Source organism: Manacus candei, unplaced genomic scaffold, assembly GCF_025592945.1.
Source record: "Manacus candei isolate 608988 ecotype Guabito, Panama unplaced genomic scaffold, ASM2559294v1 h1tg000005l, whole genome shotgun sequence".
In the NCBI taxonomy this organism is placed as follows: domain Eukaryota; kingdom Metazoa; phylum Chordata; class Aves; order Passeriformes; family Pipridae; genus Manacus; species Manacus candei.
The window spans coordinates 8,768,182-9,055,764 of NW_026138053.1; the positions used below are offsets into that span (position 1 = coordinate 8,768,182).

General features: G+C 42.2%; 5 protein-coding genes and 1 long non-coding RNA gene across 35 annotated transcripts in view; 3 read left to right on the plus strand and 3 right to left on the minus strand.

Moving 5' to 3' along the window:
• Positions 1–269: 269 nt before the first annotated feature.
• On the plus strand, positions 270–140,153 carry PATJ (PATJ crumbs cell polarity complex component). 9 transcript variants are annotated; one of them, XM_051796330.1, is made up of 44 exons: positions 270–477; positions 560–726; positions 2,386–2,568; positions 3,906–4,045; positions 5,839–6,037; positions 7,699–7,827; positions 9,463–9,676; positions 12,767–12,865; positions 14,018–14,109; positions 15,363–15,501; positions 15,776–15,910; positions 21,359–21,435; positions 23,895–23,951; positions 24,404–24,538; positions 28,136–28,300; positions 29,069–29,197; positions 44,461–44,670; positions 45,547–45,666; positions 48,478–48,849; positions 49,817–49,937; positions 51,456–51,612; positions 52,666–52,737; positions 53,564–53,741; positions 54,590–54,700; positions 55,536–55,613; positions 58,642–58,759; positions 81,461–81,657; positions 88,602–88,693; positions 97,294–97,366; positions 99,467–99,559; positions 103,760–103,831; positions 104,139–104,256; positions 104,845–104,978; positions 119,185–119,268; positions 121,210–121,403; positions 123,240–123,387; positions 124,482–124,568; positions 127,260–127,377; positions 129,049–129,089; positions 129,371–129,493; positions 130,589–130,693; positions 133,952–134,055; positions 135,756–135,879; positions 137,386–140,153. In XM_051796330.1, the coding sequence occupies exons 1-44, from the start codon at positions 456–458 to the stop codon at positions 137,530–137,532; spliced, it is 5,673 nt and encodes a 1,890-aa protein (XP_051652290.1). In that variant the 5' UTR covers positions 270–455; the 3' UTR covers positions 137,533–140,153. The 9 variants fall into 9 exon arrangements, with proteins under 9 accessions (XP_051652290.1, XP_051652296.1, XP_051652282.1 ...); XM_051796336.1 differs by having other exon boundaries at positions 14,021–14,109; XM_051796322.1 differs by having other exon boundaries at positions 9,463–9,675; positions 12,763–12,865; positions 129,052–129,089.
• A 5,255-nt stretch (positions 140,154–145,408) lies between these two features.
• KANK4 (KN motif and ankyrin repeat domains 4) lies at positions 145,409–169,439 on the minus strand. Of its 7 annotated transcripts, none has more exons than XM_051796521.1 (10): positions 169,362–169,439; positions 157,409–157,490; positions 154,177–156,063; positions 153,136–153,247; positions 151,573–151,803; positions 150,951–151,038; positions 150,373–150,592; positions 148,864–149,006; positions 147,644–147,844; positions 145,409–146,949 (listed from the first exon to the last, which is right to left on the minus strand). In XM_051796521.1, exons 2-10 carry the CDS (start codon positions 157,422–157,424, stop codon positions 146,848–146,850), a joined length of 3,000 nt encoding a protein of 999 aa, XP_051652481.1. In that variant the 5' UTR covers positions 157,425–157,490; positions 169,362–169,439; the 3' UTR covers positions 145,409–146,847. The 7 variants fall into 7 exon arrangements, 6 of the variants coding, with proteins under 6 accessions (XP_051652481.1, XP_051652447.1, XP_051652464.1 ...); XM_051796487.1 differs by having other exon boundaries at positions 154,177–156,066; XM_051796504.1 differs by lacking the exon at positions 169,362–169,439 and adding an exon at positions 160,887–161,137 and having other exon boundaries at positions 154,177–156,066.
• Positions 169,440–174,057: 4,618 nt separating this feature from the next.
• On the minus strand, positions 174,058–177,790 carry LOC127475255 (uncharacterized). Its single transcript, XR_007906154.1, has 3 exons — positions 177,674–177,790; positions 175,638–175,748; positions 174,058–174,254 (listed from the first exon to the last, which is right to left on the minus strand). It is a non-coding gene; the product is annotated as an uncharacterized LOC127475255 (long non-coding RNA).
• Positions 177,791–180,272: 2,482 nt separating this feature from the next.
• On the plus strand, positions 180,273–192,569 carry USP1 (ubiquitin specific peptidase 1). Its single transcript, XM_051796537.1, has 9 exons — positions 180,273–180,409; positions 180,613–180,806; positions 182,058–182,181; positions 182,534–182,641; positions 183,177–183,337; positions 183,948–184,660; positions 185,742–185,912; positions 186,965–187,166; positions 191,222–192,569. The coding sequence occupies exons 2-9, from the start codon at positions 180,646–180,648 to the stop codon at positions 191,946–191,948; spliced, it is 2,367 nt and encodes a 788-aa protein (XP_051652497.1). The 5' UTR covers positions 180,273–180,409; positions 180,613–180,645; the 3' UTR covers positions 191,949–192,569.
• A 2,572-nt stretch (positions 192,570–195,141) lies between these two features.
• Positions 195,142–287,583, minus strand: part of DOCK7 (dedicator of cytokinesis 7) — a 96,604-nt gene continuing 4,162 nt past the window's right edge. Inside the window, exons 2-51 of one of the 15 annotated variants that reach the window (XM_051796245.1) lie at positions 282,433–282,538; positions 267,754–267,929; positions 267,516–267,584; positions 264,830–264,959; positions 264,511–264,723; positions 264,043–264,128; positions 262,078–262,144; positions 260,735–260,884; positions 258,588–258,668; positions 256,948–257,113; positions 256,191–256,333; positions 253,765–253,858; positions 252,597–252,759; positions 237,577–237,694; positions 236,742–236,812; positions 235,823–235,961; positions 235,537–235,638; positions 235,184–235,270; positions 234,195–234,426; positions 232,711–232,875; positions 231,336–231,505; positions 227,523–227,615; positions 226,253–226,342; positions 225,136–225,231; positions 224,899–225,039; positions 224,641–224,754; positions 223,440–223,610; positions 222,557–222,696; positions 218,886–219,055; positions 217,931–218,085; positions 217,075–217,257; positions 216,474–216,609; positions 215,685–215,781; positions 215,231–215,248; positions 213,357–213,453; positions 212,407–212,541; positions 211,581–211,733; positions 210,916–211,074; positions 210,539–210,639; positions 209,375–209,567; positions 208,932–209,075; positions 207,860–207,991; positions 207,301–207,315; positions 202,121–202,246; positions 200,812–200,901; positions 199,669–199,905; positions 198,692–198,835; positions 197,747–197,853; positions 197,000–197,167; positions 195,142–195,722 (exon numbers count right to left, since the gene is read on the minus strand). In XM_051796245.1, the coding sequence (XP_051652205.1) occupies positions 195,680–195,722; positions 197,000–197,167; positions 197,747–197,853; positions 198,692–198,835; positions 199,669–199,905; positions 200,812–200,901; positions 202,121–202,246; positions 207,301–207,315; positions 207,860–207,991; positions 208,932–209,075; positions 209,375–209,567; positions 210,539–210,639; positions 210,916–211,074; positions 211,581–211,733; positions 212,407–212,541; positions 213,357–213,453; positions 215,231–215,248; positions 215,685–215,781; positions 216,474–216,609; positions 217,075–217,257; positions 217,931–218,085; positions 218,886–219,055; positions 222,557–222,696; positions 223,440–223,610; positions 224,641–224,754; positions 224,899–225,039; positions 225,136–225,231; positions 226,253–226,342; positions 227,523–227,615; positions 231,336–231,505; positions 232,711–232,875; positions 234,195–234,426; positions 235,184–235,270; positions 235,537–235,638; positions 235,823–235,961; positions 236,742–236,812; positions 237,577–237,694; positions 252,597–252,759; positions 253,765–253,858; positions 256,191–256,333; positions 256,948–257,113; positions 258,588–258,668; positions 260,735–260,884; positions 262,078–262,144; positions 264,043–264,128; positions 264,511–264,723; positions 264,830–264,959; positions 267,516–267,584; positions 267,754–267,929; positions 282,433–282,538 (6,376 nt within the window). In that variant the 3' untranslated portion in view covers positions 195,142–195,679. Of the gene's footprint in view, positions 195,723–196,999; positions 197,168–197,746; positions 197,854–198,691; positions 198,836–199,668; positions 199,906–200,811; positions 200,902–202,120; positions 202,256–203,235; positions 205,802–207,300; positions 207,316–207,859; positions 207,992–208,931; positions 209,076–209,374; positions 209,568–210,538; positions 210,640–210,915; positions 211,075–211,580; positions 211,734–212,406; positions 212,542–213,356; positions 213,454–215,230; positions 215,249–215,684; positions 215,782–216,473; positions 216,610–217,074; positions 217,258–217,930; positions 218,086–218,885; positions 219,056–219,972; positions 220,020–222,556; positions 222,697–223,439; positions 223,611–224,640; positions 224,755–224,898; positions 225,040–225,135; positions 225,232–226,252; positions 226,343–227,522; positions 227,616–231,335; positions 231,506–232,710; positions 232,876–234,194; positions 234,427–235,183; positions 235,271–235,536; positions 235,639–235,822; positions 235,962–236,741; positions 236,813–237,576; positions 237,695–252,596; positions 252,760–253,764; positions 253,859–256,190; positions 256,334–256,947; positions 257,114–258,587; positions 258,669–260,734; positions 260,885–262,077; positions 262,145–264,042; positions 264,129–264,510; positions 264,724–264,829; positions 264,960–267,515; positions 267,585–267,753; positions 267,930–282,432; positions 282,539–287,583 lie in introns of those variants that run through there. The other 14 variants (XM_051796275.1, XM_051796269.1, XM_051796260.1 and 11 more) reach the window with 14 other exon arrangements.
• Positions 242,528–255,147, plus strand: ANGPTL3 (angiopoietin like 3). 2 transcript variants are annotated; one of them, XR_007906123.1, is made up of 8 exons: positions 242,528–243,177; positions 244,249–244,359; positions 245,126–245,243; positions 245,951–246,064; positions 246,910–247,005; positions 248,663–248,935; positions 250,376–250,725; positions 254,780–255,147. XR_007906123.1 is itself a non-coding variant. In XM_051796663.1 (7 exons), the coding sequence occupies exons 1-7, from the start codon at positions 242,551–242,553 to the stop codon at positions 250,555–250,557; spliced, it is 1,521 nt and encodes a 506-aa protein (XP_051652623.1). In that variant the 5' UTR covers positions 242,528–242,550; the 3' UTR covers positions 250,558–252,886. The 2 variants fall into 2 exon arrangements, 1 of the variants encoding a protein (XP_051652623.1); XM_051796663.1 differs by lacking the exon at positions 254,780–255,147 and having other exon boundaries at positions 250,376–252,886.

Consider the following 287,583-nt stretch of genomic DNA (forward strand, 5'->3'; position numbering starts at 1 on the left):
CCATCTACAAATAATTAATTAGTGTAAAAGTATCTTCCAAATAATAGCTAGATTTTAGCTCTGTGTCAATATTCAAAATAATTTGGTTAAACATAACTATGTCTCAGTTTTCTTGCCTTTTCAGTCTGTTTTTATAACTGCATTTTTACTCATATTTGAAAGTTGTTTGTATTCCTTTCTGTGTGTGAAAGGAAAAGTACACAGAGCAAGGAAAAATTTTTAGGTGTGCTTAGGCTACAGTGCAGTTAGGTATATTGAGAGCTTTGTTGAATAGTTGGGGTAAACAACTGGGGGTGGTGGTTTTTTTCTATTAAATTCGTTGTAGTTAGCTTAGTATTTTACTATTGCATTTATCGTGTGTTACTATTCTGTTTGGATATATCATTTATTAACTTGATTTTTTTTTTAAATCTCATCTAGGTTATTCTGAGGTTATTCCAAAAATACCCCTCAACATGCCTGAAAACCCTGCGGCAGGTATGTGCTCTGAAAGTGATTGCTTTTGTGGGGCAGTGAGTAAGGAAGCTCCATTTCTAACCTGGACTCCTTTGTGGTGCAGATAAGCAGCAGGTGCTGCAGATTCTGGATCGTCTGCAAGCAAAACTGCATGAGAAAAGGGATTCCCAACACCAGGAAAACCTGGCTATTTTACGGAACACCCTCAGGAGCCCCTTGTTTAACCAGATCCTGACTCTCCAGCAATCCATCAAGCAACTGAAGGAACAAGTGAGTGTAAAATTACAGTTGTTGGTGCGATGATCACTATGGGCAGCATGGGACTTAAATCATGATGTGTAGGCGTGTGTTAACGAGGGCGCTCTTGTTAATAAGCTGTAACATGGTGTGAGTGAACGTTGGGCTTTTTTTTCTTTTGTGAAGCTGATATCAACAGTCGCTGCTGAAATGAGAAGTGGTTTTGCAACAAACAGGCCAAAGGGCAATGTGCTTTGAAAGGAATGCAGGAGAGGCAGGTGTTGGGAACCACATCGATCAGAAAAAAGCATCTGTGAAAGACATCAGCTCCAGTACTTTGAGTTCTGGACAGTGTTGGACTGGGATCCTTTGTTTTCCAGAGAAGCTAAATACGTTTATCAGCTCACTGGCAGCATCTTTCCTCTTTAAAAGACATCATTGCTTCAGTTCCTGTTAATTTGTACGAGAATGGTTAACCTGCTTTGGGAAAGAAAGTCTAGAAAACCCCTCCTAAAGATTTGCCAAGCTCCGATGCAGACCTACCCAAGCTAGTTTTAAAATTACTTGGCTTCAGCAGCAGTCAGAACTTATGTAGTTTGGTTCATAATGCCAGCTGACATTTAGGTTTTGTGGACATGGGCATCCATGACACATCTGCATGAACAGATCTCGCCCTGCAGTTAACTTAAAATCAGCAGCAAAAGCTCAAAGTCAGGGCCTGAGCAGCAGCAATCCCTGTCTTGGCTGCACCTGCCCAGCTGCAGATGTAGCGGGGTGGTGTTAGGGGGACAAGGCCACCTTGCTGTCATTGCCAAATGTGTTTCACATATTCCTCCCTGGATGGCTTGGTGATGGCTGTGACATTCATTATCCGTCCTTGCCATATTCCAATACGTTCTGCATCTCTTCCTTCCAGAGCTTGAATGCGTGTCTGCATACTATTAAAAAATGTATAAAAATACAAGTATATTTAAGATGTGACTGTGACAGAGTGGATGTTACATCCAGATTGTTAGGAATTCGCATATCTAGAAAATTTAGGTTTTCTTGAAATTCTATTTAAGGATGGGCAGTTTCATTCAGGATGAGATTTTCCAGTTTATTATATCACACTTGGAATATTTCTGCATTTCTTCATTATCAGTCAGGACTAGAACTGCAAGTTCTAGCAGTGATAGCATGTTCAGTGTTAGCTAGTTTGTACCAAGGCTCTCTCTGGGGAAGGGATAATACAGACCAGGCCTTGGGCTCCTGAGTGACTCTTGGAGTATTTGGATTTTTGTGCCAAAATTTTATACTGATTTGCCTGACAATTGCAACAGGGCTTGAGTGCCTCTTTAACGTTTGCTGCTTTTGCATGTGTTGTTTCTGAAATATCAGAGTGAAAAGAGGATAACAGGCATAGGCAGGGAAGACGCATGAAAGAAACGAAGAAAAAAGTGGAGTAGAAACACAGCTGGAACACTCAGAGAACTTTCCTTCTGAAAAACAGTTTAAATTTAATATAATAGCTTGGTTGTAGCTTAAATTTTAACGCTGCCTAATTTATACAGGTGCGTGTATTTGTGTGAATAGGCATATATGAACATGTGTACACTTGTTTCTTTGGCAGTCTGCACACAGCATGGTATATGTGGAAATCCCTTCTTTTGTTTTTTATAGTTTTCCCACATCTTTGTTCATTTTTAACAGCTCAATTACATGCCTCCTGACCGCTCAGTAGATTTTGATTTTACTAAGAGAGGGCTGCTCGTGTTTGCTGACAAATCAGTCGCTGCTGGGACACCTTGCCTTTCACCTGGACCCAAAACACCTCCCTTCACTCCAAACCTGGGAGTTAATGAATTTAACATGATCATCCAACAAATGGCAAAGGTAAGGCTCTCCAAACTTATTTTGCTTTAGGAGTACATTTTCACAATGCTTTTTTGTTGTGTTTCTGGGAGAGTGGTGCCTCCTAACCAGTACAGAGTAGAAGTGTGCTGAGGAAAACTTTACCCTGTGGAAGATAAAGTCAGCAGTAGAAAGAAGTGGTTTGGTGGCTTGTTTTGTTTTTTTCTTTCTTTGCCAATTTTTTTTTGTCTTGCTTCCTGCCGCATGCCCCGACACAGTAAAGAAGTTTCAGTTGCCAGAAAAATGCTTTTGGTATTTGATGACACTTAGTTGAAAATGGACATTTTCAGCAGAAACTCGTTTTGATGGAGACACTTGTTTTATCAAGTATATTTTGAATTGGAAATGTGCCAGCTTTGTTAATACACGAGCAGTGTGAAGGATTAAAAGAAGTAGCACGTAATATTTTATTTAACTCTTCATTTAGTTTGGCTTAACTTTGCCATGTGGATTGTGAAAACTTGTGATTTAAAACTGTACAAATTCTATAACAATTCTATAAGAATTTGTACAGGTGCAGACATCCACACACGTGGGATTGGCATTTATACCACAAATGTATTGTTCTGTGTTACTCTGAACCATTTATTTAATTGGTTAGTCATGCCTTTCTGTATTAAGTAACTGTTGCTAATTGACTACCTTAATGTAGCTGTAATATTTTGAGCATAACTCCTCTCATTAGTATGTCATTAACTCATCAGATAAAAGATTTAGCAGTAAAGACTGCATGTTATTTTGGATAAAGCAGCTGTGATAGTAGTGCATTCTCTGAATAATATTTCCCAGTAAACAACCCCAGAAATCTTGTATTAAAACTGAAAAACAGGCAGTTGCAAAAGCAAACTTTTTTAACATTAAGTGTGAAGTTGCAGGGAGGGGAAGGAAATTAATTTCTCTATTTAAAAAATACAGTCTTTTGAATGCACACCTAAAATCAGCATTAAAAGCAAGGGGAACCAAAAGACAAGTAATTTAGTTCAGCTATGCAGCATTTCCAGAAATCCCAAATATATTGCTCTAGACAGCACTTCTTTCATAGTTCTCATCCAGTTTGGAATTCATCTCATAATGTGAATGAAGTGTGAAAGCAGCTCTTAAATTCCCTGAGGTTTCAGAACCTCAGAGTGCTTGCATATCCAATACGTTGCTATATTAAAAATAATAAATGGAGGAGCTTTTGTAGAAATAACATATTCAGTATTTTGCCTTTCTTTAGTCTTAGGAGGAGAATAATTCTTCCAGTGTTCATAAGTTTTAAACTGGCTCGTTCTATTGCATTAAAAATTAGTAAATAATTTTATTTTCTGTTTTATTAGGGAAGACAAATAGAATCAATAAAGATTGATAAACCTTCTGTTGGAGGTCTTGGATTTAGTGTGGTTGCTCTTAAAAATCCCAGCGTGGGAGAAGTTGGTATCTTTGTCAAGGAAGTCCAGCCAGGAAGCATAGCTGACAGGTGAGATCTTTATAATTGTGTTGGAAAATTGTACTTTCCATGGAGGGAAAAGTTACAACATTCACATTGAAAACTCCATCAGAATAACATGTTTATCTGGGTTATCTGGTGGGGTATTTTGGTGGTGGTATCTTGAATTCTGGCTTTTCAACTGAAGTGACTCATGTTTCGAGGATCAGATTTTCAGATGAGTTTTAAATATCTGAGCAATTCATAAATGGAATTTCCAGAAGTCATGACTCACTTTAGAGAATCTTGAGAACTGATTAAAATAAACAAAAGAAAACTCAGAAAAGAATACAAGGAAAATAAAAATTAGATTCCTTTTTAATTTTTATGCATTGTGTCCCTGAAAGATTTTACCCCCCCTTGTTCCTTTATTAATGTACCGCTGACAATGCCCTATTTATAGTTGGTTTTACTGTTTGTTTCCTGTGTAAATTTAGATCCACTTCTCCCGACAGATCCCTGCACAGATGTCATCATAGAATCAAGGCTTCAGGCAGTTTCTTCCTGTATTGTCTGTGGGTTTTCACCCAACAACAAAAGGCAGAGCAATCCTTTAAAAATAAAATGTGATTGTAAAACCACGAGAGTTGGCATGAGACAAATGCAGTGCTCGGAATTATGTTTCAAGAAAATGTGTCTAGATTTCAAGTCATTGGTGTCACTTTTTAAATAACACATGTCAGGAAGTGCCAACACAGGATGACAAAAAGAGTGGGGAGAGGTTGGAATGATAATGGCGATGGGCCCACAGAGAACACACCAGAGAACACTTAAAGAAAAGCATATTAAGGCTCTTTCAAAGTGGAGACAGATGGACTGATCCGGATGTCAAAAGGAGGGTGAATATCTCACTTTAGGATTTGATGACCTGCTGCTCACTTTCTTTGATGAGAGAATCTAAAATATGGTTAGTGCTCGAAGAAAGTGATTTCTGGGAAACATTTTAAACATGGCATGATAAAAAGGAAGTTTAAAATACCTTAGTTAAGATGTGCAGTTACATTGTTTGAGAGTTTATAAATTTCCCCAGCATGCTTCCCATTTTGCTTCTGAGACAAGATCTCCTGGAGATTTTTTTTGGATTCCTACAGAGCTTTGAAGGCAGTGTCTGTCTATGTAACAGTTTGGTCTCGTGCTCAGAATGAATATTTAATAAAGGAGATGAGTGATGGTTTCTCTCTTGTCACAAATCTAAATTCATCACTGGGATGAATTAACTGTGAAATTTACATTATGTCAAGGTAGCAACTGAACTGTGTATTGCTCAAAGAAAGTTTCATGTGTGAAGCTTGATACTATAAATTTTAAGTAAAATATAAGTATGCAGCTCATTTATCTTCAGATTAAATAATGATACAAAACAATATCAAAGCCTGAGTTGTGGATACTTAGAGATAGTAGCATGTAGTGCTAAACACAATGAAGAATAGTTCCTAGTTTATTGTTTAACTACAAAAATAATTTTTTTCTGCTTTGTAGTTCAATATTAACAAGAAAGGATGAGGGAATTTCAATTAATTTTGAGTAGAAGCAAAATAAAAAATTGAAGAGATTTTTGTACCATGATAAAGCTGGAACACAATGTGTCTGGGCGTTGCAGTTTACAGTGTGAATTGCATGTAGTTTGGAATTTGGTGAAGACATCCTAATAACCAGATTTTTAAAATATATAAACGTTTAACCTTGCACAACTATGTATTTTGCATGTTCGTATTTAAATTACATGAGCCCGATGTGAAAGTCACTCTGGTGCATTAAAAAATTGCTTTCAATGTTTTGTTAAGGGATCAAAGACTGAAGGAAAATGACCACATACTGGCCATTAATTGCACCCCATTGGATCAGAACATTTCCCATCAGCACGCCATTGCCCTCCTCCAGCAATCCACGGGATCCCTGCATCTGGTCGTGGCCAGGGAGCCAGTTCAAGGGAACAGCAGAACTTCAGCTGTCTTATTAAGTGATGTAAATCCACCTGAGACTGTGAGTTGTTGTAATACTGTCAAAATCAGATTTTGAACTGTGCTGGATATTTTGTTCATGTCTCTTAAGTGTTTGTGTTAGCAAGTTTTACATGCAGGGATTTTTTGCTTTAATCAGATTTTATATGTGATGACATTTCATTTAGACTCACCGTGCAGTAAGTGTGAGGCTTCCATTGCAAAGCTGCATGGAGCTGTTATAAAATAGATCCTGGGTTTTTATGGGATAGCAGAAGCTTTAATAGATCAACATATTCTTAGCAGCAGGGTCTGTTCAGCATAGGCTGGGTAAAACATTTTATGAGTATACTCAGCTGAAACCTACTTGAGCTCAGCAATTAAAGGTGCTCTGATTACATCTTAAAAGAGAGTAAAAGTAACCTGTCGTGAACACTGTTTGAAATATCCCTACCAATTTAAACTTACACTGCTCAAACAAAAAAGCCTTGTTTTTGTTTTAAAAAACAAACAGAAATTACCTGTAAAGAACCTCTCAGTCACTGTTTATTTATCAGGGGTTTATTTTATCTGCAAATTTCATTAATTGTGAACTCATTTTGTTTTCCTGACAAAGGAGAGCTTGTCACTGGGACAGGTAATAAATTAGGGCTGAACTTCCATCTGTGTTCTGCTGATATGTTCCATGTGGACCAAATTCCACTGAATTTGGTCAAACTGCACATCTAAATTCAGGGATTGCAATATTGGAATCTTAATTTATTATGCTAGTAGATTTTGATGGAAATCTGGGTAAAAGCAGTGCTTTTCCGTATTCTTAGTAATTATTTCCCTCATGATTATTACAGAGGTAGTGAAATCTGAAGGCTTTAGTGGATAATCAATATTGTTTATTGCACTGAAAATTTTAAAGAATTAAACTTTAACTGCTTTTTCATTGAAAGATCTGCACTGAACAGACTAACAAAATAAAATACAAATATATATCTCTACAGGGGGTCCTTAAATTTCTTTTATGATATTTAACTGGCTTTGGCAAAGATTTTCAGTATGCTAATAAATCCTTTATTCACAGAAGACTTAAATCTGCCTACTCTGCTCCATTTTGGTTTCTATGAGATATTAATCTGACAGAAACATTGGCTGGGTTTGAGTTGCTTAACAGCTTTGTTATTTTCAGATTGTCTTGTAGAACATAAGGTCATGGTACAGTGTAGCTTGGAAAATTTGCTTCCAATTCAGTATGGCAGAATATTGTGTTGTGCTATTAATTCAGTACTGGTGGTGTTTAGAGTAAGTGGAATAACAGAAATAAGAATTTGGGCAAGGCTAAGTGAAAACTAGGCCAGTGCAAGCTCCTTGCCCCTGTTTTTCCCTCTTGTTTATAGTGTTCTTGATTTATGAAAAACTGAAAGGATAGTTTTCATTTTGGCAGGAAAATCTCAAAATTGCTTTTTCCTAGTCAAGCTTTTTCCTAGTATCCTGTTATCCTGAAAGTGAAGGACAAACTTTGTGTTTAAAAACAGATGATAAATCCCACTGCGTATTTATAAGGAAATGGAGCTGAGTGAACAAAATCCCACAGATCTCCAATATGTGGGGTAGAGAGAGAAAATTGCTCTGATTAATTCTCGTCATTCACGTGAAAGTGAGAAACATTAATGATCGACTCAAATTAAAATCTCCTGTTTTTATTAATTGCAGATTCACTGGGGCCACATTGAAGACGTTGAGCTGATTAACGATGGTTCGGGATTAGGCTTTGGAATTGTAGGAGGAAAGTCAAGTGGAGTAGTTGTAAGAACGATTGTTCCTGGGGGATTAGCAGATCGGGTAATTTGTTATATTATGTCACTTCTTGTTTGATTGTAAAGTATAATTAACTGGTTTTGACAGTCTTAAAATAAACTAATACATTTAAACAAAAGGAAGCTGATAGCATCAAAGTCTGAATGCCAACATATACTTCATAAATAAATATGTTGAAGGTATGATTGAGGAGAAAGTCAGCACCTGATATAAATTAAGTTGTTTCTCAGACATGCTTTGGCTTTTGTAACATTGTTGAACATGCAGAAATTCTGAGAAGTTGTCTCATATTTTCAAAACTTTTTATATTTTCAGTTTTTGGTCAGTGTGGGGGAGGACAAATACACTGTAGAATTTGACAGCATCTACAGGGACAAACTCTCCAAATGAATTGTTAGGCAAGAGGATCTGTTCTATTGAAGTCATTGCATTACAAGATTTAGTTTAGGGATTGAAAATGTCCTGGTTGTAGTGGATTTCATTTCCAGGGGTTTTGATCCCTGCCTTGCAATCTGACCGGTTCAGGGAGACGCTTAGGTTTGATGCAAAGGCTTTTGGAGCTCCTGATACTTTTTGAAGTTGCACGGATACAGTTTTCAACCTTTGATTGCTCATGTTTAAAGACTCGATGCTAAGTGTTGCTGCATTTAAGAGCAGAACACTTGCAATAACAAAACAGATTTGGATTTTTTAAGTGAATTTGATCATAGTGAGTTACAATAGCTGAAGACTGGAACCCATACAGACAAAGAGAGAGGCTAGGGTACTTCCTCTAGTATAGGATGGAAATAAAAACTAGAAATTTGAAGAACTTTGCTGGACAATGTTGGCTTTTGCTTGACTGTATCCCCCTGAACCTGTTCTGTATAAACGAGTATTTCTTAATTGTTGTCTAACACCTGTTTTGCTGTAAGGAATGAAGTGTTTTGGCTACCAATGAAGCATGTAAGTTAAGAACTCACCACATCATTCTCAGTTGAATGAGGACATCGTTAAGAACATGTGAAATAATGATGCATATACACGTTAAAATTGGATGACTTTGTAAATGAGTTTAAGTTGGTTCTGGGAATAACTCTGTGATTACTGTATAAATCAATGCACTGAAGCTGGTGGAGCTGTGCTGATCAATACTAGCTGAGGATTTGGTCCTAGGAATGCTTGCTTATAATAGAAATTATGATATAGGTCATGAATCATAATTATCAGGTAAAAATGGTTTATATGTAGTCTTGTTAGCTTCACTGGATTTACTCACTCAAGTTGGAGTTATTCATATGAGAAAAGAATTGCCAGGCTAATATAGAAATACTAGGAAAAAGTCTAAAAAGTCCTAAATCAAAATGCTGTACTTTCATTCTAGCCCCTGTCCTGTGAGGATTGTTCTATGAAATAGCAATACATGACAATTTGTGAGATTATAAAACATTGTTGCTCTCTGTTTTCTCCTAAATGAGCAAAACAGTGGAAAAAACAGATCATGATTGTGCAAACAAGTCCTTGAATTATTTAGTATGTTGCCATGGTGGTCAGTTTGCTGGTGTTTTCTCACATGGGTTCTCATGGCCATGAAGATGCCATAAAGTTTCAGTTTTGTAAGGGAACAGATATTTTATATATAGCCTGGAAACATTTTTTCAATTTAATTTGTATTTGAAGGATGGGAGGCTCCGAACAGGAGATCACATCTTACAGATTGGAGGGACCAATGTGCGAGGAATGACAAGTGAGCAAGTTGCCCAAGTGCTGAGAAACTGTGGGAATTCTGTTAGGATGATTGTTGCAAGGGACCCCAAGTGTGAAGTCATGGAGGCTCCACCAGCTCCTGTGAGCTGGCCAGTCAGCACATTACCTTCCCTTCAAAATGGAAATGTAAGTACCTGCTGCTTCCTTATGACATTTTTAAGTATGTTTGTGGCTTGTGATCAGAAAGGAAAGAGAGAACAGAGTGTTCTTGAGACCTAAAGTACTACTTCTCTCTTGAGTTTCCAGATATCATGTGCTTGTATTTAAGTGGTCATTATTATAACCCTGCCTTCTATAATTTTTCCCTTTTTCCTGTATGTTATTAATACCTGTAATCTTGGGATTGGAATGACCAGCTTTACAGAATTTATTTCAGAGTCGATAATTTAATTACCAAGACCATAAACATTATCGATAAGTGGTACTTTTAGTTCTCCTTCTTAGCTCATTAAATTTTTGCTAATCAATCATTTGTAAGTGGATTTAAAACTGGACTCTGAATTTGCCTGCTCTGAAATCCAGAGCGCCACGGCCACACCAGAATTATTCAGCACAATCATCTTTTTATGAAACATAAGTGTAATGTTTTCATAGTCTACACTACTGTCTGTGATAGGAAATATATCTAAAAATTTTGAAACTTGTTTTAGCAAATCTTATCATGGTCATATCAAAGTCTCTTGTTTTTGAAGTCATTCTTTTCAGTTTTGAGTAATTAAAATCAACAAATGCTACACTAAGTGTACAGTAGGTCTCGAAACATAAACAAAGCTGTGCTTGTGTACCATCTGCTGCTACTGTGCTGCTTAGATTTAGGTGTAGAATCTGAGTAGCCTTTTCTTTCTTGTTTAGTTTCTTGAATGTGAGTGAAGAGAGGTATTTTTTTTTAAGCACTATTTTTAAAGGTCAGCGTAGAAGTCATATTATTATAAATGCACCTTCTTGCTTGCTGGGCTGCCAGTAGCTTTGTGTCTTGCATTTCTGGAAAACTGAAGCTGCCAGCTGAGTATTTTGGGTCCTTCTCGAGCTCCTCTTCTCCCAAGAGGGGTTGGTGTAGTACAAAATGTGAGTGGGAGAGAGATGGGAGGAGGGGATTTATGTAAGTAAGGTTGGAGTCTTAAAGGTGAGTTTGTCCAATACTCTGACAAAAAGCTTTCCAAGAGAATCAGCATTGTTACAAGACACTTCTTTTCTGCCTGGATCATATTTTCCAAGACCCATATTAGGGAAAAAATAACATGATCCTAGTTTTGTTTCCTCTGCGAAGTCCTATTTTTCTCTCTTCATGTTGTCGCTAATCAACCCCAAGCACTGTAGATGCTGCAGCCTTTCTACAATATTATTTCTTCTGGATGTATTTTCAGTGTCCTCCTTATGCCTCCTATGTAGTCTGGAGGGGAAAAAATAGTTTTGCAATTTTATCTACTTCTTTCTGGATGTCATCTCTTTTTTTCTGAACTAAATAGTGCCTTCATATGTAGATTTGAAGAAACTCCTTTTCCTGGTTCTAGGAGAGATTTGCTGAAGACAAGATTAGTGGCTAAACTGAATGTATTTATTAATTTAATGTTGATTTCAATGCTTCACCTTTCCACTTTGTCTGAAATTTTCTCTATAATCTAATTTATCTCTGATTTCAGAGTACTTTCACTAGCTGTGAGCTTTGGAATAGAAAATTTTTTCCTTTTTTTTGCAAACTAGCAGAAAGGCATTTTTAATAGATCATTGGTTATTTTCAGTTTTATATTAATATTTTATTTTCTTTAAACTTCTTATTTCTCTATTGTAGTAGAGAATAACTGAAGCTACCTACATCTGTGCATGGGCACAAGAAAACAGACTTCTCATCTGTAGTCTCCAAGATACTGGCAGCAATGTTAGCAGCCTACTTGTGCTGACTCTACTTAGGACTTTGCACTTTGATTTTTCCAAGCTCCCTTCTAATGTTTTGCATTAAAGCATTGACTCTGAGGAGCTTTTGATTGTCAAAACAGCAGGACTCTCAAGGCCATAGCTCCATTTCAGGTGTTTCTATAGGCTTGTTTACTCTATAGATAAGTGACAACGTCAAAACTTATCTTCATCTCCATCAGCCTCTTACGGAGCAAGGGAGTTGGGAGGCATTAAATGAGTTTAATGACTGTGCTAGTGGAGGGAGGTGTGTGTGATGACGAGATAGCTGTCCATTGATTTCTCTTTCATTGAAAAGTGCAATATGGCTATAACTCCGCCCTGCTTTTAATATGGGTCTGTCCAAAGCTGATACTTGGTAAGCATTTGATTAAACTTATCTTTTTCACTCCCTTAAGAAATGTTTTCTAGTTTCCCAGTCCTTTTTTTGCTGTTGGCAGTGACAGTATCCCCTCTTGATTTCATCACTTTAACAGGCCTTACTCTCATCATCTTCTTTTTGATCTCATTGGGCTGTACAATCTGATTACTGAAAACAAACAACTCTATGTATTTTAACTTATCCGTTGCAATCCCAGATTTATGTGCTTGATTGTTTTTCTCTTTGGTCTCACGAATGTCTTTACTGTTCCCTGTTTGAACTCTTGTCTTGCAGTTTAGATTTTTACTGGTCAGAGGAGAATTGCACAGACATCCTGAGGCAGCTTTGTAGGGACTTTACAAATGAATTTACATTGCATTTACAAAGGAATTATCTCCCTTTTCTGATAGGTCTTAAAAATGATTTTATCTGAATGCAAACTAATGAGGCTTTTGCGTCCCATTGCCATGGACAACCTGGAGGCTTCTGGTTCTCCTTGCGGCTTGATGGTGGTCAAACCTGAACAGAACCACAGCAAACATCAGGACTCACATTTTAAAGGGAGAGAAGAAATTCTGAGGGCATTCAGGATTTTTGTTGTCTTGAGGGATTGACTGGGAAGTTTGTTGTTACCAAGTGGAATCCAAAGGGAAATGTCCCCTGAGTAGTCTAATAAAAACCTTTCATTAAAATGTTTATATTATACCTCTGACAGCTATATGGATCAGGTATTGGGAAAAAATTTAAAAAGCAAACAAAGACTTTGGTGACACTTTATTTTCAGCAAATCTTGGTTATGTCTGTCTTACAAATAAAATCCCTCTTAAAACAGGAAAATCAAAATCACTGCTCACTTCCGAAGATCTTAATTAACCTGCAATATTGTAACGGTACTGCGAAATTACAAGATTTTTTTTTACTGTCTTATGCTTTATTTATAGGATAATATCAACCTTTTTGATACCTATGACGTTGAACTTGTAAAAAAGAATGGGCAAAGCCTGGGAATAACAATTGTTGGATATGCTGGCACATGTGATGTAGGTGAGTTCTACAGGATGTAGTACGTCTAGGACAGGGGCTTCTCAAATACCCTTTATTAACTATGGGGAAAATTAATAGCTCCTACCTGTGGTAGGATACGGGGACATGCAATCAGCTGGTTTTTTTCCCCTAAATCCTCTTTAAATTAGAGCTGTTAACTTGTCTTTCAGATATTGGTTGCACAAATGATAATATCTTTAAAATTGACCCAACTGAATATCTGGTTTTACACAAAGGGGTAGTGCTTTTTATCCCTCTCCTTCCTTGTGGGAGTCGAGGTAATTTGGGAACATGGTGCAGCTGGAGTTGCTCTCAAACGCTCTTTGTTCCCAGGAGATCCTCTTGTGTTGCCAGGCAGGAATCCCAGGCCAGTGCAGGGGGCTGGGGAGGGGCACATGTCAGGCAGTGGGAAAAGGTGAGTTTGAAGCACTGGTGGAGGGGTTTTGTAGAGCATAGACAAACCATGTTGGGCAGGTGTTTGATGAAGGTCAGTGTCCAGAAAAGGATGGATGGAGTGTGAAGATTTACCAGAATTAAAGATCAGTGTTTCTTATTTAGCATGAGTTGGTGGAAGTGTTAGTTTCGGGGTTTTTTACTGTTTTGTTTTGTTTTTATTTCCTTGTTCTAATTAGAATTAATAATCAAACGTCAGACATGACAAAGGACGGCTTTTCTGATTTCCATGTTTCTCTTTTTTTAAAAAAAGAAAAATCCTTCTTCATTAAGATTTAAAGTACTAAATTCTTTAGCTGTAAGATGATTGAAGTCCTGATCAAAGTCCTTAAGCACGTACTTTACTTTTAGCTTAGTTAGTCCTATTGAAATCAAATGCAGCATGGATTTAAGTGATTGTGGTTTAAAGCCTGGGTAAGCACAAGGATGAATCCATGGAGGAGGCAGTCTTTTGTGATCCATTTTAAGGGAAGAATTTTGAGGTCAGTGTACAGGTGGTTGTGTCAGTGCTGGTTTTTCCACCAGAGATCCTCAGTCATTTCATGTCAAGTTGTGTGAGTGGTAACATGCAAATATTGGTGGTTTACACAATCATCACTTTACGGAAAGAAGAATGTGTGAAAAAGGCTGGAATTAAAAATCTTAGTCAGAAAAGAAACAGATTAGGTTAATGCAGTGACTTCTTTCTGTCCTCTCCAGCAGAACCTTCAGGGATTTTTGTGAAAAATATAATACCTGGTAGTGCTGCTGACCACAATGGCCAAATTCATGTCCATGACAAAATTGTTGCTGTAAGTAAAATACTCTTCTTACATATTGCTGTAGAAGTAGTACTTCATTACACATCTCAGTGCTAAAAGAACAACGTAGTAGAGACTTTCAAAAATTAATTAAACCTCCTCTGCTTTGCAGAAGAAATAATTTGGTGGTTTGTATTTGTTTAGGTAGATTTATGACAGAAATGAGCTTTGGCTTGCTGTGGTTAAAGTATTATTTTATATTCAAAGAAGTAGTAAATAGTAGTTAACTATGAAAGAGGCAAGCATTTGGATTAAAGTGTTTCAGAGTGGAGAATCTTGGCTTTTGGCCTGCAGTATAGATGAGCAGCATTAACTTCCAATTGAATTGCATGTGATTTGCGTGAGGATGGTTAAGATTTTGCAAGATGTGGTACATTGTTTATGGTCCTTAACGGCTGTGGAGTGTGGATGCAATCAAGATGTTAATGGTCACAAATTAGGTTTAAAATCCCAAGCTTTATGTGTAGAAAAATGGGGAAAAAAAGTTGAATAACAGTGAATTGAATAATAGCCAATTTTGCATTCACAGTACAAGCAGGAATGAATTACACAGTCCTTTTGTTTTAAGAGATAATATTTATGGAGATATGAGTTTAAATTACTTTTAAAATGTGTGCTATGCCAGACCTTCCGAAGTCAGCTTCTCCTTTGTGAGAGCAAAATTTGATACAACATTTTATCTGCAGGAAAAGCTCCTATTGATGCATGATCTGACAGTGAGGTGAACAGAGTATTTTGGGTGTAAATTAAAATATCTGAAAATGTAAGAATTGGACTGTTCAGAATGGATTGAACAAACAGATGTGTATATAGACTTGTTTGGGGCATGTTAGAAATCTGTGAGAAAACAGTGATAATGAACTGAACAGAATTCCAGGTTGACTGCTCTGCTGGGGAGCTTCAATCCAGAGTCCTTGTCAAGACTGGTTTTTGTAAACAAAAAAAAAATCAAGGAAAATCTGTGCATATGTGTATCAGATTAGTAAATTCTGCTTTGTGGTTGCCCCATGAAGACAAGAAATTACTGTTTTGTTTCCTTTTAAAATGCATTTTGAAAATATTATCTCATTAGTGAATGTAACTGATTTAATGAGATTGTTTTGCAAATACTACTGTCTTGGGAGAATAACCCTATAATTCCTGCATAAAATAGTGTGGCTGATGCTTACAGTGTATGATACTACACTACATAGCCTAAGAATGGAAAACAATTACTACTCTTTGATACAATTTTCTTGTTTTAGGTTGATGGGGTTAATATACAGGATTATAGCAACCAAGAAGTGGTAGAGGTATTGAGGAACACAGGACAGACTGTACGTCTCACTTTACTTAGAAGGAAACCTTCCTCTACTATTTCTTCAGAAAGACCTTCAGATAGAGGTAATCCTTTTTTTCTCTTTTTTCTAGCAACTGATTTTATTTTTCACTCAATTTACAGTTACCTCATTTAACAATTCAGGACTAGATACAACGTGATCCTCGATTTTGTAAAAGCACACTGTAGAAAATGAGGTACTTCAGAAGGAATGGAAAGACAAAAAACCAAGAAATTCAGGAAAATTGAGTGCCTTCCCCCCCAGAATTAACGAGGTGTTGTTACTACTTCCTATATTTTGCAGCATATGATTTGGTTTTTTTTCATTTGTTCTCACAGTGCAGCCAACTGTTCCAGTCTTTGTGTCCCCTGCAGCTGTAGAGACTGAAATTAGTGTGGACACTAAGAATGAGGGAAAACAAGAACAGAAGGATAATCTTCAAAGTGAAAAGCAGCAGAGTCTACTTAAAGCAGGTAGATAGGATATCTTGCAGTGTCTTTTCTGAGCCTTGGGACTGTCTTTAATTCATTTTCAATACTGACGGGCTGTCATGGCTTATTCCATCTTCAACTTTTACCTTGTAATGCTTTTTATTCAGTTCCCTCAGAAGTAAAACTCTACTTGTTGGATCTATCGACTCTCCCACCTCACCCTGTCCCCACAATGTGCATTCTGTGTCATCATGGGGATCACTGATGAAGACACAGGATCACATAGGCCCTGTAGATATTCAGCTCCGCTCATAACTGGGTGCCAAGCCATTCATTAATGCTGTCTTTGGTCCCTGTGCTCCATCTGGTTTTCAGCCTATTTAGCCTATGTTTCCTCAGTTTCCAAATGGGAATGCTGATGTAAGTGGTGTCAAAAGCTTCAGTAAAGTTGAAGTGTGTTACACCTTCATCCACATTGCTGTCTTGCAGTCAGATTGGTCACTTACTTGGCAAACCTATATTGTCTGTTCCTGATTTGTTTTCTTTTCATTTGTGTCTTTGGAAGTGGATTCCAAGAAGTCTCTCATGATTGTGGGGCCTGTGATTCTCTGGATCTTCCTCCTTGTGTAAAATTTGCCCTTTTCCAGTCAATAGTAATCCCCTTTGTTTTGGGAGGGTTTTTTTAAGGTTATAGGCAGTGGAGGTGCAGCCCTTTCAGTACTCTGTAACAGATCTCATAGACTCTATAGAGCTGAAAGTTCAGTGAGTCCTCTTTCTAGTTCTGGTCCTGCTCTCATGACCTGAGGTGTCCTGCCAGCAGTCATCTGAGAGACAAGATTTGTTTATCCTCCTGTGCTGCCAGGGCCCTGAACCACAATGCTGGGTGAGCAGCATCAGGAGATGGAACTCCCAGGAGTTCATATTTGTTTCCTGATCCAGTGTTACCTCACTCATATCCATCTTAATAGTTGGACTCGATGATCTTAGGAGTCTTTTCCAACCTGAACGATTCTGAAATCTTCTTGTCCTCACAGGCCTTGGACTCTTGTGGACTATTTTCATAATATTCTTCTGGTTTCCTGTACAACATCCCTGATGCCCATTTGTTGCAGTTTCCTCTTCTGACACTGCAGTAACTTCATCAGAACTTGTGTCTTAGACATAAAGACCTGATAGCTGGAGTTCAAATTAGGCATATTTTTAACAACAAAGGCAAATGGACAATAGGGGCAGGTCACAAAGACTTGCTTTGGGTTTTAGCTGACTTGGGAATCAAGGTTGGAGGTCTTTCCAGAAGGCACGCTTCAGTTTCCCTACAGATTTCTGGGCTTTTCTACAGGAACTTCTGGGTGAATTTATACAGCTTGTGTTAAAGTGTGCATAAATTATCCTTATGCCTTGTAGTTTCTAAGATATGTAGATGTAATAGAGGATTCTAAATTACGGCTGTCAATGAATAACAATTTTGCTCTGATTGTTGAAGATCTGTCAGTATTAAAGACAACCTGGAAACAAGAGAAATGTAGCAGTTCCTGTATTCCATTCTGTTTTACTTTTCTGTCCAAGCCTTGTAACCAGACATCCTTTGTTGTGACTTTTGTGTGTTCCCAGAAGTAGGAAGCCAGAACAGAGGCGGTTGAGTAGCTGAGAGTTGAGGTTATCAAAGCATTGTTTTAGCTGTATGAGTAGGAAAGCACATATTGATTTGTAGTTACAATGGACTGATGACTTAAGGGCTGAGTAGGAGGACGTATTTAGGGGCAGAAGAGCCAGAAGGATTTAGACTTGCTGTGGCAGAGGCTGGAAAAGAGCAACACATGCTGTCCTGTATCACTTACATAGTCTTTTTTGACTGTGGAACTTCCTATGAATAAAGTATTTTCTTTTTCTACTGAAGTGAACAATATCTCTGTAATCAGCTCCTGACCACCGGTGGTTGGGTTATCACAGGCTACAGGTGTCTGTTCTGATGCAAAGAGAACTCTCTGAGGGATTTGTTACCCAATACCTGGTGCTGTGCAAATACGGTCTGTCAGTGCTGGGATCAGCTTATGCTGGGAACTAAAATTTCTTTTACCTGGCTTGAAGGTAACAAACTGTGTTAGTCTCAAGGTGTATTGGATTCATGGTGGTTCCTTGCAAGGGCAGTGTGATAGAGCTGCATTTCATTCCCCAGAACGTGATGTAGCACCTGTACTAGGAGATTTTCCTATTCTCCCATGTATCCAAGCTCCCCTTACCTTGGAGAGTACAGGATGATGGGTTTGCATGCAGTATGTCTTGGAATACCAGAATTTAAACACTGAAGATGTTGTTTGTAGTTGGATACAGCCCTTGATGCCATCGACTGTACTGGTCCTCCTTGGCCAGCAGGAAAATGCCACAGGCAAGGCTTTGGAACTGAGTAACGAATCAGGAGCATTTAGTGCTGTGGGAAGCAAGTCCCATTGCTAATTAAACTGTGGTTTTCTCTCTGAAAAACTTTCAGGTACAATGTTCTGCAAAAGCTTTATGCAACTATAAAGTGCGTGTGCCTCTGTTAAAAAGTTGAAATACTTAAGCTGCAAATTTTACTCCTGCAGAAATACGATGTATAAGATTTCACCTCAGAATAGAATTTAATGGCCAGGTTTCAATTCCAAAGATAGGTGCTTATTTTGGACGTGGTGATGGGCACTTCATTATAATGGTGCTAAAGTAAATACGGCTAATTTAAGGCTCTGACTAAACTCTGGAAATGCTTTTAAAAGTTTAATGTAAAAGGTATGTTTTATAAAATGTGTATTACTTCCCTTTAAGCCCAGTTGTGTGAAATTCTTATTAAATTGTGTTTCCTGGGGAGGTATTAAATAGTAATTCTGGCCAGGTAATACCATGCTTAAGTAGTTCTGTTACAAAGGCAACATGGATACAATGTACACGAGGCCTGAAACTCTGTGTTAGCAGCATAGAAGCAATTAACTTAATTAACAAGGCTTCAGACTGAGCAGAACTGCTTTCTCTTGCCTTGCAGGAGTACTCAGAACCTAGATATACAGTGGTGTGAGTCAGGAGCTTGAAGGTGTCCGGGGAAAAAGATTTAGCAGTAGGGCAGGTAAAGATAGAGCATTAGTAAGTTTGCTAAACCACGAGGAAATTGCAAGAAGAAAAGATCCCAATTTTGACCAGAAAATATGATTTTCCCATGCATTTTTGGTTTATTCTTGATGCTTGGTAATTAGAAATGAAAAACTTTATGGAAGCACAGGCAGAAGGACAGACTAAATACACTGAAAGTTGCTAATGAAAGCTGTCCCTGAGAAGTGGTGGTGTGGTTTTGTTTTCTGAGTCCTTGTACATTATAAAAAGACATGGCACATATGTCAGGTCATGAGAAATTCAGCTGGATGAGATACTAGAAAGAAACTTCCTATTAGCTGCCATGTGGAAAAAGCTGTTTGGGGAAAAAGGAACATTGCAAGTGAATTGAGTGATAGCTTTGGAATTGAATATATTCAATCCAAATCCCTTCAGCCAACATTTCCACAGTTCTGAGGAAGTTACGAGCAAAGACTTCAAAGAGTGTTTGAAAGAAAGAAAGGGGAAAACTTCAAATGGAGACGTGCATCAGCACCTGCTCTGAACAACTCATAGATTTTGGTTATGTGTTTTGGAAGTGACAAAAAAATCTGTATTCAGCCAGCTGAACACAGCTTACACTGTGAACTTTGAGCTTGACCCTGAGATTCATTACTCCTGGTGAACCTTCAAATCTATATTTGGCTGCACAGGGGATTGCAGGTGCTTAAGTCCTGTGTGTTCACGCTGTTGTAACTTTCTAATAGCAGAAAGACAAACTAAGGAATTTTTGTCCCTATGTATTTCTGCAAATTGAAAGAGTAGAAGAATGCACTGGTGTTCTGGTTTTGCTACAGTTGGGAAGTAAAGATAGTGATCAGCCTGTGCTTGATAACAAGGTTCACATTAGAAACTTTAATTAAATTTCAATGAGGGAAAGAATTTCAGGACAATTTGTCTGCCCTTTTTTTTAAGGAGATAATTTATTTCAGAGAGAACTGTGACCTGTATTTACAAACTCAAGTTTTTAATCTTGGTGGGGTGTCTTTTTGGTAGCAGAAAATAGCTATCAGGTTTACTGGAATTCTGGAATATCTGTATCTCTCTGAGCCTACAGGTTAAAGAAGCTCTGGATATTTCCAAGTGAAATCTTGGTTGTTAGGCTCTCAGGAAGGTGGTTTCTCAGTGCAGATCACACAGAATTTACCTATCTGGCATGACTGAAAGTGAGCAGAAGAGATACAGTGATGGGTTCTGTTGTTGTAGAAGTTAACTTCTATCTTTTATTTTAACAAGTGGAAAGCATCCAGTTTTTAAAACGAAGTAATGAGGATTGTATAGCAAGGCTTTATCTCTGCAATGTTCAAAGGTGTTGAAAGCAGAGGCAGCTTGACATGTCATTTGTGTAGGCTGTTGCTGGTAGGTGGACTTCAAACTTCCCCCCTTGAGGTATTTTACTCACTGGTTTGTGTGCAAAATGTGAGCTTGTGATTTACATTCCAAATTTCGGTGTGACGCATCAGCAATACTGAGTGGTCTGTGCCTTGTCTAGACATCTGACAAACTACTGCAGTCATTCAGGGGGGAAAAAAAACAGGTTTTGGTAATTCAGCCCCCAGTTGCTGCTGCTGTAGCTGCTGGATGGAATTTGCTGTGGAGTTTGATTCTTACCAGTTACACATTGCTCTGGCCTGGAACTTTATATGTGAGCTGAGCTTCTGGATGAGGTCAAACGCAGGGCAGCCAGTCATTTTCTGCTGTCTAGCTCTGTCAAATTGTCTTACATGACTGTAATACTGCCTTGGTTGCATAAGTAAGAAAGCTGAAAAGATATAAATGTCAAGATAGCCAAGTTCCCACGGAAGACTGGTTTAGAACTGGAGCTTATATTAAAGCTCATGTTACTTACTGGCCTAATTAAAGTAGACAAGCCTTTATACCTGCCAAATGTATAAATAAAGTCTGTGCCTGCATTGTGCTGACACAGCCCCTCGATAACAGCAATATCTTGTCAGGTGTTTTACTTCTTAAGGGGGTTCATTTGGGTGGGAGATGATGTTTCCCTGGAGTGGCAAAGGGTTTTTATAGCAGCAAATTATGAAGTCGTGTGAAATTTGTTTTTGCAGCCTGAAAGAATGATTTATTTACAGTACTGTATGGTACAGAACTCGCATCTCATCATCAAGCATCACCTCTTCTGCTTCTCAGCTGAATAAATCACACGTTAGCAGGAGCTGACATTTTGCATTGTTTTCCTAAGAAAGACATTTTTGATTTGTACTGTTTGATAGACTCAGCTTAATGCACTTTCCTTTTGGGGATTATTCCCTCTAATCTTCTATTTACACTGAATTTTTATTGAAGTATTTAGAAGTAAATGTGCTTCTGAATGTACAATATGCTTGTAAATTTAATATTCACTTTCATATTTAGGAAGAGTCCCACTTCCTCCAGCACACGAACTAAAATCCAAGTGGGAAAACCTGTTGGGACCAGAATACGAAGTTATGGTATGTTATATTTCAATAAATTACATCATGAATGTTGTTTCTTTAAATTACAGATCTGTGAGCTTAGTATTACAGGCCATTTATAGAACAGTTTAGTGTTTGGAACAGATCAGTTACATCAAATTTTCTGTCCTGTAACATCAAAGCTAAAATATATGTTATAATGAGTTGGGGGTTTTGTTGTTCTTTTATTTTGTTTATATAGACACTGTTCTTATACTACATAGGAACAGTGATTTAAGAAAATCGACTGTCCTTTTAATTCTGCATCATAGCAGCCACTTAAAATATGTGGCATTTTTATTATTTCATTCACGATCTATTTGTTCTGTTGTACACTGGGAAAAGAAAGGCTCAGGATAGGGCTCCTGTTTTCACAAGAATCTTACAATTTTATCTGAAGAATGAAAGAATGATTTTCAAACATGCTGGGAAAATAGGAAGCAATTCTCAGTAGTGTAACTTTGTGGTGCCAGTGTCTATTAGGTATTTCTTCACTTTGTATTAAACAATTGCCAAGCAAAAGATTGTTTTGATGAATTATCATGAGGAGTTGATGGAAATTGTAATTCACTTCTGCTTTTCAGTGCTGGGTGAGCCAGTAATTAGAGATAAAAGACTTCAGCCAGTGTTCTTCCCAAAGCCTTAAAAAATTCTCACCACCACCAAGAAAATGCCCTGTTTGTCTTTGCAATGCTTGTCCAGTTGATTTAGAGACACTTATTTTTACTACTTGGAGTAGCCATCGTTCCAGTCACTCGCTGGAAGATTTAAAGTAGCTTTAAGAATTGCCTTGAGAAACTCACTTCTTCTTTTCCATTAGCACTCCTTTAAGATCTGAGGTTCGTGTAAGATTATGTACATGATGCAATAAATCTGTTTGGCTGCCCACTTCAGTTGCTTGGTATTCCCATCCTTACATTTCAAGAGGCTGGTATTACTTCCCTTAGCACCATCACACTTCCCACAGAGGACGAAAACCTGCTTAGCTGGTGAAACAGGCCATTTCTAATTCTCCTTCGGCTGCCGCCAGTGAAATGTCAGAAGTGAAAATGGTAACGATTGGGCCTTTTAAATAACAGAAGGAAACTCTTGTGGCACCCCATTTTGAAAGTCATCTTGTGATTCTTGTTGCCTGTACCTGCCTCTGCTCTGGCTTAGTTGTGTTCAATAACAATGTTCAGTTTGATTTCAACCTGTGACATACCAGTCCCTGTGTCACACCATTCTCACTCCTACACGCAGCTCCCAGGAAGTCACCCTAAAGGTGCCTGCAGTATTGTCTCAGAGGACTTATTTTCAGAGGAAATAGATGTTTGAAGAGAGAGCTTGGTGTCCCTCATGGCTTATGTATTGCTGATCCTTTGTGGTAGCAATGGAAGGAGCTGAAATCCTGGGCAAGGATGTGTGACTGGGTAGTGTTTGTGGCCATGTACTGCATGAGCAGTCAAGCTGAGGAGGTATCAGTCATAGATTCATTTAATTACAACTAGATAGACATGAATTGGATTCTGTCTGTTGGGAAAAACAACCTAGGTACTGGAAAACAAGATGCTGGAAGCCCTATTTAAAATTAATCCAAAAGAAAAACCTGAGGCTTAGTATTGTTTCATAGATACTTTGTCAAACTAGTAATTTCCAAAGGAAAATAGCCCGATTTTTTGTAAGGTTATGTATTTTCCAGGTTTAACAAGTGTAGCTTTCCTGCCAAACATACTCCACTTCAGTGTCCCAAACTCCAACCCTGGGCCATAGGTTGAAACTAGATAATCTTTAGTGTCCCTTCCAACCCAAACCATTCTATGATTCTGTGTCATCTTAGTGCATTCAAAATTGGACTAAATAACCTTGTAAGATTACTGATAACTCAGTTGTGTTAAGGAAGAACATTACAAGAAAACTGGTGATGAACATAGTTACTTTATTAATATTAAAAAGAATGAAAATATACTGAAGGGATTTCCTGGCACTGTTTTAAATACTCCACTTTACAGTCAGATTTGGTAATTAAACTCATGTATTTCAAGCCATGTTAGAAATATGCTGCAGAAGATGGTGGGTTAATCTAGATGTTAGATGGCTGCAATATAGCCTGAGGTAATAACTTAAACTATAGTACTTTCAAATTCTGGTTGGCAAGTCCGTTTGGGTATTTGTGTCAAACATAATGGCATTTTGTGCTTACACAGGATTACTGAACTTGACTAAAATTGGCATTTGAGCTTCGGGAATAGGATAATATTGGAGTCTGCTAATGGTGCATAATCACCGCATTCCTACTTGTAAATGTTCTGCGCCTGAAAGATTTTTCTAACATTTGTTTAAAATTATTTTGCATCCATGTGACTTTGTTTAAGTGTAGTTTATTTTGCTCACAATTTTTTTTTGCCAGAATTCATGGTTCCGGTAAAGTCTTTATTATCCTGCTATTGAAAAATGTTCTGATGTCCAATTTTTAGGTTGTGAATGTGGATATGCCCATTACAGATGATTCAGAGCTCCAGAAGTACTCAAAGGTATGACTTACACGGTGGTTTCCTTCATGATATATGTTGGCAGAGTAATTCTAGAAGGACATGACACAGTTCCAGATCGTTTCAGGAATTTGGTGGGTTTATGGCTCTATCTTTCCCAAAAAAAGGCTACCAATATTCTGCTTATCTTCTGGACTGATCCAATACCTTTTCTTAACATGGGCAAATGAACCTTTTAATACAACTCCACTACCCCCCAATACAGTTCTAATTGCCTTTGCCCCCCAAAGAGCAGACTGGTTTTTTTCATTTGTGCAAACAGTTTGTAAAAGTGAAATTATAGATGCTTGAGCAGTAGTGCCAGCAGTGTCACCATGAAGACTTAATCATCTTACTCTGTGTTTAGTTCAGTTTGGTGAGTTCCTGAATCCTAAATGTGTTTAAATTGTGGTAGACAAGATTTGTACTTTATATATATACTTCTCTTTTGGCAGCTATTACCCATCCACACTTGGAGATTAGGTGTTGAGCTTGACACGTTTGATGGACATCATTATATATCATCCATTACTTCAGATGGTTCACCTGCAGCACTTGGTCTTCTGCAACTGGAGGATGAACTTCTGGAGGTAAAAAACAAAACAGAACCCGCCCCAAAATAGAACCTGATGTATTTCCTATTTGCTTGACCTTCTTCAAAATGCTTGTATTAAATTCTGATTTGGCTCTGTGTGTGCAATAGGAGTATTCCAGAGTTAGTTGTGGAAGCAGGGTAGTGCTTTGGAATTCACATTCATTTTCTTTCCTGTTTCCTTCCTCCTTTCTGGACATAATATCAGATTTTTGTGACCTCTTAGTGACTTCATGTGGGGTTTTTTTCTGAAATGTTTTAACACAAGTATGAAGAGTTATAAGGGCACAGATAATATTTGTGTTGAATTATTTGTAGTCCTGTAGCTCAGTCTTTTGCACAATCTGGTGTTAGCTTTTGTGGTGGATAATATTTCTGAATATTTTTCACTCCTAAAAAATTTACAACAGTCTTAGGAGTAGTGGTTCCAGTTACACATATAACATATAACTTGCTTGCTGAGTGTTGAAACACATTTGTGTGTATGAGCAAGTACATCAGTTTGTTTAAATATGTATAGAGAGGTATTTGGGCAGTTTTGAACTTATGAGAATCACACTAGACCTATTTGCTCAGGTAAAATAATTATTTGAAAATATTAAAATAATACCTATTTTGTGTGTGTATGTGTGTGTGTGTACGTGTATCTATCAGTATCTCAGCCTGCAAGTGAAAAGATGCCCTATTGAATACCTGCTCTTTGTGGAATATTTGAACCTTTTTTAGTGGATGCAAAGAACATTTAATGGGAACAGAATTAGGCCTTCATAAAGATTGATTTGTTAGGTGTACAGCTATTTTGCTTTTACTTATTCACCTTTTAACATCAAAAATTCATACTGATATCACTAAGACCTAAAACATTTTCTTATGGTGTAATGGAGGAAATCTTGATTCCTGAAGGAAAGGATTAATGGAATGCTGGAAGTGTCATTTAAATTCCTTGGCCATTAAACAAAAAACTATATACAAAAAGCAATAATGCAGTGCTGTAGAGTAACTTAGGAAACTTTTATTGCATATATTTAACAGTTTTATGTATTACTGTTTATTTATGTATTACTTACATTTAAGTTCACAGGTATGTCCAGACCTAGTGAACATAAATTATTTTCTACACTGTAACTGGAAAAAAAACCCCAACAAAATAAAAATGTGCTCTGAGGCCAAAGCTTTATGTGCCAGGTTTAGCCCAGAGTATGTTTTTGCAGCCAAGTTAGAAATCCCCTTAAGCAGGAGTTTGCAGTGGAAAAAGTGACAGCCCCATTCCCCAAACAATTAACCCTACCTGGGCCTGATAGGGTTGGGATTAAAATGTGATCAGCAAGGAATTTTTTTTAATATATAGTAGAGTTGAATGTTGATTATTTTTAATGATGTGTTTGAATTATGATAGGATGCATGATATTCCTCCCCTGACCTTAATTTTAGGTAATTTCACCGTGTTCTGTTTTAGGAGTAAAGGGCTTTGTGTCCTTCTGGTTTTGTTGTAAAATTTCACTCCTATTTGATGGCACAAATCACTGGAGCGGGGTGGTGAGTGAATGGGTGTAGGGCACCTTGCCTGCTTAGAAGCTGATTTCTGGCAGCTGCCAAAGAAGAAATGGGAGTCCCCATGTCTGCTGGGGAGTGCAGGGTAGCTCTTCCCCATCAATCACAGGATGCTGAGAAGTGCTGGTAACTTTCCACCACACACTGCCACTCTCAATGCATTAAAAAATCCTTATGCGTAGATCCTTCTTCTTAAATAATTAACTAATGGATTAGTCTGATAGCTCAGCACTTGCTGTAATTCTTACTGAAAAAACCTAGAGCAGTTCATCTTACCATGGCGGAGGCCAGTTACACCACTCTCAATTTTTCTCCTTGCCTGGGCTATAGTGTGAGAAGAACTTTGTGTTTCCCAGCAGTATAAACTAAATTTACACTGCAAAAAGCATAAAGTGGGGGAGGAAAAAAATAGAAATGATCAGGAGGAAAATGTTGGCTGAAGTGAGCTTTCTGTGTAGCCTTGCATAAGATTGAATTCTAAACAGCAAGATCTGAGAAGTACGTGGAAAGACTCTGCCTCATTGTACAGAGGTGTGCACATGTACATTGCATGTTTTCATGCTCTGTTTTCTAGGATCAAATGTGAGTTCATCTGCAGTTTGGGTGTGGAGGGAAGTATTGAAGAGTATCTTCAATTATCCCCACTTACTGTGCTTTGGTTCCTGTTGTGGAGCGATTTGGATGATGTGTGCTGGATTTCCACCTAAACTAGTGGTTGCACCCAGCAACTTTGGACATTTGGTCATGAGAGCAGACTTGAGGCAGCCTGAAAGAAATCCCTGAAACACAAGAGATATTGGGATTGAGTCCATAGCACTAATTAGATGAAATTCCTGCTCCTTTGGGGCTGCAGTGCTAGTCAAGATAGTTGATGTTTACATCACTGACACCTCCTGACATTCTGCTTTTCTTGTGTTTAGGGATACCCCTGTGGTCCAAATAGATTTACCCTCAGGATATTGCATGTTATTTTCCTGAGGAAGTAGAATCACAGAATGGTTTGGGTTGAAGGGGACCTTAAAAATCACCTAGTTAGACCCCCTGCCATGGGCAAGGACACCTTTCACTAGACCAGGTTGCTCCAAGCCCTGTCCAACTTGGCCTTGAACACTTCCAGGGATGGGGCAGCCACAGCTTTTCTGGGCAAAAAAGTACAATTGCAGTATCCCGTTTTTAAAGCAGCATTATCTCTCTATCTATCTATCTGTCTGATCTGTCTATCTCTTTTTTTTCTGTTTCAAAGTCTGTGGTTTAAAACATCCATTAACAATGGCCTTATGGTTTTCTGTTGTCACTCAGGATCTCAAGCTTATCAGATGGTAAGCTTTGAACCTTGTCACAATTTTCTGATTAATTACTTACTGCAGTTGGTTTCTTTTTTTCTATATAAACATCCCTGGATGTTTTCTGTAGGATCTGTTTTAGTTTCAACCACTTTGTTACATTTTAAACTGGCAAAGTTAGAATCATAGAGTCATTGGGGTTGGAACGCCTCTGAGGTCATCGAGTCCAACTGTTAAACTAGTTGTGCTAGTTCTGACTTGAGTTTTTTGATCAGAGCTCAGAACCTGTGTTTTCTTAAAATATTGTGGAAAAGTTAAATTCTTTTCTTTTTAAATTCAAACACAATAAGCCTAATGCTAAAAAAAATTCCCCAACAAAGAAACAGGTGAGAAAGAAAGAAGAATTCCAGGAAAGATTTAGGCTAGGAAAAATAGAATCAGAGAGTATGCTGAGTTGGAAAGGACCCATCGTGATCATCAAGTCCAACTCCTGGCCCTGCACAGAAAAAAGGTTTGAGGAAGCTGAAGAGACATGATGCAGCAGTCAGAAGTTACAAGATCTTGCAGATGAAGTTTAAGTCTTATAATAATCTAGATATTCTTCAGAAGTTAATAAAACTTTGCAAACTGTGCCAGAATCCCCAGGTAAAATTAGACTTTCACACTCAGGTGGGGAAACAAATATGTGGGGGTGGGGAAACCCTAAATAAAAGAATCTGGTTGATATCCTTTAATTCTTTTGGTGTTTCTCTTCTGTATAGGTAAATGGAGTCCAGTTGTATGGAAAATCCCGGCGGGAGGCAGTCACTTTCCTCAAGGAAGTGCCACCCCCATTTACACTGGTTTGCTGTCGGCGACTCTTTGATGATGGCAGTGAGTCACTTGTAGATGAGCCCACCGTGGGAGTTTCCCTTCCAGAACAAAAGGTAGACTTCTTCTGTCATTCTGTTGTGAAAAAGGACAGTAACTTTTTTAAAAAGTGCATATATTCCTGACTTTATAAAGGTTGGTCATGAGAAACTTCATTGTTCTATAAAGACAAGGTAGGTAAATCATGGAGCTGCATTGCTGACTCTGTACATCCCATTCATCATTCCTACACTTAATAGGTGAGTGAGAGCTCTGAATTATACTAAATCACATCCTTGCCACCATTAGCTGATTGCTTTCGTGTTCTGAGTAGGTTTTTATAGAACTGGAAAAAAATGAAACCTAATGTTTCTTTCCATTGCGGAAGCTTTAAAGTCTCAAACTAAAACTTGACACTTGTGGTTGTTCCTATTTGCAAAAGTATTTACAGCTTGGCTTCTCATCTTTTCTGGTAGTCTGGTCTTTCTATTAGCTGTCTGTGGTTAAATCTTTTATGCTATTTATTTTTCCTTTATGCATCTAATGGGACAGCTGAAGTTCATCAACATGTAACAGGTTAGTAATATTATAACAATTAATTAATTAGACTAATAAATGCATGTTTGTGTGCCAGGTTGGGCCCTGATGCTCAAAATGTGGTTCCAGGGGAGTACTTAAGGCAGCAAGCTGGAGCAAACTATATTCATAATGTTTAATGACGTTTTAATTCCATAAAAGGTCATGTTTTAGGGCATGTATGCTCCATTAATAATCAAAATATAGAAGGAATAATGTTTTTAAAGAACTGAAAGAGTAGTATTTTAAGTAGAGCTTTTAATTTTCAGGTGAAACCTGAGGAAGACTCTAACCCTGAGGAGGAAGAAGGAGAATTAGCATTATGGTCTCCTGATGTGAAGGTTATTGAACTGGAGAAAGACAAAAATGGTTTAGGATTCAGCATTTTAGACTATCAGGTATACTTTTCTGTATAACTAAATACTAAAAATTGCTTTGATCCTTTGTCTTGTGTGGTGCCTTAAAATGTTTTGTAATGTTGATTCCCAGGTAATCGACTTGGCACTTGGGCCTAGAAACTATAGGGAAAAGTAGTTTATTTTGAGGCCAACTCTATAAAGTATAGAGTGTTCTAAATCAGTCTGATTATTGGATGTGATTGAGTGCAAAATCTTTAATCAAACTCCACCTTATAACTCTGAGTTTAATTTCTAAATGTTGGAGGAGGTTGGTTCTTGTTGCATTTTGTTTTACTTGGAATGACTTTTCAACTCTGAGAGTGACAAGTGCACGTTCTGGGATTTTGGAGCATCATTTCATATGTACCAAATGTAAAGGGTCTTTTGCTCTTTCTCCCCTCAATACTCCAAATCTCCTTTCATGTATAAATGGAATATAGACCTTTGCTGGTCTGGGAACTTCGGTACCACTCAAGTCAGAAATATTCACTCAGGTTTTGAGTCAAGCCCTGAAAAAGTAGAGTTTGCAGAAGGAGCTTTACCAGGACTGTCCTTCACAGTCCAAAGGGAATATCAGGGCTGACACATGAATCAGTGTTGCAAACTCAAGTTTCTGCAGACACAAAATTGCTTTAATACATTTATTTTATTTATTAGTTGGGGTTGATTTTATCCTTAATTGTTAAACTCCTTAGAAATCAACAGACAGGTCTTTAATTGGGGTAAAATTCTACTAAAATTAATGAATCCTTCTTTCAAAAATGTTGACTTCAATTAAATATATAGAAACTCTCAAAATCTGTAGTCAGAATGAAATGTTCTTAGTGTTTCTAGTCAATGTGATATATTTTTTTAAACTTCTAGTCATCATATTTATAAGGAAATAAAATAGCTGGATCAGTCTTTATAATAATATACACATCACATCTGAGTGCTGCCTAAACATTGTAGTTTAATGAAATGTGTTCAACTGTTGTGCATAAATGTCAAGTGATATAAAATTCACTTTTTGATACAATAAGGCATGAATTGGGAATGAATTAGAAGAAAAAATATTTGAAGTATTATGCAAAACCATTAATTCTATATTTTACCAGTGTGATTTAAGATTACTGAAAATAGATCCTGTTAGTCATTTTCGCTGACACATGTTGTGTTGCAGTGCCAGCTTTACTGTAGAGTTGCTGGGAGTCTTTACAGAGCAGTAATACACAGATTTGCTTTTAAGTTCTCATATAATCAGAATTAATGAAGGCTTTAATAGCAGGCTTTTTATTTACTTATTTGCAGATGCAAATACATGGGCAATGTTGTGGTACTTTCAGCTAAATTTAAATACATTCTAATCAATTCTAAATGAGTGGTAAACCACTTAATCTCAGATCTTTATAATTTCAAGATATTTATGTATAAAGTATGCTCTTTTGTTTGGGATTTGCCTTTTAGATCTTTTACACTTTTCATCATCTGCAGATTAATTTTTATAGAGAGATATCTGTGACTGTGCGTGTGTTTTGATGTAAATAACATCCATCACATCCTTGAGTGCAAGGCAAAGAAAATAAATAATTGTCCGTGCTAGATTGGAGGCAAGGAATAAAAATTGTACATGGTTCCTGGGAGAGTGTTTGGAATTCTTAAAGCAGATTTGCTGAGAAGCACAGAATTACTGCAGTATTTAACACTGGCTTGAATGACCCAGAGATCCTTCTTTAAAAAAAGAAAGGTGTTGTTTTAGGCACATACTCTTTGTTTTACTGGAGAAAATTCAAACCTTACAATGGGAAATGATACTTGCATATACTTACACTATATATCCACTGTTGATTTTGCTCCTTATGAGTAATATGATTTATAATTTTTTTTAGATTTTTTTAAAGAGAAGATAGGTCTTCTCATGGCCTGGCTTCATCATCAGTGAGACCAGCCTTTCTAGGCTCCCATTAGTGTTCACTGAGGGGAGGAAAATACTTTTTAAGAGGAGATTTTGAGCAGAAGGCCTGTTCCTGTTCCTGGTAGTTACACACACAAGGACTGACTCCCCATCCATTACAGAAATTTAAGGAAAATTTGATGTTACATACCCAACTGGGAGGTGAAGTGACTGTATCCTGCGTTTTTAACATCAAATTATTTCTGTAGCTGTTAGTTGAAATGGCACTTCAGATGTATTGGAAGGACTTCAGAAAGAGCAGTAGAAATAGTGGAGTGACATGAGAGTTAAGAAATGGTGATGCACTATTATTGCCCCCTTTGAAATGCCACTGTGGCAATTAGAGACCAGGCTGGTTCCAGTGCTCTGGAAGTTTCTTCATGTTTGGTACTTGTTTTGAAGCACAAGGCTTTTCACCTTTCCATCTTAGTTTTGATTATAGAATTAGATGTGGTGCTGAGAGCTCTTGTGGCATAGAATTTATACTATTAGTCATTTTGTTTCTCAAAACTGGCTGCATGCTCAGCATAAAGGATGTTGTGCCTCAGTTGTCCTAAATGCTGTGCTTCCCAAGTCACGCTCTGGGAAACAGAATTAATAAAAACTCTTTGTGAAGTAGAACAGGAATCTGAGTGCGTAGAAAACTGAATGCTGAGATCGAGAAAATTATTACTCTGGCATATTAATTTTTAATGGGCTGTCTTTCTAATAATGTTTCATCTATCAAGTAAATGATAAGCATATCCCAAGTGACTTGCAGGATATTCCCAGAAATGTACAAGCATAATTCCAATGCCTATATATTTTAATGAACTAATTACAAATTAATTATACCAATTATGCATAATCAATAGTATTTCTACTTTGTCCTCTGTTTTCTTTTGTCTGTCTTTAGGGATTTAAAGGCTTCAAACAGCCACCTTCTTTTTTTTTTTAATAAGGTTTGTGCACACATTTCTAAAACTTTGGGGTACCAGTGGAAAATAGAGTTATCCCCTTTGCTATATCAGGACTGCATTTATATAGGATATTCTTCATCTTCCTGTGTTCACTGTATAAAAACGAAACCTTTTTTCCCCCCTCTGAATGTCCTAATTTGGAATTATGTGGTTGGAAATCTAAGATCTTTGAAAGCTGCTTTCCTGGCAGCAAGGTCAATACTTGGTGAGAGGGAGGTGGATGAGGAGGCTGTTCCTCTGTATTCTTGAAACGATGTGTTTCACTGGGTTTCTTTTTCTTCCGATGTGAGGGATTATTTAAATAAGAAACACGGAAGAGGTCTTAAAATGAAATCTTCTGTGTATTTTTCTATTGTCATCACTGTCTTGGGATCTTGTCAAACCTCTTAGGTCAGGCATTGCTTTTTCTCAGTGATGCTTAGATGAGATGCCTGCAGAGGGCTTTTGGCCATAAAAAGGTGTGCTGTTCAGTCTTCTGGCCAACTTCTCCATGAAGTAATATACTCTACCTCCCTTAATTTCCTTGCAATTTCACTTGGAGAAGTTGCTCTCCCTTTCACCTCTTAACTAACTTTTATGTAGTGTTGCTGGCACAGTTAGCGGCAAGTTTTGATGGTGAATGAGGGACCCAGTGTTTGGGATCATCTGGGATGCAACAGGCTGTGGTCAGTGTATTTATTGTTCGTTGTCAATAGACCTGAAAGTATCCAGCTCAACAGTAGTTCTGTCTAGCCTAGAATTAGTCACAGAACCATGGAATCAGAGAATGGTGTGGGTTGGAAGGGACTTCAATGCTTATCCAGTTCCAACCCCCTACCATGGGCAGGGTCACCTTCCATTAGGTTGCTTCAAGCCCAGTCCAACATCCTAACCAGCAAGTCAAGAGCTTATTGTTATTGAGACCAATCCATTTTTCTTAGAAAGAAATTAAAAGATATGTCATCAGGTTAAAATAGGGGAGAAATGCTGTCAATGTAATGGTGATCCCAGGGCATTAGAGCAAGAGGAAAGAAAAATCCCACCAGATGAAGATTTCTTGAGAAAAAGAAATCACAGTGGTATAGAATGTACTTTGAGCCCTGAAACAGTATTTACCAAAGAACATGTATTGCAGGCCAATAGGTTCTGTCAGTAATGGTTTACAAGAATATTGGAAAAACCACAGGTAGCTGAATTGCAGATTTCTTGAGGCAGTATTGACCAGAAGGTAACTTAAATGGTCTGATGAGCTTTTATCAAATTAAACAAAAAGCTGAATGGACTCTATGTGGAGCTTAATTTACTGTGCTTTGAAGTCAGAGTCTTATTAAAGCAGCTGTTTCACTGTGAAACTGGAGAGGGCGAGGGTTGTGGAACAAGGGGGTTTGACATTTTACACAGCTCTTAGGAATGACTGTGAGATGCTGTTTCTCCCTGTCTGTGCTGAAGGGTAAGTCCCCAGTGCCCAGGTGCTTTTGCACTGTACCCAGCTGCCCTATAGACCTGTTGGGCTGTAGGAGCTCATGGACTCATCTGTTCCAAGTGGTCCATGGAAGCAGGAAGAGGCATTTCAGCACTCAATGAGCTTCATGTTACCCAGACCGGAAGAAGCAGTATGAAGTGTGCTTGCTTTGGTCTGCCTGGGTCAGTGCTCCAGGGGTGTTACTCTAATCTAGCAACAGAAACTCCACAGCTGCCTTATCCCTGGGCTTCACTTTATTATCAGTAGCAGTTTTTTCTTACTGTTGAACGAAAGTCTTTTTTGCTGCACATTCAGCAGGTTATGTTTTGTCCTTCTCCCAGGGAGCATGGGAAAGAATTGTTTTCTCTTTTCTAACAAAATCACTGTGTAGTCATTCACGGCAGGAAGTGAAGCAATTTAAGTGTCTCCAAATATCTTTCCTCTTTTCTTTATGCCCCAAACAAACAGGCTCCAGATGTAGAGTTACAAAAAAGCAAACTGACTTATTTGTAGAAGGTGGTATTCAACTAGATTATATTTTTTTTTCCTTTCTTGGTCTGTTCAGCAGTGAGATGCAGGCTGGAATGCTTTGACACATTGCTGGCTAAACGTTTGCCCTCTTGTGATAATTTGAGCTTTGTCTGTCTTGTGATAAGTTTGTTATGAACAAAGGAGCATATTCACGTCTTTGTTAAGCACATTTTCACCTGATCATGTGATGGAAACCTGTGGCTTACTGGCAAAAGCTGCACAGCTGTATTAAAAAGCAGTTTTACAATGGCTATCAGCTTGGTACTGGGACAACTGATAAAGGCAGCTTTTCTCCCATCTCTACAACCCATCCACATTCATTAACATCAAAGTTCTGTAAGCCTCAGTACCAACTGTGTTGGTACTCATCTCACGGAGGATTTGCTTCTCTCCCCCTATGGGAAAGTTCTACATCCTTTAAATCATATTAAGCTGCTTCATGTGTAAAATAATTCTTAATAGTGTGTCATGAATTGAATTCAATGTAGCTTTTTGAAAAATTCTCTTGGAGTTCAGCTTAAATACTACTTTTCAGGATTGAAGAGCCTGTGAATGCAATTGAGCACATTCCTGGTAAAGTTTCTAGGGTGTTCATGATTAGTGGTTTCCAAAACCTCAGTGCAGCAGTACAAACACATTGGGAGACCAGAGACCACTTTAATAAGAAATCAAAGAGACTGTGTATCTCTGATGTGAGATACAGACAGATACGCAGAAATAGCTTGCTAAGGTACAGAGGAACTGGAGAACTTGGAGGCAGGAAGTCATTAGGGCTTGGGTATTCCCTACACTCGACTTGTGAAAGTCATCAGTCTGACTCTGAGAAGTTAGGAAGGAATCTCATAGAATCACAGAATCATTTAGGTTGGAAAAGCCCTCCAAGACCATTGAGTCCAACCGTTCTCCCAGTCAGGGGAGTTGTAGAGAGTGAGAAGGTCCCCCCGAGCCTCCTTTTCTCCAGGCTGATCTCCCCAGCTCCCTCAGCCTCTCCTTGTGCTCCAGACCCTTTCCCAACTCTGTTGTCTTCTCTGGACACACTCCAGCCCCTTTGTCTTTCTTGTGAGAGGCCCAGAACTGCCCCAGGGTTTGAGGTGTGACCTCAGCAGTGCCCAGCACAGGGGGATGATCACTACCCTGGTCCTGCTGGTCACACTACTGCTGACACAAGCCAGGTGCCGTTGGCCTTCTTGGCCATCCAAGCTGTGCACAGCCAGTTTCTCCAGGAGAATGCTGTGGGAATCAGTGTCAAAGGCTTTACTAAAGGCTCTGTAGACAACAGCCACAAACTCACCCACTAAGCACATGTCCTGGTTTTGGCTGGGATAAGGTTAATTTTCCTTCTAGTAGCTGATGCAGGGCTATGTTTTGGATTCAGCATGAGAATAATGTTGATAACACAGCAGTGTTTGAGTTGTTGCTAAGTAGCGACTAGTCTAACTCAAGGACTTCTCAGTTTCCCATGCTCTGCCAGTGAGGAGGTGCACAAGAAGCCAAGACAGTTGATCCAAACTAGCCAAAGGGATATTCCATACCAGAAAATGTCGTACTCAGTATATAAATGGCCAGGAGGGGCAAGTTGCTGCTCAGGGACTGGCTGGGCATGGGCCAGTGGGTGGTGAGCAGTTTGACTGTGCATTATTTGTTTTTCTCAGGTTTTATTCCTCTCTCTCTTTTTGTTAGGTCCCTTTATATTTATTAGTATTAGTATTGTTATTATCTTTATTCAACTGTGAAACTGTTCTTGTCTCAACCATGGGTAATCCCAGGCAAAACCCCAGGGTAGCACAAGATGAGGTTGGTCAAGAAGGACCTGCCTTTCCCAAACCTATGCTGGCTTGGCCTGATCCCCAGGTTGTCCTGTACATGCTGTGTGATGGCATTCAGGGTGATCTGCTCCATGACCTTCCTGGCACCAAGGTCAAGCTGACAAGCCTGTAATTCCCTGGATCCTCCTTCCAGCTCTTTTTGTAGGTGGGCATCACATCTGCCAACTTTGTTAATTGGGACCTCCCCAGTTAGCCAGGCTGGTAAGTGATGGAAAGTGGCTCAGTGAGCTCTTCCATCAACTCCCTCAGTACCCTTGCGTGGATCCCATCCAACCCCAGGGAGTTGTGTCTAAGGGATGTAGCAGGTCACTGACCATTTTTCCCTTGGATTATGGCACCTCCTTCTGCTACCCATCCCTTCCTTCTAAGGGGGTTGGGTACATGGAGAATAATGTGCCTTACTATTAAAGCCTGAGGTAAAGAAGGCATTAAGTACCTCAGGATTATCTTCATCCTATGTCACTGCATTTTCCTTAGCTCTCCTTTTGCTGTCTTAGATTCTTAGATTCTTAGATTCTCCTTAGCTCTCCTTTTGCTGTCTTGTAGAGCAAATTCTAGGAGCGTCCCTCCTGTCCTTTGTGAGCTGCAGCAGCCGGTGCTCTGGACAGTACCTGAGTTTGCAGAGAAACTGGAGCATTACTGAGAACATCTGTTTTTCTTTGCTTTGTCGCATATCCTTGATATAAATGCTGAGCAGTATTATTATTATTAACCTTTAGAAATGTTTTCCCTAGTCTCCCAGATTCTCCAGTCTGGTTGTTCTTTTTCATTTCCTGCTAGAAAGAATAGCTTTTAATAAAAACAAAAAACCCCAAACCAAAGAAATTCATTATTATTCCACAGATGTCTTCTGCCTGCGAGAGGAGGCGAGAATTTAAAGGGACAAAACTGTAGCTAGATTTTCTGTGAACCACTTGGTAAGTCTCAGCAAGAGTAAGATAATGTAGATGAGACTAGAGGAAACTGTGCTAAGCTAAGCTTAGCTGTGCTAAGGTCTGTCCTTGGGCATGTGGAGATGATGGAGCAATGGGCATGTAAAAGCTGAGCCCAGGCAGCTCCAAATCTGTTCTGAAACAATGAGATTTGAGGTGCATATTAGTGCTGATGGATAAGGAGGAAGTATCCTGAAAACTCATGGAAGTTATAAGGTATTTTGTTTTCTTAATACTTCACCCTTCTGGAGGATGCTGCTCCCCAAATCCTAGTAGTTCTGTTGCACTTGGAGTTTTTCTGTCTGTTTTCACTCTGTCTCACAGTAGCCTTAAAATTCTCTGCAACCTTTTTGCCTATCCTTCAATCTGCCCCACCATCCATACTGTTCCCTATCTCTGGAAGTGTTCCAGGCCAAGTTGGATGGAGTTCTGAGCAACCTGGAGAGGAAAATGTCCCTGCCCATGGCAGGGATGTTGGAACTGGATGAGCTTTAAGGTCCCTTCCGACCCAAAGCATTCTACGATTCTTTGGGCCAAGTCACTGTTTGCAGATCCTTGTTGGAAAAATAGTCTGTCCTATGTTCCCACTTTTCTTTTGCAGCTTTTTCTGTAGCCAGTCTTCCATAATTCCTGTGTTTGCTGTTTGTGAAGCAAGGCCTCCATGTAGAGGAGAGCTGTGGTTTGTGTGAAAACACATCCTATGCTTCCACAGGCTGTTCAAATTATCGAGGCCAGCACACTTCACTGGTGGAAGTGCTGCTGGGCTCTCTGGGTGGATTTTTAATTCAGGAATTCTTTGAATCCAAAAGCTGTCAAACCCACAACCTGCGTTAAGATCCACTGACTGCAGGCTGTGTAGGTGATACCATTTACACTTTTTCCCTTGGCTCATTGGCATTTTTTTCTTCATTCCCACACATCTCTATCCCTTCTTTATCTCATCACACAGTGGCTTTCCTCCACTTCCTTATGAGTTCAGGGATTTTTTTCTTATCTCTTTGGCTTTTCCCTGTAGTCAGCACTCAGTATGTTTTTACTGGAGCTGGAAAGTCTGAAAGTCTGAGATATTAAGAGAGTCTAATGAATGTAATCCCTGTGACTTTAGCTCTGTTGAGAGCAAACATGAAAGATGGATAAAACCTTAGATTGATTGAGAAGTTTGATAAATTAAAAGATATGCACCTCAGACATGCACCTGAGTCCACTGCACAGTGACACTTTCAGAACTCTCATAGTCAGTGCCTATCTTTGATCTTTTTGTTTGGAATAGCTGTACTGTGTAAGACCTTTTCCTTTTGATCATTCCCTGGGGGCACTTTGGTCCCAGCTCTCTGCTGCGTGTCCCTGTTGTGCAGGAGAAGAGCAGGCACTGTGCTGTGCTTCCCAGCTCTGCCAGACCCACGCAGGTTTGAGTCATCGCTGGCCACCGTGTTCCTTCTTGCTGGAGAAGGCTGATATGATTTCAGATCCTGGATGATGAAAGCCTAGTGTGGGAAACCCATCGTGCCACCTCCTCCTCTTATTTTGCTGTTCTCTCTCCTCCTTTGGGTGGGGCTCGTGTGTGTTTTGTTTCTGTGTTTTTTTTTATCTTTCCCTGTGAATTCCTGTTTCTTTGCTGACATTTCCCACAACAGAAGTTTTGATTAATGCCGGCTGCACGCTAGAGCTTCTGAAATTCATTGCTTTATTCCCTCACTGCAGATCAATAAATAGTTATGTTTTATTTCCAGTGCTTTGCCTTACATCACAACAAAGTTCAGCATTCCTCCTTGAATACTGCTCTGTATTTAAGTTTGTGTTGCTTCAGCACATCAGCCTGTAGTTTATTTCTTTGGTACAGCCAGAGGCTGTGCGTTGTGTAATCTTCTTCCTAAGTAGTCCTGCTAACTGTAACTGCAGTCTAATACGGATGGAAGAGGCAGAAAGAGTTCTAAAACGCTTCGAATTTCACTCTGATGCAGTGAAAAAACCCGAAAAACTAGTTGAGCACTTTCTCAGGGATGTTTTTCCAGGCTTTAGAGTACCTTTGGCAGTTCCTATGGCCAACTGCTGTAAACGTGCTGGAGTGAATGAACAGAAGATTTGGACCTTGAGTCTCAATCCTAAATTGAGGCCACCTTAAGGCGGGAATCAGACCTCACTCACAGCTGGCTCTCCCCCTCTTCCTTGTCTGTTGGGAGGTACTTAGTGCTTTGAAGAGGCTGCAGGGTGCTTATCAGTCTTGACTCTTGCATTCCATTGGCATTATTGGTGTTGCTGTGGAGGGTGACTCTGCAAAGGGAACAACTGGCACTTCATAAAATGAGAGCGTGGATGAGTATTTTGAGTAATTTCACAACACTGAGCATACAGGTACATTACTCATGTGCAGTTCTACCTTTGTCCTACATAATAGTAACATAAACATAAAATACTTTTGGTTCTTTTCATTGTTAACAAGTGTATTTTCCTTGTACAGCATCAACAGTGTTGTGTCTCAGAGTCTTCCAGTCTGGTATCTTATTCACTGAAGAGTTTTAAATATGGATATGTATGTTAGACCTGGAAGTGATCCCATGCAAAATGCAATGAAGCCGGGTTGCTCTGACCTCTGAGCTTGAACACGCTTGTTTTGGCTCTCTCACAAAAACCTGCAGTATACAAATTTGCACTTGTAAAAATGTTCAGATAAATCAGAAAATGGTACAGGAAAAAAAAAGTTTCAAACTGTTTCTTTTGGGATCCTTCACCATGCTGTTTTGCATGTGTGTTTTTGTGGCAGCAGGCAGTTTGTTGCTTGAAGAAAGCTGAAATATTCTAGGAAGTCAGGCGAGCTCGATTTAGATCTTAAGCGATGCCAAAACTAATATAGCCTGTAACTAAGTGAGAGTGACTTTGCACAGGGAATGTCAGTCACCCACAGCTTTGTCTTACATTTTCATATGAACCTTTCAAAGAGGAAAACACAAACAAAACCCCAGAAAACCTGGTAGCTGCTTCCATCCAATGGAGTTGTTGCCTGGGCCGGGTTGCTCCTCATCCTCAGCCTAGTGAGGGTCTGCTGGGGCTGGGGGCTGGACAGATGGGGATGGACTTGTTGGAGCATGGAGTGCCTGTGGTGGTGGGAGCTGGGCTGGCCTGGAGTGCCCTCTCTTGGCTGCTGCACACCTCACAGTTCGGAAAGGACAAGAAAGAGTCAGCCTGGTTTATCATTTCAGTTTTCCGGTGTGATGGACAGAGGTAAGCTGTGTTGGTTCTGTCTCCAGATTTGCTTCCTAAGGCCCTCTGACAGCTGAGCCTGGTGCCCATGGCAGTCGAATCACTTGAAGCCACAATAAAGTTACGGTTCCAGCATTGCACGTAGGACTCTCTTAACTTGCTGCTCCTGGGACTCTTAACATTTTAGCAGAGCTCAGGTTTTTAAGAGACCTCATACTGCTCCAAATCCAGGGATCCCAGAGGCAGCAACTGCAGTGGCCCCTGATTGACTCTACGCTGCTAAATGAATCCAGAACAAATGAGGCTCTGAAAATAATAAGAAAAATTTGACACCTGGACTCCAGGAAACATTTGTGGATTTTGATGAGGAGCATGGGGGGGGAAGGGAAAACCTGTGGTTCAACATAGTTAAATATATGGTGTGCTAAGTATGAATAAATTGTGACTATTTTAAACAAGTTCATATTACTCTGTGGCTGGCTCGGGCACAAAGGGATAGACACCAACCACAAAGTACAAGTTCTTTAAAGGGTTACCTGAAGGCCAATGTCCTGGGCTGCTGAAGCTGCATGGCAGGGGGGCAGCTTTCAGCGTTTATACAAGTGGCAAACTTTTCTACATGTAACTCTTTCTTTTAAAAAAAGGTTGGTGTCAGTGCTTGAGAGTTAAGGGGGGTTGTCTCCTCATAGCTTTACTTTGCAGTCCAGTTCCTTTCTTCATTGTTCATAAATGATTCGTTTGTGTAAAGAAATCCTGCAGTAAAGGTAAAAGTTCCTCTTTAATGGTACCAAGCCTGGTTTATGATGATCTTGGAGGTCTTTTTGACTCTTAATGATTCTACTATTCATATTCATTTCAAGACGACCAAGTTGCATGGGGTTGTCTAGTGCACTCTCCCTCTGCTCTGATGCAAAGTCACGTAATAATTTCTTGAATTACTGAACTTGAGTCCCTTCTGTATCCTGAGTACCATTGCAGCAACATCTCAACGCTGGGTTTGGAGCGAGAGAGTTTCTCCCCAGCCTGTAAACTCCATCCAAATAAATGAGCCTTTCACTTTGAAGCACAGACTGAATTCTGGTCCTGACTGCTAGTAGCTAAAAATCACTTACTGTCTGGCTTAATGTTAGGCAAGTAAAATGAATCTAGAGCCTCAGGGTGGGTGTACAGTCACAACTAGTGCTGTTTAGTAACTTGGAATGGTTTTAGCTGGTCTATTAACATGGAGACAGCCCAGAAAGCCCAGTGTGGGAGTGAACTTGCCTTTTAACTATCCTAACTATATACAAGCTGTACCTTTTGCAGTTAGTACAGAATCTGTTTTTTATCCTGCTGCTAGCCCTGCTTTCTTTCAAAAACAAGACAGCAACCCACACAGTCCAGTTGCACTCCCCATTTAGAAAATGTGAATGTGAATTTGATGTTTGCTGTCTTGTTTTAGCAGGTGGTGTTCTTTAGGGTGGTCTTGGACTCGAGTGTAAATCATAAGGCAAGATATAAAAAAACCCCCCAGTGTTCCTTTGGTTTTGATAAGGAAAGGACCGTGCAATCCACAGTTGCAATAGAATATTAATATATTTACATGATTATACTTGAAATTCGGTAGGTCTGTGTCTTCTTGTGCAGCTTTTGTTGCATTCCTTATGGCAATGGCATCATGATTCAGTTACTGGGATCAACTCAGGTTTTACAGCACTGCTGGTGTTCCTGCCTTAGCTCTCACTGTGCAGTTTATCCTGCTCTTCTCTCCCTGTGCAACAGCTCCCTCTGCTTGAAATCAACAGTGGAATTGTAACCCCTGTTTTCTGTTTGCCTGAACAACAGTTTTTAATATGGGCCCCTTTTCTGAGATTTCTGCTGCTGCTCTTCGTGAAGCAATTCCAATGCGTGTTGTGAAGCAGCAAAAATAACCACATTGTCCTCAAAACTTCGCTTCATAAGAGCTGTTTCTTTCCAGGAGTTCTCTTCATTTTTATCCTGAGGAAAGCTAGTTGGAACACTTTTTTCAGTTAAATTATCTCTTAACAAAACATGATGATTTACTGAGCAAAAATGTTTTTATTTCAGTGATAAGTTGAAACAGGACTGCTTCTCATTAGAAATGCAGTAGTTAGGCCACTGACCTTGAATATCTGTACATAAAAAGCTAATGGTGAGATTCCCATGTCCTACCTAAATGGTTTGGATTCAGAATCTGAAAAAAGAGCAGCTTTGGATCAAACAGAGCAGGGTTTGAACCTGGTCCCCAAGTCTCAACCGTACCATAATTACTGGACCAGTCATTCACTCACAGAATTTTTGTTGGCTTATCTGCATGGGTAAGGGTGAGTGCTGGGTTTGTTTTGTTCATTTTTTATCAATATAGCTAAGCCAGCAGAAGTCATATTATAAAAGCTGTTGTGTCAGCAAAGGTGTAGTTTTGCTGAGAGAGCTTTCACCCATTTAGGGAACCAGCATAAACCTTCCTTGCCACGGCAAGATGAGCCCATGATAGGAAAACTTGCTGGTTTAGTTCTACAGTAGAGCTTTCCTAATGTGAACAGTGCCTTGCTTGCTGTAAAATGGCTGTGTTGACACAATCCTGGGTTTGCAAGAACATCCAAAAGGTTATTTTTAATTTGCATTGAAGCAAACCCGAAGAGTAAAAATACCACAAAAGTCTATGTTTGTTCTATGGCCGTTGAGCTGTTTGGGCACAGAGGCAAAGCCCACTCTGAGCAAAGGGCTTTAATTTAAAGCGGTAATTTTAATTGTCAAAATTCAACACTTAAAGCAAACCCTCTTTTTTTATAAATATTTTGGAATTTGTATGGATTCTCCTTCTGAACTTCCTGCGTTTTGTTTTGCTTCTAAAAATTTCCAAGCTGGATGCAGTGTGTGGCTGTCTTGCTGTTGGAAACACATGGAATCCTTCCCCTGGGCACTGTGTGTGGCAGGTTTGGGCACAGACAGTCAGACAAACGGAGCTCCTTGGCACAGATTCAGGAGGCAGAACACAGAGAAGCTTCTGGGCTTGATTATCAAGACATGATACTCATGAAGAAGCTTCTTCTGTGCAGTGCGGATACCCAGGGTTTGGGAAGATTATAAAATAGCAGGATTAAGCAGTAGAACAGGAGAGAATTATTGCTGATATGGGTTTACTTGAATCCAGCTTCATCATGGCTTTTCCTGCTAAACTCTAATTTCAGGTCTCTAATTTCAGCCTTTTACAGATATTACAGTCATTGCCTCATATGTTTGCACATACCTTAAAAAACATGTGCCCTTGGAAAGCAGTGTATAGTCATATAAAAATAAAGGGTTTAAAAAGCATTCCTGTTTTCAAATTAACACTGAGGTGCTGAATTCATGGTGGTCTTTGTGATTTGAATTTTGCCCTTTTTTTTATCCCTCCCATGCCCTGAGTAAGATGCAAGTCCTAAGGGAAAAACAATCCATGATTATGCACTTGGAGACCCAGTGCATGCAAGGAGCATTTCTGAACTCTGTGAGCCCTTACCAAGGGGGAGAAAAGCTAATTGTAATTTTAACAAAACAAACGAAAAAAATTTTAAAAACCCATAAATTTGTTTTGTGTCTCTTTCTGCCACTGTATAATAATTTATAGTAATTTAATTGGATTGAGGATCGTTTGTTAAATGGTTGCATGCATGATAGAAGTGGTACAGGACACAAAGCAGAGGCTAATTCTGGGGAAAAAATAAGTGAAGTTAATATCTTTGCATCAGTTTACAAGCCTTATCAATGTGTATAATATTTTCTGCTTCACATTCTCTATATCCACCAATACAGTATTCCTTGTCTTCAGTAATAATCTTAGTTACTCTTCTGTTTCTGTCTCCTGTACCTTAAGGAAGCTTCAAGGGTGGAGAAAATGTCTTTTATAAGTTGTCATGTGCAGTTGACAAAGCAGAAACACTGCAGTAACAGAGCAAATGTAAAACGCTATTTCTTGAATGTTTTGGGGGTTAATTTTAGCTTAATATTTTTAATTAAATTTCTAATCTTGCAATGGTTCCTTTTACCGTCAGTTTTGCTGCTCTGGAGCTCTCAGGTGACATGCAGAATGGTTATTTTCTGTGACATTAGCTCGTCCCAGGCTGGATGGAGGCTTGTGGAAGGGTGCCAGTGTTGTTGTTCTATTTGCAGGTTGGCCTGGCTGTGCCTGTGTGTGTAAGGAGAAGGCAGGTAGGGTATCGGTCACCTTTCAGATCTGAAAATTTCTTAATGGATTAGGCAAGTGATGGAATATCTTTCTTTTTGTGAACTGTAAGCCTTGGCAGTATTAGCAGACAGTCCTTTTTGAATGTCTCAGCAGGCTTCCGTTCTGTAGCATTAAATGATGAACGTGCTTGAGTGCTCTTTACATACTCCAAATAAACATCATCCTTCAAGGCTTTCACTTGGGTTTTTTTCAATTTTTTTTTTTCCTCCCCACAGGATCCCTTGGATCCAACAAGAACAGCCATTGTGATCAGCTCCTTGGTGGCAGGTGGAGTAGCTGAGCGTGGTGGGGAGCTGTTACCGGGGGACCGCTTGGTCTTCGTCAATAAGAAACATTTGGACAGCGCCACTTTGGCAGAGGCAGTGGAAGTGTTGAAATCTGTGCCCCCAGGTACTGTTTCTCTTGGAATCTGCAAGCCTTTGGTGGTAAGGACTGATTTTAACTTTTTTTTCCTTTGGTCCTATGACTGGGCTGTTGTATTTGGGGGGAGAATTTAGAATGGAAATATGCGTGCGTCTGGAAAGCAACTAAGTTGCTGTGCATATGCCTCAACATGTCCAGAAATCCTGGCAAATGGGCATCTCAGTGTCCAAAAGGTCTGACTGGAAAACCAGCATCCTCAAGTTCCTCCTTAAAGAACATCCACGTGGAATCAGGAGACGTGTCTGGGCAAACCCATGTGCACTGTGCGTAGGTGTAACGTGGCTCAGGCAATTCAGCAAATCAGTTAAATATGTGCTGAAGTCCATTTCACTCTAAGACACTGCTAAGTGCTTGCTTGAGCTCCACTGACATCAAAGAAACTTAATCTGTTTGAAGTCAAGACTGTAAATTCAAGCAGAATTTCCTTTTTCTGGAATCAGGGCTTTGGAACAGACAGTAGTTTACTGGAGAACGCTGCACTATTGTTCATCAAGGGCACCCAGGCAAAATTAATTAAAGCCCCAGCTAATAGAAAGTGCTTGTAATTCAAAGTGGTAGAGGAGTGGTGAAATAGGAATGTAGGAAGGCTGTTAAATACATTCTTTTCTTTTCTAAAATGTGATATTTCATTGTTCGTATCCTCGTATTTGTCTTTCTTTCCGAAACATCTCTATTTTTTAGTGTATCTGAATTATTTTTTTGTGTATCTGAGCCAGTATCTTCAAAAAACAGAAACTGTTGTCTTCATCTTCTCCATTTATGACTTTCCACATTTATAATTCTGTAGGGTTGATTCTCCCTGTACTTTTTAATTTATTGAAAAATGTGGGAATTTTTTTGTTGTTTTCCTGACTCATCATTTGGATTACCTTCTTTAGGGAGAAAGCAGAGAGGAGGAGAACATGCACAATGTGGATACCAGCAGCATTAAAACCAGCCCTGGGTCTCCAGAACCAATAGATAACATTAATTTCTCAATAATACTTGAAGCACCACAGGTATTTGGTTATTTTTTTCGTTCAACTAAAGTTTACACAGACAGGAAATAATATTTTAAAGTAAAAAAATTTTTTGGAGATAAGACCGGCGTATTGGGTAGACTTCAGGCTGGATTCCCTCTGAAAAAGCCTCTTAACAGCAAACTGTGTGCAAAATGTGTTGTGAACAGAGAACACTTACCAATGCAGTTCCCAGACTGCTTTATCAAATTTATTATGTCATTAAAATACCTTGGGTTACCTTGGATATGAAATAGGAATGCTGTGTTAATATTACTCAAAAGTAGTGAGTTCAGCTTTGCAAAAAAGGTCAGGTATGGAAGCAGAATGCTTTTGATTATAATGAAGCAAAACAAAAAAGTAGTTTAGTGTATAAGTCACGCTTGAAATATGTTCTTCTTTATAGCCTTCTGATGTTCTTTGGAGTGATTTCTTTGCTCTCTTCCTCAATTCTCCTCTTTCTTATTTTCTGAGAAATAATTCTGTTTATTGTGAGGAGGGATGTGGCGCTAAAGATAGTGAGAAACTCAAATACTGAGGTAATAGGCAATAATATTGCAGTACTCACCAGTGCAGAGTTAGAGAGATGTGGATATCTTTTAATTTTCATCTGTTCTCGAGTGCTTTGCAGAATTCACACTGGTAAATGCATTCTTTTTAGACCAGAAAAGACAATGCCAGAATCCTCCAGAACTGAAACACAGGAAGAAAAATAAATTCTAGATTTTCTTGTAGCTAAGCATATTTACATATCTCTAGATGCAAACAGATTAGAACCACCAAAAGGAGCAGTATTATGGGGCAGATGTAGGTATATATGAAGAAATTAATCTGGATAATGATAAATGATATTTACTGATTTTCATGGTGTAAAGTGGAGTTTGTTGTTTTACGGGTGCATAGGAAGGGTTCCTGACACAGAATTAGTCTTCTGCTAACTCAGATTGTTTCTCTGCTTCCTAAATAAAACTAATGTTATTACTTTTAAAGAAAGTATTTTATCTTAAAGTCCTACTGAATATAGAAACTGGACCTCAGAGGTGTTTGGTTGCATTTTGTTTCACCTCATGTATAAGAGCATTGGTAATAGCTAAAATTTCCATCCATTTATTATCTTATCTGCTCATATAAGAGCCAAGAGTGGTGTGTCATGATGGCTCCCACTCTGATGTGCTGACAAAGCTGAATTTCAACAACAAAAAAAAAAAAGAACTTGGATATTTTATTTGCTACCACAGTAGACTTTATGTCATATTTGCAGCATTCCCTGTGCCATTGGGAGCGTCTGCTGCTGCAGTGCAGCAGTCGAGGATGATACAGAGCAAACTGCTGGATCAGTAACACAAATTGTGTGTGGTTCTGAGCTCAGGCAACTGTTTTATGTAACGATGGAGTTGGTGGAAGTGTTGGGAGAATGATGCTGCAGGAGTGAAGTGAAACTAAATGGAATAAAGATGTAGAGAATTTGGATCTCTTCAGACTGGGTGTTTTGTGAGATCGAGGTACACAGGTCAAATAGATTAAAGGAACATTTAATGCTTATGAAAAATGTGCTAATTTCTAGATGGCTGGTGTTCTGCTTTTGTGCCAGCTGGTATTGACTGCATTGTTTCCTCATGCTTTTGCCTCTCTCTTGTTTTCTCTCCTGCCTCTCACTTGAATTATACAAACATCTTGGCAGCGTCTGAGGGTTTTTCTTCTGTATTTGTACAAATGTAACAACACAGGGTTCTGATATTAAAGGTCAGAAATGGTGCAGTAGCTTGGGGAGTCTGGAAAGGGGCAGGAAGCAGAAAGAAAAACATTTTGAGTGAGGAACCCTGAATCTGTAGATTGTTTTCGGAGTTTGAGGGTTCGGGGCCTTGAAGATAGGTTTTGAGGTTCTTCAGGCCACACAGACTTGGTGGCCTGACAAAGGAAGGTAAAACCTTTCTGTGTGTAGCAAAATTCTGGTTCCAGTGCAAGGTATAAGGTCTCTGATGCCTGTGCAGACTCACTGTGAGCCAATGAACAGCACTCCATTCCATTTGGGAGAAACAGGGATTACTGGAAATTGGGGAGGCACATGACAAATCCCAGAAAAGGAACAGTTGAGTGAGATCTTTCAGAGTGGATTTTTGTACTTTTTTTCTCTTGGTTTTGTTGTTTGTTTTTTGGTTTTTTTCCTCTGTGATTTGAATTGAGTAGAAAAGTGAGTGCTGTTCTCTTTAAAACAGGAAGGGCATTAGATACTGATCATTTTATATCCATGGGTCATCTATTTCCCCTCTGACCTAGGTTAAATATTGTGTGGAATACCCAAGGTAGGACAAAGGACTATGGCTTTTGGTTTGTGGGTTTGTTGTTTTGGTTTTTTTTTTTAATTGCTGGTATTGTTGCATGAGCAAACTCTTCAGTTGTTTTTTATTTAGCTGATGATATTGTAAGAAATGTACATAAAACAGGTAGGTCTGAAGCATGGAGATACTTTAACCAGATTTATATATACTTTTTCCTGTAGGTTTTGTAGTGTTAATTAATAATTTTTGCCTAACTTCAGTCCAGATTGGTTTTTTTAAATGGCTGCAACCATATCTAAGCTGTGCAACTTTAATTTTGTTATATTTAAAAAAATCATTGCACTGTCTACTTTTGGCATTAAAATCATAAGTCAGAGAGTCTGTTTTCTTTTAGAATTTGCGAAAGGTAGAAGATTTTCACTTTAAAAATCAGGATGTACTTTTAATATGCATAAAAAACCATAGTTTTGAAAGAGTTAAGAGGAAACATAATGGTAAAAATCTGTCTATATTCCTGTAATGTTCTGTGCAGGGTTTCAGAGATGAAACACCTTTTAAAGAAGAACTTGTTGATGAACCACATTTGGACTTGGGAAGGTCATTTCAGCTTTCTCAAAATGATGATGAGGATGAGAGGGAGTCCTGGGAGATGTGTGAATTCCTGAAACCGAGAACAGAAGACATGGATGAAGAACGGGAAATGCTGGTAGATGAAGAGTATGAAGAAGACTCAGACTTCCTGAAATATAAAGCATCCTGTGGACAAAAGGCAACTTCAGACAGGAACCTTGATACAGAACGGTGGGCAAAGCAACTGGAGAGTACTGAAATAAAAGACTTGAGATCCAGTATTAATTTAAGTCCAGAACAGTCCCTGGAATATCCATTCAGTAAAGATCAAACGGTAAGGAATGCTGTGCTGGTGTCAGTGCTGTACCCTCACCATGGAACCCAGACCTAAGGGCAAACTCCAGACCTAAACTCTATTTAATTTAATTACTTGGGTACCTCTAACAGAAACCTTTTGTATGTTTTGGAAGGTTCTTTTGGTTACTTATTGGGTGCATGTCAGTAACAGCAGAATGTCACTTCAGGATTTTAATAGTCCAGAGGCTTCATTGAAAGGAAGTGAAATTTTTAATCCAAATCAGTTTCTTGAGCCAGATGATAGTGCAGTTGAGCGAAAAATGATATGGTGGAAGCAATTGTAACAAGGATATTGGTGGATAAAGGAGTAGGAGAAGACAGAACTTCAGGTAAATTGCAGAATTCCCATTTATATGTCCTTCTCAAGAATTCTGAGAGTTATTTTTTCCTTCTGATTCTTTGTTCATTCCCTTACCAAAGAAAAAAGTGATAATATCAGCCTCCCATGCACCAGCTTCTGAGGTGTGTGCTTCTATATGAAAAAACTGAAGTGGAAAAGGATTTAACATTACAACCACAGAGAATTTCAGGTTTTGTTTGGCATGTCCCATTATGCACTATGTACATAAACAGGCTAAAATGCAACTTCTACTGAAAGTTTTATACCAGAGTGCACAATATTAAATTTATATATTTTTTACTTATAAACAACAAATGAGCAAGAGTAAAGAACTTTTTGTCTGAATTACATTGAGTAGAAAGATACGGTTGCTTTATATTGCAATTGCATGTAACATTTTTCATACCTCTTCTTAATATAGTGCGTAAATGAGCAGTTAGTATTTAAATTAGCAGTTAGCATTTCATAGTTATCTGAATAAATATGAATGTAGCTGAGAAAATGTGTATGTTTGCTGTAAAAATTAATGTTCCTGTCAAATACCTCTGTGTAAGTTAATACCGTTGCTTTCTAACTTTAATTACTTTTTTTCTCCTCTGTGAAGTGTGAAGAAAATGCTACTATAAGGTCACTCTTTCCTGGAACCACAGCACACAGTGGCTACCAAAAGGACATATTTGATATTGAAACTACTCAGTCAGAAGAAAAAAGCAAGATGGATTTAGGTTTGTTAGAAGCTTTTCCTTTATCTTATAATTTCATATTTACAAATTTAAATTTTATACCAAAATACAAATTCTTTCAAATAATACAGTATTTAAATGAAGACTTTTACAGGCTCAACACAGTCTGGCTTTAAATAGGTTTCAGCTTTATAATCTTTCTTCCTCCTCCAAATCTGGGCAGGTTTAGATTAGAAGTTAGGAAGAAAATTCTTTAATCAGAGATTGGTGAGGCCCTGGCACAGGTTGCCCAGAGAAGCTGTGGGTGCCCCATCCCTGGAAGTGTCCAAGGCCAGGTTAGATGGGGCTTGGAGCAGCCTGGTCTAGTGGAAGGGGTCCCTGCCCATGGCAGGGAGTCGAATGAGATGAACTCTAAGGTTCTTTCCAACCCAAACCATTCCATAATCTTTACCCACAGTTGTCAGAAATGATACTGAAATGGGCTGCAACTTTGTTCTGCCTGTGGAAATCACTTTATTCTGATGATGTCCCCAGGAGGGGGATATTCTGATAACTGATGTCCCCAGGAGGACTCTGTGCATAAGGAAAATAGCTTATTGCTGTAACCTCTGTCAGGAATTTTTCTCAGTCACTTTTGACTGCTAACTGTATAGATTTTTGCACTTAAAAAAAATTTTAAAAATTAAGTAACAGGCTCTGGAGGTGACTTTACCACAACCAAAAATTTGTGAGGGAACTCTGTAGTAGATATTGCCCCATATCTTGGTTTTGTAATCTGTGTTCAAGAGCAGAGTTTCTCCTTGTCAGATGGCCAGACATGGGTGGTTAGAATTTGGTAGATCATCAGGGAAATAAATTTATCAACCTGCCTGAAGTAACACTCCCTGGTTGGGAGGAAGGAGATTGGGCTGTTTCCTGTCTTTGCCACCTGCACCTTGTGCAGCAACTGCTGTGTGTGAGCTGCAGTGACAGACTGGAACTCTGGTGGTTCCGTTAATGTTGATGCTTCTGTCACCAAAATGACATCAGTCATCCCAGCACGATGGGATTCTGTACTGGAGCAGGGATCTGCTGTCCCTGTGCAAAGGATAGATTCACTATTCCTAACCATGTGTTTTTGTGAGGAGCATCTGACGTGTAAGTTGTACCAAAGAATGCCTTGAGTTCCACAGAGGTCTGATGTTTCCTGTTATTACTTGACTGTTTGTACATCAGAAGCAAGGTGCTATAAAAAACTGGTTAGTGTGGTTTAAATTTCCTTCAAAAATAAATGTTCTATATTTCTAAGCCTCCTGATAATAATGCAACATCCACGTTTCATAGAACTATAGAATCCTAGAATGGTTTGGGTTGAAAGGGACCTTCACGTCTATCTCGTTCTATCCCTCTGCCATGGGCAGGGACACCTTCCACTGGACCAGGTTGCTCCAAGGCACGTCCAACCTGGCCTTGAACACATTTAGAACCTGGTGAGCTAAGTGACTTATTTTCAAGGATGATAACTGGTCAGTGCAGGGACAGAGGAAGTAAAAATTCTCATCTACCCCTTTTCATCTCCAGGAACAAAGCTTCGGATTGACTCTAAAGGGCCTGGGCTTGCTGTTGATTTGGAAGCTATTGAAAAGGAAGAGCTAAAAGGAGAGAATGATGTTTTCTCTAAGAACCTGGAATCTGGGAGAGTAGCCACCTTAGCTCAGCCTAGAACAGCGTCATGCAGGTATGGAGAAATATTTCAGGTTCTGAAAGACTTTCAGTTAAAGATCTTAACTGTCTTCTTGCTTTACTTATTTACTTTACTGACTCATCATTAAAGGCTATGTGAAATGCTAAGATACATTGATGACTCTTGCCCAAGGAGCTGAAATTTGCCTTAAAACTTCCCATGTTTCCTCCCCTGAGTACTGGGCAGAAAGGTATGAATGACTCTGCCACCTCCTTCTCTTACTCCACGGTGAGGGGAGTATGGATGTGTCCTGGAGGAGAGGGATGTAGCCTTTACAGCAGCATTGCTCTCCCCTTAGCTCCTTCCTATAGCTCTGTCCTCTTGGTTTTCCCTTTCCTTTGTTCTTTTTGGGAAGAGCAGTTCAACCATGGCTCTCAGGCCTATGTAGGAAACCGTAGTTTTGCCAGTGGTGCTGAGAAACCTTGAGCTGGCACTGGTTGTAAATATTTACCATATCTGTCAAGTGTCCCAGTCTTTCCCCGGTAGTTTTGGGTGAGTGGGTAGTGGAGTTTTTGTAGCCTGTTGATTCCAATTCTTAGTACTTCCCTAATTCATCTGTAATCTCCCCTTAGAGGGAAAGCAGCTCAGCAGTAAGGTGAGGGGATTATTCTGTAGGTTTGGAACACACAGGATCTGTTCTGTTCTCCTAGTTGCATCATTATATGCTTTCTTGTCAGCTAGGCTGGTTTTGGCATGTTTATGTCCCTCTCTAAGCATCACAGCATATTTATCAGAAAGTAAATGTTAAAATTGCCTAAATAGTCATTTCAAATGAGTAAATGCAGTGCAGATTTGTATATCATGGAGCAGCTTATAAATTTGGTCTGCCCATCATGTTTATTTCTGGAGCATTCCTGAAGTACATTTAAACCTAAATACAAAAATTCCTGTCTAGTCTGTTGACTTTGTACATTTGGTTTAAACTGGACAGTGTGAGAAGGTGTTGCTGTCTCGCTGCCAGATAAAAAATATGTAAGGAATTGTGACCTGGCATGGGTGATGCCTCTTTTATTTTTTTATTCTTCCCCTCCCTCTGCCCCAAATCAGTGAATTACCCGAGAGAGAAGAAGGAGAAGGAGAAGAAACTCCAAACTTCAGCCACTGGGGACCACCACGAACGTATGTTCATATAATTACATTATTCCTTCCCATTTACCTTATGTCTTTTTTTCTGTGAGCCCGATTAGTTCTCTTTGTTTTTTTTATTCTCCTCCTCTGCCGGTAACTTTAGGGTACTTGTGAACCTTGGGCTTTCCTAGATACAGTGAATTTTTAACAGATGTTCAACAGAATTATGCCTTCTATTTATACAGCTGACTTGGGAAAGCTTGGCTGGTTTACGTTGTGGATGACCTACAAGTTCTTGCTCATTTAATAACTATTAGGTGTGAACAATGCACACAGTGCTGCTGTCTCCCTTTCCACAAGTTCCCTGCTAAAATCCATGGCACAATTCCAAATTGCCAGGCTAACTTTTAGCCATGTCCTTCTTGTATTGTTAACATTTTTAGGTGAATTGTTTTTATGGTCCTAAGTAAAACATGATCAGAAAGTTCCTGTTTAAGCTGATTAGTACAGTCAGTGTTCAGAAAGTTATATGAAACACTTTATTAGTTGTCTAGTGTGCCACTTGCAGGACTTCCCATTTCCAGACAATTTCCTCAAGCTGAAAGAGGATGAGTGTTTACTCGAAGATCTGACTTTCTCTGAAATAAAAGCCTCTGCCCAGTGGACCTGGATTGGCAGCAGAATTTTGTACTTTTTGTGGGGTGAAATCTGCTCAGGGTAAAAACTCTGTAGAGAGCATTCTTAGGCTTCTGACTTTATCTCTTTACTCTATTAAATCTCCTTGAAAGACCAAGAGCTTACATTTATTTAAAGATTCACATTTATAGTTTAAATAAACTGTTTGAAGATGTTAAACTACCACACGTATTTTTTTCAGTGTTGAGATCTTCAGAGACCCTCACGTGTCTCTTGGAATCAGTATTGTTGGTGGACAAACTGTCATAAAGCGCCTGAAGAATGGAGAAGAACTTAAAGGGATCTTTATCAAACAAGTTTTGGAAGACAGCCCAGCAGGAAGAACCAGGGCTTTAAAAACTGGAGATAAAATACTTGAGGTAAATGGAGATAAACCTACCTTTTTAGTCTGAGAAATAAAGATTGACTCAAACAGCTTTGGGAGGAGAGAGAGACAAAATACTGCCACCACTTCGTGAAGTATTGACAAAACTGTGTTTTGAAAACCAAAAGAAACCTCTGATGGTGTCTTTTTTTTTTTTCCTGAGGTCTGACTGTGGAGCCCTTTTAACATTCTCCTTTATATTTAAGAAAAAACATGGCCTGGTGTCTGAAGGGGAAATGAAAAAATGCGAGTGCCCTCTTCCCATATAAATGAGTAATAAATTATAGCATAACTATAAACATAATTTTAACACAGAGAAGAACATGGGCTCTTCATACTGAAATATGGGCTGTTATTTTGTGTGTGTAGATTTAGAGTAGTTAACTGATTAACTGCTATTTGGGGCAAATCTCTGATTCTGAGGTGCTGTGGGGGAAAGTGTCATTCCTGCCTCTCACTTCTGGCTCTGTGTTGATTTTTTACTCATTTTTCTCCAAATTAATGCTTCTGAATCTATGTTCCCAAGCCAATAGTGCTGCTCAGGTTTAGTTTACAAACAAGTAAAATCTAAAAGAGTTATATTATACCTAACATTATGTAACACTCTGACAATCTTATTCTTTATGTTTCTATCTGGAAGAATTGTTTTGGGAGACGTATGGCCATCTCTTAAGTATGAATTCTAAGTAATACAATTTTCCTTAAACCGTTATGGAAACATACTTTACAAATAATTTCTCTCAACTGTTTTTGATGCCTTCTTCAGATACACTAATCTTCTACAAGTGTGTGTAATCTCTTGCAGTGACTCTGTACCTAATAAAAATAAACATTGTTTGTTAGGTTTCTGGGATAGATCTCCAAAATGCCACCCACGAGGAAGCAGTAGAAGCCATCAAGAACGCGGGAAATCCTGTTGTGTTTGTAGTTCAGGGTCTGGCTAACGTACCAAAAGTAAGTTTATTTCTATTTTTATTTCAAAACTTAATAAATGTTTAATATGCATCTTATTTTAGGCTTGGCTCAACTCCTTTCAGCAAGTTCCATCAATTTTTGTGTCCAAGGATGGATCCTTTCAGTTATAGACCAGTTGATTGATTGATTACTTCTCTGGCCTGATTTGAAACCTCATTTCTCTGATTTACCTTGAGTAGATATAAATCGACTGACTAGGTGTTAATTCAGCTCTCCCACCTGTGTCATAAGAGTCTGGCCCTGTGTATTTAATTTGTCCATATTTCATAATCTAAAAATATACTCTGTTATGCAGAGGAACAAAGGTGTAATTAAAATTAGGCAGATTTACACCAGCCGCTTCATGTAAAATGTGTCACCAAAGGGACCTGAAGTAGTTATTTGGGAGCAAGTTAATTTCCAAGAGATTTTAGGTATCTCCTCATCTTTGAGGTCAAGGCAAGAAATTTTGAAAAACCTGAGTAAGAAAAGGCATACAATTCTACCAGCATTGAAGTACACACAGAAACCCCAAATCTGTGTGTGCTTTTGATGTAATTTGAGAGGTTAATTGGGAATTCTGGTAGATTTTGGGGCTAGATATCAACCAGTGAGCAGTAGAAAAAAGTATAGAATGTTTGTAAATTCAGGAAAATAATGTAATTCATTAAATTCAGTAAAAGAATATAATTTAAAGACTGCACTGCAATGCCCTTCTACATGGGGCAAAATGAAGAGAGTACTGGGTAACTGTCATTGTCATGAACTGATTTTGGGTGGGTTTTTTGCAGTTGTAATGCTCTTTCTACTGTGTGTAATATACACTGCTTTTCAGGTGGTTGCTCCCGCCCAGCCTAAGGGAATCAAAGTCAGCAAAGATCAGGATGCAGACAAAGAAAATAAGAGCGATAAGGTATTTATTCCATTCAAAGCTATACTCAAGTTTTACTGTATCAAATGGTATAATAGCATGTATTCTAACTCTATAATAAGCTTCCTCTGAAGTCTGAAATTAAATTTGAAGTGATTTGTTGAAATATCTTTCATTCTATGAATTTTTGCCATATTTCTGCCAAATACAAGTCAAGTTTCTGACAAATATTCTGTGGGTGTCTGCTGGATGCTGAAACCCTGTACTTAGCACAGCTCCTCACTGTCATCCCTCTGAAGTACCTGTTTTGCTCCATATGGAAGCAAATTGATTCTCTTTTGTTCAGCAGAAACAGAGAAATAGCAATGTGTACACAAATAGTATCCTTAATCTGAGGCTGGCTGAAATTCAGTAAAATCATGTTATAGGATAATTAAATCCACTGAGTCTCCTGCATTTCCCATAGCTGTGTAAAACAAGGAAATGACCGAGGGATCTGTAGCTGCTCAGCTAATTGTGAAGCGGTTACTACACAGCGACTTCCAAACAACTTCACAGCAGTTTTAAAAGAGAAAAAGTCTGGTATAAAACAGTGAATTTGTTTTCACGGCTTCAGTGAGGGAAAAAAATTAATTTCTCATTCCCAGCCATGTCACTGTCATGGCCTGGTGATTTCCTGTGGGAATTGCCCTGACTGAGGAGTGTAGGTCAGGTACTTTCAGAGTTTGTCAGAACTGGAGGAGCAGAGACAGAATTAACGCAGACACTAAGTTTTGCCTGGTGCAGTTTAACATGCCAGCTACAAATAGGATGAACTTTTCATTTGATCCTGCTCAGTACTCTGGGTACCTGAAAAGACTCTCTTGCCTCCAAAATTTTTCCTTTCAGGTACAGAAACTACAAGGCTCAGTTATTCAAAAAAATCAAGAAAGGTGTTGAAGATATGCTTTCATGCCAGTGGATAATACTTCCAATGAAGCAGTTACAATCCCGTTTTCTTGGCTTTTTTTATCTATATTTCTAATCTCAAAAGCTCTCATCCTCTTGCATTGTGCTGCCTTTAATCTCCAGCACTCCAGTGTGTCACGTTCTACAGCGTTCCGAGGTTAAAGAGGGAGCCTCATCTTTTTCAAACCTTTTTCATCTGTTGGTGCTATAAACTGGTGGGTGGAATAAAGAGCTTCAGTGCATAAATATGTAGCTCCTTTTTAGCTTTGAACATTAGTTCACAAAGCAGTCGTACTGCGCTTCCGAAGTGCCATCTCAGAGTTGGAAAGAGTTGCTATTAGTGGATTATTAGTCCACATCCCTATGGGGAATCAGTGATATTTCTAGTCCAGTCTTCAAAGTGTCACAAAAGAGTTTGGTTTGAAAGCAGCCACATGCAGCTGGAAAACCTGCCTCTTTCTGTATGGTGAATTTTTTCAATACTGAAGGTTTTGCCTGATTTGTTGGTGTTTATCCTCCTCCGTTGATGTATTTGTTTAAAAATTATCACTTTATTTTATATAAAACCACTTAAAACAATTGTGGACAAACCAGATATCAACATGATTTTGCTTGCTGGCTGTGTAAACTGTGCTTTTGCCTCTGTGTTACTACAAAAAAGTGGTGTAATAGGGTAGTCAGATACAAGTTATTCATCTGGCTTTTCAGTGGGCCAGGAGAGATGAGAGAAACTTGTCCCTCTGAGCCTTACAGAGAAACCATGGATAAGCTTAGGTGTCTCAAGTAATTTCAAACAGACTTTTTAATAAATGTTTAAGGTCTTAAAAAGCCAAAGGGTCAACATTTAGACTGTAAGTTATTACTAAATTATGGTGATAATAAAGTGACTCATTTGTCATAAGCAGCTGAAAGGAAGGCTGCAGGTTTTCCATCTTTATCTGCTCAGTAAAGTAGAACGTGAGCCCTATCATGCTTCCTGGGTTTTCTGGATTTTGCACAGTTCTACCTGTGCTGGCTTCAAGACAAAAGTGTGAGGCACGGCTAGTGTATTGTACACTTTTGGAAAACAGCTGTTGTGTTTCCAAGTGGATTGAATTAATTTCAGTTATTATTGCTTTTCTATTTCAGCAGAAAAAAGTGTTGCAACACTTTCCCGTTATGTTTTTTAAATGGATGAGATGGTAGTTATCTTACCTCACCATATTTTCCATGTAGCTTGCAGTGCAGCTTCCTGGTTATGCTATTCTGTACAAATTTAAGCTCAAGATTTTAAAACTCCGTACGCAGGTTCAGTTCTGGTTGCACACAGTGAAAAAACATTATCCTGGGTTTGCTGTTTGGGTGTTGTGTCATATTTCCCAGCTGTAGAAGAAATTAATTACGGACATTGTGGGTGCTCTAATGGCATTTTGTCCACGGTGTTCCCTTTCTAAAGTGCATCCTGCTATTAGTAGGGTTGCAAGGGATGCAGCTCAGCGTCATTTAGTGAAATCACATTGCAAACTAAGGCAGGATCCAGTTCCTGGGAGCTATAAAACCAGTTGCTCAGCCGAAAAGTGCCTTCATTAGAATCAGAGCCTGCTCTGTATTCCTGCCATGCACCGCTACATGCATCATTATAGGAGCTGCCTGTATTTATGTGAGGTAATAGAATTTTATTGTGACATATAATTCAAAATCTTTATTAAATTTAAGCCAAAATAAGGATGAACTGTGATGTTTAAATATTCATATATGGACTAAGAGGTTTGAGTTCATATTTTATATGTAAAAGTTTGGCATTTATCAGCACCAGACAGTTACTGAGTCTGTAATAAGAAACAGGGTGTAATTTGATGTTTATTTTTAACCCTTGAATAATGTCCACACTTTCATGTTTATGACAATACAGAAGTATTTTGTCAACAAGTAAATGTGCATGCACAATTGTGTTTTATTTTCTTTTTTTTAATGTTCAATGTCACTTCTTGTTCTGCTTTCTTGCACAAAAAACCTTTGCTGCAGAATTTAGCATTGTAATTAAGTGCTGTGTCTGTGCATGTACAGTGACAATAGACAGTAGGATTTTTTTGTGTGTAGGGAGGTTACAAAACATGTAACTGTTTGTCTTTGAATCCATCAGAGAAAATATGGGGCTCCACCTCCCATGAAACTGCCACCTCCTTATAGAGCCCTTGAAAGGCTGCATGCAGAGGAAGCTGTCGTGGATGAAGAGGAGGATGAGGATGCTTGTGCAGAGAGTGAGTAGTGCACAATCATTACATCAGATTACATTTCTGGAACTCAATCAGACTGTGATAAAACCTGTCTGCCATTTATTGTTGTATTATGGGCAGTAGTGCTCAGTGTGGCTGTAGCATCCAATCCTCCACCTGATTTGTGACTTAGATCATCTTTTCTTCCCAACCAGGCTCCTGTAACTCAGCTCTTGCGAAAAGATAGAGGAAGGGCTCTGTTTATTTTCAGTCTAAAAATGGCTAAGCCGTGTCTAGAGGACTTGCTTGGGCAAGGCAGATGTTGTAATTGCAGTGTTAGTTGAGCAGTCATAGGTTGAGAACCACTGGTGCATAGTTCTGTGCCCAGAAATCTTGCAGGTGATTCCAGACAATGCTGTTCAAGCAAGATAATTTCCTTTAAAAAAAAATCTGCTGATTTATTGTTTCGTACTTTACTGAAAAAGGACCCCTTTTTTTTTTTTTTTTGTAGCACCTTTTATGGGAAAGGTTCTACAATTGTCCCATTTCAGGTTTTGCAGTGAATTACAACAACATGCACTCTGTGAAAGAGTAGGGACCTAAAGAGTAGGATGCAGTGGAACTTGAGAGCTTCTGGCAGCATGACTTAGATTCCAGCATACTGCTTTGAGAATTACAACTTTGGTTAAATGGAATGTTATTATCCATAACCTATTTTCCACTAGAATATTTAGAAGTACTAGAATTGCAGTTAGGAGTCCTAAATTACTTTCTAAAATAAGTTACCTTCTATTTTTTATCTTTATGCTCTTTTGTATCAAATCAGCATAAAGGTGGGATAAGGCCTTGAACAGCTTGGGACTGTATGATCTTTAAGGTCCCTTCCAACCCCGTAACACTCTATGATTCTCTGTGGGCTTTTGTTGGGGTTTGGTTTGTATTTTTTTGCTACAGTGGTTTTTTCTCATCATCTTTTGTCTTGGAGAGGTTTTTGTTTACCCTGGTTATGGATTGGCCAAAGCAGAGAGATGCCTTTGTAGCTTTTGATCTTGAACCAACCGTGGCTCCCATTCAGAGTGGAAGCCCCGAACTTGGAGCCTGCTGGTGGGAAAGCTCTTCCTGCTGCTCTTGCTGATTTCTTTGGCAGTGGTGTGCCATTGAAGCTGAGATAATTAATGAGTTTGGTTGGTTTGTCACTTTTAGGGTTGCTTTGGTGGAGACAAGAAGGATTCTGGAAGGTTGTTCTCATGGAAACAGTAATGGGGGCAGAGGAGAAGTGTGTTCAGGTCTGCCTCTGTTGCTTTGAAGGAAAGTTGTGAGCTCTTGAACTGAGATACTTCCAGAATTCCCCCTTACTGAGTTTGTCATCCCACTGGTTTGAAGTATTCCACATAGTTACCTCAGGAAGGTTTTCCAGTGTTTCTGTGGGGAATGGTAGTGAGGGAGGAATATTTGACTGCGGACTCTGGGGATGTTGGATTGAATTCAAACAGACTCAGTAAAACTCCAATAGTAACAAACTCATTTCAGCTCATTATTAAAGTTATAATTCCCAGTTAAAGGATATGTGTGATAAGTAGGCTGACACCTGAGTTGTCTAATTAGGATATGCCTCAATCCAAGAGCTTGCTAGACCTCAGTTAAGACTTTGCTCAGAAATAATTCCTTATTCATGGGCTTGGTCATTTTTTAGCTGTTCTGCCATCCCTAACGATATTGCCGGCTGAGTCTGAAAGCGCAAAAGGTAAAGCTACTTCTGATATTAAATTCATCAATCCTACCAGACTTGGCAGCAGCACACATTTGTTCAGAGGAATCTCCTTTTCTCTCCCCTTTTTACTGACTGAAAATGTTTTGCAATAACCATCTTTTCCATGAATCTTGGAAAACCAAGATGTGCATTTTCCATTTTCTTCTTCCCCCACCTCATTCTTTTTCTTTCAAATAAAAAAACAGGCTAAGGAAGCTTAAACTAAGTTTGTGCCTCAACCCTTGAAGTAAAAAGCAAGTTAGAAATGATCCGACTGTACTTAATGACATTAAGCATCTCAGCAGCTGTGGAATGGGCTTTTACAGAGTCCCTATTCTGTGATCACTTGAAAAACAAAGTTTTCTCTGTGAATTCCAGTACAGTATTGTTTATGTGAACTGCTTGATGTTCATAACTTCTGTCCTGATTCTTGAGCACCTTCTCCAGAAATCTCAACCCAGGCCAGCACTTGTCTTTTTAACACTGTCCATTTGCATGTTCATATGGATCTGATCCTTACCCACTTATCCTACTAATTCTATTGGGTTTGTAACTTTAATAATAAGTGAACAAGTGAGGTAGATTTATTGTCTTCCTTATTTAGAAGATAAGGTATCTTAAAAAGGAAGGTGTGGTGTCAGCCTAGGTAAATTCACATCATAACCTCTCCTTCTTTCATTTGCTCCCTTTAGTTCTCCATTTCTTTTCATAGCATGGAAAGCCTTGGAGGACATTTTGAGGTGGGACAGCTGTTAAATCCATCCTCTGGTTGTGCTCCTGATGGATTTTATTTTCTTTTTTAACATTCTTATTAATACAGCTGCAGTGTCGTGAACCTACTCATCAATTTCTTTCATACTCCAGAAATACTTTACTTGCTCCACTTGACATTTTTTCTCCTTGTTTGTCACTTCTTTGAACCCGTCCTCTCATCTTGTGTCTCCACGTCCTTCGTCATTCCCCAGACTGAAAATGAAAGCAGAGCATTGTTAGTCTTCCTGCCATGCTTAGAAATTTTTTCTTTCCTTTGTGTCCCATCCATACTGCCTCACAGTCTCTGTGTTTTGTCTGTTTTCTCCTTAAAGTGGCTGAAAAACCTTTTGGTATTGATTTAATCTCCCCTGTGGGAGCTAAATCCACTTGCCTTTTGGCAATGCTCCCTTTTATTCCTGCTTTTCCACTACTGAAACTGTAGCTTTCATTGCTGACTTGTTGGAACAAACAGTAATTTCTTGTAGATGTTTTCCCTTTTCAAGGGTTGTTTTTGATCCAAAAAGGGTGAATCCTTGTTGGGAATAGATCTGTGAGGTACCTCTTGGTCTAGAGAAACTCCATACATATCCTCCACGTTTCTGTGGTTTGAGAAGTTTACAGTTCCAGCTGTTTTGTTGTGGTTTTTTTCAAATGTGACTTCTTGCACCTAAGACCCTTAAGTTTCAGATCTGCTTCTCCTTTATATTTCTGTTTCATACCACAAGTACTTCCAGTATTATATCCTAAGTTCTTAGCTGTTTTTTCCTAGACTTTGAAGGCACGTTGAAAATAATATTTCCTCTTGTTTTATTTCTTCTAGTGATGCTGTTAAATCTTTATCATTATCCAGCTCTAACATTGTGTGACGTGGGTTTGTTTTCTCTTTGCTTTGACTTTGCTGTTTTAGGGCTTTCAGCTTATGCTTCAAAACAGTTTTTGTACAACTTGCACCGTGTGCATCCTGCTGCAAAAGGAGCCTTCAAAATCCGTCATCTTCCAAACCTGAAAAGATTACAGTTACAACATAGGTTTGGAGTTATTCCTTCCCACACTTGTCCAAGGCAGAGGTTATTTTGGAGAAAGAGGTTTTTTATAGACTTCCCAAACCTTAAAACCATAAGGTTTTGAATAGGATTTTTTTTTAGTCAAAACAAGTAAAAGAAGGGGAGAACATACAAAGGAGCTATTTGTACTTGGAGCAGCTGTGCTGTAACTGCATCAATAGGCATTGATGTGTTTTCCTGGAGTGGGGGATGGCTGGAGGTGTGCACTAAGAATCTGCTAATGGACTAATGTGCACCCCGTTGTGGCCTATTGCTATAATGAGGGGTTGGTAGTAAAAAGAAGCAGAGGAAATGGATGGGCAGAGTAGTTTGTAATGGAATGTTTCATAAGGTTTTCCTTGGGGGAATTCATAACCGTACAGTTTAGATATAATTTTGTAACTGAGTTGAAGCAATCATAAATTAGATAGGAAAGGCCTTAAAAGCCATTCTAAGAAAACTAAAAAGGCAACTGTTGAAAGAACTTGAAATCCTTAGTTTCAATTGCTGTTACATTTTTAGTAAAATCTTTTGTCAGTTAGTTGACTGAGATTGATCTGGTTGGTTTCAAATAAGTTTAAAATCATAAAAATAGATGATAATAAAAAATTTGTGGAAGGTAGCTTAGATAATGGACTAAGCTACTGCTGTGCTCAGACTTCCTGGCTGCAAGGGTATTAAACTGTATCTAATAAGGGGATAATAATGCCCCCTTCCTTTTATTTTGTCTCTAGATAATGTAGAAATCAATGAAGCTCTAAGAAAGCATAATGATTTATCCTCCTAAAATGCTTTTTGAGGTTGGTCGTTTCTTTACCAAAGCAAGAGATTTTAAAACTTCTCTAGTATTTGACTCTTCATTTGTTACTGTGAGGGTGGTGAGGCCCTGGCACAGGTTACCCAGAGAAGCTGTGGCTGCCCCATCCCTGGAAGTGTTCAAGGCCAGGTTGGATGGGGCTTGGAGCAACCTGGTCTAGTGGAAGGTGCTCCTTGAGGGAGGTATGGTCAAGTACATGGTGTGTGCAGAAACAGGATCTCAGGAAGTATCTGTGCACTGCTGTGAGTGAGGATGTGAACATAATCATCAGCACTTTGGGAAAGCAACAGAATTATTAAGAAATTACTGAATAAAAGCAAACCCACTCATAATATAATTCTTGGGTATCTGGCTGTTTGGAGTCTGTTTTATGCACAGCTGTTCTAAAACAAAGGAAGAGCAACCCTGAATTTTGCTTTGATTTGAGTGGGGGGGATCACCAGAAAACATTGATCTTCAGTTGAGGCAGCTCATGTAGCCAAACACTGCCTCTCCAATAGATGTCACTGCAATCAACAGCAAATAGAGATGATGTTCAAAGAGGAAGATGTAGCTTGGAAGAAAAGGCTTCAAGCTTTATGAAAATAAAATATTGAAAAAGTAGTAATTGTAGTATTTAATTTCCTTAAATATAGTAAGAAGTGTATCTAATAGGGTGGATTTCCGAAGACCATGCAAGAGCCAGGATTAGACAAATAGAGCAGACACTTTCATTTTTCAGCTCTGTGTTAATCTCTATTTAATGTGACTCTGTACTGCTAATCTTCTTTTCCTATTCTTGTTCTGACCCATAATTAGCTCAAATACATAGGTTTTGTAACCAGCCCTAAAATCATATCCAGAACATGCTGGGCAGACCCACAAGCTGCTGTGCCACATGAGGATGGATGAGGGAGTTGGTGTCATTGTAGTTTGAGGTTGTGGGTTAGTTTGGGGTTTTGTTATTGTGCTGCTTTCTTTACTCTATTTGTGAATCACATGCACAGTTATCATCTGATGAAGTATTGCAAGAGGAAATTACATTTTTGATGAAGTAATACTAAAATTGCAGCTGGGACTTCTTGTGGTTTTTTACTGTGTGCTTGACATAATGCATTGAACAGATGGCTGTGTATGTGCTGTGAGACATATTCTAAAGAAAGGACAATGAACTTTAAAAATGAACAAATTAATGGTATTAGCGAAATAACTGAGTATTTTGAGTTGTTTTAAATGTAACATTTGGAAGAGAGAATTAGTAAGGACTTCCCAAAATAACTAAGTATGTTTATAAATTTAGAGAGAGATTTTATCTTTGCTTTTTTTAATTACTAAATGAAGGATTTTGAGTCTTTTCAGTGTTTCAGTTCAACATTCATTGCAGTGAAACTAATACTGCTTGTTTAGGTTTTCAGCAAAATACAAGTTATGATGAAGTTTGAGCCTTTTTATGCTTATAATGACAGATTGGTTTTGTTTTCTGACATTAAATAAAAACAAAACAAGCAAACCCTATGCCACGAACACATACCAGTGTGGGGAAACTGCACAATTTGCAGCACTGGGAAGTAACGGATTTAATGAAGCCATTTGACTAAGAGAAATTAATTTTTAACCCCTGCAGCTTGCATGAAATGGATGCTTAGATAAATAACATTATTAACTGCTCCTTTGCTATGCAGTGGGTCGTTAAGCAGGAAGGTACCTGCAGTTCCCAGGGATATAAACACACGTTGGAGGTGACTCGTGTTTGGGGATGGAGATGTCATTCGGATGCTGGCAGAGTGAGCCAGAGCACAAACAGCAGCTGAGAGCATCCGTGGGTCAGATGTGGGAAACCAGGGATCTGCTGCTCCCTGCATACTTCCATAGGCAGCTCCCATCCGCTGGCAGATGTAACTGTGAGCTCGTGGGCAGCCTGAAATTAATATAATTGATGGCATCTCATAATAGAAACAGACAGACGGTTTGCCCTTAAGGAGAGAAAAATCTCAGGAAAATAGGCCCAAGGTCGTCAGAAGAAAGACAAGCCCTGAGTCTGTGTGTGATGAGGATTTGAGCTGCTTACAGCATTGAATGTTTGTCAGGAATGCAGATATCCTGAAGCACATGCTGGTACAGCAATGGTACAAGGGGGTTTCCCAGGTAAGGATTCGCATCTATCTCTATATTGTGTTTGTTCCCAACAAGTAATTTTTAAGTATTTTTAGTGATAATTTAGAACTAGTGAAGTGCTGGAGAAAGAAAATAACAGTAGAGATCTTTTTTTTTTTCCCCTCAGTTTGAAGTGTGGACATATAGCATGATTGGAATATTGAATGCATTTAATGTCTTTAAAATATTTTACCTTGTGTTTGCTTTTAAATCATTGTTTCTGTGTATGTTAGTGCTGAACATTCTTATATACAAAACTGATGTGAGCACGCAGTGCTTAAAGTATAAGAATTCCCAGCATTAAATTTCCTGCTATATAGAATAATCTACCCTTCCATAACTGTTATTGTAATGCAGAGACAGATGGCTGAATTTTCTTCACTTTGCTTGTTAAGAATGTGTTAGGTAAATGTTTTTAGACTAAAATAAAAAGCTGCTGGGAATCTAAACTGAATATTCAGCATTTTCATGGTAGAAGGAGGCAAAACAAGAATAAAGCAATGTGATAGCAAACAAATGAGCTATTTGCAATGAAAGATAATCTAATCTTTAAATATTGCCTTAGATTGCATTTGTTCTTAGGTATGATCTTTTCTTCCAGCACAAGCCAGGTATCCAGAGAATAGCACAGAAATCCTCGGCATGAGATACACTGATTTGATGTTATAAGGTTATTACATTATTATTGTCTGAGGCACAGTGCAGGTGACTGATGTTGTTTGGGATCTTTGATCTTACTCAGGTGTTGCAGATAAGTAATTTCATGTAACTTGCAGAGAGAAGATAATGCCTGTGGTATAAATCTGTATACACAGGTACAGACTTGCTAAGAGAGGATAATACAAGTAGATCTTTATATTGAAGTACACTTAATATCACTGCAATGACTTGCAACTAAAATATGTTAAAAGGATGTAAATATTGAAATAAATGAAACACCATCTCGTAAAAGGTGATTATGTGTTTATATTCCTGACTAATAATCTGATTTTCAGATAGGAAGATATCTTTCGTCATTACCATCATAAATGATGTTGCTCCACTGCACAGAGAAAAAGAATTGAAAACTCTACAGTGCCTCATGTCTTGCCCAGACTAGCACAGCATTGCTTCTAGTTAGCATACAGAGCAGATTATTTGCATAATAGCTCTGTTCCAAAGTGGTCTGCTTGGTTTAAGCAGAAGCTGATCCCAGTATGTAGTGGAAGTAAGGCTCTACAGAAGGGAAATATAAAAATGTTAAATGACAATAATTTTATTCTTTACAGATATTACCTAGTTTTCCACAGTATTGCAGCAGTTGAGGCAGCTGTCCAGAATCACTTCTTGAACTGTTTGAGGAAGTTGAAGTTATCTTTTGCTGCTCAGTCTGAAGACTTGATCCTCCCTTATTCACTGTAGTGGCTTAGGGGCCAGTCATCAATTTTAGCAGGTGTGTAATTGCTCTTTATCATGATAGGTGGCTTTTAAAGAGCAATTCAGAGTATTTATCTGTAGGTGCTGCCTGCAGTACACTGTGACAGGCTAGTAAAAATTCACTTGATGCCTTGTAGTGGCCACGTGTGTATTGAAAACTACTTGAAAGCTAATGACAATAGGAAGGAAATTTATATACAGCTATGTGTATGTATTTATGTGTAAAAATAGCTGTCTGCATCAGATGAACATCTCTATTTTATCAGCAAATTCAAAGTACTTTTGCCACATTGACATAAGTAGAGATGTGACAAGTGGCTGAAGGGCAGGTGGTTCTTTCTGCTACCCCAGAAGTAATAATGAGCCTTTTATAATCAGTATAATGACATGCATGTCTGTTTACTTCATCAGTGCTTGGAGACTGTGGCTTGTGCTTCCCTGTCTCTGCTTCTCCAAAAAGTTATTAGAGGAAATGTTACAGTACTGAGGTTGCCCAGAGAGGTCATGGACTCCTCATCCCTAGAAGTGTTCAAGGCCAGGTTGGACAGAGCTTGGAGTGACCTGGTTAGTGGAAGGGGTTTGGAATGAGATGAGCTTTAAAGTCCTGTTCAATCCAAATCATTCTGGAATTCCAGATCCAGGAGCAGAGCTGATGTTGGCATCATATTCTGAAGTTGTTTTGAGAACATAAGGGAGAAGGGGAACAAAATGGAGTAATTGGGTTTGTGAATTAGAACATACAACAGGGGAACAGGACAGTTTAGGGGACTGTTTGGGGTCATGGTCTGCGGGAAGAACAAGGCCCCACTCTTCCTTATGTCTTAGTGCAGACAGGCTAGCACTGAGCCAGGAGCCACTGCCATCCAACAGCAGCAGCTGAGCAAGCCAAATTTGGGAGTTCTGCTCAGGTGATGAGCGTACTACTACCAGGGGACAGAGCTACAGGTGAATTATGTAAATTACTCTAAGTCAGAAGTGGTAAACCTTGTTGTCATACCATTTTGTGATTGTTCTGTAGATACCAAGTGCTTTTAGCAGTTGAGATTTTTGGTTTGGGTTTTTTTTTTTCAATACTTCAGGTAGTTTCAGAGGGGTTTTCGTATCTCTTAACTGAAAACCAAGTGCATTAACTATTACAGGTTTATAAAATATTGATGTTTTTTCTACCGTTTCAGAATTGTAGGTTTAAGTAGCATTTTTTAACCTGTAAATGTTAAACTTTTCTAGTATCTTGTAGTATCAGTACCTCTACAGAGGTACAGACTTCCCACTCTGGTCCTGGGAATATTATGAGATATTTTACATAAGTTCCCATACTTGTAATGTGCTGTTATTTAAGAGGTGAACCACATCCCTAAATTGGGAGGAATTTGGATGGAAATGCCAGAGGGTATGAAGGCAAAAGGAATTTGCTTGTATGTGCACATACAGTTATGGCTTTTAATGCAATGCTTGTGAGAGCAGAGAGGTATTGCACCTTCCAAATGGTTTTTAAAGATATTATGCTACTGAGTTTCCATCCCTCCAGGTGCTCTGAGAATAAACAGCAAACAGCATTTGCTGTACCTTGAAACAACACCAAAGTGTATCCTGTACTACTGCAGTGTGAAATGGTCCTTAAATTTGTCTGGCTGAGTTGTGACTGTTCTGTAGCATAGTCACTGGGGCCACTCAGCCAGAGCAGAACAGGTGGATGCCCATGGAAGGAGGAGGGATGAGATTCCCCCAGTGCTGATCCCTCCTGCCCCCTGTGCGAGGCTTACCTGCAACTTGGACCTTCAGATCTAGACATTTTTCTGCATTGAATTGTAAACCTTGATACCAACTGTGTTCTGAACCAGAAACTACTTTTTTTTTCAAGTGTTTGGCAAAAAAATCTGTTTTAAACCCATAAGGTTTGGCTGTAATTTCCTCCATTTTGTCACCTGTTATCGTTCTAAGGGATATAACAGGTTATTTAAGGATTAATACAGTATCACTTTGTTGTGCATCATTAATGGATTTAAATAGACAATGCTGTAATTTAACAGCAAGAGTTTGGTTCAGGATTGGCTTGTTAGAACTATAGATGATGTGATTTCTAAAATATGGTTTGTATAGATGTGATTCTTTAAATACTGTTTTTCAAGGGCAGAAAGCCATCAAATGACCAGCCTGCCGGTGTGGTATGTAGTGAGGTATCGCTGAAGGGCTGGGAGAAGAGTGGAAGGGGGAAAAATGAGATGAGACAGGGATGTGATGGATGAGTGAGCAAGCAGAGCTGTATGCGAGGATGAGCGCGGGCAGCTAATGAGCAAGGGCCAAGAAAGAGGTGGAAAGGGATTTTGTGAGGAATAGGGAGTTCAGTGAAGCCTTTCGGGGGCAGAATGCTGTGGTCATTCTTTCGTGTGTGCAGGAGGCATATTGTGGTGATGTAAAGGGCAGGACTGGCACAGTGACATGTGTCAGGGACAGTGCTCGGAAGGGCAGAGTGAGCAGCACCAGCAGCAGCTGCTGGCGGATGACTCCTGGCATCGGAGCGATCCAATGGGATAACCCTTCCGGCATCCCTGGATGGGGCTGTATAACAGCCAGTTGGTACATCTGCTCCAGCCCCTCCTGCCTGTCCCTTGACAGCCATGTGTTGGCAGAACTCCTCCTCTGCCTTTTTGGCTGATTTCTGGACTCGGAAAAGCCGTTTTGAGGGAGGACAGAGGTACCGGTTGGGTACCTCCACTCACGGCTTGAGTGCAGAGTTGTGAAGATTTTAATGAGTAGTTCTGTGAGTGCTGCAGCTAATGAAGTTGGATTCCTACAGATTTGTGTCTCCCATTTGCCTGACTTGGGTGTTGAAGAAGGTGTGAGCTCCGATTTAAGCTTTTCCTGTGGCTGGAGCGGTTCTGGGGCCTTTCTCTCATGTGAATTCTTTGACGCTTTAATAAAGTGTGATCTCACACTGAAGCCTTTCCCCCAGTCAGGGCATTTATCAGGTTTCTCTCCTGCCTATTTTCATGAACCTTTTATAGTTCCTTTGAGACCGCTGGTCCACCATCAGATTTGCAATTGGCCAGCATGCTCAAAGGTTTGAGGGCAGCAGCTTGGGTTGCACAGGGGATGGTTGCATATGCTTTGTTCCTATAGAAAAACAGAATAAAATTATTTACCATATTAGAACTAAACTTAATATAAATTAAGAGATTAAAATGTAATTAATAAACACCGGAGCATAACCCCAGGACTGCAGTAGGGAAGACCTGGCATCTCTTCTGGTTGGTTGCCATCTGTTGAGTGTCTTGCTTGACCATCTGTTGTAAGAGACACAGAGCATCTTGAGCCTTCTGGAGCACCACACCACAGTTTCCAGAGGTTAGATGGCCATGTAAATTTAAAAATAAAATAGAATTAAAAGGAGGATCCATGGAGTTCCAACTTACCCAAAAGACAATGTTTATTCCTGAAGAGTAAGTAATGGATGCATCTGAATCATCCCGTTTGAAGGCTGAATTCCATAAGAGAAAAAAAAAAGTCTATTGAATATCTACTCAGAAGAATTACAGTAAAAATTGCCATACCCCACTCTTATTTTTCCCTCAAGCCTTTATTTTTTAACTTTCTCTTAGTTGATTTGCTCCTCCAGTCAGAGTGGAAAAAGTGAGTCTATTTAATATAGTGAAGTTTATCCATTTAGCTCTTCCTCTTGGTAAATCCTTGGAGATGGATTTCTTTTGCCAGAAGGAAAAAGAGAGTGCTTGACATATTGCAAGTCTGTGTTCACATACATCATCAATTTCCTGATTATAATTGAGTTCATTTAAAAAAATGCTCAAAGCTTAATGCATTAATATCTTTATTTCATTAAGTACATTAAAGAGAAGCTATTTGTTGCCTAATAACATATTTTGGTACCAAAAAAAAAGTCTGTTCAAATACTCTGTTCGCTTGTTTATGATATAATTTTTCTTCTGCAGAGAAATTAATGCCTTGCTTAGCACCTCTTATTTGAAGCAAAGGTGTCTGACCCTGGTACTTTATTTTCTGAATCTTCTTAGTGGAAGTAAAAACAGGTCTACCAGGCTCTGTCCTTTGCAGAGATTAAAAATAATCGAAATAGAACTTCTAATACAAAATATTGTTTTATTTAATCAAATCTGTCAAGTGTTATGATGTCATAAGTGCAGCACAAACCTGATTAACTCCTTCAATAGACTCTCAAGGCAGTTGATTAAATAAGATGTGTGGCTTATTTAGGCTGGTTTATGATTTCAGTGATAAAAACCAGGAGATTTTGTGTGGGAAGGAATTGTTATCCAATCATCTGTCCAGGTCCCCCCACCTCACCTGATGGAAAAGGAAAACGGCAGCTGGCTGTGTAAATGCAAGAGTTGCTGTCTGATATTTTCTGTGCTAGGAAAAAAGTCTGTGTTTTTATTAGCACTGCATAGGAGAATTTAAAATTCTTCCTAAAACTCTTGCTTTCTCATTTTAAGAAGAGACATTTAATTCTTTATTTGGTTGCCCTTCTCTTTTGCAATAACAGCATTAATCAAACAGTGTGTTTTCAGCCCGGAAATTTGTATTTTAGTTGTTTAGCTACATGTGAAGTGTTCACTTTGCCATCCTCTCAAATATTCTGCTGGAAACAGCTCCACCATGGAGGAGAAATGGTTTTCTGGGGTTTTGGTGACCTGCAGGAGTCTGGCACCAGACCTTGTCCTTCAGCTCCACTTCTCATGGGACTTCTCATGGGCTAAACCTTAATCATGGGAGAGCCAAGTTAGGTATCAGAAACCTCGTTTTGAGATATAGGAGTAGGTTTCTGTCTTATTAGCTGTAGATCTCTCTTGGACTTGAAGCCAGCAGTTGCCCATGGTGGCTATATCATTAACTGGTGCCTGCTCTACATTTAATAGTGTGATTAACACATTAGACACCATAAATGGAATATATGCATCATAGCTGAAGATATAGAAAAATATAGCAGAATAGTTATTATTAGGGTTTTATTAACAGGAGTCTTTAAAGGGTAATTATAGGTGTGTATTTGTTTTGTTCTGAGGCACAGAAATCTACAGTAGTGCCAGGTGCTCTCATCTTTCATTCTTATTTTACCAGGTGTCAGTGGTTTTTCACTCTCATTTTTCATTTCACCTCAGCCATCAAAGGCAAACCATGACTTCGGGGAACTCAGGTTTATTCTTAAACAAACAAAGCCTGATGACTCAAGTACAATTTGATAGCTCCAAATTCAAAAGTCATCAGATAGTGTGTGTTTGAGGAGCTGTAATCAGTTTAATGGAAGACAAACCAGGTATAAACCTAACAAAATGTTGATAGCTGTCTAAATTTATAAAAAATGAGGAGATAAACAGTATTAAAGACCTTATGAGGCTGGTCAGGTCTCTTCTATAAGTAAACCCACTGTCACCTTATGCCCTTTAAAATCTGGATATGCATCTTTTTTAGTATTAAGCTGCTTTTAAATTTAAATTAGATATGCAGTTCATTGAAATCAAATACTTTCTGCTTTTAACATGCATTTTAAGTTTTAGAAGGCAATCTACATAAAGTTCTGAGCATACTCTAACCTATTAGCATAATTTTCCTGAATAGTTTTTTCATTTAAAGCATGTGTGTACCCAGAGAATTGAGAGAAATCTGGACCTAGCACTGACTGTAGTAAAAACCCAGCTTTTGACTTTTTCCTTGGCAGCCTGAAACAAAGCCCTATTCTCTCTACAACTCATTCAGTGGGAATGAAAATAGCTTATCAAACTTGAACAACTTGTTAGGAGCTGAAAAAGGATATTTTTCTTTGCTGGTCTATGAATAAAACTCAGAGTGTGAAGTTGAGAGTTGTCAGTTGGAAAATTCTGGAAGTGTTTGTGGCCATGGTGTGATAGCAGAACCTCCTCTGAGGTCACTGCACAGCGTTCATCGTTAATGAGGTGTGCGTGAAGGCCCAAAGACAGACAAAAGGAAACCCTTGACAAAGTGGAAATTAGACCCTTTAAAAATAGGTTTGATCACCACAGAACCTCCATTACCTACCCTGAGAAAAACAATGCTTCTGTTAAATATTCCAGTTTTAAAGGAAAACATTTCAATAAAAACATTTTTCTTGTATTAATCATAATTGGCATGTTTGTATGCAATATTTTTATTACAAAGCTGTTGCTTGTGTTTTAATTACATTCTCATTTCTATCCAAATACAAACAGTGTATGTTGTTAGGGAAAATATATAGTATAGAAGGAAAATTGTTCACAATATCTGACAGGTGACAGATGTATTGTAAATGTTATATTTTCTTAAATACTTCTATATCTTATATATCTACTTATAATACTTATATCCCCATGGTTGGCCTAAAGAAGGAACATGCAAAGTAAGTACAATATTTAGTGGCAAATAAATGTATTTTTGTAGTAACCAACTAGTTGCAATCAATCCTTAGCAAAATAACTAAAACCTAAAAATATTAAAGAGGATTAAAATTTCTAATTAAGATCACCACTGGGTTATATCACCTGAAGTAGCTGATCGTGATCCATGTTTCATGGGACTTCTCGCTGTTAAGACTTGCACTGTATTTGCCAGCATAACTCTGGGCATTTTCCTGGGCTCTACAGTCCCAGATGACACATCAACTGGTGGCAGTTCTCCTGGAGACCTTCCGTTAAGAATTTTCTGTTGACCTTTGCCTTCATCTATACAGGTTGTGTTTGCTGGTCAGAAAGTCTTTATTATTAAATCCAGAAGTCTTTCCATTTTCTCTAGTCCACCTCTACACGGAGGAGGTTCAGGCTCATTGCAGGTCCTTAAATTAATTGAGTTGAATGAATCACTAAGCAAGAAATGTCTCATCACCTTCTGAGAGGTGTTGTCTTTGCTGCCTCTTACAGTTTCTTATCACTGGGCCCCTAAAAGTCTTCATTAGGTTACAAACTCTCAGTTTCTGACAGTAGTCTGACACAGTTCTCTTTAATTAGACTCTGTGCAGAAAGATTCCAAGATAGTGGCTGTGCCAATTTCTTTGTGGGAACATCATTATTTAAAGATGAAACACTCAGATCAAGTTGCGCCGTATTACTGTCAGGGGAGGAAGAATCTAAATGTTCACACTATTCATTTTTTTGTGTTGAGACCAAGCAGAAAAGCAATGGATTTGAATTCCCCATATTCATATACTCTTGCTCTTCCATAGAATGAACAAACGGCTTTCAAATCCAAATGTAGGGAATGGATTATGGATCCCAGCAGAGCAATGTGCTCAGAAGCAAACCAGAAAACCTGGTCCTACCAGGAGTTGGACTTTGATGATCCTTGTGAGTCCATTTCAGCTCTGGGTATTCTATGTTTCTCTGACTCTACCAGAAAGAGTAGGTTAGAAAAGAAATTTCTGTCCCAATTGTTAGATATTTTCCAAAACTGCCTTGTAAAAGGAGTTGTTAAAACATCATCTGTCACAGCATCTGGGAATGCGACGTGCGTGTCTGTCGTGCATCCTTACGGATCCCTGATGCTTGGTGGGCGTGTTGATGCCAGGTGATAGCTGAAATTTCCTTGGGACTTTGCAGATGGAAAGCAGTATTTTCTAACGTTCTTACACTGTTCACACATCCAAGCTTCCCGGAGAGCTGTGTTAGGCAAACCTCAGCAGAATAGGAGCAAGACTGTTCTCTGGGGAGGTGCAGCTGTGATAGCTGAGCCTTATCTCCAGGCTGCTCCATGCCATCACCACCGCACAGGCTGGGAAGCTCTGGAGACTGCAGTGTGTTGGCCTTAGATGACTTAAACTGCGTGGTACCACAAATATACTGCAATAATTTACAGTAGAGTATTTTTATGGGATTTTTCTCTTAAAAATGGGGTCTGCGGCAGCTTTTGAGCCTACTCCACGTTTTAAGGTTGTAATTGCTTCAAAATCCCTTCAGTTGAGCCTTTTGTGGGCCCAGGCATAATCATGATGTGATACATTTTTACACATAACTATTTGTATACTCATAGAGGATTTTATCAAAAGAAAAAATGTCTGTTGCTATTTGATTGTATTTAATCAACTAGTGGCAGTCTGATGCTCCAGCAGTTTGTCTCCTATCTAGAGGAAACAACCAATTTGCCAGTCCTTTCCTCTAAAGCCTGTAAGACTGTGGGATCATCAGCTGGAGCTGAGCTCAGCTACACTGAGTGACTGATTGCGAGATCACAGTACCCAGAGGAGGTCACTTCTGAGGAAACCCAAGTGCTTCCATGGGGGTTAATGCATCATTTGAAAGGCAAATGAGTGGAAGTATTGTGTGAGGGGAAGGCAGATTCCCTTATAATCAGAAATTATTTTAGCATCAGGATGCTCTACTTACCCCACCTTCACTAAATGTCCTTTTAAAAGATCTGAGATAAACATTGGTATGAATAGACTTGTTGTAGCCTTCTCATCTAATTAAAAAATATATATACAATATCTGTTCCTCGGAGGAGTCAAATGTGTAATAAAATTGCAGCTTTAGAATGAAGCCTGCATAAGGAAATATGGGCCAGAATATGGAAAAAAATGGTTGACAAGAAGTCCATTAGTTCAAAATGTTGGTGGGAGGTGTTGCAAGCTTTGGAGATACTCCCTGATTTTATGGACTGCATTTACCTTGGTTTTCAGCCATTTTTCTCTCTGCTGTTGTCTTTCGGTGTGTGATAGTTCCTTGATTATAGGAAGAAATAATTAATGATAACTGTTTCTAAATGCCACCTGCTCACGGGAACAAACTGAAATGGCACTTGAAGTGGATTGTGGAAATTCTCATTATACCCTTCTTCCTGGATTAGTTCACAAGCACCACCAGAAATTTTTACCTTCCACTGTAGAAAGTGATGTGAGGAACAAGTGGGATTTAAGGAGAGCGTTGGAGGAGAAGGGAAGTTTTCTTGTGTGAGCTGAGAAGCTGCTGCAAGTGTTTGCGTGGCATGAGAGGAGCAAAATGGAATGGGAGCCTGAGCTGGAGGGAGCAGTGAGGAGAGAGAACACTCAGAGATACCAAATAATACCCAAAAGAAGAAGAAAAGAGGGAGTCTTCAAGTTAGGGTAAGGATATTGTCTCAGGAGAGTTTAATGTACACTTGTTTTTCCACTTCAGATTAGGTGAGTTGTGTTTGTGGGGGTGTGTAAGCCCACACCTCAGCTGTTCATCTGGAGAATGTTTTTCTGTGTGGCACTTGGTGCCTGCTCTTTCTCTCATGGAATTAAAAGTAATGTTAGAGTATTTTGGGGAGGAAGGGTCCATGGAACTCTGTTTTTAAAAGGGAACATTAATTGAAGTATGCCAAATGATATGCTGGGGTTTATTTTCCTCTGCAAATCTTCTCTTCAGTTTTGGTAAATGAATGGTGTACTCAAAGCAAAGTATTGCCAAAGAAATGGTGTGGCTGTCAAAGGGAGGTTGTAGGGGGTCCTGTGTTTCTAGATCAGGTGGGGAATCCATAGCTGCCCCATCCCACTGCAGGGATGCTCCCTGCCCCCAGGTTTGGAGATAATAGCACTTACAAAGATATGGCAGACTGTCCTCTCCTCTCAACAACTGAGGGAGGGGGACTGGGTAGAACATGATCTCTGGCTCTTCCATTTAGATTTGCCAGTTTTTAATACAGCTGCCTTATTTTTCTCATGCTTGCTGGACACCAAGAGAAGAATTGGAGTGATTTAGTGGAATTTAAAAAAGCATTACAGAAATTGTCTCTATTTTTCAATTTAAAGCTTTGAAAAGAGACAAGTGCATCGTTTTTGAGATAAGGTTTGAAGAACTGTCTGCCTCCTTGGAGCTGAACATAGGACTAGTGGGAAGATTAAAACAATAAGCTTATTATATTATTAGTAGTGGGAGAATTCTAAACCCCATTTGTTCAATTATGGTCCCTTCAATATGCTTATTTAGGTTCTTGTAAATTGTAATCAGTAAATTAGACGTGCTGCCCTCACAGCTCCAGGGTTAGCTTTCAAGGGACTTCCTACATTATTTTTTTTTAATGTTTATAGTGAAATCAGGAAGGGAATTAGTTGTTTGATATGCAAGGTTGGCTCTGTGTAGTGGATGCTGCCTGCATTCTGATGTCTATCATTACTAAGTGAAGAACAGTGGTTGTGATGCTGCAGCACTGCTGTCTGAGCAGGGAAATCTCGGAAAAGGCCAGGACTGTAACCACGTTATGTGCTATGTAATAAAAAATGGGAGCTAAATGCATTAGAATGAACACAGGCTGATAAATGAGATCATTGTAAAGTCTCCAAAAGCCAGCATATGTTGCTAATAGTTATCTGACGTGACACAAGAGGGATGTAAAATCCTCAGTATCACCTTCTATGTACAAATACCAGTTCTATCTCTCTCTGTGGTGTTTTTTCCCCTTTCTTTTCTCTGTATTTTGCCTTGACGGTTTTAATATTGAGCACTTGATACTAAACCAAATCACTTAGCTGAGTCATCCAGAGATTTTTCAATCCTCCTTTTACCTTTCTAGATGGACTCTCATTTGCATCACACAGAGACACCATTTTCCAGAGCAACACCTCTTCCCTTTCAGCTCATTTAACTGGATATTTCAGCAGGTTTGGGAAACAGGCTTCTCAGCCCTTTGCAAGTGCTTTATATCTCTCTGTAATTTAAAGAGCCTTTTGCCTTCCTGAGAAGTGGTGTCTGGTTTTGCTGTGCAGATAAATTGTGTGTTTGTTGCAATACTAGATCATGCAAACTCCAATATCCTGACCATATTGTCCCCATTTATTTCTTTTATCTCTCTGTTTAATATAATAGGAATAGTGGCTGAGGCAGGGAAACATATGCAGCAGCATAATAGTATATTGTTTGAGAGCAGTTGTCTTCCATTTCCAGGGTTTCTCTTTGAAATGTAATTGTCTGCTAATATAACTGGGAGATATTATTGCAGGAGAGATCACTAAAGTGTTTACTTGTGCTTTTAGTTCATGTTACAGCTGTGTAATATTTTTAAAAGAACCTGGATGCAATATTAGCAGTTAAATATCCTTGGTGAGATATGTTTGTAGAAGTTGTGATAGGCATATTGTCACCGAATGTGGTGCCAAAACAGGAATCGCTGTGTCCCATGTGTAATGCAGCAACAACAGAATTACAATTGCCTTGTGTAAAGTATCTGGTAATGAAGGCAGATAATGGAATTCTTTGCAAAAGCAGATGCTAACTGGCTCCCCAACGCTAGGCAGGCAACTGAAAAGTGATACCAGCTGGAGGGGAGAAAAAACAGCTGAAAAAGGCATTAGAAAGAAGATGCCTTAGAAGCACGTTTGCTTAAGCAGTAAATACTTGTTTAAAATAATCTTATGAGATTCTTATTAAGAGGCAGACTGAGACTACCATGACAGTGTTGTAGAAAGTCAGCTGGATGCCCAAAGGGTATTTGTATGCAGATTGGATGACTGAAGCAACACCGCTGGGAATAGTGGAGTTATCATTTATGGAGTGAGGCTGGTGAGGACAGCCTTTCCAAGGGCTTAATTGCAGGAGGTGGGATTGGGAAGAGCCAGAACCTTCTGTTGGTCAGGGAGGAGGCAGCATGTGCTGAGGGAGGCTTGATTTAAAAAGCCGGGGTGTCTCTGCTAGTCCCTACGTGCGGAAGCATGTCCACACAAACGTGTCTCTTCTCCAGCAGCACTGGAAAGCAGTGCCCTCCTGCCAGGCTGGAAATGGTGCTCAGCATGAAGCATCTTCTTGGTTTCTCCGTGATCTCCCACTATTTTATCATTTAGTCACCTCAGCTGTTTCTAATAGTTGCTTTGGAAATGAATGTGATAATTTAGAATGAAGGGCTTAGTCTACACAGTCTTAAGCTCTGCCAGGGGAGGTTTAGGTTAGATATTCTTTACAGGGAGGGTAATCAGGCATGGGAATGGGCTGCCCAGGGAAGTGATGGATTCTCCATCTCTGGAGGTTTTTAAGATGAGACTGGATGTGGCACTTAGTGCCATGGTCTAGTAACCACGGTGGTGTTGGATCAAGGGTTGGACTTGATCTCAGAGGTCTTTTCCAACCCAGCCGATTCTGTGATTCTATGATTCCTTCCATGTGAGAAAGATTTTTTTTCAAACAAATAAGGCAACAGGGAAGACCCTAAAAAAAAACCAAGCCATAACAATCCAATCTCTTAATAAATAGAAGCAATTTGATGACCCCTGGAGTTGATCTCTCTTTTTTGCCCAGATAAATTTTTCTTTACCCAATGATTTGTTCCCACAGTGGGGGATTATGGCACAGCTGGAGCGCTGAGCTGGGAATCAGCTCAACAGCTTTCCAGTCCTGGCACAATGCAGGCAGGCCAGAAACTTTGGTGGGACTCTCTCTCATCCCAGACAATTGCCCTAACTACTAATTTTTGGAGGACTTAAACTTACTTTTAGTTTCAGCCCAGCTCAGAACAGGAATTGATGTGTGCTTCTGAACTGCTAACATTTTTCCCATGTGAGAAAACTCATTTTGAGGAGGAAACACTGCAGAATTACAGACTTACTGGCAGCCTCAGAGGCACTGTGTCTGCAGACAGAGGCTGGAGCAACGTGTGTTTGCAATGTCACAGGGCTGCTCCTGCTGGGGAATTTCAAGCAGTTTTACTGACAAGCAAGAAATGAGTTTTGAAGCAGGCTCTGAAGGTGTGCAGCTTCATCTGTACTGCATTTAAGTGTGCATTCCTTGCTTCTTCAACTCTTTTCTGTGCATCTGACTGTAAGTTGTTAAAAATATGCTTTAGACGTGTTCCTTGCTCCTGGCAAGTGAAAGTGAGATGTGTTCCCTGTGTACAACAAGCAGTGAAAGGAATTGTGGCAGCGCAATGATCAGTCAATAGCATCCCTCCAGCACTGAGTCTTTCCTTTGTCCACAAAAATGCAATCAATAAGAAAACCCTTTTCTACCCATTACCTGTTCTGGAATATACTGCAACTGTAATGAGTTATTTGTCTAATTGTGGTGGGCAGCAAATGTCTTGATGCTCTTCGGGTCTGGACTTGCTTCATGGGCAAAGTAAATTAAACCTTGGTGATGTGAATAAACCATGAATAAACATGCCTTTATCTCCTGTTGTTCAGAAGCACGATTTTCAAGACCTTTCCTCTTGCTGGTTTTTTTCAGGACATATCCTGCATACGAAAAACAGCTTCCAAATTCATGTAGCAAATCACACCTCTAATTATATTTTGACCCCATTACTTAAGAAATATATTAAAGAATTCTGCAGCTACATGGATTACCATTTAATGCAGTTATATTATTTTTTTGGCATATAATTGATAGTAAAAAATGAATTATCCATTTTTTTAAGATATTCTGATTTTGTAAGAGACCTCTGGAGAGCTTTAACAGCTTTGTAGGGATAGCATCTCATCCTTAATGTACACACCCCAGCTTTTAGTCTCAGGCACCAGGGATTTTGAATGTGGCAGAAAATGCTAGCCTATAAATACAACTATGGGAGAGCTGGTTCTTTTGTGTGTTGCTCTGAGAGCAGGTAATGCTCTTGGATGCACCTGGGGTTGGAGATGGGAGGCTGCTGCCTTTGTCCCAATGGTCTCTGCCAAGGCACAAGGGGCTGCTGCAGCTGGAACAATTACTCAGGAAGGACCATTGGAGAGAAGAGCTGCTGGGAATGACCCAAGTTTGGCTAAATCACCCTGACAGCACAGGGGATGTGGAAGGAACGTTTCTACTTTATCATCTTTCTTCTCAGCAGTTTTTATTCACTTTTAGTTGCCTCCCTCTCACCTTCCCCAGCTCTTTTCCCTCTTTCTTGTTGTCATGGGAACACTCACTACAGTAGTTAAATCGTACTATTAAAATATGCTTCCCCAGGAGGATGGTAGTAGCTAATATTGATCTAGCTCCTGCTGCTGACTCAGGGATATGGTTGAACATAGAATATCCCTTATTTCTCCTTTTAATGCATAATGCAGAGGTTTCTTTCACCTTGGGCTCTGTACTAAAGGTGACATCCAGTCACAGCGATATCCTTTGACTTGCTTTTTTAGATGTGTGGCCTATCTGAAGCATTGGATATTTTAAACTGGCTTTAAAATCTGTAAAGGAAAAGCAGGCAGAAAAAAAAATCACCCTCACCAGCAACAGTGATAGATGTTGGTGAAAAGACATTCAGATTAAACTGTCAGCATCCACAGCCACGCAGCATGCTCCAAACAACTTTGTAAATACATTGAGCTCTTGTCACAGGGATGGTTGAAATGTAGATGAAAGACAAATAACCACCTTAATATCAAGTGAAGCTGCATTTAAAAGCATAATCACTCATCTACATTGTCACTGACATCTGCTCTGCGTAATCGCCCGTGCAGCAGCACCTCGTGTTAAGCAGAGCATGGTGAGCAGAGTCCTGAGTCACTAGAAAGAAGCAGAAGGTTTTACCTTGAGATATGAGTCTGCAGTAATGTTGGAACCATTAAGTGCTTCAGTTTCCCGCAGTGGTTAATTAACCAGCTCGAACTTTATGAGAGTTTCCTGAATTTGATGGGGTTTGTGCAGTAAAGGTACCTCTGGAATTTCCTTGTTTATGCTCCTTACAGAAAATTTTTGGTTTAGAAGCAGGCTGTTGTACAAATAATTAAAATAGTGTGGGTTTAATGTGAATAATATTTGCAGCTGATGCTGCATTTTGCTGTATGAATGATACAAACACAGCAAACAGTATTTTAGAGTCTGTGCTGAAAAGACCTTTGTTAAAAACACTGTTTGCTGAGAAGTCATAAATTTCTAGCATATTTGTATGTGTTCTTGAACATCTGTGTATAAGTTATTTCGTGTTCTAACTCATTTTATGTTTGACCTTCCTAGAAAAAATCAGGCAAAGATATGCAGATCTCCCAGGAGAGTTGCACATTATTGAGCTTGAGAAAGACAAAAATGGGCTGGGACTCAGCCTCGCTGGCAACAAGGACCGCTCCCGGATGAGCATCTTTGTAGTTGGGATCAATCCAGATGGACCCGCGGGACGAGATGGAAGGATGCACATTGGTGATGAGCTCCTAGAAGTAAGTGTTTCCTTTAGCTCTTAAGCAAGGCTCATGAGGAGAGAGGGAGAGGCATATGTGGAGCCATCATTTGAACCTTAAATAAAGCCTGCAAGTGGAATTAGGTGGCTGAGGGAAGGAGCTGTGCTGATTTATGCCAACTGAGAACTTGGCCTTTGGCAGGTAAATGTGTTTTCAGTGAAACAAAAATCATTGGCCTGTGAAAACTAATGTCTTGTCAGCGAAGTCTGTGCTCTCAGCATGTTCACAAGCTCTGCGTTGGGAGGGACTGTTGAAAGGCAGGAAGGGGACAGTAAATCCATCCTTGAAGTGCATATGTGGTTTTACAGGGAAATTCACACCTTACATTAAAAAAAAAAACAAAACCCCTCAAAGTTACCATATGTGTTTTTACAGATGACAGGGATATTCCCTATCCTGAAAATAAATTTCATGCTATAATCTATTTAAAATACTTATTTTCTTTAGTTGTGTCTGGCACAAGTTCACCCACAAGGCAAGAGAGCTCATTAGCAACTGGAGTATTTTGTCTTCACTTTTCCTCCAATCTCCTTCCTTCACCTTCAGACTGAAAGCACAGCTTTCCTTCACTTCATCTGATTTTTTGGCTGTTGCAAAATGACACTTTGCTGCAGTACCTGCAGTGATTCCCCGCGTCATGATTGCTTCAGTGGTTTAAAAAAATCATCCATCCCTGGGGATCTTACCCTGAGAGAGAAGCTCTCACTGAAGAGCAGGGATATGCTGACCTGCTGTACTCTGTGGGTGGTGATGCTTTGATCTTTCAGCAGCTCTCTGTGCAATCAGAAAACCACCTATTTTTTCACTTTTCTTGACTTGAGAAAGAGCAGTTTGACTGCCTGGGGATACCTTGGGAGTACTCAGAATTGGCTAAGCATTTGTTGTTGTCTGACAGTTCTGCAATTAGGGTTTTTCAATACACATAGTACAAGAAAGATGTTTTGCTATAAAAACACCCCCATCTGAAATTTGTTGTTTTCATTTTAAGTGTGAGAAATGGTGTGAAGGTCTATACCATAATGGAGTAGGGTAGGAAAATTACTTGCTCCTTCAAATTTATATTTTTCTATCCCTGACACTGAATTTTAATGGTATAAAAAAAAAAGGCAAATTGTTGAGTTTTGGGTGCATACCAGATGAAAGAACCCACAGTTCTGATTTCCTCTGTGCATTTCATTGGTAGTTCCTGGTAGAAGATCTAATGTTAAGTAGTGCCAGCAGTACTTGAAAGATGCACCATCTGTGATTAATCACATATCCCTCAAGGCTTGGGATTTGCATGGATGAGCCATGTTATAAGGAGCATTTTCCAAATTGGTGGTGCTGTTCTAATTCCTCTCCCCGTTAAGCTGGAGATAAAAAGATTGATTTTTTTTTTCCACTGGAAGAAAAGTGAGGTTCTCCATCTCAAAAATGCCAAACTTCAAATAAAAAGTTCAAGGAGACTTTAGTAACTGCCTGTCTTGTTTACCTTTGCAATCAAATTAAAGGTGTGTCGCTGGTGGGCAGGAGAACAATTCCTGAGGTCATCTGGTCCAACTCCCTTGTTCAAGCAGGGCCACATCAAACCAGTTGCCCAAGACTGTATCCAGATGGCTTTTGAATATTCATGCTGCTTCCATGCCAGGGATGCAGAGGTCAATGTGGTCAACTGACTTTACTTGCAGTGTCTTACAATGAAGTATGTTAGAAGAGCATGAATTGCAAACTCGGGTGCTCAGAAGTGAGGAAATGACAGAACTCATGTTTGATTCTCATCTATCTGCATGTTTTAGGTATATTTGCATCTGCATCTGTGATTAAACATCAGTTTTCAATACTGGAACGTATCAACAAGAGAAGGGATTCACATCTTGGGAAGCCTCTGGCTTCTCTGCACTGTCCTTGGGTGCCCCAGTGAATCCTGTTGGTTAGTCTTGCTCCATTACTACTATGTGCAGACTACTCCCTGTGGGTTTTGATGGAGTTAAGGTTAATGGGATGGAGTTAGAGATGGATAGATATTACCTGTTCATTTTTCTTTTGAACTGGAGTTTGATTGGATTCAATTGAAGGATGTGCCTCAGCACCTTATTCATAAAATCTTTTGTCAGTGAATTAATGGAATATCATCTCACTTTTAGCTTCTGCAAACAACAGTAGTCTTCTGGGGGCATGATCGTGGCTTGTTTTCACAGCCTGTACATTGAGGGAAATGCAGATCACATAAAAAAGTTGTATGTAATCATTATTTTTTAATCATTTTCATATTCAGTGATGTATTTTGGATGGGTATGTGGCTGAAGAAAATAGATTTTTGAGAGAGAGAAGGTCCTTTCATCCTGCTGTCATACGTGGAGGAAAACTACTTGGGTCGGGATTTGGTCCCTGTGCAGAAGAATGTGTTTTTTACAGGGCACAAGTTCTGCTTTTCATTTCTTTTTCCAAGCAGAGGAACCATCTGTGGTGTCCCTGCCTCGCACTCTTGCTGTTTTAGTGCAGGTGTCTGCACTGCTTCGGGTCTTATTAGTCTGGGCTCAGTCCTATTTGTGATTGTGCCCAGCATGGCCTGCAGTGTGTTCACCTGGAGCTGTCCCTGTGCTTTGAGCCCTGCTGCTCCTGAGCTCTGCATGGCTCTGTCCTGTTGGGAGGTTTTATTCACACTGCAGAATCCACCCTGCTATTATCATTATTATTATTATTATCATCTCTCCATAAGAGACTCAACTGTGCTCTATTAATAAACCAAGCTGTTGAGAGCCCAGTTATGCTAAATTACTGATGTTGGGATATGCTGCCATCTCCCCATCCTTGCTTATCTTGATGAAGATGAGGCAGGAGGTGGAAGGAAACTGCTTGTTTGCATGTGGAAGTTTCCCTGCTTGTGGCAGGTTGTCTCTTCCAACACAACCCATTCTGTGATTCTTTGTTTTGTTGTCTGAGGCCACAGCACTTCTTGAAAGAGTAAAAGCCAGTCTTCAGAGTCAAGAGTGACCACAGAGTTTGTCTGTTGTCCGTTCTGGACTGTTGCCTGAGAGGCAATTATTACTTTTTATTTTTTTGTGTCATTTTTGTCATAGCTCAAAGCCAGAGAGCTTTTGTGCTAAGTGCATTTTTATTGCTATTTTAAGATGCTTAGATAAATTGAAGTTGTGCTGTAATAATATAATAGATACAGCAATATATTGCCCAAGTAAATTAGTTCCCCAGCCAAATTCACAATGCCACTTATGTTTCATAAAATGTGTTTTATTCTCAGTTTATTTGTTGTGGGATCACTATAGAATCACAGAATAGAATCGTAGAATGATTTGGGTTGGAAGGAACCTTAAAGCTCATCCAGTTCTACCCCCTGCCCTGGGCAGGGACACTTTCCACTAGACCAGGTTGCTCCAGGCCCCATCCAACCTGGCCTTGGACACTTCCAGGGATGGGGCATCCACAGTTTCTCTGGGCAACCTGTGCCAATGTCCTTTTAGTTTTTTTCAAAGGAGGGTAAAAATACTTCGTATACAGTTAAGGTTAGTTTTAAGTGGTGATTTTAAAGCTGCAAATAGGTAAGGCTGTGATGGAAAAACTGTTGTGGAGGAGGGCACAGGTTTTCCAACGTCCTGTCTCTCTCTCCACACTCTGTAGGTGGGAAGCCACGGGGATGAGCTGCCAGCTCAGAGCAGGATGTTTTCTCTCCTTATGGAGTTTACGGTCTGTTGATCACTTTAGATGATGCACATGTTTGAATGTGTGCCCAGCAAGAAATTTGGTGAGGAAAGGGAAATTCACATTCTAATTACTTTTTTCTCTCCAATATTTTCCTCATGCTTTATTATTTGGGAGCTTGGTCTATTTAATGGGGTTTCAATATATAAAATTTGACTGATAAAAAAGTTCTGGAAACTTTTTCCATTGTTTCAGAGAGTCTGGTTGTATCTCAAAATGCTACAATTCCTGTGGTTAGAAGGAACCTCCTGCACGGGTACAAAGAAATAATTTTTACAGAAAACTATGCCAGTATTTTACTAGCTTTGGGGTATCATTTAACTTCATTTTCATAAAAATCAGATGATACTAATTTTATGGATTTCCATTACTGCCACGTAGTGAAAACACTGTGGGGTTTTGGTGTTTTTTTTTAATATCCATATCTAATGTTTCTCTTCTGCAAATTAAAGTTTGAGAAGCAAACAATCCTTTAAATTTTTTCCTCTGAATTTAAGAGCTCAGATTTCCGTGAGTTTGTACTTTCTGCTACCTCAGTGCATGAAACTGTAAACCAAAACTTTTGTAGGTGAAGGCAACAATACAGTTAGGATATGTGATTAAATCTGCCATAAAGCAATGTGTGATTATATTAAAGATTGAACTTGTGTGCTGACCTGACCTCATACCTGTAGCATGTTTTTATCTTTCTCTGTGCTCTGCTGACTTTCCAAGGGGTTATAGAAAGAGACATTTAAAGAAGAGTTGAGGTTGATTTAGATCAGTTTATTTCTTTTGCTTAGTTGAGGCTTTGTTTTTCTTTTCTAATCTCTAATGAAAAAAGTAAAGCACAGATTTATACATTTTGACTCCCAAAGTACTATTTGCTTATTCTGATGTGTTACTTTATTTAAATTGAAAGATTTAAAATGGTGTTTCTTCTGAAATCCTAGACGTTCTCTTTTTTGTTTTATTTAAGTAGGCTTTTGCGCTTTGCTCATCATTGTGGTATCCACAGCATGAATTTATTTTGCAAATGAAAGTGACACTTTTAAAAAAAAAATTAATACTGGCTGTAATAACTATGTGGGACAGCCCATAGCCTTGTGGAGATATATTACTTTGATTATGCTTTCATTTTGGTGTAATTAAATAATTATAACTTACAGACCCAGCTCACAGCTAATTAAATTTTGGACTATTTGATACATGTAGTGAATAGGATTAATTTAGCCAGAGTAAAGACTATAAATTTTAATCTAAGAAGTCTGCTGTTTAGAAGAATTGATGGTAATTTAACTAAATCCAAACAATTTGTAAAGCATACACTATTCCTAGTGAATAAATTATTCTTGAGCTTAGAGAAATTAAGTCAACAAACTCACTGAAAGTTTCAAGTTGAACTTGAAGCCAGAATGCAACTGAGCATTTATTTTTGCCCCTGGATTTTTAAGCTTATCTTTGATTAGCAAAGTCTGGCCTAGGATGTTGCTTTTCGCCCTATCTTTGCCACCATGGCAGTTGCAGACAAAACCATATTTAACCATTAGGAATGTTGACATGATGTTATTTCCTCAGTGCTGATCATTTCATGCCAGCTCAGGCCTTTGTGGACCCTTCTTGGGTCTCTCTTTACCCAGTAAATGATTCGGTAGGTAGATGCTTTGCACTTCAATCCCAATGACCAATCGAGTGTTAGGGGTTTTATTCTTGTCCTGGCATTGTCCTTATTTAACTGATGAACTTACATCTTGTTTTGACCCACTGAAAATAAGATGGAAGTATTGTGAAGTTCCCAACATGACCGACGAGCCCGTATCACACAAGGCTGGAAGATTTGGCCAGTTACTTCTTGTCTGAATGAAAAAATCTTCTAAGACCACAAACCCTGAATCCAATACAAACATTTGCAGTAACAAAAATTCCTTCTATAATCACTAGTAAATTGTTCCTGGGCTCCGTTATCATTATTGTTTTAAACAGCATTGGTATATCAAATGTGAATGTAAATATTATGTTGTAAATTAAGAGTGGGAGGAAAAAACTGCAGTATTGAATCATAGAATTGTTTAGGTTGGAAAAGTCCTTTAAGATCATCGAGTCCAACCATTCCCCCAGCACTGCCAAGGCCACCACTAACCCGTGTCCCCAAGTGCCACATCCATGTGGCTTTTAAATCCCTCCAGGGATGGAGGCTCCACTACTGCCTTGGGCAGCTGTGCCAGTGCTGGACAATCCTTTCCATGAAGAAATTTTCCCTAATAACCAACCTACACCTCCTCTGGCACAGCCTGAGGCTGTTTCCTCTCATCCTGTCCCTTGTTCCCTGGGAACAGAGCCCAACCCCACCTGGCTCCACCCTCCTGTCAGAGAGTTGCAGAGAGTGAGAAGGTCCCCTCGAGCCTTCTTTTCTCCAGGCTGAGCCCTCCTACCTCCCTCAGCCACTCCTGGTGCTCCAGACCCATCTCCAGCTCTGTTCCCTTCCCTCGGCACACCCCAGCCCCTCAATGTCCCTCTTGGACTGGGGACCCCAGAAGTGTCCCCAGGTTTCGAGGTGTGGCCTCACAGTGCCCAGCACAGGGGGATGGGCACTGCCCTGGTCCTACGGCCACACAATTGCTGACACAATCCAGGTGTCATCGGCCCTCTTGCCCACCTGGGCACACCTGGCTCATGTCCATAGCCAGGCTGTTTCCCTCTGAAAACAGCAGTGGCTTGCACACAGCAAGAGTGTCCAAAGTAGTGTCTGTTGCTGTGCTTTAAGTGTTAGATCCATCATAGCAAAAGTGATGTGGCGTGTCCTTAAACTGTCCTTCGTCTCCATGACTGTCAGTTCTGTTTCCTTCAGCAGAGCTGAGGAGTCAGCACAATCTTAATAGCCAGTTTTCCTAAATGTCCAGTAACCTGCAGGTAAAGTATAGGAGTGTCTGTCTAAGCATCTGTGCTGTTGTCATCTATCTGATTCTTCTCAGATCAAGTTGTTTTCAAAAAATCTAGGAGCAGTCCTTAAAATCCATTCTAGGGATTTGTGAAAAAAAAAAAAAAAAAAGATGTCTCTCATTTGTGGCTTACTAATAACAGTAAATTAGCTCTACATTGCTTCCTGTTTTGTATAGGTCTAGACTTTACAGACCACACTTTCTTTGAGCCTTATCTCCTTTTCCCACAGTACACTTGGAAGTCTTGGTTGTATAAATTAAAACAAGGTGTACTTCTCCACTTATGTGAAAACCGTTTTCTTTTAACAGATAAACAATCAGATATTGTATGGAAGAAGTCACCAGAATGCTTCTGCAATCATTAAAACTGCCCCATCAAAGGTCAAGCTGGTTTTCATACGGTAAGAACAGTTCTCATCAAAACATTTGTTGCACTTTAGTCTATTACATGACATATTTACATATTTAGCCTGTTTTGAAATTGCTGAACTTGCTCAGTTCTCTTTGAAGTGGAATAAACCTTTTTCTTGACTGTTCTTCTTGGAAAAATTGAAGAATTCTCCTTAGTAATGTAAAAAATATGAATCTAATGTCACTGAATGCTGATTTTAGGGGTGTCTGCTGAAGACTTGAGCTGTTCCTCTTGGGCTTTGGAGCACCCTGATGAGAGCTACTTCTTCCAACCTAAAGTGCTTTAGGTTGGTTCAGGATAAAGTTGAGGTGGGCAGTTTGCTCACTCAGACTTGCAGGGGGGAGTGAAAATGGTTCAGAGGCTTGGGGCTCCTGGGAAAGGAACAGGAAAGTGTGGATGGAGCACTTGGAGCATGGACTGGGTGGAAGTGTGAAGGATACCTTTGTGTGGGCATCAAAAGAGGATTTTAAAATTGAGCTTTGACTTGTTTGTACAGAGGCAAAGCCTGACTTTGCCAAGGAGCACTGGGATGGATTGTGTGGGAGGGAATATGCTAAAACAGCCTTTCATCTGCATAAGAATTACATGCGGGCATTTTTATTTTGCTCCAAGCATGAAAATTTTTCCTCTTTGTATGTGAATTAAAGACACCTGCACACATTCACTCAGAAGTTCAGGAAGTGTTGCTCTTATGACCCTGGGCAGGAGGTCTGGGAAGAAGCTGCCTCTTTCCCAGGACTCACATATGCTTTAATACACTGGAATTTCATAAATGTGTATTTAAGAATAAATTCCAGCTGTGACTTTTGTTGGGCACTTACACCCATGCCATTTTATAATGTGATCTTCTCACTAACATATACAACATACTTGATATTGTTTTATATTCTCTGCTCATCCGCATATTCCCTGTGAACAATGTAATAATCTGTGGGTGAATGCATGTAAATGTGTACATTTACTGGCATGGCTCTGCCTGGTACAGCATACACAAAAATGATGGAAGAGCAACATTAGCACAGTGAGGAATGAGTTGCTATCCTTGGCAGCTCGAGGACGTGGAGGAGATTAATGATCTTGCCTGCAGCTCCTGTGTTACTTTCCCCAGCCATTGAAAATTAAACGTCACGTACCACAACTCACTCACCATTATTTAATTGCATGTGGAACATGTGTCTGGTTGGAAGTTCCAGAGGCAAAACCACAACTTATGAAACCAAAACGCAAGAGTGTGGGCTTCTTGCAGCCTGCCCTGCCGCTCCAAGCACTGCAGAACTCCAGGGAAGGGTCCATGTTAGCTCCACTTGCCATGGATTGAAAATCCTCAGTGCATGTTTTACATAAAGCCATGTAAATTCTTAGCTATAATTCTCCTTTTCAGATTGTCTGTGTAGCAGTGAATTTCAAGGCAAAATTTTATCTTGATGATGTTCAAGAGATATTAGAAATAGATATTGGAAATACCATTGGGTGATTCTCGTTTCCATCGGTAGAGTTTAAAAAAAACCCACCTGATTTCAACTTTTAAGTGCTGCTGCTGATGTTGTAAACTTCTATCTTCACACTTCCCAAGAGCACACACATCTTGTCACTGCTCTTGGCCTTACACTGACAACTGATGTGTCAGTTTGCTCAACCCAGAGAACAGCAATGAAAAGGAATTCTCCCACTGAGAGGATGTCATTTGTAACTGGAGCACTGCCTCTAACATGGGGAGAAAACTGATGTTGCCTTGTTTTTTGATGTATGGTCAAATGTTAACAAAGCCGGGATAGACTGTCTCTCTTAAAAGTGAATTTTAAGGAGAAACAAAAATAATTTTCTTTTCTCATGCAAACTATATTCCATGAGCTGAGTCTATCTTGGTGCTTCCCATTCCTACACCTTAGACCACAAAAACAGTGGATGTTATTGAGTGAAAACATGGGCTGTGGCAGTCCCAGGAGTCTTATCCGTGGCACAGTTCAGTGGAAAAAGTGGGGGTTTTGGCTTTATCAACTATAATATAAAATGGGGATATCGAAATGCCATTACTTAACACAATGTGGTGCCAGCTGGAGTAAATAAGAGCAGCAAGAGGCATCTTGAATCTGCACATGCCTTCAATGGCTTTCCCAGCTGCAAACAAAGTGCTGAGTGTAGCAGGCTGAGCTCTCCTGGTAGGTTTTGCTGCTTGACTGGTTTCAGATATGTTCCTCTGGGCTCTAATGATGTGGAAAGAGCGGGATACCATTACATCTATCATGCTTTGAAAATGATGGAGCCAGTTGCAACAGAAATACTACTGCTTTCCTCCTCCTGAGCGCTGTCATCCCTGAAGCTTCTCCTAAAGGTAGAAGGTGTGTAGAGTAACACAGCCGAAACACATCCTGGAGCATGAAGAGGCCACAGCTCACCATAGCAAAATAACATGTACTGCAGAAGTTGTGAGAGAAATCAATTTGCTCTTCATGTGCATGAAGATATTAATATTTCAGTTTCACCAGTGAAAGACCTGAATAGATTACAGTTTTTCAGAAATACGTCAGTCTGCAACCTGAAAGGTTCCTGCGTGCCTGACTGAGCTGACCTAGGACATAAAAGCCAAACTGGTGAAACTCTTGGTCTGTTCCAAGTGCCCTCTTTGACACCCTGAGGCCTTATTTTCCTGAGATGAAGGATGCTCAGCGATAAGTGTGGTGCTTTTCACTTCGAAGCAGGAAACAGCATCAAGGTTTTTTTATTCCTGCTGTTTCGGTTCATGTGCAGGGCAGGGAGATGTTTCCATAAACTCTTTAATCAGTTGTGAAAGAAGCCCAGAAATTCCTGGGCACAGAAAAGCCTTTCTGTGAGAACTGTAATAACTATCATTAAATAACTTAAGAGAATCACAGAATGGTTTGGGTTGGAAGGGACCTTAAAGATCGCCTCGTTCCAACCCCAAATTTATTTTTTTTCTAGAAAAAGATAAAGAATATAAGGTGACCTCAGCCTTTTTGACTTCTTACTAAGTTACTGAGTTGCCATTTGTGCTATAAAAATCTGTTCACACTTTTTTATATTCAGGTAGTGTTACAATTGCATTCCCACCCTTTCCTTAAATTTTTGCTGATGAGACATAGTGCGGTAACTGTTGTGAGAATCACAGATGTCCCCCTATATTTGAAGGCTTCTCACTCTGGTTTATGAGCATCTTTTCCTCAATTAAGTTGATAATGATTATTTAAAACAGTTGATTTTGGCCAGATTCCAATATATAGGTCTTAGCACAGCCCTGTTTCCCAGTGGTCTCATTAATTACACGAGCTTCTGAAAGCATCTAAAAGATTTGCAGTTACAGTGTCAATATATAGTGTCACTATAGTGGCAATAAGTGTTGTAATGTCTTAGTTACCTTTTGAAATTGTTGGTCTAAATCTCCAACAGGAATTAGCCAGGTAATAGTATCAGAAATGGACATGCTTCTTGTAGGAGTGTCTGTGCCCTAGTTCCCAAAATAGAAAGTGTTTCTATCCGTTGTGGTTTTTGTTCATGCATTGTAAGTCCATCCTTGTAAGATGCATAATAAAACAATATAATTAGATTTTACATCTGTAGTAGGAAATCCAGTTTATATCAGAATGCTCTTTTACAGGGAGAATTTTATGATTCAGCAAATTCAGTGGTTTTTTCCATGCTCAATTAACTGTCTTTAATCTGGTTTAGTACTTCACTGTTGGTATAATAAGCAGATCAAATATAGTTGAATGCTTGAATCAAAGTGAATGCCACTGATTTCAAACCATCCTCCCATTGTGTTCAGTTTTGTGAGTCATTCTTTGGTCTACCTTTATTCTTTAAAAGAAAATTGTCTTGTGCTGTGATGAAACATGAGAAGTGCTTTCAGAGTAAGGGATTTCGCTGATTTAAATACCATCTGTTTGCTGTCCAGAGCCCTCCCACACTGCAGTCATCGTTCTGTTATCTTTGCTTCCTGCTGATGGGATTGTAGCTCCTTGATGAAGCCCACAAATCTCTGTCACCCAACCCCTCCTTCCATTTCCAGGTGTAATTCTAAAGACTATTCTGTTATTTATGGTGGCATGCAAAGGAGAGAGATCCTTCTACTCCAAGGACTGGGAAAGCCAAGACAGTGTCTGGGTTGGCTGTTTAACAATCCCCATTGCTGTGACTTTGTCACTGGTCTTTGCTCTTCTTTTAAAACTTCCATAAGTAACATTTTATGTTATGTACCAATCTCAAATGCTGTCATACTTCAGATAATAATTTCTTGTTTGTTCTAACCTACATAACCCCGTGTGGGCCATGCACTTAAGAGTTAGACTCAGTGAGCCTTGTGGGTCCCTTCCAAGTCAGAATATTTTGTGATAATTGACCATATTTTAATAGTATAAACTCTGTTTTTACTTGCTTTGATTGCTTAGGTTCTTTCATGTGGGAAAGCTTAAAAAGTAAGCCCTTGCCAGGCACTGTGTGTGCAAGTTTGAACATTTCCTGTTTTCTTCAGAACTGTTTCCTCCTTGCTGTCATACACATGTGGGAACAAGCACACAGTTGAGGAAGTTAAGTAATTTGGGCTCTTTCAAACCTTTGAAGACCTAAGATATAGTTTATATGTACATTAGTTGTTCATTTAAAATACCTGGATGCATTTGGCTCTCATGTAGTTAGGAGTGGATGGAGAGGAAATGGAGAACAAGACTGTTCTTGCTGCTAATAGGAGAATTTTTTTGAGAAGATGCATAACACAAAGGTCTTTTTGACCCAGCTGAAGGAATAATCCAGTGTGGCTTCTCAGTGTGCAGCTTTCCTGCAGCTCCTCTTTTCCAAAGGAACTTCTAGAGGGAAAACAAAGATGAGAAAATGCAAGATCCTGCCCGGATTTTTTTTTTTAATTAACAAGCAGGATGTGGACAGTATATGTTTTTAGTAATTTGCAGGACTTTATGTCCTGGTGTCACAAGTAGTGGGAGTTCTAAGGCTTACAGAGCAAATGTTTATTCCCATCGTCCACAGATCTGTTCCAGTAAGATGTCATATCACTTCATACAAGAGTTTTTATTCTGATTCTTCATGTACCTTTTATTCCCAAGAAACATCCACAACCACTTACAAAGCTGTTGTCAAATGATCTCTTAGTGTTCATGAACTGTGTAGTTGCAGATAGTTTGGCAGGAGAATTGTGTCCTTTAGTTTAGACAACTAGAGGACATCTGGACTTCTGTGATTAGTCAGCAGTTGTCAGGAGCCCCCAAAGAGCAATTCTATTCATCCTGTCCTAAATTAAGTCATTTAGGTGCTGGGATTGCCCTTTTGAGTGGCTCTGGTTTAGGATTTGGCTTGGGTTTTGTACTGATCATAGAAGTTTAGACTTGTAGGTGAGGTGCTCTGCTTTAGACAGGCAAGGAATCTCATCCACATTAAACAAGGATTTTCTTGGCATTGCATGACAATGAGCTTGTACCACCACAAACCTGAGGGATGTAAGAGTAAGTAAAATGGAAACCAGAAAATTTTTACAAGGGCAGCAGTGACAGGACAAGGAGGAATGGCCTTTAGCTGAAGGAGGGAAGATTCAGATTAGATATTAGGAAGGAATTCTTTGCTAGAAGGGTCATGAGGCACTGGAACAGGTTGCCCAGAGAGATTTTGGGCTCCCCATCTCTGGTTGGATGGGGCTTTGAGCAACCTGGTCTAGTGGAAGGTGTCCCTGCCCTGGAATTTCTGGGAGGAGTGATGAATTCCTTTCCTACTCAGTTTATGTGGTCCCAAAGAAATTTAAACAGCTCTCTGGTACCCACCCAGGAGGTGGGCTCCTATCCCAGTATCAGATACCAACCAGTCTAGGAGCTGGAATAAGAGCCATGAATGTTTGTAATTTTTGCAGATAATGAAGGGGGAACACCCTAAGCCTTCGTGCTGTATAAATTTCATTTATGTTGCTTTGACTTGAGACTATGAAGCTGTGTCTTGACTGTGAAGGGTTTAGACACCTTAACCCCAAGCAATAGTGAGCACTGGTAACTGAGAACAGCTTTTTTGGAGATGGTTATGGAGCAACTATTGGCAAATACATTGAATTCTCATTTGCAGTCACTGTAATTTGAATATGATGTTCAGACTTCTAAGCTGTCTGCTCCTGCCTCAAAAGAAGATGATTACTCCTTTTAGTTGTAAATAAATTCACATTTTAGTTGAGGACACTTATGGAAGTGGAGAGCAGAAACAGCAATTTATTATTAGATCTGTCACTTTAAAATATGTTCTCACTTTGATTCTGCTTTGAAGCATTCTCCTTTGAAGCAGCATTAAAGTATTTAAATATGTACGAGTCCTAGCAGGGGGAGATTACAAGTTGTGACACTGTGTAACCTTGGGGGGTTTTATATTTTTTCCTTTTTTTCCCAGGGAATTACTGTAAGTGGGTTTTTATTGCTTGAAATAAAAATGGCCATCCATTTAAAGCTGCATAAAGATATTTTCCCACTGATAGAAAAAAAAAAAAGTGTGTCTATATGAAGTCAAAACTAGTTTAGATAATTAATTACATCCCAGTTTGTCAGGAGCTTCTGTGTAGCAATTTTTAGAGTATTTCCTACAAAGATTTATACATACTTTGTTATTTTCTTGTTTAAGTCTAATTGTGAGCTACAGAGTGGGGTTAGTTTTCATGCTGATTGTGCTTTATATAAACTATTATCAGAAAAAACTCTACAGTCAAAGAAAAATTGGGAGGGCTCCGACACCTCACATGGGATGGTTTATTCTTGTAGGTTAGAAAAGCAACATAATGAGATCGATGTCTCACGAAGATAAGAGGAGGGAGAATGTCCTTGCCCAATATGCCTGGCGGGGGAAAATGCACTTGGAAATTGTGAAATGCTGATGAAATTCCTGGGCTTGGTTCCGTGCCTGCCTCAGATGTGTGTCTTGGCCCCATGTCTCTGCATCACGAACCGCGCCGTGATCTGAGCGTGGTTTCCCACTCTTGCAAGGCTTTGAGCAGGGCCAAGAGGAGAGGCTGGGAGCGAGTACAGAAATGAGCAGCACCCAACCAGTCCCTTTGAATCGTATGGCTGTTTGGTTGAAGATAAGTAAATGAATTCACCAGCCTTTGCCTGCAGGATTTATCATTTCAAATGCCTGTGACTCCCATTTGCTGCTGTGCTGAGAGCTATTGATTCACAGTGTTATTTCTCAGTGATCAGAACATGCTTCTGTTTATTAACTTCATGTGTTTTAGCTTCATGTGTTTAACTCTCAAGGGATAAAATAAGACTTTTTTCTTTCAGGCACTTCTGTAAAACGTTTTTAAGCACATTTTAGTCTAATAACTTATTCTAGAAATTAAAGAGGAAAAATCTTGCTTGTGTCACAGTGCCATGGAATGTAGTAAACAGGACCAGAAATCAAACCCAGAAGACTCACTGCATGAAAAGTCATTTCCTTTCATCTGAGAAGCTGTGAAGCAGCAATATTGCTGATTCCTCCTAAAAAGGAGACCTGCAAAAAGGTTGGAGAGGGACTGTTCACAAAGGCATGAAGTGATGGGATGAGAGGAAATGGCTTGAAACTGAATAAGGGCAGATGTCAATCGGATATGGAAGAAATTCTTCCTTGTGAGGGTGGTGAGGCCCTGGCACAGGTTGCCCAGAGAAACTGTGGCTGCCCCATCCCTGGAAGTGTCTAAAAGGCCAGGTTGGATGGGGCTTGGAACCACCTGGGATAGTGGAAGGTGTCTCTGCCCATGGCAGGGGATTGTGATGAGATGAGCCTTAAAGTCCCTTCCTACCCAAATCATTCTATGGTTCTATGATGATTTGCCTTAGATGTTATCACTGAAATCATGTATTACTTGGTTTCATTTTACAGAGGCCAAAAAAATGCAGAGCTAATTCCACAAACCCCATCATTTTAAATGGCAGTTGAGGAAAAACATTAGCAAGGCAGAATACTGTTTAATGAAAAAAAAAATAGGCTTTTGGAAGTCACAAAGTAATCAGATGTCAACTTCAGAAGCATTTTAAAGAGGAGAGAGGAAAAGATGCCATACATCATAAGCATCTTGGTGAAAATAATGCAGGGAGAATCAGTGTTCATCTCCTCTTATCCCTGCATTTCATAACATTTATTCCAAGTTTTTACATTAAATCTTTTAGAAAATACCACAAAAGGAACAAAAAAAAAAAAAGAAAACGCAATCTAATACGTTACAACAGATATTGTATTTCAGTAATGTGGATGTGAGACTATAAACAAGCAGCTTACTGACATGGACACTATTAGAAGAGGCTAACGAAGTGTTAGCACATCCGCTGATGTGTAGGGACCATAAACTCCAACTGCATCCTCTGCTAATCCACACAAAATCAGATTTCCAAAGGATGTGATGTCAGCACGCCCCAGATGAAACTACTGTGGTCCCAAGAAGGGATGTGATCTGTTTGCAAGCAAAGAAGAGCCAAAATGAAGTGCTTTTCTAAGCTTTAACTCTGGTAGGCAACAGTGAATTTTTGTGCTACTGAGAGTAATTTCTTGATGGGCAGAACCAACTCAAAAGGAAAGTTTGTCCATGATGGTTTGGTGTGTAACATGTTCTTTGTTGTACAGGAGTGAAGATGCAGTCAATCAGATGGCTGTTACTCCCTTCCCATTACCTTCAGGCTCCCATTCTTCCATTGAGGTAAGGTTTGTGGGTTGTTATTTTTAATTAGAGATTGCTAAATTAGATAGATTAATCATAATTAGCAGCTCATGATAAGTTCGAGCACCTTGTCTAATTAAACCCTGAATCATAAAATGCGTTGGGTAGAGACTTGACCTAATAGGCTTATTTTCCCCGTCTCTTTTTTATTGATCTCAGTGTTACTGAAAGGCATTAGCAGCAGGTATTAAAGATGTTATTGCTGTACAGGAGGAAGTGTAGGCTTCAAACTAAAACCTTGCATCTCCTAACCTGCTCCTTTTTCAGCTGGTTAGAGTAGTCGTGGTGAGGAACTTTTGCCTAGAACAACCTTCCAGTGCAAAAACTATCTTAGTTTAGTAATGTTACCAGTGTTTTCCATCAGTAGAGTTGCTGCCTCAGGCCCAGTGCAGACTGATTTCTTTCCTGAGCACCGTGAATCCCTGCAGGGTCACCACACTGTTATTATTTTGACATCTCAATGTGACGTAACTAAATTTTCTAGATAAACTACATGCTTAGCCTTGCTGTTGCTTTTTAATTCTATTTCTGTTTGAGCTAATAAAGCAAAAGATGCTTTATAATTAAATTGAGGTTTGGTCTTGCCTTGATGAAATTCATGTGCATTGAACTCCTGGTATTTCCATGAGCATCATTGTGATCCCTCAGCACAGGTCCATGTGAGGTAATGCTGGATGCATCTCCTGTTTGCATCTCCTTGCTTGCTGTTGCATTCCAGGTTATTTTACCACTGATGGCTGTTCCATGCAGGCCTAGTGCTGTACAGTGCAAGAACTGCTTAGATTTTATTTGTATCTGAGTAATATTTGGACATGCTTTGGCTTCTCGTTCTCACCTTCATCCCAGCAGCATGTCCCATGTGCAACTGGTACATTGCAAATTACAGTTTACAGAGTTTGTTTTATTTTTATTGACTCTTTAATACCTGCATTTGTTCCCAGCTTTTTTTAATATTTGTGTCTTCAGGATGAAACAGGAAACTTTGTTTAGGCACATTCTGTGCTGTGGTCAAATAACTGTAATTAGACTCTACCAAAGCCTGTGTTGTGTTTGTCTTTAGAGGGAGATGCTTGTGGGTTGAGTTTCATGCATTAATGGCAAGCTCTTACTATTTACATTATGTTTGTTTTATAAGTAAATGCAGGTTTTTACTTATAGCTAGTATTTTTTTTATTATCTAAAATAAATGTAACCAAAAATAGTGATGTTGTACAGAAGTATGCATTGCTTTCCTTTGGCAGCTCTTCCTGTCTTTAAATAAAGAAAAAAAGCCTTATATCCTGAAATTATATCTTCAAATGTCTTTGAAATAACCGAATAAATATTTAACATTGTGTCTTATGTGCACCCTGCGTGTAGCTTGTCAGATCACATTAAATAGCCTGGCTGGTGTAATGGAATATCAGGGTGCCATAGTTACCATCTATTATTGTGTTAGTTTCCTTCGTCTTATCTCTTTATCTTCATCTGATCTCTTAATATTCATCTTATGCACTTCAATGTAAAATGTCTAATGAAAATTCAGAAATAATTTTGTTTCTATGACTGAAGGTATTGAAAATTTATTTTTTGCAGATAGTTCATTTTTCTTTGCAAGAGAGAACAGCTCCAAATTTGGATCAATTATTTTAAAATTAAGTAAATCAAACTAATAGATAAAAATCTTTCCAAATTCGGGACCTGGTTGGTTTAAAAAAGGGAATGAGAATCAGCATGTTAAATTTTACATGTAACTCAATTAGTGATACTTTAGACTAGGCAGGTTTAGATGGGATATTGGGAAGAAATGGAGGGTGGTGAGGCTCTGGCACAGGTTGCCCAGAGAAACTGTGGCTGGCCCATCCCTGAAGGTGTCCAAGACCGAGTTGAACGGGGCTTGGAGCAACCTAGTGGGATAGTGGAAGGTGTCCCTGCCCATGGCAGGGGGTGGAATGGGATGATCTTCCAACCCAAACCATTCCATGATTCTACCAACCTGTTCAAACTAGGCTTCCTGTAATGTGCTGAGTATGAAACAGAGATATCGAGGAGGCCTCTTCATACATCTGTTTAAAAACTCTTGTCAATCCTTTCCCCCAGGATCATGGTGGCACTGGACCTGCAAGTGGTGATGAAGACCCAAGTTTGGAAGTTGTCATGAAAAGTTTGACTGATGAGGAATCCAACAAAGCTGTAAGAGACTTAAAACAACATTTAATCATTGATTAGAGCTTAGGAAATGGAGGCTCACTGGCTTGATTGCTTTTCTCTGCTTTTTTATTGGAGCGTTGCAGCACTTATGTCAAAAAATACCCAGTACAGGTAAAAGCAAGTTCTCAACTTTACATACACAGACTGTTTTAATGAACTAAGCAGTCAGTATAATTTGTTAAAATATCGAGATAAGAGTTTTCATGTAGCCTTTTGGCCCTCTCTTGGATTCTTGGTGAGTGAAGGCATTGAGTTTCCACTCCTGCCATCCATGTGTGACAAGCTTCAGAAAAAAGCCTGGTTTGTAAATTGTATTCTTATTTATATTCATAGCTTCATAAATTCTAAGGCCAAAATGTCTATTATCATAATCTAGTCTTGCCTCCTGAATAACACAGCTATAGAGTTACTCTCAGCAATTTCTACATTAAGCTCATAACTTGTGGTTTAATGTGGGTCTGTCAGTGTGCACTGTAATAAATACTCAACTTCTCATTGATACAGATGGAGCTTTTTGTTGTTTAATAGGTCGGGATTGTGCATTATCAGAAATCTGAAAGTCCTTCAGGGTGCAGCTCTAATCTCTTTTTTTTGGACTCTATGTTAAATAAAGTTTAAAATGGAAAACTACTAAACATAACTAACCTAGAGGTGCCTAAAATTTGCTGAGGCAGATTTTTTACCCTTCTCCTGTTTCAAGGAGTGCATTGGCTGAGACTTGCTGTGCCTGCGCAGTCTGTATGTGTCCTCAGCTAAGAAAACCTGACATTTTTGGATGGTTTCTCTTTTACGTATTTTCTTCCTGCCCCATCATGTCTTTTGCAGAGTGTCCTGGGTTTTGCAAATATAAATTGAATATACATAATGTTCTGTAGCTAGTAAGTAATTAATGAGTCTGTGAACTCCAAGAGTTAGAAAGTGTTATGTGCTATTCAGTCATTAGAATTAATCACCATGGATTGATTTATGTTCCTAATGGATTACAAAGAAGTTGAATTATTGCTATTTGGTAGCTTTGTGCACAGTCCTTTGATAGGCTGGAATATAAATGAATCAGAGTTTTATTGTATGTATTTACAGGTGTTATTCACCTGATTTTATTAGAGTTCTTGCTCAACTTGGCAAGAAACTTTAGAGAATTTACAAGGTAATATGAGAAATTGCTTAAAGACTGAAGTGGATAAAAATATATAAAATCTCTTATACAAAAATGAACTCTTGTTATAAGCTATTGTGCTGTGCAGCTTTTTGAATAATATTAGAGGAGGAAAAAAATTGCAGCAATCCAAGAGAGGTGTGGAGGGAAGATACCTCTGGAACAACAGGAAACCCAGTATATATTGGCAGCTTCTTTTCAGACTTGAAGCAAGAAAGAAGGGAACTGTGAAGCCAAAAGGTAGGAGTTGAAAAGTTAAAAAAAAAAAAAAAAAAGATGAGTTGTCCAAAATAGAGCAGTGGCAGGAAGGTAAGAGAAGACAAAGGTCTTCATTCAGTGGATATTTGCTTAGAGGTGGCTCGCTAATTTCTCCATTAAATAAACACTATTGAAAAGTTTAGGGCTAGGAGGTGGATTTAGAAAAGTATTGGAATGTCTATAGATCCAACTGCTTGTTCCATAACACCTTCAGTTGGGCCAGACCTTGGTTTAGGAGTATAAATGGATGAAAAATAGTGGCAAAAGGCAGTTTCGTAATTTCAGTTGTCTTTCCATCAGGATTTTAAAACTACATGGCAAATATTTCTGAGTGTATCTTAAGTTCAGTAATACTGATGGTTGTGATTGTTCCCTTCTGACTAAAAGGAAGTGGGTTTGTAGTCACACTGGCACTAAGACTCTGACACAGCAGAGCAGCACAAGAAAGCTCAGTATTTTGGGGAAAAGAGATTTCTCTTGCAGTCTTTAGTGACTGTAGAGGCAAAAGAAAACCCAGTGCCTTGTTTTTCAGAGCATGATGGTTGTTACTAGAGCCTCAGTGCTACTTCACTGTTGTTGTTGAATTTCTCAGTCATGTGTCAGGAGAAATCAGGAATGTAAAAGTCAACAAGTAAGATCAAGTTCACTGAGTAAATAAAAAGTATGTGCTTATCAGCAGAGATCTTCCACAAGTATGTACAGCTCAAAGCATGGGCAGGATGTCTCACCAAGTGACAACTGTAATAAAAGGAAAACTAAAAAAATTCGCATCGTTCTTCATTCATCTGTTGCTGATAAATTTGTCAGTCTCTCCCAACATACTCTTTGTTGTCACTTCATCACTTTAAAAGCTATAAAGTTCTATAATGGACATCATTGTAGACTTGGATGATAAGAAGGGGGAAGGAAAACAACTTTACTTCTGAACTGGAGCCAGTGGAAGTGTTAGGCAAAGTCTGAGTGTTTATTAGCTGAGGTTTGAGGTGGCCTGAGAGAAGGTTGTGGATTTCTGAGGACTGGAGCAATCTCACTTTCCACGAAGTGTTGTTGGAAGAGAATTGATATAAGAGGGCTTTGAGATGTTCTGGAAAGTTTTAATTCAACAAAGGTAAATATGGTATGTGAAAATGGATTCATTTTCCTTTAAAGATTTGAACCTGGAAAAATAATGTGTCTTTACCACAAACAGAAAACACAATCTTGAAACATTGGCAAAGAGGAGGAGCTTTGTGAAAATGCTTTTGGATGGATTTGAGGGGTTTAAATTAGATTAAATCAGTCGGTTGCAGGCTTATGACAAATCCTGAGTGTCCAATTTGGTGCTTATTTTATTCAGGTACCTCCACCACAGTCTTAGTTAAAAGATTAGAGAGATGTAAAGATGATGCTTGGTGTTTACTCGTTGTTCAAGATGAAGTTTCAGATTTCAGTCACATATCACAATGAAAAAGGGAAGTCTGAAATAATTTTTCATTGCTCACTAAAACAATCTCTCAGAAAATGACAAAGCAGTCTTCCCATTTCTCCCCTGACACCTCTGATAATACAATGAGATCACCACTTTATCTTTTTTCCCGTTATCCATTTGGATAATTGTTAGAGTTGTAGAACTACAACTTGGAGAAAAATGCAGGGGAAAAAAGAAGATCCTGTGGGACTTGGCATCATTTAACATAAAACTTTAGCAAACAAGGCCAGTATTTTCAAGCTTGGTTACCTAAAATTTGATTTGCCTTTTTTTTTTTTTAATGTATGAATTGTCATCTTAATTAGAAATTCTTTTGAGATGCAGAATATCTCTGTTGTCTTTTGAAGCTGGTACTCAGCTTTTCTGCAAACAGGGCTGTTTATCAGGGTTTTTAACATCGGGGAAGATAACTGATACTGGAATCAAAGTGACCCCAGTTTGGCTATGAGCTAACGAGGGAGAACACTGTAACTATCTGGAAGCAGTTGTAGAAGTAAGAGATAAAAAATATATTTTAGTGGTTTGCAAGGATTCAAAAAGAAATAAGGCTACAAGTGGAGCCTGTGATTGAAATACCATTGTTGGAGATCTTAATAATGAGGCCGGAGGATGCATTTTAAGCAGTTATTTTATCTAAGAGTACCAAAAAGGGAGGGGGAGAGAGCAGATGACTTTGAGCCCTGTTCTGCTGTGGGCACTGAGGGGAATTGCTGTCCTGGTCATTCCAGAGGACACACTTCCTTCTTCTATAGAGCTTCATGTTGCTCTGGAGCAACATAGAGCACATGTGATAATCTCCTCCCTGAAGGTCCCTCCCTTACGTTGTATGGCTTCAAAACTGTGGGGTGTGTTTTTAATAATTCCTCTGTTCACACTGGATTTTTCTCTTCTCATTTTGGATTTCAGCTTTGTTTGGTGCTGCAAATGGACTTACACAAAGAAATTATAGAATCTTAGAACCCAACTCAAATTCTAGGTTTGCCATGGGCAGGGACACCTTGTACTAGACCAGGTTGCTCCAAACCCCATCCAACCTGGCCTTGGACACTTCCAGGGATGGGGCAGGCACAGCTTCTCTGGGCAACCTGTGCCAGGGCCTCACTACCCTCACAGGGAGGAATTCCTTTCCAATATCCCATCTAGCCCTGCCCTCTGACAGTGGGAAACCATTCCCTCTTGTCCTGTCACTCCAAAATATCACTGCATTAGCAGAGAATCATCATTTTGAGTTCTGGAGGATATTTTATTTAAGCTAAAGAGACATTTTCAATGCACCTAACTTTCTTTTTTTCTTTTTTAGGATGTGAAACATAAAGCTGAGAAACCAGTGGTGGCAGATGAGCAGGAAACAGAGGAGCAGCTCCCAGAAAATGTACGGTTGTTTAGGAAAATATCTTTGTGTTTATGTTAACCAGAAAGGGAAGGTTCTGAGGGCTTCATCTAGTTGAAGAGTGAGTGATTTATGAGGGGAAGGGGCTAACTGGGGAGACATTAAAATAATTTTATTGGTGGAAACTTGAAAAATTACTTCTTTTTAAGTATGTGGAAATTGCTTATTTTCCTTCTATTAAGTTTGAGGATTTAGTAAGGTATGATAATGAACAGCTAATGATAATATCAACTTAGTGTGCTATTCTATGACTGATAACTGATCTCTCTTGCTTCTGCTTTGCTTTTAGGACCTCAACCAGATCAAACAATCTAAATCTTCAACTAAAGTGCCAGTCAGCTTACAGGAGATACCCCTGGAGCCAGCACCTACTTACCTTTCTCCAGAGGCAGAAGTCACCAGCCGTAGTATGAACCAGTTCTTTTTTTCACAATATAGTGTATTTTTAATACCTTAACCCAGGATGGATGTTTCCATTTTTCTTTCCAGATAACTTTTACTGAGATTTTTTTTTCTTTGAACATCCAATGACCTATTTTTTTATAGTGTTTGTATTTTTCTCTCATTTTACAGTTTTTGAGAGCTTGAAGGTGTCTTTGCTTGTTTTTCTTGACTTCTACGTACGAAGGTCTTGTTCCTGTTTTTGAGTAAAGTGCAAGTCAAGACAGTTTGGGAAATTTGTCTGTTCCATGGTACTGGAATATGTACTTATCTGTCCTGAATTGATCGGGACCCCTTGCCATCGTGATCTGAATTGTCTAGGTTTTAACTGAATTAGATGTGCTCCCAGACGTTTACTCTGAACATTTACTTCCAGAACTGAAGTTGTTCTGATTTAAAGAATTCAGAGGTGACTCAGAATAGCCCTCTAGTTCAGTTGTTTAAAATTAATAGGAAAATATGAGCTTATTAGTTGTTGTTGTACAATTCCTTTGGTGGTTTTAATTTTCTTATTGTATAGTGTAACTTATTTTTTTACCTTTTTATGGTCTTAGGTGTCTTTCCACCTCCACTGCCTGTGGATCCAGCAACATGTCCCATAGTTCCAGGGCAAGAGATGACTATAGAGATATCTAAGGGTCGGTCAGGCCTGGGACTCAGCATCGTTGGGGGGAAAGACACTCCACTGGTGAGTTTCTATTAATCTAGTATTTGCTGTCCTTTTTAAAGAATAGCAGGCAAAGACAAAGAAAACATGGAAAATAATAATGCCCTTAATGTCTAATTGCTGTAATGAGTTGTTCAGGACAGGGAGGACAAACCAACAACTCCAGTCTCCAATAATAATTGATAGTTTTGCCTTTTATCAGATCAGTTGCTGTTCCTGTTTAAATTGAAAGGTTTATGTTTCAGTAATGCTTTCTGCTATGGTCAGAGGTTACAAGTGTATATTCTTTTATTTAACCATTATGAATTAAGAGTTGCAAGCAGGTAAGTTACCAGAATGGTTGGACTAGAAATTAATGGTGCAGAGGCAGAGCTGCTTCAGCAAGGTTAACACCTCTGTCTGGAGAGCAGAAATGCTTAGTAGTTGTTTAAATAAACTGTGATTTATTTGCTTGACAGCAAAGCCCTTGCTGAACAGAGGTAAACCAAAGGTAATCTTTTATTGTTTTCTGTGTCTTTTGGCTTAATCTGCCTCTTGGATGTTCTGTTTATTAAACAAATATCTTCAGATGAATTAAAGCATATCAATTCAAGTGTAAGCTCAACAAGTTGGTTGCTAAACCCTTCTCTGCCTCTGCTCTTGCTGTTTCCTCTCCCTTTTCCATTTAAGAGAAATTATGCTACAGTGTAAAAGATGCCAGATTGGGTTTTTTGAATGTCAGATTCAGTTCTTTCAGTAAACAATTCTACTGCCGAGATATCTTTACTGGATTCTCCTGAATCCCCTGCCACAGAGACACTTCAGGCAGTGGAGCCACTCTGGTACATGCAGATGGTCCCCAAAATATCATAGTGGGGTGTCATTAAGCCATGAAGTGCAGTGAATGTCAGCAGGTACAGATAATTTCAATGTAGCAGTCCTCTTCCAAGAGACCAAGAAAAAAAGAAGAAAAACAGTTCAAAGGAAAAAAGAAAGGAAATTGAAAGGAAAAAGACAGTTTTGTTTTGCAAAGTGTAGGCTGTACCTTTTACAGCATTGAAACTGAAATTGGAAAAAGTTCAGCTTTTGGTCCCGTTTATCCCGGTCTCCAATTATGCAGAGTTAGGTTGAATTGCTCTGTTTCACATAGAGATGGAAATGAGTTATGTTGAAGGCTTAAATCAGCCTGTATGGTTTTCACTCTCTCCATCCATGCACAGTTTTGTCCCAGTCCCTTTTTTGTCAGGCTCCTTAGTGTTGAGTAAATTCAAATAAGTTGCTCAGTGTTAGTCATCTCCCTGCTTTTTCATTTAACTGGAATTTGGAAATAATACATAGCAGTCTGTCAGACACAATATGGTGCTTGTCTTTCATGAGATTTTAATACAAATAAATGAAAATTGTAAATAGCTGCTTTACAGAGCAGATGAGAAAAATGCAAAGGATTTTATTCTTTAAATTGAGTAAATGGTTTTCGTTAAGTGTTGTACTTCCATTAGTTCATTCATTAAAGTGTCCTCGTAGGAATTGATTTTAAAAATCTATGCACTTGAGTGCCGTAACTAAACCTATGAAGGGAGGGAGGTCCAACTTCCCACTTTCTGATCCTCGACTTACAGGACGTACCAAAATGAGTCCCTGTTTCTTTTCATATTTCTGAATCTGCTCATTCAAAGGCAAGAAATGGTGTTTCATAAGGAACAATTTGCTTTTGGGAAACCACATTCTAATCTGACCATTTGCCATGTGCAGAGACCCTCTCTGGGATTCTCCATAACTTGCTTATGCAAAATGGTCTGTGCAAACCTTTCTCCTCAGGGCAGGCACTCAGGGTTGTGTCTTTAATGAGATCCAAGAATCCTAGAATAGTTTGAGTTGGAAGGGACCTTCAAGATCATCCAGTTCCAACCCCCTACCATGGGCAGGGAACCTCCCATTGCACTGCTTTGTGCTTCTGATCTCCCCCAAATTACTTTGCTGCCTTTCCTTTTCTGCCATGAAGTCAGAAAACCTTTTGTAAAGAGTTGAAGTTCACATGATATAACAGAGAGTAAAAGCAAATATTCCTCAGGGCTATAGGGAAGTTTCTGTCTTGCTGAATTTCATGGTTTAGAGAGGAAATGTAACAAAATAGGTACATGGAATTGAGTGATGTATTTGTCTTGCTCTCTGTCATTTGTTTTTAACTCAGTTATATAGATGGACATCTTTTGTAGTTTAAAAAAGGCACAGTGCAGAGAGATTAGAATGAAGCTATCATTGGCTTCAGCAGTTTGGAGTTTGGTTTTTTAGCTATTTTTGAATTGTCAGATCAAGGTTAGAAGGAATGGGAATGGCACCATTTATAGTCCATCTCTGCAGGCAGGAAGCAGGAATGTCTTTGGTACTCTTGTAGTTCTAATAGATGACACATACAGAGATGGGATGCCCTGATGGGTCCATGGAAAAATGCTCCATCCAGGAAGGGAAAAGTCTTGGCAAAACAGGGAGCAGGAGCAGTGTCTGTGCTGCACAGCTGCAGGAGCTTTTTCTTTTACCTTTTCTTTTTCCTCTGAGAAAACAAGACATGAACACCCGCTTCTCTTCCTTCTTTTTCTACTGAGTTCTCTTTATTTTGTGCCTGCACAGGTGTGTAAGTGCCTACAAAACCATGAAGGATATGAACCCCAGTTGCTAGGATTTCAGAAGTAATTTATCGATATGGGGGAAACCAGGAATGCTGCTTCTCAGAATTTGTCATATCTAAAGTGGACATGCCAAGAGTATAGATGTATTAAAATGCACTTGGTCTGAAAATACTGAGTGCTGGTACTCAACAGCAGCTCACATGGGATGGGAAAACTCTCTCAGAATATTTTATGTCTTTCTTTAGCACAAGATGCACATGCCCAGCTTTTGGAATAATAAATCTGGCAGCTGGGGACAGACTGCTTCAAAATGAAATATAGAGTACAACTTTTAAGGCATAACCTCAGGAATCTCATCAGGAATCACCAAGTAGAGGCTTGAAAAATACAGGCTGTGAGCAGGGAGGTTAATTTGTTCAGGAGGTTGGAAACTAGTGTCTTAACCCCTGTGAAATGGTTTTTGGTGAGATGTCCATCCCATTAAGCTCAAAACTCTTTCCAGTCACAGGTATTCTAGGCAAGGTCTGGGGTTGTGTGTTTGGGGAGCAGGAGAGCATCAGTTGAAAGGATGTGTGTTTAGAAAAGACATGGGGAAAGGAGGATTGTCCTTAAAAATTGTCTCCATGTTGTTGATTTTCAGACTGCTATAGCCCTTAGCAGTTCTATTTCATTTTACTCTAAGCGTTGATATTTTTTAATATTTTTTTTCTTCACTCTCTTTTATTTCACCTTCCCACGTACCCCTGAGAGAACACAACACATGGCCTCTGCTTTAAAGCAATTGAAGTGCAGAGTGGAGCTGGCTGAAGCACACGGGCTTTCAATTTGTGAGAAGGTTTTTTTCTTGGTTGTAGTCCAATCAAACTTGTAAAAGTAACCTCAGAGTGGGAATTTAAAATAGAAAAAAAAAAAAGTGTTTTCGGAAACATCCCAAAATGAGGTTTGAGGCCCTAGTGCTGCTCCTCAGGACACCTCCTGCCCTCTTGTCCCCCCTGAATTGTGTATAAATGGTTGTCAGCCCCACTGCTGCTAATAGCAGCTGTAAACCTGACAGGGGTGTCATTGTCACCTGGCAGCTGCTGGTGCTCCCAGGACGCCTGAGCTGCTCCAGCTGCGATATGCCTGGGATTCATGGCAACTGTAGACCCCTGAGCTGGGCAGGACCCTCGTGCCTGGGCCTGGACAAGCTATGACTCTTAGTTACATGTGGGGTTCAGCTTCAGATTTGCATTCATGGCAGCAAGCCAGTGTTGGCATGGCCAGCTATCCCTGGGCTGCAGAGCCCTGGACCCTGTGAATCCGGGACTAATAACCAGTCCTTTGGGATACAGGATACAGGACTGGCAGCATCAGATAGTCCCGTTGTTCACCATAAATTTAGGAAATGTTCCTTAGTTATTCTGCTTTTGATTCGTTGCATTCTGTATAAGGCAATTCTATATAAGGCAGTTTCAAGGCAAATAATTTAGTTTCATACAACAGGCTTTTTCCTCTGAAACTGTTTTGCCGTAAAGTTTCTATGAGATTTTCATCTTCAATCCTCAGAGAACAGGATGTACAAGGAATTGTTTTAAAAAGGAGTCCTAGTACTCCTCCAAATGGCGTGTGAGATTTACCCAGAGAGGTTGTGGCTGCCCCATCCCTGTAAGTGTTCAAGACCAGGTTGGACAGGGCTTGGAGCAACCTGGTCTGGTGGAAGGTGTCCCTGCCCATGGTAGGGGGTGGAACAGGGTGGGCTTTAAGGTCCCTTCCAACACAAACCATTCCATGATTCTATGAAATCTGGACCCCATTATCACCCCAGCGTGGGTGAATGCTGCCGTGTCTTGTCCAGTTAACAACTTGCAATGAGCCATTTTCTATAAACCAGGACTGTTAATTTACAGGGATTTGATTCTTGGCAGTACATGGAAAAAGCATCTCTCTAAAATACAAACATTTTCTTAGCAGGGTGGGAGCACTGTTTTGCTTCCAGCTGAATAATTTAGTAATGGTCAAGTTGATTACTGGTAGTTATTGGCTCTGTCTTTGCTACCTGGGTGATTAAGATGCTCAGGCGAGCCGGAGGGTATTCAGACTTTTCAAGGCTGGTACAGGGATGTTCCGTCCAGGCAGGGTTAGAGAGCCCTGGGAGGGAGAAATGTTCAGAGGCTTATCTGGGGCTTGAAATCACAGCTAAGTGCTGGACAGGCACCTATGATATAAAAGATTGAAGGGACTGTAACCTGGGGGCTCCCTGGAGGTGAAGTGGGTAGGAAGTGGTCATTGCCTGAACCTTACACAGAAAAACATACTTTATCCTGTGTCTTTTTTGTTGAAAACAACAACAAACCTCTTATGCTGGATTTTTTATACTGGGTTGTCTACTTTGAATTTGGTAAATTTTCTTTTTGTACTTTTGCTTTCAGCTGACTTTAATAGAAAGCATTTTTAAGGCACTTAACAGACTTGAAGGTACTCCACCAGTAAAAGAAAGTGATCCATAAAGGCAGGGAACTGGAACACTTGAGAGTGCTCCAGAAAGTAACAGAATATACTTGTGCTCAGCTAACATGAGTTGGTGTGAGAGCTGGTAACACTGGAGTTGGGGAGGAAAAAGCTGTTCTAATCATGTGGGTTAGCCCAGAAGGTTTTCTGGCTTGCAGTGGAGCTGTGTGATGGTGGGGATGCAGCTTGACAGAAGAATATTTAGATTCATTCTGTCAGTCCAGGTGAGTCATACCTTGAATAAACCCCATCTGTTAAGGAAGGGCAAGGGAATAATCAAGAAAACTGTGTCTTGAAATTGCAGCTGTTCGAGACACGATGTTTGCCCCCGGAGCTGTGAGGGCTAATTACCTTGTGAGGGCTCCACGCTGCCAAGATCAGGTTGTTCCTATACCAAAGCCAAGCCTAAGAACTCTGTTTTGTGCTATGCTGCAGTCAGTCAGCAGTGGGGACCTGCCTAAATGTGACTTCTGTGTTACTAAACAAGCGGATTCTCCCTTGGTTAAGTTTTTATCCCTCCCTCCCTCCCATCTCAGTTTTATTTAGATTCAGGCAAAAATGTCTTCATCAGGTACAGACAACTGATGTCTGAGCGATTCTGTAGACAGTCATCAAATGCAGCTGAGACTGAAACTGTTTGAGTGAAATATGCTTACCTTGTAACTCCAAATGAAAAGGAAGACATTGGCCTCCAGAGGGTTTCAGCAATATATTGGCTATAGATACTGTTGCTGTTAAATCTACCACACAGTGAATGGAACAATAGAATGAAAAATGGGAATAGAAGTCTTGAGTTTTTAATTGTGGCTTGGGTATTGTAGAGGAAAAGTTTGCGGTTGGGAGAGGAAAAAAATGCAATCTCTTCTAAACCAACATTTATAAAGCAGAAGGCAATTTACTGACAGAGTGGTAAATGCAGTTAGCTTGAAATTGTGAGGAATTGCTTTGACTCCTGCTTGGATAATGTTAAAATGAAGTTGGTGGATTCATCATCATTCCAGAAGGACGTTAGCTTACAAGAGCATGAAAAACCCAAACTGCTTTGTACATGAGTTATCACAAAAGGGAATTAGGGCAGTAAGTTTTGCAAATCATGTCTTTGATGGGTCTTTGGCAAGGGTTTAGCTGACGGGATGGCTTGCTGGTGTAGCAGTCCCTTGCTTGAAGAAGCTGGTGTCTTCCAGGAATGTAAATCAACCCTAAAATTTAAGCTGACAATATACAAAAGCAGTAGGACCTGTCAGAATGGACTTCAGGAGGATCCTGGCTGCTGCTGATTGAAACCGCTGGTTTTTGGCTTCCTGTGTCATACACACTCAGGATCTCATGCATTCTTTATAACCTGTGCTATGCACTGTACTCTACAAACTTTCCTTTTTTTTAAATTTAATAAAATAATGAGAGTGAGAGGGCTAAGGTTTTAATATGTCGTTCTGTGTTTTATTATTCCCTCTAAAATGAGCATGTATACTTTTTGAAAAACTTTGGTTTGCTTTGGCATGTGATTCACAGGAACATTGCTCTTTCTATCATTTTGACTTAAGTCATATATTTTTACACTAAACATCTTATTACCTTAGTTTTATTATTTCAGAATCAAAGGAGAGCTTGCAAATGTCTATGACTGCAGAGCGAAAGAATGTTAATGAATAGTGCCATTGAATTTTCAGGTTTTAGCTTTTCTGATCTTAGAGAATATAACTGTAAGCAAAAATATTATGCAAGCTGAATAAAATTTAAATAAATAGGGACCAGATGTAACTATAGGGGCCTATAAAATGTAATACAAATACTATCCGCTTCCTTAAAATAAATCTGTATTTTAGTATGAAAAATTATATTCATATTGATATTGTGGATTAATCTTTTTTATGGAAGTTGGCAAGTGAACATCATCTCTTACAAGGGCTTGTTCTTAAATGGGAAACAGACCTTTTGTTTTAACCTTGAGTGGAGCAGTTTCTGGGTCTCGTGCAATGTAAAGCATTTTTACATTAACACGGTAATACATTTTTACATTCTACAGCCTGTTTTACTGCAGTAGTGTTTGGCTTAGGATTTTGGGTGCCTGTTAATGGTTTGTGAACACTAGGAATGGCAAAATACTGGAGTGCTAGAAGGAGGGATTATACAGCACGATGCATTAGATAAACTCCTTTAAGAAGTCAAGTGATTTGCTTGGGCTTGACCTTCAGCTTTCGTTGCTGAATCATTATCTTTTAGATTCCATTTAGATCTGCAAATGGAAGATCATAGATCATAACATAACTGTTGTCATTTCCTCTGCCTACAAGTAACCAACAGCTGGATTTGTTTTAACTACTGAGAGATTCTTGCATGGGGCTAATTCTCCAGCAAAACTCACTGTGCAACCAGTTGATTTCTACTTTATCTGCGAACCAGCCTGTAAAAATGAAATGGCAATTTTACTGCTCCGGACAAAGTATTACAGAAGTTGAAAAGGAAATAACTGATGCTGTTGTACTTGCCCTGGGAAAGAGATAAATCTGTAATCCTGAAGTCAGCAAAACCCCTTGCAGTGTTATTATCTTTTATAATGATAATTTAGTATAACATTTGTAGCTATGTAGGAAATTAGTTGGAAATGTGTAATGTTAGCTTAGGAAAACACAACTTTATCAACTAAATCAGAAAACGTCTTTTCCCGAGTGTTGTTTTATATGCAGTTCACTTTTTGTCCTCCTCAGGAAAGTACTCTAATCCATGCAGAAAGCTTCATTCCTTACACCAAATACATAATTATGGTCAGTGGTAAGATTCATTCTCCTAACTACAGACCAAACTGAGATACAGGCACATAAAATTCATGTAATTTCAACAGTTTGCCGTGCCTGCTTTCTAGCACTGCCCAACCATGAGGGTTCTGAAAAATGGCCTTAAGATGAAGGAGGGTAAGTTTAGATTAGAGAAAGAAATTGTTCCCTGTGAGGGTGGTGAGGCCCTGGCACAAGTTGCCCAGAGAAGCTGTGGCTGCCCCATCCCTGGAAGTGTCCAAGGCCAGGTTGGACAGAGCTTGGAACAACTTGGTCTAGTGGATGATATCCCTGCCCAGGGCAGGGGGTGGAACTGAATGAGCTTTAAGGTCCCTTCCAACCCAAACCAGTCTGGGATTCTGTGATAATGTTCCCTTGGTCCAGGTCAATGCTCTGGTGGTTGAGGTAGCCTTGTAGCCAGAGAGCAGAGCTGTGGATCTGATTTCTACTCTCTGAACTGTTTTGTGGATATTATTTGTCTAATGATTGCCATTAAAATGGACATCCTGTAAAACATGGTCTCGGATTTTCAAACAACTTATTTCTTACTGAATACCTTACCCAGAGTCATTCTGTACTGATTATGGCACTTCTTAATGTCTAGTGGTTCACCTACCTTCTGTGAAATGATCTTGCCAAAATAATGACTGGATTATGGACTGAAATAGCACAACAAAGATAAACAAAGCAAAGTTGAGCTCAGTTTAAGCAATAGCTTGTTGTGAATGAGCTTCAGTAGTGCAGGACTGTTCAGTGCTGTGCAAGAAACCTCTTTACCACAATCTGAACTTTTTTCCATGTCAAATCTAGCCAACACTGGGTTAGTGGGGCTTCCTCTGTCCAATTCTTTTGACATCACCCCTCTTACATATTGATCCACCTTTATTATATGATAGACCTTCCTCAAAATATCCTTGGTACTTAATGTTTGGGCTTCCTTCATGTCTTGTGTCCATTTACTCCCTCACCTTCTATTCCCAGCATTCCCAATAACAATGATTTTCAGTGACTTTTGAGTTGTAAGCTGCTGGTTGTCCTGCTGAAAAACAGCTGCACAGGAGAAAATCAACGCTAGAGAGACTGCCTCAGAAGCTATAAACTTGCAGAAAACGTGTGAGCAGTTCAAGCCAAAAAGCCAGCCAGCTTGTGAGACTTTCTCACCATGGTTTATGCTCCTGCAGGCTTTTAAGGATCACTCAGTCAGTGATTTTCCTGAATAGGATGCTGACTTTACCACCTTTCTCCCAGAGGCTCAATCAGGGCAGTGCTGTGTGGTCATTGCCTGAGATCTCTGCCGTACCAGTTCTTGACATTTAAGATACAAAGATTAAGCTGTCAATCTTACTGAATTTAATTCTCAGTGTTAACGTGTCTTTTTGTGCTCTTTGCTGATGGGTGAGTGTGATATTCTTCCCTGACAGGTCTCTGAAGTCGGTATAAATCAAGCAGAAAAAATATCCACAGCTTGGGGGAGGAGTTGAGATCTGATTCCCCGAGAGTTCAGGGCTCTTCCCCTCCTTGGATCAAAGGCAATGCAGTGTAGATCATGCTGTGCACACTGTACAAGCTGTGGATGGATTCCCAGACTGGGTGCTAATTTCTCTAAGGTTGTCTTGCCCTCACTGTTCCATAGTTAGTCACTCTGCGCCAACTTTGTAATTCAAGGTGTCGACCAGGAGGCTCCATGAACCCTCCCACGTCCCTGCCTTTGCTTCCATGGCCAAAACCTTGTTTCTCAGCACCATCGCTGCTGGTCCTTCCCTTTGCTCAAGACAACTGTGCAGACACAGTGATATTCTGTTGGTGAGGGGTATAGTTGTCCCACAGCTCAAATCTGAGCCCTAAAAAATAACCTCTAATATACTGTGTGGCAGGTTTGGTGGGCATTTCTCCTTCTTAACAGATTTGGTGAGCACTGTATCCAAACCAGGGATGTTTTTGCCATGTTTGGAAACTATTCTGTCTTGCAGGTATTTTTTTTTCAGCCATGCAGTGCCGTATCAGTGCATTCAGCTTTTATTTCCTTGGACTGCAGGCACTTCAGTATAAACGTTTTTCAGCCCAGGATGGCAACCTCAGCAGTAGCAGACAAATTCCCTTCAACTCTGTCTTTTCATGGTTGGACAGTCTCAGTTTGCACCTGTGAGTGTGGACTTTGTTTAGCATAAAGAAAAGCTGTTTACATGCCCTGGCTCATGTTCCCCATCCTTCCATCCCATGCAAGAACTGCTCAGCTCTGCATTAATTCCCCATTTGTATAATGGTCCCAGACTGTTCTTAGTCAAAATATACAAAGATTAAAGCTCCAGTTTGTTGAATGGATTTGTAAACTTTATGAACTATGTGCTTTCAGCAGCTGGATATCTCTTTTTAAACAGCTCTGTTCTTGATACGAGAGTGGTTTTGTTTCCCCCTTCTGCACAAACAGTTTTCATGACTCTGCCAAGCTATAATCTATATGAAACTAGTAGTGAAAGGAGATGGGAAGGGATAGGAGTGAAAATCTGTCCAGAGCCACTATGAATTCACAATCTCTAGCTGAACATTGACACCACTTTCCCTTCCTCCCTCTGGATTGATTGATTGTGAACTATTTAGGCCTTGACTTCTAGAGATATCGAGCACTCTCTGAATTTAAAACCAGTGAACAGGAGCTGCAGATGTCCAGGAACCAAAACCTATCCTTTAAGTAAACATTGTGTATTGATTTAGTCATGATAGATCCTATATTTTTCGTCAGGCACTGAAAGGGATGTTACAGCTTCAATCAATGCCTGTCAATAAAGTCATTACCAATTAGGGCTTGGTTAGATGGCTGGAGTATGACATTGCATCTCATTACTGCATAAACTTCTTTAAAATATTGATGTGATTAAAAACCTTCAATAACATCAGCAGTTTGGTTTTAGTGATTTGTCATGGATCATCAAAACTAATGGAGTCTTATTGAGATCCCACTAGATCCAGTGGAAAAAAAACCACTTCTGCGTTAAATGCAATTTGAGCTGATCCCAGAGGTATCAGAGGAAAGAGGTCTGTTTGCCATAGTTTATCAGCTAAGGAAAAGTAAGACCGATATTTATGCTTATGGACTGTTTAAAAATCTATACAGGGCATCATGGATACATTGCTTTGCTCTGTTTTTAATCGATTCGATAAGCCCTGTTCAACTGCACTACTTTAAAATAAACCTGCTTAAGAAAAACAGTGTTTTGGCAGGTCAGCAAGATGTTTCCTTCTCCTGGGTAGGCACAGACAGAACAGGAATGTACCTTTGCATGCCATATGTATTTTTAGTTCCAGGTCTGGCTTCTAACACATGCAGGAACTGCAGGGTGACACTGAATTGTTGCCTTTTCAAATAGATGATGCAGATTATTCAAACTGATAACATTTGGTGGTTCCTGAATCTGAGCCTTCGGTATGTGCAGTTTTACATTTAATAATGCAGTGCTGGGAAAAGCTGGTAACTCCAGGTTGTTGACCGGTTTTAAAGTGACCACAGATGGAAAACAAACCTAAAGAAATGTGATTGAAAGCTCCTTGCTCAGAGGTTAGGAAATATGAGATTAAATACAGTCTGAAAGTGTTTAATTTGATCATCTTGTGTACATACCCAGTCTGCTGTTATGTGATCATATTGCCAATTTTCTGATGAATCTCGTGGTTGCCCACTGCTCTGGTGTGTCCCGTTTGAATGATGCTGCCTTAACAAGCTGGCCAATATTTTGTGTTACCTCACTGGCCACTTCTAAATGTCTCTGTGGAAACATAGAATGGTTTGGGCTGGAAATTACCTTAAAGCTCATCTTGTTCCAACCCCGTGCCATGGGCAGGGACACCTGCCATGTTGTCCCCTCCAACCTGTCCTTGGACACTTCCAGGGATGGGGCAGCCACAGCTTTTCTGAGCAACCTGTACCAGGGCCTCTCCACCCTCACAGGTAAGAATTTTTTCACAATATTTAATCTAAATCTGCCTTCTGTCAGTGGGAAGCCATTTCCACTTGTCCTATCACTTCATGCCCTGGTCCAAAGTCCTTCTCCAGCTCTCTTGGAACCCCTTTAGGCACTGGAAGGGGCTCTAAGGTCTCCCTGGAGCCTTCTCTTCTCCAGGCTGAACACCCTCAGCTCTCCCAGCCTGTCTCTAGAGCAGAGGGACTCCAGCCCTCGAAGCATCTCCATGGTCTCCTCTGGACTCACTCCAGCAGCTCCATGTCCTTCTGCTGTTGTTCCCCAGGGCGGAAGGCAGCTCTGCAGGTGTGGTCTTACCTGAGTGGGGCAGAGGGGCAGAATCCCCCCCTCCCCTGTTGCCCACGCTGTGGGATCAGCCCAGGGTGTGGGGGGGAGTTCTGGATGCCAGCGAACAGGGATGGGGCATGTTGAGTGTCTCATCCACCAACACTCCATATCCTTCTCCTCAGGGCTGCTCTCAATTATCATGCCTTGATAAAGTGTTTCAAAAACTAAAAGTTAAATGTGCAGTGGAAATTCTAAACCACAGACTCAGCTTTTCCTCAAAGTTACCCGTGATCAGCCTCAGGTGAAAAAATATACATCACTGTCACCTCCTGGCTTTCACCCAGGCAAAAGTCTCTTGTGTTGGCTTACAGTTACACTATCATTTTTAAAACACAGGTAACCCTCAAAAAAAAGAAAAACAACCCCCAAACCAACCAAACAAAAGCTCAAAACAACCCAAACCCCACAACTGAGAAGATCTAAGACATGTAGTAGAGGATTTTGGCAACACTGCTGAGAGATGGATGTGCACGTGTTGCTCCACTCCATTACTGTTTGTTACTTCAGTTATTGCAAGAAAACCCTACAGTTGCCAGCATTGTGTGTGTATATGTAGATATACTTTTTTTTTTTAATCAAACCTCTCTTCTGATTTTTCTTAATTACCTTGGTACATAGCTCATGGTATTCTGCCTTCATTTATGTAGATTGAAATCTCTGTTCCCCCATCTGGGAGGCTTGTATCAGCTGTAATCCATTTGTGATTACAGTCCTCCAGGCTTTTTTCAGGGGCTAGTGTACATGAATAAAAGTGGGAACCTGTGACAGTGGTGCTGTGCTCCAGCAGCAGCAGAAGAGTCCACATCATTAAAGAAGGTAGTGGGAATGAAAGGGAATCATGCACTCGATATTGTCTTGATCTGAGCGTTAGCTGAAGGGCATTTGAGTTTTCTTTCTGTTCAATGTGCACCATGTGTGCTGAGAAAGGCAACACAGGGAGGGGGGTTAAATTGGTGATGAGAGATGTACTGTCTAACAGTGTTTTCGCAACATGGAGGGACTTTGTTCTGCCCCAGCAGTGATTTCCTCCCCCTGCTCCAGGAAGGCAATGCACAGCAGGGCTCGCATGCTCCAACCTTTTGTTGGAAGTGCTGGAAAAGCTCCTCTTTGACTTCTTGTACATCAAGTTTGGGGGGGGACTTCACAGCCGTAGCATTTTTAGAGGGTATATTTGTCTGAGAACAAGTTATCCAATACCTACATGTCTAATTAAAAACCACTGGGTGTTTATCCACAGCCAGAGCTGGTAGCAAAACTGGTTCAGCTCTGAGGCTTAGTGTTACTGAGAAGAAGAGCAGGTTTTGCACAGTGAAGGGTCCCATCCTGCTTGCTGAATCTGAAGAACTGTAGCAGGATGTTCACCTATTTTTTTTCAGAAGGAAAAAAAAAAAAAAAGAAACAAGCCAGAACAATGCAAAGGGAAAGCACCAGCAAAAGAACAGTATGTTCTTTGTAATGCTTTTTCTTTGGGGACATCTATTGCTGGCAATAAGATTAAATCACTGAAACCTTCCCTGAAGCTACATCTGCCACTGCCTACATTTTCCAGCCTCAGTAATAAACTAACATTTGCCATTGTTCCTTTCTTCTGGATTTCATTTCTTACAGATTTAACCAGCACTATTTACCACAAGGCATTCAGCTCTTGCTTAAAGCTGAGATCTATGCCAAGTCCCTAAAAATATTCATAGCTCCAAAGAATCTGGTTTTAAATAATATCATTAAAAGTAGACGATATTAATACAACAGTTCACACTGAGTTCACATGCTGCTGATGCCAACATGTAAAAATGATGGAAGAAGCTCTAGACAAGACTACCCTGAAGTGGTGAACAAAATCCTTTGTACCTTTTTACTGGCTCCCTGTGTTTGGATTACAGGAGTAATTTTCTTATCCCAAAATATTAATTTTTTTTTTTTTTTAAAATCTTTGTTATAGTCTTGCTTTTCCTGTCATGGAGTGCTGTACTTTCACAGAGGTGGGGAGTGTAAGGTGGGTTGTGACTAAGAGGTTATGGAGTGTTTGGGAAGGAGGATTCACACCACCCTCTTTCCACAGGATGCCATAGTGATCCATGAAGTTTATGAAGAGGGGGCAGCAGCCCGAGATGGCAGACTTTGGGCTGGTGATCAGATTCTGGAGGTAAATGACTTTCTCTGTGTATGTTCTTCATTGTGTATACTTGTATTCCATGCAATGGGGATTTCTTGTAGGGGAAGGACAGGTCATTGAGAAGGATCCATACTTGAGGCTTCCTTTCCATCACTAAGAGCATGCTGAAAAATTCATATTTCCTTATATATTCATATAAACTGAAGGTACAAATTGAGAATACATTAAATTTAATTGAGCAAGGTAGTTCTTGAATTACATAGTTCAGCTGTCATGTCCAATAGCTTAGTATTATTCATCTCTTTAATCTTTCATTCAGAGGCCACCGCTCAAGTATCTCTGCACTGCCTGCAACCCAAATATTTGTGGGGAGGAGAGGGGGGATGTACCATTCCTGTGGGCATCCTTGCCAGCATCCCTGTGAGCATCCCTCCTATATCCCTGCAGAAGCCACCAGCTCCCCCAGGCCATGCTTCATCCAACTGGGAAACACACAAATGAATAAATGTGGTGTTTTTCCCTCAGCCAAGCATAGAAAAGGTGGAGGGAAAGGGTTAAGAGAGAAGTGTTGGTCTGCAAATGAAACTTGCGTCAGGCAGGGGTTCAGTGCAGCTGCTCAAAGCTCTGCTGTCAGCTCAGGACAAATTCCCAGCATGGCCATTAAGGCTTCGGTGTGTAGGGTTAGAAAAATAGTGAGGGGTACTTGGGGACTTGTCTTTACAGCTCTTGCACTGAAAATATTTTTGTTAGCGTTAAGGCTGAATGTTGTTTTCGTTTTATAAATAATGATGTATTAACAGAGCAGGATAATTAGGGGGTAAAAATGGGGCAGCTTAATTAATTCTTCTCTGGCCAAACAGGAAAGTGCTAATGTTTGTGGGCCGTAATATTGTTATTGCTTCAGCTTTTAAAAGCTGTATTAATGAATCAAAAAGATGACTCTGAATTGGTTTCAGATTAGTGGGATAAAGCACATGTAGATGCCTGTGTCAAGAAAAGAGTATCAATGCAGTATATAAATAAATAAGTATGTGCAGAATCAGTACAAACAATGTAATTACTATAGACTAGGCTTAATTATCTTAATGTAAAATTAAGTACAATTGTAACTTTGCATATCTAGAAATACTGAGAGATATTTTCATTACCTTAAAACTTATGGAAGTGGATTAATATTGTATGGTTCTCCTGTTACAGTTCATGCTACTTCCTAAAGAGAAAATGTTTAAGTATTGATATATTTTGGTATTAGGAAATAAAAGATTATTTTGTTGACAGAATATTGGCAAACACCTTAAAAGGCACCTGTGGATTAGGCTTGGCAAAAATCAGGAGATTAAGTTTTAAGTTGCAATAGTTTTTTTTAATACTTGAGCACGTATTGAAGTAGAACTTCTTGTTCTGTCTGACATTACTAAAATGCTGAAACCTTCTCAGGTCATGGTAAGGGAAGTGTAACTGGGTGCTCCAAGAGCGGTCTGGTGTGCCATCTATTGGATAAAAAGGAAAATCACTGTTTAATACATCCTGCCTGGGCTTCTCCAGGGCCATTTATTACTGGTGTTTTTGATTCCTTCTGTTTTTGTCTCGACACTGTTGTGTAGCTGGGGGAGAAGGAATCTGAGTGGTAAGAGACACAGGGAGCTCAAAGGAGTACATCCTACTTTGTCTAGGTGTAGAAAGAAGCATTGTTTGAGATTCCAAAGGTTTGAGGTTAAAAAGAAAGGAAGAACACCAGCAAAACTTCCAAGCCAGAATGTTTTGATTGTTGTGATGTACTCCAGGCAGTTGCACAAAGCACCAAACTCACCCTGTAGGAGATCCAGGATCTCAGCCCTCTGGAAATGGGAGCACTAAATTAGAGCGCCAAGGGGTGTCAATTTGACAAATTTGTGCTGTCACACAAGGGTAGGGTGTGATGAAAAGATCATTTATACATGTCATTTGGAAAGCAAACACTGATTATTTCAGGTGAACGGGATCGATCTGCGGAATGCCAGCCATGAGGAAGCGATCACTGCGCTCCGACAGACACCCCAGAAGGTGCAGCTGGTTGTTTATAGAAATGAAGCACATTACAAAGATGAAGAAAACTTAGAGATTTTCTATGTAGATATACAAAAGAAAACGGGCCGAGGGCTGGGGCTCAGCATAGCTGGGAAACGGTAAGAGCAGCTCTGATCCAGCAGCGCTTCAAATGAAAAATATTTTGCTTTCTGAATGACTGTAGCCATGCCAAATGGAATATGAAATAAAGGGAAAACTCCATAAGGAACGGAATTTTGTATCTAAGTATCTTCAAGGATGCAATGAGACTGTGGTTCTGCCTCTCTGTCAGAACAATAGACTTGAGCAGGGAAGGCTGCAGCAGCCCAGGAGAGTTCCCAGCGAGTGTCCTGCTCAGAGCGAGTGTGGCCACGTGCAGAGCTGGGAGCTCACTCTTCTGGTGGCATCAGCATAGCCATGTTTCAGGGTTGGAGGCCCTAACCATGGATTCTCTAGTTTCAAAATGGGGGGAGAAAGCTTCCTATTTCTAAATACCAGGATGTGCCTTTGCAGATGGATTTGTGAGTTAGATTTAGCTCCTACTCAGGTTCAAAGGGACCGACGTCAGTGGCTGAGTTAGACCCAGATCCAGAGCAGTATCAAGGTGACTGCGTAACACTGCAGAAAGCAGTTCTGTGAATACAAAGCAGATCCTGAGACACAGAACCACAGAATCATTTAGGCTGGAAACACCTCTGAGATCATCAACCTGTGCCCAATCCCCACCTTGTCACCCAGACCAGAGCACTGAGTGCCATGTCCAGTCATTCCTTGGACACCTCCAGGGATGATGAGTTCACTACCTCCCTGGACAGCCCCTTCCAAGGCCTGACCATCCTTTCCATGAAGAAATTCCTCCTGATGTCCAACCCAAACCTCCCCTGGCACAACTTGAGGCTGTTTCCCCTTGTCCTGTCACTTGTTGCCAGGGAGAAGAGGCCAACCCCCACCTGGCTTACCCTCCGTTCAGGTAGTTGTAGAGAGGGATATGGTGGGAGGTGGTAGCAGCTTAATAAAATATGACTTTACTGATCTCTCTCTAAACCATTGCTATTAGATCACTTGAACCAGAGCACTGATAGTTTTAATCTTTCTTTGCCGAAAGAGATTTATGGCATGATACTTGTTCAGTGTCAGTGTGTAAGAGTCATATGGTTGCTCTCCTGTATTGCCAAAAATAATTGACTTTTGCAATTACAGATCATCATGTTATTATCCCAACTGCCTGTGGTCAGTAAAGTTTCCACAGCAGTTTTTTACAAGAGTGGGGATGTTCAACCCAGGTGTTGTGAGCAGATTGCAGATTGGGTAATTAATTTAGCTTATGTAAATTACCCTGCAGATGGTAATTGCAGTCTCCATCCCTCCCACCTTTGCTTCTGTGCTATCGCTAAATGCTTCAGAGTGGGGATTTCCTCCTTAGGGATTGCCCAATTTCTGAAGTCAGTTAAATGATACCCTGCTGTAATTCAGGGTTTGAAGTGTTGTGTCCTTCAGGGTGTAGGATACCAAATGCCAAACCTTGGCATTACAGCTGGCACCAGCTCATACCATGGAACACAGAATCATTTAGGTGGGAAAAGCCCTCTAAGGTCATTGAGTCCAGCCTATAACCTAGCACTGCCAGGTCCACCACTAAACTATGTCCATTAGATAGTTTAACTCCATCTTAGACCAATCCTTGGCTTTTTATTCATATAAATGGTGTTTTTCATGAATCTTTATGTATCCTTCAGTCAGAACTAACAGTTCAAGGGGAAAGACAGCATTAAATATGGCACAACATGCCATGGTTTTAAAACGCGTCGATTTTTTACATGACTGAAGGGGGTGTAAAACTAGTTCTTCCTCTGCTCACAGGTTTCTTTTAATGTCTCTTAAATGCAAGTAATCTAAATTGGTCTCCCAAAGAATATTGGATTGTGTAATTAGCCATATGCTTCTTGCATTGTTAGAAATGGAAGTGGAGTGTTTATCTCTGACATTGTTAAAGGAGGAGCTGCAGACCTAGATGGAAGATTAATTCAAGGAGATCAGATTTTGTCTGTAAATGGGGAGGATATGAGAAATGCCTCACAAGAGACTGTTGCCACTATACTTAAGGTGAGTACAGAATACATTTTAAGTATTGAATTGCAGTTACTGACACTGTGCAAGGTAATTATCCTGAAGTGCTATTTACCATACACAGGACGACTCCAAGTGATTACTGAGACAGGAATTTCGTCTGAAATAACAGGGAGGTTCATTTAAAATCACTTCTCTGTGTATTTCTAGGAATTGGATGATATGAAGCAGGAAAACAAAGACACAGTCTTTAGGCATTTATTTGAAAATGCAACTGTGTATTTCATGTGTTAGGAAAATATTTGGAAACCTGAGAGGCAATGCAAACCAGAACTGAAATAAATGTCTTTGGCTTGGCTGCAGCTATACAATGACAGCTTAAATCCATTCCTGCACAGCTTTCCATCTTCCAGGAGTGATTTTACACTGAAGGTCTGGGAGAAGTTGCCTTTTTACGTTAAAAAGCACATGACCACTTGGTCTGGGGGAGGGGGCAGGGGGTGGGATGGCCATGAGTGCCTGATGTTAGATCCTTGTACATCTCCCAGCCCCAACAGCCTTGTGGGAGCAATGCTGTAGATCCATCTCTATTCCAAACTGCATCTGGAGATAAGGGCTTCCCCCCTACCATTACCACCAGTGTTCCTAAACATGATTTCTTTCATTCTTGAAGGGAAAAGCTAATTATTTCCTTGCTTTTTCCATTCAGGGTTGGTACTTGGCCAGAAGTTTACCTATTTAAGAATTGGAAATCGGTGATATGAGGGTACATGGTTAAGTTGGATCCATATGGGTTAAATTTACCCTTTTCTGCAGCATTTTTCCTCTGAAGGGGTTTTCAAACGTCTGTAAAGAGTTTGGGGCTTTTTGTTTATTTTTACTTAGTAATGGGCCATCTGCAGTTTGCCAGTAGGAAGATCCACACTGCATTCGGCAACCAGGATAAACCTTCAGGACAAACCTAAATCCACTTTCTGTATTGTCTAAATACAAATGTTCATGTTTTGAGCATTCCTTGTGGTTTTCTTCACGGATTTGTGGTGCTGAATATAAACATATTCCTCTCCAGGAGAGCATGAAATATTATATGTCTACTTAAATTGTACATTGTGTGGGGTTTTTTTTCCAAGTGTGCCCAAGGCCTGGTGCATCTTGAGCTTGGGAGATTGCGAGCTGGATCATGGCTGTCATCACGGAAAACATCCCAAAACAGTCAGGTTAGTGACAAATTCCTATGTATAAAGTGGAACTGTGAAGGGCAGAGCACAGGGATGGTGCATGTGAGGCTCAGTCCTTCCTCAGACACTGCTGAGGACGGGGAACAAAATATTTTACCGATGTAATTTTCTGTACTGAACTGCTGCTGAAATGCTGATTAAGTTGAAGAGCTGGTTAATGGTTTAAGGAGTGTCTTCCCAAGGCACACCAAAAATCTGTAATATCTTTCTCAAATGATGATGCCCAGAAATTTTTTTAGACCTGCAAAAGCTTCTTGAATGTATTTTCTGCAGCTGTTTTGTCAATCAAATTGAGTTAATGAAACCGAACTGTATCTTTGCCTATCTTAGGGCAGAACCACATGAGAGCTGCTTTCCTCTCAAAGAAAACACAGAGCAATTTCCTGCTTCACTTGCTTTTTACCTGAAGCGAGGACAACAATTCATTTTTCAATCAGAGCAGGGCTTTTCCCCTCTCTCTGTGCCCCCGAGTCCTCTCAGACACCGATATGCTGGTATTAAAGCTGGAGTGTTGCAAGGGAGAGAAACAAGGCAGAAGGACTTAAAAAACTTTTTAATGGATTTTCCTTCCAAAGACCGACTGTTTTGCCATTATATTTAAGTTACAAATGTCTCAGAGAGAGGCATGCTGTGGATCACAGCAGAGTGATTGCTGTGGAGGATTTTGGCTCCTCTCTGCCCTGAGGGGAGCAGCACATTGAGGAGATCCACAACTTCTAAAAGAAGGGCTTGTTTTAGGAAACAAGGAGGAGCCATAGGAGGCTTAGAGGGGATATAAGTTAAAGCAGGAGTGCTTTTAAGGAGGTCAGTAAAAGGCTTGTCCATGAACAACCCAAAAAGGTGCCAAAATCATCATTGTATGGCCGTGATTTCTTCACTTCCTAAAGGCCAGCACTGATCCAGGCTGCTGTCTGGGGGTTGAGGTACCAGGAGGGGCTAAAGCCATGTGGTAACAGCTGGGCTAAGCTCAGCTTTAAAAATTATGACTAAATAGCATTGGAGAAACATCTGCACTGCATGCAGCAGGCAAAGAGAAATGAAAGAACAGAGGCAAATTACACTGATTGCATTAAGTAAAGACAGCAGTTGAGTATTACTCTTTTTTGGCCATTGTATCAGCATGAAGCCTAAGTAAGAGCAAAGTAATCAAAAAGTGACAGCTAAAAATTATCCACCTATTAAAGCTCAGGTGAAAAGGAAGCAGAATGCCATAATATCTTTACAAGGGTTTAGGTAAAAAAAATCAGATCAAATGACATCATCCCCCTTTTTTGTAGCATAAGAAGCTTTTCCAGGAACCTGGTAATTCCTGTATTTCTTTTGAAGCAAGAAAACTTAATCTTCTTGATGCAGAGTCTTTTGAGAGCCTTCATCTCACTGCTCCAAAGTGACTTGGTGATTTTCAAAACTGCATAGATGTTTCTCGGCAAAACCCTTCCAAGAGTTATAAAAATCTTGGCAGATGATGCAGCAAATCAGCTTGAATGATTTGCACAACTGCGAGCACTGTTTTGGAAGCTGCTGGCCAAGAGCATCCAGAACTTTTGTCCTCACTTGGCTTTTTTCTTGGTCCATTGCATACCTTTAACAGGAGAAATAGAAGCCTTGTGGTGCAGGACAGTGATTTCTTTCACGCGCGTTGCAAATGATATTAACTGGGCCATGAATTGGCAACCCGAGGTGGAAATTGTGCTCTGCCTGGTGTTTGTCACTGACAGCTGCACACTGGTCAGTGGGGAGAAGTGCTGCCAGAGCTTTTGATTCACCGACTAATGCGTTTAGGGGGAGAAAACTGTGCTGTGGGTGGAGAAGGACAGACCACATCTTTTGTTTTGTACAAGGCAGCACGGCTGGAAAGGTCTGACCTTCAGTGAAACCTGTAGTTCAGACGCACTTCCTAAATTGATAATTATGTTTCCTCAAGGGGCAGAGTCTAAAGATAAAGCCAGATAAGGAGAGAGGGAAAAGAAGGGCTGGAAATAGATGGCCAAGAAAGGGTAACATGAGAAAGCAGCTCTCTTTGGAGGTTCTCCCTTTGTAACCTGGCATGTTCTTCTTCTTGGGCAAATGAAAGGAGCAGGGACAATTACAGTATATTCAGCTAAATAACAAAGCCTGTAGATTTCTGCCATGTTACAAAGTGAGTGTTGGTCTTATCCCCACTTTGTGTGAGAGAGAAGCTGTTTGGTGTTCTCCCGGGTGCCTCATGCATGCAGGTGAATCACATGGAAGATGCCCATCATCTCCCCTTCTCCTCAGGTTCAGAGACACACCGAGAATAAGTGAAAGGAGGGGAAAAGCACTCTAGAGCTGACCTGAGCAACACAGGCATTAGGTGTGCATGTAAGGGAGTGAAGCACCATAGAATCCTGTAGGTTGAAAAAGACCCTTAAGATCACTGAGTCCAACCATTCCCCCAGCACAACCAAGGCCACATGTCCCCAAGCACCACATCTGCACATCTTTTAAATCACCCCAGAGATGGTGACTCAACCACTATGGGGAGATTTTGGTAGGTTTACCCTACCAAAGGGGTTCGCACTTGCGTGACCAATGTGGTATTTCCAGTCTGGTTGGCACAGAGCACAGCTGTGCCTGTATGTTGCAAGATCTGGTTTAAAGTTAACATTTGGGTTTGACTCAGAGGTTTTTATTTATTTTTAACTTCAGGCGACCCAACAGAGTGTCCACAGCCACTTCCACCCTGCTCTTGCTCCAGTCCTCTCCACCTTACAGAATTTCGTCAGCACAAAGAGATCTTCAGCAGATGTGTCTCAGAGAAACTCAGGTATAATCTGGGCAGCTGTCAGAATAGCTGCGTGTTATTTGCTTTATATTTGGGCTGCTTTAAAAGCAAAACTGAATACTTGAACCTGGTTTTCCTGCTCAGCCTCCCAGAAGACATCCCACTGATGTTTTAAGACCCAAACACTTTCCAGCAGATGACATTATTTTGATGTCTACTAGAGGAGTAATAGCTCCTCTATTTTAAGTGCAGAATTCCTGTGCCCTGCTATTCCCCAACGCCCTTGTCAGAGGCTTAGCACAGGCACGGTTCTCACATTAGAAACAGTTTTCTCAGGGAATAAAGCTGCCACCACTTCATTTATACCTTTGTTGTTCTTGAGTGTATGAAGGGGTGTTTTGTAATGAGAAAGTCACAATGTCCAGTTTGCAGTTTGCAGATTTAACAAGTGTTAAATCTACGACCGGCAGTATCTTGTGGAGAGCCTGCTGCAGTTGTGAATCTTTGCTCGTGTCTGACCATGAGACATTTCTTCTGGCACTTTGCATGCACTGGAGGAGGCTGGTGGCTTTTGCGCAGCCTTCCTTGTGCTGTTTGAAAAGGCCCTGCAGCACTGAGAGGGCATGTCCTCATACCCTGATTTGGGGCTCCCAGGGCTGGGCTTCCCACTACCACAAACCTTGGCAATCCTGCCTTCTGCACCCACAGCAGCAGCACCTGCATGGCCATGAGGAATGCTGATATATGGGGTAGTAAAAAATCATTGAATTTTGGAAGAGACTAATTATGCCTGCCTTCTGAAAGGTGCTTGAAATAGTTTAATAAAGTTGATACAAGTAGGGGTTGGTGTAGCAGAGCCCAGGACCTGATCAGCTTGTCGAGCTGTTTAGTCCTGGTTTAAACGATGCCCCTGAAGGTTTTTTCCTTTCCTTTCTTTCCCCTCCCCCCTTTCCCCTTCTCCCTCCTCTTTTCCATTTCCCTTCTCCCGTTTCCCCTCTCCATCTTCTTTCCTCATTTCCTTTTCCCTTCCCTTCTCCCTTTTCCTTATTCTCTTCCCCTTTTCCTTTGCCCTTTTCCTTCCCCCTTTCCCCCCCTTTTTCTTTCCTCTTTTCCTCTCCGCTTTCTCCTTTCCCTTCTCCCTTCTTGTTTCTTTTTTTGCCTTTTCCTTCCCCTTTTCCTTTCTCATTTTCCTTCCCCTTCTCCTTCCCCTATTCTAATGTTTTGAGTACTTTTGAAAGCCCTATGACTGGATATACACCAGCCAGACTTCCTGCCTGTCTATTATTTACCACTACAGCACAGAACTGGAAGAGAAAATCAATGGAACCACACCAGTCTCAGAGCAGCCGTGTGCCCTTTGTGCAGGAACACTGTGATTTAGGAATAATAAGCCAATCTTTAATTGAGTGAAGGCACAATGGGGCCCTTCTGCAGGCTGGCAGAGTGCTGCTGTTCCACAGATTGTGGCTGGGCTACAATGGGTGTCACAGTGACATCCATCAGCCGGAGGGATTATACCCGTATTCATCCTTCCTCCTCCTCCTCCTCCTCCTCCTCACATGAGCAGCACTGCCTGGTTTGGCACAGGAAGGCTCCACTCCTGCTTGGTGATAACTCTGCCTGGGCAGCGAGGGACTGTTGTCACCTGACAGTGTTATCTCTTAATTATATTATCTCTTAATTACAGAAGCTAATTGTTTGTTTCTTTATTAGTAGGAGCCGATATGGGCCCAAGGACTGTGGAGATAACAAGGGTCAGTGAGTTATTTTCTATCAATTCATAAAGCTGATGCCTTTCACTGAAGTTGTTCATTTTTGTAGCATTTCTCACAAGTCAAATTGCATTATTTGTGTCTGCAGGCAGATGCTGGATGTGTGCCTGTGTTTTGGGACCTGCATGTGTGAGGATATGTGTGTCTGTCAAACCTGTTTTCTCCCTGTTCCACAAATCAGATGACTCAGTTATTACCATACCCTGAACACTGGCCCCTATGAGTTGCCCCAATTTAAAACGTTCTGGTTTGCTTTGTTTCAGGGTCCAAATGATGCACTTGGTATCAGCATAGCAGGAGGGAAGGGAAGTCCATTGGGAGATATTCCCATTTTCATCGCTATGATTCAAGCCAGTGGTGTGGCCGCACGGACCCAAAGACTCAGAGTGAGTAGGGGGGTCCTCAGTATTTCCTGTTTTATCTGCCATGTGTCCCACAGAGCCTCAAGCACAGTTGTATATGCTGTCACTTTGATAATGTCTCATAGCATATATGTATATGCTTTTTATATAAAATCAAAACAAAAATAACCACAAAACCAAATCTGCCCTTCTCTTGCCATTTTAATTAAACTGTGTCTTGGGATAATGGCAATTGTTGCCTATATTGGAAAAGTGATGTTAAGAGAAAGAACTTAAATGCATTTGCAGTGGTCTTGGAATGTATATGTTCATCCAGACCCAGGAAGGGCCGCAACAGGCTCTCTGGAAACTCGCAGGGATTTTAGGAACTCCAGACTGGGCATCATTTAGAGCTCAAACAAAGTAGAAATCAGAGCAGAAATTATTTTTTTGATCTTAAGGCCCTTAGAAAGAAACACCAAAATAAGGCACTTGTGTCAGACCCACAGCATATGTGGGTTTCCAGGGATGACTGTGGTGAAGACTTCCAGTTTTTGAGTGAGTTTCAAGGAATCAAAAGTATTGAAAAGAACTTATTGTGCAGATCCAACTATTTTGGCCCATGAGATTCATTAGGACATGCTGCTACATTTGTGCTGTGTCTCCAGTAGAATTAAACAATAGCACTAAGTGCCAGGGTCAAGATCATTTTTATGTCGAAGAAGAAGAAATCATCCAGGTTAATTAGATTAACATCAGAAGTTCCTACTTTTCTATACAACATTCAGCAAGTACTTACACAGTCTGGAAGAATATGAACTTCTCTGCATATTCAAACACAAATGAATCTTTTCTGGATGGGAGGACAGCAGTGAAAATCTCCCTCTCTCTGCTTGCAAATGGAAAGAGTAAAATACAATTCATCTTTGTTTCTCTGATCGTATTGTTAGTTTTAAAAAATCCTTATTGTTCTTGCTCTGAAGAATGGGAAATGATCACTAGCAGTGCAGAATCCTCACAAAAGGGATCCTGCAAAAGAGAAGTGTGACTGTGCAGTGCCAAGTTCACGAGGAATTTTAAGCATTCTTAATTTTAATTTTCCCTAATGGTAGTAATTTTCCATTACTGTTGTACTTTTAGGTTGGAGATCGGATTGTCAGTATTAATGGGCAACCTTTGGATGGGCTGTCTCATGCAGATGCTGTTAATCTACTAAAGAATGCTTATGGGAGCATTATCCTGCAGGTATGGTGATAAATTGAACATGCAGCTGCATCAGGGTAGATAAATGGCATTGAGGAATAAAAAAACCCCTGAGCATCACTGGCACAAGGCATCACAGAATTGCAGGGTGATTGCTGATGGGAATTACACAGAATGAAAGCAAGAAATCATTTCCATTCAAAAATTCTTTATTGCCATTCATGCAGGCTGTGAGCATGATTATATAAAGCGTAACAAAGAGAACAAAATAACTTGTTGCTACACCTGATAAATCAACAAGCTTCCAAGTTGTGGGTTTTTTTTAATTCGAAGTTAACTAGGAACAAGAAATTCTGTGTGTGTGTGTGTGTGCATGATGTAACAAGACTGGAACCCAACTGCCCACAGTGATGGTTTCCATGTTCTTGAAAGAAATTCGAGAAAAATTATAGCATCCTCATTAAGGCAGTGCTGCCTAAAATTGAATATTCTACAGGTAATGAATAAAAACACTCAAGAGAGAAAACAGTGCTGTCACTGCTATGTTTCTTCTACCACAGTGGTTCTAATTGCTGTCTGCCAGGATATTCATGCACAGTTTATTTTTATGTTTACACAAGGAAATGGGAAAAATACTTGCCAGATAGAATTCAAAATTCTCCTCATTTTATTGTAACAATTGGAAAACAAGCTGAAGACACTGCTAAAATCTACTCTAATTCTCTTTATCATCACAGCATTTTGGATTGGAACACATCCTGAGGGATTTTTGCAAGCTTCTTGCTTGCATTACAACACAAATAGGAAAAAAAAAAAAAAGAAAAAAAGGGGGGGAAGGGAAATTAAATGATAATAAACTCAGTTTTAGACTTGCTTATTCTTTGTTTTGTCTGTCCATGAACTGCTGACCCAGTAAGTGATGAGCCAGTTCCAGAGCAGATGGTGTATTTGTGTAGTTCCATTGAAGTCAAAGGAAACACACAGATATGCCCCAGCTGAGGATTCTCTGTTAAATTATAGTTATCATATTGTTACTAACGTTGAGTAATTTCACTTTCCATGTCAACAGTATTCCCTGAATAGAAAATGAAAGCTTGATGCAGAACCCAAAATTGCTCATCTTGAAAGCTGTAATGCAGCATACTGCACCTCATCAAGGATTTAAAAATATTCCTGATGGAGTACACACATAAACAAAGAGGTTCTTCTAGAAATGTCTTGGTTTTTTAGTTGACTCTTTTTCTTCCGCATTTTTGCTCTCTGGCTTAAAACGAGCCCAATAGTCTTTACAGATGATACAGGTTTATTCTGATAGAGTCAATTCTATTTTCCTTCATTAAAAGTCTGTTCTATGAAGGTAGGATGTTGTATTTTAATACTGGGAGTAGTGTTGAGGCCCTGCCATAGTGTGGTGATGCAGTTGCCTCACACACTAACCACAGGAACTTCTCAATCACCAAATTGCTCTTTTTTATTAAAACAATCTAAATGGAATAATCCTATCATTGTGATAATCATGACTGATGTGTCATTAAGTAATTCTGTTTATTATCAGGTTAGACCACTTCATGGCAAACTGCTTTGAAAGGTCAGATAATTGCGTTCAGTGGTGTGGAAAGGCTTATTATGGGAACGTCCTGGGAAGGATGGTAAAAGAGTTTGCAAATGCTGTTTGCAAATGGGAGATTAAGGTCTCAGGGGAACAATCATCCCTTTCGGCTGTTTTGATGCTTTGGTTTAATTTAATTTCTTTTCTGCAGGTGTAGTAATGAGATAAGGGGAAGCTTTTTTACAAGGTTGTTGAACTCTGATACGTTCTTACTGCCAGCTGAAGATTTTTGAATATAGATTTATTTTGCCCACGTTTTATTGAACAACAAAACACGACAAATCCTGGCTGGCATTCCTTACCCTAATGCCACAGGAAGAAACCTTAATGGTGTCTTTGGTGGCTGAGCTAGGTGCAGCTCTCATCTGCTGGACCACTTCATTTAGGGTATCCTGGAACCTGGGTCCTGGGATGCAAAATTCGCATGAGAACCTCTTGGCTCTATCACCCTCTTGGCTCCAAGTCATTCAAAGGAGGGAAATATTGTTATGGAAGAATTGTGAGCATTCGTTTAAAACGGGGGATTTATAGAATAGATTTTTTTACTTTGAAAAGGTACATTTTCCTTAAGCCATCTTCACAGCAACTAGCAGAAAAAGTACCTCTTCATTTTGATAAAATAAGGCCATAACTAGCTAGAGGAAATATTGGAAATATATTTCTTGGCTGTTTTTCACTGTCTCTGAGCTGAAACAGTAAGTGTCAAGCAGAGAAGAATATCTCTTCAGAGGGAGATGGAGTTAGGAGATAACTACAGCATGTAGTTGTTGGGAAATTGATGTCCTTTCAACTGTAAATACTTCAGACCACTTCGTGGTGGTCTCTTTAAAATTTTTCCAGAAAAAAAGCAAAGACTAAAAAATTAGCATCAATGCAAGGTAAGTGCCAGTGCCTCACCACCCTCATGGGGAAGAATTTCTTCCCAATATCCCATCTAATCCTGCCCTGTGGGAAGCCACTTCACCTTGTCCTGTTACTCCATTTCCGTGTCCAAAGTCCCTCTCCAGCTCTGCTGGAGCCCCTTTAGGCACTGGAGGGAACTCTGAGGTCTCCCTGGGTGCTTCTCTTCTCCAGTCTGGACACCCCCAGCTCTCCCAACCTGTCTCCATAGAAGGATGCTCCAGCCCTCAAAGCATCATTCATCATGGTTTCAGAATAATAGAGGAACCAGAATTGGGAAGTTTAACAATCTAGTTTGTTAAGTTCATGCTAAAAATTGCAGAAAAGTTGAAACCAAGGATGAATTTGTTCCCTACTCAGTGAACAAACCATCTGAGGTATTTCAGGGCCTTTATCCAGTAGCCCTTGGATCTCAGTATTTTGTTAAAGGTTATGGTGGTCTCTGTGGGAGACCTTTACTTTCAAGCCCAATCCTGGACCCTTTGTGTTGACTCTATTTCCTTGACAAAGTAACCTCTTTCTCTGGATTATCCGAAAGGGCTGTTCCCTCTGCTCAGCACCCAAGTGATGGTCATATGAAGGCAAGAGGAAGCTTCACAGCAAAGTTTACATTAACCCTCAGAAAGGTGGCTGCTATAAAGTATGGAATTAGTAGATTTAAGAGAGTAGGACTTGTATTTAAAATTTGCTTGCAAATTTTCAGAATGTATCAGCTATTTTCTGCATAATTAGCCAACATGGTTTTGGTGCTAAGTGAATTTACGTTGTATTTCCTTGATCCTGCTGCTCAGGTCGTGGCTGACACCAACATCAGTGCCATTGCCACCCAGCTGGAGAGCATGTCTGCAGGGTGCACCCTGAACTCATCCTCGGAGCATCCTTCCGAAGATCCTGAGTAAGTCCATACTCCCCTGCAGAACTGAAGTGGATTTCATGCAAGGGAACAGCCTGGAATGGTGCAGGAGGTCTCTCCCGTTGCTTCTCTCTCTAATTTTCCATCACCTTTAAAATGAAAACTGTGACCTTCTCCACATGGGCTCCTGTCTGTCTTCACCCGCTGACAGAATACGCTTGAGTAAATAAGCACAAAATGTCAAGGAAAAAAGTATCTCCTTTCTTTTCCAATGTTTGCTGACATAGTAGTTCTGCCCTTGTCTGTTGGCTTCCTTGTCTGGAAGGAGTTAAGATTATAGCAATTTGAAATAATTTGTTATTGGCACACTGAGAAAAGATGTGTTAAAAAAGCCTTTCAAAACATGTCCCAGAAATTTCTTTGTCTTTTGAATCTTTTTAGCTTTACAACTCAAAAAAATCTGATAAAAAACAATTTCTACTTGTAGCACTTGTGTGTGGTGATGGAAGTTAGAGATCCAGCCCTCCCATGCATCGTTCTCCATCATGTGCTTTTTAGGGCAGCTTGTAGTTATCATTTTGAAATTCATTTGATCTTCATTTCAGTTCATCAGCTTCATTATGTTCTGCATTTTCATTCTTTGATTCATTCTATTTATTTTAAGAAGCTGAGATGCGAGTTGCTGCCCTACCTCAGGGGATTTGAGTATAAAAGTTAAGCTATTTATGCTGCATTCTCTAGTCTTACAGTGTGAGATACTGTTTTTATTGCTGCTCTCAAAGGAGAATTGCTTGCTTCACAAAAGGATTTGTATTCTTTTTTCATATCAAAACAGTAAGGAAATTTGGATGTGCAAATATGAAGCAGAATTAAGTAGTTGTATGTATTTAGTCCTAACAAATGCCTAGATAATAGTCAGATTAGGCCACACCCTTAGATGAGTGGAAGATGCCAAACAGCTTTCACAGAATTAGAATCACATAGGTTGGAAAAGCCCCTTGAGATCATTGAGTCCAATTATTCCCCAGCACAGCTAAGGCCACCACTGACCCATGTCCCCAAGTGCCACATCCACAGGGCTTTTAAATCCTTCCAGGAATGGGGACTCCACCACTGCCCTGGGCAACCTGTTCCAATGCCTGACCACCTTTAGTTGACAATAATTCTTTCTACACATGTAGAACTTAATAATTTCAAATTTGAGATGGATCTATTCATATGAATGGTCTAAATTCAAAAAAAAAACCCCTTTGCTCAACGTAGGCCATGAAAGTCCCTGAAAAGTTCACAAGGACAGGGGATGTAGGTCAAATATTGACTGTTAGGAAACAACCCAAAGAGCCTGGGTAGAGCTGACACTATAAACAGGAGTGATCTTGGCTGCATCCTGTTAGACTTTTTCCTCTTGCAGTTTCCACTTAGGCAGAGAAAAGATGACAGAAGAGAAAGCAATCTCTGTATTACAGGCAGCGACTGTAGATCAGGGGAGTCTCACTTCTACCTCAGAGATAAGTGCTCTTGGTGAGCTCTTATTAAAAATAAGCATTTTCCAAGTGAGGAGCTGAGGCACACAGAGCAGTGTTTCAACTCTGAGCTGTGCAGGACTGTTTCAGTGCAGGGGTCATGGTTTGTGACTGTGTGAAAAAGTTCATGATAGATGAATGTCTCTGTAAGTATTCCTTCTACTTAAAGTCCCCAGAGACAGACATTGCTGTTCTAAGTGATATTTATTGTGTTTTCAGAGCACATCAGCCTAAGATTATTACTTTGGAGAAAGGCTCTGATGGACTGGGATTTAGTATTGTAGGGGGGTATGGAAGTCCCCATGGAGACCTGCCCATTTATGTCAAGACTATATTTGCCAAGGTATCTTTTATTTTTGTTTTCTCTGTATCATCTTTAAAAACAAACCTAAGATTTGACTTGGGTAATGTATTATGTAGTAGAAAGCAAAATGTACTGTCTGAGTACATTGATGTGAGTTAGCGGACCCAGAACTCACAACTGGCTTCTCAGTTTATATTTCATATTCCTGATGGCTGAAACAAGATACTTTATCTCAGCAAAATTGCTCTGTGTACTTGGGAAACTTGGTTTTGTACATTAAAATATTTATAAGGCAGTTTTCTGTCTGTAAATCTCAAAAAGCCTTCCAAGAGGTATGGAGGTATTATTTTTGCCATTGTGCAGGAGGGAGGCAGTTGCAGAGATGCTGTATCTTGGCGGATGAGTTTCAGCTGAAAAACCAGGATTAAACCCATCTCTGACCCCAACCCTGAGTGTCTGGGGAGGATTGGGGGTCCCTGCCACGTACTTCAGAGGCTCTGGCCCCCAAGGCTGAGGAAGACCCGTAGTACAGCCCAGCCCAACCCCAGAGTAGAGGAGGGAGAAGTGCCCCTTTTCCCACCCATCCCTTTGCTAGAGATGAGCTCAGTGTGGGCCAGCAAGATACATCTGGTATGGCCACGTGAAGGGAATTGTGGAAATGGGAAGACAGTGGGAATTAGGTATCTTTCACCCAGAGTCACTTGTCCAGTGACTCATTTGTGTCAGCACTTGTGGCAGGGTAGATGATATAATTGAGAAAACTTTGTCTGAAAGGGGAGTAGAAGTCTTCTGCTATTCTGGGGCTCAAACCACAAATATCTTGTCTTTTTACAATTTTCAATTATTAAGATATTGTGTCTTTTAACTGATCCTTAGGGTTACAAGTTTCTAGATCTGAGTATGGCTGAGAAACCCTAAATGGAAGCTAAATTTACTGCAGTGGGGCCTTGGAGCAGAAGCAGACACTGTGAGCCAACCTCTGGGCAGGCAGAGCTTGGGATTTAGATTAAAGAGCTGCACTCAGGCCTCTGAAGGAGAACAGCTGTTTGTAAAGCTCAGTGGAAGCTTCTCAGGAGCATCACAGAATTGTTTACACTGGAAAAGCCCTCTAAGACCATCCAGTCCAAACCTCTAAATGGCACACCTTGAGGCCGTTTCTTCAGCAGAGCCCAGTTCTGTCTGGGTTGAGGGTAGTGGCCAAGTTGTTATGCTGCACAAGCTTTGTGTCCCTCCTCCTCCCCACTTTTTAACCTGTTCCTCAGCCCTCAGTGTGGAGTACATTTAACTGCTGCTTTAAGAAGCCTCTCCGTAACCATAAAATCTAGAGCACTGCCTTTTTCCAGGGGTGAGCCAATTCTTTTCTGCCCCAGGGTTGGGTCTCAGGGTGAGCCATGAGTTGAAGCCCTTACAGGGAGCCCTCAGCACTGTCATTTCACCCAGCCATGGTGGGATTCCCAGTGCTCCATCCCTCCTCATTCCAGCCAGCATTCCAAGGGGCGGGAGGGCTCCGTGTGCTGCCACTGACGCCTGAATTTGCCGTTGCAGGGAGCAGCTGCGGACGATGGCAGATTGAAACGCGGAGACCAGATCGTGGCGGTGAACGGGGAGGCTCTGGAAGGCGTCACCCATGAACAGGCCGTGGCCATTCTGAAGCGCCAGAAAGGAACTGTGACATTAACGGTGTTGTCATGAGTGTCACTGCGCTCATGGAGAGAAATACAATTATTTTAGAGCATCAGTAGAGCTATAATAACCCTGCTCAGCCCTGATGTAAAGCAAACCCTGGCGAAAATGAGTCAGTGTTCCCCCTGTTGCCAGGCAGGGTAGTGTGAATCTCCAGCTTCATTTAGCCTTCCACATTTATCAGCCTTTCTCCCCGCCCTCCCCGACTTCTGGTGGCTTTTGAGGTTTCTCTGGACAAGTTTAATTAAGAAACTTCAAAGAACAATATCCGTTTTACTTTATTTAATGCATCAGTTTATCCCCACTAGTCTGAACCCTGGTTGCAACTGCTGAACCTGGAATCAGTTCACACACAAAAGAGAATTTAGATCATCAACTGATCTCATCTGATGAGCAGAAATAAATGCCGAGTGACTTGTCATCTCACTCATGATTTACTTATGCTAATTGTTCTTTCAAGTATGCCAGAAAACATTAGCAATGTAATTAAATTACCACTGTTCCAAATGATGAAATATCAAATTCTCCTCTGGGAAATTATTTGTGCTCGGCACAGTAAGTCTGATAGTCAAATGTGAACTTCTCATGTTTATCTCTTTGGGTAGGTCTGTGGAAGTTAGTCAGAGGTAATTACTGTGATGTGTCAATTTGCAGCCTTTAGCATGAAAAATAAACGAGGGGAGAGGGAAATTTATTTTTTTAGGCTTTTAAAATGTTTGAGCCTTTTCAGATATTTAGGCAGCATGAACAACAACAGCGCAGCTCATTCTATTCTAATTATATTTTTTAAGAAGAAATGTGCTGATATATGCCAGGCATGTCGCATACAAAGGCAGTTGTTGTCGTGCCAAGTCGCAGCATAATTGTTCATCCTGAAACTTCAATGAAGACAAAAAGTTTGCTTCGGGAATGTGATCTCGTAATTCCAGGAATGGTGGTGAGCAGTGCCTCCGCACGTTGTCTTTAAGGCTCCGTGAAGTTCATCCAAACCAGCAAACTGACATTTCCAAGGGTTTCCCCAGGATCAGATAGAGCAGGAAGAGGCTTTCACGGATCACAGAGGATGCTTTGCTCTTGGGGCTGCTGGAGTTCGGTTTTGGATAATCCCAAGCACCACCAGGCAGTGATGAGATGATCTCCCAAAGCTGACTGTGGCAGTTTAGGATGATGTTCCTCAGCCCCCTCCAGCGAGCTGGACAGCGCAGTCAAAGCCCCCAGCTATATTTTGGGTTTAAGCAAAGCCAGGTTCAGTGTGCTGAAGCCCAGAAGCCTTCCCAAGGCTGGTCCTGCTCTGGACCAGTCTCAATATGGAGGTGGGATGCAGGAATGCTCATCCAAAAATTAGCAACTTCATTCTGTGTCACAGCTATTCCTGCAGTGATTATATGACCGTGGCCTTAGTGATTGAGCAAATGAATTTGGCAGGCACATTCATGGCAGTGCAAGACATTATGGGTTAATCTCCCCATCCAGAGGAGCAGGAGGGTTTTGGAGGAAGCAGCCCAGTCCGATTTGGACTATTTGGTATAATTTATAATTATGATGTAGCTGGGAGAAATGATAGGGGAGGCGGGGTCAGAATTGGCTGCTCATTTTGTGTGAAAAATTCCAGGAATTAAATGGATAGAAGATTCAAAATCTGCACTATAATAACTGAGTGATGCAAGGGTGTGTTAAAGGTACAGTTGTTCTGTGTGTTTTAGTGGTTTTTTTCCCAATTTTACATCCCAGGACAGGTCCTGAAGCGAGGTGAACTACACTGAGACAGGGATGCTGCAATTAGCTGTCATGGAAAAGGATTTTCCTTATTTCATTGGAAAGTTTTCCATAACTTTAGGTAATCACAAAGTGCATTTAGCCTGCTGGAACCATTGGTGGGTATTCCCTTAATAGTGCCTGGAAGAGACTTCTTGTTTTCTATGGATTCCCACTGTCCTATATGATTTGCCAAGTGAAGTGTTAGTGGAATCTTGATTGTAGATGCACAGAAATATCTTCAGATGTAGCAAATTGGGGGAATTTTTAACAAACTGCCTTTGGTTGCAGAAGTATCCAGGGTATGCAGGAGTTAAAGGTGAGGTGTGAATAGATATCCTCAGAAAATGTATGGAATTTATCAACCAAAGGGAATGATTCCTCCGTCCTGTGTTTTTATAGCTGTTGCATTCCGACTTTAGGATGTTGCCACATTTAATCAATGAAGTTTTAGATGGCTATTTATTAGCCCATGATGCACATACAGTTCATATACATAAATAATAGAATTTATGGGCTGAGATATTTTGCACTTCTCGTTGCTCAGAAGGAGAGAGAACATTTTCTGCTTCTTGTAATTTGCACTTTGTGTGTTGAATATATTACTGCCAAAAGTTATCTTGCAACTAATTGATAAACCAGTGACCATGCGGAGAAGCGTGTGCGCCATGTACAGGACCAAGTCAGATAATTAAATTTGCATTACGCTTGTCTGGGGTGAGGTGTTCTGGTTTGTTTAAAACTTTATTTCTGCGCAAGGGAAAACAGCAATTAAACTTCCTGATTGTATGTTTATGTATATCAGTAAAATGAGACATTTTATGACTTCAAAGATTCTAAATAAAGCTCGGTTACGTAAGTAGTTGCGCAAATTACATTATTTATTTTTTTTTAATTTAATCATTGTTAAGAGCTATTGCATGAGATGTCTTTCTTTGCTGTTCCAAGTAGGGCTGTGATTGCTTTTCTCAGGGAGCAGGAGCAGTGGTCACTGTCAGAGCAATGAGAGACAGTGGTGCCAGGTGGAAGGATTGTTCCCAACTGAGATGATCACATGGAGCTATCCCTGCACACCTGTCCTCCGTCAGGAATCTACAGCCACCCATCTAGGTTAGTTTTTAATCATGGGGACACCAAGAACAGCTCAGGTGGGAGACTGAGGGTCTGGTGGAGGCAGCAAAACTGGGAGATGAAGGTGCTGTGTGATCATAATTGTGCCAGGAGGAATCAAAATCGACACAAAGAATGCTCACAGGAGGAGCATCTGTACCACAGGCATCTTGCAGCCCCTCAAAGGTGCCATTCAAACACCATTTTAATTGATACGTCGAATCACAGAGTCATTTAGGTTGGAAGAGCCTTCTAAATCCAGCTGTTCCCCCAGTATTGCCAAGTCCACCACTAACCCATGTCCCCGGGTGTCACATCTACATGGTTTTTGAATCCCTCCAGGGACAGGGACTCCACCACTGCCCTGGGCAACCTTGACAACCCTTTTTGTGAAGAAAATTTCCCTGATATCCAATCTGAACCTCCTCTGGCACAACTTGAGGCTGTCTCCTCTCATCCTAAGGGTTCTTCTGCTTTGGTTTGCAGACTCAGCTGTCAGAGCCTTTACTTTCAGAAGGCCCAGGTGCTGTTCACAGTTCCTGCATCAGCTTCCTCATCTGGAGAAGCTGCAGTTCACAATGACACCATCAAGGACATCATTGACATCACCAAGAGCCATCTTAGGGCTGCTCGCACTTCTTGGTCAACTCATAACCAAGTTATGCTGATGTTTAGACTTCTTCCAAAGGCTGGGATTGAGCTGCTGTGAGTTTTTGTGTCCTCCCCACCATGTGAGCTTGCCAGGGGATGTCATCTGTCCAGGTATGATCCCTTCAGCCAAGCACTGAGCTTTGGAAGCACCTGTTGAGTGCAGCCCAAGTCGGTGCTCGGGGCAGTGACGTGGACCATCGTGGTGGTGGGTGGGCTGATGGGGACAGCGGGTCAACTTGGAGAGACTCCCTCACATTATGCTGCTCCATAAGGAATTGCTGTAATGCCTCTAAATTCCCTGTAATTAATCACATGGCGATTATCACCCTGGAAGCGTGACATACGTAGAGCCTGTTGAGGTAATGTGATTATGCTGAGATGGAGCAGTTAGTGTCCCTTTGCCTGAAAGAACTGCAATGAATTAATTTAATGTCACACATGTATAAAACATCAGGTTTTACAGCTGTGCTGAGCATTGATACATAATTCCATTATCATCTTTCTCCACAGCTTCACACGTCAGTGTCCATAATTCAGCTGTATTTACGTCCTAGTTAAACACTGTCACAGTCCTTGTTGTCCCTATTAGGAGCAATGGACATTTTGTTCCCTAATGTGCACATTCCTGTGATAGCTGGACCTTTTAGGATGGCAACAAATCAGAGAGATCTGTGTTCTGCAGCATCCCAAATGGAAAAGGAACAAGGATCACCTTGACTTTGGTTTTAGACTTTTCCAAGCGGGCTCTGAGGGCTCTGCTGCCTTTCCAAGTCTGGTGGGGTTGAAGCAGAGTTTATTCCCAATTCCTGCACAAAATAGAAAAATATGCAGTGGCAGCATAAACTCTTTATTCCATCTTCATTTAGACTCACAGAATCCCAGAATGGTTTGAGTTGGAAGGTACCTTAAAGCTCATCTTATTCCAATCCCTTGCCATGGGCAAGGACACCTTCCACTAGACCAGGTTGCTCCAAGCCCCATCCAATCTAAGGAATTTCTTAATAATTGAAAATGCTCATAAAGAATGTTATGTTTTCCAGGACAGATGTTTCCATGCAAGGGTTTATAGTCCCATTTTGAGAAGGATGAGAGAAATAGGATAAAGCAAGCAAAGACTCTTGGCTCTGGGTCTGCAAGGAAAGAGCTAGACCAGGGCTTGGACCTGGCACATCTTCATGGAATCACTCCATACACAAGCCAGGGAAAGCTGCCCAGGCCCCAGTGTGGCAGCTGCAGCGGCTCTGAGTGTTGTACTCCTGATGCTTTTTCTGCTGAAATGGCACTAGATGGAGCAATTGACAAAATATTGTAATTCTGCAGCCTTCAGCACAGGGCTGGTGGTCTGGCCAGAGGGGCTGCCCCAAGGGATGCACCAAGGATGCTCCATCCTCTCAGCCCAGACCGGGAGACACAAACTCCCAAACTCTGAGCTGCCTTTTTCCCTGTGAATAGGTGGGTGCTGCATAAAGGAGACACCTGGGTGTCACAAGGAGAGGTTTCTAGGAAATGAAATCCTGTCCCATCTCCCTCCTGCTGATAACTGCCTTCTATCCTGGCAAAAGTAGGGCCACTTGGCCCTTCCACACCAAGCCCTGGGGACAGATCAGGGTGCTGGGGGCCAGCTTGATCCCCAGACCCCAAAACAAAGGAGCAGTCACTGTGCCCGACACTGCCCCTGTGGCAGCTCATTCCCCTCCAGCAAATAAATCAGCCTTTGCTGCTGAGACATTTATCTCTTCTAAGGATATTAAATTCTGCTGAGAGCTGCTGAACTGACAGTGTCCAAGCTGCTGATGGGGCAGGTTCTGGGTGATAATCATCTCAAGAGGAGATGTTTTTCTTCGGATGGGGCTTGAACTAACCTGGTTTAGGGGATAGTGTCCCTGCCCATGGCAGGGGATTGGAACAAGATGTGCTTTAAGGTCCCTTTCAATCCAAACCATTCCAGGATTCTATGATTCCCTGCCATCTACCTGGACAACACTGGGGAGGAAAGAGAAAGCAGAAGGTATGTGTTTCATACCCTGTGCTTTGACTCGGAACCGAGGAAGCTGCTGGTCATTAATTTTGCCTCTCCCCCAGCATGGTCCCAGCATGGTCCCAACACCCAGTCGTCACCCCACGGGGGAAGCAATGGGCATGAGCTGCCCACAGATGCCAAAGGAGCAAAGCCAAGGCACATCCCTTGCCTTGGAATGGCCTCATGGATTGAATTAAGCATGGAGGTCATGTTCATCACTCACATGGAGCTCTGCACACATGAGGCTCGAGGTGCTCTGTTCCCTCCTTGTGCTGTGAATGTGGCCCCGTTCCAATCCAGTGGAGATTTCTTGTCCTGCTCTCCCCATGCCTGAGTCCTTGCAGGGTTCCTGGCCCCACTTCTGCCCTGCCAGAGGGATCAGGGTCCTCCTGTGTGCCATGGGCTGAGGACAGGTGACATCTACAGCACCAAAACCGAGTTGACCTTTAACAAAACCCAACTGCGGCATTTAAACTAGCCTGGACAACGTTAACAAATTACAGCACTTATTTCACCCCGTTTTCTGCACTGTGTGGTCTCACGCTGATGCTGAGGACCTCTTTGCAGCAAATTCAAAGCCTGTTTTCCCCATTTTTGTCCCCATCCAGAGGCAGGCTGTGGTGGTTTCACCACCCCACAGCCGCAGCACTGAGCACAAGGGAGCCCTTTGTCCACCCTGCCCGTCACAGAGATCGCACGTTTCAACACTGACCGGGTGGTTTCTTCCCTCATGTATCTTGCAGCTGATGTCAGGATGGCATGGAGGTGATCACAAGGCTGTCCTGCTCTGGGGCAGAAGCATAAATTGCCAGCATCTCCATGTGTTATCCCTCAAACTTCTGGATATTGCCTTCCAACCTTGCGGTCCCCAGGAGGCTTTACTTGGCAGCTCACAAGCAGTGGGAGGAACAATTTGGGATCATCTGGTTTTTGGGAAGGGGAGGGGAAGCCTCCAGCTCTTTCTTTTGTGTGTTGTCTGTGGCCTGGACACCAAACCACATGCAGAGGCAGCTGCCCAGGCTGAAGGGCTCACATGACTCTGACCTTGCCCTCTGTCAGTGGGAAGCCATTCCCCCTTGTCCTGGCACTCCAGGCCCTTGTCAAAAGCCCCTCTCCAGCTCCCTTTGAGCCCAGTTAGGCACTGGAAGGGGCTCTAAGGTCTCCCCAGATCCTTCTCCAGGCTGAACACCTCTCCCAGCCTGTTGATGCTGAGGGCTACACAAAGCCACATCATTCTTCATGACCACAGAGGCGCTTCAGATGCAACCCTCAGAGTCCCTTCTCCTCTCCTTGCAGCAAAAGAAAGGGATACACTAGCAATGGCCATAAGGAGAGTGGAAAAATCATGTTCAGCCGAGTTTCTCATCATTCTTTCCCATCATAGCTAATCGGCTCCTGCATGCTGAGCCCATAAAGATCATAAGATTAATTTCTTTCCTTGCTGTGACTTAATTGTCTCTATTTGTTTTGCACAGTGCTCACACTGGGGATGTGTTTCTCCTTGCCTATATTTAGTTTGATCTCTACCATGATATTGGAATATATAAATTAAGGCTGGCTCTGGCTCTTTGTGACACTGAGATCCCACAGATGATTTTCTATTGGTTTTGTGCAATCTGGTACTTTGACAGCAGGATGCTGGGCACTGGGAGATGCCAGGGGCATCATCAACCCATCCAAGATCCCTCAGGGTCCACATGAGCAGAGGAGCTGCTCCAGGGGATCACTCCATGGGAGCTGCTCCTCCGTAGGGAGATGGTTTGAGGGGCAAAGAGGAAATATGAGGTAAAGGATTGAAAATAAACAGGCTAGGGATGTAGTTAACTAGACTGGCTGCAGGGATGGGAACAGGAGGGAAAGAGGGATTGCAGGAGGGCAGGCATGTCCCCAAAATAACATCCCCTGTCCTCAAATTGAGGGATCCCAGGAGGAGGCAGGCACTTCCGAAAGCCACTCTCATCCTTAGCAGAAAATTTCCCACATTTATTATGTTGAAGCCGGAAAGTTCACCTCCCTGTGGGAAACAGTAAGAGTCAGAGTGAAATTCCTCTCTACAAGCACAGAGCTGTCAGGGAGAAAACTCAGTGAAAACTGTCACAAAATGGTATTACAGCTCTTTTTGTTTGCAGCTGAGGCCTGGCAGCAATGCTCATGCTGGCTCTGGAACACAGATTGAGGGAATTCCTGCAGAAAAAATTCCATCCTGCCATGTCTGTGCAGGGACCTCCCATTGTGGAATCACTGATCTGAAGAAACACCTCAAAAATCACTGGTTTAGTGACGTGCAGGTGTGTGAAGTCACCCCAGACAACCCCCAGCCACGGGACAGGTACAGGAGCAAACACAAGGAAAGGTTTAACTCGGTTTATTTATACATAAAGGAGGTAACTGCATTTTGGGATACAGATATAAAAGGCAGATAGACATTTGAGATAGTGAATACTTTGGACTGAAAATGTGAAGAAAGGAAAGAAAACAGCAGACAGCAGATTTCCATGGAAAACAGAGGGCAGGGGCTGTCCTCCCCTCACTGCAAGGCAGGAAGGACAGGGGCTCAAGGCAGCTCAAGGGACACTTTGTCATGATGTGAACTGACTTAAAACAACCAAAGTGGGTCAGGATTCACTTCTGCTGAGTAACAAAAAAGAGTCATTAGCTAAATAGGGAGAGTTGCTTTTGGTGGTGGAAGGGAGACTTGGGTTTGCTCCGCTGATGGTGGCATCCAGCTCCACCAAAGCCAACAGAGAGCATCCACTGGCTCCTGATGCAACACAACAAAGATGTGTGGAAAAGTGAGCCCTCTCTCCCTCTCTGTCATCAACAGAGAGAAGAAGACTTCTGTCCTATGCGTGAAGAAAACTCCTGCCCTATGCATGATTTGAGGTGATGCTGGACCCTGTGTGGTGGGGGAGACCCATCCAATTCCATCAGCTAAATCATAGCACAGCTTTACACGGGAGGAGTTTGGGCATATTAAAGTCGAGCACGAGGGAAATCAGAGAGAAGCAGCTTGTCCAAAAGGTATCTGTCAGTCCACAGAACTCTTGGACAATATTAACAAATTCTGGGATGGGAATCTGTTGTGATCTCCTTGTGCTTGGGATACCCTGATCTGCCCCACTGTGATGCACAGAGCATGTCAATGGGTTGTGCTTCCCCGTTAGCTCAAATTTAATTAGGAAAAAATAAGAGCCATATGGTAATTCCAAATCCAGGCAAAACAATGTCTGTGTGTTTGGGTCTGGCATACTCAAATATTTTCCTAGAGCATTAACTTTTAATTCTTCCATCAAACCCACATAAGCAAACATAAATAGGATTTTATGCTTTCCATAATCCATCCAGCTTGTGTTTGTTGTTACATATACTGAGTAATCACTGCCTGCCACTACTTACAGAAGAGCTGATAATAAATATTAGGACACAAACTTACAAGTTAAATGAGATACAGTTAAGTAGTCGATTAAAAGGACACCCATAATCTAAGGTTACAAAAGACTAAGTATTGCTTTTCTAATGTGCTTTTCTCCTTCATTTCAGTGGCTCACCTGCCAAACCTATACCAGGAGGAGCAGACAGAAGAGTCTGAAGTTGTTTGTGGCACTGGGTGCAGAATAGGGGGTGTGAGTGGGATGAACGAGGAGAATTAGACACAGGGAACGTCCGCAGATAATGCAGGCAGGGTTCCTCCCCTGTAAACCTGCTGGATTGGCCCTGCCACAGCAGGGCTGTTCAAGGAGGAGCTGTTTGTTCCCAGCTCCCCGTCCTGGTTCCTTCTCCCTGCTGGGTCATGCTGACAGGGACGGGCTGTGCTCGATGTGGGCTCTCAGCAGTGCCACAATGTCCCCATGGGCAGCGCCCTGGGCCAGAGACAGGGCCGAGTTACCACCCTGCAGGGAGGGAGGAGGTCAGACATCACCAAATCCCTGCCTCTGCCCCCGCCCTCCCAGCTCCATCCCCAAAACCTCCTTCCCTCCAGTTCCTCCCTGGTTTACAATGAGTCACCCTCCTGCAAACCTCCCTCTGGGCCTCAACCTCAACCACACCAAACACACCCCTGCTGTGCCTTTGCCTCGCCCTGCTGCCCTCCTGCCTGTCTTAGACAAAACTGTAGTTTAATTAGAAAATAGTTCCATAACTCTAAAGAGCCATGTGGCCCAGCAGGAGGAATTTCCACCATCCGGCTGTGCTGCTCTCAGCCCAGCCCTGTCCCCATGGAGAGGAGTCGATTCTCAGGGAAGAGTTAATTCCTGCTAATTTCTTGGAGCTGAAGGTCTGCTGATTCCACATGTCCAGGGTTTCGTCTGTTTTTTTCAGGTTTACACCAGGTTAGGCTCTTCCCCCTGGTGCTCCTGCCCAGGCTACAGGAGGGATGTAGGATGCTGTTGCATCCACTCCATCTGTGGCACAGCAAGCACTGAAGCCAGGGGTGCTCTCCTAAAAGTGATCCCCTGATTAGAAAATGGACTGAAATTGTACTTCCTCACTTAAAAACCACCACTCAGGGATTGCTGTCTGATCGATCCTACGTGAGCTTTCCCTCCCTGGTGCAGTGAGGCTGTGGGTGGGACCAGAGCCTTTTACCTTGTCCATCAGCATGACCTGGCAGCCAGGCTGGGCCAAGAGGAGCCTGACAATGTCCATGCTGCCCTGTCGACAGGCCACCATCAGGGCTGTTGTCCCTTCCTCGTCCTGCAGGTTGACATCAGCCTGGCAGGACAGGAGGGCTCGCACCATGTCGTCTCGCTCGTGGCTGACCCCCAGCATCAAGGCAGTCTGTCCTCCCTGCAAGGTCACAGGGAGAGGCTGAACACCCCCTGCCCACCACCTCCCACAGTCCTGTTCACTTGGACTGTTAGAGATAATAATAACAATGAATATTATTGCATAGATGGAATCATAGAATCATTTAGCTTGGCAAAGCCCTCTAAGATCATCAAGTCCAACTGTTAACCCAGCACTGCCAAGCCCACCACTAACCCATGTCCCAAAACCATATATCACAATATTGCGTATTATTAATGCATAGTACATATGTAATAATAATTCATACAAATATTGCCTATTGCATGTTATTTTAAAATCACACTGGGGATCTTCAGCACATATTGCAAGAGATACCCATTCACTTGCACCACGGCCATGCAGAGGGTCCTTGCAGCATGGCCAAACAGCTCAGCTCCCAGCCGCCCCCAAACATGGGTCCTCCAAACCCTCCTCAGCCATTTAACATAGGTCTAGACTAACTTTTACGGCAGTTTGTAAGAAGAGCTGGATGAAGGCACTGTCATCCCAAAGATGAAAATGTGTGACTCTCTCATGGAGCACCTGCTCTCCAGCAAACCTGGGGCTCCCATACTGTGGGGTCCACCCCTCGCTGCTCCTCCCTGGTGTCACTTCTGATTTTTATCTCACAAAAATTGTTTTGCAAAATTTTCAGCCTTTCTTTAGTCTCTTCATTTTACCCAGCTCTCATGTCCCTTCCCAGGGAGCTGGTGGGTGGCCACACTGCAATTCAGCTGAGGTTGCTTTTGGAGCTTTTGGGAAGCAGCAACTCCAACCCAATGTCTGTTGCGGAGTCTCAGCCTGGCACTGCCATGTAAGGAACCCAGATTATACCCCCCAGCCCAAGATCTCCATGGGGGCATGATGATGCCACAGCTTGAACTGGTATCACACAAGCAATGGCTGTGAATAGGAGGCTACAAGCTCTACAGGATGCCTTTGCCAAATAAATACCCAGGACTGTGTCACTGTCCCACACAGGGCCACGCTACGTTTTCAAACAGCCTACAGCAACACACCTGGGCAGATTGGAGGTTGACATCCCCCTCCCTCAGCAGCCTCATCACCACCTCCATGTCCTGGCGGGTCTCAGCGGCCGCCAGCGGGGTGAGCATCACCGCCGTGTAGCCAGCGCGGTTCTGCAGGTCCAGGCGGCACACTCCTGGAGGGGATGGATTCACCAAGAGGGAATGGGAAGCAGAGAGTGAGTTATAAAGCATGTGGCATCTCATATTCCCAGAAACAGAAGTTATTCCATAATTATACAGGATTGAGATTTATCTGTGTTAAATATCCAGGCTTGTGAGCGCAGTGTTAAATGGCCCCTGGTGCTACAGTTAATTACAACTGCTGAGGTCAACTCAATTAACTTTGAAGACCACAACAAATAAAAATAAAAGGGGGATAATTAATGCCTCGAGCACATGCTGGTTGTGGAGCTATGGGCTGTTTGCTTTGGCTTCTGTGGTAAGGGAGCAGCAGAAATACGACCGTCACCCAATGGGCGTGGAAATCATCCTGGCTCCATTTCACTCATTTTTCACTTCAAAGAGCCCATTTCCAGCTCCACCACAAGGAATGAGCCATGTTTGGGGGTGAGGGCTCAGGTCCAGCCTTCCCTCAGGGACCCAGCTGCCTCAATCACTTGGCAGCAGAAGGGGACAAACTCTTCCCTCCCTGTGCTGCTGCAGCAACAATTGGGTTATAGATGTGTATGATAATCTGCCATTTCCCAAACATTTAACGGATTGTCTGGCCCATGAGAAAAGACCAAAGTGCCTTTATTCTCTCAGAGCACGCGCACATTTTTGCCCTGTACAAGCTCAGCTGAGATTTTTGTTCTTTCATTGCAACACAAGCTGAAAGTTCAATAGTTTAACATGGAGATTTTCCACACTGCTCAGGGTGGTTGTTACTCTCTCAGGGGTCTGATCTTCCTGCCCCAAGGCATGATGTGGCATTGGCTGCTACAAGAAGATGGGGGAGCCCCCCACATCCCACTTGGACTGGGGCCAAGGGGGACACTCCCTTGGGTACAGGGACCCTGAGCCATCCCCGAAGTCAGACTGAAAAACCCTCAAGATGTGTGAAGGCACTTATGTCCCACAGCCATAGGCCCTAGTATGGGCTATGGGGGAGGATACTGGTCTTCAGGTCAACCATGGATGGACTTTGGCCCCATGTGTGTATTTTGGATTGACCTTGGCCCTACACTTGTCTCTTGGATGGACCTTGGCCCATGTTTGTCTCCTGGATGGACCTTGACTGCATGCTTAATGCTAGATAGGTCCCTTGAATGGAAGCTGTAGTTGGTCCCCAGGACCACCTCTGTCCCATCTCCTTTTGCTCCTGACTGAGCTCCCTGAGAGGACCCCAGACCTCATTCCCTGTTTGCCATGCCTGGGACTGTTCATGAACCCCCACTGCCTGGCTCTGCACACTGCATTCATCACCTGTAGGGCCATGACCCATTGGTCCCACTTCCATACCCAGCCAAAGCCATGGCTGAGCAGAGCCACTGTTCCTACCTGTGTCTAACAGGAGTTTTGCAACGGGGAAGTTGGAGTGGGAAACACTGTAGTGAAGAGCCGTGTTACCATTCCTGTCAGTCACGTTCACCATCATCTTCAGGAGCTGGGGCTGGATGGCCCTCAGTGCCCTGAGATATGCTGCAACCACCTCCGGGCTGGAAGACTTGTGGCTGGACACCTGGAACCACTCCTGGCAGATGGAGCCAAGGACATGCCGCTGAAAACACCAAGGTGTCCCCATTACTGTCAGAGTCCCTGCACAGCAGTGGCTGCCCCAGCTCCTCACCCCACATGCTTCAGCATTGCCCAGCCAGTATTTAGCTTATGGTTTGGTGATTACTGCTATAACTTGAGGGGGAAAGGAATTTCCTGTGGTAACCTGGGTGAGTAAGTAGACAAAGCCTTCATCCTCTTTTTTCCCCTCCCTTTCCATTCTTTTTGGTTATTCTAAAACTGACTCAGATGTCACCTCATCCCTCTCTCCTCACAAAGCTGTCTGTGGCGTGGTAAGGCACAGACCACCATCAGGATAATCTTATCCATTAAACTGAAATGGGACTGGAAAATATCTGTACCAGGTACTTGTCACTTGTGGTGCAGATTTCTGAGAGGTGTTCGCTGAGGAGCTGGCAGTTGGCAAGGAAATCTTCAGAGGGTTTGCATCTAGAGGGAAAAGGGTAAATCCGTCACAGGACAGGACTTGCAGGAGGTATGGAAGCATGTAGGAGAACATGCAGTTTATGTCAGAATATGTTCAACACTTAAGTGCTTAACTTTATGGACACAAGTTGTCCCAAATTTTAGGTACAAAGTTAGGTACTTAAATAAGGATTTAAGTCCAAAGTCACAGATTCATGTGGTCAGCTTCAAGAATTCTTAAAGTGGAAAAAAAATCTTATTTCTGAATCTGCAAAGAACTTTACCATGAAACTTTACACGAGAGGGGAGAAATGAGCTAACTCTCACCAAATATGAGTCAGTCTTTTCCAAAGTCAAGCACAAGGCCTGAATCAATCCCCATTAGATTCTGTGTTAACTCAGAAAATATTTCGCTCTTTAAAACCTTGTCCTTGTCTACAAGGTCAGTGCTGCCGTTCCACAGAGCAGATGAAGCCCCAACCCCAGCCCTGCAGTGCTGCGGGTCCTGTGGCTGCGGGAGCACGACAGACAGCACAATCACCACCTGGTTCTGGTTACCTGTCAGCCTCCTGCTGAGAGCAAGGTGCTGCTTCTGCCGATGGCTCCTGCTGCTCCTCATCCTCACACTTCTCCTGGGAGGGGGTCCCCGAGGAAGCCCCCTGGCTTTCACCTCCAGCATCCACCTGCGTGGGCTCCACATCATCATCTCTCCTCTCCGTCTCACTCTCCGCGTCGCCGTCTGATGGGCTGTCTTCACAACTCGTGTCTTCACTTGAGGTCGTTTCGTAGCTATTTGAGGACACCACATGTTACTCACTCCTTCCCCATCTGCAGCCACAGGGCCTGACCAAGACTCATTGAGTCCAATGGGCCTTGGGTGAAGCCCAGAGTGACAATAAGCAAGTTAAAAGGTCTGAGCCGCAGCCAAACTCGGGGTTAGTCTGGTTTTGGCTGCTTAAGCTAGCAGGAGCGTGATAGAAGCAGTTAATGAGCAGCAGGCAAGGTTACTTCAGGGACTACTCGGCGGGTTTGGAGGGATGTCCATGGCACAAGCCCCAGTATGGCCAGGCAAGCGCTGTGTGCCACTTCCCTGCTGGGAGCTGCCAGCACATTGTGGCAAAGTGGGACCGGTGATGTGTCAGCAACCTCGAAGACCACTAGACAAAAAACAGGTTTGCAGCTCCAGCACAGGCCTGAGTCCATCATTCGAGCAGCCCTGCTAGAGACATCTCTCCTCTGATTGTCTTAAAAGTATTAACAACATCTTCCACAAGACAGAACATTTCACTCTTAGTGACCCCAAAATTTTTCTCGACGTAATCAAGATTCCTCCACTCCCTGCAAGTTTTACCTGTTTGGTAGAAGAAGCTCTGCACAATTAGAGGGAGTAACACCTGATGAACCCAGCAACTTGGAAGTCAGAGGAGTGTATGTGAGCAGAAACCAGCACCCAAATTTGCACACGCAGTTGTTTGCACAGCTCAGGGACAGAGGAACATGTCCTGCCCTCTTCATGCAGCACATGTACTCCTCGGTAGAAGATACACCTACAGCACATGCTGTTTCTAGTTAACCCACAGGAGTTGTTGGATATTGGATACACATGGAACAAGGTGCTGGAGCACGACCTGAAGTACAGGTCTTCCTTCATCCCAAGGTAATTCCTTATTTACCAAAATAGTCTTTTCCAGGCCCTGAACCAACTCGTGTTGGCTGTGGCTGGAGCGTTGAGGCAGGTTAGTGGCAGTGTGCTCACCCAGGCAATGCTGACCTCCTCCAAAACCCACCAAGGTCAGTGGGAATCTTCTCATGGAATCTTCCCATGGAATCTTCCCATCTTCCCCAGCTGGGTTTTGGATGAAGCCCCAAGAGATGGGTATGCAAAGAGTGTCAGTTCCCAGCATGTCCCTCGCTGCCCTGAAAACGCCACCAACTTTTCTACGGGGTTATGCACAGATTATCAGTGCTGGGTTAAAGAAGGGAGAAAAGAGTCTCCATTCCAACTAGCCTTTTAATCAAGAGGTTTGGAGCGGAAAAGAGGGGGGAAAAGAATGACTTCTCCAGCGATACAGAAGACATTACATGTTAAAAGGCAGTTTTATCTTCTGAACGGATGCTTACCCACCATTTACCCCAACAAACTGAAGATTCTTTTTGGTCCCATTGCCTCCTGCATGGAAACCATAACCTTTCTTTTTCATGATGGATTTAAGACTTGTGGTTGGAGAGTTTTCTACCAAAATACAAAATAATAGATTAATTAAGCAGATGTGCCATAATTAGGGTTAATTATTCCCAACCTCTAGCAACAAACTACAAATCATAACTGTAAACATCTTACTTCATCTTTTGAGAGTCTTTTTATGTCTTGCAAAACTATGGATGCAGCTGGCCACAACCTGACCCTGCCCTGCCACCTTTAAATACAGGTCTCAGACATCTCCAAGTGACTGGGAATATACAGGAAGTGATTGGGAATTATATATGTGTCCTACGAATAGTAGATTTTACATTTGTAATAATGTTTTGGCTCTATTTTTTTCCCCAATACTAATGTATGGGAAATTTCCTATATAAATCTCCTATAATACTACATGGATGAGTCTTTCCACAGGACTTTGAACAGTCTCTATGTGTTGTTTACAAGCAATAGGTCACTTAACTATTTGCAAGCCCCCTCACTCCAACTGTGAACAGGCATTGGGTTCTCATCTTGATATGAGCTAGAATTGGTTTAGATGTGAGTGGGGACAGGTCTTTTCCCAGCCTAGTTGCTCAGTTCATTTGACTGGTTTGGGTTCTGGAGAACTCCAAGCTGATTTACCCCAGATGAGCACCAGTCCCATATTCTTGCAAACTGAGATGTTCAATCCAAATAAAAAAACCTGTTTATTTGATGCAACAGCCACCAGGACAGCTGCTTTTGGAAGCTGATCCTGCATATAACTGAACCACAGCTTTATCAGCTCCTAGATAATTTTGTTTGCTTTTTTAAATTTCAGATCCATAGCTTGTGATGTGCAGAGATTTGCCTTTCTCATCATGGTCAAGAGGGACTATTTCTGATCTGACAGACAACTGTTCCATCACATCCCCCCTGCTCAATACTGGAGTAAACGGGAAGAGATTTGGCCCAGACATGTTGATGTCAATATTATTTACCCAACTGTTGATAGTGTGTGTTCGAATTCTCCTTATCCGTGGGCCCTTGTGTAGAGTAGGCAGAGAGCAAGGAGTTTAGAGAATTAACTAATTGGTTCTGAATGGAGCTGAGCTTGGAGGCTGGCTGCTTGATAGCACTTGCCAGCTCAGGGTACCCATGCTCCAGACACAGCCACTGCTCCTGCAGGAGCTCCTGGATTTTTTTCACATATTGGCCAATGGGGTCAACAGCCGGGAGATCCTCATGGTTAGGGGGACCTTCCTCTTCCAGCCCTTCTCGAGGTTTCTCCTCTCCAAAGCCTGCCTTGCCTCCTCGATTGCTTCCCGCAGCGAGGCTCTGGGTGTCGCGGTTATTCCGGTGGTTCTGATTGTCATCGCCGAGGTGCTCGTCAATCTGCAGCTGGGTGAAGCACGGAGCACGAAGTCCAGCCTCGATGCTGCCTTCACCAAAATGTCCAGGTCCCTCTCCACTGATGCCAGTACAAGTGTCTGCCAGTCCCTGCTCTCTCTGAGCGCCCAACTCCATCACCTGTGCGTTTACGTTGTCTGCTCTGTGAGTGCTGCAGCCTATGGATTTGGTGGAGAGTGGGATATTTACATTGATGCCTTTATCATGGGCTTGCCTGACCCCTGGCACCTGTGAGAGATCAGTGTTCACCGCAGCATCGAGGCACTGCAAAGCCCTGTTGCTCTGCCACAACTGCAACTCGGCCTCTTTGGACTTTTCCTGGCACAGCTGCTCTTCCAGCTGAGCTTTGGAGCTGGCCAGTAGCTTAATGCTTTTCTCCTTCTCCTTGATCTCATGATCCTGCTGCTCCAGCACTGCCTTGACCTGCTTGAGCTCCTCTTTCTTCTTGCCCAGTTGCTCCTCCAGATCAGCAATCTGCTGCTTCAGTGCTGCGACCCCGCCAGGCTCTCCAGCATCAGGAGCCTGCAGAACACCACTCTCCTTGTCCTCTCCAGCCTGGACATTGCCCTCCTCACCTTTCTTCAGCACATTCAGAGCCATTTCACTCACACTGAGCCCCCTTTCCCCAGGGTTCGTGTTCTCCTCCATGAGCTGGAGGGCAGCTGGTGATGCTGGTTCACCCCCGGCCACGTCAGAGCAACCACTGGCATCAGCAGCATCTCCCTCCTCGCCTCCACTCTCCATCACCACCTGCAGCTGTGGTGCCGAGGCATGCTGGTTCTGCCACGGGGGCTGCAGGGGTACCAGCCCTGGGATAACCCCGCTGAGATGCTGAAAGGAGATGTCTTGCTCCAAGCTCACCGCCCGGGGGAGGTTTAACGTGGTGCTGTCCGAGCTGGAGCGAAAGGTGCTTTCGGAGCCGCTCTGGTCGTGGCAGTGCTGGGGAGGGGGCCGGAGGGGCGAGAGTCCCCTGCCATCGCCCAGGGGGGTCTGGCTGGGCGGCAGTGCATCGGGCATGCTGGAGGCTCTCAGCAGCTGCGGCCGCTCCCGGAGCTCGCCCTCTTGCCAGCCCAGCTCCGCCTGCCGCCGCGTCTCTGCCAGGAGGGCTTTCCTCCGGTAACTTGGCTCATCGGCTGCCGGCGGGGCTGCCTCGCTGGGCAGGAGGGCACGAGGGGTCTCCTCCCCCAGGGATGCCTTTCTCTGTGGGAAGGAGCAGGTCGCCGTCCAGCTCTTGCTGGGAGCAGTGGTGCACCCACGGGAGCCGTTCTCGGGCAGGCTGAAGTTTCGGGGCAAGGTACTGAATTTGGGCTGCTTGGCTCTGCGGTGGATATGGACCCTTCTGATGGTGTTCCCTTTCTCGATGTCATCCACGTACTTCAGGAAGTCCAGATCCAAGTGAAAGCCATACGGCGTCTCCAGGGAGTAGGGGAGGCTGCGGGGCTGCTCCCTCTCCCCGCTGGCTTTGGGTGGCTGGCCATCTGCTGGAACAACCCAGAAAAAAGAGATGATTGAATTTTGAAAACAAAAAAGCTGTTTAGAGTAGGGAGGAGATGTTTTTGCTCTTTTTATCTCAGTTTTGGGCAGGCAGGGGCTGAAGTTCACGGTGAAGCTGCACACACACACAGCAACGCGCACCAAGCTCCAATCTGGTTTTCTAGGCGTGAATCAGATAATTGTTGCACCAAGGAAGCTGAAAATTTGCTGAAATCATGGCTCTAATTGGCAATTAAGCAAAGAGCAGGTTTTGCAGGCAGAGCTATGTGCCTGTGTATAAAGAGCTGCCTGATGGATAATAAATGCAGCTCAATAACAGAAGGTGGGACCAATATGTGACAAAGACATTTTTCAAGGCTTTTGGTTTGGTTTTAACTTTTCAGTGGCATACACAGTGCCATGCACGCCAAACAGGAAAATCATTGCATTGCATCGCTTCATCTGCAAACACCAGGTCACAAATTATTCCTTGAAAATGATGGATAGGTCAGCGGACAGAGGCTGGACCCAGACAGCCGCATCCATGCGGAACACGTGCATCCCAAGGTGACCAGCTCACGGCACCGAGCACAGCTCTTAATTGAGGTACAAAATGTGTGACAGTGGGTTTGCCCATCCAGCAGTGCAGGCAAACGGCACCACTTCAGCCCCACAGCCCCCAGGCTCCTGCTTTAACACACCTTAAGACATTAATCTCGCAGCCCCTCAGTTTCCACCCTGAGAATCTAAATAGTTAAAACTGCTGCATCATTGATCATTTTCTTTATGCAGCAAGTCCCTGAAATCACAGTCTTTGGGCTGCTTTGCTCCTCTGAGCAAACATGCTGTGCTCAGTGAGGATGAGGAGCAGCAGCTCGACCAGGAAAAACCAGGTTCCATGGCTGCTCCCTGAGGCTCCATCCTGGTGCAGCAGCTAGTGAGGACCAGGACAATTTGACATGATTTTCGGTGCTGCTCATCACAGAGCACCACTGAGATGCAGACACCGTTCAGATGGGAAGTAGCACGTGGAAGCCAGAGGAAGGACTGAGGGAAGACATCTCATGGAGTAACAGGGCCCAGGAGCAAAGACTGGATGGTGGGAGCAGGGATCTGTCCTGCCAACACACCACAGAGGACAGGAGGACAAATATGTGCTGATTTAGAGCTGGGACCACACTTTGCTGTGGTTTAGGAAGTTTGCATAATACATGAACAATGAATTTTTCATCTCCTAGCCCCACATCTATAAAGAGCAGGTTATTTACAGTATTTCTGGTAAGGAAATTAATACACAGGGTTTTTTTTCAAGGAACAAATGAGCAAGTAAACATCCTGTAGCCTCCATACCTTCAGTCTTCTCCATGGTAGGGTCTAAGTGGGCTGTCACTTCAGCATCTTCTGACAGCTAAGGCTGATGAGTCACTTCACCCTTGAAAAAAAAGAGAAATGGATACTTTTAATTTAATAAAAAAAATGCTCAATCATGTGAACTTAATCTCGCCTTACAGCTCTTCACAGGCCACCCCCTCCTATTTCCCATATTCTGCAGCCCAGTGGTGTCTTTGAAGCTGCTTAAATCAATAGCTCCTTTTCCAGTGGCAACAACTTGTGCTTCACAGACACATCCCAGGTAGCTGGTTCTTACAAAACATCTCCTGCATTACAGATGATTTGACTGCAAATGAGGACAGACAGACATTTAGGGTGACTTGAGACTGATGGCACAGGGACTCTCCCTTGACTCCTGCAAGCTGGAGATATCCAACATATTAATAGCATCTCTGAGAACAGCAATATAAACTACGCACAGAAATGATTGGTCTGTCACCTTTTCTTTTTTTTAAATCCTTAACAATCAAAGATCCAAAATTTATTTTGAATCTTGTTCAAATGAAAGCCATTCAGAGCACATCCCCACTGTTATAAAGAACCTTCACCAAATTGCACTGAGCCACAGACAAATTGCTTTCAGCTCAGGGAAGGGCTTCAGGTGGAGATCTACCACAGCCAACACCAATATCCTTCCTGGACTGTGTTGCCCTCCAGCTCCTTCCCATCACCTGGACATGAGTAAGATACTCCTGGAACATGAGAGATTAAGGCTGGGAACAACCAAGAAAAGCCCTGGGTGAAGCTTCTCTTCTCCAGGACCTTTAGAAAGACACAGGGAAGAGGCAGGGAAGGGTGAAGGAGGTTGAGGCAGTTGGACATCACTGCAGGAGGTTTCCTGGCTTGTGTGAGAACAAAAACAGTGTTTAAAGTGAGAAGGTCTGGTTTTAATTTCTGCTACAACGGATGAAGTGGGAGTTTCTTGAACAGTAGTTTTTTTGTTTAGGATTTTCCTTAAAGTACTTAATTTGATTCATGGCCAGAGATGGTCCTGCAGCCACTTGGAAGTCCATCCCTGCTTCTCCAGTGCCTCCCTGAGCTATGCAAGATTCTCAGGGTAGGACCAAGCAGTGCAAAGACCGTGCAGAGCCAGCCCCAGCTCACATTCATCTCATGGACCAAACATCAGAGTCTGAACTCATTTTCTGCATGTAGTGTTTTGCCTCAGCGAGGGCTTTACTACTTGACCACAGTTCCAGAGCTCCCCATGAAGGGGTTCCATCTGACCTTTACCAAACAAAGACCAACTGAAAAATTAAGTAAAATCCTGCTGTATTATTACCACAGGACATTGCCCCAACCCTGGAAGTGTTCAAGGCCAGCTTGGACAAAGCTTTAAACAACCTGGTCTAGCGGAAGATGTCCCTGCCCATGGCAAGGGAGTGGAACAAGATGAGGTTTAAGGTCCCCTCCAACTCAAATCATTCCAGGATTCTATGACAGATATTTTGAAAGATCAAAACCTTTTAAAGAAACAATTACCTGTCAATCAAGTTGACATGTTTACTGTTGATGTATAAAAAGTCAGGAAGGTCCCAATCCAAGGAGAACATCAAAACTCTCAAGAGCTTCTGCAGGGTTGGTACCTCAATACTCACACAGACAGATGGCACAGTTGATGCCCACCCAACACCATGTGAGCTTCTGTGACACCTTGTCCAGCAGCTCCTAGCATGCTCTCCAATTAACCACACTCCTTCTATAAAGGGCAATTCCTTCTGCCTCCTCCTGCCAATAACAGCACGAGCCAAATCAAACACTAACCCCTTTTTAAAATGTTTTTTTTCTTTAATTTTCCAATTGCAGCCAGTTACAGATCCCAGCTACAGTCTGACCAGCTACACTCCACTCTTCTAGGTAATTTATTTAGGAGTGGAGGAAAAGCCAGTGAAGAGGATGGTTTTTAATATCTAGATAATTTCAGCTATTTGGATCATTTATGAGCTGGCCAGGTCCCAACTCTGCAGCCCAAATTGATACTACGACTTTTCTCTTTTGACCAATCTACTTCAAAATCACCTCGTAAAAGGATGCTGAATGTACCCAACCAGCTTGCTGATGTTTTCCTGGCCTCCCCCCGGGGCAGCTTAGGCACAGAGCAGATGGCTTAGAGCCAAAAAATGTGGCTCCTTGTACCCCACGGCTTCTCTCCCATGCTGGTCCCTAATAAAAATGAGAAGATTCATTCAAAGATGAAGTAGTACGCCAGAAGAAGCAGACCCCTGCATCCAGAGTCCAGCTCACAACTTAGGGCAGGGCAGGACTTTTAGGTGGATCTCACTCCTTCTAAAACCAGTTACGCTGACCCTCTGTTGGATTCTGTATTTGCTGAGTTTTCCTCTATTAAATAAAATTGCAGAACATTTATTTTCCTCTCCAGGCAAGCAACACCACTGTGTGCACAGCATTGCTGATTTTTACCTTTACTACACAGAGAGGCTGTGGGGAGGATTAATCCAGATTGGAATTACACTTCTTTTCTCAAGGCAGGAATAAATATATACAGAAATTGAAGCAGAGAAGCCAAACATGTGAAAACAGCACAGAGCAAAGTGGTTTTATTCCCTGGAGCAGCCCGTTTGCAGGGACAATGTACTGTCTTTTTAACTAGTCTGGGCTCAAACACTGGCTCTTTCCAGTCACATTTAACCCCTCTTTCACTCTGTCCCACTTGCCAGGGATTGTGAGAACCCAGCAGCTCCCCCATCCACCCCAGCCAGCGGAAAGGAGAGCACCGTAACACCCCAAAACATTTAAATAACAAATTAGCTCAACCACACAGACAAAGATACACAAATTTCATTCTCTCAGAGCATCTTACCAGCAATTTTAAATTGGAAACAGTTAACCCCGAGCCTATAAATAAAAAGATAATTCACTAGCACAGCCTTGTTAGCTGTTACACATTATTTGAGCTCTGCCTGTCCTCCTGCACTGCAGCAATGGCTTCAGCACTTCTCAGTGAAAGCAAAAACTGTGGTTAGAAAAGCATTTTGTCATGTTACCTTCTCACGCTGGCACCTACAAGCCCACCAGGGAACAGAAGCTCTTGCCTCCCTCAAAAGCATCTTTTTCCATGCCTAGAACCAGCAACAAAAGGTTTGGAGCAGCACACGTGCCGTGGTTTAACCCCAACCTTTTCCAGCAGTTAAAAAGTTGGTCAGCTGAGCAGTGACCTTGCTCGGAAAGCAAATACAAGTTTAAACCAAGAAGCACAAAAGAGGGATTGATTTTCCAATAAAGCAGCCCGTGGCTCTCGTATGACCTTTCCGAGGACAGTTCAACCCCGGTGCATAAAATGAGTTACTTTCCACAGAATAGTTATCTTTTCCAAGAAACACAAACGCGCTGCCTGGGCTGTCAGGGGGCTGCCTCCCTTATCAGGATTGATTATTGAAGAGACAGTCAATAATTAACGCCGGGTTTGTTGCTATACCTGATGCTGCGGCTGCAGCCGGCGTTCGCCCTCCGCATGCTGCGCCCTCCGGGCTGGAGCATTAGCAATTCCATGAGCGCCTCTCCCAAGGAAACGCAATTCAAAGGCAGCAGCTTTAGGAAAGCTGCAGAAGGTCTCAATGTCCGTAATTTATCCCGCTGGAGCCCCGTTCGCACGCGCGGAGCAGACACAGCCCCTCAGCCCTTCACCCTTCTCCTCGCAGCTCCGGCCCCTCGTGTCACGCCCACCCACCCACTCGCGGCCCCAGGGGATGCTGAACGGGATGGGGAGGCGGCAGGAGCAGCGGGAATGCTGAATGGGATGGGGAGATGGCGGGAGCAGCGGGAATGCGGCCATGTGTGACGGCAGCACGGGCGGGGGATGCCCACTGGGGGCCAGTGGGACACTGCATAGAACACTCCAGTCCTTTGCAGTGGGGTTATCAATCCAAATTCCAAACTGCCGACAGAGGAGGAGAGGGGTAGCTGGCAGAGCTGTGGTTGTCCCATCCTTGGAAGTGTTCAAGGCCATGTTGGATGACACTTGGAGAAACTTTGTTTAGTGGAAAGTGTCCCTGCCCATGGCAGGGCAGTGGAATGAGATGGTCTTTAAGGTCTCTTCCAACCCAAACCATTCTATGATTCTGTGATTTTGGGCAGGGTACTCATGGCATGCAGCTCAGTGCTGGGCAGAATACCAAACCCAATCCCATTCCAAGCTTCTGCATGGCCATTCCCCTGGAGCATCCTGGATTGCAGGCTGGCAAGAGGGACAAATCCCTCAGTCTCTGCACTGAACTTGCAACAACCTCATGTTTGCAAAAGCAGAGGGGTTCAGTCCCTGCCCAGGCTGCAAACGTCTTCCAGAGCTGGGAAAGGAAATCCTGGGAAATGGAGGCATCTCCTGGGACCTGGGGGCTCTCACCAGGGACTCACATCACAGAGCAGTGCCAGCACCTTTCCCATTGCTTAATGAGCAGCAAAACTAAAATGCTCATGTTAGGGAGAAAAACTGCATCTTGTCACTGTGTGAGAGCAGAGCTGCTGGCAGTGCTCCAGCTCCCTGCAACCATCAAACGGGACTTTAACAGATTAACTTTGAGGGAAAGCAGAAAAGTTTTGCCTTTGCAGGAAGCAGAGTATCTGGACGTGCAGAGAACCAGCAGTGTTTGTCCTTGCCAGCTCCCCCCGAGACACAGATGGGTTAACTTCCTACCCGAGGAATGAAAAATAATTTCTGCAGCCGGTTAAATGCCGCCTTTCCCAAACACTGCCTTTCCCAAATGCCGCCTTTCCCACGCAGCTCCATCCCACATCGCGCAGGGCTGTGACTTGGTGTCGATGGCTTTCTGCTGTCACAGGCAATTACTGAGCTTGAGATTCAAAACCAACTTAAGAGCATGTTGGCTTATTTTCTGCTGAATTCTTCTAGTTTAGTTATGCTTGTGCATCTTCTGAGCATATTCTGTTCTCCAGACAAAGCATCTCGATGGAAAAAATATACATATTTCTATATGAAGCTGATTTTAAAGTAATTCTGAAAGAACTGTTTCATTTTCCCACTGGAAAGAACTAGCAGGAAGCTTTAATTTGGAGCATTTCCTTATTGCAATTACACACATACAGCCTACAGTTGTTCCCAGCTTTAATCCCTATGGGCCTGAAGAAGTCTGTGACCCCTTAAATAAGCTTTTAATAAGGAGCAATGAAGAGAATGAGTTAAAACATGCAAATTAATTAATTATGGGTTGGTGCTTGATGGATTTACAAACAGCTTCTGATAGCTTTGCCTGAGGGAGCTGGTGCAGGGTGGGAAATGGGGAAGGGGTTCACCTGGGCACTGCTGAAATCATCCCCTCAGCGTGAGAACTGAGGTCATGGCCTAAAACTGCTGCTGTTTTACATTAGGCACAGCAGCTGTCGGAAGAGATTTTGCTTTGCAGGCTGCTCCCATGGAGAGAAACCAGACGGCCCTGAAGTGGCTCAACAGCCATCCCATCCATCCCTGGATGCTGTCAGGACCACTGGGTGAAGGGGCTGCTGCCTTCCTCTCCCCACACAGAATTGCTGTGGGATGGCAGGTTTGGCCCCCTGCTCCTTTGCACCACACGGACCCATCACAGAGTGATTAAGGTTGGAAGGGACAACTGAGGTCATCCAGTACCACCTCCCTGCTCAAGCATGTTGCTCAGGATTGCATCCAGACGACTCTGGAAAATCTCCAGCGGAGACTCCACACCCTCTCTGAGCAATCTCTTTAAGTGCTTGGTCACTGCACAGTAAAGAAGTTCGTCCTCATATCCAGGTGGAACTTCCTGGGCATCAGTTTCTCTACCTGTTGCCTCTTGTCCCATTGCTGGGCACCCCCAAGCAGAGCTTGGTCTATCCTCTGACACCTCTTTGCAGATACTCATATCCAGTAATCTTTTCTCGAGGACGAACAGGCCCAGCTCCTTCAGCCTTTTTTCCTAAGAGAGATGCTCCAGTCCCCTCATCATCTTCACAGCCCTCCACTGGATCTCCATGTCCTTCTTGTCCTGAGGAGCCCAAAGCTGGACATAGCACTCCAGATGTGCCTCATTAGAGCTGAGCAGAGTGGCAGGATCTCCTCTGGACAACCCACAGAGGGAGTTAGCCCTCGGTACCCAAAGGGTTACACCCAAACCTGCTCCATCCAGGCGGTCTGCTGGATTGCACAACAACCAGCTGAGCTATTATTGCAAATGAACATACCAGGAATAAATATGGCCTCTCAGGGAATATTTGTTGTACTGATTTTTCAATTCTGTTTTCACTGCAAAGGAAGAAAAATAACCCATTTCCAGTCTGCTGGGGACATCCACACGGGTGGGATCTCCGCTGTGCGGCCGTGGGCTGTGATCCGCTGCCGGCTGGCACAGCCATGGGAAGGACTTTCCCTCCAGGACTAAAAAAGAAGCTTGAAAACTTTGTGGGATTAAATAAATAACTAACTAAATAAAAGCGGTTTAAAGTCCTGGTTTGCTCTGTAAGGAGTTGTCATGAGGTTTTCCAAAGTGAGAGCAAACAGGGTTTCTGCTGGAAGAGATCTGCATCCCGGGAGCCCATCAGCCAGCTTCCTAGGTGCAATCATTGTTGCCAGTGGTCCCATGACCCACGGCATTCCCTGGAATGACAGCTCAGGATGTGGGCACACTTCTGGGGGGCAGAAGGCAGCTCAGCAGACCCAAAATTAAAGTGGGGAGACCAGATGATGCCTGAGCTGCTGCTATAAACCCAGAAAGGTAAGTTTCCGAGATGGATCCGTCCATGGATCCATTCCTGCAGCCATGCTGCACTTGCTGGGTAGGCTTCCCTCTGTGCTGGCATCACCCACAGCACGTGCCAAGGTGGAGCAGGACTAGATTTGGAGATGCAAAACCAGCTGCTATATGGGATGAGCCTCCATCCTGTACCGGGGATGGCTTCAGCACGTGGCTGATGGCAACGGGTGCCCTGTGGCTTCAGCCCCACATCTTACCACGCTCCAGGCAGAAGCTCTCTCGGCTGCTGCCTGCCCAAGGTGTACTCAGAGGAGAGCTGGGAGCTGGAAGCAATTTGTGAGTGCTGAAGAAGGGAGAGCTCCCTCTGCAACCCATCAGCTCGTGGCTGATGATGGAAAGGTCCAGGCTGGCCTCCCATCCTTTCCGCAAAACTGTGTACATGAAGCAGTGGAGGAGGCAGATGGGGCTGGAGCCGGGGGCTGCGTGCATGGAAAACATCTTGGAGGCATGTGGGGCCTCCCTGGTGTTTGAAAGGAGAGGGTTCACAGGAAATCTGAATAATTAACCCAGCACCACTTAATAAAGAAGGTGATCACTTTCAGCAGCCCTTGAGTGTGCAACCCTCAGCGGCCGGCGGTGCTTAAACAGCCATTTCAGGCATCTTTTCCAATGCCTGTAATAAAGTCGTGTGGACACTGATTTTAATAAAGCTGCTTATTGCTGTATAATAAATGTTGTGAGCTTCCTGCCAGCATTTCCATTAGAGACGGGTCAGAAAGAGACCTGGAGGTATCAGATATCCAAACTCTCTCCCTCTTTTATGGCTTAGCAGGAGAGGAAAATGATCACATTCACCCCCTCCTCTGATAACCTCTCTTCTGAGTGACCTTCAGCTCTTTCCAGCCACAGTCATACAAAAGCTTTGGTGGATTCTCATGATTTTATCCCATGCCTTGAAAACTGTGGTGTTTTCCCTAAAGTCTCCTTTCCCAGAGCCAGGTGATCACAAAAACCACCTAAAACCCTGAATGAAAAGTGCTCCACAGTCAGAAGGCAAACAAAAATCTGAGGTGCCTAGTTGCTAATGTTTATTGTTTTTGTTCAATCCCACAAGTTTTGAGGGGAAATAATGAAGCCCTCCTCCGGCTTCTGATCTCTTCCAAGCAGCTGGTTTCCATCTCCTCGACCTTGGGACAAGTCAATCTTTGCTGCCGTTATACTGAGTAAGTCCTATTTGGTCAAAGAAGCTGATACCAACTTTATGGGGTTGGGGTTTTGAGGGACCCGGTCTAGTGGAAGGTATCCCTGCCCATGGCAGAGGGGTTGGAATGAGATGATCTTTAAGGTCCCTTCCAACCCAACCCATTCTAGCATTCTATGACTGGCTTGGTCAGGGCTTAGTGTATCCCTGGGGTTACTGCACTCATCCTGCTCAAGAGCCAGAGCTTTGGCCCAAGCTGGGCTGGAAACATTCTCCATTTCCTAAGGAAAAACAGGATCCTTTGGGCATTTTCAGAAGCTGGATGTGGAGGAACCAACAAACCAAAGTGCTTCTGCTTCCTGGGAAAGGCTCTTCCTCTTCAGTGCTTGCCAAGCCATGAGATGGACAGAGAAGAAAGGTGCTGTGCCATATCCAATCCCCTCAGCGCTTACTGAAGATGAAACACTGGAGTTTATGGAACTAGAAAAACTCACCCTGACACCCAAACAGGGCTTTCTAAACCCACCAGCCTGAGAAATTGCCAAAAAGTGCATTCGTGGTTGTGAAAGCAGACTGGTGACCTGGTGTCTATTCTGTCTGACCTCAGCAAAGTCCAACCATCAGCTCAGCTCCTCCTCTGCTGAAAATGGCACTTTTGGTTGCTTTTAGGAAATCCCTTTTCTCTGCATGCCAGTTTTTCTCCTCTTCCCTGCAGTGGGCAACCCCTGCAGTCCCCCACGGAGACATAGAGTCATTTTACATCGATTTCTGGCTGGAGACAAGAAGACTCAGATTGATCACACTCCTGACAGGTTTAAAACCCTCTTCAAACAGGAATATTTCTTTTTCAGGCCACTTGAAGCCACTCTATACATTGATTGGGACTGCAGAGGGGATGGACATGCCAACTTTCTCCTCTCCTGGTGATTTCCACGCGGATGCCAGGAGCCGGGAGCCCCGCAGACACAATTCCTATCACTCACCCAGGTCATGAGAGGGTTTAGGAAATGGGAAATTTTCTCCAGGTTTTTGACCAAGCTCAGATTTACTGGTGCATTTTCAGCTTTCTCCCTTGCACCAAGACTCACATTCAATCCTGATCAATAGAGGAACTGACTACAATGATAAATTAAAGATATTCCCATTTGGAAGATGGGGATCTCTGGGTGGCTTTTCCACCATATTTCACATTTCTAACTCCACCAAATTGTCCATTTTGGCAGTATATTATCATAATAATGACAATACCTTTTTTCTCATGTGCTGTTTAAACCCTGGGATGGGCAGGACTCAAGGCTTCCCGGGGCACAGCACTAGAAACATGAATTCCACTGAGGTCTAAAATAAATAGGGTGAAGAAGGAGCTCCCTGCAGCTGGTTCCTCACCAGCACTCTCCCCTGACATTGTCAGTGTGCCAATGAGCCTGGTCAAGGATTTCTGCCCCAAGCCATGGATTCCTTCACGCCCCTTGAGTTGGGGTCAGGCCTCTATTGACCAAAATCTGCATCCTGCTGCTCTTCAGCGAGGCAGAGTCACATAACCCCTGTCATATGGGGCACTGAATGGAAAATACAATAATTTCCCATATTGACTTTTCTTCTCTAACCAATGGGGCCATGTTCAGCCCTGGTGCTGCTCCCAAAACTTCCTTGAAAAGACCTAAGATTTGATGTGCAACACTTGGGGACAAAAATGCGACTTTCAAAATATTTGGCAGCTGTAGCACCACTGGGGGAGGGACCTGAATTGGCACTGAACTTGTGAAAGAGTCTGTATTCATCCAACCAGCCATGTCCCAGGATCTCAACACCGCTCTTGATGCAAGGGATGTTTGAGACCAAACCTCTCCCTCCCAAAGGGTGCCCATGCCACAGGACACAGAGGCTGTGTGACAGGAAGCAATGTTGCACTGCTGTTTGGTGGCAAATAAATATGTGGGAATGGGACAGCCCCAGCCTTTCATTATTCCTGCTCCTGGGAGGTAAAACCTTCCCCATAACAGGACTTTCTGGAAAGGACCTGAATGTGACCCTGGCTTTCTTATTCACAAGTCATTTGGAAACTGCACCAGGAAGCTGACAGAGCCCACAGCAGCAACAGGCTCCCTGACATCTCATCTTCCAGTTCCAGGATTATTTTAATGAATCTATTCACTGATCCCTCCTCAAGCATGGATTCCCTGGCCAGGTTGCTGTTCACTGAGCTGGCTGTCATTTCAGCAGATATATTTATTTTTTAAATATTACAATCAAAGCAACAAATAATCAGTGATTACAGGCTACCCCTGCCTCATTTACCACTTCAGGAATCATTTAAGAGACCAGAGTTTCCCATTTAGCCCATCCCAAATCAAACACAAAACACTGAGAAGACTGTGAAACAGGTCCGAAGGAAAATGCTGATATTTTCTACAGTGTTCCCCTTATCTGCCCATCACTGGGGTCGCTACCCTTACCCTGCATATGCAATGTTTTCGGGTGTTCACCACCTTCATTTGGGCAACACAGTTAAAATATTTAATTCCTGGTTTGTGAAATCCTTCCTGGCGGTGTTGCATCCTGGAGCTGCCAGGAAAATGAGATATCCCAGCACAGTACAGCCCCACTTCCACCTCTGGAAGGTGAACATCACACCCATAGCATCCAGATCACTTCCTCCATTCTGAACTTGGACTTGTAGTTGAGATTATCCAACCCACTTTCTGTGTAGCCTCCTCTAAACAGATCTCAGCAATGGTCTATTCCGGAGCGGCAGCTCCCTGCTCTCACTCACTCTGATTTCTCCCTGAGCTCAGCCCGAGCCTGGCACATCTTTCCCTCAGGCCTGCGGGAAATCAGCACAAGTTGCCCGGGACACGCCTGGTCCCGGCAGAGTTGGGCTGTTTAGAAATGCCCTGGCAGCCTCCACTGCCGCGGAAAGGCGATGCTGCCTGCGAGGGAGAGGCACTGCCTGTCCCTGCGCTCGCTGCCAAACCCGCCGCTGGAGCAGCCCCTCGCTTGGCCCCCCGAGGATGCAGAACCCCCGAGCTCAGCCTGGCCCCGCTCTGAATCCAGGCCAGCCCTGCGGCCGAGCCCCGAGGGACACGCGGCTCGGGGAACCGGAGCACAGCCCTCACCAGAGGCAGAAATGGGTTACGGTGCCAAGAGTTCCTGTGTCCGGACGGCTGGAACGCCGGCAAGGAAACCGTGAGAGGCTGGAGGCAGGCGTGGGTGACCACGCTCAGCCGGGGAGGCTGGGCTGGGGCTTGGCTGAACCACGTCTTTATGGCTGGGGAGAGTTTTATGGTTGGGCTTTGAGGCTAAATACAACTCTGGCTGCTCTGGGATCCTGGGGATTTCCGCTGCATTTCCCGGGGCCTGGGGGCCCTTCCCAGCCCTCACACGGTGACATCTGGGGGTCCCACCAGGGCTCGGAGCCTTCTTGCCCTCTCCCCGCTGCCCACGCTCCGTGATTCCATCCCGCACCCAGGGGTGCGCTGGAAACGCTCCTGTCCCGAGTGATCCTGGGCTGATGCTGCCCCTAGGCAGCCACCCGAGGGGCCAAGCACCCTGAGCACCGCCGGAGCACCCCTGGAGCACCGCCAGAGCACCCGTGGAGCACCCTTGGAGCACCCCTCGAACACCCTAGGCAGCATCCCCAAAAGCACACCAATGAGCATCCCCTTCAAAGCGTTCCCACGTATTCCCTGAGCAGCTTGGAGCATACTCTGGAGAATCCCTGAGCACTTTTAAAGCATCCCCCTGAATATCCTCCTGAGCACCCTTTGAGGCACCTCCAAAGCACTTTCCAGCGCACCCCCGGCGCACCCCAGAGCATCCTCCAGCGCACTCCCGAAACCCCGCCGACCATGCCCAGGCACAAACCCCAAATTCTCTCCTAACCCTCCCCCAAATACCGCCGGATCATCCCTCCAGCCCCTCCGCTGCAGTACCGGGGGCAGTGGGGGCGGCAGTATCCAGTTCCCCCCTCCCGGGTGCCGGGTCCCGCTGCCCCCGCGGTCCTGCCCCGTGTCCCCGCCCGGTGCGGCCGTACCTGGACCTGCCGAGCGCGGCTGTCTCAAGCCTGCGATCCCGCTGCCTCCTCCGGGAGGGGCCCGGGGCGGGACCCGGGGGCGGAGCGGGACCCGGTGCCCTCCCCCGGGCAGCGGGGCCGGGGGCGGCCCGAGGCAGCGGGGATGGGCTGCGGGCGGGACAGCGGGACATGGGCTGCCCTGGGAGGCCAGAAACCCACTTCTTTTGGGTGTGTTTTCCCTTCCCTCATGCCCGCGGTATTCAGTTTAGCGCTTTATTTATACTTTTGTACCTCATCCTGTTTGTATAGATGCGGATCGAGGGCGGTGGGAAGGGAAATCTGCGGAGTTGTGCTCGGGATGCAAAACTTAAACTATATTTGCACCAGCTGTTCTCTGGCTCGGCCCTTCAGCCCGGTTCACGTCGGGCCCTTGGACCGTAATGTAATCGCATGGTAAACGTAAAGAAAATGCAATCTGAGTTTTAGGTTTTGAGCCTCCTCATGTGCCCAACTCCATGTGCTCGTCTTATCCAGCTGCATCAAGTCACTGTCATGACAGTTCTAGCAACAGGCAGAAATCAGCACTTTAGTGACTCCCAATAATATCTTCTAAAGGTAATGCTTCTGATTTTCCTTGTCTTTGAGACACAGAGGGAAATTCCAGCCCTGCTCCAGCTGTTCTGGAGTGTGGGAGAGCAGCATTGGTCTCCATCTGGGCCAGGAGCTCAGTATCCAACAGGGACAGATGCAGCCCACTGGGATTCCCCGCTTCCTTCGAGAGGAGTCCAAAGACCTTTCAACTGTGACTGGGAACATCACTGTGGGGTATCGGAGGGTTGGGATCTGGCTGTTGCCCAGCCACCAGGCTATTCCAGAGCCCTCCTGGCAGTGCCCAGGCTCCTGGTAAACAGGGAGGAATAAAATACCTTGTTATCCACCTCAGGAGTGACTGGGCCTCCAGTGCCCAGCTTGGTCTTCCCTCACTCCCATGTGAAGGGCTCAGGTGCTGAATGACAGGAACACAATTCCTGATGAATTTAACACTGGATCAAAGAATCAAAGGGAAAATATGTCTCAGGGAAGCCCTTGGGCTTCACTGCATGAGGAAAACCCCTGCTGCTGCTGCTCTCAGATTCTGGCAGTGCCCAAGATAGAGGGACCATGGTATCAGAAAGGGTTTTTTTCTGGCCTTGCTGGCTGGTAGAGGTGGGGGATGATGCCTATATTATTTTCTTCTCTTGTTTCTGAACAACAAACCTACTTTGCGTGGCTTTGAAGACACAGCACATCTCCTGCTTCTCTTAGGACCGTGCAACTGAACCATCACCCATCCTTTGGGCTCATCCCAAAGCCATGACAATCCCTGAGTCCTTATGACAACAACAAGGCTTTTGCAGCAAAAACTACAGGCACCCACAGGAAGCTCTTGTGGTCACAGACATTCAGCTAAAGTTGGTTTTGTTCTGTTTTCCCTGGGGTGAGATTAAAGTGTTAAAAATTGTGCGTGGGGGGTAAGAAGTGAAGCGGTACCAGCTCACAGCTCACGTGGCTGTGAGGGTGCCTCAGAAAAGCACCAACTACCTGAAACCCCATTTTTGAGCAAACAGAATCAAAATCAGTTCCCCTTTTCAGTCACTGAAGTTCTACTTGCTTGATAACTGGAAGACAAAGAGTCTCTTCTATGAGCTGTAAGTGCTCAGAATTGTAATGTGTAGATGTGGAGAACTTACGTGATCCCTGTTTAATCCAGGAGAATAATGGCACTTTCAAACAAAACAGGATAAACGAGGAAAACGTTGCCATCTGCATAAATGAAACCTGATAATTTGTTTAAAAGCGGATTAGGTGAATTTGGATAGAGCTCCAAGGTGGCTGCTGCACATGAATGTTGAAGAAGCCTCTGAGATGCAACTTGCCAGGAGCCAGGAGCCGGGAGGGGACGGCAGGAATGCAGCCACAGCCTCTCCCTCCCTGTCTCCCACCGTGTCCTGCAGCCCCAGACTCGGGCAGCATGTTCTCCACAATATATTTCCATCTTGCAAAGTTCAGCTATTCTTAGGCGAGATTGTGAGTCATTAAGCACTTTCAGATTGTTTATTTGTCAAGCCACAGGCACTTAAATTTACTTCTGTAGCCAGATGACCCGCTTCGAGGATTTCTTTCTGCCGCAGAAATTACTGGGTGAAATTCCATGGCAAGAGGTCAGTCCTACCGCCCGGAATGCTGGCTAGATCCCGCCCATGGGCTCGTTTGCAAAGGTCAATATAAGAGAGTTAAAAACAACAAGAAGAATGTGGCTTCCTACAGCCTTTCACCACCTGATTTAGATTTTATATGTATTTTTTAAGAGAGGGACTAGACCTTCCTGGATGGTTATAATGCCTCGGAGGGTGGACTGTGGTTTTTAATGGTGAAGAGGCTCCCTGGGGAAGCAGGTTTCCCTACAGTGGTGGGATTAGATCCTCCTGGAGGAGGCCCTTGACTGCTATGCAGCAGGGTTTCTCCCTGCAGCTCCCAAGAGCAGAGAGACAGGAGCAGGGTGAGGCTCCTGCCCTGCGCTGGGAGGAAAACAGATTTGGTGTTGTGTTCGGGGCAGGGGCTGATGTGATCAAGCCCTTTTTGGAAAGGCAGTACAAAATCTTTATTCTTCTATAGGATGTTAGTGCCAACATCCATTTTTGTAGATTCTCTGCAAACTGCTGCCCCTCTTGTGTGCTCACAGGGGCTGCCTTGTATGGTCTGAATGCCAAAATCCTGCCCCATCCACCCACAGGGGCTGCCATGCCTATGGGCTTCCACTTCTTGGCTGACAGCAGGAGTGGGGCAAAACACTTCTGCAAGTGTCTGGGTGCTGCAGGAATACAAATATCAACTAACAAAGCAGCTCAGTTTGGGAGGGTTTTATAGATCATGCCGTGATTATCATAAAACTTGACCGTGCATCCCCTTTCACACACCGAACCCAACGCTTCCCTACACACTCCAGCCAGATGGATGCAGTCAGGGAAAAGTGTGGAGGGTAGATGTGACCTGTGTGTCCAGGAGAAGATACAGCCTCCAGGAACGAACCTGGTGCTCATTCAAAAGCCACCAGCCCCGTGCCACCAGGCTGTGCACATCCTGTGATCCCCAAAGAGGTATGGGAAAGGCTTCATTTGCTTATGGCTCATGGATCACACTTGTGATGTTCACATCAAACCAGATAAGCTTGCCTGGCAAATCAATTTGCTATAGTTGTGTTCTCAAAAAGAAATTATTGTGTCTTGGTAGGCATTTGGGTTGCCCAGAGACGTTGTGGCTGAGCCATCCCTGGAAGTGTTCAAGGATGGAGCTTGGAGCAACCTGGTCTAGTGGAAGGTCTCACTGCCCATGGCAGTGAGCTTTAAGGTGAGCTTAAGGTCCCTTCCCACCCAAACCAGTCCGGGATTCTGTGCTGAACAAGAAATGCTGTTGCTTATAGTGCAGTCAGCACTGGTGCAGCCACAGTTGGAATTCAGACATCCATTTATAGACTTAAAGGGAAATTCTTTGTTCAGTTATTCCTTGTAAAGTAGATATCATTTTTCCATAAATCTACTTGTGGACAGGTGTGTGTTCATGACCCTGGGCTTACTGTGATGAAGCTCTTCACAGAAGAGAGAAGCCATACATATGGAACAGAGAGGGGCTCAGCTGTTCCCTGCCTTAGCTTTGGTTTCCTGGATTTTTAGTCATACGGAATTTGTTCCTCTGGTCCAAGGGGTGATCTGATTCCCACTGACTCACCACACTGCGAGTTTCTGTGCTTCAGTGGTGGTTTAGTGTCTGATGACTCAGGGGCCAAATTCTCTACAATCATCCTGATGAGCTGCACCTGGAGAAGACCATTTCCCCAAACTCCTTCAGTTTTATTCTCCAGGCTGAAGGGTCGAATATGATCCCTTGGTCTTGCAGGGCACCCATGGATAAAGATGTTACTTGCTGTAACACTGCCAACCCTCTTCAAAAGCCAAGCAAGGGCATTTATTGTTGTGCCTTCTTAGAACCATGAACTGAGCAGCCTGACTGCAGCCTGCATGAGGAGACACTGGTTTTCCTGGACCGTCTGATCAACCTACAGCCCCTTTTTGTACCATGGGATGAAGCAGAAGGAAGAACTGATTTACACACCTTAACATCATAAATGCTTTCATCAAATTTCGCTTTCACTGTAGTGATTCTTATTTCACTCACATTATGAGATCTTTGACAGTAACAAAGCACCGTGTATAATTTTAACGTATATTAAGTCTCTGGGATGGCCAAGGAACCTGACAGGCATCATTGGATCCCATTCCTCAGCTGAGATTCCAGCAGGGAGTTAAGAAATTCAGGAGGGAATGTCTCTGTGGTGGGGAGAAGGCCTGGCACAGTGATGCTATGGGGCCAGCACAGACCCATCCACTCCAAAGGCTTTGCCTGGAGAGCAATGGGAATGGGACACTTGGGCACAGCCATCTACAGGCAGCAGGATATGGGCTGGAGAGGCTGGACCTCTTTTTGGGGTGCTCTGGCTCATGCTGACTGCAAGAGCAGCTGGCAGAGGGTGGTCTGTCCTGCCCCACCAGGACATAAAAGGCTCTGCAATTCCCATCTTGATGTGGCTACACTGGGGTCACAGAGGCTTTGCTACATAATTCCTTAAAAACCTGGCAGAAATGGCTCTGCTATGGAGAAAAATGAGTCCTCACCCGAATCTTAAATCTTTATAACAGTGGTCTGACATCCCTAGGTGTGGACGTATACCTTCAGGTTTGAGAGGAATTATAAAATCCATTCTAGGAATGTCTGTCAATGGAGATGCTGCCAGCAGATGGTGCAAGCATGTGCAGATTGGATTTCCTCCTGTCTCTGCTTCCAGGAGTGAGTTGCAGCTCTGTACAATGTTATTCTGACCTAAGAACAGAGATAGGGAGAGATGCTACTTGTATTTCTATTTTAGTTAAGGTTTGCAATGTAGCACCTGGCTTCTCATCTGAATTCCAGCCCATAAAGGCAAACTGCGCTGTCTCTGCTACCAGCGGAGCTCTGGATCCATGTGTTACATCAAACAGAGCAGCAGCTCTGAGCTGTGAAAGAAAGGCAAAAGGTGGGGAAAACACCCCTAGGGATGCAATGGGACCACATACAGAACATCGTGTTTTTCTGCAGTACAGAACTTTGCTTTCAAAAGATATTTCAAAGATATTTCAGGAGAAATGTTCTGTTTCAGACTTGGCCACAGAGCCCTCTTGCCTTTGAGATTTTCAGTGTACAGAACCACATATTTATTCTATTATGAACTAATCTGCTTTATCTCTACTTTATGGGTGAAATTATTGCTATTTTCTAGATATCACAGGTGCATGTGTAGCTCTAGGAAGTTCATAGGTTACATCCAACTGTGTTGTCTCCTAAATTAAGAGTGAGATAAATGAAACCTAAGGCTGTGGTATCAGGAGCTACACACCTTGATCTCAAAACTTGTAAACTCTCCCACATGGAGGAACTGTTATGGTTTGTGCATCAACAAGCTCATGGTTTGTGGCTCAGGCCTCCAAGCTGACATTTGCATTCTGAAGCTGAAACTAAAAGGAGCTCATTGCAGGCTTTCTCTGGAGTTTACAGAACTATAACAATTTCTGATTTATTCTTTCCTGCCTTTCCTAAAAACTGTATTTTTATGGATGACAGAAAACAGCTGGTCACAGAGGTCAAGCTTTTGGACCAGGTTTTACTTGGCAGAGACTGAAGCTGCTGTAACTCCTCAGGTGGGAACAAGTTGCTCGGAAGCCCAAATTAGGATCTCAGCCCAGATATAGGACTAGCTCTGCTGCTGCCTCACCCCCTCTGACATCAAATTGCCCAAACTCATCCTGTTTTGTTGCTGGAACCAGGCACAGCCCTGGAGAGGTGCCTCTCTCACAGGGACTGGAGTTTTGCAGTGGCCAAATTGTTCCCATGTGCCCCGACACAGCAGCATTGAAGTTAAATAATGAGTTATGAAATGATTTGAGATCCTCTGAAAGCAGATGTAGCTCGTCAAGCAGGAATAGTTCAGGGTTTGTGACGTTCCCAGGCTGCTTGCTGTGGGAAGAGTCAGATTTCCTTTCCAGTGGAGTAAAGCAAGACGAACAATTTGTCCCTGTTTCTGGCTGTGAAAGCACAGAGAGTCTGCATGAACTGTGGATCACTAAAGAGTAACATCCCTAAATATGCATTTCTATTCCCTCTGACTGAAGCCAGTCCTGTCTTGACGTTTTATAGTCTGCATTTTTATTTTTGTGAACGGTTTCTTACCTTTTCTGTGTGGGGAATTTGACACAGAATTGTATCCTTGAAGAATGAGATGTGTTTTGCCCAGCGTAGGCTGCAGAACTTCCCACCCTGAGGTCCCCGTGTGATCTGAGCCTGCTGAAAGAGCACATTGTCTGCACACAATTTGCACCAAAATTCACAGAATAATTCTGACAATACAAGAACCCTGACAGATTTATAGGCCTATCACTGATGTGGCTGCAGGCTCTGGAAGTTGCTATAATTTATGTGATTCAGCCACAGCTCAAGGTTGGAGAGGTTTTTCCCTGCAGAGAATCATGCTCTGTACTGGAGACTGCCTCCAGGACTCCAGAAATCCCACCTCTGGGGAATCTGCTCTTTCCAGGCATTTCATATGGTTATTTTTGGCTATGTCTGTGGAGATTTCTGGTTTCCCAGCGCAGCTATTTTTATAACACATGGCTGTGAAGTCTATAGTATTAGACATAATTTAATCTTGCACATTGGAATGCCTTGGGTCTGTATGTAAGGAATCACTGCCTCCTGCACCTGCTCCCTCTTTGGCCTGTGCCTGAAACACTCCTTGACTGTACAGAGCTGGAACTTCAGAGGCTTCTAGACAACAGCTCCTTTATGGAGCATGTTAAGCTGCCATAAATATTTAATTAGGTGTTATTCTGCTTTTGGAGAGATACAGCAAAAAAATAATCCCCATTTCCTTACATTTACACAGAACATTTTCCTGCTGGAAAAAATTTCCATGCATTAAATAGTGACAGGGAGCCATATTTTAAGAGGGGGCATAAAAATTTGAGAGGGTGAGAGGTTGATGAAGAGGAGATTTCACAGAGCTGAGGGCTTTTCCTAGGTGGGAAGGAGTTGTTGGATGGCTGGTTTGAGATGGAGCTGTGTGGGTGTCTCTTAGGCAGCACAGCACCATGTCAGGCTGGTGGGTGAAGTTTCTTCCCAACAAGGGGAGCTTCTGCTTCCCCTGTGTTTGTTGTTTAAAAATAAATCGTGACTTTAGGATTATTTTATAATGCAAACCAGGCTGTCCTGGGCATGCCAAGTGGTGACACTGCCTGGAGAGCTTTGTGTGCCATAAAATTTTGGATACAACAATGACCTGGACTGGAATTACAGTTGTAGTTGTCTAATGTAGTTGTCTAATAAAGCACAGGCAGATATGGGACTGTACTTCAAATTTAAAAAAACAATTAGTTGATAGACTTTCAGCTAAGATTTTACCCCAGTTTACCATACAGGTGACAGAGGGGAAACTTAAAAATCAGTCAGAACGTCTCTTATAATAGCATTGGCTTTGTCTTTTGAAGGCAGAGAAAACTAACTTAATGGAGACAAAAAATGTTTGGTTTGGTCAAAATAACAATGACAGGGAATTAGGAAGAAATTTGTGAGTATGTTAAGGGAGAGAAATTATTTAGATAAGGGTAAGGGTTATACTAATCAGATGAAATTACCAGCAGAAAAAGTAAACCAGGAAGTTTGAATTTTAATAATTCAGTAAGCAGATGCGACGTGTAGCTCTGCTGGGCTGCACAACAGCTCAGCACAGGATGGCACAGAGGCCTCTTTAATGGGAGCATTTGGAAGGTGACACCACACTGTGGAAGAAGGGCAAGTAAAGTTGTTCCAAACATGTGCTGAGTGAGTTTTCTGAAAGGTGCTGCAATATCTGGGGCTTCCTTATGTCTGGTTGTGTGGCAGATGCATTCGTTGATTACAATAATCATTATACCTATGAAAACTGAGTTGACTTCATTAGCCAAACAAAATGTAACACGTAGACCAAAGAACCATCACCACCCTGTGGAAATGCTGTGTGCACTTCCAGTCTCTCAAAAATACTCTGCAAACACTTCCCTTCCCTCCTTCACTCAGTCACTGCCCCTGAAAGTTACACCACGAGCCTGGAAATGTCCACAAGCCTGACTTTACGCCCAAAGTTTGGCCTTCTGATGTCACCGATGGTGATCCTAGGCACAAGTACACCTGGAGCTTAGCTAACACATGGAATTAGGAATTACTCGACATACAGAATTAGACCCTCAGATTGTGAAATCCTTGGATATAAATAGTTTTTTCTCATGTTTGTTAAAGCAGATGGCAAACTGCACACTGGACAGGGCAGACTTTTATTGAGATGAACAGCCTTGGTTGTGGCACTGGACTTGTGATGTGCGCAAATGCGCTTTTGTATCACGCGCAAGAAACCTGGAGGAACTTGACTCCTGCTCTCGGAGTTTATTCCAGTCTGTTATTGATTCAAGGTCCAAACACTCAGAGATTTCACTCTGTCTCATTACAACCACGAGTTTCATTGTCCAGCACCTTCCATCTCCTGGTGAAGCAACTCCTCAGCTGATGACTCAAACCGGCAGCGTAACACAGACTTAATGAAACATTATTAATCAACCAAGCAGTTCCATGACTTCTGGGCACCACCCACCTGGATAAGGCTCTTGTTGCCTCATACAAAAGAACCTTTGTAGTCCTGAGTGTCTATTAACTGCAGTGACTTCAGGCAATGTTTGCTAAGTGGAGCTAAAATTCATATCACAGAGCTCTGGTCAGGAAATCCAGCAACACCAAGTGGGAATGCAGTAGCTCTGGAGATCCCACAGGCCAAGGAAACAGATCTTTAGGTCAATATATACCTTGGGAATCAGAATCTTGGCTCTTGGGTGATGGATTTGCAGGAATATGTGGATATTTCACTCATAATTTGGTGAAATTCTGTTTGTAAGAGAAAGCAAAACATGTACAGCAAGCATGTCTATGACTGTTGGAAGAGACATAATTCTTGCCATAATTCATATGAATATGACCTATATGTCATATTGATAATAATGAATTCACACAGCAGTGTAAAAAACATCCAAGAATATTGCAAGATTGCAAAGAAGTGTGTGATTTTGTGGTGGTTTAGTTTGCTTTAGTACTCAGCAGGCAGCACAGTGCCACGCTTGGGGGAGGCAGCAGGGGTTTGTCCTGGGGAACTTCAGCTTTGGAGCGCTCAAATTTGTGGTAACTCTCCCCAAGACCCAGGTCTGGGCATGGTTCAAAGTCAGTTATAAAACTAATCCTATAAAATATCTTATGTGAATAACTTAGAAACATTTTATAACAGTTTTCCAGTGGAATAAACAACTGTGATTTAGCTTCAGAGGATTAAAAAATTAACACCACTGCTTAAAAAGTGTGACTGGCACATGGAGTTCTTTATTTTCAACATAAAAGATGAATCTTTAAAAGATTCCCAACCTTTTGGGAAATCACAGAGCATCATAGTTGGACTTGGATTATTCTTGTGGGTCCCAAAGAGAGATGTGAAAAATCCAAGCCCTTTTATGGAGCAAATAAAAGAGCAATTTTCAGAGCCAGATGAATTTGTGAAATACTGAAGCCACTGAATATGTAAAGACAAGACATTGGTAATTCACAGCAAGTGAAACCAAAACAAACTATTGGGGCATTTCATATAAACAGCATGATTGTGTGTCCCACAGACAGTTTTTTGGATACAAGACTGAGAGTAGATTTAAACTATTTCATTGTTTTTCTTAAAAGAAATGAAAATGCAGTTGTCTTTAGGTTAAACATGGGACTGGGATTTACTTTGATACACTTCCAGAGGTAACAAAACTTGTTTTAGCACCTTGCATTAGTTTGACTGTCAGAGATTTTTTCTTGAAAACAAATTATATAGTTAGCCAGGTTAAAAAAAAAAAAAGAAAAAGAAAAAAGAAAAAAGTCTTAGGTAGAAAGAGGCCTTTCTAAAGAGTGTTATGAAGCTGTGATGGATCTGGAGCTACAAACATATTGACTCCTGACTGTCCTCAGACTGAGTCACTCACAGAGTTTATACATAAAGGTTTTCTGTCAGCAACGTATAAACTGGTCCTGGAGGGGCCAGTTTTAAAGAGCAGAATGGACTAATCTATAGCATTTTCCCACATTCCATCTGGTTTTGGTCTGTAGTGATCTGTCCCAGCTGCTATCACAGCACCTTTGCTGCCTAATCAGCGTCGGTGATAACTATTATTTATTGCCTCTCCACAGATGCGCTGGTAAAGCTTTTTAGCTGGGGTCTGACGGGGACTACAAGCGAAACGATTGATTTACGACCGCGAAAAGCGCGGGACCGCAGAAAGAGGCCCTTAGACGCCATGTCGGGGCCGAGCCCGGCGCGGGACCGACCCAAGGCCCTTCAGGGCGGGCGTAGCCGCCACCTCTGATTGGCTGAACCGGCTGGGGGGGCGCGACCACAGCGGGACCGATCCACCGCGCGCCGGCGAAGGGGGGGCCGAGCTGTCCCCTCGGAATGGTACAGCCCGAGCCCGAGAGCCCTTTGGCCGGGCCGTTACCAGCGCCCGCGCGCGCTCAGCCAGGGCCCCCGGCGGGCTGTCCGTAGCGCTGCCTGATGCAGCGGCGGGCGTGCCGCGCCCCTGTTGGCGGCGCGCTGCCACCGAGGCGCCTTCAGTGTCACCGCCAGCTCCCTGCGCACACCGCTCCGCCGCTCCGCGCGGCTTTTCGCTGCTGTGCTCGCCCTGCGGCGCGCTCCCTCTCCGGCGTTCTCGCGGGGCGGGCGGCGCGGGGGGGGTGGTTGGTGCGGGGGAGGGGGCGCGGCGCGAGGCGGGGCGCGCGCGGGGCGCCGGGGGGGGGCGGGGGGGGTCCTCGCGGGCGCGCGGAAAAAAACGCGCCAAGTTTGCGGGCGCGCGGCCCGCGGTCTCCATGGCAACGGCGAGCGGGAGCGGGGCCGCGATGTAGCGGTGAGTGAGTGAGGGAGGGACGGGGAGGGACGGGAGCGAGGGGGGGGAGCGGCCGCGCCGCCCGCCCGGGGCCCGCCGGCCGCGGGGGGACATGCGGGGGGCGCGGGGGGGCGGCCCGAGCCCGGGGCGGAGGGCGGCGGGGGGGGGCCCCGCGGCGAGTAAATGGCGCCTGGTGTGCGCGTGTGTGTGTGTGTGCGCGCCAGGTGTGAGCGCCACGGCCGCGCCCCGCACCAGCCATGCCCGGCGTCCTGCCCGCCGACACCGCCAGGGCCAGCCCCAGCAAGAAGAACAGGCTGTCGCTGAAGCTTTTCCAGAAGAAGGAGGCGAAGAGAGCGCTGGATTTTACCGAGGCGCAGGAAAATGAGCAGAAGGGCGCGGAGTTCAGAGGCGCCGAGATGTGAGTCCCGCGCGGGAGAAGTTTGTTTTGTGGCGATGTTGTGTCGGTCCGGTGTTGCTCCGTCCTCCGCTCGACTCGGTTGCGTGTTCTTATATAAATATGTGCTGCAGCGCGCGCTAAATTAAATTAACGTGCGCTTAAGACTGAATTAACGTGCGCTTAAGAATGAATTAACGTGCGCTTAAATTAAGTTAACCCCCGACCCAACTTAATCAAACTGAACAAACTAATCTCGATAACTGATTTTTTATAACTGTTTGAATAAAATAAGTTTGCGACGCCGTGGGGTGTTTAGTTGGCGCAAACTTTAGGGATCACTTGAATAAGCGGCTCTCTTTTAAAACTAAATAATCGTTATAACCAGTTTCTACAACTGTCTTTGCCACACCGTGGATGTCTTAGTTGGCACCAACTTTATGATCACTTCAAGAAGTTGCTTTGTTTCGAGTTAATATAAGTAGTTACTCTGCTGCTGAGCTATTTATATTATTATTTATATTAAAATGTAACTTTTTGCGAGATGAGTCTTAATGAAAAGATGTTGGATTTTAAAGGCCGTTTCTGCTGCAAGGAAATGAATTTGTTGTGGTGCTGTCTGTCATTCACTGTGGCTTTTCAAGCCCTGAGCAAATCCATCAACCCATTTCTTTGCTAATGGGGGGATTTAAGTGGGAAAAAGCAAAGTTGCTTGATTGTGGTCAGTTGGAGTCTTTAAAATTTGGTTCTGTTGTGTCAGTACAGTGCATTAATCACTTATATCAGTGATTAATAATAATGATAATCAGTATATTATGTGTCAGGTTCATTGGTTTCTTTTAATTTTGTTTTTCTATTTTTATTCTTTTGCTTTGTATCCAGAAATTATATGACTCTGGAGCAGGGCACAGGGATAGAAAGCATGTTCTAGACACGTTTTTCTACCTTAGGAATGAACAAAGAATGTACAAAAGTATTTAAAAGTGAACTTTTTTTGTTCCTTAAACTGGTCTCCTGATATTATTTGAAAAGTAAGTGTTGGGACTAACAGCAGATTTGGCTGATTTTTGTAAAATTGTTTCTTTTTGGCTGCTGTTATAGCTGAGGAGTTTGTGTTTGAGTGCCCAGAGTGAATACAGATACTCTCAGACACACTTTGATGTGATTTTGAGCTGTGTATCTTAGTGATGAATTATGTCAGGTGGCTCTGAGATGGGAGGTGAAGGAATCCTTTTCTAAAGCTGTTTCTTACTCCCTGTTTTCTCTGTTTCACAGTGACCAGGTTGTTCCTGCAGCACAGCCTCCCTCCCTTGTCAGCTGTGAGAAAAAAGACAACATGTTGCCTTTTGTGGGCTTGAACAACCTGGGGAACACCTGTTACCTGAACAGTGTCCTGCAGGTGAGGGCATGGTCAAGGGGGACCTCAAAAAGGGGATTTTTTTGGTTAAGCACAAGTGGGTGAGATTTGTAGTTTGATATTCCATGGATGTCTGGGTGTAGTATGAAGAGAATCTAATTACAGCGTGGGGGGGAAATGCTGCTGCAGGAAATGTGTGCACTGTAGGTTGTCCTGACTGGGTAGTTCTTCAGTTTCCATACTTGAGGCTCCTCCCTGCTGTGAAAAATCCTGGATCTTTGTGTGCTGTGTACAGCCTGGGGAGATGCAGAGCTGGCTGGATCATAAATGTGGATTTCTATGTAGAGTAACCTCTCACTCAGGTTATTCTCCTCTTTTCAACTGTTGCTTTCAGGTATTATATTTCTGTCCTGGTTTTAAAACTGGAGTAAAACATTTATATAACATCATTTCAAAGAAGAAAGAATCTTTGAAGGATGAAGGAGAGCAAAAGGCAGAAAAGGTAACAAATCTCCCCATGATCTTTACTTATAACTTTGCAAGTAAGGCTGCATGCAGGAAGTTTAGTGAAAATCTAACTGATTTCTTCTGTTCTTAACAAATTTTTCAGCATTGTTTTCTACAGTGCTACTTCAGGTAAAGATATATTTGAGTTGTTTTGAACTTGTGTTCAAACATGAGTGTTCAGAGGATCTGTAAACTTGTAAGCCCAAGTCTTAAACAAGAAATTTGAGAAGATATCTCACCATGCATTTGGCATTAAGATAATTATGATACAGTACTTTGAGTGGATGGAAATCGGAGTTTCGGCAAGGATGGTTTCAGGATTTAAAATAATGGCTAATTTGGCTTTTATGTTTGTTTTCCACTTTGAAAAGAACAATAAATATATGGTCTGAAACCCACCTGCTTCCCATGGCACACAAAAAAACCTGTCCAATATCTGTTAGAAAACTAAGGGAGGGCAGGAGAGAAAAGTTGAACTTGTTACAGACAAAACTGCAAGTGTTTTTGTTCTTTTTACATTGTTATTGCAGGGAAGTTGTAAAGAAGATCCCCTGGCAAGTTATGAGCTCATCTGCAGCTTGCACTCCTTGATTCTGTCAGTTGAGCAGCTTCAAGCCAGTTTTCTCCTAAACCCAGAAAAGTACACAGATGAACTTGCTACTCAGCCCCGAAGGCTCCTGAACACCCTCAGGTACAAATCACCCTAAGTGTTGTCAGCGTTCGCTCCTGACTTTTCCAGGTTGTTGCCACTGCACAGTTTCAGAGGCTGGTGGAAGGTAGATGGTCTCAAATTTGGTGTGGCCTTATAGGAAGTAAATTTTTCGTGCTTATTGTTACCTCCATGATGTCAGAAACCTGAAGTAAATTTTAACTTTGTAAGAGTGTCATTTAAATGCAGAAGAGGGTTTAAAACAGTGTTTAGCCTTAGGTACAGAAGTGTCATAGAACTTTGGAATGGTTTAGGTTGGGAGGGACCTTAAAGATCATCCACTTCTACCCCCTGCCATGGGCAGGGACACCTTCCACTATCACAGGTTGTTCCAAACCCCATCCAACCTGGCCTTGAACACTTCCAGGGATGGTGAAGGATTCTCTTTGACCTGAGAAACTGCACCACTGGGTTGCAATTCAGTGAGTGTTTAAATGCCTAAGGCTGAACTTTCCCATGACTCTGTGACAGGGAGGACTCCTCTCTAGGCCTGGACAGGACCCTCCATGACTTCCATTTAAATCTCAAATCATGTTACCCGGTTAGCAAAGAATAACTAATCCTCATTGCTCTGCTTGTTTCTTTTCCCTAGAGAGCTGAACCCCATGTATGAAGGGTACCTGCAGCACGATGCCCAGGAAGTCCTACAGTGTATCCTGGGAAACATCCAGGAAACATGTCAGCTGCTGAAGAAGGAAGAGTTGAACAAACTGCCCATGGAGGAGCCTTCAGCTAAACTGGAGGAAAAACTCAACCCAATCCCTGAGAGCAACGGGACCGGCAGCGCTGCCGAGGAGGAGGATCCCACTCTGAGCAGCCATGACGGAGACGCGGCCGAGGACAAGCTGCTCAAGGGACACGGGAAAAGGAAAAGTGACGCCGAGGGCGGCAACGCCAAGAAGAAATCCAAAGTGTCAAAAGAGCAAACTGCAGCAGAGGAAAATCAAAGGCAGACCAGGTCAAAGAGGAAAGCGACGGGGGAGAAGTTGGAAACCCAAAGCGACGCCATCGCCAAGTGCTCCGGGGACAGCGAGAGCGCGAAGCCCACGCAGAAAAAGTCACGGCTTAGGTTAAACTGGTTAAAATCCTCATGCAAACAGCCCAGCATTCTGTCCAAATTTTATAGTCTAGGAAAATTAACTACAAACCTGGGATCCAAAGACCCAGGAAAAGAATATGACTGTGAGCTCGAAGAGTCATCTACCAAGTGCGAAAATGGTGACAGTAAAGAAGAATATCATGAACCAGCATCTCCCGTGGAAAACCACCATGAAAAGGGAACTGAAAAAGAACCAAAAAAGGAAGGTTGGTGCACAAGTGATGGGCTTAAAATTAGTATGATTAAGAAAGTACAATGCGTGGGAAGTCAGTCTTCAGACTGCACAGCCTGCAGAGCTCTAAACACAAAATTAGATTTTCAGGAATTGAAGAAGATTTTTAGGAACAAGAATTTATATTTATACATGTTTGTAATTTTTTTTTTTATAACTTGACCTGTTTAGCTTAGATCTCGAGGTATTCCTCTAACATTCTGTAATCATTGTACCATATATATGTAAAAAAAAAAAAGGCAGAACATTGCCAGGTTTGTATTATCACTAATTTTTGTCATCCATAGACATAGCAGATGGATTCAAGATTTAAAGGAAGATGCTGGTCAGGAGCAAACAGAATCAAACTCCATTGGCCACAGCTTTGTGCCCAAGTTTACAAACAATATTCTCTCCTTCCCTTCCTATTCCTTAGTTTTGTCCCATATTCCCAATGTTCCCAAGAACTAGGAAGGACACAGGATGTATTACATATTCTAATTGGCTGGCAGGTATGGATTTTTTGTCAATGAAACAAGGTATCTGTTGAGAGAAGGGGCTCAGTATGAATTCAGTACTTAACAATTTGGAACTTTCTGACCCACCCACCAATTTTATAAAAAATTGAAGGAATGCAGAATCTTTGAGATCTGCATATCTTCAGCACATTTGACCAAAACTGGCCAACAAATTTAGAAAGTATTGGAGGAGAACACTGAGAATAAATAGAAACCAGCCAAACCCACACATGTGACGCTCCTTGAGGAGGCTGATAGTCCATACTAAGAAGTCAGTGCATTGGTGACAAATATTCCAGAATGCCACACTTAAAGTATAAAACAAGCACCCAATCTTAAAACAGAAATTAAAGTCTGAGGGCCAAGAGACAGAGGCTCCGTATTTACTTACTAGTAGATGATACTCTGAAAACTGCACCATACGTAGTTTTGTTTTAATTCCTATGTGGGATCCCTAAAAGGCCATGGCTGTAACATGGTCATTTTCCACGGATAGCCAAAGGTAGTCTTTGGAATAAAGTGCAGCTTGCTCAGTGATGTGACATGTACTTTCTCTAGGTACAGAACTGGCTGTCTTTGAACTGGTGGAGAAACTGTTCCAGGGCCAGTTAGTGCTGAGGACAAGGTGTTTGGAGTGCGAGTGCTTTACTGAAAGGAGAGAAGATTTTCAGGACATCAGTGTTCCAGTGCAAGAAGATGAACTTTCTAAAGCTGAAGAGAGTTCTGAAAGTAAGTAATTGTCTCAGAAAGGGGTGTGAGGTGTTTCTGCCTCAGCCAGCCATGGGGAAGGACAGTGCTGTGGTTATCAAGGAACATGGCTCCTGTTTGTGCTGACTAAAATTAGAGGCTCTTATCTCCTGTCCTGATTAACTTTAGACTTTGGAAACACTGTTGACAGATCCAGATAATATTAAAATTGTTTCGAATCTTAACACATAGCATGTACTGCTTACAGTCCTTCACTTTGGTACATGTTTTTCTGCTTATAAGTAAGTATTTTCTTTGATGTAGGTCTTCCCGTTCTTCCTGGATAAGGAATTTTTCTGCTTTTTTTTCTTAAAAGAAATATTTGCACTTTTTCCTCAAAAATTAAAAGAGAACCCAGCTTTTTTTGTTAATTACTCTAAAATTTTTTTTAGTGTATTAGATTGTTGTTGCCTTAGTAGCATTTGTTTTATCTTTGTCAATGTTAATTCTCTCATCTCTTTCACAAATTTTATTGATCTATTCATAGTTTTTAGGTATTATAAAAAGTAAGCATGATAATACTAAATTTTGAAATGGAGACTTTTAATTTTAGTTCCCATGGAATTAATTTGGAGCAGCTTTTACTGCCTTTACTCCCCATTTTGGTGAAGGACTCAGAGTAAAATGTGTGGGGAAATGTTAATGTGTAAAATGCTGCTGTCAGTGTAGGTGATCCTGTCAGCAGTGTGAGGGTGGCAGGGGAGGCAAAATGTAAGAAGTGAAAGGGAACTTTCTAGTTATTTTGGATGTTTGCCCTAATAAGTGAAATTCATGGACCCAGTTTCCAGACGTGGCAACAGAATTATTCTGTGTCATCTGAAACAAACTTTGGGAAAGCCTTAGATTTGAAGTAAGAGATACTTTCATCCCTTCCTGAAATGCTCCAAATACATCTATTTCACACATACTGAGTGTTCTTTACAGTGTTGTCGTTTTTGAGCCTGTCTTGACATGTTTTGTTTTGTTGTTCTGGTGGGATGCATTGGAAATGTAAATACTGGTGTATCTGTGAATGTAACAATTCTCTTTTCTAGTTTCTCCAGAGCCAAAAACAGAAACGAAGACGCTGAAATGGGCAATTTCACAGTTTGCCTCAGTGGAAAGGATTGTGGGAGAAGACAAATATTTCTGTGAGAACTGCCATCACTACACGGAAGCCGAGCGCAGCCTTTTATTCGATAAAATGCCCGAAGTTATAACAATTCACTTGAAGTGCTTTGCTGCCAGTGGCTTGGAGTGAGTATGCATTGACTGTGTTATGAAACAGTGTCCTGGAGGAAGGGAAATCTTATCACAGGAGTTGAAAATGCTTTGTAACTTTGCCAAAAGCAGATTTCCAGATTGAAATGAACTTAAATCGCTGGGATGCAGCCCCTGATTTTGTAAAGGCTTTTTGTTCTTACGAGCAGTGGCAGAAATTACCTGCAGGAAAACTGACTTTTAGGAGACTTCTTGACAAAAATTTTTTAGCTGTACTCTTTAAAAACAGCCTGATTTATTGATATTTCTTAAAACTTTGTTTACTTTAAACATCACCTGTCCCTGTGAGGTTAGAGGCCGCTTTAAGTACTTTAACAGAACAAGTAATTAGAACAAATATGAATTTTATGGTCACAGCCAGTCTCTACTTGAATGTAAGTACTAAAAAAATAAATGTGAGTGGGGAATAATAATAATCAGGAGTTAAACATTTTAAAGAGCTAACACTCATTACCCAAAATTGATCAATTCCTTAAAAAATACCGTTAGTACAAATTTTTTGCAATTTTTACAATACAAATTTTAGTACTCTACCTGAATGTGAGCACTAAAATCTGTGGGGGAAAAATCAGCAGATAAATATTTTAAAGAGCTAACACACCAAAAAATTGATATATTAATTTAAAAATACAGTAATATCAGCCTCACTGATGTTCAACTACTGAGAAATCAGTGTTTGATGTTATAATTTTTGTAATCCTTATGTTTTGAAAGAGGTTGTGAGTGGTTTTGTTTGGGGCTTTTTTCATACTTAAGAATTGAGATGGGAGGAAAAACCCATCGCTACAGTACTGTCCGTACATTAATCAGTGTCATGACAATTTATACTCAGCATTTTGCAGTAAACTCCATTTCTCCACTGAGATTTAAATACTGAAAAATGACAGAAAGCGTCATCAGGAGAAACTTCTTAGAACTATAAAATATTCCCCCAGATCTTTTAGGAAATTGGTACACCATTTATTGCAGCCTCTGAGCCTTTGGATGGGCAGTAAGTTTTCTAGGCACAAATTAGTTTGGCCTTTTATCCCCAAGTTCCCTGTGTGCTGCATTTCCCCCTCACTTGGCTTTTGACATTCAGAGCCACCTCACCAGCAGGAAGCCTCATGCATGATGTCTGCCATGGAATTTAGTTTATAATAGTTGTATCACCAATATTTTAGATAAAAATACCACATCTAAGTTGTCAGATGATTTGTCAGAGGGTGCTCTCTAAGCAAGTGCTGGTAACTGTGGTCAGTTTAAGATCTGTGAAATATCCAGTGCTGAGGATGATATTGTTACGTTTTTACAGGTAGTTTGCTAAGATTGTTAAAGGCACATTTCTCAGTCTGCCAGTTTGTAGTATTTTTTTAGGAATATCCAGGTTTCTGACAAAGTAGAAGGGAAGCTTCCTCTGCCTCTGCAATGCCTTTTCGTACAAATCCAGGATCATAACATACAAAATTGTCTTTTCATTGATGTCCATCATATTTGACTTAAATATTGACTTCATATATATAGACTTAATATATATTGACTTAAAGTTGCACACTTAAAAATGCCCTTGTATTGTTGAGTAGCCCTTGATGTGGGATGGAATCCTGGTATGATTATAGGCTATTGAACAAAATACAACCTGAAAGGAAACCTGAATATTATCTTCCATTTGCTCCTCTATTTCCTATCTCTTTGTTTCCATGGGGAAGCACTTTCAGGTTAACGAGCCATCTCCTGAGCCACTCACCTCCTCTGCTTTGGCAACCTTCAGCTCCAAAATACTCAGACCAATATCCAGGTCAGAGTGAATCCAGTCTGTTGTGGTTTTCCTCCTGTGTCCTCAGTCATGCCAGACATTTTCTGCCAAGGGCTGACAACCAGAGATTAAGGAAGTCAGAGTGGAAAAATCAGTGTGCAACTGGAGTCAGTGATGAAACTGAAACTGCTTAGAAGAGTCCCCTGGGTTTTGACTTGAATTTTTTATCTTGGACAAAACCATGTCATTGCTAAAAGTAGTAACAAACTGTTTTACTGGCTTCAAACTTACTTAAATTTTTAAACTAAGATTCTTCATACAACTTCCCTTAGCCCCCATAAAAATTTGGAAATGTTGTCTGCTCAGTTGTGCTCTACTGAGTTCTCTGATGACTGAGTTGTAAATAAATGAAGAGAAACAAAGGGTAATGTAAATATTTGCAGTTAATAGGGACTTTATTCATGTTTTCTAGATGCTGGTTTGCAAAGTGTTTGTTTTAAAATAAAGCAGCCAGTGTGAAAATCTACTTGCCTGGGGATGAGTAATTCTCTTTGGCAAGAGTGTGTGTGTTGTGTGTGGAAAAATCATAGGCCATGTGTGCTCAGGCTGTGAAGCTCTGAAGGAGAAATGTGTAACTGGTGATACGTAATTAAGCATTTCCACTATAGAAATTTAGCAGTTGGTGAGAAAATCAGCTTTTTGTTTTGTGAAATTCTGTACAGTGGGTAAAGTTAATTTATAGCCTCAAAAGATGTAGCTGCAGAAATCAGGTTTGCTCTGTGTCAAGTGCATCAGTCAGAGCAGGCAGAGTACTTGGCATACAATTTTTCTGCCTTCAGATTCTTATCATTAAGAAGAACAATAAGCTAATAGGAAAATATTTCCTCTCTTATTTCCTCCTCTCCAAATCTTTGATGCTGGATCTCATTCAGAAGAAAGGCAGACCCTGCTTTTTACTGTTTTGTGTGAATGTGATTGTCACGGTGTGCTTGAGTGGAACTGGATTTCTGGAGTATCAGCAAGCAGTTTCTCTGTTTCTTGACTGTCTTCTGAATGTTTCTGGCTACTAACAATAGGGATTTTCAGAAGATTTAAGTTTTATTATTTCTGATTATATGCTCTTTGTGTTCCTTTTGGTGGAGTCAAATGTTTATGGTAAGCTTAGGTCTAAAGTGAGATTTCAGTTAATGAGAGTGACTGAGGATCTGTGGGTGTGTGTAAATGTGTTTATGGCTGTGAACACGAGTGAAATGATGAAGAGCAGAATCAAAACTAAACACAGGAAAACAGGAGTCTGTTACTGCAGTTATGCCATAGCTACAATTTCCCTGGATTCAAGATAAATTTTTTTTAGGATAATAGCAGTGAGCTTTTTGTAACCTTAGTTTTACAGGGCTTGCCTGTATTCCCCTGGATTTTTCTCTACAACACCCTGAAAGTTGAGCAAGAACTGAATCATCACTGGAATCTATTAGGACATCATAACCTATCACTAAATAAAGAGGTTAATTAATTTGTGCTGATGCAATATGTTACTCATCAAGATCAGAATCATTCAGTAATATTTTTTTTTCAAACTCTGTAGAAGATCCTTGTAATGAAAGGACTTAAACTTTTCTCATGGTAAATTTGTGCACTATGAACAAAATGCTGAGTATTCCTGGAATACCAAATGCTTTTCCAAGTAAATCAGCCAGAGAATTGCTTGAAAAAAATGGAATACCACAGGACAGGTAATGAGGAATCTCTGGTAGCAAGTGTTGGTAAGTTTACTCATCAGTGAGGGGATCTGAGAAAAACCACTCAGATTTTCTATGTGATACTAAAGCTACTTGAAAGTAAAATAGATTTGTATTTATTCAGCAAATGACTCTTTCAGGAGGGGAAAAAACTCCAACCCTCCTTATTTCAGCCTTGGCTGTTGAGGTTTTTGTTTTGCTTTTTAAGCAGAGTGGTGTCTGGGGGAGTGCAGGTGTTTGTGCATGGATAGAAGCAGGAATGATAACAATTAGCCTAATTATTTTTATCACCGTTATTTAAAAATTAATTTAGTTGATACTTTAGAAAAAGGGAGTCTCTTAAATTATTAAAATTTATAGTTCCTAGGCTGTAAAATTTACCATTATACAGTCATAAAAGTGCCTTTACTGACCAGGGGTGCCTGGGACAGATGTTGGTGATCCAAAGTGAGAAGGGAGAAGCTTCTCCTGATCACATGTGGAAAATAACAGGTGGGCCTATGGGCCTAAAGTGGTGTTTATTGGGAAAGGGTTTAACTTGTGTCTCCCTTGTGAAGGTTTGACTGCTACGGGGGCCTGTCCAAGATCAACACTCCGCTGCTGACGCCACTCAAGCTGTCCCTGGAGGAGTGGAGCACCAGGCCCACCAACGACACCTATGGATTATTTGCTGTGGTCATGCACAGTGGCATCACCATCAGCAGTGGACACTACACAGCCTCTGTCAAGATCACAGATCTCAGCAGCCTGGAGCTGGACAGGGGCACCTTCATGGCCAACCCCACGTACACCGTGCTCAAACCGGAGCCGCTCAACGAGGAGGAGGCCAGAGCTGTGACCGACGACTACGATGACGGTGAGGTCTCCTTCAGGGTCAACGGTGCTGCCCAGCCAGGGAAGGTCCTTAGCAAGAAGAACATGGAAGCTGTGGGACTGCTCGGGGGGCAAAAGAGCAAGTCTGACTGTGACCTGTACCCCAACAAACCAGCCAACCCCGAGAAGTTCCTCAGCGTGGTCACGGAGAGCAGGAGCCCCGAGCGCAGTGCAGGGAATGCTGAGCATGGCACAGAGCACAGCGAGGCCAACGGGGTGGGAGCCAGCGGGCTGGAAAACAAGGCTCTGTATGTGCTCCAGAGCCTCAAGGAATACGAGGGCAAGTGGCTGCTCTTCGATGACTCTGAAGTAAAGGTCACAGAAGAAAAGGACTTTCTGAATTCTCTTTCTCCGACATCGTCATCTACATCGACTCCTTACCTACTGTTTTATAAGAAAATTGTAGAGTGATACTGTATTTTGACTGTAAATATTCAGGATTTGCATACACCTCTTGGTCTGATTTGCATCCAAACTACCTGGAAGAAACGGCTGTTTTGTTTTTTGAAGCTACTGATTCTTCATGTTTTTGGTCTTTTTCTTCAGTGTAAAGTGGCTCAACTTGAATTAACAAAACACGACACAGAACTTGACTCACACCTTAATTTTCTGCTGGAGAATAGTGCTACAACCTTTTAGAAATACCAGTTTGTATAGATCCTAAACAAATCCTACAGCACCCAGTAGTGGTTTTAATGCAGCTCTAGGTCTCAGACATGCCTATTGTATTATTAGCTTTTTTTTTTTAAATAAAATTTATTTGTATTCATACCCCAGAGTAAATGTATATTAACTAGCGAATTTCACCAGAAGTTGTGTATTTTTGTAACTTGGGAAGTAACACTTCATATTTAGTCTTTGGGTAACTGACATGGTTTATTCTCCTGATCCTTTTCCTTCCTGCTTTGTGCAATTTAGAGCACAAGGAAAATGGTCTTGGAACCTTGTTTAGTGCATTGGAGGGACCTGAACTTCATAGAAATGCTTGACTGGTCTAATTTGCATCTTGTTGCATAGGTGTTAAAGGGCAAAGTGTAAATAGGTGTGATTAATACGTCGACACAGGGGCAGAGTGTAGTGTAATTAAAATAATTTTGTACTTTGAAGAGTGGAGCCCTCTAATCTGCATATATGTCTGGATGGGTTTGGAACTTAGTGGTGACCTTACAACAGTTAATTTGTACCTGAGCTCACTGCAAAATAGGAAAACGAAAGCATTTGGCTTTGATGCTTTGTTAAGAATGTATATATGAAATAAAAAAGTTATGATACGCATCTGAGACAACCAGATCAGACTGTTGTGTTGGGGGGGGGGGGAAACAAAGTGGAAGTGATTTGGGAACAGTTATAAAAAGGGTGGGAAACATCTTAAAGAAATGGAAGATTTTAAAACTAACATTCTGTGGGTTTTTTTTAACTGATTCTTGTCCAGCAGATCCTCACCTGAAGGCACTTGATGACCAGAGGTGTGAGGTTCAGGGTAAACAGATGATTATGGCAAAAACCAAAAATGTTTGCACTAAATACTAGGGATGAAAATCCCAAATTGTTTGTTAGACAATTTAAGGTGAATCCTATCAACTGACAGAGTCTTAGCCAATATGACACAAAATAAGGTGAGTGTTGAATTGTCATGGGATGGACAGAAAGACATGAAGATTGCAGAGAGACAAGGGAAGATAGTCAGGATGTGAGTATGCCCTGGTTTCCTGGATACATTTAACCTTTTTCTAATACAAATTAATTTATTTACAGGAAAAGCCCTAAAACCCTTTACCTAGTTAATTCTGCAATACTTAATTTTTACAACCTTTTATTATAATGTTGTATAAACACTGAGGTAACTCAGGAAAAGTATCTTTAGTGTATTTTCCATGTTACTGTCAACTTCTGATTGTTGTACAGGCCTTGACTTTGCAGCATATCCTAGATAAAAAAGCTGGAATGACAAATGCTCTTAAGACTTTTTCCTTTTCGAAAGCATTGCATCATAATAAATAATTTCAGAGTCTAAACCAAGATATAGCTACATTAAAAAAATAACAGTGATCTTACCTTGCAAGGGCAGCCCCATCCTATTACAGAATGCAATTTTTTAAGGTTTGCTGAATTTCAGCCTGCAAATGAAAGTTTATTTTTCCACACCTGACCCAAGAATTATCTTTTTCATTCAACTTCAGGATCAGGAGTGTTTCCAAGGAAACAAAATGCCATTATATACAACAAAATAAAATGTGAGGAAGACCCAGCTGTCTTCCATCATAGCATAAAGCGTGGGAGAAGATTCTTTGTGGCAGCTGAACAGAAAGATGCTGAATGAAAAACACTCCTCTGGCACAGGGAGAGGGAGCAGGGGGTGGGGTTTTTTTGAGATTTACTTGAGCACCACTTGCCACCCTCCTGAACTCGCCACTTGCTGCAGTAACTCATGTCCTGGAGTAGGACTGCTGTAAATTAAAGTTTCACTCTTTCATGCTTATTTGGATTTGTTCCCCCTTTTTCACTGTCTAAATATTTTCAGTGCCTCTTCCTGTAGATGTCTTGCAAAGCCACTCCCTCCTCCCTTAATATTTTCCATTATGAGAGTCTCTGACTCTTATAATGCTTCCACAGCCTTATCAACACCCTTGGGCTTTAAATATCCCTTAAAAGGTCAGAATTGGAGTTTTTCTTTAGGCAGGTGCTCCTGTGTGACACAACTAGTTCAGGATTATTCATGTTCCAGGGAAATGGTCAGAGATGGACACACTTAACACTCCCAAAATCTGTGAAGCTGTTGGAATAAAAGCCTGAGAGAAGGAGGGAAAATCAGCAGAACTGTACCTTCCCAACACACCCCTTGGCCACAGCACTTCCAACAACCTGAAATAAGTATCAAGGACAACAAAGACCCCACCTAAACCCTCACTGCTGCTGCAGGAAGGTGGGCACTTCATGTATAAACCTTCTACTTTTATATATATATATATAAAAGAGTATGTTTATCAAATTCACTTTTTGTGTGTATTCACGTATATAGATGCATATGTAGGTATTTATATAGAGAGAATAAGCTTGTGTTCAATCACAAACCACCTCTTCCAAGGGACTTTGTTCAACACAGAGAAGAAAAATATAAAGGACCAGATTTAGGCGTTGGGTACTCAGCTCCAAATCTGCTGCTTCCTCCAAGTGCTGTGTTAGACCCCAAAATCACTGCTGTAAAACACGTTTTCTTTACATTAATAACAATGCAAAGAATGCTTTCTATGTACACTTTTAACTGTGATATCATTTTATGTTCTCTTTTCCCCATGAAATTAGGTTTTAAATTAAAAAAGGGACAGAAAAAGCAGTTTAGTTGCATGGACACTGCTAATTCCAAGTGATGAGGAGATGTTTGTACTTCCCAGCTGGTGGAAATGACCATGTACACACAGAAATCAAGCTGGAACTCCACCTCACGGTACTGGAGGAGGTGAAGTGGTACCAACATGTGCCTCCATCCAGCCTTCTGCTGGCTACAGATGGAATTATTTTTCTTTGCAGCAAAGTTACCAAAGAAAAAGGATTGGGATAATAAAAAATCACCACTTGGTTAATAAGTGTTTCCGTAAGACTTACCTTTCTCTGAACCTTTTCCCCAGGGATGGTGAGCTCTGAAGTCCAATGCACAGGGAATTAAAGTGTAAACATTCACATATTTAATAGTACCATCAAAATAACCATCATCACTACATTAAAAACTTCCAAAATGCATTTGCGTATGGTCCTAATATAAATTAAATATAGGAACTAAAAGTAAATAAATTTAACATTAAGTAATGCTATAAATAAAGGTAAATGCGTTTAGTGTACCTTTGAGTCATAAAAATGCCTTAAAAAACAGGTAAGTTTACAGCTCATCACCGATACTCTGGATACCACTGCCATGATTTTTTTTTTTTCCAAACATTGTTAAGTCTACATTTGACAATTCATAATGATTTTTGGCCACTGAACACTTTGATGGAGGAAGAAGTGTGAGGGATGTCCAGGATGAAGTCCAAGTTTTATTTCACAATAAAACTTCTTTGATTCCCAGCGCTGATAACAAGGCTCTTTTTCTTTTCAAAACCTTAATTTTTAAGTGCTTTTTTTTTTTATTTTGGTTTTTAACTCGTTTAGATTTCCATTTTGCGAAGGCTCATCCTGCTGAAGGAGTCTCTGAGGGAGAGAAAATACAATGATGAGCTCAGATTTTCCACGGTGAAATAAGCCTCATCAGATGAATGACTCTGTATTTGACTTCCAGTATTTTCTACAAAAATTAACTCCACTGGCATAAACTCATTGCTTTTCCAGTGAATTGTGTTTGGGTTTGGATGTGGTACCATCCAACCACCCAGAAAACTGACAGAAAGTTTAATTCATGTGTACACAAGGGAAGCAGCACAAACCACCTGCCCTACTGAAATCTTATTTAAGTCTTTCAAATACAGATATAAGTGCAATTTTTCAGGAATACGTGGCGTTGGACTAGATGATCTTTGTGGGTCCTTTCCAACTCATGATATTCTATAATTCTCAGGATATTCTATATCACACCTGTATTAGGTTCCCTGCACAGGCTGAATTTCACAAGATTAGATAATAATTACCAAGCCAAAAGTGCTTCTGAAGTTCCCAGCTGAGTAGGGAGGGAAGCACTGGTATTCCCACCATTCCCAGCCAGTGAAAACTGCCTCCAGAGGGCAGCTGAGATAATAGTGCATGATCTGGGGAGAGATTAAAACATCCCAAACCTGGACAGGGAGCGAAGGCCACCTTTTTGATACGGGCTTTGACCTGCTTTATCCATGACCTGCCTCATCCTCTGATCTGCCCAGGGAGGTTGTGGATTCCCCATCCCTGGAAGTGTTCAAGGCCAGGTTGGATGGAGCTTGGAGGAATCTGGAATAGTGGAAGGTGTCCCTGCCCATGGCAGGGGGTGGAACTGGATGAGCTTTAAGGTTCCTTCCAACCCAAACCCCTCTATGATCCTCTGATTCCCTGTGGGGGTTTCATGTTTTGTCTCACTGCAGACAAACAAAAAGCCCAGATTTCACCTTCCTGGCCTTCCAGCATGGAAGACACCAATAATTTTTCCACCCTGCCTGCCCCTGGAGTGCCTCATCCCAGTTTCACTAGGAATAAACCAGTGTCAAAGTCCTGCCACAGTGAGGGTGGTTTTGCATCTAAGAAGAATGGGATGTGGGATGGAAACAAAAAAAAGAATTGTCACAGCCAAAGAACAAAAAGAACCTTGCAAACACCACCTGCCACAGCTGCTGGGAAGGGGATGTGCTCTCAGGCAGGACAGGAGGGGACAGGGATGGACTCAACCAAAAGAGCTACAACTGAAACCAAACAGATGCTGCAGGTTCACTGGGAATATCAGACACCCCGATCCCTGATTTTCCACTCTCCTTACCCCTACTGAGAGAGGAAAATCAAACACCCACCTGTGGCACGTGACTGGCAGCACTGCCTTGTACAGCTGGGGGATCTTCCTGTTTATGAGGGGCTGCAGGGCCTCCTTTAGCCGGTGGTAATTCCGCTCCAGCTCCCGCTGATATTCCTTCTGGTCTGGCCCGATCAGGCTCTTGTTCTTGCGCAGAGCGTCTTCACACCTGGGAAACAAACCCTGTGAAACCTGGGCATGGCTAAAAGGACTTGTTTGCTGCTGATTTGTTAATCTAATAGTACAAAAAAATCCATTCTGTTCTTCTGGGATGACATAAAATCCTTTTCTATCTTGGCTTTTGGGTGACATACACAGCTAAACCTCCTGGTGTCCATGGGGGAAGGAGAGGGTGTCATATTTCCAATTTCCATTTCACTTCCAGAGTGACAACTCCTTTTTCATTGTAATTTACTCTCTAGTTATGTTTATCCTCTCTGAGGAGAAACGAAAAGTTGATCTTCACAAAGCCACTTCCAGTTCCAGAGGATTTAAAGATGGATAGAATCAGGGAATATTAATAAGTAGCAGACTGGGATGTTCATCAGGAACTCCTCTGCTTGCTTGTAATTTAATTAAAGGGTATGAAAGGAACTGTATCAGCAATGCCATTTATTCTGCATTGCCACTGGATCTATTTGCTCAGAACATTTTTATTCCAATTTTTTTTTTTTAAATTTCTGGGTGCTTGTAAAAATGCTGTACTGAGTCTGCAGTTTGCAGGTGGTTTGGGAAGCACATTCCATACCTTTTTGTGAAGTCTTTGAAACAGAGCCGGAGTTTGTTGTGATGTCTGAAGAGCTTTGGATCGTTGGGAATTTCAGACAAGAAAACTTGTGCAACTTCTAATGGTCCCTGTAGGAGCAGAAGTAAAAAAGTGAGTTTCTCAGAACTGTCTGTTGTATCCAATCACAGGAGAAAGCTCATACACGTAGAAACATCCATAAAACACAACATTTCCTTACAGAAAAGCATCTTGAAGACCTGCAGCTGGTAAATCTGGCATAAACCACCAAACATCACGACAACTGAATCTCTTTTAGGCTTTTTTTGTTCTAAATAAAACCCTGCTTTTGGAAAACAGTGTGAGAAACTGCACAGATTCTACACTTGTTTTCCTTTATAAGGACTCCTGACAAAGTTTGCTCAACTCACAACTAAGGCAAAGTTTAAACAATACAGATGGAACCCTGGAAGTGTTTGCCAGCACTGCAAACTCAACCCAGAACTCGGAATTCCAGCTGGTTTTTTTCCAGTTTGTGCATTGCGCTTTACTCATATTCCCTCAGTTTTTCCTCAGTTTTTCTCTGCTCACTCATTAGTTTTGCTTTCCATTTTGTTTGAAACCCACAACAGGACACAAAACTGCTTTCACCCACCAGAGGCTGGCTAACCGAAGGGAAAGCAATAAAACAGGGAGGAGGAGAAGCAGGCAAAAATAAATGTAAGTGCAAGGATGGAGCAGGTAACTGAGTGAAAGATGTCTCTTTCCAGCCACTTTCAACATTTTCAGGACTTCTACTCACGTGGCAAAATCACTGAGACCAGCTGTTCTAGACCTACCAGTGACCTTAAACACATCCCATAGAGTGAATGGGGAAAAAATTCCAAGGTAATTCAGAAATAAGGCACATGCAAGGCACAGAGTGATATGTACCATCCCAGAGTGTCCAGCTTGAACAGCGATCCTCACCTGATTCACTGTGGTACCTACTGATCCCTGCAGCACCATCTGCAGCATCTTTGGATCTGCAGGGTCTTGGTGGGTGGCAAAAGCCAACTCCTGTGTTTTCTTCTGCATGTCCTCAATGGCAACTTCAATGGGCGTCAAAATGATCTGAGGAAGTGGCCAGAACAGAAGATGTGGGTTATGGCTGAGATTGGCAACCAGGCACAGACCTTCAGAAACACCCAGGGCACGGTGAGGCGGCACAACAAGTGGGGGAGGACACCAACAGGACTGACAGTCAGAGCAGATGCAATGCAGAAACAGATCATCTCAGTCTTGTTTTAGTAACATCAAGACCAAGTTTGATTTTTAAATGTGTTTCTGGGTACTCAAGAGCTCTCTGAGACTCTTCTAAGTGGCACTCACGTCCCTTTGGGTCACTGCAGCCAGCAGTTACAGCATTGCCAGTCCCCAGGCATCGTTCATTGTGTCCCAGTGATCACATCTGATCCTGTCCACCCTTGGAAAATTAACTAAGCCATGGATAAATCTCTCTACAAAGCATCAGGGCCCCACTGGCTTAGGGTTGTTGGGGCCATGCAGGTGAGCTGCAACACAGAGCAAAGGACACGTTGATCAAGCAGAACAGAAGGGAGCATCCTGCATTATCACAGAATCATAGAATGGTTTTCCCACATAAAGGGAACTTAAAGCCCATCTCATTCCACAGACAGGGACACCTTCCACTAGACCATGTTGGTCCCAGCCCTGTCCAACCTGGCCTACAAAGCTCACCAAGGGCCCCTGCACGAACCAGCTGCTGTGGGCTAGGGGTGGCAGGGCAGATACATCACTGAATCAGTCTGGGCTTAGTTTAGGTTGAACAGGAGCAGGGAGAAGTTCCTTCTCATAAGCTCAAGATGAAGGTGTCTCCCGCACCGCACAGCCTGGTGCAGCACTCCCCTTCAAACACCAGAATTCCCCAATGGCACCAGCCTCACCTCCTCCTTGTGGATGACGTTGATCCTGGTTTTGATGTAGGGGAAGGCGTGGGACGTGGTGAGGATGGTCTTGCGCTTGAACTGTTCGTGCAGGTCGCCGTGGGCGCGGCCGTCCAGCGTGAAGGGGGTGCAGTACATGAAGCGCCGCAGGTTGTAGTTCTTGTCGAAGTACGTGATCCTGTCCTTCATCTCGTACGTGTCGAAGTAGGGCTCCACGTAGGTGATCTGGATGTAGGCCTGAGGGAGGAGCATGGCTCAGGGCAGGCACACAGCACAGCTGCACTCTGTGTTTAGCACCGCAATACCCCAGCTGGATCTCTGTCCTCCCAAAGCCACCATGGGAAAAAACAGGACTAGTTCTTTTTGCCTTTACTCAGGAAAATCACACTCACACTGACATGACCAGGGGTGCTGGGAGCTGCCCAGCATTTTGTGGACTGGATAAAGCACAGCTCAATGCCCTTCTCCTCTTATGCCCTTCACATCATAGAATCTTAGATGGGTTTGGGTAGGGAGGGACCTTAAAGCTCATCTTGTTCTATCCCCCTGCCATGGGCAAGGACACCTTCCACTAGATCAGGTTGCTCCAACCTGGCCTTGAACACTTCCAGGGATGGAGCAGCCACAGCTTTTCTAGGCAACCTGTGCCAGGGTCTCACCACCCTCACTGGGAAGAATTTCTTCCTGATCTCTAATCTAAACCTTTCCTTGCAGGTAACACCCTGTCCTGAGCCACAGTCCTGCTTCCCAGGCATGCTCCTGTTCTTTCAGCTACACTTAAAGGACATGGCACAAGGATGACAAAATGCTGCAGCTGCACAAAAGCCAGAGGCCAGCGAATGGCAAAGTCCCTCCTTCCCTCCACTCAGCAGAGAGCAGAGAAAGGCAAACACAGCCCAGGCCTCTGCTGGCCTTTCATCTCCTCCCTTCCCACCAACCACTATCAGGGCAGAGAAAGGAATGGCTAATTGTGCATCCCTCTGCTGGAATTATTTTCCCAAACTTTTATCCCAAGCAGTCACAAAACACTAAGTATGTGGATTTTGTGGCCTACTTGGTGAAACTGAGGGCAGGATTTGTCCCACTTCGTTTGCACATATTCAGGACCTGTTCAACTTCTAAACCTGCGCTTTGTGTTCTTACCTTGTTAGGATCAAGTTTACATTTGTCCACAGGGTTTGAGTCTTTAATCACTTCCAGCACATCTTCCCCAAACCGTTCTCCATAAAATCCCTACGACCAAGAGCAAATGAATTGAAATCAAACATCAAATGCATCCTTGAGTGATGGGGGTTGGAGGGACAAAGGCACATTCAGGGGAAGGGAAGCTCCACATGCCTCCGACAGAAGCTGTGCCGGGGTTGAATGTGATCTGCTGAAACTGGGAGAATTCCATCAGTCACATTCCAGGGGCCACGGGAAAAAACAAGCCCTGGAAGGCAGAAGAACTCGGGAGCCTTCCAATGGTGCCTGGTTCTGAACAAGGCATTTGGGTTTGTTGTGTGTCTGTGAGCTCAACGGGACACGGGTCAGTTCGGGGAATCCCGGAGCGTGGCATAGCTGGGCTGGGTGAAAGGCCAGGCTCTGAACTCAGCTTTGTGAGCTTAAACCTCACCAACGCTGCTGCCTTCAGCACAACGTGACACAGCTCAACTGCTGGGAGCAACAACATGACATAGGATTTGTTCCAGCAAATAAACCAGGCCAGGTCTGCCCTCTGGGTCCAGAAGAACGAGGAATGAGGACAAGGAACATGGCACAGCTTGGAGCCAGGCTGCTCAACACCCTTCCTCTCCCACTGGGGATGGCCTCGCACATGCACACAGGAGGGAACAGTCATGGGAACAGGCTCTGACCCATGTGAGTGTCTGAGCAAAGGTTAGTTGGCACAAAACCAGGCCAGACCAAACATGAGATGATCCCTGGGTGGTACCTGCAGCTGCACCCAAGCCACAGTCAGATTAACCAGAGCAGCCTTTGTGTGTCACAGCTGAAACAAACTTCGGACCTGTGATGTCCCACCTCAGGGGCTTGGAAATTCAGACACCTTAGAGGATTCAATCTCCACAAGCAGAGAAACATGATGTGAAGGCAACAAAATGACAGAAAATGCTATATATTCTGAAAGTCAGATCACAAAAGGCATCTCAGCCTCTTTCCAAGCCTATTTCATCCCATTCATACTGACTTGCTGAACATATGCAAACATATGATAATATGATGCACTACAAAGTCTGGGAGGATCATATTGGGTCTGCAGCTCTTGTGCAGGAATTCCTGTGGAATTCTTCTCACTTTACTCCTCCTGCAGAGGTGGCACCGGCAGGAGGACAGGGGACACCAGACCCATCTCTGGGCCATTGCACAGGGCCATGCAAACTGCTTTGCCAAGAGACTGCTCCTATTAAACAGCTGATGGAAACCAGTTAAACTGCCAGTTAAATCATCTCACCTCAAGCCGATGGGAAATTTCAGCCAACTTGGTTATTGCAGGTTCCTTGTAAACAAACTCTTGCTCATCCAGGTCTCCAAACTTAGTTCCATAAAAACCAACTCGGAAGTAGGTGCCAAACATCCTCTTTCCATCCTAGACATGAAGAAACAAGAGGTTATTTCAGGGTGGAGACACACACACCCTCAAGCACAGCTGCAGGCAGGCTCCTGAATTTATGCCAAATAAAAAAGAAATTAAAAAAACAAGGGAAAAAATTAGAAAGAAAGAAGGGAAAGAAAAAACACACCTGAAAATCAGCATGGATGCACTTAGCAGCAAACACCGCAATGAAATTATAAACTAACATGGAATTACATGGATCAGTTATGACCATTAGCCCAACCCTGCAATGACTTCTCACAGCCCAGGAGGAGCCTGGAGGTGTCCCCATGGAATCATGGCCCTTAAAGCTCATCCAGTTCCACTCCCTGCCGTGGACAAGGACACCTTCCACTATCCCAGGTTGCTCCAAGCCCCATCCAACCTGCCCTTGAACACTTCCAGGGATGGGGCAGCCACAGCTTCTCTGGGCAACCTGGGCCAAGGCCTCACCCCCCTCACAGGGAATAATTTCTTCCCAATATCCCATCTAAACCTAATCTCTTTCAGTTCAAGAAGTGTCAAATGTCTCTGCGGAGCAGCCAAAGGCAAGTCCCTTCGCTGGGGTGATTATTCCAGGCTCTCCAAGCCCTGTGGAGACACCCTGAGCCTGTAGGCACAGGAAAGCCCAGCTGGTGCCATCCTGCCAGGGAGGACACTGCACACAGACCCGCTGGAAAACACCCAGTACCAATTACCCCCATAATCCACTCTCCAGTAATTGCAGGATTGGGCTGAAGCCAATGTCCAGTTCACTCACACACACACACACAAGTGCTTTTTAACCAGCATTTCAACTGGGAGGTGTTACACTCTCCTCTAGTAACTACTGTCTAGGAGAGAGGGCCAAAGTCACTCCTGGTGAAAGCAGATGCAATCCCGTGTCATGTACCTGCTTCCACGTGAGCCAGTGGTGAATTTGGCCCTGAAACGCAACAGAAGTAGAGAAACAAGAAAGATTTTTGCTGGAAAGAAAATCTGATTAGGAGAGAGAGAGAGAAGAAAAATGCTTTAAAATTAAATACACCTTTGCTTTTGTTAAAAAAACTCAGTGCATGCACAAACCAGGAATGCCTTTCAGCAAGAAACTCTAAAATGTTCACCTTTACTCTCGTGAGAAAGTGTGATGCAGTTTAGAATGCTCAGTGTTCCTGATCTGGGAGAGATTTGGGCTTTAAGCAGCCCTTACAGGTGTCCTGGCTGCTGGGTACTGTTTGATTTGAGTATTTTGCTATGGCAAAACTGGTCCCTTGTGGTGATGGTGAATATGATCTATGGAAGGCAAAGAGGATAGATAAGCCAAACTAAAATAAAAAAACCCTCAGGTAAACTCCAGACTGGAAAAAGCACTGTCATGGCAAGCCACTGACTTCTCCTGGGCTGGAGGAAACTCTGGAGCAAACTGGAACACCATGCTGTAGGTGCCTGAGGTCCAAAAACTTCCACTTCAGAGCTGGGCATTAGTGAGCTCTGCCCTCCTGAAGCCACTTGGGATAAACAGCAGCCCTCATCCCAAAAAAACACCACCTGGCTCTGCCCAGGCTCCCTGGACCCCTGCTCTAGCCCATCCCTCCTGCAGAGAGGGGCTCTTATCCAGCCCCACCTGCCAATGCAGACTGCAGGGTTTCATACACACCCCAGGATCCCAGGAGCACCTCCCAGGGTGTGAACTCCTGCTGCAAAGTTGTTGCTGTTTTATTGGAAGTGGCAGCTGGCAACATCTAGTTGCTATTTCCCTGGACTCCCTGCCTTTGTCCAGCGTCCATCCCTCTGGACCCACGAGCAGCCTACTGAACCCTTTTTACTCATCAGTGTCTTTTCAAAGCCACAGTTTTGGATAATTTTATCCACACTTAAATTCCTCAACGCCCAGCCTTTCCAGCTTCCTGGACTATCTATTTTCTTCCATCTCAATATTGCAGGCAGAGGGCTGTGATTCCAGGGCTCCTTTGTCAAAGTAATTCCCAAGGTAGCACCTGCTGGAAGGTGTTCCTGCTCATGGCAGGAGGTTGAAACTAAGTGGTTTTAAAGGTCCTTTCCATCCCAAACCATGCCATGATTCCATGTCTGCCTGAGGGGAACTGCCATATGAAACAGCTCCCCAAACCTTACACAAGGCTTGGATGTGCTCCTCATAGAAGTTGGGGGGGATCCTGCCCCAAACCATGGGCATAGGGTGATGGAGGACACACTGCTCTTCTAATTCATGAGCTTTTTCCTACTTGGCAAGTGCTTATCAGGGCATGAAGCATTTGCAGAACCTGGTCCCTACAAGTATCTGCCACGTGGCCACCTGCCCAGGCAGCTGCACTGGCTTTTCCTGGTAAATCCAGGTGCTCAACTCAGTTATGAGGATCCCAGGGAGAAGAACCAGCAGTGAAGAGCACTGTTACCCCCTGATGTGACTCATGTTGGGAACCTGTGCCTGCAAACAAATTCCTTTGGGGAGCAAACACATACAGACCACTCCATACCTCCCATGGACACTCAGAAGCTGCCAGTTCCCTGAGATCAGGAGAGCTCAGTTCCATCCTGGCACTGGGAATAGGAGATGGCTCTGCACTGGGATCTTTGATACTTATCCAATACCAAAGTCTTTCCAGCCACAGCAGTGAAAACTAAACAAATAACAATACTCCCTGGCTTTGCTTCTGACAAGAGCTAAAAATGCAGATATGAGGGAGGAATTATTAAAAGCATTGTATCTCCTATTATTTTATCAAAAATAATAGGACTTTGGGAGGAGAGGAGAATGAAGGTGAACACTGAATAGCCATCACACAACTGGCAGAGCAGATAACAGCCACCATGACTTATGAAGGTTCATGATTTGTTATTATGCATGGTAAATACCTTTCCAAATTGCTGGGAATAAAGTTTTAGGGTTATCTCTTGCACAAACACAAAAAGCTTTGCCAACAAGATTTAAAAAAACATCAGATGCAAGAATGATCATCTGCTTTCTTCACTGAGACCAAGACTGCAGCAGCTGCCTGAAGGGTGTAGGAATAAAAGTAACTCCTTCAAAATGCAGAATCCAATCATCTTTACCAAACTCAGCAGTTATTTCCTTCCTCAATTTTAAGTCAAGGTCCTCTGCAGTGTTGCCAACTACTACGAGTCTTCCAATATTGGCTTTTTTGAAATTATTAGCTCCTGTTATTCAATGGCAACCTCCCCCTGCATGCCTTTAAAAGCACTTCTAAATTCTCATGAAAAGACTTTTCCTAACTTTTCTAACTGGAAAGTATTAATTGAAAATTATAAGTAATGAAAAGAATTAATTCAACATTTACTCAATGAACAAACACACAAACTCCACCACTTGGTGTGTTCAAGGAGAGCTCAGAAATGCTTTGGTGACAGACTTGGGATATTTTAATTCCTGCAGTTGGCAACACTACTGTCCTTGTGACACGAGGGGGTCCTGCTGTTGGCATAGCTCTTTGGTAAAATGAAATTGGGGCTTCCACAGTGTAAAACAAAAAACAAAAAGGGGGGGAGGGAAGAGAAAGGGGAAAAAAATTCCACAAGTAGGAACTTACCACAACAGACAATAGTAAGAGTGGGGAGGAGGGTCAGCAACCAGGGCAATAGAGGAGAAAACAGAAAGTATTTAATTAGGGAAATTCCAAAAAACAAACAAGCAGCAAATTGGCAGCAAATAAATTTTAAAATAAAAAAAAAATAAAAGGGCGAGCATCAATTAAAATATTTAAAATAAGGAAAAAGGGCAAAACATGCAACAAACCTGAAAGCTACAAAGCACAAAGGTCAGAAAAAGTGTGGCAATGAAGGAGCACGATGACAGAGAAGAACTGAAACCACAGGTGTCTTTTACCATGCAGTAAAACATGACCAAGTGATGTTAGAATCATAACCAATGGCAGGAGTTTCTCCAGGGGTCGATTTAGGGGCAGACTAATAAAATAGATGCTCACAGGCCTCCACTTTTATTGGCTATTGAACATATTTCCATCATTTACACCCCTACAACAGGTACTCTGGGCTGCTGTGCTGCCTTGTCTGCTGGGACCTTTCATGGGAATAAGGAAATGATTTACAGGGCCAGCCCTTAAGTGTCAGGGTTTATTTTTAATTTCATTTTTCCTAGGCTGGAATTAAAGCTGACATTCAGACATCATCAGCCCAAATTATTTATATCCCACATCAAAGACCTGTGGTCTCAGCCCCAGTTCACTCAGTGTGGGCTTTAATGCTCTCCTGTGGTGCAAACCTGGAGTGAGATGGCCTAAAATGAGTTGCCTGATTCACAGAAAAGCAGAGCTAAACTGGAAAGATGAAGCCTAAGCAAATATCATCATATTCACAGAACATTTTAAATGTCTTCTGAGACTTCTCCATGGTCATGTACCCACTGTGTCACTGGGGGTGGAGTCAAACTGGTTCCGCAGATAAAACCAACTGCTTTGTCTATTTCTAACCCAAAAATGTGGTTCTCGTGGTGTATTGTCATTGAAATGTGAGCAAATAGCCCCTGCAAAAATGAAGGCAGCAAAACTGACCCCAGTTAACACAACTGAGCTATTTGGTTGCCAGATAAACCACCACATAACAAATTGATTAGTCTTAGGTGAACAGAACAAAGCAGTTTCTCCTCTGAGAAAAGATCTGCACCTGCAGGAAACCAGGTTTGTGTCTTGGTACCTCTGAGCATTATTGCTTAAATCGACCCCTGTGGGTGGGGTGAAAACATGGTATGGAGGGATGATATTCTGTGTCAATGCTGATGGAAAGAAATATAAACAAATTATAAAAACAAACTAGTGATGATACAGTGGCTCATTCACCAAAGAACCTCATTAGTGGAATACGTCAGCATCCATGCACTACCTACAGCTGCTTATGAAGAATTTCCTACTACAACCACAGTTTATTGGTATTTCTTTGGTTAATGAATTGTTTTAACAGCAGACAGCAACAGAAATACCCACAACTAGCACATGTGGGCAAGCGTTGGCGTGAGTCATCTGGAGAATCTATTAGTGTTCTTTACTAACTAAAATGGAGTTACCTACCTCCCAGCCAGTACTCTGTGTAATGAAAAGTAAAAAGGGCATGTCACAGAAACCAAAAAAAAAAGAATTTCAAAGGCCAAAACACGACCATCAAAGTAAGCACTATAAACCTGCAATGGTTCCAATTATTATAAGTCATGCATCCAAAGAAGGACACCCAGTCTCTCACCAAATGCCCCTAAGTTGGCGGGTTTTGCACCATCCCAGTTTAGAAAGGTTCCCTCAGTATTTATCTACCATACGAATAGACAAATAAAACCCCCAGGCTAAAGGTAAGACATGCAAAACATAGTTTAAAATAACTCTGAAAGGATAAACTGACAGATGACTGGAATTTTTAACTCTTGGATAGTTCTGAAGTTACAAAACTTGATTTGTGATGTTCTCTCACGTTAAATGTCCAGAGAGAAAAAATCCTGTCAGTGATCCTTGTATTTACTGTGGATCACCATCTGACAATTCTTGTGGAATCTGATTACAATGGTTTTTCATTTTACTCGCACTGAGCATTTGAGGTTTCCTCACAATTCATCCTGCAACTGAAAATTCAAACCATTACCTGGTGAACAATCTTGCTGAAAGCTTCCTGCAGTTTACCATGAATAGTAGATAACTTCTTGGCATCTCTGTTGGCTTCATGAATAGGAATAAGGACTTTGTAAACCTCATTAACTGCTTCATACATGCCAGCCTACAAAAATAAGGTCCATCAGATTGCTCCATCAATTCAACAGTCAGACTAATTCATACTACCAGCATTTAAATGATAAAACTGCAAAATGAAAAGGTGGCTTAGACACCACTGTGGTGTAATCAGCATCTTTTCTTAAAATATACCCAGATATGAATGGAATAAAATCCTAAGTTACCCTTGAAACCAAGAGCCTACTGCATTTCACACTGCTACTATTAAATAGGATTATTAACATAACCAATCCTGGGATATTTTGGATGGATATAGGCACAAGAGCATAACAAGCTACATAGGATCCTAACCAAATCTATGGGAATTAAATCTGGAAGCTTAAGTGCACACTACAGCTCATTCTGTTCAGAGCATCTTCAACCTGTGTGACTTCTGCATCCACTTGTGCTGCTCCACTAGATGGGCTTTGGGAAGTTTCCTTAGGATCTCTCTCAGGGAGGGAATCCAGCCCATAGCAGACAACGCATTGAGTGGCTTAGCCAGACCACAGCAGGAATTCCAGGTCTTTGCCCTGGAGTTATTGCTGCTTGTACTTAAGCGCACTGAATGACACTCCATATTGTGCAGTGGTAAATAATTCACTCACTTTCCTTGCTTTCTGGACACACTACTCCCATTCACACAAGGCTCTCATCCCACTCTTTCGGAAGAGAGGGAAAACGACTATGGCCTTTCTTCCTACTGTGAATTTCCAAATGTGCTGAGAGAAGGGAAGGACACTGGGAAAACACCGAGGCCTCCTGGTCCTAGATCCCATCCTTTGCACAGAGGGTAAACCAGGCTGTCTTAAACAACTAAAACTCCTAATGCTCCATGCATATTGAGCATTTACAATAGAATTAAATACTCAGAGAGAAAACATTTTCCTTCATAATGCCCAGCAGTGTGAGCTTGTTGAAGAAGAGAAGAAATTAAAGTCTTCTACCATGGAGAAAGATGCTGCAGCCTGTTCCAGCAATCCCACCAGACCAGCTTCTGTAAAATACTTCCCAGAACAGATTCCTTCTTCATCTGGTGATACAACATCATCGGAAACTGCTGACTCTTCCAAAACATTGGAAGATATGTTCTGAGGAGATATAATAGATAAAATACTTTTACTCAGTTTAAACAGTTTTCAATTTTTTGAAAGCCAGCTGATTTTTAGTCAAATCCTAGAATTTTTATAGACGCAGCTTTCCATTTTTATAGAGAATATACATAAAATATAGCTTTCTATTTTTATAGAGCAGCATATTATTCATGCAACAAAACTGAGTAAGCGCAGTTCACGTAGGTTAGCACAGGAACACCTGGCACATGGAGATACTTTGTACCTCAGCAGCAGGTGACAAACTCCAGAAATCCATTACAGAGGGTAATTCCCACCTGAAATGTAACACAGCCTACAGGGAGGTATTTTCTGTCTTCCAGCATGCTGAGATACTCAGCCACCAGGGCTGCGGAGTGGACCAGGCACTGGGCGGACTCAGCGTGGTTGCTCCTCTCGGAATGTTTCCCAGCCATGTTCTGCAGCCAGGTCAGGCGCAGGTCGGGGGAGTTCTGGTAGCCCTTTGCAATCCTGACGGAAAAGAAAACCTCTGTGATTTCATTTACTTCCCTTTGAGCCAGCATGGTACCTCAGCACATTTTTTTCACGCAGTACCTAAGTTACTTCTGCTAAAATACCAACCACCCTCAGTGCTTGGCTCTCTAGGAATACATGAGGTAAGAAGCTGTGTAGATGGAAGGTTACCCTAAACTGTAGATTTTTGAGCCAGTCAGTGGGGGGGAGCAATTGGAGCCTGGATGATGCTGAAGCTCTTGACCAAAGCCCACATTTCACCTGGACACTGGTATTAAGCCAAAGGTGTGGCACAATCAGAGCAGACCTGCCTGGCTGCTTATGACAAAACCTCTGCTGACTTCTGAGAAGCCTTCAGGGCCCTTTGTGCAGACAACATCATCAAAGTTGGTGATTGGGATCTTATTATGGTTCTGGAACATCTTTTGCATATAGAAACCATCATATGTACCATCAAAAAGTCTCCTGTCCTGTTCCTCTCCTAGCAGGTCCTGGAAGATCCTCAAGATTTCCCTGATACAAGCAGGGAGAGTTGTCTTTACTCAGGTGGAGGATGAGATTGTCAGGGATTTCTGGGGACTGGAAACTATTTTTATCCAAGATAAGCTACTTAAATACCAACCAAAACCTATCAACACCACATTCAAACACAACAGACAGGTTTGTGAGCACTGAGACCCAAAACTGCTCCAAAAACAATTCCTGTAAGAGCTCAAATGTGCAACACCTGAGCCCAAACCCAAACAACAAGTAGCTGTGTTGTTTTCAGGTAAAATATGAATCATGGTGATCAGTTTAAAACAGGACTAAATTCAAAGTAAAATAATTGCTAATAAAATAAAAGTAATCAAAGCTCACAGCAACACCAACACTTCATACCGTGAATACAGGAGTGCAGTAGGTAGTAAGGCTTGTTCAAACAGCATGTGGAGCACTGACATCTACTGTCCCTACAGTGCAAACTCTACCTGTACATCAGGTCAATCAGCATTTCTGGATCTTCCTGGTGCTCCTTCATTTTAACTGTGTCCGAGAGGATCATATGGAGGTTGAACACTAGATCCTGGACCTGTGAAAAATACACTGTTTTATTAAGTGGCAATGGGAATTGAGCTACACACTGTTCTGTGAGGACCACATTTACTCTGAATCTTTGTGTGTTTGCATTTTGTCAGAATTAATCAAAAGACCTGGGCTTTATGTACTTACATGATTAAAAAAAAACAAACAACAAAACCAAACCCTTCCTCAGGGAATGCATGCAAATTCCAGTTCTAGATGGAGGCCTAAGCACAGCCTGTTAATAAACTATATGTTAACACCTCTTGCGGTATATGTCTTTTACCTGGTCAGGAAATGTTGTCTCCCTAAGTTCCAGATCTTCTTCAGCATATGTCAAAATGGTCTTCAGGGAACGTCGCAAAAATTCTTCATTGAAGTTCTGGGATGTCCCCACCAGGGATGAGAGAGACATGGTCACCTGCATTTTCACTCTGGCAAAATTCTGCAACAGAGATATTGTTATTATTCCAGCAACCTGGAGACATTGCAGCATCAGTGCTCTGGCCATGGTGCTCTCCTCCTGACAGAGGCCCGATACAGATAATTCCAGTTTTGCAAAAAGGGCTGTTTCAGAGCATTGATTAAAATAAACCTCTGGTGCTGCCAACCTTCATAATCTGGTGACAGCATTATTTAGCTCCAGACAAAGGGTCTCCAGCAAAAGATTTCGTTTCCTCTCCTGCATGCTCTCCTCTCACACACACTGAAGAGGATGATGTTCAACTCCCTCTCCTGTTGCAGCCTTGATTCCAGGAAGTTGCTTTCGTTTTGGTCTATCCTAAAAACTGGAGTCATTGTTACCTTGCTGCTATCCATCCCCTCACAGTCCCTGGGCCCAGAACCAAGGTGTTCCCCCAATTCTGCTACTCCCTGTGGGGGTCTGTAACCAAAGCCAGCAGCCCCCAGTCCCCTTATGTGCAATAACCCAGTGAAGTGTAGGATACTCACGTTCCCAATCTCGAAGTTCTGCCTCATCAGGAGGTACAGGGAGGCACTTGCGTGGGACCGGATGGTGCTGATGCTGCTGCTGCAGTGCCTCAGGAGCCTCAGGCACAGGTCTGCACACTGCTCTGTCTCCTCTTCAAACAGCAGCTCAGGGAACTGGGACATAGCACAACAGGAAATCAGAGCTTGGACAGACAGGAACAAGCACTCGGACACAAAGGCCAGGGCGATCCTCAGCGAGCACACACTGGAATTAGAGCAAGCCCTATGTCCTCTGTTTTGAGGGGAATGATGATAATTTGAATCACTTCACTTTACAGTAAGGCAAAGCAGACTGGCAGCACTGGAAGGCAACCCATTCTACCTCCCTCCCCAACTTGCTCCTACCTCTACGCCCTAAGACCGATATACATCACTTCCAGAAACTCAAGCTTAAAATTTTTCAGCTTTTACCAGCACACCCACAAAGACTAGGACCTTGTTTTTATAGGCCCAGTAAAATAAATCCATTCTAAGTGAGATTTGTACAGCTTAAATCCCACTTGTGCCTTGTGATTCCTACTGACCAAGTGTCTCTGCCCACTCACCCAGCAGGAACCCAAAGCCCACTTGGGGTGTGTGATCTGTACCTTTGTGTGCAGATTAAACCCCAAATGCATAAATTTTGATAATGAAAACCAATTTATCAAACCCCAGACCATGCTTCCTGAAAAACAATACTGCAAAAAATAATAACTGCTTGGTGATGTGACCCCCATGCAAAGGAAGGAACAGTCCCATCCTCCCTCAGTGCTGTCAGGATATATTACAGCATCCACAGGGAATTCACCTTTGAGACCAAAGCTCTCTGTGTGGCAAAGCAGTGTTGGAGGTAAAGTGCACTTTGGTTGCAGGCCATGCTGTGCAGGAGCACTTTCAGCACCCCACCAAGGATACTCTCTTTGGACTCCGTCACAGAAACAGTCTGAAAAGGGAAACCAAGATTTGCATGAGCAAAAATGAACCTCCTGTGTGTGTTTGTGTGTACAAGAGAGAGAAAATAGCTCTGAGAAAAAGCCCTTTGGCACGGAGAAATTGCCCATTTAGCCACATTCTGAACCAACCCCCAGGTAATGAACACCTGACTCGTGGATAAAGCTGATGGAATGATGACTCTTTCTAGCTGATGAGGTTCTGACCTTCAGGGACCTTGCTGGACTAGAGGGAGAGGTCATAGCTGGATTATTCAGGCACAAGGTGCAATCCTTGGGATTCCTGGGTCTCTCTGCAGATCAGAAGTGGATTTGTAAAGTGTGCTCCTGACTTACTCCCAGCCCGTGCCCAGGTTTCATTTGTACAGAAAGGGGACAAAGCTGCCACATGTCCTCACTCACCTGTGCACACAGACCAAGTGGCCTGGAAGCTTTTCTGCACTGTGCAAAGGGAGTACAGATACAGAAGGCTGATCTAGAATCTCATGACTTGAGGTAGATTTAGGGCAGAATAGGGCAGGACTTGGAAAATTTCATAGTTCATTACTGAGTTTTTGAATAACTATTTCCTACACTACAAAAAGGAAACAACTTTCAAAAAGGCTGAAGAAAGGTATTGCAATGTAAAACCAGAGTGTTACAGGCTGGGATTAGGAGAGGCATTACCCTTTTCCTGCTGCAGCAGAGCAGCTGAACAGTTCTGATGGTTCTCAGACAGTGAAGAGCAGTAAGAAGGTTTTGTTTAATAAACTGCTGCCTGCCCAGGTATCACAACGTCATTACATCTCTATTTTCTAATCATCCTTACCTGTACAACTATCTCTAGTGTATCCAAAATTATCAGATTGGCTTCCGTTGCAAGATTTCCATCAATAAGTGCCTCGTGTTCTATCTCTGCCCTTGATCTAATCAGAGGAAAGAAAGCAATAAAATTACTTTCTGATCAAGAAGTAGACAGTAAATATTTTCCAGTCAAAAATGTTTTCTCGTGAGCAGGAAATTCCCAGTTATGATTTGTATATTTATTACTGGACAACACTATGAGGATATTTCAATGCACCCACTGAGAGGACAGGAAGAAAGACTCAGTTTTTTACATATACAAACTTACACAGGTTTTACGTTCATCATGCTTGGAGAGCTCACACTGCTTTCTGACTTTGTCACTCTCCCAGGGACACAACAATGGTTAAAACCCAAGTCCAACTCAAGACTAGTTTAGTAGCATCGTTAGGCATGCGACAGCACAACCAGGAACAGAACATATGGCTTTAAGCTATAGGCTATGGACACAAGGTGGTGCTACACGAGCTAGTAAACTGCACTTACACTGGGTGCAGCACAGAGTGCAGACTGCCAGGGTGCAATCTTATCTGTTCAACCTACATTCCATCTAATTCCTGAAGAATAATTTCCTCTCCAAGGAAAAGGACACAGTTTTGCTGTTCCATGCCAGGTACTCACTTTCCTGGAAAGCCTTACGAAGTTCATACACCCACTCACACCTGTGGCTCCAGGAATTCAGCAGCAACACTTCATTCCAGTGGCACCAGCTGCACTGGGCAGAGATCCAGTTGTGTATTTAAAGAGTCCAGCTCTGGCCTGCCCTGCCACAGGTGCCATCTCTGACAGACTCGTGCCAGACCAAATCCCAGCAGGAGGGTGACCCATGGGAATGACAAAATCCAAGTAAAATACACAACTCAGAGAGTGGTAGCTGATTTGGCTCCCTGCCACACTCCGTTTCCTTCCTCTGGGAGCTGGATCGCACACCCAGGATCTCCAGAGCAGGAAGGCTTGGGGCCTGGCCCTACACAGAATAATACCATCTGCATAAAATTACACCACCCGCACAATTCTTGGCAGGAAAAGTCTTGTTTATGAGGTTTCACAGGGCCAGGCTCTACCTATGTACACAAGACACGCAGACCCACAGGAGGGGAGTGGGAAGGACCCAGGTCACAGCAAGCAAGGGTTAGAAAGCAGGTCTACAGAGTTATCTAAGCAGCTAATTTTGTGAGGTGAGATACCATCCTTTGACCATCAAAGTATTCCACAGCTGTTAAAACACGTAGGTGAGATCCTTCTGGGAAGGAGAGGGCTCAAATCCAGTGTCAGCAGTGAACTGATGAGTTCTGCAGGTCAAATTTTAATCAGGTGTAACTCTGCCCACAGCTCTGGAATTTGTATCTACATCACTTCATCAGAAGGCTGAAACACTCTGGTCATTTGGCTTTCCCAATGCCTCAACAGGACTGGAGCCTTTCTTTCTACTCTACGAAGAATCAATGTCTTCAAGGATAAAATTTGGCTCGATCTCCATCCGGGCTCTGAGGACCCCATTCCTCAGTTTCTTCAGAGCTTCACTTGGACTGATATTGCTTTCCTAGGATTAGGAACAATTCTTTTGCTGGGAGGATGGAGGTTGCAGGTTGCAATTTGAGGGAACAGAAAATGTGCACAGCGAAGCTCAACCACAACTCCTGAGCCCTCCAGATTGAACCACACCAAGAGAGGGAATTTTAAAGGAAACGGGTGTAATAAGCAAAAAGAGCTCATTCCAATCAGTTGCACACACACACTGAAAACTTCTGCCAAGCATCACAAACAATGCTGTGATGATTGAGTCTGCAGATGTACAAAATGGCAATTTATAAGAACTGCACACCAATGCTACAGTACCTGGCTGGTTTGTGGCTTCTAAAAGCACAGCACATGTGGAAAAACAATCAAAGTGATGGATTAGGACAGGAAAGGAAAGCGAGCTTTGAGAACTCCAGAATGTTCTTATGGAATAAAGGAAATATGACATGAGATATATATGCTATCTGTGAAAACTGTTAATGGTCTTCCCTCTAAACTACAGCTTAGGGTAGGGTTTTAAGACAGTAATGGATTGTATTAGTCTTTTTAAATCTCATTTTAAAGTCTAAGGAAGTAAGGGACAGTGGAAAAGCAAAGAGTTAGTGGGGCAGTGTTGGACTAAAAGCCATTTGCACACTGCCAGCCCTGTCCAAGTGAGGGCCCAAACCTGCTCACACAAGGGCCAACTGGCTGCTGGCAGTGACCTTCTGTGGGGAGAGGGACCCTGTTCTCATAGGCATATGGTTAATGTAGAAGGATAAGGCAGAGTTACTTGTCAAGCTTTTCTGTGTTCTGCCGCCAGTGAGTCATATCCTTTCTCCATCTCAAATTCTCTTGACTTCCAAACGCGCTCCCAGAAGGACTTCTCTCTGCAGGGTAACACCAAAACCACAGCAGTCAGCTAATGCTCATTTTTGTTGCACAAGTAGCAACTCCAGATTTGTTCACAAGGGGTAGGTGACAGCAAGCTATGACTCCTTAGAGCCCGAGGCTGTGGCACTCACCCACTTAGACCATGATGACTGGCTCGCGTGTGGCAGAGCAGGAGAGAAAACTACAGTTCTGATTCTTGTCCTAACCCCTGGTCCACCCTTTGAATTTGAGTGTTCAGAAAAATTACTGGTTTTTACAAACAGTAAAAATCAGACGGTGCTTGTTACCCCAACTACTGGCTATTTCATGTCTCCTTAAGTTGGCAGAAATATCTAGGTATTTTCAGAAACTATGGAAGATCAGCAGTTTGTTTTCCACTCTGATCCTTCCACAGGACATACCAGAAGGGGGTTCTGGAAGATGCTACACTGGAGGAAGTCTGGGCAAGTACATCTCATAAATGTGATCTCATGTACACAAAAGTAATCAAGTAACAAATAAATTGCTTGTAACTTAGGAAAAATATAGAGATTTTGCAGACCCACTGAAGGATGCTGCAAACTGCAAACAGCTTTTCTAGGGGCCTTGCTGTCTGTATCCTACACCACAGATGGGTGCAAGTAACTGATTGGGGTGGGAGTAGCAGTTTTTGGAAAAGGGGGATGGCACAGAGGACTTCTTTACTCACCTAGCTGTCCTCTGCTTCTTCGGACCATCTCCTGCCTTGCCCCTATGCTTCCCAAAATAGCTTCTTCAAGTTTGGCTCTCATGTCTTTCGACTTCTTAAACGTCAGACTATTCATTCTTTCAAATACTTTCTTGCCCTGCAAGTTTCAAACGAGACTATGAAGGAAGATTCTTTCAATTTGGGATATTTCCTAAGAATTAATCACTCAAAATATCTTTCCTGTCTAAAGACATGCAGCAAGAAAGGAATACAGGCTTAGTTGGTAAGTAGATAAACCACCCAGAGTCCAGCATTGCTACAGAAAACTCTCTTCGCAAAGTGACCAAGAGTAATTTCCCTGCAGCAATTCCCAGATAAGTGTCAAGCAGCACAAACTGCTTTAGAAGTGAAACAAGACACAGACACTCACATGGTTGAGAAGTAAACATGGAAAAAGGCTCGAGGTTGCACAGAGACGTGCCTAGCCTTGGGATTCCAAATACAGGAAATACTTTGGGGAGCGCAGGAAATGCCTTTCTGCAGTCGTGTAAAGGGTGGGAGCGTAAAGGTCCTGGGCAGGCCCCAGAAGGACCTTCAGAAGGTTCAAACAATGCAGCAGTACCTTGTATTCAAAGCAGGACACGCAGAGATAGAGCAGATCCAGCAGGCGGTTCAGCTGCAGCACTGAGAGGTCTGTGAACCATTTCTGCAGGACACTTTCATCCGCGTTCTTGAGCACCCACAGGAGGCAGATCAGGAGGCTGCGGCTGGACTCCGTCGAGAAGGTGGAGTGCTGCCTGCCACTCTACAGCACACAGGTCAGGACAGTGGATTTCACACCCAAACACTTCAGTCATCAACTAATATGAATGAGTTTCTTCCCTCAAGATGCCCTTAATAACCTCCTGCAGGTTAAGAGTTAAGCTGCGAGGCTCCATTTCTTATCTCAGGCATCTGTCAGTGTCTCACTTTGAGTGCACATAAATCCCACAAAAACAGGATCCTGATACCCAAATAAAGGGAGGAGAAGGGAGAAATGGAAGGGCCTGCCTGCTACCAGCATCAGGATTTCCTCCCTGTGCAGAGAACAGGGAAAATGGCCCATTTGTGTCTTCAGCCAGGCAGAATTAGATGTGGTAGGAGTTTGTGCTTAGGACTTAGAGCTCATAATGACCACTGCAATTCACAGAGCTTTTATCAGACTGTTTCAGAACAATACAATCTTTATCAGAAAAGAAAATTCTTCCATTTTCTGAGGTTTGTTGGTTTTTATTCCTGCTTGGCATTTTCTTATACCCTCTCTGAGACAGACACAGCAGCACGCAAACGTGCTTTGCTCCTCATCTCTCACCCTCTGCCTCACTGTGTAACACCCACCTGCAAACTGATACGTGCCCCTACAGAACCTGCACACGTAAATATTTGCTTGTTGAGACACACATTTGTGGGTTAAGGAATAGGGAGAGATGGATTTGTACCGATGAGGGGAGTAGGAAACTGCTGGGTCGGGTGAGTTGGGGGACGGATGTCCCTGCGATGGCCATGGCCACTGTCTGGCTGATCATGCTGCCACCCTCGCTTTCGTACTCGTCCACGGCGACACAGCTTGGCCTCCCCCGCTGGTTGTGACTCTCTGCAGAGAAAGATGGGCCTTCAGTCTACACCCAGATCCAAAGTTTCTCCCCACAGCCTCCCTTCTCAGCGCTGGTCTTGTTGAACTGGAAATGCAAACTGAAAATCATCCCACTCAAGGGGTCCTGCAATAAACAGGACTATTATCTGAGGGCATGAAAGCAAAGAAAACCCTACACAGTCTCGGTATCTAGAACCCTTCTGAAAACACACCTTTTGGCCCTCTCAGTACTTCACTCCAAATCCTTTCCTGCAGCTTGGTTGTGTCAGTAAGCTCAAAGGATGTAGAGGACAACTCCAAATTCCAAACTATTCCAGATTGGACTCCCTGCCCTAATTTGAAATGATCCACCTCTACTGTTCCTCAGGACACTTTGCAAAGCAAAGTTTGAAACAAACTGCTGATAAAACACACACTAAGATGAAGAAGAGGAACTCTGCTTATCCTTTGGAATTGTTATGAGAATTGGACAGTACGTGGGATGACCTTTTAAGCAGGTCAGAGACATGGAGGGAGGCTTGCTATGAGTATATGGTAGTCAGCCAGGCATAAAACAAAATGCACTGCTGGTTTTTCTCTTCATGCAAGCAGGTGGGCAAATGCAACTTTTGAATGTTAACAGTCATTGAAGACACATTTTGCAAGTGCATTTTAGGAAATGGATGTGAAAACATGTCAAAGTGAGAATTCAGAAGCAATCTCATTGAAAGGTAAAGGAGTTTGTAGTTCAGTTTTAGAACCCAAACACTCAAGCCTTGTGAGTAGATGAACAGATACTCAAAGCAAAGGATGCAAAATACCTGTAAAGTCATAGAGCTGAGGCACTGTTTCCATGATCACTCCAATCAGAGGTAGATACAGCATTGCCACCCGGGCCTTTACCTGCGGGTCAGCGTACCGGGGATCCGAGTCGTGACTGGACAGCAAATTGTGTACCATATTGATGACTTTCTTATGCAATCCAAATAAACTGTTAAAAGAGAGTTGGGTCATGTAGATTAGTTAATATCTTTAAAGTAAACTATATTTTGTAACTAAGGGGCTTCAAAAAGGAAAAAACCCTGTTTTTTATTTTTAACTTCATGTGAACTGCCACTACACGTGTTTTTTGCTCTCCCCCATATTTTACAGATGTCTGTCTGGCTTTTCACTGCGCCATATAAAATAGACAAAAATATCTTATGGAATGCATACCCAATATAACATGAACACTCATATTTTCCATAAAAAACCAAAGCCCCGGCTACTGCTATGCTGAAGCATCAAGTCAACTAAAGACCATCAGGAGAACTTAGGGAATATGGAAAACAGGGAGAGAGACTTGAGAGGACAGTGGGTTTAGTAAAACTATTTGTTGTGTTTTTTAGTTTCTACTTAACACCATTTAAAGAAAGACAAATCCTCCTAAACCAGAACACAGCTTTAATCAAATGATCAGGAAGTTTCTGCTTCAGCTCCCTGACCCCCCATGCAATTATAGAACCAAAACAGTAGGCTACAGCTTCATAATTCTGAACAAAAAGTGTCAAAGAAAAGAAGGGGTAGAAGGAAAAACAGCAAAAAACGGCCTTCTTCCTTATTCAGATGCAAACACTGGCAGGGCCCAAGCACCAGCCCCTTCTGCAGGGGGTATGTGACCCTGCTCGGTGCTTGTGGCTTCAAAACACAAAAACTCCCCTGAATCTCTCAAGGACTCGCTCTGCTCCTTTCAATCCCCCTCAGCCATCACACAGAGCAAAACTCTCTCAGAGCAAACAGCAAGTTATCTCTATAGCTATTTGCTTCTGTAGGTAAACCAGGCCAAGAAGACACTTTACCCCATGCATGAAGCAGCCAAGGAAGCTCGAACATTAGGCATTAGCAAAACATAAGCTGCAGTGTTCAGACCTGAGGTATTAAAACAAGTGCTGAATTTCAGGCAGTATCCACTTTACCTGAAAAGTAGAGTTGAGTTCTGGTTAAAAAAAGAGGCTTTGACTGGATTATTGTGGGTTTAAAGTGACTCCAAGACACCAGTACAACTTGGGAGGACATGAGCTATTGGAGTTGCACATCTTCCCTGTGGCTTTTAATTAAGCCATAATGAGATCCTACAACTGCTTGTTTGTGTAATTCATGAGACCCTTAACAACTAGGAAGGAAATGCTTATTTAAGTGACTGCTTCCTTCAGATTAACGATAAAGAAAAGTCTTTGTATTATTTTGAGGGAGTGGCATTTAAGTTGTGTTCCTAAAAATTCAAGGGAAACTATCCTGCAGGCCATGGAACTGCAGATAGGGAAAACACATCCAAGCAACTCAGCATAATTCAAACCTAAGGATATATGGATTTCTCTGTCACTTTTCCATAACAGAGCAGGCACCATGGTGGATTGATCCATAGTGGGTAGGAGGAAATCCAGACCACTGATCTTCCTGGCTGATAATGCAATAAGTTGATCTTGCCACCCTCCCACCATCCCCTCTGTTATCTCGGCCCTGGCCTGAATTCCTGTTAACACCCACGTACACCTGGAAAACTGACTTTGTCACTGAGGGCCGAATTCTGGTTTTCTCACTTCTGGAACATCAGCCAAGATGGACAATGTGGGCACTGTGAGTCAATACCAAAGCAACACTGCAGTGTTTGCAGAGACAACCTGATCAGGGCCCAGCTGCTTGCACTCGCTCTCTGTACCTGTCCCAGTCCACAGATTCCTTCACCTGCATGTTCTGTTTGTCCTGTTTTTCAATCAAATATGCTCTGGAGGACTGTACTGTACCCTGTCACTGCACAGGCCCTCACACAGAAGGATCCATCCAACACACACTTTCAGGGACCAGAGTACTGACACCTTTTCTGTCCAACTCAATCCAAAGAGTTCTTATAAAATGAGCTACAACTTAATATATCTTGCTAATAGAGCAAAAAGACCAAAAACTGAACACATTTAATCTAGATCACCTAACAAGACCTAAGGCAGATCTGTAACACAATAAGCCACTAGATGGACACCCCTCTCCACTCCTGTTGCAGGATAATGAACTGGTAGCAATTCTGGGCTTTTTCCAATGGTGGTCAAAACATTTTATGGAAGGCAAGTTTGAATTCTCTGCTGATGATACTGTAGGACTGTTAAAAGTCTCCACAGGCAAGGGAAGAGCAGATCTGAACAGGCTTGGTTTACTTTACACGACAGATCTATCAGGGCAAACGGAGAGAATTGAAGCTTGAGAAGTCAACAGACTTGAAACTACAAGTTATTCTGGAAAACAATAAAAAATAAATGTGTTACAGGTATATGTCTCCCACAAAATTCAGGAGCTTTGATCAAAATGCATATGCAGATGGTATCAGGGGTTTTTCCTGGCTAAATAAGGTTTGAGAGAGGAGTTGTCTCCCCAGTGGACACTTGCAAGTTCATTTGTGCAACTGGGTAGAAATTACTATCCTGGGCCAGGTATAAGTGCTTGGTAAGTAGATAGAGAACAGACAGGTAGATGAAAACAGAAAGTTTGTGAAGAGCAAGGGCAAACATGGTCAGAGAACAGCACCTGATTTCTAAGCAGGATGCTCCATATGGCACAAAAAGGATTTCTGCAGACTGTGTAGGTGGGTAAAGATTTGCTGCTTTTTCCATTTCAGACCAAACAAATGGGACTGCAGTGTGTTATGTATATATACAGGAAAATATTCTAATTTATGGCATCGCTTTCTTCTCCAAGAGGAAACAGAATGAATGTTTAAGTCCCGAGACCTCTTGGTAAAGGGGCAGAATTAACCATGAATCATCAGCATTTGTCGACTCGGCTGATATTTCTGAGTCCACCTTGAGAAAAATGCCTGTGAGAGAACTTCAGGCTGTGGAAGCAATCAATAATTTCCATTGTAACCCATTTTAAAGAGGCAAGGCAGAATATAGCTCTAAATAACACAGGAACAGACTGGATGTCAGGACTACAGGCTATGGGCTACTTCAGAAAATTATTTGCTGCACAAGCCAGGCAAGTCACCGACAAACTCTGCATGCTTGACTTTATTTGTCTATTTATGTAACCCACAGGGGCCTCATTAATGCATAATTTATGGTTAAAAAGAGCTGGCAGAACCACAGGCGAAATAGATTGTAACATTTAAAACCACCAGCAACAGAGGCTTCCTAAATGCTGAAAATTATTTTCTTGTTACAGTTGAGAAAAGCTATTTTCCTTTTAGAGATCCAGCAGTGCCCTGGTGGCAGCTGGGGGCTCCAGCAGGAACCTTTTGTCCTTCTCAGTTGGAAAAATGTGACTGAAATCATGTTTACAAAGTCAGTGATAAGGAAGCAAGAAACACGAGAGGCGAGGAGAAAGACGAAGATTCTTTAAGAACTGTTCTCTTATCATAGCTTGCAAATTCAAATAAATTCTGGCTATGCCAGTACTTCCTTTGAACCCACCATTTGCTTGGAATGACAGAAAAGTCTTTGGAAAAAAAAAAGTAAAGATTTACCCTTCTGCATCAGGATCTAAAATGACAGCCAGTTCTGTCAGCACGAGCCCAGCCAAGTAATGCTGTTGGCGGAAAGGCACAGACAGTTCAAACATATTTGCAATCTTCTGGTCTTGGACGTTTGTGGAGAACCCAGAACTCTGAAAAATTCAAGTTTCAGAAATGGCATCATGAACACAGAGTCAAATCGTATGGAATGCATTAGAAGCAGTTTTCAGAATCAAAGACAGTCTCACATAAACTACCTTTTCCCGTTTTTGTTTGGAGCTAGGCTCATCTACTTCCATTACATCCCAGCTCATTAACCCTTCTACTAATTCAGTTTGTTATTATTGCTCTCCCCTCAGAGCAGGTCTTAGGGAAGTTAAGCCAAGTAACCTTTAAAAGTGGATTAGCTAAACTTTTAACTCAGGGATACTCTTATTCAGGCTGAAGAAGGCTTTAATTTGATTTAGTTTATGTGATTTTGCAACTAATTAATCCATTTGAATGACACACTAATTCAAATTACTTTTTCTGAGCAGGCCAGTACTAAGCTACAATGAGCTCAGAAGACCCTTATGTTTTCAGAAAAGAGCAACTCTGGACAAAGCAGTTTCTTAAAAGTCTCATTTATGTTTGTGTAATATAAAGAGGGGACCAGGTCCCTAAGGACAGTGTGTGGTCACTACCAGGACAAGGATATGGGCAATCTTTTTTCAAAAATAAAAGCTCAAAAGAAATCAAAACCTACGTGGCAGAAAAAACTAATTTCTAGATAAACACCTCTCAAAAATATGAGCAAGAGGGGCTGAAAATACAGGAGATACAACTGTCTCATATGATTTTAGTCTCAGCACCAAGCTCAGCTTGTATTCCCACAAAGAACCTGGTCCCAGAGTACCTGAGAAGTCGCTGAAGACACAGATGGTGATGGGGATGCAGGTGGTGTGAGCAAGCTGCAGGGTAAATTCAAGGTGACATAATGCTCATGGCTGCAAATGATGCGAAGGAAGTCCAGCTTCAAAGATGCCAGGTTACTGGGATTTGTTAGGGAATACAGCTTTGAAGACACCTGGAAAGTTTAGCCCATAACACTGCAGTTAGCACCAAACAAGAGTATAAATGAAAGGTGAGCCCCCTGTTCCACTGCTGCTCCCCAAAAACACTTCTCAAGCAAGAAATTAAGAGCTTGGTATCATTAAATGGTCACATCCACACCACTTCTTTGTGCTACAGATTAAATTTCAATGACATATATCTCAGTTGACTGTATATAATACTTATATTTACATAAGCAAATGAAGAACTATGTATTTCACATATTGGGGAGTTCCAACTAGATGATCTTTAGGGTCCCTTCCAACCCAAACCACTCTGTGATTCTGTGATACCCACATCCTATTGATTTCAGCAGGTACTTGTAAGAAGCAGGATCACAGTGTGATGCACTAACAGGTCAAAGATGCAGGTTGGCTGATAAATTATATAGTATATATACAGTAGGTAACAAGTTCAAATGCTATTCCTGTTCTTGCTCTTGACATAAATATTTTAGACTGCAGCAAAAATTACTCTTAGTCCCACTGATACCTCGTTATCTCCTCTGTACACAGTGTCAGCACAGATGTTTGTAGTCAAACAAAATTTTGTGGTTCAGGGTGATTTTCCCTGTCACACTGCAAATAAAGAGCCCACCTTGTGTGGGAGGAGACCTTGCATCCCCCAAAGGGTGGAAGGGGAGCTTGGTGATCAATATGATCATACAGGGTCACTGTGTCCTTGAGAGACCCGCTGACAAACCATGACACTCTGAGCTCCCACTAATTTTTGATTCAATTACTATGAATGTGGTGAGCAAAGGGAGTAATTCTTCCTTCCTGCTGCGTGTCCATTCACTCAAGGGAGTGACTCCTAATTCACATTTAAGAGTGTAATCAGAGAGGCATAAACCCTAAATCACCTCTGAGAATGCCTTGCTTGCTCTAAAAAGACCTGAATAGCAGAATTCTGTGTCCATATTTTACCGGCTGTCCAAAGAAAAGTTAAGAGTAACAGGCTATGCTATGGTTCACAGTTAAGTCATAATGTTTATCTGCATTCACCTGTTTGCAGCAGGTCTTGATAAGAGAAAAAACAAATCCTCTGTCCATGATAGACAGCAGGTCATTGAGGAAAAACGCAAGACTGGTGTTGAGCCGTTCGACCATTTCTGTGTCCTAGAGAGAAGGAGAACAATGGGAAAGAAAATGAAGAACACTGTGTGTTTTCAAACCATTCCTGGTCAAGGCACCACCAAACAACACCCGGGAGGGCTGGTGCCTGAGCCCTGAGCTGGGCTCAGTTTAATTGTTTGCCATTACCTTCTGAAAGCGAGAGACTATATCACCAGAAATTGTGCTGACCAAGGCAGTTACATCATCCATGAAACGCTCGGGGAAACGATTCTTCCTTGGCGCATCCAGTTTGTCAGCAAAATACAAATGATGCACCATGCTCTTCACCTACAGGAATATAAATTACAGCAGAGCCAGTTTGTTGTCATTTCTGTTTAAAACTAGGAGCTGTAAGGCATGAGGAGGGGTTTGCAGTTTGCTCACCATTAGCTCGAAGAAGAACCAGGCCTGCTGCAGGGCTGCCTCCCGCACGCTCCCGCTGCACACAACCCACTGTAGGGCCAATTCCTCATGGAAAAGCTACACAGATTCAAACCCATAGTTAGCCCGAGCCTCCAGAGCAGCTCACAACACAGTCCATATGAGAAATGTCAGCACGGTCCATGGGGAGTATGGCAAACAATGAGTTAAGCAAACTAAATAACTGGAACATGACAGCAGTGGTGGCACTCCTTAAAGAAATCCCCAGCTAACGATGAGGGATGAGGTTATGACATGTGATGTGAGAAACGTTTCACAGAGTCTCGCTCCAGAATTGAATTTCAAGTGTCAAACGAATTTTCCACCCACCCTCAAAAAATAATAATTAAATAAAAAAAAGTTTGGTGCTCAAATTAGTTTAGTTTAAAAAGTCTACCTTTCTGCCTGGTCTGATTTTCGCAGGAAAAAGGAGTAAAAAGTGGACATATAAAGTGATTTGTACAAAGATGTAGATTTACTGTGAGAAAGGACTTGAAACAGTAAGAAAGAAACATGGGGCTCAAACAGCTTTTTGATTTCTTTTCTCGGGACAACCAACCCACAGACTGGACAGTGGCAGTGGCCACATTCTCATTACACAAAAACTCGAGCATTTTGCTTTTCTCACATTGTTTTAGAAGGATCTCATCTCCTCTAAGGGAGTTCACCTTCAAAGTGACTCCCATTCCCTTTCTGGTCCCTTTGGATTCACACCTGTATAACTGAGCTCAGCGCACACCCCTAACTCTGGCCATCCAGTACATTATCATTTTACACACAGGATGCATCATTTACATGTCTAGACACTGCTGTTCATATTTTTTGAAAGCCAGTAATAAACTGGCTCCAAACACTACGGACATTAAATCAGACAAGCTACTCCTGATCATTTAATTCTTCCGAACTCAACTCCAAATAATCACTCAGCCTGGATATTCAGCGGTGTTAAGCACCAGCAGTTCCTAATGACCTCGGGGAAAAAAAAAAATCGGGCTGTAAATAAAAGAATAGATTGCATCATGTTTTCAGAATTACTTGACCTCCCTGCCCCACAATATCAATTGTCTTCACTGAAATCTACCTTTTTAGTTGGTAATCGTCCTGTTAATGTTTGTAAGAAACTTGACGTCTCAGTGTGCGAAGACATACGATTACAACTTCGATCCGTAGCCTACGGAGTGGAGATGAATGAATGATGACAGGACATTAAAGTTTGCCGTGGATGGGTTTTGCAGCTCAAGGACAAGGCACAACAAAAACACTGTTCCAACTGTAGGCTTTTACTGCCTTTACACCTTTTTAAGCATTCTCAAACTCTTACTCACTTACAGGTTGGACTTAAACAAAATGACAATCTGCTTTTCAGATTATTTAAATAACTGCATGTTCTTATGCACAAAGACAATGCTGCAAAGCATGAAACTTTTCCATCATTGCATTTTATCAACATGCATCAGGAAGGTAATACCTGGAATTTCAGCCCATACCTCTCAATCTACCAGAGGCCAAGAGTAGGGGGATTTACCGCACAGCAATGCTGCTGCTGGCACAGGGAAGGAGAAAATTACTGAAGTTGTGCTCCTGATGGAAATTATTTGCCATAAGAGCAAGTGAACTCAGACTAAATATTTTGGGAAGGCTGATAAACTGGAAAAGAGGTACAGTTGAGAGGTACGTTCAAGGCAACCATGCAGTGGAGAGCAGCAGGCAACGAGGGCTAAATCAACTTTTTCTGACTGAAGCTGCCGTGAAGTTTTCATACTTTGCAACACAGAACAAATACAGTTGGTCCTAGCAAGTCACTGGCTCCAGAAGCTCAAATTTACATGTTTTAAGAGAGAATTTGACATGTGATAATCAATTTTGGTTCACAATATTCCACTCAAACAGTCATGAAGGATTACTGGACGATGAGCACTAAATGCTTGATGAAAATGGCAAGATGGTTCACGACATCAAAAGAAATGGCAAACAGACAAAACTATGAAGCTGTGATTAATGTTCCCACTTAGAAATGTGCTCCACCTGAAGCTGAAACTAGTGTGAGAGAGAGAAAAGAAAACAAAAGCAGTCACAGCATTTACATTTCACAGACCAGCAACCACTGAAATGAAAGAAGGGGACACATTCACGCGATTGGAGGTTTTTCATGCAGTGTGGTGGGGTGGTGGGAGAGAAGATGCTAATTTATAAATCAAACTCAAAAGTTTTCAAATAAATAATGATTAAAAAACAAAACAAAGCAAAACAAAAACGAACCACCAGAACTGGAATATACACTGAAAGGAAGATATTCTACAGGGAAACATCACGGAAAACAAAGCCAGAAAAACCTCTACTGAAGACACCACCTGTGTTGACTCTGCACATGGGCTGGGGTTGGATCCCCATGGGGCTGCTTTTGGACCACCAGTGTTTACCCAGGAATTGGAGCGGTCTAAACCCTGGGCATGTAATAGAAAGCAGTTGGGAAAGGAAAGAAATATTACATGTTGCCATACAGTAGTCAAAGTTCAGTCCTTAAAAGCAATTAAAGTGGGTACACAGCAAACACATCAGCAATTAGAACTGTGAGAGCAGCCTGAATTCTCAGGTGTCTGTTGAGACATTTAGGTCCAGAGGATGATTTTATCTCTCACATACATACACCACATTAAAACTGTCAACAACTCTGGTCCAACCTGTTCTATCTGTAACGACTGACATTCAAAAACTATCCTCCTCCTGAAAAATCCCGTTTTTCCTTTGATCAGTTTAAACACATTCTCATGCAGCCAGCCAAGATTTATAGTGTGACAGAGGAAAACTGATGCTTAGATGTGAAAACTGCAAAGGGTGCTCTCTGATGTTTCCAGCACCTTTAGGGTAGCCCACAGTTTATAAACTCTACAACTCTTATAGAAATGCTGAGAAACTTTGAAGAGGCTGATTGTCAACCCTCACATGGTTTCCTATTCATGGAGTGAAAATCCAGCACTGCCGGCAGAATAACCCCATGGACAGGATTTCACATGGACACTCAGGTATTTCCTCTGGGCACTGTGGCAAAGAGAGGAAAATGCACATACCTTTTCTGGAACTAACCTGCTTTGCCAAGCAAAATATTTGAAAAATCCTCCTGCTTTTTAAAAGCTCAATCTAGGTTTTACTCCAAATTCTACCCTTGCAATGGATCATGTGGGCAAAATTACCGTGGATCCCTCCTCTCTGCTCTTTTCTGCTCTCAAGGCACTCAGAAAGAAGAGAAGGAAACACTTAAATTTGTGTTGTCACTGAGGCTGCTCCCAAGTCAGAAATACTCAGAGGAATGCAGTGGACATTCTTGGGTCCCAGGAACCAGCTCTGACAGAGACAATTTCTTATGAATTACACACACTGATTTTTGACAACCCTCACCTGAGCGAGAGCTTTCATCCTAATTTCTGTGCCAGCTTAGGGCTTTTTCCCAATTAATGAAGCAAAGGTGCAGCCCATTTCATCACAGTGATTATCACCAGCTGCAAAGTCCACCCAGCCTAATCTATTTCTCCCAGCAAACTAAAATCCACCTCAAGGTTGAACCCAGTGTGAGAGCTGTAACCTGGGATTCAAACCATTAATCCAGTGAGCCGTCCTCTAGGCAGAGCTCAGCAATGCTGTAATTTTGCTTAAGATGTCCAATAAAAAAAATACTGAACACATAAGGAGAGTGTTTTAATCTCAATTACTTTTTGGCAGAAATAAATCAAAGCTCTGTGCCCTGCTCAGACCCATAAACATGCTTTATTTTGCTCACAGTGATTTAAAGTCGAAAGGACTTTGCAGAATGCTGAACTAAGCTCATGCTTTGTAAAATCAAGTCTAATTTTAAAAATGCCGTTATCCCCCTCATATTTCTGCTCTCAGGATTTCTTATCATGTCACTCTGGTTCTGAGGATAACATTAAACATATACTGTGTTTGCAGAAGCAGAAGTCATTTTGTAAAAATCTGGAAAGGGAAAGACTCTTTCCTCTTTGGAAAATAAAAGACTACGAGAGCTTCTTATTGCTTGGGAGAGTCACTCAAAAGTTCGCAAAGCTGCTGTTAAAGTCTGTTCTGTCCCTTGGGTTCAACCTGCAGCTGGATCTGTGCAGGAACACAGCACACGTCTGTGAAAATCCACCGTCAGAGCAATGAAGCTCCACAATGTTTTCTGTTTTTTCCCAGCACATCTCCAACATTTCAACCATAAAATCTCACCACAGGTCTTTTTAGACACTTAATAAATTTACTTTAGTACAGAATAAAATTTACATGGCTTCAATTCACAAACAAAGGCAAAACAAGTGACAGACCTAAAACCTACCTCTGCTATGAAAATAAACAGAAATCTATCAAACCCTGTTAAGGGTTTTCAAAATTAAGTAAGAAGCTGATAAGGGACACTTTAAGCACGTATATCAAACCTATAAATATCTTACATTAGAATAAAAACTGATACAAGACCGGACTCTGAAGACTTCCCTCAAATGACAAAAAACCATTGTTTAAGTTGTTTTAAAGCAGAAAACCTCCTGTGATAGATGCTAATTTGAAGTGCAGGTTGCTTATTTGAGTATGTGTGCTTAAGGCATTACTTGGAGAAACAACAGGAATTTTTGCACCCTTTTACTCATTTCAACATCTCAAGAAGTGGCTCATTTTTGCTTATTAAAAGCAGAAACAATTATACTCAACTAAAAGTCTATATAGTCAGGCTAAGGTTAATTCTTGATGCTCAGACTACCCTAAAGGAAATTTTCCCGTCAACAGTTACCCACAGAAAAGGATTTTCTTTAAAGCCTGGAGTACATCTCTAGAAGAAAATCTCTCTTCATTTTGTATGGTGACATTATTCACTAAGCCAGCACACGTTAAACTTCTGATAGCCTGGGTAAATTCCATATGCACACCAGTGCCTATGGCATTTCACAAAAGGTCAGGCTTGTTTAATTAGCAAGATACTGAAGTGGTCTTTAAAATATTTGAAGACTTTTAAGTCTAGACTTTGATGTAAGAAATAATAATTTGCCTACCCACAATTCTTCAGCCTCTTATTTGGTCAGCGAATGATGTTGTTATTAATTTAAATTTGTTAACCTCTTTGAGAAACTGTTTTTCTTGCTCTTGTAAAACCCAGGACCAGCCAAGCCAAGCCTGCCTGGTCAGACTGATGGCTTTAGTAACAAACTTGCCCACTGATCTTCCAAAGGATCCTAACAGCTCTTTGAAAGGGCTCAGGAATTCCCCTGTGTGGGAAGAGTGAAGGCGCAGAGGTGGGAAACAGACTCATCATGACAAAGTTATCACAGTTTGAAGATAAAAAAAAAAAGAAAAAGAGAACCCCAAAGTAGCTAAGACACTGCTCTCAGGGGAAGGAATTACCAACACTGCTTTGTGCTGGCTCATCTCACCTACTGTGGGCTCAGGTATGGACTGTGGCAGTCATACATAACTGGAAGCCACTAGGAGAGCCAGGGTCTTCTGCAGGAAATGGATACACTGAAGTCCTTAAGAGCCAGGGTATGACTATGCTGGATGCTCTTAATCCACACTGGAAAGTCACTTTTTGGTGTGGGAGCAGAGTTTGCACATCATAAACTCACACTGAGCTCAGCTGCCCAAACTGTGGCTCTCACCAACCATCCCAAATCTCCTCCGGGCCATGCAGGGACCAGGAATATTCCTGCTGTGTGCAAGATACCTGCTCTGTACATGAGGAGTAGAGAAATCTGAGCAGTCATCAGTGTTGAATGCAGAGGAAGAGAAAGAGATTTGGGTTGGGAGATAAGAGTGGAGTCACAGAGTGCAAGGTTTGGGGAGACAAAACACAGCTGGGCACAGGATTTGGCTGCTGGTCATGCAAAAAGTGAGGCAGTAAACCCATTCCTTGGGGAAACAAGTCCAGAAGGACTTTTGCCTCCAGGCACCACACTTGTGGCAGCAACACTCCAAGATGGGTCCAACAAGTTAGAGAGATCAGCAACTATTTTCAAGGAGTGGAGTTTCAGGAGTGTCATCAGCAACCGAGATGAAAGGTCTAGGAAGGGACTACCAGGACATCTTTCACAGGAAAAAAAATCACAAAACATTCCCTGTTATTTCTTTGAGGATGAAATAAGAGGTGGTGAAGCTCCCGTGGCTCTCCGGCCGCGCTCACGTACCTTGGTGCCGATGATGGAGCGAACCTCGTCGTCCGGCGATGTCGGGGTCCCCGAGATGTCGGGGTTGCTGTTGCTGAGGCTCCGGGACCGGTTCAGGTTCAGGCTCGCCGGTCTCACAGCGGATCGAGCCATGGTAGCATAATGCACTGATCCCCCCAGGCCACCAGGACCTGCACAGGAGCACCCTGTTAGTCCATCCATCCCTGATCCCAGGCTGCTTCACACCTGCCTCACACAGCAAACCCTTTGGATAACCAGCCTGTAAAGAATTCTCCCCTATGCCTTCCCACTGAGGGGAAGGTGCTGAGGTCACTCGGTGTGGAGGAGCAGGTACTGATCTCTGCTCTGTGGGGACCAGGGACAGGACCCCAGGGAATGGCCTGAAGTTGTGTCAGGGCAGGTTTAGGTTGGATCTTAGAAAAAGGTTCTTCCCCCAGAGGGTGACCACTGAACAGGCTCCCCAGGGCAGTGGTCACAGCACCAAGGCTGAGAGAGCTCAAGGAACGCTTCAATGATCCTCTGGGGCACCTGGTGTGACTCTTGGGGATGAGCCTGTGCAGGGCTGAGAGTTGGACTTGCTGATCCATGTGGGTCCATTACAACTCACACATTCTGTGATTCTGTGATTCTCCCCTGCCCAGTTCTCGAAGGCAGAACAGGATGGGCATAAAAAGCTATTTTATCCACTGATCTCTGAGAAGCAGAAAGCTCCCTGAGGATTTAGGCAGGAGGTGAGGTATGTCTTTAGCTAAAGGGATAGTATCCAGACGTCAGACTCGAAACCCACCAAAGGACTGGGCATAGTTTTAAGTGCAAAACCTTCCCAATGCCTCTGAGAGGTTCTTCACTCTGCACAACAGTCCTTCCAAGGCCTGGTTTTCTGTGCCTGTCACTCACACCACCTCTTTCCCGTACAGATATATCCCTTGTTCTCAGCAGGGCTGGAACTAATTTGTTTCCCTCCTATGCTCAGACAAGTATTTCACACTCCTTTGCCAGTGTTTAAACTTTTGCTGGAACTGGATAAAAGCATAAAGTACTAGTGAAGGAGACTGGGAAACATGACAGGCCAAGAGTGCACCAACTCTGACTCACCTGCTACAGAACAAAACTAAAAAGCAAGTATTTTGCCATAATTCACAGTCTTTCAGCAGTGACACTGTTATTTAAAATCATCAGATAGGTAAATCTCTGACACGACTAACAGTAATTAAACTCATTTTTTAAAGGGCTACACTGGATCACAGAGAAAATTAATAACAGGGCTTGGCAGGCAACCAGACATGCAGTTGGAGCTCAGGAGCACCTGCCAGCAAACACTTTCTGCTTTCTTTTAACAAAGTGGGACTTGAAATAAAACAAAAAACAGAGGTACCTGGTGATGGTGAGTTGGGATAGGTATTGGGTAGGCGAAAAACATAATAAATATAGGAAGCAAGAAGGCTGTTCCTGCCATGCTGGTCCTGGTTTCCATCCAAGTTCTTGTGAAGTCTGTTTATGATTGATGCCATCGCTTCAAAAGATGCTTGGCCCAGGTTAACTGCAAGTAATAAGTGAGGAGTTTGTTTTAGATTGCAGCAGAACCCATGAGAAAATCCCAAATGTGCCTTTTGCCCACCTTTTAAAGGAGAAATGGTGGAGCTTGTTAGAGTCTAGCAAGCATTTCTCATCCAAAACTGAGCCTGGTGTTTGAATCAGATGTATTAAAGAGCCTGACAGGAGAACAGGTGTTGCAGTGATTTTATTAATAACAAATTTAATATATTTAGGCTGATTTCTGGAATCAGCCCAACGTTGGTTACCAAATGCAATGGTAATAAGATCATGGTTTTGCTTATCCTTTTCTCAGTTAATTATTTCCTCCATTTAAGCCTAAGCCAAAACACAAACTGGATCAAAAAGAACTATTCCATTCTGGTTTGGAAAAAAAAAATTGTTCTAAAAATGAGCACAGAAATCTGCATGAGGAAATGAGAAATCTCCATTTTTTTCTACATGAAAATAAGCACAGGAATCTATTCTAAACAGATTAAGGATGAAGTAGCTGAAGACTGTAAACCTTATTTAAAAAAAAATGACGTCACTAACGTCCTCAATGCTCCACACAAACAAACTAAACCAATACAGAACACTGAAAGAGCAAAAGACTTTTAAAGTATAAAATAAAAGTTCAAACAAAATTCTTTCCCAGAAAGACAAAATTAATAAATAATTGCTGTATTTAGGGAAATATTTTCACAAGTATTTTTTAAGTAGTCTTAGATACTTATATTCCATCATGTCCAAACTCAGGTTTCCTACCAAAAAATCAGCAAAACCTGCTATTTTAAATACTAAAGATCTAACCCTGACTTTAACTTGAGATTTTTTGTACTGCCAGAGCAGTACAAAAACAGGGAGCAAAAGGAGGGATTATTCATGCTGACAGTATCAGATCCACAAGATCTGCAGGAATATGCAGCCTCTGTATCTTCTTATCTTACCTACTTCCAGATTTTCCAAGGTGACTAGTAAGGCTGCAGTTCTTAATTTCTGATTGTCAGGAGAGAGACACCTTAACAGGCTCCAATGCTAGAAACATGTTGAGCATCCAACTCCTGAAAACCAGGCTCCTTTCTGGTGCCTCAACTTGGACATCAAAATTACCAATCACTCTCAGAAACTTTATGTTAAATATTGCTCCTGTGTACATCACTACAGATTTAGGTGCCAGCATGTTTTATTTGGAAGACACATGGTATATTAGTGGCACTAAAATAAAGCATAAAAATGGACTTTTTTATTTCTACATAAATATGATAAAATTGGAAGTGTCAAACTTTCAGCGATGTAATTCTCTATAAAACTTAAATAAAATACCTATTTGGCCTGCAATGACAGGAGGTCTTACTACCAGAAGGATCAGTTTGTCAAGCAGGAGATGAAGAAATCGCACTACCGGCTCCAGTTGAGAGGAATTTAAAGCTGAAATGCTGCTCTTCAGTTCATTTTCCAAGTTGTTTTCCATAATTCTCATGTCTCCTATTCGCACAGGGAACATGTGCTCATCCAGAGCATGGACAAGTGCAAAGAACTTGTCAAGATAAGGGTCCTACAACAAGCAAGAAGCCAATAATCAGCAAGAAGTTCCAAAACTAATTCCAGTTTCTATGGATTTGTAGCTCATGGATGGATTCTCACCTTCATTTTTCTATCTGGCCATTAAATCTCACAAAATTAGCAGAAACTCAACATCTTTGAGGGATTTGCCCACATATCTAACTTAATTTGATTCTAATTCTAGTTCAGAAGTTATCAGGGCAAAACTAGAGTACCCACAGACTGTATATCCTTATAAAAACAGACAAAAAATGCACTAAAATCACATTACTACTTACAGCACAAATAAAACACAAAAAAACTCATCCAAATGACACACTGGGAATTAATTAAAAAAAAGTTTAAATTATTAGACAAAGTGATTGTCATCTTTCTTTTCAGATCAAAGACAGATGGAAAATACAGGGAGAAACAAGAGGCAGAGGGGAAAAGGAAAAAGAAGAAATCATTATATGTCTGGGCTGTATGTTAGAGCTGTTTTATTAAACGCAACAGCTAGGTCTGAAAACACTGTTGGCCATTCACCCTTTGTGAATTATGGCCAAACTCCTCATATTTTTAAGCAGAACTTCTCAAATATACTCACAGCCGAATGTGGAAAAACAGGTCTGCTGGCTCAGAACTGAAAATGAGATTGTAATTTCACTACAAATGATTATTACACCCTCCACAGCATCAACTTTGACAGTGTTTCAACTGTCAAAAAACTATCAAACTCTTCTATGACAATGACTGCTCTTAAAATCTACCTGAGTGTGAAGGGATGACACAGCAACAACTTCTACATTGAAAACCCCTTTGTGGTTATCCACCCACTTCATCCCAGGGAGTGGAACCTGCAGGTTGATAAAAGAATAAGTGAGGACTCAACAGAAAGCAGAACTAAGGCTTTTCTATTTGAAATTGCCATTTCTTCCCTTTTTTTTTTTTCAGATCATACACGTGCCCACACACGAGCACACACACCTGCCTAAACAGTATTTAATAAATAAATAACCTGAGAGTTGAAAATACATATGCACACACATAAATATGTACACATACATCCTCTCACTTTTCAACCCAAGTATTCTGCTGCTTTTCAGCTGGAACATGAACTCACCTCTGGAGAAAGGACTGAATAAGCCTGTGGTGGTTTTTCCAGTGAAACAGGGAGGCAGAACTGACCCGTCTTTAATCGCCCATTTTGAAGCATCGGTATCCACTGTAATGAGAAGGAATTAATAAAAACAACACATTTCTTAAGGTTTTCTGGAACTTTTCAGGCTTCACTGCCAAATACTCAAATTCTACAGTGGGATATGAGTTGACAGTGATATTAAAAAAACTGCCCACGAATGCATTTGAATATAACCTGTGCTGAAAAACAAGGACTGAAAGACACTTACAGTGTATCCGACTGGAGTCTCCAGGGGGGTGTTTTGTTTTTGTTGACAACTGACATGGTAGAAAGTAAAAAGCAGGTGGTGGTGATCGGTCAGAGTAGCTGGAAGCTTGATCTTGATTTCCTCGTGAAAATCAGGTGATCTGCACAGAGAGCAGAGCCTCATCTGAGTCATCCATACAAACAGAGTGGTTTACTGCCTTATACTTGGGACTGAATCCCTTGGTTAAAAAATCTGGAAGGAAGGGAGTATATGGACTATCCCAAGGGATTAAAACTTCACTTTCTAGTCACCAAGGACTGGAAAAACTTCTAGTATACAAAAAATAGGCAGCAGCCCCCTCCTCACACAGGCACCCTGAACCACACTGCTCAATAAGCTCTACTCTCAAGGGCGAGACTGCCACAACCCCAACCTGCGGGACAGGAACCTCTCCTTGGTGGTACACCTCTCCCTGGTACAGCTACAAAACCCATTAACATGTTCCTGATGGATTCAGAAGTCCTCACTCCAATTGCAATGGAATTATTTTCAAGACCAAGTAGTTTCTATTTGTAACTAAAGTCTAAAAGGCTCCAGCAAAACAACAAGCACATGCTAACATAAGTTTATAACATAAATCTTCCTGACTACTAACCAGGAGTTGTACTCAGACCATCTGCTGAGCTGGGCTACGTGCTCAAGATCACACAATGTTGGTTTGTACACAAAGACTTTGGCTCCCAGTTGTCACAAAATTCTCAGAACAGCATCAACTGACACTGCAGTCACTGTGAGTGCTGTCCAGGCACTCATTGATAAATTAGGAACACTGAGAGTCACTGGTGAGTTACTTCACTTCCACACTGGTAAAGCTTCCCTTGGGTGGAATCACACTTTCCATATGGGGCCATGCCATTTCCCAAGCTGTCATGTGTTTTACCTGTTGTGATACACTACTGCTGTGTATGCTTCTTTGGAAAATTCAGGACAGCTGGATTTGCCAAAGATGACCTGCAAAAAGAGAAAAAACACAGAAATCTCCCTATAAAACTGTGCCAAGAATGTGTTCCATAGTCCTGCAGAGACATTTATAGCTCCATTTACCAGTGTGTGCATCTGTACAGCTACATCTGCTTGTTTCCTGCCCCTTCACTTATAGGCAATGTTTTACTTAGTCACGGAAGAGTCACAGTTTTAATAACCCCAGTGACACTTGCACACAGATATGGCTGAAGAACTGATGAATGCAACCACCTCCCACAGACCCTCACTGAGTGTGGATCACTTCTGGCCCTGGACACAAGTCTGTCACCTTTAATTTTGTTGGCATGGATGCAAAGATACTGTTCCAAACACAAGAGGTGTCCACTGCAAACACAGAATCATAAAATCACAGAATGCTTTTGGTTGGAATGGACCTTAAAGCTCATCCAGTTCCACCCCCTGCCATGGGAAGAGACACCTTCCACTAGACTAGCTTGCTCCAAGCCCCATCCAACCTGGCCTTAAACACTTCCAGGGATGGGGCAGCCACAGCTTCTCTGGGCAACCGGTGCCAGGGCCTCACCACCCTCACAGTAAAGAATCTCAGGTTAAAATTCCAGCTACTTTGCAAACTCTCTACAAATGTGCTCTTTGCTCTGGAGTATTGTAATTTTATACTCCTCCAAACTTGTAATTTTGAAATGTATTTCAGTGAGGTTTTCTTTAACACGGGTTTCATGACTTCAGCGTGTACTCTGCCTTCCACACAGAGCACAATGTACTTCCCTCACCGGCATGGCATTGCTTGGGTCCTCTCCGTACATGAACTGGACTTTTACAGTGATATTCCTGGCAGATCCTTGGCGGTTGGCAAAGTTAAGGCTCTGTGGATAGACATAAAGTAGATTCCTGCAAGACACAAAGGCATCAAGTGATGAGAGGGTTCACACATTTATTAATGTTGTTATTTAAACCCCTGTGGAAACACTCAGAGTCAAAATGAAGGTTTTGACCCCTTATTTCAGACATCAAAAGACATAATTTTAAACTCTCATCATATTTTGAAATAGTTCCTGTTTAGAAAGGCACTTGAAAAATACATAAAAATTTCCCAGTGATTCTACAATATCAGAAGTTCAGGTGGAAAGAAAACACGATTGTTCATATATAAAACTACTGAGAGGTATTTCTTTGCTCAATACAAAGCAGCTGGTTTCTCTTAAATATCCCCCTCCTTGTGGCCTGTTCTTTTTTTCTTTTTTTTTAAATCTCTTGACATCATGATGACTCCAGGTTACATTTCTCCTCTGAAAATGGATTAAACTAAATGGGTATCTGTAGCTTCAGGTAATGACAACAGTCCAAGGTATCTAAAGAACTGCTTCAGAGACCAAAGTAATAAAGTGCTCATCACATCCACAGGGAACGTGGCAGGATGTAATGGGAGGAAATTGCAGCACAGGAGATTTAGGACAGACACAAGGGAAAATGTTCTAGCTCTGAGGAGAGTTAAGTGGTAGAACAAATTGCCTGGGAGGGTGTGAAATCTCCATTTTCTGGTAGTTTCTGAGGAGAGGTGAGGTAGACACCCCTCCAGATGGGTTTATAGACAAGCCCCCTTCACTGGGCAGAGGACACACTTTGGAAACCCCTTTCAGCTCTGTTTCTTCAAGTCTGTGATTACTTGAACAGCGATGAGATGCAAAATTCTGCAGTATTTTCCATCCTCTGAGACCCACTGAGTCTTTGACAAGAAGGTGAAAGTTGGGTTCACACTTTATTAGCAAAACTGTCCACTATAAGTCCCCACCTGCCTTATAAGCATATAATTTAGACCTGGAGAAAGTCCCTTGCATATTCTTTTAAAGTAAAAAAGACAACAGCCCCAAAACTTTTCCACTCAACACTCAGTTATTCAAAGGAAACGAACCTTCTTTAGCCTCCAAACAAGCCAAAATATATGCATTATTATACACCTTTAAAAGAGCCTGGAAATCCCTAATCCATCTCCCACATAGCCCTGCTCACCCCACCAGCATCATTCCCCCTTGGACATCCTGGCTCCTATAGGTCCAACCACAGGATCCAAGAGGGATGCTCACACTGCCTACTCATGTGCTGCCTTTATCTGCCAGGAATAAACTGGCATGTTGCATTTTACCCAAACACTGAAGAACCAGCTCTTTAATATCCCTGGTTTGTAGGGCAAGAGGAAAAGGAGGCCCCTTTCCCTGCTGTCCCCCTCTGGGAACTATTTAGTGGATCTGAACACAATTTTTAAGTAGTTTCCAACTGTTGCTTGTCCCAGAGAGACAGAAAACAAGAGATGGGTACAGAAAAGTGAAGTGAGCAGCACAGCAGGACAACATTTAAGGCACAATAAAGCAGCTGCTGTGGAGTGCTGGCAACAAGAGGCTGAAAACAAAGATACTCTTTTTTGGATTCTCAGGAGGGTGGTAACTCAGTGAAGGTACCTGGTCCCTTTTTAGATGCTGTGGGTATCCAAAACACATGCACTGGGCTAGAGGTGGGACCCTCCTGGAGGAGCAGCTGGAAAGAGGGGCTGCCCTAAGCTGTCTGAAATGGCATCAAATGTCAATTTTTTGGCCAATGAATCCCACACAAGGACTTGGTTCTGACACCAACTCCATTTGCTCCCCGGTAGCCATGGACAGTCCCACCTATACAGACATGGGCTAACGCTGGTCCTATGGAATTCCCTAAGAGCAGTCCAGCTGTACAGCTCCAGATAGATATACAGGGCAGGGCTATGAACCTCTGCTTCACCCCTCCAGGCAGAGGAATATGCTTAGCTGGCATGTGGGAATTCCTTCCCTCTCAAGTCCTTCATGGTGAATTAAGTTTTCGAATCCCATCCCCACTGGTCACTTTGCCTAATCAACGCTCTAGTACTATTTCAGAGGGGGCCTGTGCCATTTTTGTGACTCTCCTAAATTACTTTGTTCTGGCATGAATACATTTGCTCCTTGATGTTCTTTTTAAAATGAAAATGGGTATGAAAATTTACTCTAAAATGTACCTTGCTCATAAAACTTTTATTAAGTATTATTAGTGCTTAAGAGAAGGATTTAAGGTATTTGTGAAGCCAGGCTACAGGATCCCTATATTAAAGGCAGTCTTATGCTTGGACTGATTTATGCTGAGCCTAAGCCAAGCTTGCAGTTCTTCTGTCAGGGCTTGGCTGCTGGGAGGGAAGGAGACAACTCAGTGGGAGCAGGATCCATTCCCCCTCGTCCTGTCCCTCCAGGCCCTTGTCCGAAGTCCCTCTCCAGCTCTCTTAGAGCCCCTTTAGGCACTGGAAGTGCTCTAAGGTCTCCCTGGAGCCTCCTCTTCTCCAGGCTGAACATCTCCAGCTCTCCCAGCCTGTCGTCTACTCTACACAGGCAAAAGTCACAGATTTTCCTGTCTAAGCACAGTTACAGGAGCCATGGAAAGGGACTGAGGACTGAAACACAGACAGGAACATTAGAAATGTCTTGATTTCTACCAATAAAAGCTTTAGCCAGGAGTTTTAAACCCAAGGACTTGTGTCTGGAGCCTTTATTAAAATGCAATGCAAAATATATGCAAAGCTTACCCTATTATCTCAAACAGACCTCAAAAGTACTTCTACTTCCATAAAATGAATTGCTACAGTGCAAAGGCTTCCCAAGCCACAGAAATAATGGCACCAGGCACTCCTCTAAACATTTATGTAATGTGATTGCAGCCATCTTGCAAAATCCATCATAAAGGTATTAAAACATTAAGAGCTGATCCTAACTCTTAAGAGGGAATTCCTAACTATCATGAAAATTTCCCTTTTCAGTAAAACCCAGAGACCTTTTGCTTTGCTTTATTCCTACTATAAAAATCATTTAAAGCCCATTTAATCAGGGTCACCCAGGTGCACAAAAGATCTCCAGGATCATGTTTGTTATATACATCTTTCCCTGACTGGGCTAACAGCCCTCAGAGGCAGGATTATCCCTTGGGTTTCCACAGCTCCTGAATCTTATGGTTTAATCATGCCAGAAGCTTTTCCCCTCTCTGTTTTCCTATGTCCTGGTTTCCTTATGGACTCTGTGACTGTTGTGACATCTAAAGGTGATGTTTTGTAGTGAGCTTTTCACTGCCTGACTTCATTGGCCCTGGCATTAATATGGAAAAGTGCTTGGCAGCTAATTGTGATTTTTAATATTTGACATCAGAGCATTTTGACTATCTTTCCCCTCTGGAAAACAAACCTTTCTAAAGGGTAGTGTCACATCTGAGCAGCACAAGCAGCACATGGGACATGCAGGAGCTCCTCAAGCTGTAAACCTGGTTAAATGTCTGTTCTCCAGCTGCTATTTCTTGAGTAACTTCCTATGTTTTTCTTACGACTAAGCCAAGAATAAGGATTTTTGGGGGGTGATGGGGTTAGGAAGAATTCAAAACTATTTAAAACAAACTAGACAGATTTCTGGCAAGAAACAGTTAAAACAACAGAAAATTATTCATTTGAAACCCCATAAAACCAAAGCCACTTAAGTACTTTGAAGCTAATTGCAGAAATTCTATACTCTGGGCAACCTAAATGCTTATCATGCCAGAAAATTCTCTTTTAAGAAATCCCCATTCTCCCCAAAGTTGGGCCTGATGATCTCCATGCTCCTGCTATTTTTCTATATTTCAGATACTCCAGTAAGTCTGATCCAATACAAAATATTCTCCAGCAATTAATGTGAGATCTAAAATACTTTCACAGTATTTAATTATGAGTGGGGATGTTACCTGTATTATTATAAACCCTTCAACACACAGGAAGTTCAACATATTAGACAACAATTTCATTTTAAAAATATTTTTTCTATGGATGTTTCATATCATACGTGCATTTGTACATGAACAACAAAAAGTCCAGGGGAAGAATTACTAAACATACAAAAATCTAGCTACCTAAAAGCTCTCCCAAGTACAGACTATATTATGCATGGATTGCTTTTGATTTCTTGGATTGCTATGAGTGATTCCAGAAAGAGAAATACCTTTCACTCACACTGCAATACTACTCAAAAAACATCCATGTTTCCATGCAGAGACCCACTGCAGAACAGGGTATTTATTTCAGAGCACTTGCAGCCTTGCTTTATGTAGTATGAATCTTAAACAGTAAAAAAAAAAAGGGTAAGGTGAGAAATGTAAGCGAGATATTATTTATCTCACCCACCTCTGGAAAGCAGCTCTTAAAAAATAAGTTTTATATGGTGTAAATTACTGCACAAACCTTAACATAGTAGAATCACATCCAGGCAATCTCTGGACCTAATTCCCTCTTTCTCACTTAATCTGAGTTAGATGACAAGTAAATCCACTGCAGCACAATGAGTTACATCAGAAAACGGTACCAGATGAGAATCAAGCCATGTGAATCATCTGGGAATATTTTGCCCTTCCATAGCTTATCAAGGAGCTGCACAACCTGAACACCCAGTGCTCTTAAGTGTGGTAAATCCTTTCATATTCCTGAGGCAATAAAAGGAATCAAACAACACAAACAAGTAGCAATTTGAGCCCTTATCAAGATTATGACCCAAAATTAATCTATTAGAAAGAGTTGTGTGAAAAACACTACATCATCAATAACATTTTATAACAGAAGGTCTGGCAGGTGGAAAAGTTCAGAGCCAGTTTAATCAGCAACGTGCCCGTCTCTCAGTTTTATCTTTCCGGATATCAACCTACATCTGTGAGGGGTTACGTTCGTGCACATACACAGTTTAATGATCAACCCACCGGCCGCCTCTTCTGAAATGAAGAGGAGTATAAATAGACCCAATTCTGCAACTCAGAGCAGCCACACAGCAAAAACCATTAGCGGGAAAAGTCTCTGCATCCTGAATGAGCAAAGAGAAAACATGAATATCACTCTGGTCCTACTATTCATGGCCCCCCTTGCTCTTTCAGCAGACAAGGATTATTTCTCCGTTGATTCTGCTGGATCTCCTGAGACCAAATCCAGATTTGCCATGTTGGATGATGTACGAATCTTGGCCAACGGACTCCTGCAGCTTGGGCACGGCCTGAAAGACTTTGTCCACAAGACCAAGGGGCAGATGAATGACATCCTTCAAAAACTTTACATTTTTGATAGGTCCTTTTACGAGCTCTCCCTGCAAACCAGCGAAATCAAGGAAGAAGAAGAACAGCTCAGGCAAACCACAGCCAGACTGCAGATCAACAATGAGGAGATAAAGAATCTCTCGCAGGAGATGAATCTGAAGATCGAAGACCTCATTCAAAACAAAATCCAGCTGCAAGAGAAAGTGTGGGGACTGGAAGACAAAGTCACCAAACTGGCCATCATCCAGCCTTTGATGCAAGAGACAAAAGAGATTTCTTCACTCAAAGTAAGTGATCTGTGAAAGGCCCTGACACACAGAGCCCAAAGTTCACTCTAACACCATTATCAATAGTTATGCAACAGAAGCTCATGCTTTCCCTTCTCTTCACTGTCATACTATTCTGTATTTTGAGAAATCACTGCAATAATCTTACAAGAATCATTGTCTTAATCTGATATACTGTACATTTTGCAGTAAAATTCCCCAGTGAAATCAGTGAGAAATTGTGAAATTATAAAGCTCTGTATCATTTTCAGTATTTTTGCAAATCAAATTTAGGATATTTTGTTATCGTGATGATAAAAAAGTCTTGCAATGGGGAAAATTATGTGATTCCCAAGCCAATGGGTTGTCATCATCTCATCCCAAATCAGTGTACTAGGAACTGCCTGCTCAGTGCAGAAACAGGGAGTTTAAACCTTTAAAGAGGGGCAGCTATAGAATCAATATATCCTCCAGGACCAAAGAATCCTACAAGTGTTGATAAAATTAATGTTTAGAGAATTATACCTGCAAGTATTTAGGTGGGTATAAGGTTTTCTATGGAAAAGGAAGTGTTAACTGTATTTTGCACAAGCATAAAAAGTCTAAGAAACTAGTTAAAAGAAAATACTGAATGTTTGTGTCAAAGCAGATGAAGCCCAATCTCCCAAATCCTAATCTAATACCCTAAACACTGAGAATTGTTCTCTTTTTTTGGTCAGTGACATACACCTAATTTGAATCAAGGGCCAATCCCACAGAACATAAATTGTTCTGGATGTCAAAATGGAAGGAAAGCAACAACAAAAATGGTCTACAAAGTAGTTTGTCTTGGAAAAAAATGGGTGTTTATTACAGAAGGAAAGAAATTTGCCCCTTTAGAGGCAAAGCAGACACCCCTTTGAAGCTTGACTTTGATGATCCTTGTGGTCCCTTCCAACTCAGGATATTCTACAATTCTCTGGAAAAGGAAGGGCAATGACCAATAGTTTGTGCCTCTCAAAACTGGCCTCTCAACAAAAGTTACAGAGGCAGCACCACTGTGAAGGTCTTCTATTGCTCCTAACCACAACCCCTCTTCCTTCCTGCCCTCAGGCTTTTGTGGAGCAGCAGGATAATGACATCAAGCAGCTTCTCAAAATTGTGGAGGACCAGCACGTGCAGCTTGACAGGCAGCGCAACCAAATCATGGAGCTGGAGGACAAGGTACAGGAACCATCTCTGCTCCTCTTTTCACCTCTCCTAACACTGAAGGAGTTGAGGGCCTCATTCAGTTTGGGGATGTAGAGGAGAATATGAACAATTTTGAGCACAAACAGGTGCCCATTCAGGTGAGAGGCTGCTGTACTATGGCCAGGAACAGCTCTGATATATTGTCTCTCAATGCCAGGCTGCTGCATTTTGTGACTGCTAATTTCGTTTTTTATCTTATTATCTATCATACTATTGTTCTTCCATTGGTCTTGAAGTCTCATTACTTTCTACCTCTGTCTGCTTTTCCAATATCCACTCCCACAGGGAGCCACGTTCTGCAGTACATGTGTTACCATAACACCGGGTATAACAGACATAGTCATATTTAACTTATTCCTAAGAGAAGGTTATAAAAGGAAAATGCATTTCAGCCTAAGGAACTGTGGGTTCTGTGCTCTTTAGATGTTGGTATTATTTGTGTAAGTGATGTCACCTGAGGAAATAAGTTAAATCTGTTTGCCCATTAAGGTGCTCCTCATGAGAATGGGTCATTTACTTGTCTCATGAATCCTACCTTGTCTGAGCAGTGGTTCAGTTGACATTCATGCACCTGAAATCTGCCAGTGTGGTGCTAAAGTTATTTTTATGTGGTAAATTGGGTATTCTAGAGGATTACATTCACAAAAAAATTATTCTCAGCGCAGTATTATTCAGCTTGATCCACAAATCTCATCATTTCAGAGCCTCGGGAAATTAAGTGTAATTATGATTCTTTCAGCTAAATCACATAGAGCTCCAGGAACTCACAGAGAACTCCTTCACAGAGGAGCAACCAGAACCAGAGACCATCCCCTTTCCTGTGCTCAAAGCCACAGCTGGAAGATACGGATCTGATGGTGAGACCTCATCTCTCAGACATGACTACAGCACACATTGCATTCACAGTATCCTCTGTGAAAGCTTTGAGTCGGTATTTAAGTCAAAGACTAAAACTAAAAGACTTTCATGTTATACACAGGGGTGTGGGAAGGAGCTACATTTCTTCCTCTGGAAAAAATATCATCACCTATTTAGCACCACTACAGGGGCACTTGTCTCTGGGGTGACGCATGAGAACAAAGTCCAATAATGCAGCAATCCTGTCCTCAGGATCCATTCACCTCTTGTAAATATGTGCTGTGGCCATCCTTTAACCCATGTCTGTGTTGCAGAGTATGATCAGAGAACTAATTTACTTCACGCCGTCTAATTAAAAGATTCAGAAGAGCTTTCTATACAGTTGAAAGGCAGTGGTGAAGCCCAGCAGAGGAAATGGTATTTATAGGGAACTTTACATGGAGTAGAAAGTCCATTTGTCAGAGTCTAGTCTTAGGCCTTAGAAACTTTCCAGAAGTCTCCAAACCGAAACCTTGCCTATCTTAAAAAATACAGGCAGTTTAACCTATGTGTAACTTGGCAGTATTATTATGCTCAAAGTAGTCTGCCCATTCCATGACATTTATTATAAAATTCCCAATATGATAATTCTACTTTTTTTTTTTTTGGCTCTCAACTTACCACACCTAAAGCAGGATTTCTAAATGCCTGCTGTTTGCTTTCCCAGGTGCTGCTCCTGACTGCACTGCTCTCTATCACAGAGGGGAGCGGTTCAGTGGTGTTTACACCATTAAGCCCAACAGCTCAGAAGCCTTTGATGTCTACTGTGAAATGAAATTTGGTAAGAGCTGTGCCAGCAATAGTCTCATTTTCACATAAGTAGCTTCTTATAAGCCAAACAACTGTGTCTCATCACAAAGTACACAAAAACTTACCATGATTTATGTATCCTCTTGGTTTCTCCTACTGGCCTGTCTGTGCTCTGAACTCAGGTTTTCCATATCCTGAAATCTCCTTCACACTGCTTTCATTCTTTACTCACCTTACTCACCTTTTGCTTATACCAAGGAAAGGACTTTCAGTCATATGACATCAATTAAGTATATCAAAAGAACAAGCCCCTTTAGCTATAGATAACGAAAATGGTAATTATAAAAGCCATTATATGGCAACCATGAATAGATCTCCCAAGGAAAAGCAAACAGTGGATGTGTAAATAGCCCCACATGGGGCTGCCCTGTGCAAAAAGCTCCTTTGCTTACATTGGCTGAAACTGGTGAAACGAGGGTGTTGTGACCTGGTCAGGAGAAAGGCCCCACTGAAGCTCCAGTGGCACTTCATCCCTCCTCCAGAGCTGTACCAGCAGCCAAGCACTATCAGCAGAGTGACAATCTGATCCAATGCCTAGAGCTTTTTACATCTCTTTTTTATCATTTTCTCTGTCTCTCAGCCCTCATAAATGAATGAAACCCAGTTAAGGCAGCCTACCAAAGCCAGTCCAGTGAGCTGTCACCACGAGCGTGGTGAGGACACTCTAACGGCCCCACATTCTCTTCAGCTGGGCTCACTTGAATTCCCTTCACGAAGATTTTAACTAACTCATTCTACCTCAAAATTAGAGCACCCAAGAGCACACTCATAGACAGGCAATAAGGCCAGGTTGTGACTCACTTCCCCTTTTCACAGGCACCTCCTGGACTGTAATCCAGAAGAGAGTGGATGGATCACTGGATTTCAACCAAACCTGGGATGCCTACACAAAGGGTTTTGGTGACCTCAATGGTAAATATGCCCTTTTTTGTCTATTTGTATCAATTGATTTGAGAAGCTGAATCTTCTTATGGAGAGGTGTTCACATGAGAGCAGGCAAAACCTGCAGTAAAATCTGAACAGGTGACTGATTCAGCAGACTACCACAAAGCACTTACCAGAACACACAGCTCAGTAAAATTCTCAAAGACACCCCTTCAAATGTGTGTTTAGAAACTGAATCAGGCCAGAATGCTTTAAATGCTATTTTATCAAGATTTTACTACTGATGAAAGCACTACCCAAAGCCTTTAAAACATTCACAAATGCAAAACCTCACAAAGTTTCTGTCACTACTTTCTCTCAACCTCTGCAATCCTGTTTCCCCTAAAACCATGGTAAGAATTTTTCCAACCCCAAGAGATCCGAATGCTGTGTTTGCTCCCCTGAGCAAACACATCTGGCTCCTCTGTGCAGTGGCCAATCCCCTCCATGGTGGGATAGGGTGAGGAAACACCCACATTCCCCCATTAATCATCAACTCCAAAGAATCTGTAGCACCAAGAGCTGCCCAACAGCAGCTCTTTGCCCATCCAAAGTATTTTCCTTATTTTTCTCACAGAATTAGATGAGACTCCTTTTGTTTAGAAAATATTTTTACTCACAACTGAGGTAGATTTTCACCTGTACAGTTTTACTGATCATATTGGAAGCTATAATTGCTCCTTGAGTGGTCTCCAATTCCCAAATACTACACCAAGATTAAGCCACATTTTTTCAGTGTCAGGTTTTACATTGTTCTCAGTTATGTCCTACTCAGTGCCTGTTCTGAGGTGATCAAATATACCAGGTTACTGCTACTAACCTGTAAATGGTGGGAGTATTTTACTCAACCATCTTATCTTCTATGGCTTTAAATGCCAGCTGCACACATGGCACTCACATTCAGCCACACTTTCTACATATGGCAATTACCTGCACTGATAATCACCTACTTAATGAATATAATATATGAAACTAATTAAACTAATTTCCAAGAATTCCAGTAAAAGAAAAATTCCCTTTTTACACAAGGGAACCCAAGTTTAGTTCTGCAGCTCTTTCCTTAGAAAACGCAACAATTGCCATTAGCTTTTATGTATGTCATTTGCTTCATTTGTCACACAGTTCCAATTACATGTTTTAAATGTCTCCTTCTCAGAGTTTCACATGAGGTGGGAAAGTTAAAGAGAGAAGTTCCAGTTCATTTATATCTCTTGCTTTTATTGATCATTGGTGTGCAATTAAACAGAGGTAAACAAAAAGAATGTAGCAGCAGACCTCTGCAAAGATCAACAGTCCCCAAGACTCAAATTATTGATTTAATTAAAGCAATTAATAAATCCTTTTAAATACTATTTTCACACATACTACCTACAGGTTATCTGTAAAAACAAACTCAATAGCAGTGTGAAAAATGTGAGTTTTTAGGGAAAGTGTATCACACAGCCCCTTCCCCACAAACTTCTGTCCCTCGTCCTCAGCTCTGACATCTCCCAGGTCTGCCCTTGTGCAGATTACTTGAACATATATTTCCAAATATTTATATTTTAAAGGTGAACAAGCTGAGGGATGGGTTAAAGATCTGAAATATATGGTGTATTTATGCCTAATTCCACATTAACAACATTTATTTACTCCAACTTTGCAGAGGAATTCTGGCTGGGCCTGAACAAGACCTATTCCATCACTAAACAAGGGGATTATATCCTACGGATTGAGCTGCAGGACTGGAAAGGAAACAAACGTCACATCGAGTACTTGTTCAGCTTGGGAGGCCCCGACACCAACTACACCCTCCAGCTTTCCCGGATCTCCGGGAGCATTCCCAACGCCCTCCCAGAGCAGACAGAGCTGCAGTTCTCGACTGCAGACCACGATGTGGACACAAAACACAACTCCAACTGCCCACAAAACTTCCTAGGTATCAGTATGCTGGGAATATTAACATAGGAATTGCTCTGTTGCATGAATTATAGGATCATAGAATCCTGGAATGGTTTGGGTTGAAAGGGACCTTAAAGTTCACCTAATCCACACCCCTGCCATGGGCAGGGACACCTTCCACTAGACCAGGCCACTAACCTGGCCTTGGATACTTCCAGGGATGGGGCAGCCACAGCTTCTCTGGGCAACCTGTGCCAGGGCCTCACCGTCCTCACAGAGAAGAAATTCTTCCCAATATCCCATCTAACCCTGCCCTCCTGTGTAAATTACCAACATCAGAAACAGAACAGGCAGCACAGGTTGAAATAAACCCCCAGCATGAGATTTTGAGCTATGAAGGCAAGGGCAGTCCCTGCTCTGATGCTTGGTCTGGTGTGGCAGTCCTAGGTGGGATTGTTTAATGCCTTCTTGCAAGAAAACACAGAAGACAAACTGACTCTTAACTCCATTTTAACTACAACCCAAAAGTTAAGAATGACAGTGAGGTTCCATTCAAAGGCAGATTTTAGTTGTTTGTCAAGTATACATATTATAATCACTTTCAAAAGAGCGGGAGATGCAAGGCTCCTTAGAGATAATTTGGTTAAAGGGTTCTTAATGCTTTGATTTTCTAGAGCTTTTATGTTTGCCAGTTCATAGGAAAAAGCAAACAATTGAAAAAGCAATTAAATTATTAAACCACAGAATACAGAATTGCCCTCCAAGGCACCTGCTTCATGCAACAAATATTTTGTACATCCTCCTAGGCTTGAAAATTGTGAATGTCTAAAACAATACCCAGAGTGTCACTCAGCTCTTGGGTTCAGTTTTGAGTCCCCAGTAAGGGACCCAAGGAAGACATTGAGGGGCTGGAGCATGTCCAGAGAAGGGAACAGAGTTGGGGAAGGGTCTGGAGCACCAGGAGCAGCTGAGGGAGCGGGGAGGGGCTCAGCCTGGAGAAAAGGAGGTTCAGGGGGGACTTTCTGGCTCTCTGCAACTCCCTGACAGGAGGGTGGAGTCAAGGAGGATCAGGCTCTGCTCCCAGGGAACAAGGGACAGGGCAAGGGGAAATGGCCTCAAGTTACACCAGGAGAGACTTTGATTGATATGATGGAAAACCCCTTCATAGAAAGGGTTATCCAGCCCTGGCAGAGCTGCCCAGGGCAGTGGTGGGAGCTCCATCCCTGGAGGGATTTAAAAGGCACGTGGATGTGGCACTTGGGGATATGGGTTAGTGGTGGCCTTGGCAGTGCTGGGGAAATGGTTGGAATCAGTGACTTTAGAGGACTTTCCCAACCTAAATGGTTCCACGATTTGGGTATACTGGGTAATTGTCAATTCTAGAGTCTAAAGCAGATTTATGCTGCAAACAGGAGCTGTTCCTCAGAAACAGAGCAGCGTGTCAGAGTACAACTGACATTCCCACATTATTCCTTAGGAGGCTGGTGGCACAGTGAGTGTGAGGAAACCAACCTGAACGGGAAATACGTCACACCAAGGTCCAGGGCAAGACTAGAAAGAAGAAAAGGCCTGTACTGGAAGCCTAAGAAAGGAAGATACTACTTTCTCAAGTCAACTAAAATAATGATACACCCAACGGATTTAAAAAGCTTTGACTGAGGGCTCGACCTGATGCATTTTAATTCAGAACATACTCACTGAACGTTACCACATCAAAGGACTCCATATTTTGTTTACTAACAGATGCCTGTCTCAATCCATACCCTGTATGGAGTCTTCTCCAATACATAAACCTGAGGCATCTGAGATGGTCTTACAATACATCTGGTGAGTATTTTTATTCCCTCAAGCCTCAATGTCAATGTGGAGCTTTTACCTCCCCAGGATGAATTCTAATGCTTCGGAGTCAACCACCTTACTCATGTACTGAATAATATTGCTTGGGGGAATGGGTTTTCAGGCTGTTGCATTTGGTTTTGGGTTGTGTGGTAGGGAAAACAAAAAGTGTTTCAGGAAAAAAAAGGTCTGGCATGATGGTATGGAAGAACATTTAGGTGTTAACCTATAGGGAAAAAAAGAAATTAGAAATTTTGTTTCTTAAAGTAACTAATTTGATGTTCGGTTCATTTTACTGTTGTGGAATGTTTTTGTGAGCAAATGGAAGATGGGTAATTCCCCCTTGTAGGGCTCTGTGTACTTCCAGGGAAGTTCTCAGCAGTGTAGTTGAGGCAAATCATCTCTGGAGCACTGTACTCACACAGTTACAGGTGTGTGCACACACACATCAGTGAGCCAGAGCGCAGAGCTGATCTTTTAGATACCACACTGAAAAATAACTTCACGACTGCGGTTTGTTAAGAGCTAAACTTCAAAGCTTATTGAAATGAGTAAGAGATCTGTTCTTCTCATGTGAAATGAATCAGAGCCAAGCCTTTGTGACTTCTCAGTACAACCAACTAAGAAACAAAATGAAAGACCAAGTGAGAACACAACAAAACCCCTTTCAAACAGAGAACAGCTGCCTGTGGGGCAACTCCAATGGGGCCAGTGGTACCAACCCACACACCCTGTAGGCACAGCCCACGTGACAGTGTTGGTCCAGCTCCTGAGGACATTCCCATGTTTAACTTCAGCTGCAGGACACTCTAAGGATCAGTGCTGAGGGACCCAGACCCCAATTCTGCAGTTACAGTGAGTCATATTGACTTGTCTATCTCACCCAACCCTTGTACAGTACAGATTTTTTATCTCAACATTTGCAACCACGCAGAAAATGGTTTTAAATTGTAATTTTCCAGAGCAAACCAACTGTGAACAGAATGTGCTAATTACAGAAACACCAGAAAGAATACTTTTACTTCTCATGGATTTATTATAAAGAAGAGATCAAGCAGTGCTGCTTATTTGTACTGGTGTATCGTAATGCTTCATTACCTGTCCAATAAATAAATAAATATAACTTTTCAAAAAACACGATATGGAACTTGACTAAACTCTTCTTAAAAGCTTTGGTTTATAAAAATTTGGCTAGTATCTAAATTTTACAAAAAGAAATAATGGATTTGGTAAATTGGTGAAATTACTCAGCTGAAATTACTCAGACATGTAATGTCTTCAAAGATACTGTGACAAAGCTTTAAATTAACAATGAACAGAAATCTACTCCCTGTCTGGTCTTAGTTATAGAAAGGTTATTGTTTTTCAGGATATTCAAAAAAATTTCTTATCTTCCTAAGATTTTTTTTCAGGCATTGTAAACAAAGAAATTGCTTTTAAATCAAAATGGAAATATGAATGAAAACGTTACGTATTTTCTCCATTTTTCCTTACTTAAAAGAAAAAAAGTCACTGAAAGTGTCAGAAAGTAATAAAACCAGTAATAGAATGATGACTTTAGCAGACAGATAAAGGACAAATCCTACATAAAACTGAAAAGAATTCAACTAAATGCCATCTTGAATTCTGGGAAATGGTGAAATCTCTCACGTGCTCTTATGCACAGCCAATTTTGGTGAAAATATGTTTGTCTCTTCACAACTGTGTATCTTCTGCTGTGTCACTCTGAACCCTCTTAGTGCCTCTGGCACAGCAGATCTACCCAGATACCAAGTTTTGCAACAACCCAGGTGATAAGGTAGGAATTTCTAGACTTGCCAGTCTGAGGCCCTGAAATGTGAAATGTATTTCAAAGCTCTGACCTGTATGTGGTATTTGGAACGTAGACATCCCTGGCAGGAAACTCCAGGATTTCTCTTGTAGGTCTGACTCTGCTGTCTGGGTAAAGCTTGACTTGCAGCAGCTCTGGAGTGAGACAGTAGTGGGGGTTCTCTGGAGCTGGAGATATGTCTATCTTTAATTGAGCTGTAAGAAGAAAATTATTTTATTACAATAAATAGAAATTATTTAAACAAAAAAAGCATAATCACGCTTTTCTTCTTCTGATTAATATACTACATATTAATTCCATAAATAAACAAATGATAAATTACAGCCAATGTGGATTTGTTAAAAACAACTATCAGCGAGTCAAACTGATATCTAGGGCAACTGGGGGACCAGATAATAAGGACCAACAGGAAATACGTATCATAAAAAGTCACAGATGATTTTTTCACAGGCAAGCTGGGGAAACACAGTGTAGATAATGCTCCTGTGAGGGCCAACTATCGTTACAAACAAAGGAAGGGAATAGAAGAAGGGTTGAAAAACTCTGAGACTTGTCAGGCTACAAAACAGAGGAGAACAGCATAAACTAATAGTGGTATTCAAGTGCTTGAAAGGTTGTGATCACTGCCCTGAGGCCATGATAGACCACATTCAGTTTAATTTGCAGCAAGATAATTTTGCCAAGTTTTCTTAAAGCTTAACCTGAGTGCAAGGACAGCTGAGCACCGGGGAGATGATCCAAGGAAGCAGCAGGATTTCTGTCACTGGAGATTTTTAAGAACAGGTTAAGTAAATATTGTCAGGAATAGCACAGGTCAAGGACCAGTTTCACTGCTGGTGTGCCAGCGTTTCTGTTTCCCTTTCTCAAGCAGAGGCGGAGTCTGTTCCTATTAACCCAGGAGACGGATCTCCTTTTGGATAGAGAGTAGAAAACAGGGTTCCTCAGTTTCTGCTGGGTTTTGGGCACTGGAATTTGCATCCTCCTCTCACAGATACTAGTCTCAGTGTGACAGGAGCTGCATGTGCACTTGTACCAGTGAAAAACCTGCCAAAATGCACCTTACTGCTCCTGGTCTGCCATGGATTGGTGTCAATGACTTCTTTAGGGTTCCTGGGTGACAACAACCAAAAAAGGAGGGAAATTGGGAAGGATTAACCAAATACCTTAACACGTGACCCAAAAGGATCCCCTTTTGATACCTGTGATGGGTCTCAATCTCCGCAGCACCGATGACGGGCGTCTCATGTCAGCCAGGAACTTGTACAGATCCTCATCACTCAGGCGATCGCCCTCCTGTTGGGGTAGGAAGAATTTGGTTATCTAAACAACCCACCAGAACGGCCAGAGAGCGAATAAACCATCTCACACTACAGTCTCTTTCCTCTGACATCAAAATGTACCTTCCCAGAACAAGGTGTTAACATTAACATGTTAAATTACACTTCATTTCTCCATCCTTTTCCCTTCCTTTATCCCTTATTAATCATCGTGACAGCTACAGGAACTTTTAATTGAAAACCTTTTCTCTCCCCATCAATATTATCTTTTTCAAAACTGAAAATGGCTGTTAAAAGATTTCCCCAAAAATATCCATTTTTTAGAAAGTATAATAGTTTGAAAAAGTATCTGTCATTCAGGTAGTGAGCCTCATTCCTCCTCTGCCCTTCCTTTAGGATGAGCCTAAATGAATCTTACTTTCCAGAAGTGTTAAGAAACAGTGGGAAGTGGAAGGAGTGTTGTCAGTCTTCCTTGTACCACATTCTAGTAGCTCAGAGTTTTGTTAATTTTGCAAACATTACAGAAAATGTGACTCTGCCACTCTTTAACTACCCCAAAGTAGAAGCTATCTGCTAAAAAAGGTAATAAATCACAATATGAAAAAAAAAAAGCAAATAGAAGGATAAAAACACTGGGTAGTATTCAACTAATTAGACTTAAGAAAAAGGAGATAAGAATCAGAAATTTAAAATTTTAATGTTTGGCAGTTTTTAAAGGGCAAATTAATAAAACAACTTGTTTCAAAGCTGTCAAGAGAAAACAACCTCAACAAAGTAAATAAATACATGCTTTTTAAATCCTTGATAACTTAGTGGCCAGCGTGAAGTGGTGTTTTACACCAGTTTTATTCCAACAAGGGTTGCAGAGCAGGTCAGGGGAAAGGCTGCATTAGCAATGCAGTAATGCTTTTTTTTGCCTTACTTTTTTTCATTGCAGAACTGGATTTTTTTAATCTCCCAAGTAAAAGGAGCTTCCAGTGCTGTTCTGTCACTGACACAGAGCCCCATTTCACTCCTACTGAGTTTCATGGACACAGAGAGCACCAGAGGCAGGAGCAACCCTCACTTACATGCTCTCCATGTATTTAAGACCAGACTTTGGATGGCTCCCCACAATGCAAGTGGCACATAACCAAAACAATCAAGAAAAAAAGGAGAAAAAAAGAAGAGCCTAGCCAGCTTTCAATGGATAGAACCCAAATCTTTGTATTCTCAATGAGCAAGAAATCAGACCAAAAGATATCTGCTGGTCACTGTAAAATCTGGTTTTATACACAAAGGTGACATTGAAATAAAAAAAGTTTTCTTAACAAGATGTGGCACTAAGCAAATCTTAGAAAATGGTTTCAGCTCATTACTTTTTGCTAAGCTTAACTAAAAATTTTATTCCATTAAATCATGTTTTCCACTTCTTCTTGGGAAAATCCCAAGCTCTGGCTTAGAAGAGCTGCCACCCAGCAAAGCAACATCAGAAGTAGAATGCTTTGGTTTCTTAGGGATCCCTGGATGTGTCCAGAAATGCCAACCTCAAATCACACTGAGGAACCTGGTTCTGAGCTTGCTGATGTTTCAATCACCCAGTGAAACCAAAGGAATCAACTGACCATCACAGAATGGTTTGCGTTGGAGGGGACCTTATAGCCCATCTTGTTCCACCCCCTGCCACGGGCTGGGACACCTTCCACTAGACCAGGTTGCTCCAAGCCCCATTCAGCCAGTGACTTTTCCAGTGCATGTTAGAAAAATCTGGAGCAAGAAAAACTGATGTTCTTCTGTGAGGACCCAGTTCTGTTAATTGGAGTGGTTAAGTCACTAAGCCATAACAATGCTTTAGCATTCAAGTCAAAAGCAGTCAATAATTTCAAGTTCCACAAGATAATTATTCACAAATTTATTGAAAGAATCCATCAATTGACTGTGGACCCATTACTGGCAGAATACATTACATAATATTATATAACTGGAAGAAAGTAGGCTTTTGGGCAGAAATATCTGTGAGGCCCTGGCACAGGTTGCCCAGAGAAGCTGTGGCTGCCCCATCCCTGGAAGTGTCCAAGGCCAGGTTGGACGGGGATTGGAGCAACCTGGGATAGTGGAAGGTGTCCCTGCCCATGGCAGGGTGTTGGAATCAGATGAGCTTTAAGATCCCTTCAACCCAAACCATTCTGTGATTATATGATAATTAATATATGATACAAGAAACCCACTGCATGATGTTCAAGATCCCCCTGTGATCAGGGAAATATTACAAGCATCACAAATAAGTCATTCAGGTCTAAAGTGACTTCAAATGATCAAACCCCTCTGTCCAAGGAACAACTCCTAAATTAGACAGCTTCACATCATACCTGTTTGAAGAAGTTTGTCACTGTCAGAGTAGCTGGTCTAAAACTGGTCAGGTTGCAAGCCTCATCCCCACTCGTGGTTCTCTCCAAGGAACGCCTCCCAACAATACTGGAATTCCTCCTCTCCGACCACGATCCTTTACGTTCTGCAAAAAATAAAAAGGGGAAAGAAATTAAAAAAGAAAGAAAACCAACAGTCCAAGAGCCTACTTTTGTTCCAGCCAGGATTTCCTTCACAAAAGGATGGAGGATGGCAGAAGAGGTGGTTATGCTCAGGCAACTCCACTCCAGAGGCTGTGAAGCACAGCTGACTCCTGCTCCTCTCACAGCAACCTCACCGCAATGCCTTACTGCTATTTTAAAGGTCTTTATCATGTTGAGATTTATGTATTTCTCTTGCTCTGAAAGATGATGAAGTTGGCAGTTTTGGGGATGCTGAAGAGCAGTTTCAGATGAGCTCACAAAGATTAATCCACTCCTTTGGAAAATGTTCATCAGCCTGGAACACTCTCTCAGTCTTAGAAGCTTGGTTTTAAATAATGTAACAGATGGTTTGCTTGTAAAATCCTTGAAAGATAAATCCATTTGTTATCATGGACTTTTCTGTTTTAGTTCAACCATGACCCCAGACTACCAGAAGGCCCAGGGTGTGGGGGAAGCGATAAAAGGAGCAACGGCAGCTACAGGGTATGTATGAATCAAGACTTCAGTAAACTCTGGACTTGCCCACATTCCCTCATGCAGGTGCCAAGGACTGTACCTCCTGTGCCAACTTCGACTTCCGTGGAATCTCTTTCCAAGCTCCCAGCGCTGCTCACAATGTTCATCAGATGAATGGCTGTCCAGGCAAAAGGCATCCGATACTTGCCGAGTCTCTGGCAAAACTGCTCTGCCTGGCCTTTCAGTTTTTCCAACTTTTCCTTATTCTGTGAAGAAAATAAATCAATTCAGGAGATTAAAAAGAGAAGAACAGGAACGAAGGTTCATTTAGCAAAATAAGTGAGGAATGATGGTGTCTTTTCTAACTCCCAACGACTGTTTTAATAGCACCTTCTAGAGGAGGATCACCAAGTGTTGTGGAAATGCAACTTCTGCTTCCCAAAACTGCCCTCAGGCCACCAGAGACAGGACAGTCTGACTGTCAGAGCAGCTGTTTCATGCTTTTAACCCTTCTGAACGGCCTGTCAAATCTCAGTGAGCTCATCTGCCCACTGCTCCTTCAAAAACATCTGAATTTTCCTCTCTGAAGTCTGAAATAGCCTTTCCTAATGTCAATTTATGCAGTAGGTACTCAGATCATCTGGAGTTGCATAGGGAACTCAAAACGTTGCTCAAATAAGTAGTATCATACTTTGTTGAGGAAAGAAGGGAATAAAAGAGAATTTTTCCATAATTCTGCATATTGCTCTTTAGCAATTTTTTGCTTTAGAAAGGTTGTTACCTACAAGACTTTAAGAAAACCTCAGACAGGGACTGGGTAACAACAGAGAAACAGCTGCGGCTCCAGTTCAGGACGTGCTTATGCACTTTGAAGGAGATGTTGAAAATTATCTTTTCACCCATATTCCCAAGCATCTTGCAAATTCAATTCCAAAATTTCACTTAGGAATACAGGAAACAGAGTTTTTTCACTTTTGTTATCTATACACCTGAGGTGAAAAACATTTATTTTTCATATTGTGGTACAGTGATATAAAGACAGACACAGACAAAAAAAAAATATAAACTTCTTCACCTAAAATATATCTGAACTTTAGGAAGGAAATATTTTATTAATAATTTGGTTAAAACTAACAAATGAACATCCCAGTTCCTTTGAAAAAGCATAATGGAAAGGCTCTGATTGCAAGGGCTAGAACCTCTGGTTTGCCCTTCACCCAGTCCTCACTGTTACCTTTCGATCTTCACTTGGCTCAACCCAATTGTACACAAAATCAGGAACCATTTTTGATACTCTTTTATAACCCTTCCAGAGGAAGGCAGAAGTGATGGGGTTAAGCTGCAGAAGCAGTGGAAAAGTCGGAAATTTTGCTGCAAATTCCCATCCAAGGCTGCCTTGACTTGACCCAGTTGTGAGCACAGAGCTGATCCTTTGGGATCGGGGATCACAAATGACTGAGCTTCATGGAAACCATACATCTCCCCTGCCAGCCACAAAAACTGGTGACCTTTAACAACTCTACCCCAATAAGGCATCAAGATCCAAAGGTCTTTGACTTTTTTTTGGCCTTTAGAATAGGATTAGTTTCTTAATTAAAAATGGATCCTCTTAAAGGCAGAAGCAGTATCAATGGCTTTAACAGCCATTGTAAGTAAGTCCAAGGTAAAAGAAAATGCTTTATGTTAATAACAAAACAGTTATTAAGTGCTTGTACCAAATTTAAACAAAACAATTCTTACCTTTGCTGCATCAGATTCTTTAAAAATCATATAAGGCTCTGCACACTCCCCAATATCTCCCTGCTGTAATACCTTTTCCAGCTGAAAAGGGAAAATAAACCATTATAAGGACATGTATCCAGCAAGGATTGTTAAATTAAACAAACACTGGGAAGCAAAAACATTCTTTCACAAGAGTTAAAGCTTGATTTCCCTTTGTGAGTCAGGGAACAAGCACTGCACTCAAGTTGTTAAAACCATTAAGTTCCCAGATTTCCAGCTATAACTGAATCACAAGTGTAAAATATAGGTCCAAAGGGAACATGTAAAAGTTTGGGTTTGAGCTGTTCTAGAGCCACTTTCAGCTCATTTTTAAGGTTTTAAAGACAGCTTACGCTATCTTCAGCATTATCACTTTAAGAGTTCTGTTCTTATCTCTATTCTCCATAATAAGGTCCTATTGCAGCAGCATAAACAGGTGACATGGATGCACTCAGGGAAAACAAGCATTATTTTAAATCAGATAAAAATATCAAATAATGAAATCAAAAATTAATCAAATCAAATAATTAAAGTTAGCCACAGAGTCTATGTTTGCTGCTCAAGTCTCTGAGTAACAAACTACTTAGCACTCAGTTCCTGATAGAAATATCTCCCCTATCACACGCCTGAAGACTGTTCCTCTCCAAACCATCCTGGCCCTTCCTCCCACACCCACCACTCTGCACATGCTGTTACAAGCTCAGAATATCTCTGAACTTCTCCCATGTGCCATTCATACTTCTCTGTTAGTAGAACTCCAAGAGACTACCACAAAGTAAGGAACAAAACTACTTTCCATCAAATCTTGCATTCCCTGCTGAGTTTACCAGTAATTCCAATTGTCAGAAAAGTGATTTCCCAGTAAGACCCATGTAAAAATTCACCCAATAAGGCACACAATGCATCTGTCTTATTTATCCCTGATTATATTATTTCCACTGTCAAATCAAAAAAACAGCTACGCCACCAGCTCCTCTTGGATCACCGGTTTTACAAGCACTAATGTGCATTCAGAAGCTCTCTTGTCCAGATCCTCATAAATATGGGATTTTCCCTCATATCTTCTAAAAATCAGAGGAGTGATTCTTCCCTGTGAGGGTGGTGAGGCCCTGGCACAGGTTGCCCCAAGGAGCTGTGGCTGCCCCATCCCTGGAAGTGTCCAAGGCCAGGTTGAATGGGGCTTGGAGCAACCTGGTCTAGTGGAAGGTGTCCCTGCCCATGGCAGGGGGTGGGACTGGATGAGCTTCCAACTCAAACAATTCTGTGTTTCTGTGACTCTATGAATACCTGTGCACAGGTAGAACATGATTTTCACAAAGAATTCAGAAAATCATGCCACAAATTGCAGATGAGAATATGCTTCAACACTACTGAAAGCCTTACTCTCACCTGGGATTGTTTTTGTCATGCCACAAAGCCTTAATTCATTTCCAAAAGATTATTCCTTGTGCAAGAAGCAGTTCCTGAAGAACACGCACACTGCCTATGATCTGAAAGTATGTCCTGAATTCCCCTTTTGACAACAGGATGATTTTTATGCAGAGACCAGACAAAAAGCCTGACTCAAATGCCATTCTGAACGAGCAACATTTGTATGCTCACTGAATCAAATAAAAGAAGAGAGAATAACTTTTATCTTTGTATACTTTATTCCAGGAGTGACCAATGTTGCATTTTATTTCAGTTATGGATCTCACTCCCTTAGCAGTTTCGGTTCTTAAATACATCTGAAAAATCTGGCTTAAGGGCATGTATCACTTTTTTAAATGAGATTCAGATCAATATGTATTTTTAAATCACTGACTTATCTATCATCTTAAGGAGTCAGCACATTGTTTCATAGGAAAACCAAGGTCAAGCCCGCTTATGCTGATTTATATCAAGCAAACCTTTGTGCTCTTCTCAGTTTCAATGCACATCTCCACTGAACTGTTGCTATTACAAAGGAACTTAAGTGAGAAAATCTGAAATGAAGCAGAACTGTGGTGCCACTGTTTACACTACTGAGAACAGAATCCTGCTCTCCAAGGGCAAATAAATGAACCGGTCAGCCAGATCTGCTCCTATTTTATTTTAAATAAAAAACAAGAGGCAATAACAATTTAAATTTCTCTGGCATTTCTTACCTTTATTACCAGAAAGACATCTTGAGAGGGGTAAGTGATAGAAAATATGGCAGATCTGGCCAGTGTGGATATAGCAGCAGGGGGGACATGAGGCCGAAGCATTCCCTTCATTTGTTCAGAATTTAAATCGAAGTAGAAATTCTCTGAAATCTAAGGAAGAAATTGGGGAGCTTCAACCACTAGTTATACTTTTTTTTTTTTTTTGTTAATTCTTCATAAACACAACAGTTTTAAAACACACATTAAAAAGTCCTCCTTTCAAACCATGCATAAAAAGAAAAAAACCAGTATTTTTAATTAAGAAATCAAGGCAGGACAGTGGAAAAGGAGAAAGAAAATGGAGCAAACAACACAAACTACCTATAAAATTTCTTTCAGCTCCTGTAAGGAATGTAATTCCATCACAGGACTAGGAACATCATTGCTATCTGAAAACACCAAGGTATCAAAATAGAAACAGAAAGAGAAAAAACAACATATCTTTAAAGACAGACAGTGAGTTTTCTACACTGATACACCAAATCCTCGACTGCATCAAGGCTTCAAAGCCAAAAAGGATGTGAGCTGGTTATCAACACCAGAGGTCACTAAAGAACTTACTACTTAGAGCAAAAAAAATGGGAGTAATGAGATGATAAAATTGGCTTATGAAATGTGATTTAAATATTAAACAAAGTTCACATAATATTCCACATACTCTCATCTACATAACTTAAATCTCGATGCATTAAATTCAGGTCTTAAAGAGATAAATGTCAAAATGCATATTTTTAACATTTTTCTCTCCACTACTGCTAATATCTAGAATAAGGAAAACCAAGAGACTCTTTAAATATTAAATACAGAACATAAATAGCCGAATAAATGTATTTTGCATTTTCAATAACTTAGATCTTGAAAGGACTCCTCAGTTTTGTTTAGATTTTAGCAATTTTAGCATGTATGACTTTTTTGTGCATTATTCAAGTGTTACTTGACCCACACCATGGTAAGTCACGAAAAAGAGATTAAGAAAGTCATAAAAACCTAATCTAAATAAAAGGTTTCAGTTACCTAAGTGGAGAAGAGACTTTTGAAAGCCAAAATTGGACTATATATATTTTTTTTTTCTGATTTCAGGCACTCACACATTAGATAATATTTTTAGAAAAGTGGTTATACCTCAACTGCTTTACTAAGCAGAAGAACACACAAGATGGCATATGAAATGCCTTCATCATTCTTCCAAGCACCAGTATGTCACTGAGTTTGTTTCCAGCATTAATTCCTTCCATTTTGCTTTTAATACAGGTTTGTAAAGCTTCAGTGGCAATGTCATCACTCAAATAATTAAAAAACCATACCTTTTTCTTTTCTTTAACGTCATACAAAGCCAAGCTTGCAAAAATGGGCTCAATTTCTATTTCGAATCTTGAAAAAAAAGAAACATAAAATCAGTTAACTTGCATTTTGTAACAAAGAATAACCAACCCCAAATCCTTCCTAGGTGATGGTGACTGAGATGTCAGGAACAGCTGAGCCATCCATTATCAGGTCCTGCTGAAAAGGGATCTTGATCCCCAATATCCCCCCCACTCCTCTCCTGTCCTGCTCCCTCTGCATCGCAGCTGATCCCTTCCAACAGGACCATTCTAAAAGCCTTTTCAACTCATTGACTCATTGAAAGCCAAGCAAAGCCACCTAATAGCTTCCTTAAAGGGAAAGGAATCATTAACTGGAATAACTGGGCCACTTAGCTCCTCTGATTCTCTGAAGAAGCTGCCCCATGTGCTAATGTAGTCTGCTGACCTGTTGACAGGGCTAAATGGCCAACTGGCTCCTGCCTCTGGACAGTCAGGGACAGGTATTTTGACAATTTTCAACACTTAACTGTTGTCAGAAAATACCAAGATCTCAAAAACAATTTCAGAAAGGTGCCAGCTTTTTGGAGTAACTGTTATCCAGTATTTATGCGAACTCAAACACTTCCCACAAGAACAGTAACTACCAAATAGAGCTGAACTTATTGTTGGATCACCTGGGCACTTGTAGTCCCCACAAAAGGATCCCCCACACATCGGGCCTTGCACAGAGCTCTCAGCTTTTCAGCCTGGAATTTGTACTTCCAGCAGGGAGAACACCACACAGGACTGCACCATCAAACAGGTGTTGTCTCTAGTTTCACAACAAAGGTGAGATTAACCTGAAAATGACCCTGCTTAGGTCATCTTAGCCTTCTCCCAGGGGAAAATAAGCTTGGTTTTGTGCTACTGAGGTGGCACAACCCCAGATGCTTGGATTACACCTGTGAGTACAGGTTCAGAGATTACTATAGTACACAAACAAGTAGATTTGCCATAAATTTACAGTCAGCAAGAGATGTTTAAATAGCAGAAAACACTAATTTCCAGCATCTAACTTATTTATGCCAAAGACACCATCCTTTCGACAGGAAGCTCCACTGCTACTGCATATTATGTTGTTCCAGTTCATAAAAGGCTGCAAAATCAGTTCATCTCTACGGCTATATTAGGTCCTGGAGTACTCTACGAGCAGGAGATATGTCCTACACATATATCTCAGTTATGAGCAGCAATGTAGGCTAACTGGAGCTCTCTAATAAGAAGGGTTGACCTAACTGAGGACACAGAAGATGAATACAGCAGTGTGGAAAATCAGTTTTGTACTTTATTTCTCCAAGGGAATAACAGTAAAATTTTACCTTGTGTTATTAGAGAAGAGTTATAGCCAATGAACCAGCTGCAGGTAACCCTATATTCAGGAGCTCCACTTCATTAAACTTGTTTAACAGGTTTCTATTCCTCCAGTTAATGCTTACTAAGTATATAAAGTCTTCACTCTTAAAGGGACACAGCCAAGGTTGTTGAGCCTAAACTTTGGCAAATCTTTGGCTGTCTTACGCTTTAAAGCTTAAGCATTTTTTAATCTTTGTCTTTTTTGTTTTCCCTCTTCCATTTCCTTGTTAGGGAGCTGAACACCAGTGACTGGCCAACTTAATAGCCCTGGATGAGTGTGGTGAAGCCCAGTGACATGGAACAGGTAGAGCTGGATAACAGCAAGGAGAAAAGCCAAGGGAGGTGAATATTTTCTCTGTCACACCAATAAGCAGAAAGTCTTGAAGATACAACTCTCTGATGCACAATACTGTGTAACTCAACCCTTAGAAAATTAACCTTTAAGCCTATGATCAAACATCTCTTCCAAGGGTAATAAACACAGCGATGGAATTTTCCAGATGCACATGGATACAACAGCAGATTTAAATTCTCAATTTCTGCAACGCAGCTCTCTCTTGGAGTGATACTTACTTAAGGGACAAACACTTTACCAAGAGTCTTTGGCCAAAGTGCTCTTTGGGTACTTCAGGGACACTAAGGCGTTCTATAGGCTCCTCCTGAAATTAGAGACATGACAGTTGTACAAACCACTGACAGCATTACAAAGCAAACATATGTATCACTTTTTTCTTCTGAGACACGAGCACCAATTTAATTCGAGGCTTCCCAGCATGTTGCATTCATCAGCAGCTATAAATATGCCAAATTAAATCCCTTTAATGTTCCTACATTACTGGGGATTGCATAACCATGAAGAAAAACCAATCTTCAGAAAGTAATATCTATGGCAACACACTATGCTAAAAAACACGAGACCCACAAAATAGCTGCAGTTCTCATGGATATTAAACATAGGTGATCTTAAATCCTTTAAATCTGTGGCAGATTGACGTGGCAGTCTTCACTTTTTTAGTCTCACCCACATGTATATAAAAATACCTCGTCTGGTGCTGGGTGTAGTGCAAAGAGCTCCTTGTGCCTACTGGACTTCCTCTGGTCCTCGTTGTGGTGGTCAATCTCCTCATTTGGGGTTCGGTCCAGTAAATTTGGGAGAAGGGCATCTGGAAGGGAGTTCTTCAGATCAAAAATACTGCAGGCCCAGCTGCCCCGGGGAGTGTCATCAATCGACATTGAGCGTCGCTTAAGGTCATCCTGAGATCCAACAAATTAAAGCAACTTATAATGGGAAAAGGAACTGCACTTTTAAAACAGAACTATAAATTAGGTTTTATGTAGCAAGGTTTTAAAGGCACATTACTTGTTCATCCTGGTAACTGTTGCCATCCGGAGCTTCATCAGACTCAAAGATCTGTTTGGGGAGCCCCTTTTGCCTCTCCTTCTGTTTGTCTAAGGTGTTGGGATTGAATCCAGTTCCCAGCTTGTGGTATCTGCAAAAAAAGTATTTCAAATGCGTTCTTAGCAGCCCTTTTGACCCCAATCCCAGAAGCAGAATCACAGAACAAACCCAGTATTATCAGTGTGGGTGCTCTCAAGGCATAAACTGCTCTCTGCAAACACTATTTCCAGTCAGCCTCCACTGGAGCTGGGTCATAATCCAGCAACCAACTACAATGTGACTCTGTTCATCTATAAAGCAACCCTGGGTGATGTCAAAAGAAGGACTATCAATGGCCAATTAAAGTCATCATAAAATGTGCAATTGTGATGCCAGGAGTAGAACAGGCCAAGAACACGAGGACTGAAGGCCAGTGGGTCTGCTGGAGCAAGAACTGACAATATTGGTACCTTGAAAACCACAACACCAGCTCAGGTAAGTCCTGAACACCTCTGGAGAACAGGTAACTTTCCAATCTCAACTAAAACAAGTGTCTTCCCAGAGCATCTTTGTAAGGAAATCGGGTCCTTCGGAGGTTTCCAGGGTGTAAGAGCACTTGGTAGCAAACAGTCTGTCTGCTGTTGCTGACAACATCGGATCTCTTTGACTAACAAATTTGTGGGTACCAAATGGCACCATGTGTGTACTTACACACACACACGGATAGAGCCATGGTCTCCTTACAATACTCACTGAAGTCAGTCCCCAAATTAGTGCCGGGGTCACATCTACAATTAATTGTTCCTACCATGCCCTGTTACTAAATTTACCACAGAAGGATGCACAGAGGTGTGAAAACCATGGATGTGCTAGAAGTGAATAACAAAAGGCAGGAGAAAAAGGAGGAATGCATTTTCCTTCCTAGACTATAATTCCTGAGAGTTGAACACTAGCATCTGTATAATCCTCACCTGGATGTCTTCATTTCCATCACACCTCCACCAGTAAGTGTAAATCCATTCTAAACCACACCTGACTTCCTCAGTCTAGCACACAGAAATTATGCTGCAAGGTTGAAATCACAATATGCTATTGTTTTTTACAGAGCAGTGAAGAGAACTTATTTACCTTTCCCAATATCACTAAAGGAATTACTCAATGGGAGATTTGCCTGCCCCAAAAACATTTTGGTTACAAAGACCTGTAGGCAGAGACTGACATACAGATTATTTCCCCTGGGGTGGTGAAGAGGAGGATGGAATGTCACAAGTCATGTTCTCCTAAAGCCAGAAGAGCTGGATTTTGCACCCTCAGAGCTAGCCAAGGCCCTTGGAAACTGTTGGCATTCTTACTTGGAAAACAATTCACTCCTTCCCAGCCAGGCTTTTGGGTTCTTCCCCTGCTCCAGCAGTAACTCTTTTATTTCTACTCAGTCCATTGCCACAATTTTATCCAAGTGAAAACTGCTATGAATATTTATGGAAGCGCCCTCCCTCCTCTGAAGGGGCAAGACAACCTTGGACTGGAGTTCAACAATTGCTCATCACACCTTCAACCCTTGAGGTCTTCAGCTTCATCCCCTCTCTGACACAGAGCACAACCTGCAGCCACTCACATAAGACAAAAAGCCTCCAAATAAACCTCCTCAGTGCAGGAATCACAGCCAGGAGTGCCAGGTACAACGAAAGTTGCTGAGAAATCAAAAGTGGGTGGCTGGGTGGGTCACACTGTCCAGGTCTATGGTGTATTCCAGACTCTGCTGCAAAAGCTGGGAGTTAATAAAGCATCTCCTTCCCTCTTGGTTTGTTTTTTTTCTGGGTGGGTTTTTTTTTTTTGGTATGAGATTACAAAACACATTTTTATTGGGTCACATTAGCAGTGCAAAGCATATCTTCAGCATCCCCTCAAGTGGTTCTCAGGACAACATTAAACCAGTGAATTGTAGCAACTGCCACAAGGGCAGAGCTGTAGCTGCAGTGGAGTCATTTGTAGGTGATACACATCACATGGATCACTTATTCCTTGACAGCAGCTCTTGAAGTCATCAGACTTCCAATCATCCGAGAGACTCTGTGTTCCAAGGAAAGCCACTCAGAAACCTTCCTGCTGATTTGCATGAAATAATCAATGCATGCACATTCTCTAAACTGTGAGTTCATTAGGTAAACGTTGTGATGGTTCAAATATTAGCGATTATTTGTTTAAATTAAGTACATTTCCAAAGTCTCTTTGGAAACCAATGAAAGCTGCAGAGGGCACCTTATCTATTAGATGGTTGTGATTGCACATCATAGCAGAATTAATGCAACTTCTCTCTAAAAAGAGCTAAAACCAGATGCAACAAAGAAAGAAACGAGAGCTGAAAGTAACTTCACTTGTTCACGTTCCCTAATTTCTCTACCATTGTAAAGGAGCAACTGTAGACTAAAATGCCCTAGATTTTCCCAAATGCCCCAGGGGATTTTGACGTCCAAGATCCAATTTTCCAAACACAAAGCATCATTTCAGCTAAACACAAAGCATCAGTTCAGCTAAACAGGGCAACTAAAAGCCAGGGCACATGGAATCAGTAGCCAGGACAGTAATTTTTGAGCCTCCTCATAGCAGTTAGCCAACCTGCAAAAATGTAAATATGAAATGAAGCTGCAAATACCACAGGGGAACTCACTTTCTGTTCACAATCGCCCAGTCTTCTGTGTAACTTCTGACACAGTCCCTCACGTGAGGGTCCATCTCGCTGTTAAAAGAATAAAACCACAAATTATAATTACACATTATAACGACTTCTTAAATATACATACTTTTACTTAGGTTTGCCTTTAATTTTCCAGCCCAATTTAATTTGCAGCCCAAAATTCCAGGCTTCAGCCCTGCAGACACTCCACGCAGAGCAATTAATTCCTCACCTCTCCTCAGGCACGGCCGACACGAGTGTCCGGCATTCCCGGGGGGTATAAACCACCTCGATGTCATCGGGGGGAAACTCCAGCAGGTCCCTCAGGGGTCCCGACTCCACGGCGAGCGGGTGGGTGATGAGATAGTCCTCCAGGTCCACGGGGTCCACAGCTTCTGTGAGCGGCACCTGGGGACACACAAGCCATGAGAGGGTCTGAAATCGAGGTGAAACAATAAAGAAAAATCACATGCACATCTTCTACTCTGCTTTTTTTAAACCAGTTCTTCTGCCTTGTTGAGGAATTTGATGCAACATCAGATGGTGATTAACCCTAGTGGTGTTAACCTCAGTTAACACATATCACAAAGATGTTTTGCATGTCTTATCTTTTATCTGATATTCCTCTGCATATTTCTCTGATGCATTCTATTATCACCTAAAAAACACAAATAAAGCCAAAAAAGGTTACAGCTATTTTCAAGAAGTTCAACAAAACTTAGTACCTCATTTCCCATGTGCATGACCCTGGATTTGTTTTGACCATGCTCTGATCACAAAGCGAACCTTGACCCTGATCCAAGATGCAGGAACCCTTTCTCCCTCAGGCACAGCTAGGAATCCAGACCAAGGCCTGATTTACCAGGAACTCAGGCAGCCATAGAACTCTAAAGAGTAACATTATTTGGAATTAAACCACTTCTCTGGGGAACACAAAATACAACCTTCATCTAGTGGAAGTTTAAGCTCCTCCCTCGTATCAGAGCCTTGATGATGGCATCATGACATGATGAGTCTGCCCATGCCAAGAGGGAACACTGTTCTAAATAAAATGGATACTTAAAAATCATCTTTACTGGGCACAAAGCCTGTACCTGAAGCACAAGGAATGAATGAACACGTGCACAAAAACAATAGATTTCAGGGCAGGGCTGATCTCACCATCCCGAGCTTTTTTTAGATTCATGAAAAGAAAATTTGCATAAACTGGAAGCATACTCACATTGCATAACTTGTATTTTTACATATGTACATTATAAAAATACATGTATATATTCTGATATGAGATCATTATGCTATGAAGCTATACATAAACATAGACATTAAGAAAATGAAACACTAAAAACAAGTTTTGAGGAACCTGTCTCTACAGCAACTGACAGATTTCCCTAGAATTCCCTGGCACATGCCAGTGAGGCTGAGTGGTTTAACAAGAGTCACAAAAACACATTAAAATTCAGCAGTTTTTCTCTTCTAACTTCCTCTTTCCTGTCATCCAGATGATTTCTGTGGGACAGGGAACTATCCTGTAGCTTGTCTTGTGTTGATGACTTTAAAAAGAACATTTAGTACTTCAGTTTTAAATGTGCTTCTAAGAAAAACTGCTATACAAATCCCAAATTCCAGTTTTAAAATTATTGCCACAAAGTTCTAAAATGAATCAACTTTTTATTCAAGGAGAAGATTTGGCTAACACAGAGGGTGTTGAACGAATCTCCCTACCACACCCACCCTCAATGATTCCCATTTTCTTAAAACTCAGAAGGCTAATCCTCCAGCAGAAAAACAGAGTGACTTCAAGGAAGTCAGGTAAGTTGGACCAATGACTTTAGGCCAGATAAGAATCTGGTTCATCAAAAAAATACAATGTCTAGACACTTAGCATTTGTTTCTGCAATTTAGGAAAATGATATAAATTCATTTCTGTCCTAGTTAGGACAGCTGAGATCAGTTCATCATGGTGGGTGTAACCCAAAACTGTATTCTATAGCCTTCCATGTCATTTCCCAGAAACTAGACTATTGTTGTCAATAGACTATTCGCACCCTCTGCCCATAGAGCATGGTGGGTGTAACCCAAAACTGTATTCTATAGCCTTCCATGTCATTTCCCAGAAACTAGACTATTGTTGTCAATAGACTATTCGCACCTTCTGCCCATAGAGCCTGACTCCTCAGGCTATAAACTAGGTGTTAAGAGGCCTGTGAGATAGGAGGATGTTTCTGTCCTCACACCCTTTGTGAACTCCCCGCCCTGAGGAGAGTACCAAGCATTCCTGCCTGAACTGGAGGATATATAATCTTGGAGTTTTGGAACATTTTTCAACCCACTCGTGGGATCCAGAGGACGGCTGCATCTCATCGCTCTCAACCAGACTTAGACCACCACTGGACTGCGATCACCAGTTCTGGCCAGACTGCAGCAGCTCTCCCACCAGCAGGTTCTTCCCCTCTCCCTTTACTTTGGACTCAAACAGGGCCCAAGGAACACCACTTTGTTCAGGCCCCAGGGTACTGGGTTACACATTTGGGTTTTTGTGGGTTGAGACCAATTGTTTGTTTGTATTATTGTACTTACTGTATTATTTTAATAAATTGTTATTCTGACTTATAATCTCTCCTTTGAGTTGGGTTCATTCCCCCTGCTGGTTAACTTTTAAACCAGCACAATTTCTGTGTAAAGAAATGCATCATCAGAGAAGGGTTGGAAGGGACCTTAATGACCATCTAGTTCCAAGCTCCTGCCATTGGCAAGGACACTGTGCACTGTGATATGATGCAATATCATCATCATCATCTATTTAACTCTGACCTCACAACCTTTTTTCCCCTTCTAATCCTGGACTCTTGAAATAGATTCAAAAGATGTGATTTGGAGAGCTTCTGTGAATACAAAACAGATACTTTTCTCTGTTTTCATCACTGCAATGCTTGCAATGGAGCAGAAGTTGTCATTGCTCCTTCCCACATCACAGCTGACATGTCACCACCTCAGCCTGTTCCTTACAAACAGACAGACCAGCTCCATTTGGCAGGAGATCACTGAGGGGTGACAGTTTATCCCTGAGGAATAACATTTGAAGTCTTATTTTCACTCCTCCTGCCGACCTCCCTTCCACACTGGCAGCTCCAACGCTGAGGCACCTTCCAACGCTGAGCTGCCTGTGCAAGTGTTGTGTTTGAATTTGCACAAACTCATTTACCTGTGATTCTCTAACACAGAGGAACCTCTCCCTCATTCCCTCCAATCTTTCCACTCCACTCATCCCAATAAACAGAAGGAAACTACAGAAAGACAAGGAAAAATAACCTGTATTAACACAGAGCTGAGGGAAACACAAAGGGCCCAGCAAACATAGGGCAGAGACTGTCACTGCCAAAAACCCACCATGTTTCCTCATTCCTGGCATTTCACATCTCAAATTTCACTTGTCCAACAAGAGCACTGGACAAGAGATGAATGAACTGGCTATGCTAGCTAAAAATTACCGGATACAGAAAGGCAGGTGGTGCTTAGGGGCTATCCATGCGCTCCAGGGGTTTCCAAGCCCTTCAACCATCTCAGGATTAGGCCCAAGGTTACACTTCACAATCTTCCAGTTTGTCTCTCTGGTAACTATTGTACCATGAAGATGTAAACAAACATAAAAGTCAAACCCAGAGGCCCGTGTTAGACTCACCATCTGTGCAGCCAGAAATACTGTCTAGCACCTGAGTAAACAGGCCAAACATAAATTCATGGGTATGAAGAGGAACTACTTGGTGTCAGACTATTGGCACGTAAAAGGCAAGCACATTATTTTAGGCTTTGGATATTTGTGGGGGGAAAAGTGATGAAAGAGGAGGAGGAGGAAAGAAGGATGAATAAATGCACCAAGAAGAAAATGAACCTAAATGGTTTCTCTGTGTGTGAATGGAACCACGAGAGCTCCTCTCATGGCTCCTGCTGCCGATGGCTTAACCTTTTCCCTGTCTTGCTTCACGCTCCTGCATCACCCTGAAGGTGTGGATGGGAACAAGGACACACACAGCACACCAGGGTCTATTCCTATGTTACCAAAGCATCAGTCACCTGAAATTGCCACACGAACCCATCAGATGGAACGTGCACACTGAAGGAGTTGGACAAGTTCAGATAAAGACCAGGTTACCCAAACTCAACATCCCACTGATGGAGGAGTAGAACCTGCTCTGCCATCTCACCTCCAACTCCCCAGCCCAGCTTACCTCCTCAGGAAAAACGTGGACAGGCACTCAACAGCTGATTCCCCTGGCCTGTTTGGACCATCATACTTTGTACAGCCGATCTCAGTCATCAAAGAATAGCAAGTCCCCGTCAGCTGCACATTAAAAGGTTTCAAATCTGCTGCAGCTGAAATGGGGAACAGCTGAGGAGGATAAAACTGTGCTCTCCCACAGCCCTGCTTGCTGGCAGGCTGCAGAAAGCAATCTTCGTCCTGCTCCCAGAAAAAGCCTTTTCAATTCCTCCTGACAGCTCCTGGGAACCAACAGTAGGAGGTGCCTCTTCCACAAAACACAGTCAGTTCTTCTTCATTGGACTTCCAAAGGCAGAAGGACAATTCCAGTCAAGTATTTGCAAATGTGCAGCCCATCTACCACCTGGCTGATCATCCCGGAGTGTTTTGTATTGGAAGGGACCTTAAAGCCGATTTTATTCCAACCTGCCATGGGCAGGGACACCTTCCACTAGACCAGGTTGCTCCAAACTCTGTCCAACCTGGCCTTGAACACATCCAGGGATGGGGCAACCACAGCTTCTCTGGGCAACCCGTGCCAGGGCCTCACCACCCTCACAGGGAAGAATTTCTTCCTAATATCTCATCTAAATTTCTCCTCGTTCAGTTCAAAACCATTCCCCCTTGTCCTACCACTATCTGCCTATGTAAAAAGCCACTCGCCTTCTTTTTTATAAGCCCTCTTCAAGTACTGAAAGGCCTCAATGAGATCTCCCCAGAATACTGGAGTGTTACCATAAGAAATCCTTGCCAAGGTGTCTGTTTCATCCAAGAAGTTTATTAATACCCTCCAGAAACCATAATGTGCAAAAGTCCTGAGCATCTTCCCAACCAGGACTATGGAATAACCTAAATTAATGGCAAATACATGCTAAAAATATGCAAAGAAAACCTGCTCCCAGAACTGCTGCTCTTTTAAAACATACTCTTTGATTTTGTGTGGGCTGTAATTACAGATGAAATTTTGGACAACCTTTCAGACAATTCCTTAGAGATTTCACTTGGTCTTTACCCCATGATGACACTGTCACCTCACTGAGGGCAAGCACTATTCTGGAGCTATTAAAATGAACAGGACTACACTGAGAGAAAGGGCAGCTCAATATGAGTAAGAGGGGCATAACCTGTTCCCTGCCAACATAAACACTGTGTTTATCACAGTCCTGATAAACTGAAAATACAGAAGAAATCAAATAGGACTCTCTTTTTCAGACTTACACAGCCCAACTACCCCAAATCAAACCCATCACTTTCAAATAACAATCCTGCAAAGGTATGTCCTTAACCTGACCATAGACACACGTTCCATCAGTTAACTAAGACACCAGCCTGCTTGATTTGGCTTCTACAGACTATTTAATTCACAGTGTCCACAGGTGCACCCGTGTAGTTGCAGTCATGGCTCTCAGCAGTTGCACTACAAACCTCTATTTCAAAGGTTTACAACTCTCCTGCAACGGGGACACTCAAGCTTTCTTTTTTAAGGTTGTGTTATTCTTCACTGTTACATCCCCTTAAAAGCTGGAAAATAAAATCTCGTTTCCTATCGACTTTGCCCTTCTCCAGACAGCAAACATTGTATTTTGCTGTAGCTTTAGTGCACATGTCTCTCTCCTATTTATTGCCTTCTTTTGAGCACCTACCTGTATCATCATCATCATCACTTACAAAAGAAGCACCTGCACAAATCTGGCAAGAGGGGCAGAAGCATCTGTGAGAGGATGTAGCATCACTCCATGGAGGGTAACACAAACCTCCATTTACCTTGCCCAAGCATCCCAAGGTAGCAGAGGGATAATGTGGAGGGAAAGCTACACCCAGGGCACCGCACTGCAAAGCTCACAGCTTATTCCGCCCCACCACAGAAGCAAAGGCAAATTGGGATGAGACCTGCTCTGACACAGCATTCCTGAGAACAGCCTGAGCAGCCTCTCCCTCACTTCCTGCCTTACTGAGCCAAGTACACCTGTGCAGGGACCTGAGGACCCCAGGGCTGCTCTCCTGGGCGCTGCACAGCAGCTCAGAATGGCATCTCAGTAACAACTAGGGCAGAAAAAGGGACAATTATTATCTCCATCTCACAGGGACTGACTGAACACAGAGCCCTGATGTCCATAGGCATTCCAATTTTTGCCAGAAGGACTTTAACCTATCCCTTCCTACACAAACAGCTGGGCATAGCTGGTATTTCTAGAGCCTGTCGCAGAATTTGTTGCCCAACTCACGTATGTTGTCCTGACCATCATGAGTGGTCTTGTGGGACATGCTCTAAGCCACACACTCAAATCCCAGCTATGATTTTGCAGACTTTTCCAGCTTGTGTATGCCAGCACAGCCATGAAAAACAACATTCCCTCACATTTCCTTCTCCCTCCCTCACCTCTGCCCTCACAAGATGCTTTATCTCACAGGGAACCACACCAGCATTTTAAGAGGTTATGATATGACAGCATGGCAGGATGCATCTGGTAGAACAAGGATTTGAATCCAAGCTGCTTGTGGCCCAGTCAAAGCCCAATTTTCCTTTTATCTCAAAGGAGATGCCTAATTCCCAAAGGCAGAGACCCAGCTTCTGTGAGGATCACAGCACAGTCTGGGGCCCTGTAAAATCACAATGGCAAAGACTGGAAGGTTGTACCTCCTGCCTCCTGTGTAGGAGTAAAACTCCCTGCAAGGATGTGATAAGGGACCTTGAAAAATTAACCTTGCAGAGTTCCTCATCATACAGAGGATCCTGACTACTATTTTTACTTGGCAGCCAGGCACTTCTTCAAAATCAGGGTGGTATTTCTTGCCAATTTTGAAATCAGGACAAAGTTCCATCTTAGCTTCAAGACCTCCTTAAATATTAAACAATTTATAACGTGCTAAAACTGCAACAGATTGCACCAAAGCTTCAAATTCTAAATTAATACCAACTTCCCACCCACTGACTCCCTGGGCAAAATCCTGGAAGGACAGAAGCAGCAGATTAACATTTCAAAGCTGAGCCCCAGCCTTCTCTCAGCTATCTCTGGGTCTCCAGGGCAAACAGTCACTTCCCTTGCTGAGCAGTCAGGAATGCAGATGGCCTGTTCTTGTTGTGGCAAAATCCTGTCACCCTTAAAGGGATACTGGTATCTCAGGGAACAGGAGTCAAAGCTGATGTACCTTAGGGAAAATTCAGCATAAATCTGAGAATACAGGAAATATGCTAAAAAACCCACAAAATTTGCAGGCAGGTTAAAGAAGGTAATGGTTTGTGAAATATATCTGCTAAACAGAGGCATCAGATTTATTTTTAAGTGTGAACTACAGGCAAGTCAGTCTAAGAGGTTTTGAAACACGAGCAGTGCAATATTAACGTTGACAGTGCTTAAGTAATTAAAAAACATGTCTTACTTGCATAAATTACATTTTCTTTCAACTAAACACTCCAAAAATAATCCAAATGGATCCAAATTCAAAGAACCACATTTGTCTACTGACATCCCTGCATTTCAGAAAACACATACTCCTCATTTCAAAAGCCTGGTGACTGTTGAGCACAGAGAACTTCTGCATTTAATTTTCTGGCTGCATTTATAATATGTGAAAATATTCAAATGAACCACGGAGATTCCTAGGCAATCTCTACTTTCCATCAACCACAGACAGCTCCCAGCCCTCACCAAGGATGACACCTCCCCAGCCATAAGTGCAGTCATTACCTCCCCACCGCCTCTGGAATGTGGTTCCCTATCTCCTGCTTTGCTCTGGCTCTTATTCCTTCTTTTGCATGCTGTTCTGAGAGATGTAATTACTACAGAAAATAGCTGATGAAAGTCCTTCATTTCAAATTGCAAACGTGCCTCAAAATTGCTGTACGTGTTCTTTGTTAAGGCAAAACTTGTTTTAGAAATTATCTGAAGCCTCCATTTTTAAGACCTGAAAATATTCAGTATTAACTTCTGGATTTTTTTTACGGACTGTGAGAACTGCACTGTGTGTCAAATTCAGGCACTATCATAATGCTTGAATTAGAAAAAGCGTCTAATAAAAGGAAATGGATGTCCCATCCCTGGAAGTGTCCAAGGCCAGGTTGGACGGGCTTGGAGCAACCTGGTCTAGCGGAAGGTGTCCCTGGCTATGGCAGGGGGTGGAATGAGGTGAGCTTTAAGTTTCCTTCCAACCCAAACCATTCTGGGATTCTATGAAATATTTGTAAATATATCTACCTAAGGAGGGATCCTACATGTAACTAGTAACAGCCAGTCCCAAAAACAGTGAGATGCTTTATGTACAAATATTGCCAGGTTATTTGCTATGATAACTGGTTGCTAATGTAAGAAGCCATTTGGGTATAGAAATATTAATATTAATCAGAGATTAATTAGTTATCTGGGAATACTAAAGCAATTTCCTACCAAACCCAGAAAGACATGAGTTATGCCTCCGAGGATGGGTAAGAAGAAAGACAAGATCCTTGATGACTAAGAATTGTGTAATTTCACCGAGAGTGTTTGAAGAACATGAAGACTTTCATACAGAAAACACAAGTGCTGAGATTGATCTCAAAGAGTTGTCCTCTGATAAATTGTGACAAAACTGAGAGCAGAAGCTGAGACAACAATGAAGAAATGAAAAAAACAAACAGTTTGACCAGAGACTGCAGAAAAATCACAGACTTCTCACTTTTGGCAGACACACTCCATGGAGATGGACCCCTCTGGGCCCTTGGGGTTCACACAGGCAAACCATGGTGCCTCTGAACCATGGTAACCACAAGCATGGGTGCTCCTCTGAGTGGGAAATACTTGGCACAGTCACATCTCAATTATCCACGGACAATTTATCCACTGCATGGATGGATTAACCACAAGACACAGGAGGACGCCGGCACTGGCGTCACGTAGAGCTGCCTGTGCCCTTTAGTGGCCTTGGACACTTCCAGGGATGGGGCAGCCACAGCTTCTCTGGGCAACCTGTGCCAGGGCCTCACCACTCTCACAGCCAAGAACTCCTTCCCAACATCTAACCTTTGTCAGTGGGAAGCCATTCCCCCTTGTCCTGTCCCTGGTCAGGTCCTTGTTCAAAGCCCCTCTCCAGCTCTCTTGGAGCCCCTTTAGGCACTGGAAGGGGCTCTGAGGTCTCCACAGAATCTTCTCCAAGCTGAACACTCCCAGCTGTCCCAACCTATTTATTAACAGGCCTGTCACAAATACTTGATTTAAGTAACCGAAATTACTTGGTAAAATAACATTTAGTTAAGATTATTTATCTCTGTTAATATATAAACTGTTTAAGTTATTACAGACACTGAACAACCTTTCAGTGGACACCACTCACCAACTTAACATCTAAAACACCTCTGCAATATGGCTCACTGCTGGTTTTAGCAACAGTAGGGAGCAGTTTTAATTTCCTGAAGCAAATGCCTGCCCCAGAGCAGAGTTAACTGTGAGCAACCCCCAATGGGAGGAGCAGGGAAGAGGATGTGAATGCCTCTCCCATCCTCCCTTGTCTGATGAGGACAGACCATTCAGCAAGGCAGGGCAAAACCTCCAGGAAATACATATAATGGGAGTCACTATTAAGCCTTCATCAGCTCTGGGACAGCATTAAGACTTGGCTCGTTTTCCTTTTCATTTTAGTGATTTTGGTGATAAAATTACTTGGCTCTGAACACTTCAAAACGCCCTTTTCTCTGCCACATGAGATACTGTCATGTTTCCCCTTGCTGTGCTTCCCATTCACTTGCACAAATTATCTTTTCTTCTTCTTTGAAATTATGTTAAAATAAACAATGAAAATATACAAAGGAACCTATATTCTCTTATTGAATAATTAGATGCTATCTTTGAACACACAGCCAAAGTCTGACATCCAATAAATCCAAGACAAAGCTTCAATTAGCCCAGATAATGCCCATAAACCCAGCAGTGCTTTACAAAGATATGTAAATGTCAGCACCTTCATTTTGCAGGGAGAAAATAGAGTGCTGAGAGCAGACGTGGTCAGATCACATCACATCCACGAATCCAGACCCCTTTATTCCCAGACTAATCAGTATCTCTTATAACAGTGTTTCTTTACATACTAACATTTAACTATGCTGTAATATACATCAACAGACAGGAAATATTACCCCCAATCCTTTGGAAACAGCTGTGATTTTTCTATCAAACAACTGAGTATACATTCACTCTGCTTATCTGCAAGTTTTATGAAAAGCTGCTCTCCTAATTAAAATCACTGAATCATTAAGGTTGGAAAAGTCCTCCAAGATCATTGAGTCTAACCTTTGACTAAACACCATCTTGTCAACTAAACCACAGCACTGAGTGCCACATCCAGCCATTGAAATACGCCTCTAAAGATCTAAAGAAATTAAAAAAATAAGACATCTGAAGATTTTTAAAAATTGAGGAAATTTTCTTTTTTTAGGAAAGAAAAATAATCAGGTTTTGGACAATAACAAAAAACATCTCAATGATTATCTTTGGCACTCAAAAGTGAAAAAAAATCTAAGATTTTATAAGTCTTTATCTAACTTAAAAATAAAAATATCATTAAGAAACAAAAGTTGCTGAATGCAGAACGAGAGAAAGAAACAGCTGGGCTCCAACTGAAGAGAGGTCCTGACACCCAATGATTATTTTCTGTCCTTTGCCAGCATCATCTGCCCTCATGAAAGGACAGCACGTGCACGGAAAAAATGGACTACGAGTCTATTTGCAGATACAAACCAAAACTCTGCTCTTCCTACACCACATAAATTGTGGCTGCTCCATCCCTGGAAGTGCCCAAGGCCAAGCTGGACAGGGCTTGGAGCAACCCAGTCTAGTGGAAGGTGTCCCTGTGCATGGCAAGGGATTAGAACTGGATGAGCTTTAAGGTCCCTTCCAACCCAAACCATTCTGTGTTTCTGTGATTCAAAGTAGCACAAGAAGCAGACTTCAAACATCAAACCAAGACTCAGAGAAAGCTTTAGCTTCCTCAGTAACTCTGCTAAGCTCTGACAATCCACAGTCCAGCTTTATCCAGGTAAAACTACTGCAGAAATCCACAGAGAACAGTCAGGCTTTGGTCATGCTGCAGCATCCAGAAGGGAGAGAAATGATGGCTGTAATACAGGGTGAGCTGACAGAGTTAACAGGCACCACAAGGAGTTGCTTAACAGAAAAAGCAAACTTGGAAAGAAAAGAAAGTGGTTAGTCACGAGGGATTATAATGGCCCATAGTAAACAGTCCGGTTCATCAAACAAACAAAGCAAATTCCCCATCCTGCAAGATGCTGGGGAATTCTCTGAAAGGAAGTGCAGCCTCTCTGCTTTCAGTGCATTCAGTCAGTGGGGATTCACAGCGAGAAGCACCACCTCCCACGAGGGAATACTGAACCTCTGGAGGCATCCAAGATGAGCACAGCACATGGCTCACAACCCAGAGCACAAACAGTAAGGTGCAAATGCACACTCCCTTCACCAGTGGGTTTAGAGAGACTTGCAGAAGTAACTTCAAAAAATAAACCCTCCCTCACGTAACTCTCAGAGCTCACCAGCTCCTACTTCTCATCAACAAAAACTGTCAGTGCCTTCTGTTCTGGGCTGTAAAAATAAAAGCTCAGAGCTGCAGGGACTGCATCCTGCCAGGAGTCCCAGCTCGGCACGTTAGGTTACACAGGAAAAGCCTTTGGAGGCCTTGGACCTGTGTCTGGGGTTTGAGGAATGTGCAATTAAAATCAGCTGCTCCTAAAGTGGCAGAAGGGTGGAGGCTGACAATAATAAACTCATTTGAAAGCAGTGTCTTCTCCACAGCTCTACCAGATACCAAATTAGAAACACTTCTGGCAACATTTTGTCTGCTGCTTGTGAGGCAAAAAGGAAGAGACTTGCTAAATTTCAGCTGACAGGCTTTTGCATTTTTCCCAGGTTCAGCCACAGGCACATCTGTGGAGTGAGGAACGTCCCTGCACTGGCTTCAGTGGACAAGAAACAAAAGGCCCAACCAAGCACGGTGCTGAAGGCTCTTCATTCACAAAAACATCCATTTCTCCATAAAATGTCTTTGTTGGACTCCCTGTAACAAAGACTCTCAGACAAACTACCAAAAGCAGCTGCTGGTGGCAACTGTCAACAGGGAATCAGCGCTGACCCTACCTGGACCAGAATTATCTCACCACAATGAGTAAGATGGGTATGAGAGACCACATCTGCACTGTCATTTGGAGTCATAGAATCATGGAGTATTCTGAGCTGGAAGGGACTTACAAGGATCATCCAAGTCCAACTCCTGTCCCTGCACAGGACAGCCCCAGGAATCCCACCATGTGACTGAGCATTGTCCAAACACTCCTTGAGATCTGGCAGGCTGGAGTCCTCCAGTTCCATGTTGTGCACTCAGCAGTGCAATGTGCTGCCACTGTGGACACACTCAGGTGAAACCCAATCACACAACACTAAGTATCCACACATTTTAGCATGAATTTCCTATTTACTCCCATACCACACACCCTACTTTAGGCTTTCAAACCAGTGTGGCTACACAAAGTTGAACCTTTCCAGAGCAAGCACAGCTTCACAGCAGCAATGCTTTCCCTCTGCATAATGCTGATTATTAAACCAGGACAGGCAGGCCCAGCAGATTCTGACAGATGCCTAAAGGGAGGGAAATTAACCCAAAATTCAGACAAGTGAATCTCTGTCGTATTATGCAGCCTCGGGATATAGACTCATGACTTAACTAAGTAGACTTTTCCTCCAGACTATCTCCTACAAACCATCACTCTGTGTTAATCGTGCTTCTGCACAGCATCTCTGCTCAGCACCGAATTTAACATGACAAACTAGGACCTTATCGCAGCAGCCATCACACGATGCAGTTTGACAGGAGAGGCTCAGAGCCTGCTTCCAGACAGCATGACCTTTTCCAGCATTTTTACAGATTCTTGCATATATTTACCAGAAAACACCACGGCAATGGGATAATGAGAGCTACCAGGAGTGAGCAGCACTGTGACCAGCAAATCTGATCCTGCATTAGGAATTACATGGGAAGATCAACAGGGCCAAAGCCTTGAGCATGAACATTTTTTATGACAGCAGAATGGAAAAACCTTAGAAATAGGAAGAAAAAGTGGAAGAGACAAATCAGAGCAAAAGGAGGTAATAAAAAGAAAAACAGTGATCAAAAACATGGCTGGGTGAGGAGCAGCTTGGAGAGGTTCACAAAAGGGATCTCACTTTCTGGAAGCAGTGGGGAGCAGAAAGGCAATTCAGACAACTTGTCCCAAGGTGAAACCACACATGAGATACACAAAAGCTTATGGGATGGACATCCAATGGGTCCTCAAAAGCCAGCCTGCATTCCTCAGCTATCCACTGCTGCAGGAAAGTGGATTCAATGACCCTGAGTGCTCCAGCCAGTCCTACACTGCTAATAGCACAGGTTCCTCCCTATTCTAATGCTGGATTATGCAAAAGACTATCCAGAACTGCCAAGTCAGGGCTTTGCATTATGACTCCAGAGCCCAGCAGAGCTGCTGTGATAAGGCATTAGCTGGACACGCCGCTCTCATTAACCTCCTCTCTGTGCTCACTCCCCACCATGCTGGGTAAAACCAGCCTCCTGCTCTCCCTGTGTGAGCTGTGCTCACACAGCTGATGCACGGGACATGACAGGAGTTCCAGCCCTCCTCAATCCCCTGTGCCTCTGGCACAGCCAGATCTCCTCAGAGACAAAGTCTCTGCCTGTAGTGAAGTCATTCTTCTAAGCCAGAGGCCAATGTGGAGATCCCTTTTGAGGTTACATCAGCTCCGAGGACACGTTTGTGCTCCACAGGAGAAAGGTTGGACACAGAGCAGAACATCAACTGAGGAAATTACAGGACCCTTCTCCAAAGAGAAGAACTCCTGTAAACTCTCAACACTTGTACAGACTATTAAATGCAGGGCATATTTCCAGTCCTGCCTGACCTAGTCATCTGTCTTGGAAGAAAATGAGATGCTGTAATATTTGTTTTCCAAGTTGACTGCTGCAAAAGAAACTGCTATGACCCAAAGCAACAACTCAAATCAAACACTTCCAAAAATACAGTTCCAGTCTGAAAAAGTTTGCTGCACTCTTGGAATGTTTACCACCATAAATTTCGAGGGTTACTGGTAGGTCATGCATGAAAATTTGACTTCGGAAAGGGTGATTCTGACAATGTAACCTAAATTTTAGCTACTCTTGAAAGTGGACTGTAAAGTTGTAAGTAAATACACGTTCCTGAGGAATAACCACATTCAACTTGCAAAGTAACACTTAAAATACCTCAGAAGAGTAGATGAGTTGCTGTAGTCCTACTCTCAAGAGTGACAAGAAAGACAGGAAAACAGCAGCCTGAGTGCACAAGCTTGCAAAGAGTTCTCCATGGAGAGAACCACATACACATGGAATTTAATGCCCAGTCCAGGCTAACATCTGATCAAGGGAGCTCCTTGTCCTACAAAGATTCTGCAGAAACACAAATTCCCATGCCAACTGATTTGCAACACAGAGACCTCCAAAAGTAGTGGGGTTTGCATGGAATTATTTTCCTCTGTTATCAGAACCATTCAGGTCAACAACCTGTCAGCGCTGCAATTTCTTTCCAAATGGTAACCAGACTAACTGTGCAGACCTTCTCCAGCCCTCCATGTTCCAGACATTACTTACAGTGGTGTGATGAGAGACGCTGCCTCCGATGTTGAGGTTTTTGAGGAGCTGTGGAGAGCCTCCATACTGTCCCGAGATCTGCTTCCTGACCTCTGCAGCCACAGTTCTGGAACAAGACAGGGACAACATTATCTCTGTAAAAGACTCACGATGAGGATGATATATCAGATATGCTTCACGGTGCTGCTGGAATGAAAGCAGTGCGCTGGTTGGAACGAGGGTGTCATCGGCCAGTAAGAACAGATCCTGCATAATGAATTCCCAGGAATCACAAAACTCTCATATGTACACATTCTTAACAGTAATTAATTTTTTTTTCCTTTTGTGAGCTGCTCTTTTGTGCACATCCGTGGCAATAAAATGCCCGTGACCCTAAGCACAAATTAACTTGTTCCCAGCAGGTTCTTTCCAGTTCCTACCAAGAGCTCTCCTCACCCCTTAACAGTTCCAAACCTGGTCACACAGCTGCTCCTTTACTCTGCATTTTCAATCCTCGCTTATTTTTGGGTTTTGCAGTCACAGTTAGACAAGGGACCAGGAAACAAATGACTGGGTCATACAAAAAAGCGTTTCCTTTTCCATATAGGAAAGGTAAAGGTGGGATTATGGTGTTTAGCAGAGGAGACACTGGCTGGCAGGTCACACTGCCTTGTGGTCTCTGCCAGCAGAATTCCCATCACTGGGCAATCTCCTCACCAGGAAGGAAGAACACAGAGCAGCCCTTTCATACCTGAAGGGTGAAATCCACAGTGTCCCTCCGGGGTTTTCTACTTTCCCCAAAACACCACATTGTCACTGCTAAGGCTGAAAACACAACAGCTAGGTAAAACCACCTGAAGGAGGAAGGAAGAATAAGGAAGAGCACAACAGAAAGGGAAATCTGATGGTCAAGGACTGTCTTAAAGAGCCACAGGTCCAGCCCTACCACAGCCATCCAGACATCCATCCTGCAGCCCAGTGGGAAGCTGCAGCTCCTCTCAGCAAGGATAGCAAAGCTTCTGAGTATGGTGGAAATGATTTTTGTTCCAAAAGCACACCAAAACACCATATTCCTTCCACAAAAAAGTGTTTTGCTGAAAATCTGCTGACTACCTACAGGACCTCACCGTGATGAGAGTGCTGCTCTCTAGGAGACAAAACAAATTTATTTGTAACGAACCCACTCCTCAATCATCATTCACCACATTGTAGCACTGCCATCCACTCTGGCTCCCAGAAGGAATGACCATCTCCAAAGAGACACTAACCAGTCCATAAGACAGATGAAGAGGCTGCAAGGACACAGGTGATTATTTTCTGCTGTATCAGTGATCTTTGTAGGAACAGCATCACGGCTGAGAGACTCCCTCCTGATCTCACCAGGGGAACATGCTGTGTGTCAGGATAGCACACAAGCTGCTAAAATCCTGTCAAGCAGATGGTTAAACTGCCCCTGAGCAAAACCTTGACACAGGGGTAGGCTCCTGGCTTTGGGATTGCTGGTGGGCAGGAATGGACGCAGATGGAGGCAACTGCTGTCCATGGAAGAGAAGGGAACTCTTAAGAGGGAACTAGTTGGGACAACCAAGGCTACCACAGAGAGCAGATGTTTCCTCAGGCCAGAGGATGGGCATAAGATTAGCCAGAGGAAGCATTATTTTGTCTTTTTAAAAAAGTGGACTGTAGAAGGGAAAAAAATAAAGTTTTATGTATTCTGGCTGCAAGAATTCATTTCCTTCGTGTTTGCCTTTATCCACAGGAGCTGATGTTTTCACTTCTGAAGGGTGGCTTTTGAAAATGGACCAAGCAGCTCCTGCTGGTGACAGACAATATCAAGGAAAAACCATCCCCCTGCTCCCACCACGTGCACACCCACACTCACAGACACACACGTGAGGACAAACCACACGTGCTGCTGGCTTTTGTAGGAAAATTTGGAATGTATTAAATGGCTGCTTGGCACAGAAAGCACTGTGCATGTGTGGCTGATGATTTAAAAGTTTGCCCTCGGGTTGCAGACAGGCTCTGCTTTAAAGCAGACTCTCACTCTGTGTGTTTTGTGTCACTCCTGACGATGCACAGAGAGAGAGCCCTGGCAGGAAAAATCAAAACCCACATTTCGCCACACAGCACGACACAGGAAAAACTACCAATCCTTCCCCATTTTCAAGAGACATTTCCAGATGGAAAGTACAGCTAGAAAAGGAAATCTGTCCTCAGCTGTGAGACCACAGCCGTGTCTGGCCATTACTCAGCGCCTGCTCCTCATGAACCCAAGACGTGCTCTGGGACAGACCCCGGAAGGGCTCTCCATCCTTCCTTCTCCTGCCCGTTGGGCTCAGCTGGGAGCTGTGCTGTGTTTGAGGCACAGCCTGTCAATACACTCCAACTTGAAGCAGAAACAAGCCCAGCTGCAATCCCTGTTGCTCAGGGGCACTGTGAGTTCGCACGGCTGTGACTGCGCTGCCCGACATCATCACGGCTGAGAAGGGCGTTTGGTGCAACAGGGGAAGAAAGGTGGCACAACAAAAGGCTGGCACTGATCAACCATGTTGCTGCCTCATTAATAACCTCACTGGATATTAAAAGTTGCCCTGAAGCGTGACCACAGAAAGTCAGAACTGAACCTCCAATAGGTTTCACCAAGACACCATCATCACTCTCAAGTCTTAAGCACTCCTGCCTCTCCACAAGTACCAATCAAACCTCTCCCCATGTGAAGCAAATACATACTGTCTAAACCTCAAAATTCCTGAGTGGAGTCTGCAGGACTTACTACTACTTATTCCAAGCCTGCCTGCAGTCTAATCCACAGCTCACATTGTCTCCTTTCTGTATCACTGCACTCACAAAGGTATTGGACCCCATTTCCCTACTGGAAAGCATCATGTCTGACATTTAGCAACCATCTTCTAATATAATCTGTTCACTAAATGTATTTATGTGTAATCTATACCCATTTGGTTTTGTGCCAACATTATCAGGTTCAATAGCTCTCCTCCCACTCCTTCCCACTTGCCAGGTATCCCATCCCAGCCTTCCTTCTGAGCAATGGCAGAGCCTGCAACAAGCTTTGGGCTCCCTTGATCACCCTGATGGCTCTCCTGTGTTTGTTCCAGTTGGCAGTCACACCTTTTAGCAGGTGTGCTTCATCCTGATCACTCACTCCAGACAAGAAGCAGAACCTTTGTACAACCAAATGAGAATTTTCCTATTGAGAAAACACCTCAGCTGACTACTTTTAGGGCTGTTTCCTTAGTGCTTCATCACAGAGGTTCCCAGTTTCCCTAAAACTAATACCACCTGGTCTAGTGGAAATTGTCCCTGCCCATGGCAGAGGGTTGGAATGAGATGAACTTTAAGGTCTCTTCCAGCCCAAACCATGTCCATGACAAACTATTCATGACTAGTAGTTCATGCTATACTATAATCCTGAACACCATTTTTAACCAAAAGAAATGCTGATGTTACACCAAACCAAATCAGAAAAAAAAATCAATTCGGTAGAGCAGAAGAGCCATTAAAGCTTTGATAATTAAAAGGACAAATAAAAACCTGCCTCCTTAATAACTATCCAATATTCAACACATAACCTGGGATCCTCAGACAAACATTCCAGTTAATTACAGCCCACAGCCTCTCGAATGTTGAAATGTTTAAAGTACATCTTCCCCAGTCACTTCCTTTCTGACCTTCTTCACTGGTTAATTATTGTGTGTGCATTGGTTCACACAGAAAAAAAAAATCCACAAGGAAGAGGAAAAAAATTCCCCTTGGAACTGGCTTCTAAAGGAAAACAAAACTGGTCATTCTGAAAGTACTCTGAGCTGCAAATACCAAAATGAAACCATTTGTTTGCACTCCCATAGTTCTTTACTACACACAGAAATGATTTCTGTTTCTATGTGGCCTGCCTGGTCAGAACCAAAAATTGTTCCTTCTTTTTTTAATTTTTTTTTTTAGCTTAAGCCATGCACTGGAAATATCAGTTGTTTTTTCTGCCTTCCCCAAAAAAGGCTCCCCAAGACCTGTCTGGTTTTGCAAACCAAAGTTAAGATCTCTTCCCTTTCACAGCAAAGGTGGGTCAGGACACAGCCTCGGGATCACCCACTGAGTGATTTGAGGAAGCCTCTCTTCTCCACAGCCCTCCCCACTTGGAAAAAGCAATGCAAGTTGTAAAACTGTCACTCCTGCCTGTTCTTCATCTTGTGTGTCACGTGCAGGCACTGCACACTCAAGGACCCTTTGCCTCTTGAGAAAGACAGCCTGGCACAGTGAGGCATCCGTGCAACCAAAGCTGCTTGTTCTCCCTCAGAGCAGAGCAAACTGTATTTACACACAGTTTGCTTTTTAAAGTGAAAGCATCACCCTCTGCTCAGCTGTGTAAAACTGCACGTGGCTGGAGGCATCTGTCCTACTACACTCAGTCACTGAGCTTGGATCTGAATTCCCAAAGCCCAGTGGCACTGGCTGGCTGTGTCTGTGCTGCCACTGCAGTGAGATGACCTGTCCCTCTGTCCCTACGTGCTCCACCTGGGCTTTCCTGCCTCCAGCCCTGCTCCATGCAGGTGAGTCACCAGGTAAGAGTCGTACTGGATGAGGGAACCTGCTCCAGGGAGAACTCTGCCCTGGATTTATCCTTCCTTCTAAACCCGAGGTCCTGTTTCCTTCCCAGGGAACTCCCTCCCCTTGGAGTGAAAAGGGTTTGATTTACAGTTGATCCTGACTGCTGCAGGGTACGTGTGGGTTCTTAAATTAACACAGATGAGCAATAAGATATTCCCTTTTTCTTTACCATTGATTAAAACAGAAAACACCATGCAACGCTGCCTGTGGTGTTCTTCTGATAATATTTGATTATTGAGGCTGAAACATCACCCCTGGGCTGCAGTGAAGGGAATGAGCTCCCAAGATACCCAACTGGGAAAATCACGACAGGACTGGATTCCGCAGGAGATCAAAGTCACATCTTGCACTAAAAAAACCCAACCACAGAAGGAAGCAGCTCTGTAGCACAGCCCTGGAGACCAAATGTTGTCCCTGCCTTCTCCCTTGCTTTAAGCAGTCAGGGATTTTCTTGGGCTTCCCAGAGCACCCCCGACTCCCATGTGAGACATCCAGAGTGCCTGAACAGGGCCAGCCAATGTGACTTTGGGAAAGAATGGGAAAGGG

Bases quoted from the DNA above. Each gene is read 5' to 3' on its own strand.
- KANK4 (XM_051796487.1), bottom strand. The intron at 147,845-148,863 runs GTGTGTTGCTGT...GTGACCTTGCAG, and splicing joins TCAACCTCCAATCTGCCCAG to GGAGGACAGACTGCCTTGAT. The intron at 146,950-147,643 runs GTAAAAGGCTCT...CCCTCCCTGCAG, and splicing joins AGGTCATGCTGATGGACAAG to GGTGGTAACTCGGCCCTGTC.
- PATJ (XM_051796308.1), top strand. From the start codon at position 456: ATGCCTGAAAACCCTGCGGCAG. The intron at 44,671-45,546 runs GTAAGGACTGAT...TACCTTCTTTAG, and splicing joins GAATCTGCAAGCCTTTGGTG to GGAGAAAGCAGAGAGGAGGA. The intron at 135,880-137,385 runs GTATCTTTTATT...TTGCCGTTGCAG, and splicing joins TCAAGACTATATTTGCCAAG to GGAGCAGCTGCGGACGATGG.
- USP1 (XM_051796537.1), top strand. From the start codon at position 180,646: ATGCCCGGCGTCCTGCCCGCCGACACCGCCAGGGCCAGCCCCAGCAAG. The intron at 182,642-183,176 runs GTAACAAATCTC...TTGTTATTGCAG, and splicing joins GAGAGCAAAAGGCAGAAAAG to GGAAGTTGTAAAGAAGATCC. The intron at 183,338-183,947 runs GTACAAATCACC...TCTTTTCCCTAG, and splicing joins AGGCTCCTGAACACCCTCAG to AGAGCTGAACCCCATGTATG.
- ANGPTL3 (XM_051796663.1), top strand. From the start codon at position 242,551: ATGATCAACCCACCGGCCGCCTCTTCTGAAATGAAGAGGAGTATAAAT. The intron at 246,065-246,909 runs GTAAGAGCTGTG...CCCTTTTCACAG, and splicing joins CTACTGTGAAATGAAATTTG to GCACCTCCTGGACTGTAATC. The intron at 248,936-250,375 runs GTATCAGTATGC...ATTATTCCTTAG, and splicing joins CTGCCCACAAAACTTCCTAG to GAGGCTGGTGGCACAGTGAG.